General features: G+C 35.4%; 3 protein-coding genes, 1 non-coding gene and 2 pseudogenes across 7 annotated transcripts; 4 read left to right on the forward strand and 2 right to left on the reverse strand.

The window, feature by feature from the left end:
* Window positions 1-7,023: 7,023 nt before the first annotated feature.
* On the reverse strand, window positions 7,024-77,128 carry CENPC (centromere protein C). Of its 3 annotated transcripts, XM_054566808.1 has the most exons (19): window positions 76,965-77,128; window positions 71,985-72,031; window positions 66,276-66,346; window positions 65,459-65,553; window positions 64,436-64,541; window positions 55,583-55,868; window positions 54,199-54,414; window positions 49,809-50,416; window positions 40,382-40,573; window positions 34,626-34,914; window positions 33,910-34,056; window positions 32,019-32,101; window positions 29,457-29,516; window positions 25,360-25,464; window positions 24,481-24,609; window positions 13,704-13,799; window positions 11,863-12,017; window positions 8,467-8,557; window positions 7,024-7,376 (listed from the first exon to the last, which is right to left on the reverse strand). In XM_054566808.1, the coding sequence occupies exons 1-19, from the start codon at window positions 76,980-76,982 to the stop codon at window positions 7,306-7,308; spliced, it is 2,865 nt and encodes a 954-aa protein (XP_054422783.1). In that variant the 5' UTR covers window positions 76,983-77,128; the 3' UTR covers window positions 7,024-7,305. The 3 variants fall into 3 exon arrangements, with proteins under 3 accessions (XP_054422783.1, XP_054422785.1, XP_054422784.1); XM_054566810.1 differs by lacking the exon at window positions 33,910-34,056; XM_054566809.1 differs by lacking the exons at window positions 71,985-72,031; window positions 76,965-77,128 and having other exon boundaries at window positions 66,245-66,342.
* On the forward strand, window positions 37,649-37,826 carry LOC129065551 (uncharacterized; annotated as a pseudogene).
* Window positions 48,629-48,755, forward strand: LOC129065552 (uncharacterized; annotated as a pseudogene).
* An 11,600-nt stretch (window positions 77,129-88,728) lies between the features above and the next one.
* On the forward strand, window positions 88,729-124,119 carry STAP1 (signal transducing adaptor family member 1). The gene is made up of 9 exons (XM_054566731.1): window positions 88,729-88,859; window positions 99,131-99,202; window positions 106,550-106,660; window positions 108,680-108,736; window positions 111,466-111,638; window positions 113,130-113,258; window positions 119,009-119,078; window positions 122,523-122,619; window positions 124,085-124,119. Exons 1-9 carry the CDS (start codon window positions 88,740-88,742, stop codon window positions 124,117-124,119), a joined length of 864 nt encoding a protein of 287 aa, XP_054422706.1. The 5' UTR covers window positions 88,729-88,739.
* LOC129065556 (U6 spliceosomal RNA) lies at window positions 113,740-113,843 on the forward strand. Its single transcript, XR_008528598.1, has one exon. It is a non-coding gene; the product is annotated as a U6 spliceosomal RNA (small nuclear RNA).
* An 11,265-nt stretch (window positions 124,120-135,384) lies between the features above and the next one.
* Window positions 135,385-204,629, reverse strand: UBA6 (ubiquitin like modifier activating enzyme 6). 2 transcript variants are annotated; one of them, XM_054566812.1, is made up of 34 exons: window positions 204,509-204,525; window positions 201,036-201,098; window positions 197,036-197,098; window positions 192,403-192,497; window positions 191,860-191,888; window positions 188,206-188,300; window positions 187,565-187,676; window positions 182,327-182,407; window positions 179,442-179,564; window positions 177,495-177,618; window positions 173,656-173,759; window positions 172,074-172,136; window positions 171,213-171,289; window positions 170,574-170,640; window positions 165,822-165,965; window positions 163,842-163,909; window positions 163,281-163,359; window positions 162,121-162,201; window positions 158,563-158,640; window positions 156,888-157,069; window positions 155,565-155,670; window positions 154,818-154,907; window positions 154,627-154,707; window positions 153,763-153,891; window positions 152,754-152,805; window positions 152,600-152,663; window positions 151,580-151,649; window positions 149,985-150,056; window positions 146,900-147,017; window positions 145,300-145,493; window positions 144,379-144,506; window positions 143,367-143,454; window positions 143,057-143,151; window positions 135,385-137,658 (listed from the first exon to the last, which is right to left on the reverse strand). In XM_054566812.1, exons 4-34 carry the CDS (start codon window positions 192,464-192,466, stop codon window positions 137,523-137,525), a joined length of 2,994 nt encoding a protein of 997 aa, XP_054422787.1. In that variant the 5' UTR covers window positions 192,467-192,497; window positions 197,036-197,098; window positions 201,036-201,098; window positions 204,509-204,525; the 3' UTR covers window positions 135,385-137,522. The 2 variants fall into 2 exon arrangements, with proteins under 2 accessions (XP_054422787.1, XP_054422786.1); XM_054566811.1 differs by lacking the exon at window positions 197,036-197,098 and having other exon boundaries at window positions 204,509-204,629.
* Window positions 204,630-218,126: the final 13,497 nt, after the last annotated feature.

Consider the following 218,126-nt stretch of genomic DNA (forward strand, 5'->3'; position numbering starts at 1 on the left):
GCCATTCTGAGTGGTGTGAAGTAGTATCTCATTGTGGTTTTGTGTTTCTCTGTTGGCTAGTGATGCTGAGCATCTTTTCATGTCTCTGGACCCTGTGTATATCCTCCCTGGAGAAGTGTCTGTTCAGGTCCTTTGCCCATTTTTTATTGAATTGTCTGTCTTCCTGGGGTGGAGTCGTATGAGTTCTTTATATATTTTGGAGATCAAACTCTTGTCCAAGGTATCATTCCACTCTGCCCTTGCCTTTGCCTGAGCCCAGGGTAAGTGGCTGAGAATAAAAATTTATGCATTGGCCCTTTAAACAGCTCTTTGCGTGTCCAGCCACCTGTCTCTGGCACAGGGCAACCCTGCCGTTTTACATAGCTGGCTATTTTCTGTGTACTTTTTGGGCTCTCATGCTTAGGCTGGAAATCCCTGCTTATGGTTTAGACCCCACTCTTCTCAGGGGGATCCAACTGGCCATTTCAATATCCCTCTTGTGCTGCTGCCTGTGCGCGCCCTGCCCGACTTGAGTCTCTACCACACTCCTAACCAGTCAGCTTGTGCCAAAGCTGATTCCTCTGTCTGTCCAAGGTTACAAGGCTCCTCTCCTGCTATTGTTCAGTTGTTTGTTCCAGGTGATTTCTCCACAATTTATTTGTAATTCCAGACTGGTCCTGGGAGAAGGTCAGTGTGACAACCATTCACTCCTCTGCCATCTTGCCACCAATCCAATATTTAAAAATATTCCTAACACAGAAACAAAGTAGCTGGTGATGCTATCACCTGACTCTTGAGATTCTGACCATGTGTCCCCAAGGATGAATATTGAGAGTATTCTTGCTTCTTGGGAGAGTTGCCAAGAAGAATCAACCCAAGAACATCTTTGGACTTTGAGCAGAAAGTAAACTTTTACTATAATAGTTAATGATATTTTGGGGTTAGAGAAGATAGTCTATCCTAAATAATATAATATCTAAGAACAAATTGACATTACACAATCTTCTGCCTGTTAACTTAAATTCAACGACAAAGCACTCAGAACTTAACTATTCCCTAACTTACATATATTCATCATGACTCCTTTGACTCAGACCCTTTAATACATATCACTTTTTATATACAATGAATAGTATACACATCCATTATGTATTATATTCTTTGAAAATAACATATATTGAATTTATATCATATAGTAATGCGCCCTTGAGCTTATACATTCTAATGTACTGTCTACTCACAATAAGAGTTAGTAAATCACTAAGTTCTTAGGCTCAACGGGCTTGATATGTGACAAGTTAACCATAGAGAGTGGGTTTAATAGGCTAAACCAAAGATAATTTCACTGAGCAAGTAGTTATTGTGCACATACTAGATGCCAAGCCATAAGATGGACATTATTGGAAGATACTAAGAATTACAAGAAATAGTCCTTACATTGGGACATGTATTAATTTAAGCTTCTTATAAGAGGTAACTGAGTCTTACATATCATTTGTATTTTGTAGATCTACTCATTAGGCAATGAAATACTAAGCACCTACCTGTGACTGTACACAGTTTTTCATTAGAAATGATATGTTCTACAAGTCTTCACAATGGTCTTTGTTAATTGTAAATCAACTACAAATAATCACAACACATTAGAAGTTTAAACTAGGACTCCTCATGGGAAAAGTAAATTTAAATGTGGACAAGTTTATAATGTGCAAAATTCAAAATCAAAGTATGTAGGAAAAAAATGTCTGTTACTTTCTTGACATTAATCTTGGCAATTATTTCTTGGAAAACACCAGAATGTATATAATAAAAGCAAAAATATACTAGTGAGGCGACATCAAACTATAAAGCTTCTTTATGTCTATGGAAATAATCAACAGAATGAAAAGACAATCTACAAAAAGGAAAAATACATTTTCAAACCATAAAGCTCATAAAAGGTTAATATTTAAAATATGCAAGAAGTCATACAACAAAAGAGTAAAAAAAAAAGGGGGGGGAGCAAAGAACTCAATTAGACATTTCTCCAAAACAGCATACAGATGACTTAACAGGTATATGAAAAGATGCTCAACATCAATAATCATCAAGGAAACAGAAATCAAAGCCACGATGAAATATCTCTCATCTGTTAGGATGGCTATTATCAAAAAAACAAGACAAATGTTGACAAGAATGTGGAGAAATTGAAACTCTTGTACACTATCATAGGAATGTAAAATGGTGTAGTTGCTATGGAAAACAATACAAAGTTTCCTCAAAATATTGAAAAATAAAACTACCATATAATCCAGCAATCCCACTTAAGGAATATATCCTAAGGAAATAAAAGTAGGATCTTAAAGAGATATCTGCACTCCGATGTTCACTGCAACATTATTTACAATAGCCAAGATATGGAAACAACATAAATGTCCATCAGTGGATGAATGGATTAAGAAGGTATGGTACATGCACACAGTGGACTATTACCCAACCTTTAAAAAGAAAATCTTGCTGTATATAAAATGGATGAACTTGGATGACATTAAACGAAATGAAGTAAGCTGTCACAAAAGGTCACATGCTTCATGATTCCATTTACATGAAATATCTAAAATAGTCAAATTCATAAAATCAAAGAATGCAACTGTGGTTGCCAAGGTTTTGGGGGTGGTAAGAATAGGGAGTTGCAGTTCAGTTGGTTTTAATTATACAAGATAAATCCAATGTATTACATAATGCCTATAGTTAACAATACTATGTTGCACACTTAAAAATTTGTTGAGAGTAGATCTCATGTTAAATGTCCCTACCACAAAAATATGGGGCACAAGAAAACTTTTGGAGGTGATGGGTGTATGTTTACTATCTTGAATGCTATGATGGTTTCGTGGGTATGTGCGTATGTTCAAACTCATCAAATTGTATACATTAAATGTGACTAATATCATTTATACCTTAATAAAGCTGTTAAAAATTTTAAATTTTTCATTTCAAAAATATTAAGAAACAAATTCTCCTGTCATTAAAATTAACCTGGAGTGTCTTTATCAACATATGCTCATTCAAACGTAAGAGGCAGGGCACTGCAACAGAGTGGTAAGTGCTAGATACTTTAAAGACTCATGTTAATCAATTTCTCTAATATATTCATTATAACCTATTGTCACGTGGCAGGGAAAAAATATGAAGAAAAAAGAATAAATGTAAAAAGACTGTAAAAGTTACCACAGATCCAAAGGAGAACATACTTGCATGGGATGCCAATAGGGAAAGCAACATGAAGACAAGGGGTTGGGAAGATAAAGGGAATTAAGAGAAAGTTGTTTTTACATTGCAAATAAAGGAAACTCACTGTGAAGTACATGGTTGCATGCACTTCATCCCTACCATGGTTCCCTACTATCATTGTAACTTTCCTGTAAATCAAAATTATTCTAAACGTTTAATTGAAAACGTTAATAGAATACTATTTCAAATTTCATCAGGCTCTAAATACAAAGAGCTCGTATTCTCACGATAGTTTGATTCCTCACACTAAGCAAAGAACTTTGAACTCCTGAGAGGCTGTAGGCAGAGGTACTATGGAAAGGCTAGTGGAGGAAATTTAAAAAAATAAATCAATTATCTCCTAATCTTCAGTGGTGGAAACAAGGCCAGAGTATCTCTTCCTTGATGTATCATTCATGAATTTCAAGGGCACTGCCACCCTCTCTGTTCGCACTCTCTACCTTGACAATACACACTCACATATTTGGTAACCTGTCAGTAATTAACGTTCCCATTTAATCCTTAAATTGCAGAATATGGAGATAGGGTCATTGTAGCACTGAAGGAAGACTTGAGATTAATTAGATTGCATTCCTTTGGAGAGGAAGAATGTATTTATATTATTATGCATAATTACCTTAATTGGAAAAATCTTCTAAGTTCACAACTGGGAAGATGAATTTCTATGCCTATTAGACACCCACAAGTTTGGTTGTGTGCATACACTCGAGTTTTGCCTGGATACTTCCAGACAAATAGCAGCCTGGCTAGCTCCTTGATTTCCAAAAGCTGAGATAATTGCAGTCCTCCTGCCGCTGGGTGTGGTCTTGACAGTTTTGAGCATTCAATGCAAGGTCAGGACAGTTGAAGGTAAGATCAGTGGGGTAGCAGCAATGGAAGCAGTGGTGGTGGGATTAACAGAACCATCAGCAGTGGCAGAGATTTTCCTGTTTAGCACCATGTCTAGGACAGGTATTATCTTTTATTGAACCCAGTTCACCAGCTCTCTATTATTCTGAAGCAGTATCATGTACCCCCTAGCCTTGTAATGAGTTCCTCTTCTGCCTTATAGTTGTTTTTTAAAACAAAAATATCTATTTACTGTGTTGTTGTAAAATAAATAAGAATAGATGGTAGAGATAGATGTGTATTATATGTGTATCATATGGACATATATGTAATACATGTTTATTCCCAAATATATGGAAAAATGCATGTCATGTGTAAAAAACATCAAGGAAAATTATTTAGCTGCAACATGGCTTTCACTTGTGATAACCTTGCATACTTTCCTAAACCCTAAATATATGTGATTACATAGCAGATTCCTCTTTTTTGCTCCTTTATCCACCCAGACTCCCTTATCTGTCAGGATGCATGCCAGAAACACTTTTGCAGATATAGAACTTGTTGGCTCTGGATGGCCTTGAGTATGTGCCTTTCCTCTAAAAATTCTATTTTCAATTGGCAGTGTAGCATTTTCATTTTCATCTTGTTTACTTTCTGAATCAAAGAGGGGAAAAAACACCTAGATAACCTCAGTTGACAACCTGTGCTTCTTGATAAATTAGCTTTTACAAAACTTACTGATCCCTCCAATCACAAGTAAGCTATTTGATTCCCCTTCTTCTAAATGATAAAATGAATGAACAATGTTGTTTTCTAAGTAGTAGTTGACATATTTATATGTATTTGCAGAACACAGAGTTTAAAACTTACTCACAAGGCCTCATTTCCAACATTAGTACTCCTATCAACATAGATCAAAGTTCAACTAAGTTTAACATTCAGAGAAAGTTCATTCACACAAATACCCATGATAGTCATTAACACCAAGGAATCAGTTACAATCCCTTATATCTAAAACTATATCATGTCCTCTCACAAAAAGCATGGTTTCACAGACTGACTCAATAATTAAAAATACAAAAAACTGAAAGTGAAAATGAAGCATCAGTCTCTTTTCCTCTAACATTTCCTTTCCTTCTTCCTTTATATTACAGTTAAAGCATTATATTTAAATTATGTATTTTATATACTATATTTATCATGAAATTTTGTTTCAGAGTATTAAAGAAACATAGTAAAATATTTGCTATAAAAAGGGGGCTTTTGGTCTTATGAACACTTAACATCTACCCTCTCAGCAACAATAATTTGGCAGCCATGCACAGGAAAAAACAAAGTACCTTTCTGGGAGTTCTGGAATCCAGGTAGGAGATTATAAAACCCCAGTGTAACCCAAGACAAAGGAGAGCCATTTTGAGAAGGCAGAGCCCAGGCTGCCCACCATGGTCCAGGGTACAGACCCACAACAGCCCTGTCCACGTGTAGACCCAGCTACAGCCCTGTTTGACCTTGCTCCTGACACCATCACCATCTCCCAAAGGACCCAGCAGGAGTCCTGACTGACTATGCCCTGGGTAACAGGCCTGCCTATCTTAGTCCCAGCTATAGACGCCGAAGCGAGCAGACCCTGGAGCAGCCAGGTCCAGGCTCCTCTCCCTCTTACCCACAATCCTGCCCAGCAACCAGCTGGGAGACAAGCCTATCTGTGCCCCAAGGCAGGCATCCAACCTCAATCCAACTGCAGGTCTTGAAAGAACCCTATGTATAACCTGGCCCCAGTCCCTCTTAGCCACATGATGAATCTGCTATGTAATCACATGCTGAGGAAGATACAAATAACTTCAAAGCTATTCCTTATTTATTGGCTTGAGAATATTGTTAAAATGCAAATACAACCCAAAGCGTCCTACAGACTGAATGCAATAAAAAAATCCAATGGCATATTTCAAATAGGAAAAACAATCCTAAAATTCATGTGGAACCATAAGAGATCCCGCTATCAACCTAATAAATGCTATAAACATTTTTAAACCGTTAGATATAAAGTATAATCCAAAGTTTCTACCATGTATTCCCTAAAATGTCCAGTTTTCAACCGAAAATTATTAGATATCAAAAAAACAAGAAAGTGTAAAATACACAAAGGGAAAAATGTAGCAGTTAATGGTAACAGTCGTATGAGCCTAGATATTAGTTTAACAAAGACTTCAATAGAGTTGACATTCAGTATTACATTAGTTTCAGGTATACAGCACTGTGGTTAGACATTTATATTCATAATATACGAAGTGATCCCCCCAGTAAGTCTAGTACCCACCTGTCACCAATTATTATATTGACTGTATTTGCAATGTTGTACTGTACATCCCATGATTATTTTGTAACTATCAATTTGTACTTCTTAACTCTCACCTTTTTCACCCAGCCCTCCAGCTCCCTCCCCACTCTGGTGCAGTGGTGTGTGTATCAGTCTGTACACAGTTTTTCTATTAGAAATGTGTTTTATTGCTGAGTGGTATTCCATATGAAAATATCACTTTGTTTTCCTCTTGATGGACACCTAGGTTGTTTCCTCTATCTTTAGTTCAATATTAAGAAGAAAGCTTGAGTCATTCTGTAATGATATTTCACAATGACTCTCTTGTTAACAGAAAGATAGGTTCTAAACAGAAGCAATATTGTGAAATCTGCAGGTTTCAGAGAGAGCATGGCCCTGCTAACACATTGATTTCAGACTTCTAACCTCCAACACTGTGAAACAATAATATTTTGTTTTAAGCCACCCAGTGTTACAAAAGCCCTACGAAATTAATACAGATGTGCCATTTACCACAGTTCTCTATTATTGGATTATTTTGATCAGTGACTTAAACCTAGTATTTGGAAAAGATGTTTTAAATGAATGGACACATTAATAAGATCTCTTCTAACAATGAAAAATGTCCTATATTTCACTGTGGGAACAGTGATTTGAGTATTCTATGTTATTAAAATACTTAGAATATGGGCATCTCTACATGTTCTGTGCATATTCATGGAAAATTACAAGATGCATATAGGAGTTTGAGATATTTATCAGATACAAGTACACACAAAACTAAATAAAATTTTTATTTTAAAACATCACTAATAATTACAAATTAATTGTCCCAAGTGCATAAACTATTATGTATGTATAGGCATGTGTGTATATATAGCACACATATTTAAATTTTGCTTCATCTTTCATCTTTTTATTTGAGTAAAAAGAAGAACACTTTCCTCATTCAGGAGATTTTTGATGTTGTAATAGTTACCTAGAAGTAAAGGGATAAGAAAATAATATTAAAAATTATTTCTGTAAGATATTTCCTTAACCATCACTAAGGCAATTAAAGTATATAGTACCAAAAATCAAGTAATCTAACCCAAACTACCTTCTTATTTAATAACCACCACCTGTGATCCACATAAAGCTTCAAAGAATGGGAATTGCACTTCATTCTTCATGAACGCAAAGATGAATTAGACAAGGGTACAGGGAAAGAAAATCTCTCTTAACCCAATGGTTATTAGGTCTTTGGAACTACTGTGGGTTCTCCTAAATCAGACATATGTGTATATATAAGTAAGTACAAAAGGTAAAATAAAATCTCAAAGTTGTAAACATAAAGGCAAATGTTACTCTTAAATAAATTAGGTAATAACAGCGAAACCTAAATACAGATTAACAGCCCACCAAAAGAAGATTTATAGCACTGAGTACCATATGGTGACTTCCTATATATTAGAAATTAATGTATATTAAGTTAATAAATGTAAAGCATTCATAATAGTTTGGACACATACAAAAGACTATACAAAGTTGTTATTGTCATTAGAATGTAAGCTCCATGAGGACAGGAATTTTGCCTGTTTTGTTATGTGTCCCACCTTCTTAGAGTTACACTTGATAGACTCTCAGTTACAATTGTTGAAGGAATGAATTAATGAACAAAGGAAAAATAAAAATTCCTATATCCAAAGATGTGTTCTTCAGTAGCTGATAAGCATATTATTCTATATGTTTAAAATAACCTACTAAAATTGTTCGACTACCTAATATCTTAGAGATAATACAAGGAAAATAATTTTCCCTGCGCCCTGGATAAAACCACATATTTTCTGACTAGATATTTTTATATTCGGCAATATACTAAACAACTCTTGTTCAATTTTCATGCATCAAAATGCAAAATACTTACCTAATAACAAAAAAAAAAAATTTCTTTTTAAAGTACCAAACTTTTTTGGCATGAGTTACATCATGCTTCATTTTGACCACTATGGCTTTCATTTTTATGGTGCTCATGAGCAACTATATAAATATTTAACCATGTGAAAGAAAATGTCTTTAATTATTCTTACCTGAAGGAACATAAAACGAATCTCCCGTTGTTATTATATAAGGTGTTTCATGTAAGGTACATAAAAGGTCACCAAAGTTAACATAAAAAACCTGTAAAATTAAAAATTAAAATCTCATTTCAAATTGAACCATTACAACAACTATACTCCAAAGAAATTTACAATAAAGGTGGTAGGCAGAACAATTGCCTTTGAAAGATGTCCATATGCTAAATCTTCAGAATTTGTTATGGTATATATAGCAAAAGGGACCTCCAGATGAGGAGATTATCCTGGATTACCTAGATAAACCCAAACTAATAGCATAAACCCTTAAAGATGGAGAATTTCTCCTGCTGGAAGAAGAGAGATGAGGTAGAGGAGAAGTCAAGGAAATTTAAAGCATGAGAAGGATCTGTGGTGTTGCTAGCACTGAGGATAAGAGGGCCACGAGCCAAGGAATGTAGGCTACTTCTAAAAGCTGAGAATGACATCCTGGCCAACAGTCAGTGAAGAAAAGGGAACCACAGCCCTACAACCACATGAAACTGAATTCTGCCAACTACTTGAGAGAATTTGAAAGCAGATTCATCTTAAGAGCCTCGAGAAAGAAATAAGATTTCCCAACATCTTGATTCTAGCCTTGTGATAAGATAAACAGAGTACTCAGCCCAGCCCACCAGACTTCTAGCGTACATTTTAAGTCACTAAATTTGTTGTAAGTTGTTAAAACAGCAATAGAAAACACAAAAGAAATTTTATTCTTCCTTATTATTTATTGGCTTATGAAACTTCGAAACCACTAAGAAAGAAGACCACTTAACTATATTAGAAAAATAGCTAGGTATCATGTAACTTCTTTAAAAGTTACATGCTTGGGACATGTAACTATCTGACTAATGAATCAGAGAGAGAACAAAAAGCAAAAATATAAAATAAAATCATACATTTAAATAAGCATCAACATTAAGAAAGTAAAAGAAGATAAATCTAACTCTTGGTCATACAGGCTTCCATATTCAAATGTAGCAAATTTTATATTTCATACATGGAACTATCTGACAATGATCTGTTTTGGGGGCAACGAAATAAAAGATGTAAAGCCTTTAAACACTGAGACTCAAATTTTGAGATTCTGCCATCAAAAATATCTTCCCATAGACAATTATTCCTCCTTCTTCTTCTTCCTTTTTTTTTTTTTTTACCATTTTATAAAATTAACCTAAAATACCAGAAAAACAATACCAGCTAGCACTTATATAGCACATACTTCACACCAGCCACTGTTCTGTTTTGTTTTTATTCATTTAATGTACGTACCTGCTGCTGAAACTGGTACTATTTTAATAATTTTCACAGATGAAGAAAATGAGGCTCAGAAGGGTGTAACTTTCCAAGGTCACAATGTAAATGGCAGAGTTGGGATTTGAACTCAGGCACTTTAATTCCAAAATTCATGTTCTTAACTACTACATATACTAATTCCCTAGTTGGGAAAAGAGCTCTTGAAGTGGTTCTAAAGGTGGTTTTATAATTTAATAAAACAGGTATTTTTATTACATCTAAAAATAATTTGCCTCAACTTAAAAGACAAATGGTAACAAACAATACTACCCAGAAAGTCAAGCATATTTTTACAGGTGTTTTTCCCTTATTACTCAGTATGGCTCTCTAAGCACACCACTTCCCATTTTTGCAAACAATTTACTAAGAAGGCTTTTGAAATACATAATAGAAAGATGAATTTCTATAAATATCTAATACCAATAATCAGTCCTTCAGAGTCTCTCTACTTCCCCCACTTCATATTATTTTGAAATGCCCTGAACCATAAAACACCTGTAAATATTTCAATATGTACTGGAAAATCATGTGCTTCTATACAACATGACCACACCACTGCCATCACACCTAAAAATAAATGAATAGTTTATATCAAATACCTAGTCAGTTTTCAAATTTCCAATTATCTCTTAAAAATCATAATTTTAGGGTTTGTTTGAATCAGGATCCAAGTAAGAGTCTTAAATAACTCAGTCTACAGTGGTTCTCAGTTTGGGTGAATTTTGCCCCTCAGGGGACAATTGGCAATGCCTGGGGACATTTTTTATTTACACAACTAGAAGGCTACTATTAGATTCGATTGGGTAGAGGCCAGGGATAATTCTAAACATCCTACAATGCAAAGGATAACTCCCCTCTCCCCACCACAACAACAAAGAATTATCCAGACCAAAACGTCAATAGGGTTATGGTAGAGAAAGCCTAGTCTATAGGTTTCTCCTTGTTCTGTCTTTTTTATTCCTTGCAGCTTAATTGTTAGAGAACTAAAGCAGAAAACTTTGTATAAAAAAATCTTTGCATAGCTGGATTTTGCTGATTACAAGCTCAGAGTATCATTTGAAAGGTCTGCTATCCTTTATTTGCTATAAGTTGGTAGATCTACACATCTGATAATATTCAGGTGGGATTTCTTTCCTTCTTTGTTTTTTTAAGGAGGTGGAGTGAGCAATAATACTTATAGATAATATTGTAGTCTTCCATCAGGAGGCACATAATATCTGGTTGTATTCTTTTTAGTCGTTAGCAGACACCGATGCTCAATGCCTAGATCCAATAGTTTATCCATTATTGCAAAATAGTAATATTTCATTCTAAAATTCCTTCTTCATTTACTACTTGAAATATTTCTAACAAGGACAAATTTCCCCTCATCTATTATTTAGTTAACTAATAGTATGGCTTATACAAAAAAGACAAAATGTTTAATTATTTCCCTTTATTTACCGTACTTGTCAAAATGACATTCGTTGTCTAATTTTCAAATATTTCTAAATTTCTAAATTTCAAACATTGCTCATTTGGTTTCTTTCTCTCTTCTGCTTTTTTCCTGTTTTCACATCACTTAACTTTTAAATTTTTTTACTTCTTAATCTCTTCTTGTCTTCTAGGAAAGTTCCCATAGTCAATTTGTTAGTTTTTGTGTGAACTGATTTTAATAAATCTACTACTGTTTCTCTCTCTCTCTTTCTCTCTGATAGAGAATATCTAGCACTAAATTAGAAGAAAACAGTTATTGAACTATGCTAGTTCTCCATCTTATCCTTCTTTTATTTGTTTTTCAAAAACCCATAAAAGTAGTGCCTCGGTACTACTCATCATTAATTCAGTGCCAAAACCAACGAGTAATGAACAATGAAGCATTTTCTCTTGGTGGGACGGGTGGGGAGGTGTCATGACTCATACAAGTTCTAGCAAGTATGACTGAGTCCCAAGCAAGTACCTAGTGATGAAACATTATTTTCTTGTCAAAATGTAACGAGTACAGGGTTTAATGCCTGTTTAATGTCTCATCATGTCCAATAAAAGAGAAATATACCAGTAGCAAAACATAAATATATAGAGAAATATACTCACCAATGTATCCAGGCCAACATGCTGCTTTCCTTTTTCTTGATGTGGCCCTAATATCAATTTTCCAGTAGAAAAAAGGGGTGTATCCAATGTTTTATATACTTTCAACTCAGCTTGTTCAACTGAAAATTGATATGTGTCTCGTGGCCTTAAAATATCTAAGGGAAAAATAACATAAATATAAAGCAATAGCAATGACATTGCTCAGTACTATAACATACAGACACATAATTACAATAGTCATTCCACATATAAACCTGCCTTAGAAAGTCAAAAGTGATTCAGATCATTGATTTTGGAGCTAGAATGCCAGATGTCAAATTCTGTATTACAAGCTGTGTAACCTTAGCCAAGTTACTTATCCTTTCTCTGTGCCTACATTTTCTTTTCTGTAAAATAGTAATAGCTTATCTATGTCAGAGTTATAAATATCAAATGAGTTAATTTGTGTGAAGTATTAAAATGCTGGCACAAAATAAACATTAGTTAAGTCTTAGCTATTAATAACAGCAGTATTACTGTTATTTCTATTAAAGCTCAAATGAAAAACAAAAGTAGCTAAGAGATAAGAAAGACTTCCATATATTTAAAAAGTTTAACATGGCCCACAATACAAATGTTTCATCTTCACGTCAATATATTCCTTTGTGTTTATTTGACTAATTATTATATAACAAGATTTTTATTTATCAGATAAAGGCTCTAAGTAACCAGAGTTCTGTTACTCACAAATTACTAATTCCCTTTTGAGTTTCTTTTTACTTCTACACCTTTCCACTTCTGCAATTAATACATTCTTCTATCATCAGTTTGTGACTTTCTTTGGATATTTGGGAATGCTAGTAATCCTACTTTACAGAATGTAGAAAATATACATACTCAAGAAAACAGACAAAAAGTGATGAACTCCTAACAACACACAACAATGTTTTTAGTTAAGACACGATACTAACCAAAATTCTCTGTACTTCTACCTCTGCTACCAAATGAACAATATGAATATAGAAATAACTTTGTTATTTAAGAATTCAAATGGGACCCATTTCACAGTGAAAATTTTAAGTGTGAATACTATTACAGCCTCTCTGGTTTGACTTATTTGTCCAATGACTTAGGATAAATAAGTCTTTGGTACTCATGGAAATAGTCACAACAGTTATTAAAACTTTTAAATATTTCCTATACATAAATGCTGTCTGGTTGGTAAATATGTGAGTGTCCCCTACTTAATCCCATACCACACTACGCACATTCTTTGGGACGACCTCCCATGGTCAGCCAAGACATTAACTTTTAAAGCGTACTCAACACAGCAGGAGGCTTCTATGACATTGTGCCAACCCTAAGGTTAAGTGTGGCATTTATTTGGCTGCTTGGCGCACTTGCTACTCACCCATAAAGGTTTCACGTCCCAGGCATTATTATTGGAACCTCACTGCCAAGAAGGCTGTCTAAATCCTGCCTACAATCCCTTCATGGTCTCATAGTAAGAGTGTATCCTGGTGTCTGCCAGTTAACTTGCTACAGTTCCTCATAAACAGCCCTTGTCCCCATGTGTGCTTCTGGTCAAAGAAGACCTGGACCCTATCAGGGAATGCAACACCCCTGTTAGTAGCACTTGCATCTCAGAGGACAAATGCATGGTGCTATAGGTCCCCTAAAAGATGTCTGCCATCAGTGCTCCCCCGGAGTACTCCTCACATGGGCTGCTTATTGACATTGGGCCCTCTGTTGGGCATTGGTTCTGAAAGAGCTGGAAAGAGAAAGGAGGCCAGCCAGCAAGCCAGCAGTTTGTAGTTATTAGCTATTAAATTAAGCATTTTCAATATCATTCTTGATCTTACCCATGAGAATAATCTTTCTTGTTGCTGGGTCCTTTACCCTCGTTGGCTGCAAAGGATCTCCCAGAGGTATATTCAGATTTAGCACTAATTTTTTATCTGCAAAAGAAATAAAGTATAAACTATGTCCTTAAAATTCTTTTCAATTAAAAAAAATACAGCTATGGACAAGTTATAAAGGAAAACTGCCAGAGGCATAACAATCTCTTCCTATTTATGAATGACCATTCTGATAAACAGTATCTATAAGACCATGATTTAATATAGAAACAAACATCCTATATTTCTTATTTTATGTATACCTGTTATAATATGACAACTCATGAAGTCCTGTATGAGGAAGTTAAGTGGTTTTGCATATTCTCAAAGAGAGCTGGAAGTATGCAAATACACTTTATAAGGAAGTCATCAAAAAGTCTATTTTAACCATAGCTGGGCATTGAAAAGGTCAGCTTCATTTCACAGAGCTATTTACTCATGTGGAAATCTTTTATACTATGCTATTAATGTTTGTTTTTTCTTTTTAAAAAAAATCAATTTGGACTCTGGTCAAGGTGGCAGGGGAGGTAAGTGCTATACTCACCACCTCCCATACACACATTAAAATTAAAACTAAATTTTAGAACAACGATCTTGGAGGATCACCTGAAACCTAGCTGAACAGAATTCCTACCAAGAAACTACTAGAACTGATAAATGAATTCAGCAAAGTAGCAGGAAAATCAATATCCAGAAATCAGTTGCATTTTTATATACCAGTAACAAACAGAAAGGGAAATTAAGGAAACAATCCCACTCACAATTGCTTCAAAAAGAATAAAATACCTAGGAATAAACCTAACTAAGGATATATAAGACCTGTACATAGAAAATTACAAGACACTGAAGAAAAAAAGTGAAGAAGATACAAATAAGTGGAAGCACATACCATATTAATGGATCAAAAGAATTAACATCATTAAAATGCCTATACTACCCAAAGCAATCTATAGATTCAATACAATTCCTATCAAGATTCCAGTAACAGATTTCAGAAAATTAGAACAAATATTTCAATCACTTATATGGAACCACAAAAGGTCCCACAGAGCAACAGTAATCCTAAGAACAAAATTGGAGGAATCATGCAACCTAATATGAAACTAATGTTACAAGGCCATAGTCATCAAAACCGCCTGGTACTGGCATAAAAAAAAACAGACACAGAGATTAATGGAACAGAATAGAGAGCCCAGAAATAAACCCACAGCTTTATAGTCAATTAATATTCAACAGAGAAGCAAGCACATACAATGGGCTAAAGATAGTTTATTCAATAAATGGTGCTGGGAAAATTAGATACATGCAGAAAAATGAAACTAGACCACCTTCTTACACCACACACAAGAATAAATTTAAAATGGATTAAAGACTTAAATGTTAGAGCCAAAACCATAAAAATCCTAGAGGAAAGCATAAGTAGAGAAATCTCTGACATTGCTCTTGCAATATTTTATCTGATATATCTCCCCAGGCAAAGGAAAAAATAAACAAACAAATGGGACTACATCAAACTAAAAAGTTTTTGCACAGCAAAGGAAAACATCAACAAAATAAAAAGACAACCCAGAGAATAGGAGAACATACTTCCCAATACATCTGATAAATGGTTAATATACAACATTTATAAAGTACTTACAAAACAAGACCAAAAAAACAAACAACCCAATTAAAAAATAGGCAAAGGACTTGAACAGACACTTCTCCAAAGAGGATATACAGATGGCCAATAGACATATGAAAAGATGCTCAATGTCACTGACCATCAGAGAAATACAAATTCAAACCACAGTGAGATACCATCTCACACCTGTCAGAATGGCAACCATCAATAAATCAGCAAACAACAAGTGCTGGCGAGGATATGGAGAAAGGGGAACTGTTTTGCACTGTTGGTGGGAATGCAGATTGGTGCAGCCACTGTGGAAAGCAGTATGGAGATACATCAAAAAATTAAAAATAGATCTGCCTTTTGACCCAGCAATCCCACTTCTAGGAATATATCCAAAAGAACCCAGAAACTAATTTGAAAGAACATAAGCACCCCTATGTTCACTGCAGCATTATTTACAATTGCCAAGATACGGAAGCAGCGCAAGTGTACTTTAGCAGATGAGTACATAAAACAACGATGGGACATTTACACAATAGAATACTACTCAGCCATGAAAAAGAAGAAAATTTTACCCTCTGTGGCAGTATGAGAGAACATTATGCTAAGTGAAATAAGTCAGTCAGAGAAAGCCAAACACCATATGACTTCACTCATATGTGGAATCTAATGAACTGAACTAACATGCAAAAACAAAGACAGATTCACAGGTAGAGAGCTGGATGACAGCTAGGGCAGGAGGGAGGATAGGGTATGGAGGGACTGAGCAAACAGGAAAAAGGACTAATGGACACAGACAACAATGTCATGACTGTAGGGGGAGATGGGTGTGTAAGGGGACTAAATGGTAATGGAAAAATATACAATAAAGATTTTTATAAATAAATGAAATTAAAACAAGAAAAGAATTCCTGTAACTAAGGATATAAAAAGAAGCCACATGGAGACTGGTGAGAGGAGCAGAGACCTGAAACAGGCTGGACCCATACCCACTCTGGTGAATGGGGAAGGATATCTCAGCTATGGAGGTCCTCCTGAGAAGGGAGGGGTCCCATACCCACACTCTGCTTGCCAATCTGGTGCACCAGTGCCTGGAAAAATGAGTCCGCACAATATCTAGCTGTGAACATCAGTGAGTATTCTGCATGGGTGAGATGGAGTGCTACTGGAGACCCATGCGACCCCAAGCACAGACTCGCTCGTTCACAAACACTGGCCCTGAGCTTGAGAGAAAGGAGAGCCGCTCAAAAAGTGCCAGGGACATTCAAGGAGAAAACTGAATTGTCTGGTTTCAGGGCAAGACTGGAGGGGCAACTCTTAAACAAAAGTGCTATCAGGTACCACTGTTCCTCTGTTGGGCCCTCCCCACACACAGCCAGCGGGAGCAAGTAGATGCCAAGTCTGAGATTCCATTAACTGGCTAACACCATTCACCACACCCTGGTGATTCCCTGAGAACCCACCCTTCCAACTCCTACGCCCAGACTGAATCTATTTCAGCAGTTGTTTCATGTAAGTAACTGGCCTCAGCCACTCCTGGAACTTTACTAAAATCTCTCAAAGGTTCACAAACCACAAACAAGCAGTGGCTGGCGTCAACATGCCTTGTATCTCTTGATAAGTGTCCCAAAGCCCAGCACCAGTGACAGCTAGCCTTGGTTTGTAGCATGGCCTCTCCCAGGTGCCTCCAAGCTCAGAACAGAAGGAAGTGGCATGAAATATTCAAATTGATGAACAGCAAGGACCTCCATCCCAGACTACTCTACCCAGCAAGTCTATCATTTAGAATTGAAGGAGAGTCAAAGAGCTTCCCAAACAAGAAAAGCTAAAGAATTTAATCCCCACCAACCCAGTATTAAAAGAAATGTTAAAGGGACTTATGAAAAAATGAAAATATGAATAAAAAAATATGGAATAGAAAAAATTCTGACAGAAACAAACATGTAATAAAAGCAGTGAATTGACGTACTATAAAGCTAGTGTGGCCCTGGACACTTGGCTCAGTTGGCTGTAGCACTGTCCTGGCACCAAAAGGTTGTGGGTTTGATTCCCAGTCAGGGCACACACTTAGGTTGAGGGTTTGATACCCAGTCTGGGTGCACACAGGAGGAAACTGATTAATGTTTCTCTCCCACATCGATGTTTCTCTTCGTTCCTCCCTCCCTCCCTCCCTCCCTCCCTCCCTCCCTCCCTTCTTCCTTCCCTCTTTCCCTCTCTCCCTCTCTAAGGTCAATGAACATATCATCAAATAGGATTGGGGAATAAAAAGCTAGTGCAAATATTAAAAGGCAAAAGTTGAACAATCATTTATAATTACAATAATGAATTAGGCAAAACACATGAATACACAAAAAAAGAGTAAACAATAGTGACTAAAACACAAATATGGAAGGAGCAAAGAAAAATAATAGTGATTGGTCTGGCCAAGATGCAGGCGTAAGTAGTTATACTTTGCCTCCTCACACAACGAAAAGAAGGACAACAAATTTAAAAACAAAAAACAACCAGAACTGCCAGAAAATCAAACTGTATGGAAGTCAGATAACAAAGGAGTTAAAGAAGAAAACAATCATCCAGCTGGGTAGGAGGGGCAGAGATGGGCAGCCAGGGTAGAGAGGATGCACCACAAAGCAACAGGTGGAGGACTGGGTGGGCTAGACAGCATCTGGTGGTCCCACATTTGCACGCAGATAAACCAGAAGGAATAACAGGGGAGCAAGACAGGCTGCACAATGCAGGGTTCCAATGCAGGAAAAGAAAGCCTCAAAATCTCTGGCTGTAAAAGCCTGTGGGGGTTGCAGTGGTGAGAGAAACTCCCAGCCTCACAGGAAAGTCCACTGGAGAGACCCATGGGGTCCTAGAATGTACACAAACCCACTCACCTGGGAATCAGCACCAAAAGCGTCCAATTTGCTTGTGGGTAGTGGGGGAAGTGACTGAAAGCCAGCCAAGAGCTGAGCAAGTGGCACTGTTTCCTCTCTGACCCCTCCCCCACATACAGCACCACAATGCAGTGATGTGGGCTGCACCGCCCTGGACAGTATCTAAGGCTCTGCCCCTTACAGCACCACAGATGCCCCGAGACAAAGAAATATGGCCCAAATGAAAGAAGAGATCAAAACTCCAGAAACAGAACTAAGCAATGAAGAGATAGCCAAAATATCAGATGCAGAGTTCAAAACAATGGCAATCAGGATGCTCACAGAAATGATTGAATATGGTCACAAAATAGAGGAAAAAATGAAGGCTATGCAAAGTGAAATAAAGAAAAATATACAGGGAACCAACAGTGAAGGGAAGGAAACCAGGACTGAGATCAACGATTTGGAACAGAAGGAAGAGATAAACATTCAACCAGAGCAGAATGAAGAAACAAGAATTCAAAAAAATGGGGAGAGATTTAGGAACCTCTGGGACAACTTTAAACGTTCCAAAATCCGAATCATAGAGGTGCCAGAAGGAAAATAGGAAGAGCAAGAAATTAAAAACCTACTTGAAAAAATAATGAAAGAAAACTTCCCCAATCTGGCAAAGTATGAAATAGACTTCCCAGACATCCAGGAAGCTCAGAGAGTCCCAAAGAAGTTGGACCCAAGGAAGCACACACCAAGGCACATCATAATTATATTACCCAAGATTAAAGATAAGGAGAGAATCTTAAAAGCAGCAAGGGAAAAGGAGACAGTTACATACAAGACTGTAAAACTATCAGCTGATTTCTCAAAAGAAACCTTGCAGGTAAGAAGGGGCTGGAAAGAAGTATTGAGATTAATGAAAGAAGTATTGAAATCTTCCAGCAAAGTTATCATTTAAAATGGAAGGGCAGATAAAGTGCTTCCCAGATAAGGTCAAGTTAAAGGAGCTCATTATCACCAAGCCCTTTTTATATGAAATGTTAAAGGGACTTACCTAAGAAAAAAGAAGAAGATCAAAAACTATGAACAGCAAAATGACAACAAACTCACAACTATCAACAACTGAACATAAAAAAACAAAAACAAAAACAGACTAAGTAAACAACTAGAACTGGAACAGAACCACAGAAATGGAGATCACATGGAGGGTTATCAGTGGGAAGGGGGGTGGGGAGAATGGGAAAAAGGTACATGGAACAAGAAGTATAAATGGTAGGTACAAGATAGACAGGGGGAGGTTAAGAATAGTATAGGAAATAGAGAAGCCAAAGAACTTATATGTATGACCCATGGACATGAACTAAGAGAGAGAGAGATAGAGAGAGAGAGAGAGAGAATGTTGGTGGGAGTGGGGCGCAGGGCTAAGGGGAATAATGAGGAGAAAACAATGGAACAGCTGTAATAGCATAGTCAATAAAATATACTTAAAAAATAAATAAATATAATAGTGATTGTAGAATGTGTTAAAATTTAAGCAACCATCGCCTTAAGATAGAATGCTATAAACATAGCTTGGTATACATGAAATCAGCACAGGGTAACCACAACCCAAAACTCACAAAAGACATACCAGAAATAAAAAGGAATCCAAACAAACAAATAAAAACCAGAAAGTAATAAACATATAAGAGATGAGAACAAGAGAGTAAAAAGGACAAAGAAGAACTACAAAAACAGTCAGAAAACAATTAATAAAATGACGATAATTACATACCTGTCAATAATTACTTTAAATGTAAAGGAATTACATGCTCTAATCAAAAGACATGGAGGGCTGAATGGATAAGAAAATAAGACCTATACGAATGCTGCCTACAAGAGACCCCTTTCAGGTGGAAAGAACCCCCAAACTAAAAATAAAGGGATGGAAAAAGATATTTCCTGCAAATAAAAATGAAAAAAAAAAGCAAGGGTGCCAATACTTCTATCAGACAAAATAGACTTTAAAACAAAAGACAAAGAGGATATTTCGTAATGATAAAGGAATCAATCCAACAAGAGGCTATAAGCTTGTAAAATTTACCCACTCAAATGTAAGAGCACCTAAATATATAAAGCAAATATTGACAAATATAAAGGGTAAGATTGACAGTAAAACAGTAATAGTAGAAGACTTTAACACCCCATTAACATTAATGGACAGATCATCCAGACAGAAAATCAACAAGAGCAGTCTTAAATGACATATTAGACAAAAAAAAATTTAAGCAGCAGAATACACATTCTTTTCAAGTGAACATGTAACAATTTCCAGGAAAGGCTACATGATAGGCCACAAAACAAGTATCAATAAATTAAAGAGGACTGAAATCATATCAAATCAAACAGCTTCTCTGATCACAATTTCATGAAACTAAAAATCAAATATAAGCAGAAAAATGAAAATACAAACATATGGAAGCTCTATAACATGCGACTAAATAATGAATGGGTTAAAAATAAGATTATGGAAGAATTAAAAATAATACTTTGACAAACAAATAAAAAAATACAATGGACCTCAAATCTATGGGACACAGCCAAGGCAGTTATGAGGGAAATTCACAGCAATACACACTTACCTCAAGAAACAAAATCTCAAATAAGCAATCTAACCTTACATCTAAGAAACTAGAAAAAGAACAAGCAAAAATTAAAGTGAGTAGAATTAAGGAAAAAATAAAGATCAGAGTGGAAATAAAATAGTCTAAAAAAGCAATACAAAAGATCAATGAAACTGGTTCTTTGAAAAGATAATAAACAAGATTGAGAAACCTTTAACAAAACTCAAGATAGAAAAAAAAAAAAAAAAGGACTGAAACAAAATCAGAAATAAAAGAGTAAAGTGACAAATGGCACCCCAAAAAATATAAAAGATTATAAGAAAATATTACAAACAATTATATGCCAACAAATTGGACACCCTGGAATGAATAAATTCCTAGAAACATACAATTTCCAAGACTAAATCAAGAGCTACCAATGAATAGAATCAGTAATCAAAACACTCCCAAGAAACAAAAGTCATGGACCAGATGGCTTCAAGGGTGAATTTTACTAGGCATTCATAAAGTAATTAATACCTGTCTTTCTCAAACTATTCCAAAGAACTTGAGGGAAGGTTCACAAGCTCATTTAACAAGGCCAGTATTACCCTGACTACAAACAGAAACAGAATTACCAAAACAAGGACGGGAGGGAGGGAGGGAGGGTGGGAGGGAGGGAATTGTAGGCCAGTATCTATGATGAACATAGATAGAAAAATCCTCAGCAAACTATTAACAAACTGAATTCAGAAATACATTAAAAAGATCATAAACCCTGATCAAGTGGGCTTATTCTTGGGATGCTAGGTTGATTCAATATCTGCAACTCAATTAATGTGATACACTACATAAACAAAATATAGTATAAAAATCATATAATCGTATGAATAGATGCAGAAAGAGCATATGACAAAATGCAGCATCTATTTATGACAAAAACTCTCCGTGAAGTGAAAACTGAGGAACCACATTTCAACATAATAAAGGTCATATATGACAAACCTACATCTAACATCATATTCAGTAATGTAAAGCTGAAAGTATTATTCTTAAAGTCAGGAACAAGACAAGGTACTTAACTTTCACTGCTTTTATTCAACAAAGCATTAAAAGTCTTAACCACAACATTCAGACAAGAAATGAAATAAATGGCAAATTTGAAAGGAAGTAAAACTATCATTATTAACATGATACTATATAGAGAACCCTACAGATTCTATCAAAAAAACTTTTAAAACTGATAAATGAAGTCAATAAATTAGTAGGATAAAAATTAATATTTAGAAATTGGTTGCATTTTTTATACACCAATAAGGAACTATCAGAAAGATGAATTTAAAAAACAATACAATTTACAACTGCATTTAAAAAATAAAATACTTAGGAATAAATTTAACAAAGGAGTTAAAAGGCCAGAATTCAATAAACTGTAAGGCACTGAAGAAAAAAAATTAAAACACATGCAAATAAATGGAAGCATATAGTGTGCTCATGAACAGAAAGAATTAACATCATTAAAAAGCCCATAGTACCCAAAGCAATCTACAGATTCAATATAATTCCTATCAAAATACCAATGGCATTTTTCACAGAGCCAGAACAAATAATATTTAAATATATATATAACCACAAAAGATCTCTACTAGCCAAAGCAATCTTGAGAGTGAAGAACAAAGTTGGAGGTATCACAATATCTGGTATCAACTATATTACAAGGCTATAGTGATCAAAGCAGCATGATACTTGCATAAAAATAGACACATGGACCAATGGAACAGAATAAAGAGCTCAAAAATAAACCCACACTTATATGGCCTATTAACCTATGACATAGAAGGCAAGAATGTAAAACGGAGTAAAGACAGGCTCTTCAATAAATGACATTGGGGAAAGTAGACACATACACGTAAAAAATGAAACTACACCACTTTCTTGTATGATGTACAAGAATAAATTCAAATTGGATCAAAGATTTAAATGTAAGACACAAAATCATAAACCTCATAGAAGAAAATATAGGCAGCATACTCTTAGACTTTGCCTTTAGTAATATATTTTTGGATACATCTCCTCCAGCAGTCAAAACAAAACAAAAAATAAACCATCGGGACTACATCAAACTAAAGAGTTTTTGCACAGCCAAGGAAACCATCAATCAAACAAAAAGACAACCTACTGAATGGGAGTAGATATCAGCCAACGATACATCCAATAATGGTTAATCACAAAATTTATAAAGAACTCATATAACTTAACAGCAAAAAAAAAAAAAAAAAAGCTACCCAATTTAAAGATAGAGGATCTGAACAGACATTTCTCCAATGAGGATATACACATGGCCAATAAACATAAAAAACTCAATATCACCAATCATCAAAAAACTTCAAATTAAAACCACAATGAGATACCATCTTACACCTGTCAGAATAATTAACAAACAATAAATATTGGCAAGAATGTGGAGAAAAGAGAATCCTCGTGTATTGTTAGTGGGATTGCAAATTGATGCAGTCACTATAGAACAAAGAATGAAAGTTCCTCAAAAAATAAAAAACATAACTACCTTATGACTTAGCAATTTCACTTCTGGGTATTTAGCCTACGAAATCCAAAACACTAATTTGAAAATATATTGCACCTCTATGGTCACTGCAGCATTATTTACAATAGGCAAGAGACAGAAGCAACCAATGTTTCCACTGACATACAAGTGATTAAAAAAGAGGTGATACCTATATACAATAAAATATTACTTTGCTGTAAAAAAGAATAAAATCTTACCATTTGCAACAACCATGGATAGACCTAGAGGGTATTATACTAAGTGAAATAAGTTAGACAGAGAAAGACAAATACCACATGATTTCATTTATATATGGAATCTAAAAAAACAAATGAACAAAACAGAAACAGACTCACACAGATACAGAGAACAGACTGTTGCCAGGTTTGGGGTGGGAGGAGGGGCTGGGTGAAAAATGGAAAGGGATTAAGTACAAACTAGCAGTTACAAAATAGTCATGGGATGTAAAGTACACCACAGGGAATACAGTTAATAATATTGTAGTAACTACATATGATGCCAGGTGAGTGCTAGACATATCTGGGGGATCACTTCTTAAGTTATATAAATGTCTAAACCCCTATGCTGTACACCTGAAATCAATATAATATTGAATGTCAACTGTAATGGAAAAATAAATAATTTAAAAATTAAAAAAAAAAATTCAGTTTACTTAAAATCTGAGGAAAACTGTGGATATTAAAAAGTGATTTTACCACACTGGCTGGAGAGTGGATAGCTCAGTTAGTTGGAGCATTGTCCCATAGATGAAAAGGTTGCAGGTTCAATCCCAGGTTAAGGCACATACCTAGGTTGCAGGTTCAATCCCTGGTCAGGGTGTGTCTGGGATGCAAGTGATCAATGTTTCTTTCACTTTCTCTCTTTCTCTCTCCCCTTCTCTCCCTCGCTCCCTCCTTCCCTTCTTTCTTCCCTCTCCCTCCCATCCTCTCTCTCTAAAATCAATAAACATATCCTCAGATGAGGGGTTTTTTTTTAAGTGAATTGACTCTAATGTATCACACCAGAAGTTTTCATAGATAAATTTCAAAATTCACAAAGAGCTCCTTTTCAAAGCACTATTATTTTTAAAATAATCTAAAAGTTACTTTCAGAAATAAGTTCATACTTCTTTCATCATTATCAAGACAGATCCTTTTCCTATTAACTATTTTGTTCACTTTGTTTGTTTCTCCTTTTGCCTTCCTTTTAGATGATACTGTATCAGGGGACAGTATTCCACCAATCACAAATCCTCCTGAAATTTAACAACAAAAAAAGAAAAAATATCAAACCTGGGAAACTGAAAACTTTATAACTGAACCCTTTAAATTATTACAGCAATTTCCTTACAAAGTACAAAGGAATACATTCTATTATTCCTTACAAAGTACAAAAGAATACATTCTATTATTACATTCTAGAGCTAATACTTCAAATAAAATAAATGCCAACCCATTTCCCTGATGTCTCCACTATCCCAAATCTAGAAGCACTGATTAAATGATTAAATGACTTCTGTTGCTTGAAGCAACTGTCATCAGTGGAGGTTTATACCAAACAAAAGGCCAGCAATGAAATCTTTATCATAATCTGCATGTGAATTTTAGTCCTTTGACATAGATGTATCCGTCAAAGAGAAGAAATAACTTCAAAATAGCACTGACTGTACTTTCTTACCCACCCTCTATCATTTCTGTAGAAATACATGTTCTGATTTAATGCTTAATTTTATGCAATTAGCAACCTTGTTACATAGTATAGAAATAACACTCTATAAAGCTACACACACTTTATATTGCTACCAAAAAGAAAAAGAAATCTGCATCTTTATAGTAATTAGAGAAATCTGAATTTCAATCTACCCTTGTCACATTTCAGGGAGATGATGATTAAATGAGATAATGTATGTAAATATGTAGGACAGTGCTTAATGCATTATATACATAAAGAAACTGTAGTAATCCTCATGATTATTTTTTGTCAGGCATTAAATTGTAAATTTTACCCGATTGCCTTTCTTGATAATCTACTCGCTCCCCTCGCCAGTATTCCAAAGGTTTCAATCTTGTTCTCTTGGTCCTGCGCACATTTGGTGTGTTGGAGGGCAATACTGTAAAACAATATTACACAAAAATGTAGCCATACAAATGTTCAGGTGAATGATACTTTGCAGTGGAAAGACTGACACTACCTTCCAGAACACTAATAATGCTTCTAGATAAAAACACTACAACAACAAAATTTTAAGACATATGAGCTAATAATTAAAGAAATGCCAATGAAACAGTAGGCTTCTAGGTTAGCAAAGATTTAAAACTTGATAATATACAGGGTTAACAATGTTAAAGGTACAGAAGAACTCTATTTATAGGTAACAATGTAAAGTAATTGAAGACAAATTTGACAATACCTATAATTATAATACTCTTTGACTCAAATGGCATTTCTAGAAAATGAGTTTGTAATAATATTCACAAAAATGGGCAAAGCTATAAGTAAAGGAACATGTATGGTAGTACTGTTTATAACAGAAACAAAAAATAAAAATTAAGTTGAAAGCCATCTAAATGCTCCATAATAGGAAATGCGTACATTGGGATACTCATTTGTGCATGTGTTTGTGTACAACACACCTATCTACTCACTTTATTTGAACAAAGCAAAGTTCTCTAAACTCAGTTAATTGGTTATATAATGAAAGTCTTATGTTATTGGTTTTTGTTTGCTAAAGCTAATTCTAAAAATGGTTTATCAAAATTTCCCAGTCTAACTGTATTATTCAAATAAAAACCTCCTTGCTTTTTCTTAGTTATTTCTTAATACATTTTAGTTGCTAGTAAATATGAGTTTATGATTTTTCTATCTTCTTCATAAATTGTTCATGTTATCACTGCATGTCCTTCCTTTCCCTGTTCAGTACTTTTATTTTAACCTTAAATTCCACTTTGCCTAATATAAAATTGCACTAGTTTTGTTTACATTAGCCTACCTAATTCTTTGACAACCTTTTATTTTAAAACTTGTTTTAAGTGTTTCTTGTAAACATATAGGTCGATTTGTATTATTTAACCAAATGGAAAGTCTCTATCTTATTAGAGGAATTCAATCCATTCATACTTATTGTAACAAGCTTCCTTTTATTCCTTCCATCTTCATATTTAAAAGTTGTATTAGTGATTCTGCTAATTTTTATTGATTTGATCTAATGACCATTTCTTTTCTCCCCTCTCAGTCACTTCAAAGTTGTGCTATGCTTTTTCACTCCCATTCCTGACACTCAAAAAATCAAACTTTTTTTTAATGATTATATAAAAAATTATAGTCCTTACCAAGACATGCTATCCTCTCTTTTTTATCATTTGGCAAAATGAAACTTATAGACTTCAGTAGTCCCCCCTTTTCCACCAGGGATATGCTCCCGGATCCCCAAGCAGATGCCTGAAACTGCGAATAGTACTAAACACTATATATACTATTGTTTTTTCCTATACATACACACCTTTTCACTTGAAGGAAGCCCTTTACGGCTTCTCTTTGGCATATCCAAATTGCCAGCATCGCTACTCTTGCACTTTGAAGCCATTAGTAGTAAAATAAGGGTTACTTGGACATAAGCACTGCAAAGCCGCAGCAGTAGATCTGATAACTCTGATAGGTACTAAATAACTAACCCAGGTAAGGTATACAGTGTGGATATACTGAACAAAGGGATGATTCACATCTCGGATGGGATGAAGCAGGATTACAGGAGATTGCATCACACTACTCAAGAGTGGCAGGCAATTTAAAACTTATGAGCTATTTCTGAAAATGTACATGTAATACTTTCAAACCATGGTTGATGACATATAACTGAAACTGTGAGTAAGAATAGACTACTGTACTTTTATTACCCCTTTTCTGCTCCTATTTTCCTCCCCACCATACCAACTTTTAACATGGTCTGGATTTCAAAGTATTATTACAAAAGGCCTTACTTATCACTTATCAATCCCAAATTACATTAGCATCAAGTAGTAAACACACCCTAAGGTAACTAGCGTTCAGTCAGGCCATTGTATAATCTGCTCCCTTAGGATGCATGTGAAACCTATGACTTTCTTCTCAACAACGGCATATGGCAAAGGTGGTGGGAAGTCACTCCTGTGATTACATTATGATTATTTACCTGACAGTGTATGATACACATATAAGGCACTATCTAGCAGAAGCAAAGAGAAATTCTTCCTTGGTGAGTTTGAAGAAGCTAACTGCCTACTGTGGAAGGACCTATGAAAACAGTCATCTGTCAAGAAACTGCAGGTGGCTTCTAGAAGCTAAAAATAGTGGCCCGTGGCTGACAAACAACAAGAAAACAGATACCTCAGTCCTACAATTTTACAGAGCCAAATTGTACCAACAAGCACGTGAGCTTGGAAAACGACTCCGCCTCAAATGAGACTACAGCCCAGGCTGAGACTTTTAAATGCAGTCTGTGAAACCCTCAAACAGAGGACCCAGCTAATCTGTGCCTGGACTCCTAGTCCACAGGAATCATGGGATAATAAATACGTGTTGCCTAAGCCACTAAATTTGTTTTAATTTAGTACATAGCAATAGAAAACAAGTACACATTATTTAAATTTAACCACATATATTTCAAGATTCATGCCCCAGTACCCTTTCCTCTCTTTGGACTCAATTCTGATTTACATGACACTTGGTTAGAATATCCAACATGGGTATTTTACATGAAGGATACTAAATTCATCTTGTATTATCTGGAAAACAACTATCAGAAAGAAAGGTATCTTGGGTAGGTATAAAATTAAATGGATGGTAATACATTTCTGAAAGTAGACAGTAGATGCTACTTTATTCTCCCAGTATTACACAGATGGGCAGTGCTAGTCATTTAACTTTTTTTCTTCCTGCATGGAAATTTTCCTTTATCCTTAAAATTCAGGAATTTTATTCACTTTATGTGTAGAGGTATATCTTTTTCAATAATTCTGTCTGCCAGTTGGTAAAGTCATTCAAACTGCAGATTCAAACTTATATTTAATCCAGGAAGTTTCCTTTTTTCTAGAGATTTTATAATTTGCATGTTCTGTCTATTGTCTCCATGTTTTTCATTGGATATCTTTTTTTGTCATAGATAATACTTCTCCTCTGAGGAATTTCTTCCAAGTCAACACCAGCTACTGAGCTCTCAATGTGACTATCTTTACTTTCAGTTCATTTGCTGACCTTTTAAACTGAAAAATTATGATATTTTAGTACCAGGAAGTCTTCTATGCCATAACTAAACTTCTGAAAGTGCTCATATTTCTTTGTTAACTGTTATCCATCTACTATAAAAGTTCTAGCTCACCAGAAGTTGCCTACTGTTGTTAGAGATAATGCTGGAGCCCCTGCCCAGGAACATTTTTTCTTTTGTTTACCTATTCCTGACTCTAGTCATTATTCCACTCCAAGACAAGCACTAAGCACTGCAAGGAATAGCAGTCTCTCTTCAGATGGGTTTTCAAAGTACTGAGATGTGAGTTTGTGACTGAAGCAATTAGGGACAGCCCTACTGTTTCAAGTCAGGTACAAGCAAAGGAGCAAGCACAGCCTCAAGTACAGGGAAAAACATAAAAAGCCACTCCAATTCCACAAAGGTGGGAGGTCCCATGAATCTTGACTGGCAAATATCTCTTTGTGGAGGAACTATAGAGTTTTAATCCTCACATAGACCTCTCCAGGGAGTCTATCTCCCAGGCTACTACTACGTAGCTATTTTACCTATTGCTTTAGTTAGGAGTGAACTGGATAAAAATGGGAAGAGTAGTTGTCAGGGATACCATCTACCTAGTAGCTATATTTTATAGAATTCTCCATTCTAGATTCTTAGCCTACGTGGGATCATGTTCTTTATTATGACGGATTTACATATTGACAATAAAGAAACTCAGTGGCTTGTGACAATTTACTATGAAATTCATGAAAACTAAATAAGTAGTTTTGATTTATCTGCCAACCAATCCAAATAATACTTCCCTCTGCTTGAGAAAAACTAAGTTATATTTAGAAACAGAGGTTTTATAATACGAAAACATTAAAAGACAGAAATAATCTTACCTAATTTGTGATGTATTTTGTTCTCTTGTGTTACTTCAGATCTTTTTACTCTTGAGTTATCTGCAAAATGCAAAAGATAAAAATTTTACCTGACAATGCATTTTATTACTCCTGCTTTTCACTGTTAAGGAATAAAGACTAATGAAAGACAGTGTAACATTTCTCTAGATTTTGGTACAATAAATATATCTAATGAGCAAAAGAGTTAAAAATAAAGTACAAATTTTCTATTCCTCATGGACTTAGATGAAATAAGTCACCGAGTGGATAAAAATGCAGGGTATAATAATTAACAATATGTTAATAATATAATCTAAGATCTTTAAAGTTCTAAAATAGGTGGAAGGGAAGGTGCCTCTGAAGAGTGTACAATTTCTTTTGGAGGGTAATGATAATGTTCTAAATTTTATAGTATATAATTCAATAGTTAATTGGTATATAAAGTATATCTCAATAAAACTGTTACCAAACCAAAAAAAAAAAAACAATTTCTCATGCAATCCACTCTAAAACAAGTAGAACACTAGTCTCTCTGCTTGAAAATTTTCCCACAACAGTGGGTCTTGGAAGCAGCTGGTAGAGGCAGAAAAGAAACAAAGCATCTACAGCCATACCACCCTGAACGCGCCTGACCTTCATGATGGAAAGATCATGATCTTTCTGAATGAGCCATGATCTTGTCTGAATGCGCCTGATCTTGTCTGATCTCAGAAGCTAAGCATGGTTGGGCCTGGTTAGTACTTGGATGGGAGAAAAGAAACAAAGCAAATAAGCAAATATATTGAGGATAATAGGAGCCAGGTTTCTCACTACCTGAGAAAAAGTTTATAAAAATGGACTGGGATCAGATACACTCATATGAAATCATGATTTCTAAATATAAATACATAAATAGATATAGGTGCTTGTGCATATACAGTGTTGATATATATAATAGATAGGTGTGTAATATATACATGTGTATCTATTTTGTATCTCAGTCCACTAAAAGAATCTATAAGCAATGAAACCCCAGTAACAATGAGCATACCAAGCACCCAGATTTGAGCTTCTACATGCCACCCTCCACTAAAAAGAAACCGGTTCCTTAAGAGAAATAACTAGTTCCAGAGTCAAGACAGGGTCCTTAAAACATCCTATGCCAAAAAAATAAGACAGTATTCAAAACATGACAGAAACATGACAAAAGGACATAAGAACCAGTTTAAAGAATACCTACTAACCAAATATCACATAATTTGAGTATCAGAATAAATGATAAAGATTACAACCTATCAATAAAATAGGAACCCAGTAGTAGTCCATAATAATGTAACTAAATTATGGATAAATAAATGAGGAATGGGGAAAAAAACTATTTTTTATGGCATGCTAACTACTTAATAAAGGAATTAGGGAAATAGAAAATAATTTGGCATCATTAATGGCTGATAACTCAAGCGGGAGTCTTAAGAGATGCCAAGATTGGTGTGAAGGTTTGAAAAGGAACAAGTTACTAAAACAGTATCAGGACATCACTCTACAAAACACTTACCAACTATGAAAGAGAAAAAACTGTATCTTTAGGGTAGAGAAATGTGGCAATAACTTGAACAGGTGATCAAGACTAGTATCACCAGTAGGAGATGGGTCTTCATTTTGCGCCTCCTAACATGATGCACAAAGAGCACAGCATCATTTCCGTAGTTACTTCTGTCACATATGCATGGCTAGCATCTCATCATGAAGAAACAGCAGAGAAACCCACATTGAAGGTCAAGCTAAAGAATGAAAAGCTTGTACTTTCTCAAACAATGTAAATGTCAGGCAAGTTAGAAAAAGCTTAAGAAACTCCTCCTTACTGAAGGACACTGAAGGGACAGGAGAGCTAAATGCAATCCATGACCCTGGACTGGATCCTCAACCAGAGAAAAAAAGGAACATTGAAAGAACTGCTGGTGGAATATGCATGGAGTCTGAAGGAATACAGTAAGTCCTCACTTAATGTTGACAAGAGTAATTGTGACTATAAATGAAATAACACAGAAGGAAACAAATTTTACCACAGGCCAATTAATATAAATAAAAGTTCCTATGGCACATTTCTTATCACAAAAGCCAAATCCCCAAACTTCTAAATTAAGACCCAAAACACTTCTAATATTAAACATTGATAAATGTGAGCTATACAAACTCAGGACAGAGAAAACAGTATAAAGAACCTGATATACCCATCACTTAACTCCAGGAATCACCAACAGATGACTAATCTTATTTCGTTTATATACCATGATCAACTTAACATTTTTAAATACTGGAGGAGATATCTTAAATGCCAATTAGTTCACTATATCCTTCTTCAAAGAAAGGACTGTTACTTACCTATCTCATTCTCTGTCCCTCTTTTATCTCCTTTCCTCTCTCACCTAGATATAAGGTCTCAGAAATCTCTAAACATATAGTAAGGCTCTTAACAGTAAGTACTCAATACACATTTGCCATTGGTGATAATTTAAATAAATCATAGCCCATCTAATTCCATGCTATAAAGATCAAGACAGTAAAAAATAAACAATAACTTACCTGAACTTCCCTGAACTTCATCATCACCTACAGCTGAATTATTCTTTCCAGATATTAAGTAATTATTGAGCCTGAAAGGTCCACTTAAGAAAAAAAAAAGAAAACCACAAAATTGGTGCTTTTATAATGCATATATCTAATTATCTATTGGGATGTCCAAAAAGTTCATTTGGTTTTTTCTGTAAGATGGTTCTAGTACTGCTTAGTTGTCTTTAACTTCATTTGAAACAATTTTGTTAGATTGCATTGTGAAAGCTGTCATATCAGTGTGCATTAAAAAAAAAGCTTATCAAAATTGGTGAATTTTTGTATGGCCCTCTTAATATTGAAGCTAGAAAAACATATGCAATATTTTCAGCATATTATGCTTTATTATTTCAAGAAAGCTAAAAACGCAACTTAAACACAAAAAAAGATTTATACAGTGTAGGGAGAAGGTGCTGTGACTGATCGAATGTATCAAAACTGATTTGCGGAGTTTTCTGCTGGAGGTTTCTTGCTGGGTGATGTTCCACATTGGGTAGACCAGTTGAACTTGATGGCAATCAAATCAAGATATTAATTGAGAACAGTCAATGTTATACCATGTGGGAGGATAGCTGACATACTCAAAATATCCAAATCAATAATGTTAATGGTGAAAATGAAAAAATGTGTCTTTTATTTTAGGGAAAAAACTAAATGGACTTTTTGGCAAACCCAATACCTTAAAGGTAATTTTCCCCCTAAAACTGACAAGAGATTTCTTTCTTATAAAACCAATAGTGATGTTACAGGTCATTAAGAATATACTTATGTGTGCATAAAACAAAGAATCTACAATTTAATTCTGTAACTGACTCTCAAACATGATACTAAATTTTACAGCATTTTTAACTCATGGATCAGAGTTATGAATTTAAGTCATATCAAATAGCATTGTTCAGTAAGAGTCAAATTATAAGAAATAAAATTACATATAAATCAGCTTATTTTTAAAAGAAAAACTACCACCAAAAAATGGAATTTAACATATAGTCCAGAAATTGTTAAGAGATTACTGAGCTTATGTCAGTCTAGATCCCTTTCTTCCTCTTATGAACCTATTAAGGGCTTAGTAGACATAGCCCACCAAATAATAAAGAAATCTTAGCCATTCCTTAAATCTGAGAATCTGCTATAATTTACCATTCGTTCATTTTTAAAAGGGGTATATGACTTCAGATATTTTAAGAGGAGGTTATTCTGGTTTGCTCATTGAGTGTGCTTGCCTTAGAAAGACAGGAAAAGGCAAAAGCAGGCTTACAGTTGTGAGTATGCAAATACAGAGTTTATTTTTGTATTATTATTTATTAATTATTCTCCATACAAACAATTATAAACCTACTTTTCCCCCACCCTGTATATCCACAAATTCTTAGATATTCCTTTCAAGAGGCAGGGCCTAATTGCCCTCTCCTTGACTGTGATCTGAACTTATTGCTTTGTTTCGAATAGAATAAAGTGGAGACAACAATGTGCAACTTCAGAGACATTAAAAGGCACTATGACCTCCACTGCAGTCACACTTTCTCTTAGAGCACTCGCTTTGTAAGGAAGCACTTGCATATTGAACAGACCTGCAGAGAGGACCAAATTACAAGAAACTGGGGCCTCCACCTAACAGCCAGGTAAAGTAAATCCTCCACTTCCAGTCAAGTCTTCAGAGGACACAGATATCTTGAATCCAACACACCAAGAGAATCCCTGAGCCAGAACTAGCCAGCTAAGCTTCTCCCAGATTTCTGACCCACAGAAACTATGAAACAATAAATGTTGACAAGCCATTATTATGTTTTAAGGTAACTTGTTATACAGCAATGAGTAACTAACATAGTGAGTAAACCCTCTGATCCTTAGAACACATGCATACCTTCCTTCTAAAACTAAAGTATGAGGCTCTCTGGAATAAGAGTCAGACCCTACTGGTGTCTTGCAAGGATCTCCATTGCTCTGAGGCTTTAGATGAACATTTTGTGCAGGCATAATACCATCTTCATCTTTTGAGCTTCCTGTAACTCTATAAAAATGAAAAGTTTGTAAATGTTTACATTTCTTCATAGACTATTTCTTCCAGAAAAACACACACAGGTGTTTTTTTGGTAAGAATTCATCAAAAGCACCAAACAAGTACTTGGCACTTGATAAGCACTCAAAATATGTTACCTATTATCATCTTAGGAGAAGTATTATTATGCATTCCTAATTATGAAAATCACATTAACCTCACTTATGAAATGAAGCAAATTAAACTGTATACTTAAAAATGATTAAGATGGTAAATTTTATGTCATGGTTTTTACAATTAAAAATAGAAAGGAAGCAACTCTCAGGCAATGATAACACTGAATACTTACCTTATTATATTTATCACCCATTTCCCATGTGCCATATATTGCTCCCCATTTTAATATGAGCAGACACCTTCAGAGTACTACTTTCCCTGGAGTGTCACCCAGCTCAATGGCAGAGCCTGGCTACCAGGTCTGTCTGGCTACAGAGCCCTTTATGCTAAAATGTCTCTCTATAAATAATCAAACATAGGCAAAACAACAAAAATAACTATACTGTAAACATCACAGACATTACCCAGAATGATTAAGATTTTTCTCCTTATCCATGTGTGCTTCATTATATTCCAAAGACTCATTCTGGAAAGAACCAGGAATTTTATCATGGTCAATAACTCCTGTAGATTCTTTTGCATTTAAAATCTTCTGTGCTCTTGAGTGGCCCAAATTAGCTCTCTTCTTCCCTTCAAATGGAACAGGTTTTTTTCCAATATTCTTAGATGATTGATTTGTTTTTTCAGCAGGTTTTTGTCCACTGTTGTGCACTGACAATTCATTTCCTATTGAAGAATTGCTATAAACAAGACCTGAAAGAATCAATGATAACTTAGCATAACATTTATCCAGATGATGTGGCTTACTGAAATACTTACATTACTTATATTTACATATAAACACACACACACACACACCCCAATCTCATAGGCTGCATTTGCTTTCAAATTAAATTCATAAACTATGTGGTTCTTCTATTATATGATACATGTATGAAGCTCTTTAAATTTATCACAAGCTTCCAAAACTACCCTCTCTGGCTCTGCCCACTACTCTTCTAGCCACCATTAAGATCCTGGTATTCCTCAAGGTTCAGCTTCATCTTCTCACTCTCCATATTTTCTTTGAGGGACCTACGTACCCATAACTTTACTACTATTTACATGCTGATAACTTCACCCACCCCTCCTCCCCAAGTCTGCCCTTCTGGTTTTAGTTCCTATATTAATGAAAAATACAACCAACCATCCTAAATCATAAATCCAAGTCATGTAAGACTCCTTCTCCTATTCACAATCAATCCCTAAACCCTCTTAAGTTATTTCTTAATGCCTCTCAAATCTGCTTCTCTCAAACTCCGCTGTCAATAGCAGGGGCCCTCATCATTTCTTATCTGGATTATTAAAATAGCCTCTTAATGAACCTCCCTTTCTCCAGCCTTGCTATTCTTCAATACATTCCTCACACTGCTTCAAGACATTCTTGGAAAACATAAGTTGGAACATTACAATCCTGCTTCAAACCTTTTAGTGATTATCTATAGCTTAAGGATTAAGTCCAAATATTTTCAATACTAACTTTTTTCTACATCCAGAGTGTTTGTTTCATTAACCACAACTCTCAACACTCCCTTCCAAACAAACAAAAAGCTAGCAGTGCTAAACTTTTTGTGTGTGGTTTTTACAGGGTGGGCCCTAAACTAGCAGGATCTGCACTGCCTGCGAATTTGTTTGAAATGCAAATTCTCAGGCCTCCCCTTAGAAGTACTAAATCAGAAATTCTCAGAGTAGGGCCCATAATTTGTGTTTTCATAATCCCTCCAGATTATTCTGATAAAATAATTTTTAAAAGGTCAAGCTCTCAGTTTCCGATCTCTGTATACGCTTCCTCCTCACCTCACCCAATCACTTAGCTGACTCAATTCATCCTTCCAGAAGGTTTCCCTAATTTCCAAACCTAAATTAGGTAAACTCTTTCTCAACCCTCTAATAATGTTTATCATACATCTGATTGTTTACTTATTTCTCCAGTAGATTGACAATTCCTTGAGACCAAGATTGGTCTTTTACCTATCTTTACATTCCCAATGCCTAACACCAGGGGCAGGACTGTGGTAAAATAAGAGTAGCCTAGGGTAAAAGGAAATTATTTTTCCTCCAGCTTTATTGATATATAACATTGTACAATGTTATACAATGATATAATTGATATGTAACACTGAATAAGTTTAAGGTACACAACATAACAATTTTTGAGATGATTACCAGAAAGCAGATCTTAAAAGTACTCAATATAAGGAAAAAAAAATTGTTAACTAGGGTGGAAAATTTAAGAAGGTGCTCACTCTCAGTCATGCAAATACCTATCCTGATTAATTCTACTGTGAAACCAAGGACCTCCTTAAATTTTCCATTCTAAATTCCTCACTTGCCTCACTCTAGTCCTGGTACTGCCTAACACCATTTGTGCCTCACAGTGGGCACTCAATATTTCTTTTCTTTAAAAGATTTTATTTATTTCAGTTTTAGAGAGAGGAGAAGGACAGAGAAAGAGAGGGAGAGAAATATCAATGTGTGGTTGCATTTCACGTGCCCCCTACTGAAGACCTGGCCCGCAACCCAGGCATGTGCCTCGGCTGGGAACTGAACCAGAGACCCTTCGGTTAGCAGGCCAGCACTAAGTCCACTGAGCTATACCAGCAGGGTACACTCAATGTTTGCTGGCAGGTATGAAAAGGCAGCAAGGCCACATGCACACTACAGGCAGCTTGGTTGCTTGACTAGTGAAAGTGAAATAAGCAAGAGATGAAGAGTCAGGACACCTCAGTTCTATTGTTTTTCAGTTCAAGCACAAAAGTCTACGACCTTAAGGCAACTCACACCGCTTTTTCTGGACTTCAAACTTAGTTTCTTCTTCCATCAGACTAAGAAGTTTGAACTACAAGATTTGTTCCTTGACTCTCTCGACTCCCTGCTTGATCAGAAACCCAACATTTATTTTAGGACACCTACATAAGTCTTTTTCAGTAAGTTTCAGAGCTCTAGAGCACTTATCCAAGCTCTGTAAGATGTTTATCTACCCACATATGTACACAGTCAGTTACCATAGTACAGTTTTAGGCAACCTGAAGCAGAAAAGTGAGTTCTCCAAAGCAGTAACAGTAGTAGTTAACATTTTAATACTAACTATATGCCATTTAATCCTTATAACAACTTAATGAGGTAGAAGTACTGTCAATCATAGGTTTCAGAGTGAGGGAGGAACTGAACAAGTAATCTACCCAAAGAGAAGGAATCATAATTTGAACTCAGGTAACTCCCAAATCCAAGGAAGCCTGCAGCAGAATATTTCTTGCTCCCAATCATCAAGGATCCCAATGATTCAAAAATTCATGACAAGGCCCCACAGAAGTAGTGCCATTTTTGTACTAGTCTCTCACTTATTAGTCTAAATGCTCCACTGTCAACAGTTTCTGCATATGTAAATGTTAACCTGTCATCTACCAATCTTTACATGATCACCTCCTTTAAAATAAAGTTTTTTCCAATCGCTTCTCGGCCTTTTAGCTAAGATCACATGCAGTATCTGTTCTAATCAGTTTAAAATAAGTTTTTTCCAAAACAAGAAATATTTTATACTGTACAGAAAAGAGTCAGCATAGCCGACCTAAGAATCTTATCCACAGCAAGGCCTGCTTGCAAAGTAAGCCCTTGGCTGACATGTTGGAACTTGAATTTCAGAAGAGTTCCCATCATTTCCAAATTGATAAGTACTGTTTACTGTGCCTAAAATGCTTGTTCAAAACATATGGCTCATGCAAAATACTTGCTTTCCATTAGGAAGCCTGAAATTTTAGTACTTGCTAGGCAAGGGTGCCTAGGTGACCACCCCCTAGGAAATCTTGGGCACTCAATCTCAAATTCCCTTCCCAACCTCTAACGAATAACATTTCACACATATGTTATAACTCACTGATGGAGGAAATGCCTCCTGTATACAAGTACATCCACTGAGATAGGACTCTTGGAAGCTCAAATTGGATTTCCTTCCAACTTTGCCTAAGCACTTCTTCTCTGCTGATTTTCCTTCATATCCTTTCCCTGTAAGGAATCTTCAAAAGTCCATTATCACCTTCTCCACTTTACTTTTACCTGATGACCTTACTTACCATGTCACTGAGAAAACAAATATGGTCAGAAGAATACATCTTCCCACCATCAACTCTACCAACCTACTTTCATTTGTCCCCATACACTCTGCCTATCCTCTTTTACACAATATACTGTCCTTGCTCCTGTCTAAGAATAACCCTTGTACTGTGCACTACGTCACATCTGTACCTTGCCTACTTGAGCACTGTGATCCTGTATTTATCCTTTACATTTTAACAAGGTCATTTTAAATACGCAGATATAATGATGTAATATATGATATATACACGTGTGTGTGTGTATAAAAAAATAAAAAAATAAAAAGAACCTTCCCTGAATCCACATCTATTTTGACCCCTTATCTAACTTTCTCTCCTTCCTCACCTCCTACTCTCTCTTGCATCCCACTCCAATCAGGCTTTTGATATCGTCATTCCACAAAAATCCATTTTATCAAGGTGACCAACAACCTCCATGTTGCCAAAACCATACTGTCAATTTTTAACTCTCACCTAACGCAGGCTGTCAGCACTATTTATAACAGTTCATCACTCAATCCTTTAATGATTTCATTACTTCACTTCCATAACCCTAAATTCTCATTTTGCTTTAATCTCACTAATAGCTTCTTTTCAGTCTCACTTCATAGATCTTCCTTCCCCTTCCTGACTCCTAACACTGAAGTCTCCCAGGACTCAATCCTCGGCTTGCCTTCTTCACTAGATACAATATATTACTTGGTGATTTCGAGCAACCTCAAAGTTTTAAATATCATCTCTGTATTGATAACTTCCTAATTATATGTCCTTCCAGGTCCTTCCCCTTAACTTAGACTCATTTATCAGGCTATGTCCCCAATATATCTACTTTGATATCTAATTAATATATTACAACCTGAAATCTTTATATCCTTCCCAAATCTGCTTCTCTCACACCTTTCCTCATCTCTGTAAATAAGAGAGCTCCATTCTTCTACTTGTTTAGCAAAAAAAAAAAACCTCCAAAAAACAAAAAAACCTCAATCATCCTAGACTCCTCCTTCTAACTCTAATCCTTCATACTTCCTGTATGTTACTTTCAAAAGATATGAATCCAACCAACCATTTCTTCCCACCCACAATCTAATGCCCATGCTTCCATTTTTTTGCCCAGCCCTTTTCCTCTCTGCATAGCAATAATAATTTTAAAAGATGGGTCAATCAGGTCACCTCACTGCTTAAAATCTTCCAGTACCTAGCTTCCCAAAACACTTCATCTAAACTTTAGCATAGCCTGCCCCACTGACTTCATCTCCCCTGGCTTATCCTTCTTCAGCAGTACTGGCCTTCTTGATGCTCCTCAAACATGCCAGGCATGCCTCATCAGCGCCTATACAAATACTGTTCCCTTGGTCTGGAATACTTCACATTTAATTATTTTTCATGGCTCCCTCCCTCACTTTTTTTCATATACATCATCTGAAAGATCATAATGAACTCTCATCACTACCTTCTATGAAAAAGTATTCTGGTCTATCCTCTTATCCACCCCCATGCCTAACAACTATTTTCCATCTCTATCCTTCATTTGCTGTTTCTCTTTGTGACCCTATCAACTCATGAATTACTATCTATATTGTTGGTTTCCCCCCTACCACAATGTAAGACCACAGAAAGTAAGAATGTTTTTGCTTCTTGTTTTGCTTTTTCCATAGCTGTTTCTCCTTATCTAGAATATTATACATACAAGATAAAGCCTCAATGAATATCTTTGTAATTAACTGATTTACTATTTCTATTAATGAACTTTGTCAATAGATTTTCTCTGACCCTGACCAGTATGGCTCTGTTGATTGGGCATCGTCCCACAAAGTAAAAGGTTTCCAGTTCGATTCCCGGTCACAGAACATGCCTGGGTTATGGGTTCAGTCCCCAGATGGGGTACACAAGAGCGGCAATCAATTGATGTTTCTCTCTCACATCAATATTTTTCTCCCTTTCTCCCTCACTTCCCCTCTCTCTAAATATAAATAAATAAAAACTGTAAATAGATTTTCTCTAGGAATAAGAGTAACTCAAACATAAAACCTCTTACAGAATAATTGGGGGGGGGGGCTCCCTATGAATATAATTTAAATAAAAATACTTACTCTGCTCTGATTTTACCATCCACCAACTAGATGGGCGCCTGGAAATTCTATGACTTCTCGTGACAGTCAAAGTCACTTCTTCAGGTATAAGATTATTCTCCTTGGATCCACTTGAAAATTCCTTCTTTTCACATTCCCTATTTTTTCCCTGATTTGCTGTATGACAAAGATTGGTGCGGTTTTTCTTACTTCCTAAATTAAAGAAAACCATAAAAACAATTCATAATCTACTGAACCAAAGTGTTTTCAAAGACACTTTGAAATTAGCACAATATTTTTTCCCCCAATCCTTTCAATTATAGAAACTTCTAAAATTTATCCTGTGGTCTTCTTTTCATTTTTCTTTTTAAAGTTACATGTTATCATAGGATTTCTAACTTTCTGTCAGTTAAATGCAAACTTTTCACAATGCTTTATAACTAACATATACTCCTGAAATAAAAAAATAAGTATATTCTGAAAAGGAAAAATACAAGATATGGTTCCTCCCAACTACTTACCATTGTCTTACATTAAAAAAAAAAAAACTGCTGCTTTTCTGTTTTGAAATAATTGATGATTTCTGTCAATTTTTTGGAAGAGAAGATTTAAAGTGAATTTTCAATAAAGGTTATCTTTCACATATGAAAGACTGTGAACAGAATTTAAAAAGACAAAACAGAATGAAAAGAAACAATATGGCAAGATATAGATAAATGAAAAGACTGGACATCAAAAGTAATTTTATCTTACTACAAAAGCAAATGGGTAAAAAAAGAATCTAACAGAAGGAACAGGTAAATTCTAATTTTATTTTTGTGACTAACTACCAAGAAGAAGGGGAAATCAGAGAAATACAGGCTAATTTAATATAAATATTGCCCCTGAGATAGGTAAGCCATCAAAATGCATTTAACAATGGAGAATTTCATTTTTTTCAGAAATAGGTTTAAAACATTAGGTGTTAGTAGACAAAATGGATAATTTTCTCGACCATCAAATTAATTACAAAACCAGCATTTATTAATTGTCTAAGGCAAAGATTACTACAGAGCCTAAAGAAGGAATTAAAATCTTATCAAGTAATAAAGCACACAGAGTAAGTAAACTGCATAAAGGTATGTAAGACCAATAGAGCAGGCATTACATATAACCATATAATTAGAAATTACATTATATAGGATAAAAAATAATAGGAGTTGCAATCTGAAAATAGAAGACCAGAGCTTTCACTAAAAAGGAATATTTGGGGAAATAAACAGAGATGATATCTAATGCAAAGCGGTAATTTTCTCAAGGTTTGAGTGTAAACAAAGTACAAAGAACAAACTATTAAACTTGGGCAATATGGAGTCACAAAAGTTTAAGTGAAATTAGGAAAAGTAATCAATAAAGACGTATTAGAAAAATTAAAACTAAGAAATAGGGAGGAGAACCAGAATATTACAGTATCAGAAATTAGCTAGTATTCACTTACGCTAGAATGAAAACTGCATTTTAGTCATCCTTATTACCTACAGCATATAACAATGTGTTTGGTACATAGTATCTCAATAAATAAGCCATGAAATAATGAATTCAAATTGAAGCAGTGTTACACTAGGCAAATGTTTTACTAGGCAATGAAATTGGCAGAAGCACTGTCCAGTAGGAACTATTTTAGATACTATCTAGGTTTTTGATATTCAATGTATGATTACAAACCAGCTATACCAGAAATACTTGGGAAACATTTAGAAATACAGAATTTTGGGTCCACCCCAGACCTACTAAATCAGTTTATTGATCAATATTTTATCAAGATCTACAGAGGAATTCAAATGCACATCCAAGTTTGAAAGTGCTGTTCTAAGAGATTCAGTCCTCCCCGTTAAACTTGATTAGGGAGTAGAGAAAATGAGGGAGAAAATGAGCCAAACTATGTCAAGGTCCTATATGCAGTTATCACTCTGACTCTATTTTGATAAGTTATAGAATTTGGCAGTTCTTTGAATTTGGGATAAACACTATGTATGATTCAGGCTTATAAAAGGAGAAAAAGAAAAATACTAGCTTTGATACCAAATAAGGCACAAAAAAATTTATGAGAAAGGAAAGAACCTACTTTACCGATATTATGCATACTAATAGTATCAATCAGTACTCTGGAAGTTATGACAGTGGAAGATATGGGAAGAGTCACCACATACAATGTAAAAAATCAATAGTAAAGATCTTTCAGGGAGTGGAAGCAGAAAAGAATAAAGGGTTAATGTATAAAACACTAATGCAAAGATACAGAACGGTCAACCTGGTTGCCATCGATGTGTAGTTTAAGAAATTACCTGTACAACTGCAAGAATCCTCATTGATGACCATCATTTTCCTGCACCCTACTTCTACACCCTCATCTCTCTTCTCCACCTCCTTTTCTTCAATCCCCCCCCTTTTTTCCCTTCCTTTATGTTTGTCAAAGTATCCTCAGAAACTGCTCTAAAAAAAGAAAGGGGCTCATGATGACAGAAAATATTACCCACATTCATGAATCAGCTTTAAAAAAAAAACAAAAACAATGTGAACAATGATTGAGGGGAAAAGAATCTGAGAGGAAATATTGCTATCGTTAAAGACTTATTTAGATAAAACTTTGACATCCGGTCAAAATGGCAGAATAGGCAGACATGGCTCACCTCTTTGCACAACCACGTCAAAATTACAACTAAAATATAGAACCAGCACCACTCAGGATCATTACAAATCAAGCTGAATAGAAGGCTGCCAACTACAGACTAAAAGAAACCACATCCTTCCAGACTGGTAGGAGGGGCGCAGACACAGAACTGGCTGGTCCCTCACCCACGTGTGGTGCATAAAAATTCAGAAGGGATATCTACGGAGTGAGGAAACCCAGCCCTACATCAGGCCCCCCAAGGCTCCACTGCCAAGAACACAGGCCCCCACAACTTCTGGCTGTAAAAATCAGCGGGGATGGAGTCAGTTAAAGAAATTTCTTGAACCCCAAGCAGTTCCTCTTAAAGAACCCACACACAGACTCACCTACTCAGACTCATCCCTCTGAGCGCCAGTACCAGGGTAGCAGCTTGGAAGGCACCAGTGGTATACAGGGAGAAACCAAAATGTCTAGCATCAAGGTGAATAGAGGCTATGTCACTTTTCTAAATGCTCCCCCTACAGAGCCAGCAGGCTGGTGCCATACCTGGGACTCCAGCAGCCTGGCTAATACTGTTTGACTCGCCTTGCAGATCCCCAGAGACTCTGCCCAACCCAAAATAGGGGCTCACCCAAGCTGCTTTTCCATATGAATGGCTTGTTGTGGCTCATGTTTCACAACTTCCTAAATCCTCTCAAACAAGCAACAGCCCCAGTGAGTCCCAGGCCCAGCACTAGCAGCAGCCAGCCTCGGTTCATAGCTTGGCTTCACCTGGGAATCTCCAAGCCCAGCACAAGTAGCAGCCATCTCAGATTGCTTTATAACTCAGGCAGGGTGGCCCCGGGCATAACACAGGTGGGGGCTGCCCTTGGCCCGCACCACCAAGGAAACCCCAGGGCCAGTGCACTGAGTGGACAGCTACAGGCCATGTCAGTGCACTTCCATCTTGCCCCTACACAGCTGATCCTCCACAAAGGGCAGAGGTTGGTGGTACGTGATCATAGCCTGTCCTCGCAGCGGACTGGCCTGAGTAAATCCCTCCCATTGATTTGCCAACAGCAACGAAGAATCAACTACAAAAGGAGGATGTATTCAGCCCCCATGAAGGACGTACCTAGAGTACCCAGTCTGGGTGATAAGGGAGGCTGTGCCACTGGACCCGACAGGACACCTACTATATTAGCCCACACTACCAAGAAAATGGAGTTAAAGCAGCTCTACCAAATACATAGAACATACACAGAGCTGTCAAAAGGAGACAAACGTGGCCCAAATGAAAGAACAGATCAAAACTCCAGAAAAAGAACTAAACAAAATGGAGATAAGCAATCTATCAGACGCAGAGTTCAAAATACTGGTTATAAGGATGCTCAAGGAACTTAGTGAGGACCTCTAAAGCATGAAAAAGATCCAGTCAGAAACGAAGCATACACTAATTGAAATAAAGAACAGTTTACAGGGAAACAACAATAGAGTAGATGAAGCTGAGAATCAAACCAATGATGTGGAACGTAAGGAAGCAAAAGAAAAAACAAAACAAAAAACCAATCAGAACAAGAAGTAGAAAGAACCCAAAAAAATTAGGATAGTGTAAACAGCCTCTGGGAAAACTTCAAGATGTACAATATAAGGGTGCCAAAGGAGAAAAGAAAAAGCAAAATATGGCAAATCTATTTGAAAAAAATAGTGAAAGCCTCCCTAATTTTGTGAAGGATATAGGCACGCAAGTCCAGGAAGCACGGAGAAACCCAAACAAGATGGATGCAAAGAGGCCCACTGCAAGACACATCATAATTAAAATGCCCAAGTTTAAAGATAAAGAGAGAATCTTAAAGCAGCAAAAGAAGTTAGTACCTGCAGGGGAGTTCCCATGAGACTGTCAGCTGATTTCTCAAAAGAAACTTTGCAGGCTAGAAGGGACTGGCAAGAAATATTCAGTCATGAAAAGCAAGGACCTATAGCCAAGATTGCTCTACCCAGCAAAGATATCATTTAGAATCGAAGGGCAGATGAACTTCACAGACAAGAAAAACTAAAGAAGTTAATCATCACCAAACCATCATTATGTTATGTTAAAAGGACTTATTTTTTATAAAAGATCAAAACTATGAACAATAAAACAGCAAAAAAAAATACGTATCTATCAACAACTGAATCTAAAAACAAACTAATTAAACAAGAAGAACAGAGACAGAATCATGGATACGGAGCTTTGATGGTTTCCAGATGGGTGGGGAGTGCAGGGAAATGGGTGAAGAGGTGAGGGGATTAAGAAGTACAAATAGCAGGAAAGTGGACACAAACGTATTTGGAAAAAAAGGAAAAAGCACAAATATGTAGTTACGGAATAGCCATGGGGATGTAAAGTACAGTATAGGAAATGTAGCAGTCAAAGAACTCATACTGATGACTCACAGACATGAAAAATGGTTGGGGGGTGGGGACTGGCTGAGGGAGTAGGGGTGCTGGGTGGAGGGCAGCAAAGGAGGAAAAATCAGGGCAACTATAAAAGCATAATCAAGAAAATACAATTTTTAAAAAACACTTATTTGGACAGTGACACAGAAAAAGAGTATCATACAAAATGAAAAACAAACCAATTAAGAGCATCATTTGAGAAATTAAGTTCGAGATCGAGAAAGATTAGAAAGTGAATGACACAGCATTTATAAAACTAGTAAATAAGAACACTCACAAAAGCTACAACTGATGTACAAACAGTTGGTAATGTGAAGAGAGCTAACTTAAAACTGAGGGGACGTGTTGTAAGTAGGGCAACAGCTAGGAAAAAAAGTAACTTGTGCCCTTGACTGGTGTGGCTCAATTGGCTGGGCACTGTCCCACAAACCGAAAGGTTGTTAGTTTGATTCCCAGTCAGGACACATGCCTGGGTTGAGGATTCAGTCCCGGATATGGCACTTACAAGAGGCAACTGATTGATGTTTCTCTCTCCCTTTCACGTTTCTCTCCCTCTCTCTCTCCCTCCTTTCCCCTCCCCCTAAAAACAAATAAATAAAATCTTTTACAAAAATGAAAAGTGACTTGTAAGTGGTAAGTTTTTACTACTGTAGAAAACTTTATGTATTTACATGTAAAGAAGTAGGATCTGAAAGTGGGTCATATTTTAATAAACACAAATTACTCATCCAAAATAGAGCAATACTTCTGTTACTGATGACAGTGTATTCCAATGACCCACAGATATGATAGCTGCTAAAGCTAAGATCTTGGGAACATTTTAGAAATGGGAGAAATATAATCCCTGTTCTCATAGAACTTTCAGTTTAGACTATAGAAGAAAATATAGAAATTCAGCAACTAATTATGTCTGATAAAATAAAAAGGGTGCCCTGGATGGTATGGCTCAGTTAAGAAGAGCGGAGTCCCATAACCAAAAGGTTGCGGGTTCAGTCCCCAGTGGGAGCACGTGCCTACATTGTGGGTTCCCTGGTCCAGGCACATGCAATCCCTGGTCACGAGATCTTCTACCTTCTCCAAGTACTGCTTGGAGTATGTACAGGAATATATTGGGGTGGGGTAATAATCAAGTGAAATGATATTTAAACTGATTACAAAGCTTGATAGGGAGTAGGGTACATTTAGAAAAAAATTTCTAGGCAAAAGGAACAACATAATAAAAGGCCCACAGTTGAGAAAGTGGTCTGCTTAGGGGACTAGAAGAAACTCATTATATAGCAACCCAGGAGATGAATTTGAAGAGGCAGAGCGAAGCCAGTGTGTATAAACTGCTACAACAATCTAGAAATAAATAACTCTAGCTTGGCTAAGGGGACTAGCAGGAGTGGAGAAAAGTAACAGATCTGAAAACTAATTTACTTAGGAGAAAGTCAAAGACTTACTGACTTCATATGGATTGCTAAATAAAGGAAAGAGTTAAAGATGATCTGGTTTCCTTCTTAAGCTATTAGATTTATTATGGCTCCATTTATAAAGACATGAAAACTAGAGAAGCAAGTCTGGAGGAATTTAGTTTCCAATATTCAGTTTGAGAAGCCTATGAGACTTCAAAAGTGGAAAAGTCAATTGGTTAAACCCAAGTCATCAGTTTAGACATTACCAGTTTGTCAAGTGCCTTTTGAATTAAAGACAAATTATTTTCAGAATAAAAATATCTTTGGAATTAAATTATCTTCATATTATTTGTCTTTGAAAACTGTCATGGTTGGCTGAATAATGACCTCCCAAAGATGTACTCATCCAAATCCACAAAATCTGTGAAAATTCTACCTTAATGGCAAGAGACTTTGCAAATATGATTAAGGTTATAAAACTTAAATTATCCAGGTTGACCCAATTTCATTACATGTGTCTTTAAAAATAGTGGTCAGCAAGAGAGATAGGATGATGGAAGAAGCAGCAACAGAAATTTCAAATATGAGGAACTTGGCACTGCTGGCTTTGAAGATGCAATAGGGGAGTCATGATTCAAGGAATATAGGTGGAAGAGGCAGAGTCTCTCCTAGAACCACCCAAAAAGAAATGAACCTGACAAAACCTTGACTTTAACCCAGTCAGATCCATTTCAGACTTCTGACCCACAGAACTCCAAGATAATAAATGTGCACTGTTTTAAGCTATTATGTAGTAATTTGTTATAAAAGCCATAGAAAATTAATACATTGGTATGGCAATTAATCATAATATTGTATTCCTAACCAATTTGGATAAAAACTAATTTAATACATATGAAAATTAGTACACAGAATACAGCATGCATTCAATAAGTGTTTAACATTAATAATTAAAGAGAGTATACATCCAGTATACTTTCTTGATATGTTTCTTCCAAAGAAATAGTGGATAAATCAAAATTTTGAGGCTTCAAATTTTGTGAATTCATATTCTACTTAAGGAACTAGTAAGAAAAAAACTTTCTTGTAATGTAACTATCCACCTTAGTTTAGTCAGATTGTTTATGTTGTATTTTCTTAAAATGGTCAGCTGCTAATTAGAAACTGAAAGAAGTTAAAAATTTGAAACAATTCCAATAAAAATATGGCACATGTTTAACATTTACAAGAGGTCCACAAAATAGAAACAATTGCTTTTTTTCCTCTCTTTTAAGTAGAATTTTTCAAATACACAAAGGCGCACACACAGACAAAACTGAAATCTGACAACTATTATTTCTGGTGATATAAAATCTGTTATAGAATACATACAAAGAAAGCAAAATAATGAGTAATGAAGTAATAGCTATATTAGAGTGTTTTTATAAAAACTAGTTTAAATATTGTACCTTAATATGATTTCTCGCCTCTAAATCAGCAATATAATATAGTCATCTAGAACATTCAGGTACCTACACAATTCTAGTCAAGAGAGTTTTCTGGTTGGCTAACAGTTTTCCCACTTTGAGCATGAAAAACATTTTCACTTATTTTAAGACTTCTTGATAGAGCTGAAAAAATGTGGGTTCTAGAATGGGACAGATCATAGGTGAGTTATTTTCAACCTCCTTTGAATGTTATCTTCTACCTTACAGAATTGTCAAGAAAAATTAAATTATATTACATACATAATAAAGTGTCGTATGCATTTGATAAGTGTCTCCTATTCCATTAACTACTCTGGAAAAAATTCTTTCTGTAAGAATAAGCTTTGCACAGTGGCAGTATCATAGCCAATGAGGTTTATCCAAGGCACGATTATTGCTAATTGAAAGAATAACGACCTTTACTCTATTACTTAAAAAGTGGAACAAAGAACATAAATTGATCTATTCTTCTTGACAGTGTCATTACAAACCTCAATCATTATACAATAATGACATAAGGAGGGTAGCCAGGTTTATCTTGGACAATCCCAGTTTATGCTTACGGTCCTTGACATCCTCACTCATGCTCAAGTGTCCCAATTTCGATAATAAATGATACAGTGACCCAAGATACAAAGATCTATTGAGATATTAGTTAGATAATTGTTCTCTGTGCTTCTATTTTCATCCTGTGAATGTATGTATATCTATTGGTCTAGATGCTCCACCATATTGATCTTTTTTCATGGTGAAAATTCTCTTAGAAATCTTTGTTATTTCAGTTTAATGTCCTATTTAGCATTTAACGTCTGTTAAATAAATGAGTAAATAATGGAATAGAAGAGTATGGATTTTTATCCTGTAAGAAATAGCCCCACAGCATCCTGGGTTTTGGGGTTTGTTTTTTTTTCTTTATCATCACCCGAGGACATTTTTTCATTGATTTTTTTTTTTTTTTAGAAAGAGAGGAAGGGAGAGAGGAAGGGAAAGAGAGATACATGGATGCAAGAGAGAAACACTGATTGGCTGTCTCCCACACATGCTCACACCAGGAACTGAACCCGCAACCTAGGCATGTGCCCTGATCAGATATCAAACCCACAACCTAGGCATGTGCCCTAACAAGGAATCAAACTCGTAACCTTTTAGTTACACCAGGACAACACTCCAACCAGCTGAACCACACCAGCCAGGGCCATCCTGGTTTTTCTTCCCCCAATTTATACTTAAGTAAACCTCAAGAATACATGATGCTCTTTTATTTGAGTTCTTGTTACTACTCGGTTTGCTCGCCTTTCCTTCTCACTTCTCCCTTTAGTGTACTTGCCATATTAAAAGCTACATAAATCAAGTAACTTGGAATTGAATTACATGTAAAATAGATTCAAGAAAAGAGCCAACAGGCTTTTTAAGCTCTTTATAGATTTAGGTTTACTCTGCCGATTTCCCAAAGCTAAATAAAAATATTACAAAAACATAAAGTAGTAATGTTTGCAATTATATTTAATATAAACACTTACCTACAGGTGGCATCTGTTTTTTGGAAATATGAACATTTCTCTTCTCTTCACATGCTTCCATACTTCTGTCTGAATTTCTTTGTGACTTGTCTTGAGCAGTATGTGACATATTTATATTTTCATCTTTAGCTTGTTCAGTATCAACCTGTTCTTCAACTACAGTGGCCTTAACTTTTCTTTTCTGTTTTTGTCTTACAGTCCTTTTGTTTCCAGATGATTTTTTTGCATTCTTAGAATACATTCCATTTTTTGTAGATCTACAATTATTTTCCATTTCATCTGTCAAAATACAATTCCCATCCAGTTTTCTTTGTTCAGAGGGCTGAGATTTCTCTACTGGGTGAGCTTTACTAGAATGTTTGTCATTTTTCAAAGTCATAGGTGTTACATTGTGATGTTTTTCCCTTGACTTCTTACTTTGAAGTAGTGCAGTGCTTTCAGTAGGGGGTTCTGTGCATTGTTTTGGAGGAACAGTCTTTCTTGGTATAGTAATCCAAGACCTACTGGCAAAATTATCTGATTCATCAATTATAAATTCATCCTCTATATTCGTATCATTTGCAGGAGATGACTGAGGTGGAGCAGTTGCTGTATACTTAACAATAGGACTAAAAAAAAAAAAGATATTACAATAAATAGCTCAAAAAATATAATGCTTTTACCTTTGCTTAATGAAGAAAATAATCTATATAGTAAGTAAAATCTACTATCTTTTAAACAACAGTTCACGTTTACTCGATTTTCCCTTACCCTTAAAAGGCCTTCCTTTCTTATATATTTCTATAATCTGATCACAATCATTTATAACACTAATTGGATCACAGAAATTTAGAGCTGGAAGAAAGCCTAGAACATCAACTAATGTGAAGCCCCCGCCCATTGTATATTTATTAAAAGGCTGAAACCCAGCCCTGGCAGGGGGGCTCAGTAGGCTGAGCAACATCGCCGGTGCACCAAAAGGTTGCAGGTTTGACCTCTTGCTAGGGCATATATCTAGGTTTTGAGTTCGATCCCTGGTCAGAGCGCATATGAGAGGCAACTAATCAATGTTTCCCTCTCTCTCTAAAAATCAATAAACATATCTGACACAGGAGATAGCACAGGAAAAACTCTGAGACTGTGCCGCTGTTGCTGGCCAGCAGCTAGCCTGGTTGCCGGGCCATACCTTTTAGCACTTAGGTTGCAACTAGGACTGTGTGTGCGTGTCTCTCTCCCTGCCTTTTGGCCACGCAGGGGGCCCCTGGCCAGTTGGTCTCTGGCCAGGGGGTCTCTGGCCACTCTCTTTTTTAGGCCACCCAGACTTTGTCCACCCTTGCTTTTGCTTTCCTATTAGAACTTAGCACTAATAAACTTTGCCTGCACGTTAATAGCCTTGCTGATATGTGATCCTTTATTGTGTTGACAAGAAGCACCAGGTTTCTCCTGGTAACATATTCTCTGGTGTGGGGAAAAAAAATTGAAACCCAGAGATGTGTAAATATAGTCCAGACACATTGACTGACAGTCCAAAAATGCATGCTATTATTACATATAATGTTACATTAAATTATGTTTGTATAGATGTCTCTTTAGTTTTCTTTTCATCTAATTTGGGTTTCTAGACCCAATCCAATGTGGTGTGGGGCATGCCCCACACAAACAATTTCTCAGGCACCACAAGTAGTATATCTAAGAATCCAGCTCAATTCTGACACTACTCAGAGACAGCATCAGATGCGACGGGTTAAAGGTACAGTCCTACAAGACTACCCTCTTACACCCACTCTTTTCAGGCATCAGCCACAGCCCATACTACCTGTACTTCTGACAGATGAGCTATACACTGAAGGTTCTCAAAAACTCTCCAAGTCAGAATGCCAATTGCAAGTCCAGATTGTTACCTGTACTTCTGACCAACTGGCTGTAAATGAGAGGTTCGCACAATCCCTTCCTCAAGTCTCATTAATTTGAACAGCTCATAGAACTCAGAAAAACATGTTACTAGATCACTAGTTTATTGTAAAAGAATATAACTGAGGAACAGCCATATGAAAAAGATGCATAGGGCAAGGTATATGGGAAAACATTGAAGGTTCATTGCATCTGGAAGTGTTCACAAATCAGGAAGCTCTCAGAACTCATCCTTGCGGATTTTTAATGGAGATTTCCTTACATAGTTGTGATTGATTAAATCACTGGTCATTTGTAATTGACTCACCCTCCCCTCCTTAGAGGTGTGGGGTAGGGCTGAAAATTTCAACACTAATCACAAGGTAGTTTCCATCAGCAACTAGCCCTCATTCTTACCAAGGCTTTCCAGGAGTCACTACATTAACACAACAAAAGACTTGTTTTCCCCTTCAACACTTAGAAAATTCCAAGAATCCTAGGAGTTGTGAACCAGGAACTGTGGCCAAGGACCAAATATATATATAAAATATATTTTAGTCATCTAAATGACCAAATATTTATTTCTTATGAATCACAATACTGCAACATCCAAAACAAAATTATTTCTGATACACCTTCAAGTTTAGTATCTAAGAAAATACAAGTAAATATTATGTAAAATATCACCTCAAATATGAATAATTGACACATTTTCATGTATGTTTCAAAATTGTAATCATGGTATAAAAATAAATGGAGTATATCTAGAAAAGTAAGTGCACTGGGATTAAACAGCACCTCTTCCAATTAGTTGGGAAAGCTTTTCAGAGAAAGAAGAAATTATTCAAAGGATAGTACCCCTTCAAAATTTATAAATTAAAACCTAATTCCCAATATGATGGTGTTTGAGAGTAGGGCCTTTAGCAGTTGATTAGGTCATCAAGTTGGAGTGGTCATGAATGGAATTAGTACCTTCATAAAAGAGGCCCAAGAAAGCCCCCTTGCCACCTCCTATCATGTGAGGTTACAGCAAGAAGATAGCCATCTATGAACCAGAAAGCAAATCTCACCAGAAACTAAATCTACTGGAGCCTTGATCTTGGACTTCTCAGCCTCCAGAACTATGAGAAATAAATTTCTGTTTATAAGCCACAGCCTATGGTAGTCTGTTATAGCAGCTCAAATGGACTAAGACAACGCTATTAAAGTGTGGAACAGAGAGAGATGACTTCTGGCTAGGTGAAAAAATCAAGAAAGACTTTGTGGTTTTTGAGTTGGATCTTGAAGGATGGATAAGACATGGTCATGAGGAAATGTAAGAAAGACAATCAGAAGCAAAAGCATAAGCAAAAGCAATGAAGCATGAAAACACTAAGAATAGTGAGTAGTTACATCTGACTACAGCAATTAAGCATAAAATTCACTTTACTCACTAGTTCATTAAAAAGAACATAAAAAAATAAATTCTTTTGGACATAGATATAATTAGCCCATAAGTGTACCATATCTGTAACAGACCGTGGGGACAACATTCATAAATAGGGTAAAAGATTCCAGAAAGAGAGAGACAGAGAGAAGATCTCAATTACAAAACAGAGACTGAACAAAAGACGAATTTCTTTCATTCATTCATTCATTCATTGTTTCTATAAAACTGCCCTAACATACTGACTAGCATTCTCATAGATATCACAGAAAATACAAAAAAAAATTCTAAACTCCTAAAAAGCACAGCTTATGTCTTAATCTCCTAAGAAAAAAACACATAAAATAGCTAAACTATAATGCAAGGCATGAAACTACTTAAAAAACACTGGAGTTGGGACTTGGAAAAAAACTAGAAGTCTAGCATGGACCTTAAAAGGAAAATTGAGACTGGCATATGACAGAGGAAAAAGGTGTCCCAAAGCAGGAACAACTGCAGATATGTATGACCAAGTTGCTGTAAACAGTTAACTAGGCAGAGTAAAGGCCTTAAATACTAGCTGACAAATCTGAAGTTTATTCTATAGACCAGTGGTTCTCACCCTATGTGCCACTATATCTAGTTAACTGTAGTGTGCAGCCACAGTTAAGAATCAGTGTTTTGAAGTTGCAGAACCACAGAAAGTTCTTCAGTAGTAAGAACATATTAAAATTTATTTTACAACTACTCGTTATTAACACAATCAGAAGAGAAAAAATATTTAAAACCCATAATAGTGAAATAAAGGCACCCAGAAAAAATTCTATTTCTAAATATTGCATTCATTCTTTGAGAGCATACAAACTAGAAAGTATTGATTAGCTGAATAAACTTATTTTCTGTCATATCTAATTTAGTGCTCCGTAAATGATGGTTTCAGGGTGATTTATTGGTAAGAAACTACACTCTCTTTACGGGTTAGGCATCATTCCAATTAACGTCACTGTCAATTAATTTTCATTTCTAGTTAAAAACGGCATTCAGAATCCATAGAGACAGTTGTTCATAGAACGTGAAAGAAAAAATGTCTCAAAGCACAGTTTCTCAATAACTCACCTGGATTCACTTTTTCTTTTCAAAGTTTCTAAAAACAATGTTGAAAAACTCTTTTTAGCTTGTGGTTGAATTTCATATTCTGAATCTTGTATTACTTTTTGAGATGTTTCTGCTGGTTTTCTCTCTTGTGGTCTTTCTGATACTTCATCGTCTATACCTGATACTTTATTCTCTATTTCTACTTTCTTTGAAATGTCTTTATCTTCAAAGTCTAACCTAAAAGGTTAAAAAGAAGACAAGCTGAATGCTCCCAGTTTGTTACAAGTTTTCCTGAATTCCCTTACAGTGATAACACAGATCACTTACAAAAATTTCCACTGGGCCTTTAGTTAAAATTTACAAATGCTGATTTGTAATCTCTTACACAAAATATACAAGGTAAATCATTCTGAAAAATTAAGTTTTTTATTTGTCAATAGAAAAACTAAAAAAGATAAGTTATATACCAAGGAAATGTATAGCTCAGAGCACTAGTTCTGAAACATTTAATATGAATTTGAATCATTTAGAAAATATTATTCAAATGTAGATTCTGATTCAGTAGGTATAGGGCAGAGTTTAAGATTCTGTACAGCATGTTCTCAAATAACATCTTTTCATGCAGCATCATTTCATTATTGAGTTGGTGAGATGCCATAGCAACTTAACTCCTATTTATATCAATTAGCCTATGGTAATATTGGTTTAGTTACACTACATTTCACTTACAGTCACAGAACATACTGATGATATTTAGTGAGTACTTACTATATTGCCAATAAGATTCCAGATAATGCCATTGCTCTGACAGACCACACTTTAAATAGGAAAATCTTAGAATGTACTTGACTCCTTGGCTCTAAAAATCACATAATAATCTACAAAGAAATTATACTCTGTCTAGAGTATATATCCCCAATAGTCCCCAGAGGTCTATTGCAGAGGTCCCTAATAGTAAAAGGCCTTGAATGATCTACTTTGCTTCTTAAAAACCAAGGGAAAAGACTCAAGAGATGGACACAAGTTTACCATAACTCATCTTTAATAATACTTATCCTTTGCTACCCTAGAAATGACCTGATACATACCTACCCTTGTAATTACAAATAACATAGAAAAAATAAAAATTGTTTCTCTTAGGAAGTTATAGAAAACTTATCAGAAAAAAATACGTTTTCCACAAACAGTAGAAAAGTTATCTCCAGCTTCTCTTAAGTATACTTTAAGACCTTCCTTATTAAATAATAAACTGGATATATACTGAATATGTTATATTCTTCTCATAACATGTAAATATTCTTCAATACTTACTGTAAGATCCATAAAAGATTAAATTATATACTTTTTTAAATATAAATGGTAAAACTTGTATAGTAGGATTAGTATTTAAATTTTAAAAGTTCACCTTTTTCTGGTTTTAAGAGAAGTCTCTGTACTTGAAGACAGCATATTTACTGATTCTTCAAAAGTGTAGGTCTCTCTCTTTTGCCCAATAGACGAAATAGCATTTTGCGGTATAGATGTTTTTGCATCCAAAAGAACATAAGGTGAACGAAGAGATAAGTAAAATTCTTCATCGGCTCCATTGTGATGATCTTTTAGTTTTTTACCTGACATTTTTCTTGAGTCAAGGGTATTTTTAGAACCAACATCAGTTGCCAAAACTTTCTGATGAACTTCATAAGCCTGGACTAGAAGAAAATTATGTGAAGATATTTTAATATTTTTAAATAATATTAGAACCTTTTTTAAACTCATCAACTATTTCAGTTAAAATAATCTTTAGAAGACTCACAGATCATTAAGCTTATAATCAAAGATATACAATTAAAATACATAAGTACATTAAAGTTACAATTTCTGAAGTTAATGAACTGAAATATATATTTTGGTCATGCTCTAAAGTTTGAAATGACAAAAATCCTCAAACAGAAAATTCACAATTTTATTGATAGTTACTTTATTCAAGATCTGAATAAATCTATACATGGCTGAAACAATGAAGTCATCTTAGAGAAATTAAAAGATTCAATCTTTAGATTAAGAGTAAACTAGGACAGCTAACAGCACATGTTTATATATATATGCATACACATATATAGAATATCAGAGATATATACAGTATACATAGAGATATATAACAGATATGTGTGTATAGACAGAGAATATTTACATTCTCTATATATACATATATAGAGATGTGTATATGTAAAGATACACACACACACACACATTTTCTCTTAATCCTCAACCTTCACATATCAAAGAAAACGTATAGTAACTGGGTAGCATTCATACTGATTCATGTTCTTAAGAAGCAAAAATTAAAAGTTAAAAATACAAGCAAAAATGGTTTTTGATTCTGCAACAAGATGGCATAATCTTACTTTCTCATGCTTTTCACTCTAAATATAACTAAATTTCCTGGTAATTATCAATCAAACAACAACAACAGAACCCTGAAAGCTAGAAGAAAGAAGGTGTATTTGTTAAGAACTGCAAGTCTTAAACAACAACAATGTGATTAATCCCTTGGGTTTTCTTTGTATTTCATATATATATATCCATCCATCCCCATACAGGGCTCTAGAGAGGCCTGCAATCCAGAACAACCAATAGGTAAGGGAGGGGCGGCAGGAGGAGTAACCTGCATTCTCTCAAAGTGAAACACTCAGAGACCTAGTGGGAAACTCTGCCCACTCCACAACCCAGGCCTTTGAGCACCCCATTCCACAGCAGTGGCAGAGTAGCAAAGCCTTAGGCAGTGCCTGGTGCTGCTCCGTAAGTACTATGGAACAGCAGAAGCAGAAGAGCAAGGCCCTGTACTAACCCTGTCCCTGGACCAACACAGTCCCCGCTTTTACAGTTAGCAATGGTAGGCCATATGATCCACATGAAGCAGCAGAGTAATGAAGACTGACCTTCCCAGCCAATGATTCACAGACCAAGGAGACACTCTGATCCACTGGTAGTACTGACACCCCAGGTTATCCCAGACTCTCCTTCCAATGAGGGAACCAATGAAGATCCATTCCGAGCAGGCTGTGACCTTAACTTCCTTGGATGAATAAGGACATCTACATATCTTTCTCTGCAAGTGGGCTAGTTTGGGCTTCCTCATAGCATGGTGTCTGGGTCCCTAAGGGGTAAGGGGTGGGGAGGGTCACATCTAAGAGGAAAACCACATTCTATGGAGCGACAGAACACCTAGCATCCAGATCTTTGTTCCTAATACAATTCTCCAGTAAAAGGAACCACTGACTCCTTGGAGAAAATATGTAAGATGAGCTTGGAATATCTTGCAGTTCCAGAAGGTAAGAATATGCTCAAACCAACAAAAACGAAAACGGGGCATGTCAAAGGGGCATAGGAGCCAAGGAAATAAGTTCTAATAGCGAGAGCTGGAAAAATTTGAGTAACAAAATTAATAAAATAGTTTTAGATTACAAGTCAAAGTATAAAACAAGGTTCCTACCTCAAAATAGAAGAATGAAAAAACTAAGAGCAGAAATCAATGGAACTGAAAATAGAAAAAACATGCGGAAAATTACTGAAAGAAGCTAATTCTTTGAAAACATGAGGAAAGATGATAAACCTCTAGCAAAATAGACAAAGATAAAAAGGCAACACACGAATCACCTATATCCAGAATAAAAGAGTGATTATCACAACAGATCCTGCAGGACAATAAGGTAATACTATGAACAACTTTATGCTCACAAACGCAACAACTTAGAAAAAACCTGCTCATGGATTGGAAGAATTAATATCATCAAAATGTCCATACTACCCAAATCAATTTATAGATTCAACGCAACCTCTATTAAGATACCAATGACATATTTCACAGAAATAGAACAAACATTTCAAAAATTTATATGGAACCATAAATGACCCCACATAGCCGCAGCAATTTTGAGAAAGAAAAATAAAGTAGGAGGGATCACAATACCGGACATCAAACTACACTACAAAGCCACTATACTCAAAACAGTCTGGTACTGGCACAAGAACAGACCCATAGACCAGTGGAACAGAATAGAAAGCCCAGGAATAAGCCCAGGTCTATATGGGCATCTAATATCTGACAAAGGGGGAAGAAGCATAAAATGGAGCAATAATAGCCTCTTCAACAAATGGTGTTGGGAGAGCTGGAGCTACATGCAAGAAATTGAAATTGGGTCATCAGCTGACACCATACACAAAAAGAAACTCAAGATGGATAAAAGACTTAAATATAAGTCGCAACACCATAAAAGTCCTAGAGGAGAACATTGGCAGGAAACTCCCAGATATCCCATGCAGCAATATTTTCACTGATATGTCTCCTAAAGCAAGGGACATAAAGGAAAGAATAAACAAGTGGGACCTCATCAAAATAAGAAGCTTCTGCACGGCTAAAGAAAACATCAGCAAAATGAAAAGGAAGCCAGCTCTATGGTAAAATATATTCGCTAATGATAAATCAGAGAGAGGTTTGATCTCCAAGATATATAAAGAACTCACTCGACTCCACTCCAAGAAGACAAACGATCCAATCAAAAAATGGGCAAACGACCTGGGCAGACGCTTTTCCAAGGAAGAGATACAGAGGGCCCACAGCCATTTGAAAAGATGCTCAGCATCACTAGCCATCAGAGAAATGCAGATCAAAACCACCATGAGGTACCACCTCACACCAGTCAGAATGGCCATCATAAACAGATCCACAAACAACAGGTGCTGGCGAGGCTGTGGAGAAAAGGGAACCCTAGTACACTGTTGGTGGGAATGCAGACTGGTGCAGCCATTGTGGAAAGCAGTGTGGAATTTCCTCAAAAAGCTGAAACTGGAACTGCCTTTTGATCCAGTGATTCCCCTGCTGGGACTATACCCTAAGAATCCCAAAACGCCAGTTAAAAAGAACCTATGCACCCCAATATTCATAGCAGCACAATTTACAATAACCAAGTGTTGGAAGCAACCTAAATGCCCATCAGTAGATGACTGGATCAAAAAACCATGGTACATTTACACAATGGAATACTATGCAGCAGAAAGAAAAAAAGTACTAAACTTTGCAACAGCATGGATGGAACTCGAGAGCATTATGCTAAGCGAAATAAGCCAGGGGGCGAAAGACAAATACCATATGATCTCACCTACAAGCGGAACCTAACCAACAATACAAAGATGCAAGGAAAATAAGACCAGCAACACTGAAAGGAAAAGAAACCAACAGAGACAAGGGGCGGGGGAAAAGGAAGGGAAGGGAGAAAGTCAAGGAACATATAGCAAGGACTCATGGACAAAACCAAAGGGGAAGAGTTGAGGGAGGGTGGGAGGGAGGGAAGGGGCAAGGGAAAGTGGTAGGGGGAAGGCATAGACAAATGTATTTGAAAAAATAAATTAATTAATTTTAAAAAAAGAAAAAATGAACCAATTTTTCAAAAATCACAAACTATCAAAATTTTGCCAGATAAAATAAATAACCTAAATAGTCCTGTAACTATTAAAGAATTGAACTTGTACCTTAACAGCTCTTGAAAAAAGATATCTCAGAGATCAGATGATATCACTGAAAAATTTTATACCAAACACCAAATAAGAATTAAAACCAACTTTATAGTATCCTTTCCAGAAATGAGAAAGGGGAATAACTTCCAACTCTTATTTTATAATGTGAGCATTACCTTCATACTGAAGGTATAAATATAGCATAAACAAAAACTGAAGACCAGTCTCTCTCAATAACTTATGTGCAAAAAAATCAATAAAATCTTAGCAAATCTGTTCCAACAATGTATAAAAATTAGTAATAAATCATAATTGACATTTATAGACAAGCAAATCAACAGAATATATTTTTTTCAAGTGTCCATGAAACATCCGTAAAGATAGACTGTATCCCAGGTCATAAAAATTCACATTATTAAAAAAGAATTGAAATCACACAGAGTATGCTATGCCATAGTATGCTATGCCATAAAGGAATCAAGATTAGAAATCAACAAGAAAGAAAATAGGAAAATCCCTAAACACTTAGATTAACATACTCCTAAATAATCAATGTGTTAAAGGGGAAGATACAAAATATATTTCAAAATACATACAAATACAAATGAACAGAAAATACAATACATCAAAATCTGTGCAATGCAGCTATAATAGTGCTGAGAGGGAAATTTATACTACTAAATGAATATACTTAAAAAGTACATTCACTTAGCATAATGTTTTCAAGGTTCTTCAATATAGCATGTGTCAGAACTTCATTCCTTTTTATGGCTGAATAACAGTTATATATATATGTATTGGGTTGGCCAAAAAGTCTGTTTAGTTTTTTTCCATAAAATAGAAGACACATTTTTCGTTTTCACCAATAACTTTATCGATTTGGATATTTTGAATAAGTCCACTAATTCCCACATGGTATAACACTGATTGCTTTCAAATAATGTCTCAATTTGATTGCTATCAATTTCAACTGGTCTACCCAACTATGGAGCATCATCCAGCAAGAAATCTTCAGCATGAAACTTCACAAACCACTTTTGACACACTCCATTAGTCACAGCACCTTCTCCAAACACTATGCAAATCTTTTTTTGCATTTCAGTTGAGTTTTTACCTTTCTTGGAATAATAAAGCATAATATGCTGAAAATGTTGCATATTTTCTTCCATCTTCAGTATTAAAAGGGCTACAAAAATATTCACCCATTTTTATGTTTTTTTTAAATGCATGCTATGAGAGCTCTCATAATACAATCTAACAAAAAGACAACTAAGCACTACTTTAGCCAGCTTATGGAAAAAACCAAATGAACTTTTTGGTCAACCATATACATATATAAAAATGTCTGTCTGGGAAAAATCCAGTCATTGTTAAAATAACAAGAACAGTTTGTGCAACATCAATGTAACCTGGCAGCCAAGGAGGGTAGGCTAGAATGCGCATGTGTGAACAATGACGACTTCACTGTATTAGTCAGTAGGGGCAGCAGATGCCATTGAGTGAGCATGCATGATATGCGGCCATCACATTCAAAATGACTGAGCGAGTAGAGCAATGAATCTGCAACAAATTTTGTATTAAGCTTGAACATTCGTCCACGGAAACTATTCAGAAGGCCACAGCTATGGGCAACTGGTGATTGGCAGCTTTATCACGACAATGCACCTGCTCATGCATCATGTCTCATGCAGAGTTTTCTGGCAAAATATCAAATCACTGAGGTGATTCAGCCCCTCTGCTGCCCATATTTGGTGTCATGTGACTTCTGGCTTTTCCCAAAACTAAAATCACCTTTGAAAGGGAAGAGATTTCAGACCATCAATGAGAATCAGGAAAATACAATGGGGCCACTGATGGAGATTCAGAGAACTATATGAGGTCCCAAAGTGGTGCCTACTTTGAAGGGGACTGAGGCATCATTTTTCTATATCTGTTTCTTGTATCTTCTTCAATAAATATCTCTATTTTTCATATTATAGTATTATATGGCTGGATATCTTTTGGATAGAGTGTCTATCTCTCTCCCTCTATAAGATTTAATTTTTTTGAGGAATTTTCAGACTGTTTCCACAGTGGTTGCACCATCTTACACCACCCTTAGCAGTGCATGAGAATTCTAATTTACCCACATCGTCATCAATAATTATTTTCCTTTTTAAAAGAATAACAATAGCCACCCTAATATGTATAAAGGGGTATCTCACCAGGGTTTTGATTTCCATTTCTCCAATGACTAGTAATGTTGACCATCTTTTCATTCATTCATTGGCCAATTAGAGAAATGTCTATTCAAGTCCTTTGCCCATTTCTTAGACTGTTCATTTTTTGTTGTTGTTGAATCACAGGAATTTTTTATATATTCAAGATGTAAATTCCTCATTAGATACACTATTGGGAAATATTTTCTCCCATTTTGTGGGGTCCTTTCACATTTGAACAGTGCCCTTCGGACTAACACTTTTGAAGGACATAAATATATAACAAACATTCTCACTTAGAATATCTAAGTAAAATGAAAATGTGAATTCTCACAAAATTACTATACAAAGTAAACGCAATTCTAGTCAGAAGCCCAACAAAATTTTATTGGGAATTAAAACTTCACAGGAAGAAAAAGGCCTGAGAATGACAAAGGAATAGTGAATATAATGATATATACCTTTATTATCAGCATATAAAACTATTAGTAAAACAGTACTGTGTTGACATTAAGAATTAACAAATAAACCAAAATTTAAAGTGGAACCTAATCAACAAAACAGACAAGCAAGGAAAATATAACCAGCAACATTGAAAGAAAGAAGAAACTGATGGTAACGAGAGAGAAGAAGAGGGGGGTGGGTGGAGAAAGGAAAGGGAAGGGTCAAATCAAGGAACATGTATAAAGGGCCCATGGACAAAGCCAAAGTGGGGAAGGATTGAGTGAAGAAGGTGGAGGTGGGTGGGGCAGGGGAAAGTAGTGGCAGGAACATGGAGACAAATGTATTTGAATAATAAAAAATAAATGTTTTTTAAAATGTTAAAGTATATTGCATAGCATGTGAGATTTAACACATGATAAAAGTAGTGCATTAGAAAATTAATTAATTAATAAATGGACCTGACACAATTAATCATCTGGAAGAAAATAAAATTGCAACATTATGTCACATTATGTAACAAGACACTCCAGATGGATTAAAAATTTAAATTTAAAAAAAAGATGTTAAGATGAAAATCTGACATATTATGTATATCATTAGATAAGAGAGACCTTTTAACCAAAACAGGAAACTCAAAAGCTATAAAAGTCACACATTTGACAATGGAAATAAAAAAATATTTACCCATGATATGGTTAAAGATACTATAAGCAAAATCTATTAGTCAAGGGATCATTTGGGAAAATATCTGTCACATAATTTACAGATAAATGATTACAGATATTCAATTCAAAGAGCTCTCATAAACAAAAAAATAAATGGGCAAAGGATATGAATAGACATCTCAGATAAAAGCAAATTCAAATAGTCAATAAATTTATAAAATGATGTTCAGTCATAACCATGAAAATAGATACTAAAGTAACAATGAGATGGCTTAATATTGATCAAACTATCAGATAAAACGTACTTTCTTACATTGTTGATGTAAAAGAAAATTGTAAAAACCTCTTCTAAAAGTGTATATGCATGCACACACATTCGCATGTTTTCATTAAGGCACACTAATGAAGGACTCAAAAGTTACCTCAGTGAGATGATACAGTAATAATTAGAAGCTTTTTCTTTCAAAGCTTTGTCTCTTACCTCAAATGAAGGACTTTTCTAATTTGAAAAATGTGAACAAAGAAAACTTTAAAAAGTGGCAGCACATGTAATTGACTAAAGTAAATGGAACAAAATTAGAAGCTAGAAAAAGAATAGCAACTATGTATTTACAAATAGCAAATACTTACTGATGTACATCCGAAACTAACAATGTTACAGGTCAATTATACTTTAACAAAAACAAAAAAATGGTTTTTAAAGATGCTCAAGAAGCCCATGGAAAGACCCAAGTGGAAAGGAATTAAGTCTTCTGGCCAGCAACCAGCCCACATGAGTGAGTCATCTGGGAATGGCAGCCCCAGTAGTCCCAGTCAAGACTTCAGATGGCTGAAACCCTGGCCAACACCTTGCCAACCACTTCATGTCAGGACCATCTAACTAGGCTGTACTGAATTCCTGACCACAAGAAAATGTGTGAGATTTTTTTTAAAAAGTCTCACACATTTAAAAGATTTTCTTTTAAAATTGTTTTAAAACAAAAATCTATTTGAAAACTACTAAAGCTATAGTCCCTATAATCATTCTTACTTAGTTAATGTCTCTTATCACATCCTAGGTAAGCAATGTATCCTACCAGTAAAAGAAACAGATAATCACATAACACTTATTCTGATTCATGATTTAAAAAAAAAAAAAAAGAAAACTCTAAAAATGGACTTGAGAGGGCATCAAAACAACTGCATTTCACAATTCTGCCTAGACTTACCATGATCTTGTCACTCAAACCAACACATGCATCACCTGCAGCATTTTTAACTTTTTAAATATATCTAATGTCTCACAGAATTGTACACCTGAAACCTATGCAATTTTATTAACCTGGGTCACCCCCAAAAATCCAATAAAATAGGTAACTGATAGATGTATAGATATATATAGACAGACGATAGATTGGTTGATTAGATAGATAGATATATATTTAGGCAAATAACATTCATGAGCATGCCACTAACCTGATTCTTTTGCAGCTTCACTTGGTTCTACAGTGAGCTGCTGAGAGTCTCCTTTCTTTCTTGAAGAAACTGAAACTGACTTTGAATGTGGTGTCTGGGACTGAGGCTAAAAGGAATACAACATTAGATCTACTCTGTTAAATTACCCATTCCAATTAAACACATTTGTTCCTAAATTGAAAAAAAAAAAAAAAATCAAGTATTTAAAATTAATACGCCAGCTGATAGAGTTGTATACTTCAACTACTTTAGAAAACAATTTGGCATTATCTAGGAAAGAAAGTCAATATTATTCATGAGTATAAATGCAAAGATCTTAAATATTAGTAAAGCAAATCAAAAACAGTTAATACTTTGTGACCAAGTCTAAGAAAGTTAAAATTGACTTAACTTCCAAAAATCAATGTATCACATTGGAAAAGATCTCTCAATTCTGAAAAAGACCTGTGTTCATTCCATGCAATCAAAAGGTTATGTATATTTAATTATTTGTTTATTCCAGTTTCTTACAAGTATTATTTATAGCTTTACGATTTTTACATCCACTTAGTATTGCACTTTTGAATTTCTCTTCAACCATTAGTTTCAAAAACTCTATTTGAAAGTCTGCAACTTTGTAGAGTTAAATGAACATGACCTCTTAAGATATATAATCAATAATATATTGATTTCTCCATATAGCAACAGATTGCTTAGGTTTTCAGAAAACCAAACTTGCCAACCTAGATTAGGAACTTCAAAAGTTGCCAACTTTCCTAGAAACCTAACTTAAGTATTTTTTTAAAAGTGAAAAATGATTGCATTATAATTTCAAAATTCAAATTCCCAGAACTCCAATTTCAAACACAAGAATTGTCAATTCAAAATTTCCACAAATACCTCCAAGTTTTATAGAAAAATCAATGGGAATGTTAAGATTCTCTTTTAAGAATAAGACTTACAAACTACTAAAAGGTACCTAATTTGTGCATTGTTTCACTCATTAAAATATTAGACCTGTACCACCTTTTCTTTTTGACTTACCTCTCTGCTTGGTGACTGAAGACAAGTGTCTTTTGTTTTGGGTGTTGAATAAAGCATTGATTTTGGAGAATTTGTGCTAAAATCACTGGCGAGACCTAAAAAAAAGTAAAAAAGAGAAATTTTTAAAAATAAAATACAGATAAAATGTTTAGGTCAAAATTAAAAGAAGCCCTACATAACACATAAATCTGTTGACTCTTTAAACACAATTAACATAAATGAAGTACAGACATCAATTCAATATTCAGATGTTCCTAGAAGGCATCGGAAACTAAAAACGACAAACAAGATGTTGAAGAAGTATATGCCAGATCTTTCAGAGCTTGTACAGAAGACACTTCTTCATGACCTATGTCTATTTCTTTGACTCACCTATTTTCTTATTCCAATACCTTCTGATGCTGACCAGTACTTAGAAAAGTTTTTAAATAACTCACCTAATTCATCATTTCTTTAGAAATGGGTGCAAATCACCAAATATTATTTCAAGCTTTCAAGTGACCCCAAGAATTCTGCACAGTTATTTCTATTACATGAAATACATTCTCCTGTGTATGATAATTATGAATTTGCATACTACGGGATTCTAGTGTGAACTAAAGAGAATGACAATTATTCTCATTTTTGCCCATATTATCCTCTAAGTACCAGAAGATATTGAATACATGAAGCATTGCACATGTACTCAAAATTCCTGGGAAAATGTTTTACAATATTTAGATGCTGAAACATATTTGCTGCATTTGATATTAATATGACAACTTCATTATCTTCATCCATCCAGACCTTCAAAGTCCATTTGGAAATGAAGTCTTACTTTTTTCTTCAAAGCAGTCTTGTAAGATTACCAGTATGTTCTGGCCTTGCTTCATATTAATGTCAGGTGCCCTAATAAGAAGTAAAGATAAAAAAAAATTAACATTATTTCCAGAAACTATTTGTTATTTACGTTACCATCTACTTTGAAAATTCCCTATCTCCTTATTATAAAATATTTATTTACTTAATGGTGAAAACATTGTGTTTACCATGTGAGGACAAAATAAGTACTTGACTCCAAGAGTTCCCAGAAAAGTATGTGAAGAAGTGTGTCATTATCTACATTAATAATTATAGTTCTAGATAGAACAGCCATGTCTAAAGCTGTGTTAGGCTTTAGATGTATCTAAACAAGATCATAAATTTTTTTGTACAAATCCATTTAGTACTGAAATTCTTTTTTAATAAAGACTCTACTGTCACACGCCCTAACAGTTCCAAGTAACATAGTTTTTCTACAAGTTCTCAAATACATTTTTGATTAAATATCATTAATCTTAGCAGTAGCCTATGAATTAGTATAAATTTTTAATTAAAAATTGTACTGTTAACTGTAAATTCATATACAGTTGTAAAAAACAATATAGAAGAGATCCCTTTTTCAATTTATTGCATCCCCCAAATCTCAAAACATTCTGCAAAACTTTAGTACACTATCAGACCAGGATACTAATATTGATACTTTCCACCAATCTTAATCAGATTTCTCCAATTCTATATGTACTCATGTGTGTATATATTTAGTTCTATACATTTTATCATATGTAGGTTCAGATATCACCACCACAGTCAGGACACTCAACAGTGCCATCACCAACAAAGGTCCTTTTACTGCCCCTTTATAACCATACCTACCTCTTCTTTTAGCCCCACTGAACCAGCTGCATTGTTCTATTACCATTGAATCCATTCTTCAGAGTGTTTTCTTTTCCCAATGCTGTCATCAGTCATGGCTAAGACTGACTCTTCCTAGTCCATCGTTTATCAGATGAACTTCCTTTCCCACTACAACTAGGTCATTACATTGATTGCACTACTATTTGTCTCAATATAAAATAACTAAAATGACTATACTTAGTGGATATAGAAATCATTTAGGGTATAATCTGAGCAGTGGAATTCCTGGGTCAAAAGGCAGTTCCATTTTTAGCTCTTTGAGGAAATTCCATATTGTTTTCCACAGTGGTTGCACCAGTCTGCCTTCCCACCAACAGTGGACTAGGGTTCCCTTTTCTCCACAACCTCGCCAACACTTTGTTGATTTGTTTATTACAGCCATTCTGACCAGTGTGAAGTAGTATCTCATTGTGGTTTTAATTTGAATCTCTCTGATGGCTAGTGATGCTGAATATCCTTTAATATGTCTCTGGGCCCTCTGTATGTCCTCCTAGGAGAAGTGTCTGTTCAGGTCCTTTGCCCATTTTTTAACTGGATTGCTTGTCTTTCTGGTGTGGAGTCATGTGAGTTCTTTATAAATTTTGGAGATCAAAACCTTGTCTGAGGTATCATTGGCAAATATATTTTCCCACATGGTTGGTTCCCTTTTCATTTTGCTGATTTTTTTCTGACGTGCAGATTTTTAATTTGATGTAATCTCATTAGTTGATTCTGTCCTTTATGTCCCTTGCTCCTGAAACACCAATTCAAAAGAAACTATGCATCCCAATGTTCATAGCAGCATTATTTATAATAGCCAAGTGCTGGAAACAGCCTAGCTGCCTATCAGTAAATGAGTGCATCAAAAAACTGTGGTACATTTACACAGTGGAATACTATGCAGCAGAAAGGAAGAAAAACTCCTACACTTCACAGAGCATGGATGGAAATGGAGAGTATCATGCTGAGTGAAATAAGCCACACAGTGAAAGACAAATATCATATGATCTCACCTATAAGTAGAACCTAATCAACAAAACAAACAAGTGAGGAAAACAGAATCAGAGACATAGAAATAAAAAAAAACTGCCAGTACCCAGAGGGGAAAGGGGCAGGGAATAATGGGAGAAAGATTAGGAAGAGTCAAGTAAAGGAACATGTGTAAAGTACCTAAGGACAAAGGCAACGGGTGGGAGTTGGGAGGATTCAATGTGAGAGGTGGGGGTGGATAGGGCAGGGGAAAGTAATGGGGGAAAAATGGGGACAATTGTAACAGAACAATAAAAAAATTTTTAGAAAAAAATCAAGATGGCAGAGGAGTGAGTGGAAGTCACACTCACCTCCTCCCAGGACCAACCGGGAATTACAACTATTTGTGGAGAAATCACCTGGAACAAACAACTTAACAAGTGAGAGAGGAGCCTTATAACCTTGGACGGAGAGGAGAATCAGCTTTAGTACAACCTAACTAGTAAGGAGTGCAGTAGAGACTCGAGAAGGTGAACGGGGCACCCACAGGCAGCAGCACCAGAAGGATATTGAAACAGCCACTTGGATCCTCCTGAGAAGAGCAGGGTCTAAACCAAAAGCGAGGATCTCTAGTCTACAGCACCAAATCTAAAAAAGTACAGAGATAACAGCCAGCTGCAAAAAGTGGCAGGGTTGCTCTCTGCCAGAGACAGGCGGCTGAAGAGGCAAGGACCATTTAAAGGGCCAAGGCATAAATTTTTATGTGCCACCACTTATTATCCCGATCTCTGGCAAAGACAGGGGTACAGTGGGCTACAGACACCTGAGGAGAGACTGGGGAAGGAGGCTTTGGGGAGAGAGCTGAGAGTAGCCGGCGGGATCCTGGTGCTGACTCCTCCCCAGTATGGCAGCAACCATCTTGCTCAGGCAGACCACTCCCCTGAGCAGCAACACTGTAAGAGGACACAACAGCCCCACCCTCAAGAGGGACTCTGCCCTGGCCCAGTGGTGCTAAAGCCTGACTGCTGAGTACAGAGTGGCAGCCACAGACAGTAGATCCCTGGCTAACAGGGGCACAGAGTGGTCTAGAGACGCTTGAGGAGAGACTGGAGACAGAGGCTTTGGAGAGAGAATGGAGAGAGTAGCCAACAGGATCCTGGTGCTGACTCCTCCCTCATACAGCAGTAGCCACCTGGCTCAGGCAGACCACATCCCTGAGTGGCAGCAGCATGAGAGGACCCAATAACCCCACCCCCAGAAGGGACTCAGCCCTGCCCTGTACTGTGTCTCTCAGCTGGCCTGCTGAGCGCAGAGTGACTAGAGTAACAATTGAAGGAGAGAGCCACAGACAGTGGATTCCTGGAAGTCTCAAACAGACTGCCTAAGGTCAGACAGGGTTACATCTGACATCATCAGAGGCAGATCCAGAAAGTAAAAACAGCTTGAATCCTACCACAGAAGTTCACACCATAAAGTCAAGAAATCAAGACAGATCAACTTAAGAAGCAGAAGCAAAAAAAGAACAGTCTCACAAATAATGGGAAGACAAAGAAATACCCCCCATTCAAAGGGAAAGGAGGAATCCCCAGAAAGAGAACTAAATGAAACAGAGGCAAGTAAACTATCAGATATTGAGTTCCAAACAACGGTTCTAAGGAAGCTCAATGAGCTTAGTGAGCTCAGAGAGGACTACCAAAAACTACAGGGAAACTACAAGGAACTTACTGCAAATTATATCAGCATGAAAAAGGACATTGAAACTATCAACAAAAGGCAAGAGGAAATGAAGAATACAATTTCTGAAATGAAGAACACAGTAGAAGGAATCAAAAGCAGGCTAGATGAAGCAGAGGAACAAATCAGCAAGCTGAAAGAAAAGGTAGAAAAAAGCTCCCAGAAAGAACAAGAAAATGAAAAAAAGATTCAGAAAGAATGAAGAGGCGTTGAGGGAAATGCAGGACAACCTGAAATGTAATAATATCCAAATAATAGGGATACCAGAAGGAGAAGAGGAGCAAGAGATAAGAGAACCTGTTTGAAAAAGTGATGATGAAAAACTTCCCTAATTTGAGGAAACAAAAAGTCACACAAGTCCAGGAAGGACAGACGGTCTCATTCAAGAGAAACCCAATGAGGCCCACTCCAAGACACATCATCATTAAAATGGCAAATATCAAAGACAAAGAGAGAATCCTAAAGACAGCAAGGGAGAAATAGGTAGTAACATATAAGGGAGCCCCATACGGCTAGCAGCTGACTTCCCAACAGAAACACTACAAGCCAGAGGGGAATGGCAAGAAATATTCCAAGAAATGAAAACCAAAGGTCTGCAACCAAGACAGCTCTACCCAGCAAAGCTCTCAATTAAAATGGAAGGCAAAATAAGGAGTTTCCCAGACAAAAGAAGGCTAAAAGAATACACCTCTACCAAACCAGTACTGCAAGATATGCTAAAGGGACTGTTTTTAGAAGATGAAGAAAAAAGAGTCTATGACTACCCAGTTCCTTTTACAGTCACCAATACTTGATATTACCAATATTTTTAATAGTTATTAATCGGATTGTGACAATCATATGTTACTTTGTTACTTATTTGTTGAAACTAACCCTGTTTTTGTTTATTTCTTGCCTATTTCTATTATTTTTACAAAGCATTAAATGACTTTTTGGTATTCTTTATCCATTTTTTGATTAAATGTTTGTATAATTTTTTTCCCTAAAAAAAAAAAAAAAAAAAAACTATTATCCTTTTTTCACATGTGTTGCAAATACTTTACTTTTCTATTACTTGTCCTTTAAATTTTTTAATATGTATATTACTGTATAATCTTAAATGTTTAATATAGTCAGATTGTCAATATTTTACTTTATAGCTTCTGGGTTTGAATATTTTACTTCAGGGTAATGAATTTTATATCAGGGAAAAATATTATTTGGTATTTTCTCCTAAAACTTCTTAGATTTTACATATTGACTTTTTAACTCACCTGAATATTTTTTGTATAATGTGTAAAACTGGACTCTATATTTGTTTATTTCAAGTAATAGTGGTCCATGCACCTTATTTGTTGAATTAGCCTTATTTTCCCCAGTGATTTGAAATATCAATTTAATCATATATTACACTGTTAGATATATATGTTTATTTCTATAATTCTCATTTTATTTCATTGATCTACTGATAATTTCTGTGCTGGTGTCATGTTGTTTTAATTGCTGAGACTTTATAATGGATTTAAATTTTTTAATATTTTATAATGGATTTTGACATTTAAAAAATAAATATCAATCTGCATTAGAAAGAAAGAAGGAAGGTAGGGAGGGAGGGAGGGAGGAAGGAAGGAAGGAAGGACTCCTACCTTTTGCAACAACATGGATGAAACTGGAGAATATTATGCTAAATGAAATAAGCCAATCAGTGAAAGACAAATACCATATGATCTCACCTATAAGTGGTCTCTATTCAACAAAATAAACTAATGAACAAAATAAACCACAGGAACAGAAACATGGAGCAGACTGAAACTGACCAGAAGCGATGGGGAAGGAGGACAATGGTAGAAAGAAGGGGAAGGGACTAGACTAAGAATATGTAGGAATGACCCACTGACATGGACAACAGAGTGGAAATTGACTAGGGGGAGGGGGAGCCGGGGGTGGAGGAGGGCAAAGGGAAAAATCGAGACAACTGATATATAATAAATGTGATTTTTAAATTTTTTTTTAAATTATAGAAAGAATGTATCAAAAAAGAAATTATTTTAGTCAAAGGTAATAATTTTTCCTTTCTTCATTTAAATATTCTACTTTCTGAAGATGCAGAGAAAAGTCATCTTAAACTATATATAAATATATAAATCACCTGCGAGGTCGGCAAAATCTTCTCCTGTAGCCATTTTTGAGATGATCCTGAAAAAAAGTAAAACATCAATTTGGTTTCTTTGCTTAAAATTTATTCAAATACAACTTATCTTCAAAATAATTTCACCCCCAGTATGAGCATGCCAGAAAATCTTTTATTTATTCATTGAGCAAGTATTTGTTAATGACCTATTATAATACTATAAAGAGGAATTATTCTCTACTGTTTACAAACCTTTGCCTGTACTATTTCCCCATCCTGGGATTTATTCTACCTTCTTCCTCCTCTTCCTTCACATTCCCCCATACCTCTTCCATCAGCAAAATCCTAAGTATTTGGGCTTCCAATAATTAAAATTGGTTGACTAACAATATCTACTTTTCTCCTTTCCCTGTAGAAAATCTCTCTGAACTAATAGTACAGGACTGATAAAATGGCATAAAACAACAGTGAAAGAGAATGGAAGAGAGGACCATGAACAGAAAAATTTAACTTTCTGGAAGATGAAAAATAAATGAAGCATAACTGATAAAAGAGAACGAAAGCAGTAATAGCCTAAAGTAAGCTCAGAGAATACAGTCCTTAATGAGGAGTAAAGCTGATATGCCCAGAAGAAAGCCATAACTATACATAACTAGGAAACTTGAGATCTAGAGAAGGATGAGTATGAACGGGAATAAAAACAGAGCAATAAAAACACATACAAAACAGTAGCCTCCACTACCCTATCCACTTTAACAGAGCTCAAAAGCAGTATCCACTATCTCAGTCTTAAATATAAGCATGTATGAATTACCAGACATTTAAGTCTCTAAAACAAAAGAAAATCAGTGTGTAAATTTTTAAAATAAGAAGGAAAATGGCCTAGTAAGAAAGTAGTATCAAGGATGAGAAAGAAAAAAACTTCAAAAACAAGGAAACTCTAATCAGCACTTTCAACAGAGATTTGAGATAATACTAGACTCAAAACTAAAGAGGCATACTATAAACACTAAACAGAAAGCAGGAAACTCTTAATAATGAAAAGCATGACTGCCTAAAATAAAAATGCTATTTATTATGAAAAAGCTGAGGATTAGAGAGAGAGGAGAAAAAACAAAAGACAAAGAGAAGAAAACAAAGATCCGAAAATTAGGAGGTCCAATAGTCATTTCGGATAGAACAAAGAAAAAGGAGTCATAGTCTAAGGAAATAAAAAATCCAATTTCCCAGACCTGTAGGACATCAATAGCACCAAAATGAATTTAAGATCCATACCTAGGAATTTTAACAATGAAATTTGAGAATTGAAGATAAAGAGATTCTAGATTCTTCCAGAAAGAGAAAATAGGTAACCCCAACAAAGAAGCAGCCCCAATCAACGGAAACAACAGGAAAAATAAAACACATAAATATGCAATAATGGAGGTTCAGCGTATATCTGAGATACTCTGGGTCCTATATTTTAACTGTAAAATCTGTAAAGGTAAATTTTCTAGTTACAAATTGCATAGTAATAGGAGGAATAGCATGTTTTTTAAAATGAACATATTATCAATAGCAAATGTTTATTAAGTCTCCCTGTTACTTGGCCCACTGGGCTATAAATTATAAATTACCCCACTCTATGTGGACATTCCGTTTACCCTACTCATGCTCTGACATCCTGAGCTGGTCCATCCTCCTGACTCCACTCAGGCTCCTACACACTGCAGTTCCCACCCATAGGGACCCAGCCTTGCTTGGACCCACCTAATGGCCTTTTAATTGAATTATACACTCAGGAAAAATGAAGACCCCTATTAGATTTTTTTAAAACTTGAGAGCATACACTTTCATCTTAAGCTAGTTTATATTCTCCCCAGAGCCCTGCCAGCATATCATATACCACACGAACATCATTTTTTTCAAAATATCTTTTTGACATGCTAAATAAATAAGACTAAAAACGTATGAAATAAAAACGTCTTGCTTTAAAGAAGGTGAGAGTATTTCATATAGCCTGTTATCCTCAGGAAGTACCTAAGAAGCAAAAGATGAAGTCTATTTCATAGGTAGCAAAATAAGAAACAAACACATCGAACAAGTCTCCATTCATTTTATCACAGTCACGTAATGAAAAAGTAACTCAAGCACTTTGGTCTCTACCCAGCACTCAGCATTTTGAACACTGAAGTAAACTCCTAAAAATGTTAGTTACCTACATTCCAAGGCCTAATTTAAGGCCACTCTTCTAATTTCACACAATAAATGGAAAGATATATCAAATTTCCACACATTTTTGAACTATTAAATACTTTTTTGTGCCCCCACCTTAATCTTTGCCCAAGGATATGTTTACTGATCTTTGAGAAAGAAGAAGGAGAGCAGAGAGGGGGGCCGGGGGGTGGGGAGAAAGAAACATAGACTGGTTGCCCCTAGTATGTGCCCTGACCAGGAATCAAACCCACAACCTTTCTGGTGTACTGGATGGACACTCCAACTAACTAGGCCACCTGGTCAGGGCTGTCCTTCTTTGAAGCAGAAAATTTTAAGGCTTAGATAGTTCATTCATTAGACAAATATTAATTGAGCACCTACTACAGGGTCAAGTACTATTTAGGGATACTTGAGAACAAGTGGTGAACAAAACAAGTTCTCCTAATTCTCAATTAAATCTTAGAATGTAAAAAATTTTAATTTTCAAAATAAATACACAAAAACTGCCAATTTCAACTCATTTTCAGTGAATTTCAATTTTAGTTTCTTCTATTCACTGCAAGGTTGTTTCTCAAAGAAAATAATATATACTTCAGCAGAGTTCCTAAATCCAGCACTACGAATATTTTGGACTGGATGGCTCAGTTGTGAAGGTCAATTCTATACATTGTAAGACGATGCTTAGTAGCATCCCTGGCCTCCATCCACTAGGTGCCCTTAGCACCCCCTTACTCATCTCTTTTCAGGACAAACTGAAATTTTTCCAGACATTACCAAATGTGTCCTAGAGGGCAAAACCACTCCCATGTAAAATCTACCAAGTACAGGAATGACTAAAGATAATCTCTCCTCTCCTCCATCTTATCTTTTAAATGGATTATGATATAAAGTGATTTATTAGAACTAAAATACGTTAAATAGCTCTAAGGTTATGATAGGACTTTGAAAAATAAACTGTGGTTAAGCGAATGAGCAGACAGGACAGAGGGGGAGAAAATATTTGCAAAGGCACATCTGATACACAAAGAACCTTTAAAACTCAGTAATAAGTAAACAGACAACCCAAATAAAAAATAAATGGGCCAAAGATCTTAACAAACACCTCATTTGAGAAGATACACAGATAGCAAATAAGTATATGAAAAGAGATCATTAAAACAGTAATACCACTACATACTTATTAGAATGCCAAAATCCAGAACACTGACAACGCCAAATGCTGGTGAAGACGGGGAGCAATAGGAACGCTCATTCTTTTTGGAATGCAAAATGGTACAACTACTTTGGAAGACAGTTTGGTGGTTTCTTACAAAACTAAACACACTCTTCCTACATAACCTGCCAATTGTGATCCTTTGTACTAATCCAAATGTATGTCCACACAACAATCTGTACACAGATGTTTATGGCAGCTTTATTTATAATTGCCAAAACTTGGATGCAATGAAGATGCCCTTCAGTAAGTGAATGGATAAATAAACTATGTATATCCAGATAATGGAATGTTTTTTAGCACTAAGAATGTGCTATCAAGCCATTGAAAGACATAAAGGATCGTTAATGGATATTACTAAGTGAAAGAAGCCCATCTAAAAAGGCTACATACTGTATAAGTCCAACTATATGAAGTTCTGGAAAAGGCAAAAACAGAGAAAGTAAAAAAATCAGTAGTTACTTGGGTTGGGGTGGTGGGGGGGTATGAATAGCAAGCAACAGAGAATTTATAGGGCAGTGAAAATATTCTGAATGATATCACAGTGCTAGATACACCTCATTCCTTGTCCAAATCCATAAATGTAACAACACCAAGAGTGAACCCTAACGAAAACTATGGACTTCGGGTGATAACGTGTTAATGTAAATTCATCAGTTTTAAAAAATGTGTCACTCTGGTGGGGGATATTGATAATGGAGGAGGCTATGCATTGTGTGGGAGCACGGGGTATGTAGGAAATCCCTCTGTACCTTCCTCTCAATTTTGCCATAAATCCAAAAAACAAGATTTTTTTTTTCCAACGGTAAACTGTATTCCCCTTCTCTCCGCGCAATATTCCTTTTTTATTATATAACATAAATAACTATGTGCTCACAGTAAAAAAAAAAAAAGTACAACTTAAACCACCCTTTCATACATCTCTTCATACATCTCCTTATGCATACAAATACAACTTTACATAAACGTAAGTACATCGATGCTGAAGATTTTCTTAAAAAGGGAAATAAAGTAGAAATACAAGTTTAGGACAGAGGATGATGCAGTATGTGTAATATATGGTAACCATACGCTAAGTGTGACGTATTGAATAGTGAATACCGAGGAAGTACAGAAACATGTAAACAAACAATGCGTTCCCTCCCCCGTCATTCACAGCTTGCACTTTTCACAGCTGCCCTTTAGAACACATGTCAGTAACAGATTCTCCATAAATAATCTGCTTCTGCAGACCAGCGTGTCTGAAGCGCAGGCACACTTTTAAGGCATTTCACCAGTTCTACGGACAATTATTTGGAGGACTAGGAACCGGAGTGAAGGAAAAAGTAGAAATCACAAGACTCCCCGAAGACAAATTTGTCAGTCATCACGGCCGAAATTACAAGAAACCTTGACAAAACAGTACAAGTAAATAAACTCTGGCAACCGGCAAACAATCACTACAGATATCAAAGTATTCGCGCGGCTTTCCCATTGAAAACCCCAAGAAGTCACAGACTGGGCCCAAAGTTTCGTTCCTCCTTCCTCGGGCGCGAGGGCCGGGGGCAGCTGGACTCCCACTCGCCAGAAGCTACCAGGACCGCGCTTACCAGACCCGACGCAGCCATGATCAGGCCCGGCTACGCCAGCGCAGGTAATTGAGGTGAAAGCCGCCCCGGGACGCGCTTAGAGGAAGCCCAGCACTGACAGAGTCGCAGGAGGAGCAGCTAGGCGGCGAACCAGAGGAGCGGGTGTAAGAGGGCGGTGGCACGAGCTCGGGAGCTTCGGGCCAACCAAAAAGCGCTCACGGCACTCCTCGCCCATTGGCTCCGACCTTCACAAACACCGTGCCTAGCGGTCTCCCCAGTTTGAAATGAGCTGCACATGCGCAAAACGGGCCACGCCACCCAATAGGAGGAAAGCCGTTATAGGCCTGCCCCTTCATTTTACCCGCCCGCAGTTCCGCCCTTCTCAGTCCCGCCCGAGCTTCCTCCCGTAGCCCCGCCCCCTCCCCGCGTCCCCTACGCGGAAGCTGGGCTTAGAGGTGGGCGTCTAGTTTAGTGGTGCGATCTTGGGAACCACTTTACCTTTTTCCGTGCAGTGTGAAACTTTTTAACGGTTCTATTGTAAAGCAAGAAGTAATAGTTTTTTTTATTTTTTCATTAACCGTGTGGGTAAAACTTTCATGATCCGTTGCTTACAAAGTGATTTATGTAAATATCGATCATTTAAGCGTGTTGTCCCGAAAGAAGAACTAGATCAAGTGTCTTGAAACCTACTGCTCCGACTCAGTTTATCATCTAAGTCGAACTGTGGCACCGTCCTGGTTATTTTCCTAATTATATAATAAGAAAGCTAAATTAGGTGCTCTGAAGGCTTCTTCCTATTTTATGATTCTACGAAACTGTCCTATTTTTATTATTTAATAAAATTATCCAAGGGAATTTTAATCAAAATGCATTACTTACTGAATAAATTCATTAATCAAGAGTTTAGCTAGGGCCATTTTTTCTTTTTCTTTTGTGTGTGTGTGGTGGGGAGAAGAAAGGGGAGAAGCCGGGTTGCAAATTAACTCAAATCCAACAGCTTGAGTTCTGCTAGTTCTCCCATAATGGGCAAGTGAAACTACATCTCAATTACCTAGTCTATAAGTGGGAATAACATTAAAGTTATTGAGATACTGGGTTAATTTCGTTTAAGATCTAGGTGAGATGTCTGTAACATAGGAAGAATTCAATAATAAATAGTGCAATTGGCGTTATCACGGTGATTTTTAAACTTGATCTAGTCAGGAGTTTTGCCTATCAGGCTACATTATGTAATTTTATGCTGTCACATTTGGTGTAAATAAAAACTATCATTTATTGTGTACTATATGCCAAATTCTACTCTAAATGCTCTTTATGCAGTAACATTTAATTCTTAGAACTTTCCTTTGAGAGAAGATGACTAATATTCCCATTTTATATACAACAGAACTGGAATAAGGTTTAAGTAACTTGCTAAAGATCACACTACCATTAAAGGGCAGGGCTGGAGTTGAACCCTGGTCTTCTGACTCCAGAACTGAGCACTTAACCACTACACTTTGTACTTCTGGGGGGAAATTGTAGCAGGCACAATTATAAATGTAAAGTTCCACATGTAAAATTATATCCCTCTGCTCCCACTGAAAACAGTAACTCTCGGAGGTGTTTTTGAGAAAATTGGAATGTAGTGACATGCTGGTGTTGAGTACAGGGCACAAAAGTGTCAAGGATTAACTGCTCTTTTCTTGAGAGAATATGGAGAGCAGCACCCTTATGAAAACAGAAAGTTACAGAGACTCCATAGTTGCCAAACAAACTTTTCAGTCTCCTTTATCCCCACCAAAATGGGGTAGCTAGTTGATTAATGTTTATAAAACCCATATTTGTCATTGTGGACACCCACCCCCTCAAAATACATCAAGTCACTTCTTATGAACTGCTATGACAACTAAGTCTTTAAATTTTCATTACAACTAGCTAATTAGGTAAAATATGTACGTGTGCATTTTTATGTATCTAAGGAAGTATGTGTATTAGATACATATATGGGGTATAAGGTATCCAGAAATTTAACTTGAAAGGGAAAAAGAGACTTTTAGTCACTTATGGTTTTGTGTAGATAACTTAAAATTTGTAATTGCAAAAACTACTTTAAAGAATACTTTAGACCTTAAAAATTATACTCAAAATCAGTTTGCTCTAGAAATTATAACATAGTTGTAATTATAACTTAAAATTTGATAAAATTAAATAAAATAATTTGTATAATTTTGAGTTATTTTCTAATTTTGATTTTTGATTTTAGGGAGAGAGAGAGGAGGAAGAAAGAGAGACAGAGAGACACATCAATGTGAGAGAGACACATCAATGTGAGAGAGAAACATTGATTGGCTGCCTTCCATACGTGCCCTGACTGGGAACAGAACCTGCAACCCAAGCATGTGCTCTGACCAGGAATCAAACCAGCAACCTTTTAATTTGCAGGATGATGCTCCAGCCAACGGAACCACTCTGGCTGGGCAAATTCTGAGTTTTTAAATATAAAATATCAGTTATTTTCTTTTTAGTACTTACTGCCAAACATTGAGTACATTCTGTTAAATACGTTTATTTTGAGTAGCCTTTTAAAAAACTTATCCTCAGATAGATGCTATTAGACTCTAGGAACCTGGTCAATAAAGTGTGGCAGCAATGTTCACACACACAGTTACTTTGCAATGGGTCCTTAAGGTCTGCACCAAGTTCTTAATTCTGAAACGCTATATAAATTGACTAACCTTTACATTTCTGAAGTTACCTCTGATTTCCACCAAATAATTATAATATGGGTAATGATAGGGGGAAAAATGCCAGGATATTCTCAATTAAATTGCAGTGGCCAGAGAGGGAGAGAGAGAGGACTGTTAAGTTTGTTAATGGCTGCAGGCAAGCTAACAAAGACTTCTCCATTCTTGTTTTATGGTTGCAATTTCAAATTTATTTCCACAGATTAGTTTAGCCAGCCACAATATAAGTCCAGGGGTCTCTGCTTATTGTTTACACAATGGATTTCCAAATTCTGCACCCAGCCAATCCACAATTCTTTACTGATATCCCAGACCTGGCTCTGCTCCACCTTTCCTCACCCTTATGCCTACAGCTCATGAAAATGCTTTCAAACTACCTCTTTCTCCCCTCTTTGTCCTAACAAATGTATAAAAATTCTTACACAACTCTGTGATGACAGACATGTTGTCTTTTCTATCTAGCCATGTTGCTGGTAGTTTAGACTCCGTGGTCCAACTCAGGTCTTTTGGCTAGCATTTTTGATTCAATTAAACCTCACTTTAAGAAAGACTTCAGTCATGGATGTTAAAGATTTTTAGTTTAACAGTACTTATTGACAAATTTATTGTCTCTTCCCTTACAAGTTTCCATAGAGAACTAAAAGTCATAACACAAAAACATTCACAATTGAATTTTCTCCTTAAAAATTAGTTCATATTCAACCCCACTCTCACAGCTGAACATGAGCATGTGTCCTGGTCCATCGTCCCATTGTATCACCATAATTTGGGGGTCAGTCTCACGCTGGTTGTCAGATATTATAAAACAAATCTAAACAAAATACAGTGTTAATTGATTGCAAAGTGAAAATAAAAATCTTGCAAGAGGCAAATGGCTTCATAAGATTGACAGTGCTACTCAAAATGTCCTCAAATTAAAGGCAAAGCCAAAGACAAATGCAAAGTTAGACCTGTTAACTGGACAAGCTAAGAGAAGCTTGAAATGTCAAAAGTAAATATCATTAGGCAGCAGGGAAATGCAAACCAAAACCACAATATGAACAAAATTTTCACTTAGATAAAAGTTAGATCCAATGTTTAAAATGGACAAAAAGTTGAATATGCATGTCATGAAAGAGATTTAGATGGTAAGCAAGCACAGGAAACAATACCCAACACCATTATCACTGGAAAATGAAAACTAAACTAAAATGATACACCCATACACATTTACTACTATGGCAAAAATAATTTTTAAGTGACTATACAGAGTGCCAGTAAGGAGGACCAGCAACTGGCAATCTCATACATTATTAATTGGAATGTAAAATGGTATAGACACTCTGAAAAACAGCTTGGTTATTTTTTACGAAGTTTAACATACACTTAACATATGACCCAGAAATCCTATACTTAGGTATTCAAAAGAAATAAAAACATTTATCTACACAAAGAATTGCATGTTAATGTTTGTAGCAGCTTTATTAATAATGGGCCCTACCTGGGAATATGCTCAGCAACTGATGAATAATGAATAAGCAAATTTCAGTACATCCATACAGTGGAATACTCAGTAATAAAAATAAACAACTTAGACATGCAACAACACAGATGATTCTCAAAAGCACTATACTAAGTGAGAGAAGTCAGACATCAAAGGCTGTCTGTTGTGTGATTCTATGTATGTGACTACATAAAAGTAAATGAACAGAAGTGAGATCTCTGGTTGCTGGGGGTGAGGTGGGATGGTGTCACAGGGAGCGCTGCATAGGGCGCTCCTGGATCTGAGGGTTATTGTCCTGAGCCAGCTGAGGAGGGAGCGGGGCTCTGAATCCCACAGAGCCCATCCTGGGGTTGTCACGGATGCGGGGAATAAACATGAGTCATTGCAAACACTTCTCTGTTTGCCAGGAGAGGGGACATGGCTCTTCCCTCTAGTGGAGAAGGCCCCAAGCCCCTGTGTCCAAAGGCTTTTATTGAGAACCATATGCACAGGGGTATGGATGCAAAGCTCATCAATCAATGTCAAAAGGCTGTTTACAGAAAACAAATAGAGGTCATAGATAACAACTGAAGGAACACAAGAGATCTGCCTCTGGTCAGGGTCTATGAATAATGTAAATCTCCTTCCGAGTGTGAGCCAGTTATCATAGCTTTTGAGAGAACAACAAAGCATGCTTCGAGGAACTTACTTCTAGGCCTGATTTCCCCCTGGGAACTGCCCGATCCAGTTTAGGGCTGTATCTGCCTTTAGTATTGTTTCAAAACTGAGCCAGGCGGGCAGGGCAGAGCGATCAAGAGATAAGGAGACTTCTTTCAGGTAGAATGAGGATCCCGGCCATGAACAAGCCGAGCTAAGAGGTGCGGGCCTTTTTGCCCTTTCTCTGTGTCCCCCAAGTCCTTGCCTGCTATCCATACCAGCTGTGTCTGTCTTAGGTCATCCCTCCTCGTGAGGAATCTTACCCATCACTGACTATCAACCATCACAGTGCCAAGCAGGATGATGTGAGGGAAGCAGGCTGACACAGGGGTGCAATGAAAGAAATTGGAGCTTATTGTATAGCAGTACCCAATGGAGAATAAGCAGTTTTGTCCTGGAAAAACTGGACCTCTCCTATGGTTGACAGGCAAAGGGTGGTATAGAGCAAAAATAATGAGTCATTATGGGTAAGGTGAGGCAGAAGGCAGACTCTTTCCCACAGAGTACGCTCCAGGTCATCACAGATGGGGAAATGAAATAAGTCACCCCAGACACTTTTTTCAGTCTCCCAGGGAAAGGGGTGGCAGTTCACTCTAGTGGAGAACCCCAAGCCCCTGTGTCCAATGGCTTTTATTGAAAGGGTTATCAATGGGACTAGGTAGTAGAAACGTACAGGTGATCTCATTACATCAGTATGTTAATGTTTACAGAGAATAGATGATGTTTTGAAGAAAACAAATGGCAGGAACACACCTATTTACATGGGTCTGAGACAAGATGAGTAAACACTATAGCATAAACATAAGGGCGCCAAAGGATTTTGGGTCAGGGTCTGTGAATAACGTTTCCTTCCCAGCATGAGCTAATTATCATAGCTTTTGAGGGAAAACAAAGCACGCTTCAAGGAATTTACTTCTAGGCCTGATTTCCCCCAGGAATTGCCTGATCCAGTTTAGAGCTGTCTCCAGTATGGTTTCAAGCCTAAGCTAGGCAGGGAGAGCAGAGCTACCAACAGATAAGGAGGCTTCTTTCAGATAGAATAAGGACTCCGGCCATATCAAAGTCAAGGGATGAGGGTTTTTACCATCCTCCGTGTCCCCCAAGTCCTTCCCATGATAGCCCTCTTGTGACTGTGCCTGTCTTAGGTTTCCCCTGCCATAAAGGGTCTTACCCATCATTGACTAACCAGCTATCCTCGGGGGCCAAGCAAGGTGATGTGAGGGAGGCAGGGCGATGTGAGGGAGACAGGTTTTGTCTCCTCAGTGGCCTATTTTCCCTGGCCTTCTTGCTTAGCTCCAGCCTTGGGGCCCTCTCGCCTGTCGGTGAGGCTACTGTTCCTGGAACCAGATGGGACGGTTCCCATCAGTAATGGGTTTGGGATCCTGGGTCTTGCTGACTTGTCAAGGTCAATAAATCATTATTTCAGGTCTTGAGGTCAGGTGCTTGGTCTCCAAGTCTGGTTGAATGGGGAGGTAGTCAGAGGGTCATTCAACTTCAGGGTTCAGGAGCTGAAACACAATTTAGAGTATGATGTTATTTTAGGCTTAATGAAACCCACACTTACGACTGTTTTAGGACCTGGCCATCATTTCTGGCTTAGTTAATAAAGGTGAAGGACAGGGATGAAGCTTACGGGGCTAGCTGTGAAGGAACTGAATTGAGTTCTGGGGTTACTTGTTAAATCAAAATCATACTTGTACTAAATCAGGACCCTCAGTTTCACAAAGTGACATTAATAAAATTGCTTAAGTTCTCAAATATTTTGCAAAAATATTTTTTATTCTTCAAAAGTCAAAAGTGAAAATGTTAGCAAATTATTATCAGAGAATTTTGTCAGAAAAATTACACTTCAGAAATCAATTTACTCTAGAAATTATAACAATTATAACCTAAAATTTGATAAAGTGAAATAAACTTATCTATAATTTTGAGTTTTATCTTTTAATATAAAATTTCATTTTTTTACTCTTTACTGCCAAATGTTGGTTCATTTGTTAAGTACATTCACTTTAAGCAGCCTTTTACAAAGTTATGCCCAGACTGTAGGGTGTACTTGCAGTATGCAGATAGGTGGCAGCAGCGTTCACAAAAACACAATTTTGCCCTTCAGTGGGTCCTAAAGTTTGCATTAAGTCCTTAATTTTAAAGTACTGTATAAATTGACTGACTTTTACCTTTTCTAAGTTACCTCTGTGCTTATCAGTGGATGTTTGGTTTCTAGTTGCAATTATGTTCTATTATACATACATTGTTTCTCTTAACAAGGACACAACAAATATGCTATTTTCTAGGTGTCCAATCTGTTTTTCATAGTTCACTGCTAGTCAATGTAATTCTTACCTCACAAAATGTTTTGTCACTTAAAACAAGTCAATATATAGATCATGTATCATAGAAATCTACGCTTAAAATGTATATAATCTTATTAAACAGTGTCACCCCAATAAGTTTAATTTTAAAATAAAATAAATATAAATTTAAAGACTAAATATATATAAAAATAAATAAAATTTAGATTTTCAAAAGCTTAATAATATAGTTCTGCATTGTAATTTTACCCTTGCATATACTTAGCTCACTGGTACTAGACAAACATTTAAATACTGTACACTTATATTTAGATAGAAATGTGTTCTACACACACTATATGAAAAAATGTAGTTCATGAAACAGCACATATAGTATGAAACTGATTTTCATAAATATTTACAAATAGAGAAAAAGTGAAAAAAAGTGATGGTACCCATTCCAATAGTGCTAATGGCAAACGGTAGAGTAGCATGTGATTTTTATTTTCTGCCTTATGCCTGTTTTGTGTAAAATTTGTATATTTTCTATTTATAATAAAAAATAAAAAGTTATTTTAATTTAAGTATGTATAGGACATGCATGATATGTAAGGTGTTTATAAATTCAAATGCCTATACAAATTTGTAACAATATAATGCCAAAATTGTAGCTTGCAGACAATACCTAAAAGATTTAAGAGGTGACGGAAATAGGAAAATAAACTGCAAGCCAAGACATGAGGCAGAAATAACATACTGCTGACACAGAAAAAAAATTGTCACATAGTAGTGGTCATGTGTGCAAAATAGACAGTGTATGGAGCACCTTCGATGTTAGGATAACTTTTCACTTATTTCTGTAGACACTAAGGGAACTGTATTGATAAGAGGTTGGTTACTTAGAACAGAATTCATGATAGCTAATTTAAGTTAAAAGGGATCTACTAATAGGTACTTATCAGCTTACAGAATTGTGGGGAGGGATGGAGAAATAATGTATTTTGGGCTTTCAAAAATAATTCCCGAAGACATGTTGCAAAACTGATCCACCGAGAATCAACTGCTGCATGTATAGTCAAGAAGCAAATTGAAAAAATGGGAAGCTCATGCTAATGCTGGAATCTCCTGAACCATATTGACACTGCACAGTCAAAAAGCCATCACAATTATGAAATGGCCTTGTCAAGGAAGCCACCACAAATCAGAAGCTCCCATGCCTAGGAAGCCTCCTTCTTGCTTCCGGCTCCAGAAGCATGCCATACCTGCCAAGGTAGGCATTAAAACACTGATGTTCCAGGCCTTGACTATCAATACCCATGAAACTAGTGATCCACACTGGGACTTCGGATAACACTACCACAGTGAAAATCAGATGCCTATAGACTACGCTTTCCTCTAGAAAAACCAAAGGCAGCCGAAGAATGAATTCTGTCTCAGTTCTGCCTTGCTAATGTTGAATATATCCCAGCTCCAGCTGCGAAGAAGTTTGGGACATTTAGTTTTTAGCTTTTCAGCCCCTGCAGTAAAGAATGGCACACAAGAAAGGGGTGTAATGGATGTTAAGTGTTAATCTACTTTATTTCCTAAAGGAGCACTAATAGATCCTAAATAAAGTAAAGGGGAAGAAAACGGTAGAGTTGAAAGTGCTTAAAGCAATTTATTTGCTCTACCCTCAAAACTATCTCCTTATCCAGCTCCTATTGAAACTGCCACTATTCTATTATTTATCTCATTTAGAAATCTTGTGACCCTGTGTCTATCTGGAATCCAAGAACTATTTCTCAATAATATACTTATAAATGTTTCCCTATAATACAAAAATAGTGTGAACATAAAAAAACTTTCATCCTAGAAGCAATTCTTAGTATGAAAATTATAAGGTTAGCAAATTAAATCATCCTGACTGAACCATTAATATCACTTCTATACCAGTGATTCCTCACTTTTAGTTTTGTCTCAAAAGACATAGTAGGAGTAATCAAAGTTACTAGAACAGAGAGTACTTTTTAATGGAGTTTTCATTTAAAAGGGTCCTATTATAAAAGACCTGTGTGCCATGCTTGAATACATTGCTGATGCTCAAAAAACATTTACTGTTCATCCTGACCAGGGTGGCTCAGTTTGTTGGGCACCATCCTGCCAAGCGAAAGGTCACAAGTTGGATTCCAGGTCCAGGACACATGGCTGCGTTACAGGTTCGTTCCCTGGGTCAGAGCAATCGACTGATATTTCTCTCTTGCATCAAAGTTTCTCTCCCTCTTTCTCCCTCCCTTCCCCTCTCTCTAAAAATAAATTTAAAAAATATTTTTAAAAAACTTATTGTTGAATGAAAAAATGAACCTCAAAAGCCATGAGAAGCTTTTAAAGTGTTTTAAGCAGGGGAACGACTTGAAAACATTGATTTTTAAATGAATCAGAGAAGAAAAAGAGTGGAAGCGTATTGTAACTCCAGACAAGAAGTCATTTAGTCCATCTCCTCATTTCATAGGAGAGGAAGTTGTGATCCCAAAGAAGTTAAGTTGTTTGTTCAAGGCCTCAGAGTCAGTTAGTAGCAAAATTGCCTTTTCTCCCTATGCCCAAACACCTAATTTTTTTTTTTTACTACATTTCCTAACCTACAAATTCATTATTCAACACCTAAACTTGAGATATCCATAAGAGTATTTCCATTGTAATGGCACAGTGGTATAATGATATTGGAAATTTTCAGGTCTAACTGGCTAGTGATGTTTCGGCAGGACTTTAGCATTATGTAGTTTTTTGGAGTTGTTTGTTTTGCGGGGAGACAGTATTTGAACTTTGGTATATTAAGGATTAATTTGACTTGCAAATCAGCAAACCAAAGCAACTCACAGAGATTAACGAACTGGCTTTGCTTTAATTTTGTTTAATTAAAAAATAAGAAAATATAATTAATGAGATCATTATTTCTCAAAATATTTCTATTTTTAATTTTTTTGAGAGGTGTTTGTTTTTTCTCCCATGCAACTCTGTGGTCATAAAGCCCATGACTACTTTTCTCATATTCCGACCACTGATGATTCCCAACATCCTCCCTCCCTCCTCGCTTTTCATTTCTCAGTTCTCAGCCCTCCTTTCCCTTCCTGTTACATCAGCTTTCAGCTGCCAAAAGGTGGATTTTGTCACTTAATCCAATAGGGAGTTTTCTTTTTATCATTGAACTCTTTTTTTAATTACATTGAAACTAAAAAATAATGCGATTTCATTTCAAAAAAATTAAGTTGGACTTAAATTTTATCATGTGAAAATTTGGGTAATAGGAAGCAGGTGCCAATTTAATATAAAAGCAAGACAGTAATTTTGAATCTTTAACCCTCTGTTTCTGTTTCAAACTATTTTCCTTTTAATAATGCACCTGAACACTCTTCTCTAGTTTATTAATAATCAGACTGCATTGTTATACCTTACTGTGTAGAAATTTGGCTTCCCATATCTGCTGCTGAGATCCAATGGAAACCTCTAGGGGTGGAGAAAACCACATGGTCTCGCCGCTGGAAAAGGAGGATCAGACTGAAGGTTCCTGGCTTGTTTTGATTTCTGAAAATAGGCTGGTTTAATCGTAGAGAACGCTCAGGCCCAGGCTACCAAACCACGAGTTTTTCTGAAATATTGAGGATGAAGTAAGAATTGGTGTAACTTCTTAGGACCCCTGCAAAATGAACCAAAAGTCTTCCCAGTGTTCCCTTCCCCCATTATCCTTTTTACAGTGTTGATCTAAACCCATTCTCTCAAGGACCATTACCCACATGTAACTATTAATTGCATTTTGGTTGCAGTGTAGCTCTGTAAATGCTACTAGATAACTGTAGGGACCCCAGTCTGTGCACAGAGTATCAGTGATCCATAGCCCAGAAAGCATTAAAATGACAACAACAAAAATAATTTGAAAATGTATAGCTTCCTCTGCCAAACATACTTTGTCAAACATCCACTGGTAACCCATGAATTCAAAATACTGACAAAAAGGTAGAAAATCCCATATTGCCGTAACTGTGTTTTATGGTTAGTGGACCATCAAAATGGACATTAGATAAAGAACTCCATTTTCCTAAAAATTAAACAAAGCTTGATCCTGAAAAACAACAGAAAGAGTCCTAATAAAATTATTCTATGAATTAATTTTTTGTTAAGTGAAGTTAATTCAAGTCATGCATTCTGAGGATGAAAATGGACAGCAATTAAAAAAAGAAAGAAAACAAATGTGACCTTGATTTCTCCTCTAAAGCCCATAATCTCTAAATTGGTTCCTTTCATCCTCTGGTGGTATTAATCTTCAATTTATTATGTTAGTGTAATTCTAAGTAGATATAGTTAACCCAGAGATTACTTTCTCAAAGTTGGTCTATGCCTGTCTTCTCTTACCTCATAAAAAGTAAAGGAAGGAAAGTGTGTGCGTGTGTGTGCGTGCGTGCACGTGTGTGTGTGTGTGTGTGTGTGTGTTGGTATGTGTGTCCTGTTGGTGGTTTAAGATTGAGTTGGGACTTCCTCTTTGCACAGTTACCTTTTCCTCTCACACAAGGGAGATCTCATTTTGTTTGAGACTGGATACAGTTGAAAACAAACTGCACACCAACAAGTGGGTATGATGGCTAGGAAGCCCCCGAAACCAGCCCCTCGCAGGATCTTCCAAGAAAGGTTAAAGATTACTGCTCTACCCTTATACTTTGAAGGTTTTTTATTAGTCAAGCGGTCAGAATACCAGGTAAGTCCAGAGATGATAATGTTAAACTAGGAGCTTCTGTCTTAACATAACATTTATTTCAGGATGTTGTGATATGACAAGGGCCTCCCTCTTTCTGTTGGGATTAAACCCTCTTCTGGTGCTCAGAAATATTATTCCAACTTTGTATAATTTAAATACAATGTATGGTTTAAACATGTGTATATGTGTATTATACTATATAATAAGGTTTTAATATTATATTACTAAGATAAAAAAAGTCAATAAACTAAATTTCTAAAGAATTCATTTACACATCACAGAAGATTTTGGCTTAATAGATGAAAGGTTTCCTGTGTTTTCTCCACAATTTACTGCTGTGCTTTCATGATGGCTTATATCATTAAGATAAAATATTATGATTGAAATTAAACCTTCTGTTCTTATTCTCAGTTGTGTCAAGTTTATAAATAATGATCAAATTGGTTTTTAAAGCTCTAAATTTTGGTAAAGAATTGTGCAAACAATAACAGTAATACTGTTTAACATTATGTATAATAATATGTTCTAAAATCACTGTTTAAGATTCTGAGTTTAAAAGATAATACTTAGTGTAATTGAAAAAATTTTAAAGGAAAAAAATTATACTTAGGGTACTTTGTGGGTGGTATGTACTTGACATGACATAAATACACACAGCAAGAAAATTCACAAAACATCCTATGTTTTTAAAATGTAAGCATGAAAACTTAGTTAACATCAGTGCTTTTAGAATAATAATTGTAGATAATGTGAAATTAATGAGGGAAATAAACACAAACTGTCTACTACTAAAGAAAAATCACTAACAGCTGAAATTTTATGAAATTTTAATATTCACTGAAACTAGGAAAAATTTAAATGTGTTGAGAAATGCCATAAGAATAAGTTAATAATAATAATAGAAATATATTTTCTGTGGACTTATTAATACTTGGGGAAAATTGTATACATGAAAATATCTACAATAGCACCTATTTCTTGCATACATAATCAGGCCATTTACTATATGAGAGTACAGACATGGTAATTTGTTTTCTGTTATGGGTGCTAAGTATGTATTTGTAATATTTGTCAGTTACATTGGAATGTTTCTGCTTGATCCTGTCTGCTCTAAAAGCGAGGTCAGTTTTGTCACCATGGGTCAGCCACCTTGCTTGTTACACTTTGCCAGGAAGGAGGAGTTGGGGAAAAGGAGTTTCTAATTTGTAATTTAAATTTTGTAATTCATTAATTGTTTCCCAGAGTATTGATAATAACTGTTTCTTTTATCAGATTCTTTTTTATGTGTAAAGAAGGCGTTCCATTGGTATGGTTAGGAGAAAAGACAAAGATTTTAGTAAAACATGACTTTACCTGATGGTTTTGCTACATGCTCTTATGCAAGTTAATCAATCTCCTTGAGACTCGATTTCCTCGGTTATAAAATGGACAAAATACGACTTGCCTCCCCAGGCATGCTGCTAGGGATACAGTAGGTGCTCATTCTATTTATTCATTCCAGCAGTATCCACTGAGTACCTATTATGCACCAAACATCACACTCGGTGCTGGAGAATATCAATAAAACACAAAGAACCTTACCTTCAAGAGGCTAAGTTTAGTAAGGAGTGACATCTCCCTTACCCAATTACAACTGTAACTTTTCTTAGAAAGTATCCTTTGAAGTGGAAAGAATAAAGTATGGGCATAAATATTTCTGATGAAATTAACTTATGTTTCCACTTGACTTCATAGCAAAGTATCTTTTACTTGTATGTCAGGGAGAAGAGAGTAAGGGGACTACAATAATGTCTACTACTATGGTGGGTTTTAAAGGTTAGAGGGATAACATAAATGAAACACCTGGCTCACACCAAAGGTTAGATTCATTCTCTTCCCATTTTATTATTTATCACATTCTTTTCCTTATTGTTGTTCATTTACAGTTGTCCCCATTTTTCCCCTTGTTGCTCTCCCCTGCTCCATCCAACCTCCACTCCCAAAGACAATCCCCTCCCCACTGTTCTTGGGTCATTTTTACATGTTCCCCTTCTTTCCCTTTTATCCCCCTCTCCCCTCTCCTCTCGTCCTTGTCAGTTCATTCTTTATTTCCATGTCTCTGGTTCTTTTTTTGCTCGTTTATTTGTTTTGTTGATTAAGCTTCACTTATAGGTGAGATCCTGTGGCATTTGTCCTTCACTGCCTGGCTTATTTCACTTAGTATATTTATCATATCCTTAATAACATACTAAAGTGAGTTTTGAGTCCACAGGTAATATCACTCAAAGGAGAGCTACAGTGATAGAGCGCTTGAAAATGAAAACTATGAGAAAAAGTTAAAGAAAATGGCGGGATTTCTAGGTAGAGGGCCTCAAAGTGCCAGGCAACCTTGAAATGAAGGTGAGCCAAGGACATGTAGAAGGTCATCTTTGAAGGTAACTGGCTGGAGAAAGCGGGGAAACTCTATAGAATGTTACCCAAAGTTTCTGCATTAAGGAATTTAGAATATTTAAGCCAGAGAATGTACAACTGAGAAGTAACCTGGTTTATAATGAGATTACATGTTAAGAGGTGTGTGTTAGCTGTTTCTGTGAAAGGGCACAAAACTTTAAGGGCCTTTGACCCCAGTAAAACATGTCAACATACATCATTTAAAATGCAGTTCCAGAAGGTTGGTGAATCCCAGGTCAAGGACCCATTAAAAGTACATAATCTTCATGGAAAAGATAATATGGGAGGATTTACTTAAACCACAGTGCTAGAATTTTGGATTAATCAGGAAGATTTATTTGATAATAAGGGCTATTAAATGCCACAGTGAGATACCAACACCAACACAATTCTCATAAATGGGGAAAATTCTCATTTTTCTGGAACTGTTAGAAAATAAGAGTTTGGGCAGCATCTCACAGTTTCTTCAATCTGTGATGTGCTAAAATATGTGTAATATGTTTTCCTATTAATCTGAACATAAGAATGTGGTTATCATAATAGTATCAAAATAGCATTTCTCTGACTAGTGCTCTAATTGCCACTAATTAATTTAGAAAAACTTCAGGCCTATCTCAGGTGTGCTCTCACACATAGTTCTCTATGCTGTAATCTCTAATTTTTAAAACAACATACTCCTTTCAAGATTTTTGAGCACAGATCTATAAGAATATTAATTTATTTAGAAATTCTGTATTATACTTGTACTTCTGTACTAATATTTTGAAGCAAATTACTAGAGATATGAAAAAAGGAATTAAGAAAGATTAAATAAATAAAATATAATTAGATGTTATAAACATTTCCACCCCCATGGGATTATCCTGCATACCTGGGGTTTATGTGCCCCACCTTGGAGACCACTGTACAACATCCTTCCTTAAGCAAAGGCACTTTGCTTGCTCAAAAGAAAAAGAATAGGAGCTTTTTACTGGGTACCCAGGATAGAGAAGAACTTACGATTCTGCATTGTAACCCATTTGCATTAGTTACATCAATGAGAAAAACCAGTGGGGAACCAGAAGATATAAATATCGGCCCAATTATGGAACTTGGGCAATTTCTTTAAATGTTTTAACTTGTTTCCTCTTTTGAAAACTGAGTGGTTTGCTATGATGATCAAATAGGCGATATGATAATGGGTATATTTTCTTAAGGTGTTGACATATGGCAGATATCATGCTGCGCTCTTAATGTCCTGTCCACTCTGATCCTTACAGTAACTCTTCTGGATAGAAATTGTTTTATCCGCTTCAGAGATGAAAGCTGTGGCTCACAGATGCTATGGTCAAAGTTCCTCATCCATTTAAGGAGCCTAGTTTGGATTTTGTTGCAAAGCACTTATCATCATGCTGCCTCTCAAACTAGTTCTAAATCCTTTTGTGGATTCCAAAGGTTGGGGATGTTTAATTACTAGATTCTTTATCACATTAAGCTAAACAGTGACCTCAGTACTTTCAAACATTTTTTTAAGTACATAAAAATGAGATAGTGACCTTAAACTCTAAATACAAGGTCACATAATGATTATGAAACTAACAATAAATGCAAAAGTCCCATTTCAGTCCCTTTTCTTACTTCAGGAACTCAACACAATGACTGGTAAAAAAAAAAACAAAACAAGAAACTTTGTGTTAAATGGATTTCATTTTAAAAAATGTCCTTCAAAATTAATTTTTTAAATATTTACATACCTCTACAGATATAAATGCATACCTAGATGCTGATTGTTGAGAGTGATATTTATATATGACTCAGATTATACGGGTATTCATGAGAGCTTATCAGAAACTAAATTGAGACTTGACCCCACAGTTCTCTGAATACCTAATGTAGGTTTTATCTGTTCTTAGGTTTGTGGTTGTGGTTAGAGCTCACGGTACCTATTGTTATTTATAATCTTATTTTTCCTCTATGCTGCCTTTACTCTCAACTCAGTGCCTTTGTTCTTGCTTCTTCCCCCATTTAACAAATCCTCCTTAATTCTTTCCATGAACCTTTATGTTCACTTACCAGTAAACTCCTATTTTCCTCTGGTTAACTCTATTCAATTCCTATCGTTCTGTCATGACTGAACACCTCTGTAATTTTTCTCAGGAGCACAGATGGATATCAGCATGTACATACAGAATAAAATCAACAAACCTTGACTGGCTATTAATTTTTCTGTCTGGTGGTAGGTTAATACCAATGAAGCTAATTAAAAATGAACATAGTGGCAGACTTTGACTTCAGGGTTTTCTCTTACTTTCCTTTCCCCAAGAATCAAGAGTCTTGAATTTGAACTTGATCTTAGATGTTATATGTCAGTAAAACTACACAACCCATCATTAAGTTCTCTAATCAGTATGCCTACATTCTGATCCCATCTCCACTCTCCCTCACCCCCATCCTTCTTACAAAATACCGTGTCACCTTGACTTGACCCCTGTGTTGAGAAGCTTACAATTAGAGCAGGATGTGAAAGCCTTAAAAAGAGAAATGTGATTTCTTTTTTTAAAAAAACCTCCCAAGATAAATTTGAATTGTTTTATTATTTAACTCAAGTCAAATCTGAGAAAATTCAAGAGAATTTTTCAACAGTGACCGGACACTCTCATGATTATTTTATAGAATATCTGCTTGATTTTAGAGACAGTATATATTAACAAACTTCTAAAGTCATATTTCTCAATGCAGTTTTCTATCTCTTTATTTAAGACAATATGAAAGGGTGATTTTATGTAGAAATGATAATGGGTTTCATTTTTCTGGTTTACAAAAATTCTTCTCCTAATACATAATCCCACTGAGAGAGATCTATTTCAGATTTTTACATGGCACATGGTCTGTCACACACACATACAAATCACCTTGTGGAAAAAGCATTATATGGATAATGGAAATTGCAAAGTAATAATGCAAGCAAGGAGGCAATGTTATTTTTTAATTTCAATTTTATTTTGTATTGGTTTCAGGAGTACAGCTTAGTGGTTAGATGATCATATACTTTCCATAGTGTCCACTTAAACATAATGTTCCCCTAAATATTTCAGTACCCAAATGCCACCATACATAGTTATTGTAATATTATTGACTATATTCCCTGTGCTACTTATATCCCCATGACTATTTTGTAACTACCAATTTGTACTTCTTAATACCTCACCTCTTTCACCCAGTCCCCCAAAACTTCCTCCCTTCTGGCAACCACCAGATTGCTTTCTGTGTCAATGAGTTTGTTTCAGATTTGTTTGTTCATTTATTTTATTCTTTAAATTCCACATGTAAGTGAAATTATATGGTATTTGTCTTTCTCTGACTGACTCATTTCACTGAACATAATACCCTCTAGGTCCATTCATTCTGTCACAAATGGTAAGATTTCATTCTTTTTTATGGCTGAGTAATAGTCCATGCTTTGTATGTACCACAGCTTTTTTTACCCACTCATCTACTGATGGGCGCTTGGGTTGTTTCTATATCTTGGCTATTGTAAATAATGTTATAATGAATATACAGATGCATATATTCATTCAAAGTAGTGTTTTGGGTGGCTTCAGGTAAATTCCCAGAAATGGAACCTCTGGGTCATAAGGCAGATCCATTTTTAAGTTTTTGAGAAAACTTCATACTGTTTTCCATAATGGCTACACCAATCTAGCAATGCATTTTTTTTTTCTTTTTAGTGGCCAAAATATATGGAACAACTGCTGTATCCCAGGTCCTATGTGCTTTACATACATTATTTAATTCAATCCTCAACAACTTCTTGAGGCAATAGGAAGAGGTTGGTTTCCCTACTTCTATTCTTGGTCCTTCAACAGTGAACTGTCACACAAAAAACACAGTTGCTATTATTATCATTATTACAATTTGGTGTTTTTAGTATACTCACAAAGTTGTGCAATTATCACCACTATCTAGTTCTACAACATTTTCATCTTTCTAAAAAGAAACCCTACTAGCAGTTATTCCCACCTCTCCTGCCCTGCACATTTTTATACCTATTTGTTGGGACTTTTCCTCTTCCCAGCTTGAAACCATTAAATATTAAGGCACAGATATATAAATGAAGATCAATTAGTCGCTTTTATTATTAATAAAATTTATCTATATTTTAGCTTTAAGCTTTAAGTCCAAAACTGTGCTAGCACCTTAGATTTAGGTAGCCTTGAGCAACCTTGCGTTATTCACTCAGTTTGTTACTTACAAGCCTGCTCCTCTTGGAGGCCCTTTGCCACAGGGCAGAGAACGGAACAGAACACCCACTCTCTGCTGGTAGGCGGAGCTGAGAGAGGACAGGGAGGGGCTATATTGAGCATGCCGCCTCCCAAACTCACCTAGTATGTGGTGTTATGCTGGCAGCTCTGTGGATTGTAGGCCGTAGGAGGACGCAGAGAAACCAGGTAAAAGGCAATTATAATGCCAATAGCATTGCACCCTATATAAAACAAAGACAAGACTTCTGATGGGGCTGAAATTAAGTTTGTTCTCTTGTCTTACGAAATGTTTGATTCTGAGATGTGTCACGAATGTACTGGGCATCTGGATTTCAGGCAAGAGGAAAAATCTCTTTGTCCAGTTTTATAACTGCTCCTTTTGGGATCATGTAAAGGCTGTTCCTTCAAACTTATGCCCTTTGGAATTGTTCTTTCCTATGGTAACTTATTTGTGGTCAGGAGGCATCAGCAGGTTCATTACATTACCTGATAGCCAGCTGTCAATGAAGAGGCAGGACTGGGTGCAAAGGTCACACAGCTTGGACAAAGGAAACTTGCTCCGAGTTCTACCTGGCCTGGGTGATCCTTTGGTAAATGTGGCAAAGGCAGAAGATTAGGAAGTACTTACCCATTGGGTTTTGCTCTCTCTTGCTCCTGGGGATCCCTCTGTCAGCATGTGAACAAGTCTAGGTGAGCTGGAGAAGGAAACCGCGTGGAGAGAGACTCCCTCTGTCTCCAGGGGGTGTCTCCCAATGCCAGGAGCCATTTCCTGATTCTCTGGACACCACATGGTTGTTAAACAAATACAGTTCAATTCTGAAACTACCTACCTACCCAGTTTTAGTGCATAATCCACAGCTTAATTAAGGGCTCAGTCCCACAAGACTTTCCCACACCAACTTCAGTTACCAGTTTTAAGTCCCTAGCCTTCCACACTTCTGACTGACTGGCTATAAATCAGGGCTTCCCATGACGTCCTCTTAAGATTTGACAATTTATTAGAATGGCTCACAAAACTCAAGAAGACACTTTCCTTACATTTACTGGGAAGGGAATACAAATGAAAAGCCAGATCAAGTGGAATACAAGGTCTGTCCAGAAGGTATCCAGCCATGTAATATGAAAAATAGAGGTTTTTAATGAAGAAGACATAAGATACAAGAAACATTGTATATAGGGCAATGATGCCTCAGTCCCCTTCAAAGTAGTCACTTTGGGACCTCACACAGTTCTTCCAATTGCCACAAGCTGCCGTATCATATTTTCCTGAATCTCATCAATGGTCTGAAGTCTATTCCCTTCCAAAGGTGACTTAGCTTTGGGAAAAGCCAGAAGTTGCAGGGTGCCAATTGGGGCTGAAGAGGGGCTGAGTCACCTGGGTGATTTGATGTTTCACCAAAACACTCTGCACGAGGTGTGACGCATGAGCAGGTGCAATGTTGTGGTGAAGGTGCCAATCATCAGTTGCCCATAGATGTGGCTTTCTGAATCATCCAAATAGTTTCCACTGAGGAATGTTCAAGCTTAATGCAAAATTTGATGCATATTCATTGCTCTACTTGCTCAGTCGTTTTGAATGTGATGGCCACTCAGCACTCATGCTCACTCAATGACATCTACCACCCATGCTGACTAGTTCTGTGAAGTCATCATTGTTCACGCATGTACAGTCCAGTTCATTCTCTTTGGCTGCCAGGTTACACTGATGTGGTGCAAAGCATTCTCATTATATTAACAATGGCTGGACTTTTTCTGGACAGGCCTCATATAGGGCAAAGTCTGGAAAAGTCCCAAGCCCAAGTGAATGCTCTATCTCTGTGAAGTTGTAGCAAACCTGTCCTTCAGCACATGAATGTGTTCACTAATTAGGAAGCTCATCAAATGTCATCGTTCAAGGGTTTTCATAAAGCTTAATCTCCAGGCCCACTCATCTGCCACTTCATTGTAGACATTAGTGAGTGGTGCTGAAAGTTCCAGCCCTCTGATCATGTGTTGTTTTAGGGACCAGACCGATCCTGAACCTCTCCATGGGTTCCATTTTAAGTAACCTTATTGACATAAACTCAGGTATGATGTAAAGGGGCTCATTATGAATAACAAAAACACTCCTGTCTCCCAGGTTTTAGGATCTTTATATCAGGAACTGGGGGATAAAGACCAAATATATTTCTGATTATAATACTCTCAGTTATTCATTCTGCATTCTCAGCTAAGACCCCAGGCAAGTAAGTGTGGCCATCTTAGACTGTTCAGTCACAATCAAGTATCACCATTAAAAGAATTATGAGCTAGTCACAGAATGATAAAAAATAGAAAACATTCACTGTTTTAGTCCACCAAATTTTAGGGTAGCTTGTTACACAGAAAAAGCCGACTAAGATAGCACCTTGTCAGTCATGAAGACAAAGGGAAAAAATAGTTCTACTAAGAATATGAGAAAGAGGATGGTTGTGATTCAGAATGAATTTAGTCTTGAGCTTTCTGGGAGCCAAGGCAAATAAAAGCAATGGGTTATATAGTTCCCATTATCTGAGAAAATAAGTATATAAATTCTGAAGAGATGACAAATATTTTGCTGGTCAAAAAAGGGATAAGTTATATGACAATACTAAAGAGACACAAAATACCATAATACATAAAAGTATCTTCATATTTATAAGCAAATGAAAACAAATTTCTTCATGTGATTTTCTTACCTTAATCCTCAATATAAATTCAGTTAATCCAGTAAGTTACAAAAAAAAATCAGTTTATTAAACCCTAAAGGAGGGAATGATCAACATGTCCATGAAACTGACTAGACATTTTTTAAACATACTTTTGGAAAGAGTTGGGTATGAAGGTAAATCCTTAGATGTGGAAAAAGTTTATTCCTTACACCCCCTTGCCATTCTTTTGTAATACAATCCTCATAGACTGTATGTTACCTTTGTTTAAATAAGCTTTCATTTGAATGAAATAAAAGTCTGACTAGGTTATTTACATTTTTTAAACTTAAAAAGTTGTGTTTCTATAGAACCTGTGACAATGTGACTACATTATTAATGAAATGTTCACCACGTGAATGAAATTCGGACTTCAAAGTTCAGTTTTGATGGTGTTGTTATTATCATTATCAATCATTCACATTTCTTCAACCTATATAAATATGTACTACTTATTAAGCCCAAACTATGAGTAACGTACTATGCTATGTGCTTTAAATGTATGAATTTATTAAATCCTTTCAACTGTCCTGGAGGTAGATATTAAATGCTTGTACTAGTCCTATCCTGGTCCCTTAAATGGCCCCTCTTACACGTGCAAGCTTCCACTGAAACTGCATAAAAAGTCAAATGTCTTAAATCAATGAGGAGAGCTTTGGTAAATTATCTATTTAAACATAGATCAAATTATATCCTTACCTCATGACTTATACTAACATAAATTTGTGAAGGATTTAATCGTTTTAAATGTAAAATTAAGCCATAAAAATTAGGTGATTTATCTCAGGATAAAGAAGAATCTTATATCTCATAGCAATTAAGAAAATCATGAAGTAAAATATCAATAGAAAGACAGCTGAATATTATACTGATACTTATGGTTTCTTTCCTGCAGGAATATAAACATTATTGGACAGAGTTGAGAGGAACTACACTTTTCTTTTATAACGACAAAAAAAGTACAATAGTAAGTAGTTAAACATGTTCAACTAATTCAATTTTTTCATAATATACACTTTTTGCATAGTTTATTATTCATTTGGGGTTTTCTGTGTTCCAAGGGTAAAAATGTTCTAGTAAAACCAATGCAAATACAAATATTTGTATCTGAGATGGTATCAATTATAAGATCCATAGTAATAAAAATTTCTGGGCAACTCAGAAGAAGGTATTACCTCATTTTTTGTGTGTGAATTATATTTTATTGATTATGCTATTACAGTTGTCCTGATGTTCCCCTATTTGCCACCCTCCAACCAGAACACCCCCACTCCCTTAGGCCGTCCCCCTACCATTGTTCATGTCCATGGTTCATGCATATAGTTCTTTGGCTACTCCATTTCCTATACTGTACTTTACATCCCCATGGCTATTCTGTAACTACATATTTGTATGTCTTAATCCCCTCACCTTTTCACCCATTGCCCCATGCCCCCTCCTATCTGGCAACCATCAAAACAATCTCTGTATCCATGATTCTGTCTCAGTTCTTCTTGTTTGCTTAGTTTGTTTTTTAGATTCAATTGTTGGTAGATATGTATTTTTTGCCATTTTTTTTGTTCATAGTTTTGATATTCTTTTTCTTAAAAAAGTCCCATTAACATTTCATGTACTAATAGTTTGGTGATGATGAACTCCTTTAATTTTTTAATGTCTGGAAGCACTTTATCTGCACTTTGATTCAAAATGATAGTTTTTCTGTGTAGAGCAATCTTGGCTGTAGGTCCCTGCTTTTCATGACTTTGAGTATTTCTTTCCAATCCCTTCTATCCTGCAAAGTTTCTTTTGAGAAATCAGCTGACAGTCTTATGGGAACTCCCCTGTAGGTAACTAACTTCTTTTCTCTTTCTGCTTTTAAGATTCTCTATCTTTAACCTTTGGCATTTTAATTATGATATGTCTTGAGGTGGCCTCTTTGCATCCATCTTGTTTGGGACTCTCTGTGCTTCCTGGATTTGCATGTCTAGTTCCTTCACCAAATAGGGAAGTTTTCTTTCATTATTTTTTAAAATAGACTTACAATTTTTTGCTTTTTCTCTTCTCCTTCTGGCACTGCTACAATGCAAATGTTGAACTTCCTGAAGTTGTTCCAGAGGCTGTTTATGCTATCCTCATTTCTTTGGATTATTTTTTCTTCTGGTTGTTCTGATGGGTTGTTTTTTGCTTCCTTATGTTCCAAATTATAGATTTGATTCTCAGCTTCATCCATTGTACTGTTATTTCCCTGTAAATTGTTCTTTATTTCAATTAGTGTATCCTTCATTTCTGACTGGACCGTTTTCATGCTATTGAGGTCCTCACTACATTCCTTGAGCATCTCTATAACCAGTGTTTTGAATTCTGCATCTGATAGGTAGCTTATCTCTATTTCATTTAGCTCTTTTTTTTGAGTTTTGATCTGTTCTTTCATTTGGTCCACATTTCTTCGTCTCCTTATTTTGGCAGCCTCCCTGTGTTTGTTTCTATGTATTAGGTAGAGCTGCTTTGACTCCATGTTTTGGTAGTGTGTCCTAATGTAGTAGGTGTCCTGTAGGGTCCAGTGGTACAGCCTCTCTTATCACCCAAACTTAGTACTCAAGGTGCACCCTTCACGGGGACTGAGTACACTCTCCTCTTGTAGTTGAGCCTTGGTGGCTGTTGGCAGATCAATGGAAGGGATTTACCCAGGCCAGTGAGCTGCAAAGAATGGCTGTGACCACTTACGACAGCCACTGCCTTCTGTGGAGGATCAGCTGTGCAAGGGCAGGTGGTGGTGCTCCGACGTGGTCTGTAGCTGTCCACTGGGTATACTGGTCCTGGGGTTTCCTGGGTGGTGCAGGCCAAGGTCAGCCCTCACCTGTGTTTTGTCCAGAGCCACCCTGCCTGAGCTAAAAAACAATCTGGCTACTACTTGTACTGGGTTTGGAGATTCCCAGGCAAAGCCAAGCTGTGAAATCTAGGCTGGCTGCTGATAGTGCTGGGCCTGGGGCTCACTGAAGCCAGTTGTTGCTTATTTGAAAGGATTTAGGAATTTGTGAAGCATGAGCCAAGATAAACCATTCATATGGGCCCCTAAGTTGGGTGGGGCAGAGTCTCTGAGTCTGCAAGGCAGGTCAAACAGTATTAGCCAGGTTGATGGAGTCTCAGATATGGCACCAGCTTGCTGGCTCTGTAGTGGGGAGTGTTTAGAAAAGGGACAATGGCCTCTACTTACCTTGATGCCAGGCACTTCATTTTCTCCCTATATCTTTCAAGCTGCTACCCTGGTGCTGGAGCTCAGAAGGAGTGAGTCTGAGTAGGTAAGTCTGTGTGGGGGGTTCTTTAAAAGGAACTGCCTGGGGTCTAGAAGTTTATTCCATCAACTCAATCCCTGCTCGTTTTTTTGCAGCCAGAAGTTGTGGGGACTTATCTTCCTGGCACTGGAATCCTGGGCTGGGGGGCCTGGTGCGGGACTGGGACTCCTTGCTCCTGGGATACCCTTCCCGAATTTGTATCTACCAGTGTGGATGTGGGACTAGTCTGTTCCGTGTCTGCAACCCTCCTATCAGTCTGGATGCATGTGGCTTCTTTAATTCCATAGTTGTCAGACTTCCATTCACCTTGATTTCTGATGGTTCTGAGTGATGGTTGTTCTATATTTTAGTTGTAATTTTGATGTGGTTGTGCCAAGAGGCAAGCCTTGTCTGCCTATACTGACATCTGGACTGGAAAGAAATTATATATCATATTTTAAACTTCACATTCTTTTCTTTCTGATCCTGATAATAAAATCTTGGTCAAAAAGTGAAAATTTTAGCTATATATGTGTATATATATATATATATATATATATATATATATATGGACACAATAGCCTAATACCAAGTGATATCTTAATTTCTCTCCTTTTTATCTTTCTGTCACATGCAGTTACAATCTGCAAGGAGCTAGATGATCCCTAGAGCCTCATAACATACAGTATGTTACAATTTATTTTTTTTTAGATAGACAAAAGCATGCCCCATCAAACAGGACTACTAAGAGCTCAAGCATGAGAAAAACAATGAAGAGATTCTGATATTTATTTATTAATATTGGTGTCAAGTAATTGACTTGTATTTCCATTTTTTTACACACACATAGAAATTAAAAGTGATTGTGTATTTCATTCCCCCCCCACAAATAAAATGTAGTATTTTAGTGCCAAATGCTTGCCTACATTGAAATGCTAAGTTTATGAGATTTCATGATCCAGTAACTTGTTTAAATAAAAACATTTTGGACCACAGAGGTAGTAGCCCGCAGCCCTTAGAACATTGTTTTTACATATCAAGATCTTATAAAAGAAACAGAAAGAGAGCTTGTATTCCACTTGCAGGCATCTCAGCACCATTAGTGGTAAACAGAAGTCATTTTATTTTGAAGATTTTATTTATTTATTTTTATAGGTGGGGAGGGAGGGAGAAAGAGAGGAAGAGAAACATCGATGTGTGAGAGAGACATCAACCAGTTGCCTCTCGCACTCCCCACTGGGAACATGGACCACAAACCAGGCATGTGCTCTGACCAGGAATCAAACTGGTAACCCTTTGGTTCTCAGGCCAGTGCTCAATCCACTGAGCCACACCAGCCAGAGCCAACCAGAAGTCACTTTGAAAAAAACAAAACAAGACAAAAAAGTGGTTATCTTTCACCATAGTTCTGGATGGACAAGACTTATATAGAGGTGTTTTTGAATACTATAATAATTTTTAACATAACTAATTTCCCTCTTGTGTCTTCCAATTTCCCACCGATGTCACTAAAAATTTAAAGACCCTGGTAATCCTTTATAATATACATTATGAGAGAGTTAATAGTTATTCCTCACTGCAAGAGGCAGTGCAGCTTAGTGACTGAGAGCCAGACCTTCAGGTCCTGCCACTGTTCATTCTGCTGGCTTGGTATCTGGGCTACTTACCTAACCCCTCTGTATCCCAGTGTATCAGATATGAACTGGTACAAAACAGCCGACATCTCAAACTGGGCAATTTGAAGAGAGTTTAATATAGATACAAGACTCAAAGCAGTGGACAGGATGTAGGAAAACTACAAGGGATAATATAGAACCCTGAGGCTAGTTAACAGTACCCCGTTACCACGCGGAGGAGTAAGGAAAGGGTGAGAGAACAGGGGTGAGATTTGCGTGAGGATGACTGCCCTGAGAGGAGTACGATCTTTGGTTCAGGAAGCAACTGCCTAAGGTAATAAATATCTGACTTCACACTTCTCATTCTTTTACCGGCTGCCAGTTTTCACCAGCAGTCCAACCCAGCAGCAAGTCAGAGGGTAAGGGTGCTCATAATGTGGTCCATATAGATCCCTATCCTGGTGCACAGTATTGGGTGGTGAAGAGATAAAAGTAAATCTAGAGGTTCAAATAAAAGATCTCCAACACACTTAGTTTCAAATCTCTAAAATTAGGATGTGGAAAAATAGCCTATCTCATAAGGTTATCAAAAGGATTAAATGAGACAATAAATGTAAGGCATAGTAAGCATTCATGCATTTTATATGCATTTTCTCATTTAATTCTCACAACAACTCTGCAAAGCAGGTATTATTTTAACCCCCAATTTATAGATCAGAGCAGGCAAGTTTAAAGATTAAGAAATTGTACAAGATCAGACAGCTAACAAAAGTGGTGCCATCCAAGTCTAGCTTCAGAGCGAGCATTCTTAACCACTATGCCATGAAGACTGTTAAAATGAAATGGTACAGAATTGCCCACCTGCCAATTGTGTTAAAAGAGGATGCAGAATTTTGGGGAGACTTTTTGGGTGATAGTCATAGGAGAAAGCACAGGAATAGAACAGGTAAGAACTATAAATATTTAGCCTAGAATAAGGAAGAATTTAAAGCTACATTTACATATCTGAAAGGCTGGCAGGTCATGTGAGTCACCAAATTCATTCAGTGTTATTCCAGAGAAAAGTTACTAGGACCAATGGATAAAAATTGCCTGAAGGAAAACTGTAGCTTCATAGAAGAAAAAAATATCTAGCAGACAAAACTTCATAGGAGGCATTAATTCCATGTTGTTTGAGATGTTCAAACATAGGGTAGATGACTCTGTAGAAGGACAGCCTGGAGGACATTCAAGCATCAGATGGGAGCTAGATTAGACAGATGACCTTCAAGGCTCTTTTCAGCATTAAAATTAAAAACAAAAAGATATGACTTCCTTTTATTAGATCAATAGGTCAGCTTAGAGTCACTTTATCTAACTGTGACACTTCTTCCTTTGTTGCTTCCTCCTGTCTCAGCAAAATTTACTGAGCTCGATCTAGACAATGCATCAGATAGATTCTGGCATAATTTTAAATTCCTCCTTCCCTTATAGTTCCTCTTCTATGTTTAATGTCTGTTTGTTTATTAAAAATAAATAGACCAACTCAAACCTACCCTCAATCTAATTAACATAGAAATAGCTCTGGAGAATTTTTTTTTTTTTACTATTTTTATGCCATAATTTATTCAGCAAAATAATACAAGAATATTGTAAAAATAAGTCATATTAGGCCTAACAGAGAGAAAAATGAAAGGAGATTAAAAAAGTCAAGAATGAGTCTAATTTAGCAAAATTAACTATTTTATCAAATTTAGCAAAAAATTATACCATAGGAACCCTACTATCCTTACTAGAGGTGGTCCTAATCTTTCTAATACTAGACAGCAACTCTGGCCAGTTACATACAAACGAGTCTACATAGACTAATTGCTCAAAGGACATTTTTTTTTTTTTAAAGATTTTATTTATTTATTTTTTAGAGAGATGGCAAGGGAAAGGAGAGAGGGGAACATCAATGTGTAGTTGCCTCTTACGCGCCCCCTACTGGGGACTTAGTCCACAACCCAGGTATCTGCCCTGACTGGGTATCCAACTTGCGACCCTTTGGTTTGCAGGCTGGCACTCAATCCATTAAACCACACCAGCCAGGGCATCAAAGGACATATTTTTATTGTACTACTGGGATAAGCTAGGATTTCTTAATAGGATCTCAAAACCAATAGTATGCAGTAAATGTTGAATAGTGCTTTCTGGAAAAATACATGTATGAATATATGTATATAAATTTATACAAGTATTATTTACATAAAGAATGTATAGTGCACAGTTAAAAATAGACAATACTCTTTGTTGTAATTTTCATATAACCAATTGATTCTTGTAGAATGTTTTTGTTGATTTTTCTGAACTCATGTTAGATTGCAATTCAATCATTATATGACTTATAGAGTTGTTTTCCAATATGCTATTTTTCTAATAAATTTATTGTCATTAAATATGATAGTTGACATGAATGTTGGCTAATATTTTTGTTTATGTTAATGCGCAAGAGGAAAGTAAAATGACAATTACATATGTCAGAACTCCACCTATATTTCAGTGACATGGGCAACTTCTTTGCTGAATAACAGTTTTTGAATTATAGGTTAATATTTTGTCAAATTTTTGTTCTTTTCAAAATAAAAAGTTTCAGACAAACAAAATTTAAAGTTTCATCTGCGTTATTAACATTTTTTCCTTCACTTCAGTAAGTCTCGACCAGAAGCCAGCAAACTGTGGCCCTTGAGCCAAACTGAGCATGTGGCCCAAAGCTGTACACCCTATGCGCTAAGAATGTTTTTACACTTATAAAGTGTTAAAAAAAAATTTGCAACAGAGGCTGTCTGTGGTCCACAAAGCCTAAAACATTTACTATCTGGCTTTTGCAGAAAAACATTGCTGGCCTCTGGGACAATTAACAAAACAGTAAATCATACCCTTATTTGTAAGGTTTGCCCATTTCCATGGTGTAAATACTCTCACCATGGCTGATTTCAACCTATCATGTGAACTCTCTGAACATGGAAGTGGAAAGAAAGGTACAGTACACACCATGATATAGCATTTCCACCACATGGAAACAAAGATGTAAATAACTTTAAGAGCATAGAGAGTATTATGTAGTTATATAATTAGAAAATAATAAATTTTGAATTTCAATTACCTTTGTTTTTAATTAATTTATTTACTTGTATGTTTATATTATTTAACTTTTAATGAAGGTCGTGTTAACAACCAGCTAGCAAAATCCCTGAAAATTTAACAAATTAGCTTTTGCAAACCAGTATGAACCGGCTGCAGCACACCACCACATAATACATTTCCTAATTTGCCTTCTGGGTTGGGAAGGTATGACACAATGAAAACCAGGATAGCATGCAAAGTATAAATCATTTGGATGGAAGATATTACTTATTTTCCTTCCTACTAAAAATAATGTATGTTGCCCATTAAATAATTTAATGAGATTTCCTTTTACCTTTACAGTATGTCGACAAGTTAGAGATAATAGACCTCACATGCCTTAATGAGCAAAATTCAACTGACAGCTGTGCAAAATTCACCCTTGTTTTGCCCAAAGAAGAAGTGCAACTGAAGGTGAGTGAGGAGAAGCAATTAGTTTGAAACAAGTTGTGGTTATAATAGCGTTCAACTCTTCACAGCCTTGTGACTGAGGTAAAGAGGAATTGTAAGAGGGCCAAGTCCTATACTTCATTAATATATCTTGCCTTTTGCCAAGAACTAAGGTTTTCTAAATAGCGACTTAAAAGGGCATGTTCTCTTGTTTAGTATACAGGCACACTGAAACCATATACTTTGTCCCATGACAAAGTCAGAGATCCCACCTGGTGTTTTTTAAAAGTTGTCCTTGAATTGGTATTCAAGAACTTGGCATTTACCACGCTTCCAGATGATTCTGAGACATGTCCGACATAATGCACGTTTGGAACAGCTGAATTAGACAGAACTGTTATCTCACAAATTGAAAGGCATTCTGCAAGGCAATTGGTCCATACTTTTAAAATTACCAGTGTAAGAAAAGCCAAAAAAAAAACACTGGACCTGTGTTCCAATTATGGAAACTATAAAGTCATGGCAGCTAAATGCAATGTGTGATGTGAATTGGATCCTAGAATCAGGAAAGGAAAAAACAAAGAAACAGAAATCCAACAGCTAAACAGAACATTATTGAGACAATTAGAAAAATTTGAAGAACTGTATATGAGATACACATAGTTTATGAAATATGGTATTAATATAAAACTCTGACCCCCCCCCCACCAGCAGAGATTTGTGTTATATTCACCACCGTACACCAGCATTCAAAGTAAGCCAGTTTAAGTCAACCAATAAATCTAGTAATAACAAATAGAGTAACTTGCAATTGAATAAGGTGTAGTTGGAGTTGGCCCTAAAAGCACTGGTCATTAAGCTTTAGTGTAATATGAATCACTTGTACTTAGGAAATCCGGGCCCCATCCCATAGACCTGGGCCCTAGAATCTATGTTTTAAGCAAGCTCCCTCCACCAGACGGTTCTGATGTGGTGGTTCAGAGCACAGGCAGGACTAGAGTCACATGCCCAGCCTAAATTCTGGCTGTTTTATTCATGAGCTGTGCGATTGCAGGCAAGTTTCTTAACCTCTTCATGCCTCGGTTTCTACAGCTGGTAGTAAATCTGCTCAGATATAACCTTCTTACTGAGACCTACCTGCCCTGTTTTATTAATATGGCAACCCTTCCTGCTCCATGGCATTCTCAGTCTCTCTTACCCTGATCTACATTTTATTTTTCCATTTATTTCCTTTTGACACTATAAAATTTACTATTATTTTTATTATTTATTGTTCCTTGCTAGACCCTAAACTCCATGAGAATAAGGATATTTTTTGTTCTTTGCTGTAAACCAGTACCTAAAACAATGCCTGGCACTAAAAGGCTCTCAATAAATACCTGTTAAATAAATAAATCTGTAAAAAAATGATAGTACCTTTTGCCAAGCTGCCATGAAGATAAAATCAGATAATATATGTGAATAGAATAGTAACTGCTACTTATAAGCACTTAATAACTTTGGCCATATTAGTAGATTTTAGAGCTAATAGTTCTAAGTTTCTAAGGACTAGAACTACTTTGGTTCTACGTGGTTGCCCCAAATTTAAAACCAGTCAATGTTTTAAATACCAATGGGGGATGAACCATAAATTGATATACTGCAGAAATAAGTGTGCTAACATTTATATTTTTTTGAGTTTAGTGAATTTGTACAATTTTACTTGTTTACTAAACAGATTAAAGATATATGTCTGACAAAAGAAAGCAATATTAAAATATTCATAACAAATATACATTGTTCTAAGCAAAAAGAAAAATGAATTGTTTCTTCCACTCAACTAATTCTAAATGATTTTAAAAATTATAGCAGACTTTTTAAAACAGTGTGTTTCAATAGAAGAATTTGCCTTTGTTGATCTTGCTGATTTTTGATGGGATACACAACTTAAGTTTTTTCAAACAATTATGAAATTTGGAAGTTATTTGAAGTTAATAAAGCATTAACATTCATAGTCATTTATGTTTTTTCTTTGTCTTTATCTGCTTTTGTCTTCATCTTTAGACAGAGAATACAGAAAGTGGGGAAGAATGGAGAGGCTTCATTCTTACAGTGACAGAGGTAGGAAGGACATTACTTTTGACTGATTCATTCATTCAACAAATGTTTACTGAACATTTACTATGAGCCATGCAGAGTAAAAGGGGCTGAAGATATAGAAATTGAAAAATACAGATGTAAACCTTCAGACTTACTTGTGAAATTTCTATTTTTGTCGGATGGAGAGGAAGAAATAAATAAACAAGTAAACAAAAAAGATAATTTAAAATTGTGATAATTGCTATGAAGAAAATAAACATTGTGCTAACTAACAAGTAACAGGTGGTCAGTGAGATCTACTTATTTGGTCTCATTCTTTTGACAAGTGGTCTTTGTATAGTCTTATATTTTAGCTTACAGAGCACCCTCTAAAATAATTTCCAAATCTATATTTGTTCATTTAATACATACTTATAACATGCTAACTGAGATGGATTTTATGAATAACATAGACAATGTAACAGGGAAGGACCATCAAAATAAAATTCACTTTAAAATGTTTGTTTAGTAAGCCTTAAGACAAAGGGATGCTTATCTGTTTAACCCTCCTAGCATCTTATCTGAGATTAATAGTAAGATCTATTGCTTATGGTTTACTGTTGTAGCAAGATAACTGCAATTATTTCAAATAAAGCCACTGTAGCAACTGTCTTAGAAACATGAGGTACTTTGATAATCAGCCTCCAAAATAGCATCATCTTCTCTAATACTTTTAGAAGATAAGAAAATTGTCTATGACCACCAGCATAAGTTACATACAGATTCTTTCCTAAGTTCGTTCCTAAGTAAAGGCTTTGCAGTCACGTGGAATAAGCACTGCACTTTACTGAGATGATGGATGCTGATTTTTTATTTTAGTCAATAACATGTAAAAGTTGGAGGCTCAACTACTATGTGCACAGATTAAAGTAGACCATGTAAGGAAATTAAAGACATGTTGACTTCGGGGGAAGAAGAAACTCTTTGGGGAGCTGCATTTCCTTCCTCAGTTGTAGAAAGACAGCATTTTGTGCAATGGTATATCTTCCTTACACTGGGAAGTAAATATCCTCATGAAATCCAAGTAGCCATCAAGGGGTACACTAAAACCACTGGAAAAACTGCGATGCATCTTTCTGGTATACTAATCATACTTGATGTTTTGGTCCCCAAATTTTGTTTTCACATTTTTCCTTGAGGAAAGGATAAACAAGCATTATTTTTAAATTAAAAATTTATAGGTATATTACAGAATATAAAATTTATGTGAATTTCCAAAAGACAAGTTGCCTTAAATTTTGTCCTCTATAAATGTTTTTGCACAATAACCCCAGATCATTCTGCTGTTGTTAGAACTTTTATAGAAGTTTGAGAAAGGCAGACTATTGCTGAATGTGCTGAGATGGTTGCTTTCTTTTTTCTTTTAAGACTTTATTTATTTATTCTGAGAGAGAGGGGAAGGGAGGCAGAGAAACATCAGTGTGTGAGAGAAACATCCACTGGCTGCCTTTTGTGCGCCTCCAGCGGGGGACCTAGTCCACGACCCAGGCATGTGCCCTGGCTGGGAATCAACCTGGCAAACTGGCCTTCTGGTTTGCAGAATGACATCCAACCTACTAACCCACACCAGTGAGGGCAAGACATTGCTTTTGTATGAAAGAAAAATGGAGTTTGAGTCTTGGTTTTACAACTTATTACCTATGTGACCCTGGATAGTTATTTAATCTTTCTGAGCCTGTTTTTTTAATGTGCAGAGTAGGATATCTATTGAACCATTGTTGTGAGAATTTGCAATAATACAATGTTTGGGACATAATAGGTAATTAATAAGGAGTAACTGTTTTATTAGTTTTCCTTCATTCTTAATTTTTTTTTGGATTGGTATACAAAAACATAGCCTTACTGCTTATTAGTTAGCTTAGGTACCCAGAAGAATAGTCTTTAAACCTTTTGTGTACCCTTATTGGTAATTTTTTATTTCAAATTTCATATACATGTATATAAATAAAATGAATTAATTAGATAATAAGTACTTCAAAAACGTTCTAGTGTTTTCTTCCCATTGGACTTTCTTATACATTCCATGGAAAGCATGAATCCCGCTCTGCAGATCAAGAAGTTAATTAGACATATGGCCAAAATGTGGTCTAAATCAGGGGTATAAATATAGACCAGGAGGATATAGGCTACTCAATCCAAAATAGATTTCCTGAAAAGGTTAACAAAAGTAGTAAGTAGAGCAAAATCATAATCTTAATGTGTGATTAAAACTTTGAAATATCCACACAAGCACCCCAAAATATAGACCTCTGATTGCTGATCCTCAGTCATCTAATGAATAGTGCCATCTCAACCCCATGTTACCGTATGGTTGGTGGAGATAATTCTCCATTACCTGTGGGAGAGCTACGCACTTCATAGGTGCTCTTGGACTTCCCTGGCAGTGACAACCAGTAAACTCAGAATGAAAACAGGAGAAATCTGTTGTTACTTGAATTAGCCTTTAGTACAAGGTGGGTGTACTTTGCTTAAGGGCCAGATGAAAAGGAATATTTCCTGGAAGAAGATCAGGCATCTTGTACAGGTTCTAGTTGGTTTAAAGGCTGTTCTAAGGACGACTACCCCTACACCAAGGCTGTCTCTTCGTGATTCTACCCACCCATCTCTGCCAGGTAACTGAAGCTCCTTAGGGTCAGAACAGGCTCATCTTTGCTAAAAATCAGTTGGTTATTTTGCTGTCTTTCTTGTTTGCTTGTTTTCATTGGTTTTAGCTGTCAGTCCCTGAACATGTGCCGCTTCTCCCTGGACAAGTATTTAGACTGCATGAAGTCTTGGAGAGAGAAAAGAAAAGAAGGATTGAGACAGAGCAGCTCCCGAGCACATCTCTGGAAAAAGAGAGGGAATTAAGTGACGATTATGTGGATGTACTGAACCCTATGCCAGCGTAAGTGCACCATCAACTCCAGTTTATTTATCAGATTGTAACATTAATTTCTATTTATCAAGGAGAATTAATTGTTGACCTCATTAAACCAGGGGCAACAAGCTGTCTTGTGGATAAAGAGCATACTTCTGAGTACACGCCACATTTCCTCTTCTGTGTCATGATCAACAAATGCAAAATGCAGATTTGAACCAAATATCGTACCACACAGGAAATCCCCTTCTACCCACACTTTTAGACCAAAGAAGTATTCTTTCCAAAGTTTAAACCTAAATAAAAACTGCTATGAAGAAGGAAGGAAATGGTATTTTTTTTACCTTGCAACTCTCCAATTGACTGATTTTTCTATCAGAAAAGTACACCAAAAAATTAAAAATAACTGAACATTCTATCCAGTTGTTCAGTCAATCAATGAGCAGTCATTGAGCTTGGACTTGGAAGAAGGCCTTCTATAAAGTGTATAAGGTGTTTTTGGAAAAATTGAGGCTGGATTCAGATATATATATCTCTCTATATAGATATATATATTTTTACTGTTATATTGTTAAAAAGTGTGACTAAGATAGTGAACACCTTCCTTTTGGAATCTTGGTCAAGTTCTCATCAGTCAAACTTGTCTGGTACCATCTTTGACATCAAGTTATGATTCACGTTTTTTTCTGGACTGTAATCACCAAAATCTTCTCACCCTAACTTTCAGCTGAACCAATGACAACTGATGACTGATAGGTTAAAAGTCACAGCCCTGGCTGGGTGGCTTAGTTGGTTGGGGCATTGTCCCGGACACCAAAAAGTTTACGAGTTTGATCCCTGGGCATGGTTCATATCTAGGCTGCAGGCTCAAAAAAAACAATAAATGTTCAACAAAACAATATATGTTTTTACACATCAATAAAAAGAAGACTAAAATCCTTTGTTCCACAGCTCAAAGATATCTGCTGTTAACATTTTGGTGTATTTTACATATTCTGCCAGATATTTTTCTGTGACTTACATGTAAAAACACCATCAATGTCATAAGAAAGCCATAATATACCAAAAGGAGTGAGTTAATACATACCCTTAAATATGAGTTATTTAAAATAGAGACCGTATAAGAGAAGCCTGTATCGAGATATTTTATATCTCTAGAAAGAAGCCACCAACAAATGTAACTTAACCAAGAGTCTATTATTATAAACTAAGACTGGAGAGACATTGTTAATTCTTGTCTTAGATTTTCAAATGGTAATAATAATTATATGCTGATGAGTAGAGAACTTTTCAGGTCCCGTTTGGTTAGAGAAAGAGGCTTTGGAGGGATGAGGGAAGGACGGCCTTAGGCGTACTCACAGTGGCACAGGCTTGTAATTACAGTAATTATAATTATAAAAATAAAGCTGAGAATTTTAAGAAAAGTTTATAACTGCAGTTCTTAAAGTTACTTTAGTAGCATTTTGTCAAGTAATTACTGTTTTTTTTTAAAAAATGTTTTTTATTTCACCTCTGTAGATGTTTTTATACAGTGTCTCGGAAAGAAGCAACTGAGATGCTTGAAAAGAATCCTTCGCTGGGGAATATGATCTTGAGGCCTGGTAGTGACAACAGAAATTTCTCCATCACTATCCGGCAGGAGAGAGAGTATGTTTAATTAAAAAACATATGGAATTATTAAAAAGCATGATCCTTTAGAGAGCAAAGTCATAAAGTTTAGAGGAGCAACTGCTATGTGTTTTGTTGGAGCTAAAAATACAAACACAAAGATAGGAAGGGAGGCTGAAGACTGAGCCAAGGCTAATATTTGCTACAGGGTAAAAAGAATGAGCAAATTACTTTGGTCCTGGATATAATTTGTTCGTTCATTCATTCGTTCATTCATTCATTTCAACAAATATTTGTTGAGCAATTACTATGGGCCAAGTAATATTCTAAGTACTGAGGATGCAGCAGTGAGCAAAACATCCCTGGTTTAAAGAAGCTTACATACTTGTAAGGAGAGACAGGTTGTAAATAAATACGTAACCCAGAATTTCATACATATAGTAATAAGGCCTATGACAATAAAATAAAACAGGATGAGGGAAATGGGAACCTTAGAGGTCATAAAGAGAGAAAATTACATGTGCACTTCGGTAGCACGCCTACGAAAACTGGCATGATACAGGGATAAGCATGGCCTCTGCATAAGGAGGACAGTGCAGATGTAGTGAAGTGCTCCCTATTTTAAAAAAAGAGAGAAAGAAAAAAGTTTCTAGTTGCTGTTTTTGTTTAGTATAGAGTGGTCAGGAAAGGCCTATTTTATTAACTGACATTTAAGCAGAGACCTGAAGGAAGTGAGGGAACAAAGCATTTCAATTCCTGGAAATAGAGTATACTAGGCAGCAGGTGAATATGCCCAAAGGCAGAAGCAGCCTTGGCTTTTTCAAGAAACAGAGAGAGGCCTTTGTGGTTTTAATGGCGTGAGCTAGAGGAAAGTGGCAGGGGCCTGATTCCAAAGGTGGGGTAGGGACTGATCACACTAAATGCTATAGGTCGTTGTGAGGACAAAGGTTTTACTGTGAATGGCAAGACAAGCCTCTGGAGTGTGGTGAGTAGAGAAGTAACAAAATCTGGTTTATCTATGAAGAACACCATCAAGGAGCCTCTTGTCAAGGTTAATAATTTCTGGTAAAATGGTTTATGTTTGATAAAGTACCATTTACATGCACAAGTTGATTTTTCTGTGTACCTAGAGTGGTTGGATCTTTTAAGCTTCATTTCAGCTCTCAGAGCCTATGAAAATTTGCATTTCAGTAGCAACTCTGGTTTAGTTAATATTTTTACAACTGATAGTATTATTAACATATAGAGGTTTTTGTCCCATGTGAAAATATTCAGTAAGTGATTTGTTTTCAGAAAAAAGCATAAACAGAACTTTGATTTTTGAATGTTATTTTTTCTGAAGGCAATAGTTTATTTTTTTAGTTATAACATATCTATCAATGAATCTTCCAGGCTACCATAAATATCAGTAACTCTAAATAAAGTATGAAGATATTGACAATGAATGAAGACAGTAAAAAGAAAACAATCACAGGAAAAAAAATTACGACATTATTGGCTGCATTGCTAGTATAAGCCAAGGTTAATCAGCTTTATTCACTTGCCAATTACTCTGCATATACTAGCCAGGTACATGGAATGGTTGTCAAGAATGTTAGATGATAAATCAGATCCTGGTTCTGTGTGCGAAGTAAGAGAATCTGTGTGTGTCAGTATGTTTTCCACAATGACTATCTGTTGACTGAAACTTTTGGTTTCAATATTTTTTTACTTAGTATAGGCTAATATTTGCAGTTACTGATTTTCAACTAATATAGTAGAATATCACACATTTTCAGTTATAATTTATTTAATTTATCATGTAATTGGCTATCTTGAAACAAATCCAACATAAATAAAAATTATGGTGGCCATTAGATATCAGTAAGCTTAGAAGAACTAGGAGAAAAGTATAATTTTCTGTTTACTTTATCCTGATCAAGGAGATTATCCTTTTTCAGGGGTTAGTAAATTGAGTATCACATAAAATATTGAATGTCTTTAATTATGTTTTTCCACTTCAAAAATAATAATATACAAAATAATTAAAATTTATCTTGCAGATATTTTTTAAAAAAGAAATCATCTAACTGCTTGAAAGATAGGTTATATCATACAAAGGAATGATGATCATTTTTCCTTCATATTATTATTCTCCTTGGTGGGATTGAGTGTTTGATCAGGTGCCTGTGAACCCCATGTTACTATTCTGCATGTAACAAAATCCTGAGGTCTAATGGCTCTTTAAAGACTGTGTATTTCCGGCACAGCAGCAGCCAGGTCTCTTTCAAGGTAATCTAAATTAGCCCAGCTGTTGCACTGCACTTTCTGTACAAGCGAGCTATGAGAAATAAATGTTTTTTGTTTTTTGGGGTTTTTTTTTCCTGCTGTAGATGTGGTTTTTGACCAAGCACAAGGAGTTTCTATACTTAGGAAATGAACTTAATGTCACAGTTTTTACTTATATTCATATTGGATTTAAACTCTTAAGAGTCTGGCAAAGGAATTCATTTCAAAGTTATATATCTCTAATTTAGTATACTCTCAGTTTGAATTCATGTAGTTCATACTCTTGTAGAGCTGATGGTCATAAGAATATAACATCTCATAAAACTAGCTGTTAGTGTACAAATTTTCCTTTTATGAGTCAGATATAATGTTAAGTACTGTTATATGTGTTCTTCAATGCCTCAAAACAGGTCTTTTAGAATTGCTTAGATTTAATATTTTGTATTTAATAGATCACTTAATTTTAAAGGATAGTACTTGTAGAGAGCAGTAGAGTTTCAGCTTGTTAGACTGTAGAGTTTAATGTAAAGATTTGGCAGAAATCTTGACTATTAGGAAGCACCTGTGTTACCCACAAAACCAATTTATCCTCTCACAAGTTGTAGGAGAAATGTTCAGCCATGCAAGTTTAGATGACTGTGTCTGGTAAAACACTAGCTGAAAAGGACAAGTTGGTTTACAAAATACCATGAAAGTAAAATTATCTCCATCTGTAAACAAATCAACTGTGGGAAGGAAGATTGTTGTTTTCAGAAAGAAGCTAAAGTCATTCAATGTCAGATTATCAGGTGACTCCTCTCTTGTTGTAAAATATCCGCCTTTACCCAGCCCAGTGGTGTGTGAATTCTTAAGACATAAAGCTATCCTTACAACAAACTTCATGGTATGGCTGGGTTTTCTAAAAGTTGTTACAACTATGTGGCAAGCTAGGAGTATAAACTCTTTGGAAAGACTTTAACCAAGGGAGTAGTACAAAGTATTTTCCCAAAGTTCATTCCTTTGCAAAAATTGGGGTCAAAGCTAAGATGAAGCATTTATAACCATATTTAAGGCCATACATTCTTTTTTTAAAGATAGGCTACTTCTTTGATTTGAGGTCATACATAGGAAACCTCAATATAGCAAGCTTATCAATCTTATTTTCCCCCTGCTCTCTTTATTCCTTTGGAAAAACAAAACAAAATATAAAAGAAAAACAAAGGTTCAGAATGAAAGTCAAAGCCTAAGTGGAATTTTTTTCTACCTTTCTGCTTCAGAACTTAATCCTGTTAGTCACAAGTTCCAAGAGACCCTGTTAACCTTTGCTACTTTTCCTTTCACAGTGTTGCCATGAATGATAACTGTTATGATACCATGGGTGTTTACGAAGAACAACAATCACTGTCCCCACTTGTAGGCCACCATTTGTGGGTACTATGTTAAGTGCTTGACATTTTATTCAGGCATAGTAAAAACTGAGACAGACAGCATTTTCCATGTGTTACAAATGAAGATGCTGAGACTTTACAGAAACTACTAGCTTAAAATAATACATTTTAAAAATATTAAAAAATAGTAATTTAATGAATAAATAAATGTGCCAGACACTGTACTACGGACTTCTTAAACATAATTCACAATAGCCTTGTTAGCAAAGGCATTGCCTTCCCTATCTTATAGTTGAAGAAGTGGAGGCTCAGAGAGCTTAATGAAACAGAACCAGAGTTTGAACCGAGATCTTTCTAGTTACAAGGGCCTTGCCCTTCAAGCTTTATATAGTCTTCCAAGGAATAATAATCACTTATTTCATTGGAATGCAGGAATTCAAAATGGAATTGGTGCAAGTTTCCAAAAGTAACTATGATTATAAAGGTATGATTTTCATGGCAGGGATAAAGATAAAGCCAGGACCAACCACCCCAACCAAGGGTACTTGTAAGACCTCCTCTGTTCAAAAATGTTTCCTTCACCTACCTGTAACTGATTCCTGAAGGTTCAGTATTAAGACATAATTTTTCCTTTTTACCCTTTTTAGGATGGGAGAGGATTGGTTGGTTTTTATCCCATGTTTTGAAAGCCCTAGAATAAGCCACTGGAATAAAATTATCAGCTGTTTTCCAACTTAATATGCAATTGAGAGATTTGAATATAACAGTAGATGAGGAATAGTCCCTTGAACAGAAGTATAGTTCAGTCCTAGAGAAATGTGACCTGGAAATAGGGAGAAAAGTGCTGAAAGAGGTGAGAAGCCCTGCAGACAAACTTAACCTGACAATTTTGCTTTAACCAGCTTCTGTAAATTGGACAGGTGTTGAATTAGTTTGTCTTTCAAGCAACTGGCAGTGAAATGAAGACTGTTTAATTTTCAACACTGGAAAAGCCTTGGTCCTGACCCTGTTGCTATATCAATCAAGGGAGTTAGAGGCAAACATACTGTTGTTCAAAACTAACTAGCACAGGCACTCGACTTAAACTCTCAGTAGACATTAGTTCTAGAGAATAGTACTATGAGGTAGGCTCCTAAAATTTTAAAATTCAGTTTCCTACATAGTTCTGCATGTCTAATGCTGGAATACAAAGGTGAATAGAGTGTGCTTCTTGTTCTCAAACAATTCAGCCACTAAAATACCACATATTTAGGGTAATATTAATCTAGAGTGTTCAAGGGAGTATAAGGGGACTAAATGGTAATTGAAAAAATACAATAAAGGTTAAATTAAAAAATTTTAGAGTGCTATGTGACTATAGAAGAGAAGGACATTAAGATTCCTCTACTGTACTTACATTTTCACCTAAGTGTTCATAGAGTACCTAACACCTAGCATTTTCCTAGCAAGTCCAATGCAGTATATAAGCTATTAGGAAGAAGAGCCACTGAAGGCTTTCTGACCAGAACAGTGATGAGGTGAAGTAAATTGCTTTCAGTAATCCTTTCTACTTCTCATTTAACATAGAAAATACGTATTTGATTTGTATTATGCCTACCTAAGATTTTATGTTGTTTTCTTTGTAAGTTATTGACATTTAAAAGTATAATTTCTGCCTAAAAGATTTTCAGTTCTTAATTCTTTATCCATATTTTCTTACTGAGCCACTCAATGACCCAGGTTTCCTATATCTTTAGTGTATGGCCACCACCTCCCCCCACTCCCATCCAAAAAAACCAAAACAAAACAGAGAGAACCAGGTAAAGAGGAAAAAAACACTTTTTTTTTTTGCCTAGTCATTGAAACATAGGTTTTATTATAATCACTCTATATATGTGTGTATTTATTTATTTATAAAGAACCATTATTTTATTTTGTTATTTATTGATTTTTAGAGGAGGGGAGAGAAAAACTATATTTGTTGTTCCATTTATTTATGCATTCATAGGTTGATTCTTTATGTATCCTGACTGGGGATTGAACCCATAACCTTCATATTGGGACGATGCTCCAACCGACTGAGCCACCCAGCCAGGGCTTATACTCACTCTAGTTTGATTTGACTCAGGCGTATACGCAAATGGAGATTAACCTTTTTTTTTTTTTTCACTTTAGCATGCCAAGAATCAAGCACTACAAAGTGAAAAGCATAGGAAAAAGCTACACTATTGAACTGGAAAAACCTGTAAGTAGCTATTTCCTTGTCGTTGATGATTTTTCTCCTCCTTCCTTCCAAACATGCTCAAAGAACACAAAGAAAGGTGGAAAAGCAGACTCCTTGCCTAGGAACATAGTGCTGGAGAAAAGCAGCCATGTTAAGGAGCCCCGAGGTGGCAGATATCCAGGGTGAGAAGTGAGATGCTAGAGCAGGTGGATGAAGCAGAATAGAAGATAATCTGCTAAAAATTCTTTACATTTTTCTTTTTATGTAAATCTTTAGCAATATAGTTGTTTCAGGGACAGAAAATATATTGTTAAGCACTTGCTTTACATCCACCAAAATAAGTATTTCAGTACTTATTTACAAATTAAAACCATTTTTCCACTAAATTTGACATGTAAAATTATTTTATATTAGTTTCAGGTGTACGGAGGATAGAGGTTAGACATTTACATAATTTACAAAATGATAGCTCCGATATGTTTAATACCCACCTGGCACCATCCATAGTTGTTACAATATTATTGACTATGTTTCCTATGCTGTACTTTACATCCCCATGACCATTTTGTAACTACCAATTTGTACTTTTTACTCATTTCACCTTTTTCACCCAGCCCTGCAACCCTCCTCCCATCTGGCAACAACCAGTTTGTGGAGGATATAGTGGGGGAAATGGTGATGGACAGAGACTTGACTTGAGGTGGTGGACACACAATAAATACAGTGTACAGATGATGTATTGTAGAACTGTGCATCTGAAGCCTGTATAAATTTAATAAATGTCACCCCAAAAAATTAAATAAAAAGAAAAAAAATGAGTTTGTACTCTATGTGAGTCTGTTTCTGTTTTACTTATTTTGTTCTTTAGATTACACATGTAAGTGAAATCATATTCTATTTGACTTTCTTTGTCTGACTCATTTCACTTAGCATAATACTCTCTAGGTCCATCCATGATGTTTTAAATGGTAAGATTTCTTCTTTTTTAGGTGAGCAATATTCCGTGGTATATATGTAGCACATCTTTATCCAATCATCTATTGATAGACCTTTGGGTTGCTTCCATATCTTGGCTATTGTAAATAATGCTGCAATGAACATAGGGATGCAAGTATCTTTTTGCATTGGTGTTTTGGATTTCTTTGGATAAATACCCAGATGTGAAACTGCTGCCTCATAAGGTAGTTCTATTTAATTTTTTGAAGAGCTTCCATACTGTTTTTCATGGTGGCTGCATCAGTCTGCATTCCTACCAACAGTGCACAAGGGTTCCTTATGTTCCACATCCTTGCCAGCACTTGTTTGTTGGTTTATTGATAGACATTCTGACAGGTGCGAAGTGGTATCTCACTGGTTTTAATTTGCATTTCTAGTAATTAGTGATTTTGCATCTTTTCACGTCTATTTGCCATCTGTGTGTCTTCTATGGGGAAGTGTCTCTTCAGGTCCTCTGCCCACTTTTTAATCGGATTGATTGGTTTTTGGTATTGTTATATGAGTTCTTTATAAATTTTGGATATTAACCCCTTATTGAATGTATCCTTAGCAAATATTTTCTCCCAATCAGTAAGCTGTCTTCATTTTCTTGATGGTTTCCTTTGCTCTGCAGAAACTTTTTAATTTGATGTAGTCCTATTTATATATTTATTTATTTGCTGCTTTGTTCCCCTTGCCCAAGGAGGTATATAAAAAAAATATTAAGAGCAATGTCAGGTAGTTTATTGCCTATGTTTTCTTCTTGGAATTTTATGGGTTCAGAGCTTATTTAAGTCTTTAGTTCATTTTGTGCTTATTCTTATATATTGTGTAAGGTGGTCTAGTTTTTTTTCTTTTTTGCATGCCTGTGTCGTTTTCCCAACTCCATTTATTGAATAGACTATCTTTACCTCATTGTATATTCTTGCCTCCTTTGTCATAGATGAATTAACCATATAGACATGGATTTCTGGGGGTTCTTCAATGTGCTTATTTCTAATGGGAAAACAGCTGTGAATGCCTTGTCCTCTAATACACACCATGCAAAATTTCAGAAATCCCCCTCTTAATAGCAACATAAAGAAAGGGTTTTGTCCTTGTCTGCAACCCTCTTCTACCCCGACCAACTTATAATGGGGCTAATGATATATTATAAACACTACCTACGCTGTTAGGCACAGAGCTAGTACTTTATGTGCACCATCTAACTTATTTTTTATCCTTACCCTGAGGCAATGCCTATTATACAGGTGGGAAAACTGGTATTTATTTACACTGACCTCAACTAGTGAGAATGTAGCAATGTGGCCTATGGTCCAGGATGCTGAAAAAAGGGAAGATAGCCCTGTGATGTTAGGCTGTGATGGTGGAAAGACGGGCCCAGGAAATAGCACTTAAATGAAACCCATGGTTCTTGAAGATATTGACAATAAATTTTCTAAAATTGAGCTTCTAGCTCTCCTGTCCCTCCATGCCCATTGTGTTGATCAAACAGAGAAAGGGTCAGCATGGTTGAATTTATGTTTTGACCATCACTCTTAGAGTGCAGTAGTGACATCTGCCCAGAGTAAGGCAGCTGCTGATTCATGTATCCCACTTGAACTTTTGCTCTGGGAAATTCCCAGAGCTGCTCCATTCTCAGGTCCATGCCTGACTGGGATTTTTCAAAAATTCTAATGAAAACAGAGAACTAGATTGCTGAAGCATAATCCAAACAACCAAGTGAGTGGAAGCAGTGGTCAGCGAAGAATGTGTCTCTGTGAGTGGCGACCTGGGGCTCATCTATCTGTCATTAACCCAAATGGTTCCCAGTGTATGCCTGGATTATTCTTTCCCTTTCACATTCCTCAACCCACCCTCAATGAGGGTGTCACTTTCTGAATTTTTTTTTGTCTTTAAGGTTACCAGGAATATTGGGGGTAGCAACACATTTCAATTATTCCTTGCCAAGCAAATTATCCTGTTACAATGAGGTATTAAAATGCTAGTTTCTCTGTTTCAAGCAGAAGAAACCAACTATGGTTAAATTAAGCAAAAATAAATTTAAGAACATAGGAAGCACATAGCATGACTGGAAGGTTAGAAAACAAGGGATTAGGAAGCAGTTATAGTAAAAACCATCTGACTAAGAATCTACTCTTCCTCCTTGTTCCTCTACTCAAGTTCAAGTTTCAGAAGGGGAGCATTTCTGACCTAACTTGAGCCACATTTTCATGTAATAACTAGGGAAGGACAGAGTACCTAATTATTGTCCACCAAAATGTATCCAATGAGAAAGGGGAAATTCCTCAACAGGGAATCAGCTATGATTAAAAGGAGGAGTAAAATCACAGGGAAGCAAAACCATTTCGTAAGCCATTGAAGTGAGGTATGGATATGATTTTCTGGGGGTCAGGAAATATACAGTAATCTCAATTGAATTTCAGTTGAGCTTTCTCTTACTCTGTCTTTACACAGGTGACATTGAGCCTTTTCTCACTCTTTATACAGGTAACGCTCCCAAACCTTTTTAGTGTCATTGATTATTTCATGAAGGAGACTCGAGGAAATTTACGACCGTTTATATATTCAACTGATGAAACTCTCGGTATGTTCATTTCATTCCTGTATTAAGAAAAGCAAAGCAAAACAACTCTGTATACGATTTAATACCTACAAGATAAAGTCCTACAAGGTATCCATTGTAGGAATTTACCCATTTAGAAATCATTTTATCACTGACTGAAAATAAGGGAATACCAGCATATTCTGGTAGATAAAGAATGGGTCCATTCTAGAGAAATAAAAACCCTGAGGCATGTGTTATGACTAGTAACTTCATTTCATTATTCTACTTGGCTTTATCAAATAAATTCAGAGATAAGAAAAGCATAGTAGTCATGGAAACCAAACAGGAAATTTAAAGGCAGGGTGTGTCAACACTGTCAGATGCTCTAGACACGTTAAAGTGGATGAGGGTTAAGAAAAGACTATGGGAATTGGCCATTAGGCAGTAGATGACTTGAGAGAGAGGTCTTATTCCACCATAAAGGCAGAAGTTGGTGTGAAGATAACAAGGAGTGAGTGGGTGGTAAGAAACTAGATAGAGATAATAGATAGTAGACAGAACTAACTACAGAATCTGTGGGGCCCCTTGTTCATAGATAACCAAGAATCTTAAAACAGTAACAGCAGATCATTAAACCAAGCACAAGACCCTGTGCTACTGCACAGTTCACATGAAGGTGAAATTGGCCCTGTGTGTACTTGCTTGCCAGAGCAGGGCAAGCTGAATGTGAGTTTCCTCCATACTTTGAAACAATCCCTGGTTCATGGTTGCTTGACAAGCTGTAAGCAGGAGAGAGACAAATATTTCCAACTTGTTTGGATTCAGTTATCAAGTCTGTGTTCCTATAGATTTTAAAGGAAAACAACTTTGTTTGGCTACATGCATGATGGCATTATTTAGAAAATCTCCCTAATTAAAAGGGCAGAAAGTTTAAAAAGTTTAAGTTTTGAAACATGGCTGTAAGTCTTATGAAGCCCAATAATTAATAACTCAGTCTGAAGGAACTTTAGAAAATGATCCAGTAGCGTGTCTTACTATTATAGAAATCACCTGCACACTCAGTACAGAAACCAACTCTAAGGTGTGACCATTCAGCTTGTTTGAAAATTTCTAACGATAGCCACCTCACTGATTTTTGAGGTAGCACAGTTCACTTTTGGTCAGCTCTCATTATGAGAGAATTCCTCCTTAAGTATGAAACATTCCTTCAACTTCTACATATTAATCCAATTTCTGGCTTCAAGACAACACAGGGTTTTAATAAGTCCATCAAATATTTAAAAACAGCCACAATGCCACCCCACTCCCAGTGTCTGTCATCTACAAATTATTGGTTCCTTAAGCACTCTTTCATCTTTGACCTTCTCGGTACACTAGTATCTGAGCATCTCTCATGAAACATAACCACAAGGGATGACACATTCTTACAGATCTGTCCAGCATAATACCCCTCTGGGAATGAGCTATTAATACTATTAATGAACTTTTTAATTTTTTTTTCCAGAAACCGAAGGATTGCCTTTAACATCTCTAAAATAAATAAAAAAAAAAAAAAAAAATTAGGCTGGGGGGAAATCCAGTGTAATTTACCTCCTCAATGGATGATACTGTGTTAGTTACCTAATGTTATGTAACAAACCACCCCCAGAACATGCGGTTTAACAAACCACCCCCAAAACATGGTGGTGAAACAAACCTTTTATTTTCTCATGACTCTGTGCATCAGCAAGTTGTGCTGAACCACTCTCTTCATGTGGTCTCTAATCCTCGAGGAAGTTACCTGGGGCCTCTCATGAGATCTCAGAGAAGTTGAGATCTGCATGTCCTTGGGCTAGAAATTCTAAATGTTGAGAATAAAGTTCATGAAGTCCTTACTTAAGTTGTTGACAGGTTATGCACTTTGAAGCAAAAGGATGTTTAACAAAACCAATGTTATCATAGGCTAATTAAGAGTTAAGTTTCCACAGCAGCTTATCAATGTTGTAGCAAAACACTGAACTAAACTACATTTTCTGAGGACCTGCTTTCTTGGAGCTTTTAATAGAGTAGAAGCTGTGAAGTGATTAAATAATTCCAAGTGTGTTATGTTTGATGTACAAGGGTCATCTTTCTTTTTTGTAAAAAAATTATTTACAGCAACATTTTTGGTGTACATACAGCAACATTTTTGGTGTACAGTCTTACCAATTTTGACAGCCACCACTACAATCAAGATACAAAAAGTTTAGTTACCTCAAAAAACGCCCTGACGTTCTTCCTTTGCAGTCAGCCCTTTTTATTGTCAGTCTCTGGCAACCACTGATCTGTTTTCCATTCCTATAGTTCTACATTTTCCAGAATGTCATATAAGTGGAATCACAGTATGGAATCTTTTTAGGCTGATTTCTTTCACTCATCACAATGTCTGGATTCATACATGTATAGTATTACTAGCTTGTTTTTATTTTAAGGCTGAATAGTATTTCACTGTATGGAGATACAAGTTTGTTTATCCACCCACCAACTTAAATGTATTAGTGTTGTTTCAATTTTTTGGCAATTATTAAGCTGTATAAATACTATTATACAGATTTTTTGTGTGAACTTTTTCATTTGACCTGGGTATGTAGGAATGAGATAAATGTATGTATAACTTTATACAAACCTGTCAAACTCTTCACAAATGGTCCTTTTTGCATCTCTACTATCAAGGTCTGAGAGTTCCAGCTGCATTCTCACCAGTACTTGATATGGCCATTTTTTTAAAAAAAGATTCTAAGTGTGTAGTGGTCTATGATTTTAATACGCATTTCCCTAATGATTGATGATGTTGAACATGTTTTCGTGTGTTGTCACTGAAATACTGAATTTGATAAAATATCTAAATGTTTTGCCCATATTTTTATCAGGTTGTTTTATTATGGTAGAGTTTTGCCACATCTGTACATATTCTGAATACAAGTCCTTTGTCATATGTGATTTGAAATTCTTTTAACAGTGTCTTTTGCAGAGCAGTTTTAAATTTTCAATTTAAAATTGAAATTTATCAATTTCAATTTTACAAATTATCAATTTTTCCATACTTTTGTGTACCTGAGAACTCTTTGACTAACCCAAGATCACAAAGATTTCTTTTTTCCTATCTTTTCTTCTAGAAGAGTTATTGTCTTATGTTCTACATTTACATCTATGCTCCATTTGGAATTAATTTTTTTAAGGTCAATTTTATTGGCTATTAGGCATGTAATTGTTTAGCACCATTTGTTAAAAAATCATCCTTCCTTTATCAAATCTTTAGCATCTTTGTAAAAAAAATCAACTGACCATGTTTTTGTGGATCAATTTCCATTTATTTATGTTCCTTTTGCCAATGACATGCTACCTTGATTACTGTAATTTTATAGTAATTCTTGAAATCAGATTTTTTTCAAAATTGTTTGGACTAATACAGTTTTTTTGCCTTTCAATATGTTTTATTTAAAGATCTTATTTTTTGAGAGAGGAGAGGGAGGGAGAAACAGGAAGAGAAACATGATATATGAGAGATATTTCAATAGGTTGCCTCTTGCACACCAACTGCGGACCTGGCCCATAACCCAGGCATATACCCTGACTGGGAATACCACTGGTGACCTTTTGGTTCACAGGCCAGCATTCAGTCCACTGAGCCACACCAGCCAGGGCTCAATATAAGTTTTAGAATTAATGTGTTGTTAATCCACAGAAAAGTCCTTCTGAGCTTTGATTGGGATTTTGCTAAGTCTGTAGATCAGTTCAGGGAGAAATGACAAAAGGATGAGTTCTCGCTTGGGGTTTTAGGCAATCACACTACCTCAGCTACGGTGCAGCACCTTGACTAGGGGTCATCCTCAGAGCAGGAATAGAAAAAACAGAAAAAGAAAAGAAATGATGAAAATGGGCTGTTTATATAAAATGTCAATAGTTTTAGAAACAGCTAGATTACTATTGCTCTGGTGGCTGAACTCATTCAATTTGCTTTGTGAGCAGAACAAAATATTCAACTTGCTTCCTGCATTTCAGATTAGGAAATAATACATGGACATATGGAATTAGAGAGACACATGGAGACAGACTTAAAATAATCAGCCTATCTTCTGTAGAATAATGCATTTTCTTTCAAAAGCAGAAAGATAATGTAAAAGTAAGCTGGAAGAGCAAATGAGAGTAAAAATAGAGTTTCCTAAGAAAAACGACGAAAAGGTCAAAACCTATCTTGAAAAACAGTGCTGTAATTTTAAGAAAACTGTGAGGAACCCTACAATTATTTCAGGAATTTGGACTCATAGTGGATTAGGGCACAGTTAGGAATGTTAGAGACCTTAGCTTCACATTGCCCTGAGCTGGGAAATAGGAGTTATAAAACACTAAGGGTTAAAATTAGGAGGCTTGTAGAAAGTCAAGGTGTTTCCAAAGAAAATGAGATTTATTTGTTTTGTGTTTACCCATGTCAGCATTCAGCTTTCTCTCTGATGCAAGAAGGCAAGAGCAATGATGGATCCAGAATAAAGATATTACCTCAATATTTTTCTCCCAACTTCAGAATTTAGCAGGGTAAACTAAAAGCCACTTCAAAATATGATAGGGTAGATAACATATCAAGCTAGCCAGGAAGAAAAAAATGCTCCCTAGAGAAAAATTTATAAGGAACCAAGTTACAAGTCAAGGATAAAATAAAAATTTAAAAAGCATCTGAACACTCAGTATTTAATTAACTAACATTTATTAAACATTTCACCAATGTTCCAAGTATAAGCAGGAAAATCAACTCATGTTGCAAATCAAGAACTGCCCTGTTCTTTCAAACTGTGGGTAGATTAATGAAGCTTTTCCACCCATAATTTCTAAACCAAGAACCCACAACAGAAAGATTTTCAAAAGGAAGGGTTTTTTTGTTTTTGTTTTTTTTTAAGGAAAACCACCTACTTTCCCAATTTTGATTACCAAGTCAGTGACCTGGACACCAGAATTAACACTGCAGCATACAATTCATTATCTTATCAGAATGAAACCAATACATTGGGAAACGATGGAATGTTTGTAAGGGTAACCAGTAGAAAAAGACATTCTCACACCCCCATGTAAGTTGAAAAACATATGGCCCTTTTGTTAGGTAGGATGGGTAGTAAACTAAGGCAGGGAGGAGGGAGACCTGTCTCACCCGATGACTCAGCAGTCCTGAGCCTGGTCTGATAACACTGCCAGGTGTTCCAAAATCACAAGCAGGGAGAGCACATGAGAAGGGGAGTCCTTGAGACTGCGCTGGGAAAGGAAGCCTCTGTAACAATTTCACTAATTAAGACAAAGAGCCTTTACTAGCTGAGGGAAAAAGGCTTTGTAGCTATATATTATTCTCAAGGTTTAGAAGGGGGAGGTGGAGGGGTACCTAGAAGCTGACTACAGTATATAACCTCTGAACCCCAATAGCTGGTGCACTCAAATTAGCTGAGTGCCCACCTGTAGCCAGGTGCTCAAGTGTACAGAACAAACTTACTAACAAACTAATAACCTTATTTCACATATACATGGGGCATTCAGACTAGCTGAGTGCCTGCTTGCAGCTTTGTGCTCCTATGAGTTTCATAAATAAACTTGCTATCTCATTTCTACTATGCATGTTGTCTCTCACCTGAATTATTCTCTTGGGAGCAAGACAAGACCTGGGGAGAGGTGGGGAGCCCCTGACGTGGGTCTCCCCGGTAACACTTTCTAAGTGGAATTTTTACTTTTATAGGCTTCAATTAACTATATTTCCCTCTATATAATTTCCATACAAGATTCTCTAGTTTTCCAAAAAAAGATTTTTTGAAATCTGACTTGGACAATTTATTAAAATCATTCTAATTAGCTCAAAAACAGATTCATGAAACATACTACAAGACTTTTCCAATGGAAATATTCTAGATCATTTTTTGAGACTATAAATAAATGAAATTTATCCATTTCCATGTTTTTCCCTGATATCATTATGCTACCTCTAAATCAATCCATAACTTCTTTAGTAAAAAAATTCATCTACAAAAATGGTAAGGCTATATAATCACCCATTTCAAAAGTATAACACAGTATGAGACTGATTATAATGATTCAGAATTCCTTGAAAGTCATGACTGCTTAGTGTCACACTAGATCTACTAAATCAAAATCCGAGGGTATTTTTTTCAGGATTTTTTTTTCTTGAAAAGAAAGTTTCCAAACTAATCCTGATAGTCATTCACTTTGAGAATCACCTGTATAATCAACTAAGAATCAAAAGATATGGTATATATTCTACTCCCGGTTCTAATCATTTGGGTATTTAGCTTGTTTGGTTTTCTTATCTGCAAAAACTAAGGGATCAGAATGGATTCCTAAAATCTGCTTAGTTCTAACAGCTTATAAAGAGCTGTCTTTATAAGAAGAGATCAGGACATAAGGGGAAAACTACCAAAGGGGAAAGATGACTATCTACTAGCCAAGGAGAGAAGCCTCAGAAGAAATAAACCGGCTGACACCTTGATCTCGGACTTCTAGCCTCCAGAACTGTGAGAAAATAAAACTTCTGTTGTTTAAGTCACTCTGTTAGTTGCTTTGGCCCCCCCACCAAATTAATTCAATGGGTTATCTGGGATGCATAGAAATAAGCAGAATCCTAAACCTCCTTTAGACTTACTGAGTTACTTTCTGAGCACTGGTCCAGAAATCTGTCTTTTTTTAAAATCACATACCACAATAGCTTGCTATACACAATAAAGTTGGCAACGCACTTCTTTAAAATCTACTGTGATTTCAAGTGTGTTAACAGATTCAGAGATTACAAAAGATCTAATCTATATATTCCCAAGGATCTTACAATAGAGTTAGTCCAACTGTAGGTCAGAAACAAGAGACTAAAGAGTTCCAATCTGTTACCATTTCAAATGTTGAGTGAATGCTTGCATTCTTTAAGAAAACAGAGTGCTTATTAACACTCAAAAAAGTACGCTCCTGAGGATGGTGATGCAATGTGGTTGACTGCAATGATGTGAAAAGGAATGGATGGGAGAGATAGAAATCAAGGCTCAGGGCTGAACCAAAGTGGAGAGTCTAACAGAAGACTCCTAACAATTTAGCTGGGACAAATACCAGAAAAAAGAGCCACAAACACTGAAGGAATTGAAATTGACAGACAAAGACCACAAAATGGTTCTAGAGTTTAAATAGGTATTAGAAAATATCTGGCATGATATAAAAAAATGATCTAGCAGTATTTATGAGGACCAAACAGAACTTCTAGGGCTGAAAAATACAACCAAAATTGAAAATAAAATGGATGCATGCAATAGTAAGTACATATGAAACAAATGAAGAGAAGTAAACTTGAATATGGGTCAGAAGCAACTGTGTGGAATAAAGCATGGCATGACAAAAACAACTGGAAAATATAAAGGAGAGGGTGATAAACATGAAAGGCAGAGTAAGCCGGTGGGCCACTGCTTAGTGACAATCCCCACAAGAGAAAAAGAGAGTGGGGAAAGAGGCAGTATGTAAAGGAGAGAGAACTGACTCTCTCAGAACAAAGGCAGAAATCTACATTCAAAGAGCTGAAAAAATAAATCCTAAAAACAGTTAATAAAATAAATCTATGCCCACACACATAATAATTAAACTGCACAAAAGGAACAAAGATAAAGAGATTTCTTTGAAGATCCAATATTTAGCCTGAGAGCTGACTCAACATCAACAAGGGAAGTCATAAGATAGTAGAAAAATATCTTCGACATGCTGAAAGATCATAAAGATCAAATTAGAATTTCACATGCAGTAAAAATATCTTTGCAGAATGAGGGCAAAATAAAGACATTTTCATACAAAAAAAAAAAAATTCATGAGCAAGGATGCCACAAGCAGACTCTCACAAAATGAAATTCTGAGGGAAATGTTTCCAGTAGAAATTCATCCCAGATGAAAGCCTGAGTTACAAAACAGAATAAAGTGCAAAGTGATATGTATATGTGTAAGTAAATATAAATGAGCTACTTATGTTGTATTCTATTATCTTAGTGGAGGCAGCCATAAAACTTTCTTTGGATTCAACATAAGTGGAAACAGATTCTATCCTGGTGAATGTGGCAAGCTTCTAGAAGAGCATGTGAGACTGGAAATATTGCTGTGGCCATTTTTGGAAACTACTCTGCAAAAAAGTAAAGATAATGACTACCTTTAATCTGACAATCTGAATATGCATTTGTAAAACAGGGTAAAGATCAAAAGACAAAAGCCACTAAATTAATAAAGAAAAAAAAGTGTACACCTCAGGAAGAGAAACTGTATCACTTATATTAAGAAAGAATTTAACCCAAGGAATAGGTTAATTAGGTTTTGGGAGAACTGAAAATGTCAGCAAGGGACACAACTAATAAAGGGCAGAGAGTGAGATTACTGGAACGTGGAAGCCTAGATGAGATACCCTAGAAGGCTAGAGAAAAGTTAGTGCCTAGACCCCAACCACGACTAGTGGAAGAAAAGCCACGCTGACAGTAAAGAAAACAGCAAGGGTAAAAGTCTCTTCTCCCTTTGTCTAGCATGCGAGTACCTTCCTAGTGCTCCCTATTTGTGGAACCTAAAGGAAGCCAAATGGCAAAGGAGAAATGTAGTTTGCAAAGCTTTAGAATACGGTGTCTAGAGTTGAAAGAATAGTTGGCATAAATGGAAAAAACCCTAAATAAATACAAATTGAAAAAGGTAAGAAATTGGAGAAAAACAATCACAGAACAAGCCAGAACAACAAAAAGAAAAGCCTATAAAATGGAATGACAGAAATAAATCTAAATATATTGGTAATTACATAAAATGTAAATTGGCCTAAGTGTTCCAGTTAAAAAACAATAATTATCAAATTGGATTTTAAAAGTCCCTAAATTCACTCTCTAGGCAGGAATGAAGAAGCACTCTCCTAAAAAACCCAAGGGATGAAGAGGAACTCCTCATGGAAAGTAGAAAATATTTTAAACATTAACAATTATACACATACACATACATACAGAGATACAGGGTGAGGAAGAAGTAGTTTACAGTTGTATGGAAAATAACACAGTAATACATAACAACATGATAAACTGTGTTTCATGTACTCACAACTGTAAACCTACTTTTGCCCAACTGTATATATATATATACACACACCCTCCCCCAAAACTTATGGAATACAGCTACTACAACGATTAGAGTATAAATAATATAATTATAGTAATGTAGAGATATTTATAACTTTTAAATGCATATATTGGAAGATAGGCTGAAAATGAATGAGGTAAGCATCCATCTCAAGAAGTTAGAAACAACAGTAAAAAACAAACAAAAAACCCTGAAGAAAATAGGAATAAAGAAACTGATATTGATAAGAGCAGATATCAGTAGAATAGAAATGAAACATACACTAGAGAAGATTAACAAAATTAAAATTTGGACTTAAAAAAAAACTACACACCGTCTCTTTATGAAGATTATATAGGATATCTAAAAGAACTTACAAATAATTTATAAGAATCACCAAAAGTTTAGTAAGTTTCCACATACAGAAGCAATGCAAAGAAATCAGTTATATTTTACACAAACTACAGTTAAGAAATTAAGAGGGCTAGGCAATTTGGTTTAGCACTCTCATTTAAGAATATTTAGAATAAGCTGAACAAAATACATTATTAAAAAATGTTGGGCCCTGGCTGCTGTGGATCAGTGGATTGAGTACTGGCCTGAGAACCAAAGGGTCACCGGTTCGATTCTTAGTCAGGGCACTTGCCTAGGTTGCAGGCCAGGTCCTCACTACGGGGTGCATGAGGCAACCACACATTGATATCTCCCTTGTTCTCCCTCCCACCCCCTCTAAAAATAAATAAAATCTTAAAAAAATATGTTAGGAGGGTGCTAGTGAATAATTATCACACTACTGAGGAAAATAGAAATTCATAAAGGTGCACCCTTCATTTGTGACCTCTTGTTCCCTGGGGGCTTTTGAAGATTTTTAAGAGGCCAGTGAGAAGCCAGGCAGAGCTAAATGACTAGAGATTTAAAGGCTGACTCTAAGCCAGCCAAGAGGGGGCTGCCTAGTAATCCCAACTCACACTTTGCAACACTAAGTGTTGTAGGAGTTAGGTGAACAGGAAGAACGAATGCTAGTATAGTCTACAGCTCAGCTCTGAGTAACATGGATGACACAGAAAATCTCAGTCTCTAAAACTGGGTCAAAATTATCCTGAATTACTAATGCGCATGTTTCTGGTAGAACACGTGAAAAAATTCTGCGGAGGATGAAAATTATCATGCTGGGCATTGAACTGTTTCTACAATTTTTCAAATATAACATCGGCATACAATAAAAAGTAGTAAGACACAAAAATTTAAAAGAAGAAGTGAAGGATTAGTAGAAACAAAAGTAAGAGATCCAAAGAATTTCAGATTTTTGAATTACTAAACACAGACTATAAAATAATGCTTTTCATGTTAAGGTAGATAAAAAGATTGAAAATTAGAGCAAGGCAACTGGAAACTGCAAGAGTTAACAGATTTCCATATTCCATTTCCATTCAAACAGAAATTTGAGAACTGAAAATACAAAGTGCTAAGAATAACCAAGACACAGAACAAGCTAGGAGGATCAGTTCTGCCAAATATAAAAAACAATGTATCAGCTAAAGTGTTGAAGACAGTAAAAAGCACAGGTATAGAAAACAAAGAAAAAATTCAGAAACACACACAGGCAAAAGTAGGTTTATAGTTGTTCATATGGAAAATAATGAATGATAATACAAGAAAAAACTGTTTTGTGTAATCACAATCACAAACCTACTTTTGCCCCATATCCACATCCACACACACACATATGATACGTATGGATATATGACTTTTGTGTCACTGCAGAAAAGTGACACTACAGAAAAGGATGAAATTCAGTAAGTGGTGATTAGGCACTTCCCAGAATACACAATATTAATCCCTTGTGAATTAAAAATTTAAATGTGAAAGGCAAGACTAAAGCTTTTAGAAAACAATATAAAAGAGTACCTTCATGAGCTTTGGGTACAGATCAGTTTTTTAAATTTACAAAAAACTAACCTTAAAACAAAAGATTGATACTTCTCAGTATTTACTAACAAAGTCTTTTTATCAAAGAATACCATCAAGAGAAGTAAAGGCAAGCCAGAGTGGGAGGAAGTATTTTCAACTACACAGCTAGCAAAGAACAAGATTTATAAAGATCTTTTACAAACAAATGAGAAAAATGGGCAAAAGACTTGAAAGAACACTTTACAAAAAAGAAAATCAAAGTGGCCAATAAATTTATGAAAATGTTCTCAATTTCAATTGTACTTAGGGAATGCAGAGTACAACTTCAATGAGATACAACCACACATCCACTAGCCTTGTACAATTTTACAAAGTCTGTTAACACCAGTGTTGAGTAAGATGTAGAGAAACAGGACATCTCTGCTGCTCTAATAAGAATTAAGATATGAATACCCTACGTCCAAGTAATTTCATCCCTAGGTTATAACGTATTTACATTAGGAGATACATATTGTATTAATAGTGTTCATTGCAGAACTGTGATTACCCCAAACTAAAATCATCAGGATTGCCTGCTGTCAAGAGAATGAGCAAATAAATTCTGGTATGTTAATGCAAAGGTAAATTACACTACAATGATAATGAATGAAGTATAACTACAGACAACAACATGGATGAATCTCTTGTTCAATGAAAGCAGCAGCCAGAGAACACAGTATCATTCTGTTTACTTAAAAAAATCATCTAAACCTAAGTGGTATTGTTTAAGTACATACATAATTGGTAACACTAAAACTTGAGGTGACTGCTTGGGGAAAGAGGTATAAGGAGACTAAATGGCACTGGAAAAAATACATAACAAAGATTATATATTTAAAAAAAAGAACTTATCAAATGGAAGATAGTTTTAATTAAAAAAAGAAAACAAAGACATAGTTATCACAGAAGGTAGGGTAGTAGTATTGCCAGAAGGTATGTGTGGGGAAGGTGGTTGTGATTGGGAGAGATTACAAGGGGGGGCTTCCAGGCTGCTATCACTGTTTTATTGATTTGAGACCTGGTCATACAAGTAGTTACCTTAAAATGATGCCTTAAACTGCATATTTATATTTTATGCACTCTTTTGCGTATTAATTTCTTGAATTAAAAAAACAAATGTAGAATAAGGCAAGAGGAAAAAAAACTTTGTTAAAAGTAAAATAGCAAAACTCATACCTAGTGATTATATATTAAATAATTATACATTTATGATTGCAATGAATTTTTGATAGTATTCATTATAGCTGAATTTTTAGATCAAGAGATTTTTCCTCAAAATCTCAAGAGAATTATTTTCTTTTGTCTTCATTTTACTAATTTTAAAATACTGGAATTAAACAAAGATACACATCTATTCCAAAGTTCTACCTTTGCGACAATTTAGAGGAACTTACAGATGAGTTGACGTAACTGTTTTTAAGTCCAAAACGAACTTGAGAAATCGGCAACTAACAGTACAGGATATAGTGGATCTTCTAGGTTTTTACATGGTTACTACCATCTCCCCCCAACTGTCTTAAAGAATTTCCAGGAGCAAAAAACACTGTGATGTCCCATCACATCCAGTGACCGTTGTATCTCCATCACTGCATAACTTAAAAATTAGGAAACATCAAAACAACATTACCCACAAAATAAATGGCACAATTGGAATCTCGGCAATCAACTATGGAACAGGATTTACAAAGATATTGTCAAATTTTTAAATTTATTTTTAATAAGTAAAAAATTACTCAGTGGTACCGTACAAAATGAAATCATTAATTTTTTGCACCTAGTACTGCAATCACCAACAGTTAATCTTAGGATACAGAAATAAACAAGACCGAGAGTGGAAAAAAAATGTCATTAACATCAACATGGCTTTTCAGCTTAGTAGAACTAAACAGAAGAAATTAACGGCAATAACCATTACCTATAGGAAAAAAAGCAATGACAAAATGGTTTCAGGTATATATCACAGAATGAACTTAATCCCTGTTGATTTTGTTTGTATCTCTATAAATAAGTGTTGATAGTGTGGCTCTGAACTTACTTTTGAAGAGCTCTGGAAATTTACATCAAGTGATAAGCTATTAGATCATAGTTGACTATTACTCAATGGCTACCTAAAAAATATCAGCTACTTCCAAGGAACACAAAACAAGATGAATGCGGGGAAAAAGGATTCTTACACAAAAGTCCTTTTATCATTCCTAGCCTATAAAGTTCAAGCCATAGAATGCTGATGTTCCTGGATTCAATTTTAAGTACTACTAATTTTAAGCATTACACTTCTGATATGCACAATGGGAGAGGGTAGGATATAGGGAACCAAATAGTAACTGCTTATTTAAAAGGTAGCCATTTCCTTTAAATTCATCTTGTCCACTTCTCTTCACTTCCTAATGCACAGATTATCTGTTAATCATACAAATTCACCTTCTGCTCCTAAAGAAATTTGTTTTCTCAACAGGATAAATATGTTTACAAAAGAAAAAAGTAATATAGCTGGCTGACAAAGTAATATAAAGTATTTGCAAATAAAATAAAAGGAAAGTTAAGCAGAGGGTATAAAAAGACACCAAATTGGAGTAATAGTGATGTGAATTTAGTTTTTATCCAAGTACCTATTAACAGCCTGAACAGGAGAGCAGAAGAAAAGCAGCTGGAGGAAAATGGCTCCTGGTGGTTAAACTTACTTTAGATTACAAGACAGTCTTATAAAAGGGACTGACTGTGGGAAGGGAGGGTGACCGTAATAGAATAAAAAAAGGAAAAACTTGTTACTTTCACTGAGTTTACAGTATTGAGTGTACTTTATGTCATTTTAATGAAAGCATTTATATGAACATCTGCAACAGCTCATATCAGAAGACAGAAAGTTTCTATTAATAAAGACCTAAAAAAATAAATTTTTATTTTCATCAAGTCCCTTTCTGGGAATGCAGAATAAAATAATGTTTCTCTTTAAAATAAAATATTAAATAATTGTTTTCTGTCCATTAGGTTGCAGGAAGGAAAAACAAATCCAAGACTCAACTAGTGATAAATTTTTAATTTCTACTCTTCACCTACTTCTAAAAACACTCCCTTCACAAAACCTTTTAGTCTTATAAACTACGACAATCAGGTTTAGAGTTCCAAATAAATAAAATGGCCACATTAGAAGGCATATGGAAGAATCAAATGATTAGCCACATTTATCTGTTCACATTCACGGATTCTCTAAAAGAGTTGTCAGACTCCATATAATATTAACATTTAGTCCAAGTTAACGTGTCATCTGATCTACTGCTCATGGCTTACAATACTGACACTATCAACAAAGATCCTGATCTTTGAGAGACAGTGATATAACAAACTCTGGTTAAACTAGCAGAGGTAACAGGACAATAAACTACAACTGTACAACTTAAAATGTCTACTCTTCATCCACCATTATTTTCCCTCTCCTTCCCACTGATGTTAAAATTCAAAGCCTAATCACGAGACGGGCAGGGTGCCTGACACTATTTGGGCCTCAAATAGTAACCAAATAAATTCTTTAAGTTTTCAGATAGTTGCCTTCAATTCCTCGATCTTTCATCTATTCTGGTCATGGATACATATTTTTTCCTCCTATTCACTTAAAAAGGTAAATCCACATTTTTTGTAAGCAAAATGACATTCCAATTCAAAGTTGCTTGTGATCATATCCACATATGAAGCACTAGACAAGTGTACACCATGGTCCAAAATGTTTTGCAGTTCTTCAGTGTAGTTTTCTACTGGTATTTCCCTTAAATTAAGGCTTCCTCGAAGAGAAATCCATAGCATTACGAGTTGATTTCTTGGCTTCTGAATTAAATGCACCCTTTCCAAAATCAAGAAATCCTGGAATAACTTTTAGACAACTTCTGTTAATCAGTGTCATGGCTAAAGTAGTATCTTACTGGAGGTCCAGGCAAATCTTCATCTCCATCAGTGTCTGGGGCAAATGACACAGTAAGATCCACATACTTCTTTTCAGTAGAAGGCTTCACAAGCTTATGCATTCTAAGAAAAATAACCAAAGACAAATAATTTGGTAAATTCCTGAAATGAGTGATTTGCTGCCTAATATTGCCCAGATAAAAAGTCTGGACTTTTATCTAGACTTTAATTTCATTTTTAAACCTAATAATCCACCTGCTTACATACATTCTTTTTAACTAAAAGCTCTAAACTCAAGACACTCACTTACCTAACAGTGAATCAATTTAGATCACTGCTGGCAAGATGAAGAATACAAACCATTTATTCAAAGACAAAAACAAAAGGTGAAATAAACCCTCTAACATACACAAACCTGCTTCCCCAAAAAACCAAAATGCTTTATGAAAGCAATGATTTCAACGAACAAATTCTCCTATACTTCCTATAAAATTTGGAGGAATCATATAAATTCTTCTCAAGCATGTCTCTAGAAGAGTAAAAAGCAACAAAATTTAAATCAATTGCAAGCTAGCAACCTCACAGTAAAAGACAGTAAGTTTCACCTTTCCCTTATATTCTATTTATACTATGTACTAAAAGATTGCTTAGACAAATTCGTAATTACAGAAGAGTCATAGGAATGTAAACTACAGCAGAGGGCATATAGTCAATATTGTAATAGCTATGAATGGGGGGTACCTGAAGTATCAGGGGACCACTTTTGAAAGTATAGGATTGTGTAACCACTACGCTGTACATCTCAAACTAATACAGAATAATACTGAATGTCAAGTATAATTTAAAAAATTGATGAAATATAATAAAAATAGTAAAAGGAACCCACTTAGTTTTTGATATTGTCACTGCTACTGTCTTAAATCAAGCAATCATCTATATGCCCTATATTGCATTAGCTTCTAGACAGCAGTCTCCAGTTTCTCTCCTACCTCCAATATACACTGCTGCCAGAATTTTCTTAAAATGTAAATCTGATTCTCTTAAAATGTAAAAATGTTATCTGTCATATATCGTTTACCTATCTTATGCCAGACTCTGAACTATAAAATCTTTGCTCCTCAATAGTAGCTCTTTCCATTTTATAAAGATATTTTTTTGTTCTGTAGTTTTCATTCTCTACCACCGCATCCTTAAGTCATTCCAAAATACTTGATTTCTCAAAGAGATCATGTATGCTCTTTATTTCACTGCATGCTTTTGCTCAAACTATTACTTTTGCCTGATATAATCCATTATCAAAGGTGAAAATCTACCCTAAGCTCAAGGTATGACTTAGTAGTACCCACAGTACTCTGTAAAGACCTTCATTATAATAATTAATCAATTTCATTTTATTATTAACACACTACTCTGCCTTAATAACTGTAAAGTCCTTGAGAGCAAGGGCTATTTGATAAGAGTATGATGACAAAATATTAACAGGAGTAACATGGAATATTTTTTTACTTGCCATTACATTACTAGCCTTTCCTATTAGTGTTCCATAGCTAGGGGCATGCACAATCATCCCTATTTGTGGACAGGACACTAAGTTTCAAAAAAGTTCAATACGCTACTATTCCACACAACAAAACAGTTAAGTAGCTAAGGATGAGAATCCAGGTTTTCTGAAGCCAGCTTGTCCAGCTGCCTTATAGGCACTCAGAATGTTATCTGCTAAATAAACAATGTAATGAAATGTAAAATATTCACAAAACATGTCATGCTGGAGGTTACAAATATCAGCCAATTCTATAAAGCATTTTTGTGAATTATTTGCAGCCAATTTTTAAATTTCACTCATCAAGACACTTCAGGACCACAGTATCTTTTTTTTCAATATTTTATTGATTATGCTATTACAATGGTCCCATTTTTTCTCCCCTTTATTCCCCTCCGCCCTGCATTCCCCCACCCACCAGAATTCCCCCATAGTTCATGGTCATGGAATGTACATATAAATTCTTCGGTTTTACCATTTTCTATACTATTTTTAACGTCCCCGTCTATTTTGTACCTACCATTTATACTTATTCCCTGTACCTTCCCCCCATTCTCCCTCTTCCCCCCCACCATTGATAACCCTCCATGGGATCTTCATTTCTGATTCTATTCCTGTTCTAGTTGTTTGCTTAGTTTTCTGTTTTCGTTTTTTATATTTAATTGTTGATAGCTGTGCGTTTGCTGTCATTTTACTATTCATAGTTTTGATTTTCTTCTTTTTCTATTTCATATAGTAAAGGCTTGGTGATGATGAACTCCTTTAACTTTATATTATCTGGGAAGCACTTTATCTGCCCTTCCATTCTAAACAATAGCTTTGCTGGATAGAGTAATCTTGGATGTAGGTCCTTGTCTTTCATGACTTCGAATACCTCTTGCCAGTCCCTTCCTGCCTGCAAGGTTTCTTTTGAGATCAGCTGACACTCTTACGGGAACTCCTTTGTAGGTAACTGTCTCCTTTTCCCTTGCTGCTTTTAAGATCCTCTCTTTGTCTTTAATCTTGGATAATGTAATTACAATGTGTCTTGGTGTGTGCTTCCTTGGGTCCAACTTCTTTGGGACTCTGAGCTTCCTGGAAGTCTATTTCCTTTGCCAGATTCAGGAAGCTTTCCTTCATTATTTTTTCAAGCAAGTTTTCAATTTCTTGCTCTTCCTCTTCTCCCTCTGGTACCCCTATGATTCGGATGTTGGAATGTTTAAAGTTGTCTTGGAGGTTCCTAAGCTTCTCATTTATTTGAACTCTTGTTCCTTCATTCTGTTCTGGTTGAATGTTTATTTCTTCCTTCTGCTCCAAATTGTTGAGTCCTGGTTTCATTCCCTTCACTGTTGGTTCCCTGTATATTTTTCTTTATTTCACTTTGCATAGCCTTCACTTCTCCCTTTATTTTGTGACCATAGTCAATCATTTCTGTGAGAATCCTAGTTACCAGTGTTTTGAACTCTGTATGTGATAAGCTGGCTATCTCTTTGTTGCTTAGCTGTTTTTCTGGTTTTAATCTGTTCTTTTATTTGGGCCATTTCTTTGTCTCGGCACACCTGTTACATTGGAAGAGGAGGAGCCTTAGATATTCGCCAGGGTGTGGCAACCCACATCACTGTGTTGTGGTGGTGTATGTGGTGTAGGGGTCAGAGAAGGAGCAATGCCACTTGCTCAGCTTTTAGATGGCTTTCAGTCACTCCCCTCACTACCCACAAGCAAACTGGGCCCTTCTGGTGCTGATTCCCAGGTGGGTGTTTTTGTGTACGTTCTAGAACCCTGTGGGTGTCTCCAACAAACACTCATGTGAGGCTGGGATCTTCTCCCTTCACCATAACCCCCACAGGTTTTTTATAGCCAGAGTTTTTGAGGCTTTCTTTTCCCATGCTGGAACCCTGGGTTGTGTGGTCTATCTCGTTCCCCAGTTGTTCGTACCAGTTTATCTGCACGCAAATGTGGGCCCGCCTGGTCCACCATCTACTGCCTTGCCTGCCGGGTCCTCCTTCCACATGGCCTTTCCTACTAGTCTGGATGTTTCTTCTTTATCTCTCGGTTGTCAGACTTCCAAAGAGTTTGATTTCTGGCCGTTCTCGTTATTTTTGTTTTTAAATGTGTGGTTGTCCTTTTGGTTGTGCGAGGAGGCAAAGTCTATCTAGCTATGCCTCCATCTTAGCCAGAAGTTCACATTCCACTCTAATCTAGGTATTATACAAGAAATGAATTCTAAATACTACTTTTACTTTATCCAAAATATCCTTAGAGATCTGAATGAAAAAAACAACAACACTATAGTCCTGGCTGGGTAGCTCAGTTGGTTAGAGTGGTGTTCTGATACTCAAAAGCTGTGGGTTTGACCTCTGGTCAGGGCACATATAAACAGCAACGGATGAATGTATAAATAAGTAGAATAACCAATCAATGTTTCTCTCTTACTCTCCCTTCTCTCATTAAATATCAATAATAGAATAAAAAATAGAAGCAAAATTAATGTCTTGGCTAATATAAATCTTGTCACATATTGATAATTAAGACTGGATTATAGTAATAAAAAATAGTGAATAACCTCATTAATTGATAATCACAGTTAAAACTGACATGTCTGTCAAAGCACCATCACATAGAGATTCATTTATTCATATGACAAATACTTATTGTTTACTCTTTTGTGCCAGGTGTTGGTCTAGGTGCTTGAACTACTCATACATCAGTGACCAGATCAAACAAAGATTCCTATCTCCTTGTGAAGCTAATAGTCTAGGTCCTGGGGGAAGACAGGTAATTATTTTCTTTAAAGATTTTATTTATTTATTTTTAGAGAGTAGGGAAAGGAAAAAGAGAGAGAGAGAAACATTGATTTGTTGCCTCTCTAGCTGGGGGGTCTGGTCTGCAACACAGGCACATGCCTTGGCCAGGAAGTGAATGGTGATCTTTTGGTTTGCAGGATGATGCTCAACATACTGAGCCACAGCAGTCAGGGCACAGATAATAATTAATAAACATAAACAAAATACATAGTAGCTGCAAGCCAATGATAACTTTTATGTAAAAGAAAAAGCAGAACAAAGGAGACTACGCATGCTAGGAGGGGGTAGCAGATAGGTTGCAGTATTAAATAAGGCTCAGGGAAGACTCTTCAGGAGGTACGAAGACCAGAGGTGCAAGTTAGCCAGGTTGCTATCTCAGAGATAGTTACAGAGGAAACAACTGGAGCAAAGGTCTCATGCTGGCAACATGGCTGGAGTGTTTAAAGAAAAGAAGGAAGGCCAGTAGAGCTAGAATTTTTAAGTAGAGAGAAGTATACAAGGAACTTAGAGGAGTAACTGGGCAACAGATCATTTAGGACCTTGCAGATAAATAAAATGACTGGCTTCTTTTTGTTCCCTTTCTTTCGTCTCTGATGAAATCCCACCTAAATAGGTACTACCTACGACAAGCAGAGGGAATACCTAGACTAACAATATAATACAGCAACTTACCCCCTTATTCTGCTTTATTTTCTCCATAGTACTTAACACTATTTAACACAGTTGTCTAGCTGTTATGCAAACTCCTCAAGTAGGATTGGGACTTTGCTATGCTCACTGCTGTATTCCTAATGCTCAAAAAAGTGCCTGACACATAGCAGACACTCCAAAAAAAATTTTGCTGAATCAATGAATGTAATGATTTAGCATTTTGTTTTATACTTCATTCTCATATTACTGGTCATTATGTGTTTCCACATGAGAGGTGGGTCAATTTGCACTTAGTGTACTGACCAAATCAAGTTTCCAAGCCTACTGGCTAAAAAGTGAACTCTACATTAAATTCACAAGGATATTGTAATCTTAACGAATCTCCCTTGAGAGGCACCCTACTAAGCTTTATAGATTCACTGTCTTTTTGACTACTGTTAGGAGTAAATACATAGTTTTATCTAAACTTTGATAACCTCTTTAATTTTCCAGTGTGCATCTAGCTAATGTTTCAATTTCTATTTTGCATACAGCATGTGATACTTACGTTAACTTCAATCTTTTTGCATGACCAGGCATTACAGGAACATAAAGCATTTTGACGCCCTGTACCACCATTGTTGGCTCAATTCCATACTTCTCCTGAAAGTGAACATCCAAAACAGAAATAATCAAAGCTCTGTCTCAATATAAAGTGTTTGGTGACAATGTTTTACTACCAGTAAAAGAGTGGACAAACTTGGGCTAAATAATATTTATAAAAATCTTCCAGAAATTATGTATAAAAACTAACAGACTCAAAGTAACTAGCGTATAAAAAGTAACAGACTCAAAGGAACTAAGTGAATGTGTCTCACTTTTACTGCATTTATGAAATCCAAAAGGGTGAAATCTTCTTTTCCATGTATAGTCCATCTGTCCCAAATTGTAAATGATATTCCATTTCTGTTGTAAAAAAAAAAAAAAAATTCAAAGGAAAAACATTTTAATGTTCTTCCCTTTAGTAATAGATAATAAAAATAACCCAGAAGTCAATTACTTGTAATTTAGCCAGATATTAATGTAGGGGAAAACAGAAAAATACAACTTTTAAAGTATTCCTTAAACTTATTTCTCTAACACACCACACAGGCAACCAGTTTTATCAGTTCCTTGTTGATCCTTCTAGTGTCTCATTATAAATCAGTATGTCTTAGTGAGAGTTCTCCCCTGCCCTCTTTTTAAACACCTCCACAAGTTTCACTGTGGGGATGTTCCAGTACCCGACTACTGGACACTTGGGTTTCTTCAATCTTTGGCCATGATAAACAATGCCAGAATGAATCTCTTGTTTATTTAACATTTGAAATGAATGTAAATGTATCTGCAAATTTGAAATAGAGTGCTGTATATTTTCCTTATTATGGGTTACACTATTTTATATTCTCATCAGTAATATATGAGAATGCTCTCTCACATTCTTGCCAAGATAGGTGTTTTCAAATTTTTGGTGTTGACAACCTGAAAAATGAAAAATGGATGTCCAGGGCAACACTTTATTTTGCCACACAGCTTTTGGAACCAGATTCTAAATTGTATGATCCATTAGTTCAGACACTTGAGTACCTTCTAATTCATCTGAGTTAGGTAGAGGAAACGGTAAGAAAGTACAAAGCTAAACAGCGTGACCGATTATGTGTTGTGAAAGTTCTATGGCTATTTTAGTCACAAAAACTTCATGAAGACAGACTTTATACCTGGCCTTAAGATGGCAGCAAGAATTTATACATATAGAAGGAAAAGAAATATGAAACTAGTACTTTTCCCTTTTGAGAGATAAATATTTTACTTAATTCTCATTATGCAGGAGAAATAGACCTTCATGCATACCTGATTTCAGTTTTTTTTACTTCAGATGTTTCTGTAAACACCATAACTGGAATGGCTAAGTTAAGGAAACAATTTTTGTAAGCTTCAAAGGGATAGCCACCAGCTACTTTGATCATCTCCAATGCAACCTAAATAAAAAAATGTCATCTGATTACATAAAAAGCCTAAAATTATTCATGACTTTAATTAACTGTATTTATAATTTTCCTAAATTCTTATCAAGCATTTCTCTGTATAAAATAAAATCAACTATTAGACTGGAATAACATAAATTTCTTATTTGTTGCTTTACTTTTAGCATGTTTTATACTTTTTAATTCTCCGCCTAGTCTACAAGTGAACAAAGTTATTACAAAACATATTAAATTGACCAGGTAATCTTCCTTCTTTGAAAGCAGACAGCAGAACTGAAGAGTCTAAAAACATTTTTAATATAGGGGCAGAATTACATAGCTTCTAAGAATAACACTACAGTACAGTATAATAACTAAGACCATCCTAAAGACTCTGAATCAGTAAGATTAAGTTGTAAGAACCCGAATCACAAACAGTAATTACATATTTTTAAGGCAAAACTAAAATCCAGAGCAAAGATTAGGGCAGTTCATTTTATTCAAGACAGAGAGCACCTGCTTTGTATGGAGGACAAGAATATTAAGAGGATTACTGCCTATAAGGAAAATTAAGACTCTACCTTGACAGAGCTTCTTTTTTATATTAAAATATTTGTATACCCATAAAACCTCAAAATATAGATTACTTTATTGTTAGAAATACCTTAAATTTTTAATTATAAGATCAATATGTATCCTCTTTCTCTTAAGATCTCCGAGTGCTAGTTGGAGGTAGTATAATATAAAAAACAAAAAGGAGGCGATGAAAAAGAAGCATTTTCATTGGAAGAATAACAAATAAGCTCACCAGGCCAGAAACTGCAGCAGTGGATGTTGCTATAGCAGGTATAATTTTACCAGCTATGCGCTTTGTTTCGAAACGGTCAGCTGGTTTAATGCTATACATTTTGGCACGAAGATTTGATGCAGCTGTGATAAAATCTATGTGTCCATTACGATCATCATCTTTTTCAAATGAAAGGACTGCCATTTGAAGGTCACCTGATCATAACAACCAGAAAAACAAAGTTTCCTAGTGAATGGTAAAGGTTTTACTAGTTGAAATGCCATGTGGGTTCACTACTTTTATAGAGCCCTTTTTGTTTATGTTTTTAAATGAATGAAATGTACAAGAAAAATCCAGGGAAATGCAGTTATTGAAGGACATGAAAATAGTGGCTTCAATACTACTAGAGAAACTTCTATATTATAAAGACCCTTCTAAAAAAATAGAAAAAGAAGAAAACCATGTACCACATCTGCTAGTGAGTGGTTTATGATAAAAAGGTAACATTGGCTACTGTTTGCAAGTTGATTTCAAAAATACTATTCTGAAGCATCTGGCCTCTGAAAACTAATAGGTAAGTTGGTCAAATAAAAACATTTAACTTTGTGAAAGATTTCTAGATCAGTGGTTCCAAGAATCACCCAGTAGACTGGCATAGTCTGACCCGTGATCGAATAAGAAATAGTTTTTTCCCCCAGAACTGTAATTTATAAACTAAGATAATTACCTTTTATTTGCAAAATAAATAATTGGCAAATCCAGGCTGTTTTCAGTAAGTTTTACTATTCTGTACATAAAATCCAAAAGTTTGGGAACTGCTGTTATTTATGTAATAGAGAGATGGCGAGCAGGTCTAAACACATGAGCTAGTAGCTGTTTTTAAGGAAGTAAAGTTTGGTTTCCCTACATTTAAGATGAAGGATATATGTTGGTCAGTTTGTATTCTCCATGTGTAATTATGAAGACTAAGAAGGCAAGAAAAAAAAAAACCACCTGTTTATGCTTTTGTATCCTAAAATAACTGGATCTGTCTAAAGGTTAGTCTCCATAAGGACTCCCTTTTTTGTTCATTATGCTAGCCATAAGTTAAAAAGAAATCACGATAGAACCTCAAGGACTAAAACAATCAGAACAGGCCCTGGCCAGGTAGCTCAGTTTGTTGGATAGACCAAGGCTCCAGGTTCAATAGCTGGTCAGTGCACATACAAGAAGCAGCTGGTCAGTGCACATACAAGAAGCACCCATTTATGCATTCACTTCTTGTATGTGCAGCAGTGCACATACAAGAAGTATGCACATACAAGAAGTGAATGCATAAATGGGTGGAACTAATCGATGTTTCTCTCTCCTCCTTACCCTCTCTAAAAAAAAAAAAAAATAAAAATAAAAAAATTTTAAAAAGATAAAAGAACAATAACAAACTTACATTTTAGCTTTTGAGGGTAGAGCAATGGTGGAGAAAATTATCAACTCAGTCACAGTTAAAGATGAACAGTGCCTTTCATTTGATCATGAAATCAACTAGTATTATTATTTAATCCTTCGAGCTTTAGAATATAGAACTTAGTGAATATAAAAATCCCTAAAAGTTCAAACCATTTTAATAAAGATTTCCCCTTACTTGTGGTAACTTTATTAGACGAAATAGCTTTTTCTAGTTGGAAAACAGCATTCCTCTCATCTTCACTGCTGACAGGAACGTGGTCTGGTTTCTGTGCTGTTTCATCTGTTTGAATAACCTAAATATATATTTATTAATGTTATCATATCCCGTACTTAATTGATTGCCACACACGTTTTTATCAAATATGTCATTAAGAGGAAGTATTCCCTCCATTTAGTTTAATTAGATTATTAATCATTATGGTACAATGTATTTTACATCTTCCACTAGTAGGTAATATTATATAAATTATGTTTTCTTTATTATCTGTCTCCTAATACTAATACCTAAACTCCACCAGAATCTTTCTCAGGATCTTTACCTTGTTAACTGAGCCTCAATATAGGGGTGGGCAGAAGTAGGTTTACAGTTGTGAGTACGCAAAACAGTTTTTATTCTTGTATTATGTTTTATTAATTATTGTATATTTTCCACATGAACAACTGTAAACCTACTTTCGCCTACTTTGTATATCTAAAACAAACTTATTCACAGTGGGTGTTAAAAATATTTACTGAATAGCCTGTGAGGTCTGAATTTATATGGTTCTCTTTTATAAACAAAGTTACTATTAATGAACAATTTGTGATTCTCACAAATCTACTTCAAACCAAATTGCATGGCTTTAACTAATACAGAGCTGTTTTCTGTATTCAAAGAAACTGAGGAAATCCATAAAATATATACTATAGGTATTCCTTAAATATTTGTTGATTGTTGACAAGCTATTCTTTTCCAAAGAGTATGTCTTTCTTCATACAGATGCAGGGCAAAACACACAAGTATTTTATCCCTAAGGAATTACTAATTGGACACTGCATGAGGAAAATGAAGTTACTGTATTTTGCTGTGTATAAGGCACTCCTGCGTATAGTGCACATCCAAGTTTTTGGCCCAAACTTTCGGGGGGAAAAAAAATCCGTTTTAATTTTTTAATGTCATTTTTTACTTTTTTATATTTAGAAACAAACCTGATTATCATATTCCAGGGTATTATTTTGCACACAGATATCATTAATGCTTTCTAGAGTTACACTTTTAATGCATAAACATAAATAAAAAAATTAGAAACATTTATACAGATATAAAATTAGTATTTCCCATGTATAATATGCACCCTTATTTTTCCCTCAAAAATTTTGGGCAAAAAGGGCATGTTACACACAACAAAATACAGTAATATTCTCAAATTAAGAAATTAGCTATATCATCACTGATGAAAATATTACTTATTTAAAAAACACATCTAACTCATGTTTTTATATATTTTTAAAAAGTATTAAAAAGTCAAGGGAGCAGAAACTTGTTTGCCAGAATGTCTAACTGATAAATTTGGTTGTGATATCAGTGAACTAGAAGTGTCAGGCTTTGGAGGTTTGGTGTGAACTGCTTTGAGTTCTAAAAAAGCTTATATAATTCATGTTAAAACTAGCCAAACTGATCGGGATAATTTTTTACCCCCAAACTTTGATAGAAACAAAAGTAATTCAGGCCAGAAAACACATTGAAGGGAAAGCAAAAAAGGCTAGTAAAGTTGTTGATTCATGTTTCCTTGGAACCTTCTTTATATAGAAATGCTGTTTATCCTTTTTGTACTTTTATTCTTAATAAGCTACAAGTCCTGAACATTTCATCTGGCAAACCCATCTACTTGTAAAAAATATACTGCCTACAAGTATTCCTTTTCCCTAAAATAAAAATGCAGGGTGGAAGATGGCACACTCCATTTTCTTAAATTTTGCAGAAAGGCAGGCATTACTCTCCATTTTCCAGTGTAACTAAAGGGTAAGGGGAACAGAAGGTTGTTTATGGACGACTTTTAGAGTGCATTTGAAAAGGTACACAAAGAACATGTAGGGGGAAAACAATCTTAATATTTTCAAACTTTCCTATTTACCCTGCCTAAATGTTCTATGTTTATTATTACTCCCTTCCCAACATATTTGTCTGGCAAATCCCAACCTTATTACATCCAATTTTCCATCTGTTCTACAGGAGCACCCAAGCAGTTAATTGCCTTTTCTCCAGCCACATTTAGTGGAATACATTGAGAGGGTTACCATTAGGTGGATCCTCAGTGCTGTCTCAACAGTTCTACCACATCTTCTAATTAAGTGACTTCCCATTCCCCTGGGCAATTATTTCCTATCTTCCTTTTCCTGCTCAAACTTCCTTTATCTTCTCCTCCTTACTCAGAGCTGTTAAGTTTATTTCTTTTTTCAAATAAGCAAGTAACAACCTTTTTTTTCTTTCATACTCCCAATTCCAATCTCTTACAAATCCTGTCAGGGCTACTGCAAAATACACACAGAATCCAACCCCTTATCACAACTCTTTGTTACCTATTCATCATTTATTGCCTATAATCTCTTAATACCTTTTCTTGCTTCCTCTCTTTTGTCTCATATAACCATTCTTATCAGAACAACCAGAGTCATCCTTTTAAATATTAAGTCAGATTGTTTCCTCTGCTTAAAATCCTCCACTGGCTTTTTATCCCAATAAAACACAAAGTACTTATCATAACTCTCACCATGTCTCCAGCTTAACAGTAATCCTCAGCCTTTGGACCAACTAACTCTGACTACCTCTCCAATCTCACCATCTACTATTCTTAGTTTTGTATTCCTCCTCTAGAAAAACCCTGGCTTTCAAAGTCTTTTGAGGCCACTTTCTGCACTTGTTCCTGCTGCCTACGTTGCTCTTTCACCAGAGAACAGGATGGCTCACTTCCTTCAGGCTTCAGCTCAAATTTACCTGATCAGAGAGCCTTTCAACTTTATCCCATATGAAATGTCACCAGCCCCATCATGCTTTCCTTCTTTTCCCTGTTTTATTTTTTCTTCTCAGCACTTACGCCCACTTTGCAAATTATGTAATACCTTTTTTAATTGACTGCCTCTGGCCTATTAGAATAAAACTTCCACAAGAGCAAGGATTTTGCTTTGTATATTAAATGAAGGATTCTCTGAATTTAGAATGGGATTTGACACATGTATAAGTTCAATAACTATTTGCTGAATAAAAGAATTTCTCAACATACCTTACTGGAAGGTTTGAATTCCTGAATCTTTACTTCGGAAAGAATATTCAAGAGGGCATCTGCTGATATGTCCTGTTTTTTTAAAAAGTAATTTTATCAACAAATTTATTCTTTTAATTCTGAATTCTAAAGCTAAAAACATTCTATAAGTCCTTTTTCATACTAACATACTTGAATAATTTATCATTTGACTCTTTAAACTACATCCATTTATGACATTTATCTTTATTTCTACAGATATATCAACTCTAAAGTCTGGGGGCAAAAGTGGTATGTGTGGAAAAGCATCTGTCAGGAAACCTGAAATCTTAGTTCTTTCCACAAATTTTTATAAAGGTAGTTTTATGACTGGTTGTATCAGACAGTACTTTGAAGTAAGGGTCTACCTCTTCATTGTTTTACAAAGCCCCCTATATGAACTTATTATAAATAAAATGAGTAAGTAAATGGAATTCATACCTTTGGAAACAGAAGAATATTGAAATGGTTCAGATAAACTTGGATAAATGTAAAGTTATTAGATCCATATTTACTATTAAAAATCTGTTTAGAAAAAATTGGAACAATCTGGTTTTGAGGGCACCTATGACACATCACAAAATTGCTAGTCTTTTTAGCCCTGGCTGGTGTGGCTCAGTAGGTTGAGCACTGGCCTGTGAACCTAAAGGACGTCAGTTTGATTCCCAGTCAGGCCACATGCCTGGGTTGCAGGCTAGGTCCCTGGTTTTGGGGTGTGCAAGAGGCAACCTATTGATGTTTCTCTCCCTTTCTCCCTCCCTTCCAACTCTCTCTGGAAAAGAATAAATTTTTAAAAATGTACTAGTCTTTTTTACAAAAAGAAAAACAGACTGTATGCCATTATGTTCACGAGACATTTATAGATATTTTACTGTACATTAACTCTAATAAGGATTAATCTACAACAGGCATTTTTATCTGGATCTAAAATGCTAGATCCATTTGAATCTTGATCCAAGAGCCAGTATTAATTATGAATCTGGTTCATATTTTCCCATTTTGCCTAATAAAAGTATATCAATTTATTTAGCTGTAATATGCATTTGTGAAAAAAAATGACTAATGCAAATCTGTCTCAAATAAAACTGTAGTAGGTCCTTTTGAGTTAGTCAATGATTTATGTCTAAGACAATGATTATGATGATAAGGGTTAAGAAATGTAAATAGGAGGTAACATTTTCAAATTTCTTGTAAAGTATGTAAGAAGCATCATAAAATAAACCAAACAAATGTTAAGAGAATCTCTAAGAAATATTTTTAAATTGCTATAAAAGTTCCCTTTGGGTTTTCAGAGTAACTACAATTGAAGTTAATAGGGTCTAAAATAAAATAAAGACTGCTCTTTCAAATATTTGTTTCACTACTTAAACTTAGAATAATCAACTTGATTCTACTTAGTAATGCTGCAGTGAGATTTTAGCTTCTGCTGTGTTAGAATGGGCAACGATACAACAAAATAAAAAGCTTATATCAAAGAACAATTCTCATAATATGTAAACACATTTTTTGATTAGACAATTGGTGGGTAAGTCTAGCCTGGCTCCGTATCATTTGCTAAGGCTTGAAGAATATCTTACCTCTTCTGTAAATGGAATGCAATAGACTGTAGCATATAATTTTGCAGCATTCAAAAGGAAACTGAAGTGCCTTTTGAAATTAAAAAAATAAGTGTGAATATAAAATTTCAAATAAAGATGTTTAATTCTTCAGAAACTATATATATTAAAATGTTGAAGAAATGTAACCACAAAATTTTTGTTACAGAATTATTATTATTATTTTTAATTCAGGCAGTGAAATTCTGGTCTAGATCTAAGCATTTCAAAAGCAATAAAAGAGAAAACATTAGATGTTAATCCTCACCAGCACTGACATTTAGGTAGCAATCATGATTACTCTGGGGATTTGGGTAGCCGGAAAAGCAAAAATTAGACTAGCGAAAGAAAATATTACACATTTAGTTTTAAAAAGTGTGTATCAGGTTCAAACTAAGCAAATGAATTTGGCCAAAAATCAAAGAAAGGTAAGTCTGATAGGAGAAGCTGTCAGGATTAGGTGACTGGAAACTTAAACACCAGATGAAAAAACTAAGCATAAAAGGCTTACAAGCTAAATGTTTAATTAAAATATATATATATATGTGTGTGTAAATAAAGTGTGTATCTCATATGGATATGTATACAGGTATCTGCTCAAAGACGAACTCCTTTGAAAATTAATTTGAGATTATTTAGGGAGACATTTAGCAGTAATTATTTTTACCCCCATACAACTTAAATGTTTTATATACTAGCTTCATTAAATAGAAAACTTTTGGCTGTCATTTTACTTTTTTATGGATAAAGTCAAAGAGGTGACACTTTGGTTTCATTTTACAAAAGATAAAAATAATAAGGTTATTGTACAGAGTATAAATAGATTGTGTGGAAAGGAGTGTTGTGACTTGCTTGGCTGGCAAGACTATTTTAACTATTAGATTAGCAGAGATGTAATAATTTAACATTAAAGAGTCTGAAATTTTCACCCAATAAGATAAGCTTACATGATGTTCGAGATTTATAATAAAAATGCATATAAAACTAGATATAAATACTTACAAAGGGTCATTGAAATCAAATTTTATTGGAGAGGGAGGCCTCTTCGGTGACTGCCAAAACAAACCTAACAAGATACAAATATTATTTTAAATGGAGGCAGCCAGTAATAAATTGCATTAAACTTTCTTCTCACCACTCACTCGGTTATACTTACTGCCATCTTTTAATCGGGTATCCAGAGGGAAACAGTGAAGAAGCTGAAGAGCCTGAAGTAAAAAATGAAGTTCAAAATAAACAAATACATACATACATACATACACACACACACACAAAAGATATACAGTAAATTCTCCCAGCTACTCTTACACTGCATCTGTCTGTTCTGGATTGTCATGCTCCCCCCGCCTCCATACCTGGAGCAACCTCCATTGTTATTTTAAAATCAACACTTATAGTTTGTCATTTTAAAAAGTATATAAACAAAGCTGAAAAGCAGGGATAAGTGTAATCAAAAAACTTAAAAAAAAAAAAAAAGAACTTAAGTTATCTTCCAATAGATACATGCCTAAAGACAGAAAGGGACTAAAGAGTGGAGAACACATTCTAACAACTGTGTCATTGGAAGTAAGAATAACAGCTAATATTCAGTGAGTATTCATGGGCCAGGTACTGTTCTAAATGTTTTACATGTATTAATTCATTTGAGCCTCATCAATGTCCTATTAATTAGGACACTGTTATATAATTAAATACTAATTAGGTACTAATTTGTTATCTTCATTTTACAAATGAGGAAACAGACATAAAATATGATTACGAGATACAGTGGGGAAGGCTAAATTCCAACAAAATTTCTGACTGAGTATCTCTATTTTCTCAGTCTTCTGCTTTACTCTGAAAAACTACTTTAAGACTACTGATGAAATACATTCCTTATCCTTCAGAAGAAACTTCTACTGAAAATCCAATTTTGCAGAGAGAGAAGGATCAGTTAAATGTATAACTAACAAGCCTCTGGGTGAAGTTTTAATATATTCTTTAATCAGTAACATTCAAAGGGAAATTAGTTGTGTGCCCAGCACTTGTTTTCACTTAATCTACTATTTATTTCTAAAAACCTTCCCAAAATAAAGAGCAGACATTCTGGGTCAATGAAATTAACCTGGCAGTCAGTAAATGAGCCAAGGTCAGGCTTTTTCTTATGTTTTATAATGCACACTTACCTTATGGTTAAAATATTTTTCAAACTTTAATCTTGCTAACTCGACACACTGGGACCAATTTCTAGGTCTTCTGCTAAGTAACTTTATAACTTGAAAACAGCCTTCTAAACTGTGTCCAGTTTGTAGCTTCTAGAATGAGAGAACACAAAACAAGTGCATTTCCAACTGAACACCCAGACACGCACACGCTCTCTTCTCTCTCCCAGGAAGTATTAGCCAAAGTTTGAAGTGCCATCTCATGTGTCTTAGGATTTTTTTTCCCAGCCCAAGGTCCTTGTCTGTCTTTTTCCTCTCCCTGTGTTTACTCTTTTTTGGAGGGGAAACAGAAACAAATAACTCAGGAAATTTTAACCATAGTTACTTGTCTCCCAAGTTATCTTCATGTCTTGCTAGCTTTTAGTACTATATATGTACTTATTAAGGGGAGTACCAAGAATAATGTTTTATACTAAAAAGCTGGCATTTTTAGTATAGAATTAAAGGAAAGAAAACATCTTTGAAGTGCCCTCACTACATGAGTGATAAGTCTGAGATATTACTGGCCAACTGCCAAAGTTTCACTAGAACTCCAAGAGCTTAACAAGCTGATTCATTATTTGTAGCCCTTCTAGCATTATTAGGTTGAACCATATGAATTGATTTCTTGGGGGTCAAACACGGTCAAATATTGGCAACTCCATATAGTTCAACGAAACTAAAATAGTTATTTGTGACCTGATAATTTTAAGATTCCTCATGTTATTTACTACAAACAATAATAACCCCTTTAATCCTTTTTTAAGGAGGTAAAATAAACCATTTGCAGGAAAGTTGAAAATAAGATTACACAAACTCTTGTTTGTATTAAAATATACTAATTTTTACCTGTAAGACTTCTTCTGCAGATGGATAGGTTTGCCAAAATTTGTTAAATAATGAAGGCTTGTGGGAAAAGGAACTTTCAAACTATTATAGAAAAGAAAGAAAAAATTTAAAAACAGAAGTCTAATTGAAAGTTGAAAATACCTTCTTTTTTATTACAAAAAAAATTCCTTGAAAAAAAAGATCTTTATTACCTTATCTCTTGCCCACTGTATAGTATGTTCAACAGCAGCTGGAAAGGATTTTAGAGTACAAAATGGTATTTCCTCTTCTGGAGGATCCCGCTAATTTATAAAATATGATAATAGTTAAGAGAAGCAATGACAATTCTTTATTGACTGAATTTACTTGACTGTTTTAGGACAACTTAAAATAATAAAATTGTAAAAACAAATGTATTTGAAAAAATAAATTAATTAATTAAAAAAAAGAAATATTTACACTTGTGAAAAGTATACCTTAAATTTTACAACTTGGGTTATTATCTTTAAATCCTAAAGCCTATGATTATTTCTTAGGTCAGTGGTTTTCAACTTTGTTAGTACCTCAAAATTACCTGTGGGGGTTAAAAACAGTTGTATCTATATATCATTTATAGAAAATATATGTATATAGATGTCTTGGTCCTTCCCATGGAAAAACTAATTCTTCAGTAATATTTTGCAAATAACAGTTGAATGTCATTAGAAAACTAATCAAGCAGCTCTGAGAAATAAACAGCAAACAAAAGAACAGAATCTAGAAAGCCAAACACCAAAATTTTGATGATTTATAAGAATCAGCTATGTTTCTAAAATTGTACATACACAATTGTATGCATATCACTGAAAGATCAAAAATAGGACTAGAGAAGCCAAATCAAATTTGTTGACTGATGACAAAAAAATTATGATGTAAGTAAAAAAGTGACATTTACTTAAAAAAAAAATTGCTTCACTTACATGGCTATTATAGGATTCAGTTAAATGAGGTACAATAACTTCAGTGTGTCCCTTAGTGCCCATTGTTCCAGAATCCAGGAGGGGTCGTAGATTTGCTATGCAACGGCTATTTGAAAAGATAATAGGAAAGAGACATAAAAGTGACCACCAGCAATGTAGGCAGAAGAAATTCTATTACTTTCTTTTGACCACTTCATATACTGATAACTTCTTGCCTAGAATATTTTAGGAAATATACATTATCAACAAAAAACCCATTCATCATTTCTGTCCCCGTTCCCCAACAAATACTGTTCAAATCTAGTAATTTGTTTTTACCTTCTACTACAACTAGTGCCGCCACCACCACCACCACCAAATTTGGGCTTCAACTTGTTTTCTGCTATGTTAACTCTTAACTGTGTTATCCTTTCTTCTTTTGCTTCTGATTTCTTCTTTATTTTCTGGCTACAGGTTCTATCCCAGTGTAATCTTCTCAATACTTTCATTATTCCAAACAACACTATACATTGTTAATGCTTATAATACCTATATTCTGCCACTTTCATTTATTAAAGTTATTTTTCCTTCCTCTGCCCAAGAATACAAACCTTCCGATACACTCTCAACTGGTAAATTTTCCTGTTTACCTGCTCTAACAGTAACACTAAAAAGCCATGAAAAGATGTAATAAAAATTATATAAGGTGTGCATATCATTGTCGCTCACTCATCTTATTTAACAAATATTTACTGAATGACATCAGGTGTTGAACACTAATGATACAGTGATGAGAAAAGAAATGGTCCCTAAATGAGTGATTTAATGAGGAAACAAACATTAAATAGATATGTCTATCAATAAAAATAAGTGCTATGTAGGAAAAAGCTTACTTCTATAAAAGATTACCATAGGAGATTCTAATTTAGAATTCGGGGGTTAAGGAAAGCCTGTTTGAAGAAAAACATTTAAGTTGCAATGAAAGAATGAAGGAAAAAACTAAGTTGGGTGAAAATAAATAGTAATTTGGGATCAAGAGTTTTGGAATAAGATAAACATAATGTAAGAACTGAAAAAAATGTGTAGCTAAAATAAGGGGAGGCAGGAAGGGAGAGGTGAATTTTAAGCTGTAGAGGTGAACAATTGGCAGACACTATAAAAAAAAGTTTAAGCCATGTCAGAGATTTTGAATTTTATCCTACATATAATGGGGAATCATCATAGGGTTTGAGAGGTACACAGGAACATTAATAAAAAAATCCTGTAGCTTTTCAACAAGTCAGTCTGGAAAACCGAAGTGAAAATAAAAACAATTCTTTATAAACCTGAATTTGAATTACATACCTGTCTACATATCTCCTGGCTTCCACATTATCTAGTGCAGTAATAATTATATCTTGTTTAGTGTAGAACTCATCACTGTAAATAGCCTCAGTGGCTGGACATACTTTGTTCAAGTGTGCATCTATCTTTATTTGAGAATTTATCTTCAGGGTTGCATCAGCAGCAGTATAGCTTTTAGGTTTCTAAACAAATAACAAAAATGAAAGAAATAAATGTTAAACAGAAAAGACAGGCTATGATTGACCTTACACATTCTTATTACTCTGGAAAATATGTATGAGGTGAGAGTATAAGATCAATTTCATTTTTTAATCTGTGGAAATTACATTCACTGTATCCATACCAGATCTAATAGTACATATCAGTCTAAATAACTTATATATTATTAATAGAACTCTAAACCTCTCTTTTCATAGGTAAGTGCTTCAGAGTTCCTAACATATCAGTTAAAAGTCTAACTAAAAGTACATTGTTCTTTCCATTATAGTTATGAAGTCTGAATCAGCTAAGTGCCTAGAAAAAGGTGAAAAAAATGTACATTAAGTAAAATATTAGGAATCCAAACCGCAGAAAATGAACTCTCACACGTTTGAGAATCTAACACTTAGGGAATAAAATCTTTAAAAAATATTATTTCTGGATCCAAATACTTAAAAAAATATTTTTTCAGTTTTATAAAAAAGAACACCTTAAATTAATTCATTCTTTTCTTAAAAATCATTAGTGTCATTTCAGGTGCCAACAAAGTTCATTTGGAAGTACTGGCCCTGACACTGAGTATCTATAGACCATTTTGTTTGAATACATGCATCTAGCTTTAATGATATTTCTGTCTCTTCTCACATTGCTAAGCTGACATGTTTTTACTGCTCAGTGCTGTTAGTATATATACAAAGCATGAACTGTGTTAGAACTCAGTAAAATAAGAATAAATAGGCCTTTATAGTTCTTATATAACTTAAAAGCTGTTAAGTATATAAATTTTGTGACATACATTTGAGTTTAGGAGACCCTGTTACTTAGTTCTTTATATTTGGATAAATGAGGCTATTAGGTTAACTATGCCACCTGCTTTAGTTACTTCTCTGTTTACAATGACATTCTTAAGCTTACTGAGCTATAATTAATATGAGTTGTTGAAAAATAAAGTGGAAAAAAATTTCTAAAGTAAAAGCAATTTTGCTTGACTGACCAAACTACTTCTTTTCCTGACTTAATATTTTAATCTCTATAAAACAGACTGAAAACAAGCATTATTTTACAAATGTATGTTAATGGTCAAATATGATCACAAAATTACAAAATTTTAAGTGCTTCACTTTAACACTTCACTTTGAACTTTAACACTTCAAATTAGAGAACCTGTTTCTATATATACCCTCAGTTTTTAAAATTAAATATGTACAAATACTTTGGTGATTACAAAATGAAAAAAAAAATACTGCCCGCAGTATTCACAATTCATCTTTGAATATCCAAAATCAAGGCAAAACCAATTTTTATATTAAAAATTAATATATTTTCCCTATCATCATTCCCAGTATTTGATAATTTGAGAGACTGAATAAAGAATATATTAGGCTTGTCAAGCACCAATTTCTATATATTAAAAAGAAACCCTTCTGTTTTGTATAACACAATAGATGCTTTAAATTTGAAACAGGGAGCAACACACCTGTATGTGATGAGGACGAAATAAGAACTGCCTGTTCAAGTTGGATTTTTCTATCAAGTCAGGATCTGTAACTGTAACCTAATATCGAGACAAGAAAATGGCAAAAATATATAAGTTCCCATCTATTTTGCTTTTCTCAGGATGACTAAAACAATTCCCACAAGTTATTCTAAATTATTTTGGCTGGTAAAAGTTATATGAATACAAATATAGCAAAATGATTACCATTACTATTCTTTTTATACCTATACTTAATTACAATTAATGTTTAGCAAAGAAACATCAAACAAAACAAACATCCATTTTTATGTGGTTATATTCCAAATTTTCATTTTTATAACCTGAAAATAAACACTTTTTTAAAAACTGCAAATGCTCAATGTCACTAATCATCAGTGAAATGCAAATTAAAATCATAATGAGATACCACTTCACAAAGGTCAGAATGGCCATCATAAACAAATCAACAAACAACAAGTGCTGGCGAGGTTGTGGAGAAAAGGGAACCCTAGTCCACTGTTGGTGGGAATGCAGACTGGTGCAGCCACTGTGGAAAACAGTTTGGGATTTCCTCAGAAAGCTAAAAATGGAACTGTCTTTTGACCCAGTGATTCCACTGCTGGAATTATACCCTAAGAATCCCAAAATGCCATTCAAAAGAACTGATGCAACCCAATGTTCACAGCAGCACAATTTACAATAGCCAAGTATTGGAAGCAACCCTAGTGTCCATCAGTGCATGAATGGATCAAAAAACTATGGTACCTTTACACAATAGAATACTACACAGTAGAAAGAAAGAGCTACTGCCCTTCGCAACGCATGGATGGAACTGGAGAGCCTTATGCTAAGCGAAATAAGCCAGTGGGTGAAAGGAAATACCATATGAGCTCACCTAGAATTGGAACATAATCAACAAAACAAACAAGCAAGAAAAATATAACCAGCTATATTGAAAGAAAAAACAAACCAACAGTAACCAGAGGGGAGGAAAGAGAGAGGTAACAGGGAAAGAAGGGGAAGGGTCAAGTCAAAGAATATGTATAAAGGACCCACGGACAAAGCCAGAGTGGGGAAGGATTTAGGGGAAGGGAGGGGAAAGTGGTGGCAGGAAAATGAAGACAATTGTACTTGAACAAAAAAAAAAAATTTTTAAATACAATAAAAAAAAATTAGAAAAAACAAGGAAGAATCAAAAAAGGAAAAAAAAAGAGCTAAAATTAATTAAAATATCTTGCTCCTAAACAATTAAAGTACAGTGAAAGTCTCTCTTCTCCTTCCCATGTTATCAATAAACATTTTACTTATTTTTAACCATCCCACTTCCAAATCAAACAATATTTTTATTAAAAGTTTAAAAATCAATCTAAGAATGTTGACAAACACCTCTACTTACCCTTGCTTCATGTACTGTTCACATTATTTAATAACGTTTTCCGTGAGAACCAATAAATGATAATCTTTTATCATTTTTATTTGTCAGTTGTCTACTTGTCTTGAAGATTAGCTAGGTACAGAAACCTGGGATGACAGTAATTTGCCCTTGCACTATGAAGATCTGCTTCCCTATCTTTAGGTGTGGATTTCTTGTTGTTGCAAAGTCTGTTAGGAATCCCTCTTTTTATCTTTGCCTTTATCTTCCTTGGGATTGGTTTACCATTCAGTCTGAACACACTAGCCCCTTTTGGCTAGGGGTGTTGTTGTTGTCCATCTCTCTTTTTTAAAAAATTACTTTATGTTTACTTTTTTAAAAATTGAATTTATTGGGAGTGACATTAGTTAATAAAACCATACAGGTTTCAGGTGTACAACTAATAATACATCATCTGCATACTACATTGTTTGCTCACCACCAAAGTCAAATTTTTGTCATGATCCTTGGAAATTGCTTCTTCGCCATTATCTTTATTCTCTCTGGAAATTCTACACTTAGGATAGACTACGCAAAGTCATCCTCTTCCATTAAAAATATATCTTCCTGCATGACATTCTGGGAACTTATATTTGTCTTCTATTCATAAATTCTATCTTCAGCTATATTTGAATTTTAAGCTCACTCACTAAAAAGAAGTTTTTTTGGTAAAAATTTTAGTGCCTTTTCCCTATGTTTTTTTTTCTTTTAATACCTTTGGCCATTTCTAACTTTATGTTACAGTTGGTTCTATTACCTGTAGCACTTCTAATACCAATAGTTCTTGAAGAAAGCTAATTCTTCCATTTTCCTTGAATGATTGATTCTTTTTCCAGGTGGTACCTTTTTTCCTAGTGGATCACTTTCATTGTTGTCTTGAATGGATGTTGATTTTTCTGCATAGTCCTACATGCTCTGGAGGTGTAAGTATCACCATCATGTAGTTTTGCATTTGTTTTAGTCAGAGCTCAGAAGGTATCAATGGTATTATATTTGCTATATTCATTTCTTTGCTTGAAATTTCTGTATAATTTTGGACTCCAGGTACCAGTTTAGTGCATGCTCTGAGTTTTCATTTCTCATGATTGACTTCTCTTTCCATTTAATATTTTGGACAACTATTCTAGACAGAAATGCTTGTGAGTCGCCAAAGCTTTTAGCTCAGGAATTAATTCCTCTTTTGGTCCCTAGAACCTAGGGATTTCTCTTTCCTTTTTTCCAGTTAGTTTGGCTACGTGTGCAAACACTTAAAAAATAAATTACACAGCAAGTCTATGTGTTTGCAATAGAATAAAAATCTGTCTCAATATACTTACCTTGTTTTGTTACCTGAAAGTCAGTAGGTTTACTGTAACTGTTCCTGATCTTTACAGGCTAATATACGCTATGAATCCCAAGAAATTAAAATGTATTTGGGCAATTCCCAAACTCATACAATCAAGGATTTTTTTTTCTTGAAAAACACCTTTTTAAAACTGCCAGAACTAACAGCAGTTTGTGGAACACAATTACTGAGCAGAAACAATATAAATGTAGAACGTCTGCCCATAACTGTGATAGTAACACTCTCTTTGAGTGAAATTATAAGCCAAGTTTAATTAACTATAAAATTACTTATTGTGAGTCACCATGACAAATATATGAAATCACTACTCTGGGAAGTTGGTTTACATCTTAAAGTAAAATATATTTTTAATTAAATACATGACATGGCTCCCCAATTATAGTCTTAAAAATTTAAACTGTATATACAAGTTTACATTATTCCCTCTTCTTTTGATAATCACCAATTGAAATTATATCTGAGTAGCCTTCAAGTTTCTAATATTAGCCTCTCCCATCTCAAAGATTTATTTAATAATTATCAAGTAGTATATAATAAAATAAAAACAATGTTAATGTGTTTTATAGTTTGCAAAGCCCTTATGCATTTGATTTTTAACAATAACATTATGAAGTAGGTGGTAGAGACAGATTCACTTAACTTGAAAACAGTGGTCAGAGTACAATTAGAATTTTCCTATTTCTAACTTAATGATCTCTCCTCAAAAATTAGTACTTCAGGTCGATGTAGTCAAATACAGTTAAAAAATGGACAGCAAGAGAAATATGTATACACTTTTAACTTTTAAGAATTTATATCTTACCATTCCCTTCTCTTTGCCAGTGCCAACACCAAGTAAAGCAAAATTTTTTAACATTTCACAGCCTATGGCTCCACATCCTACCTATGGAGGAGAAAAATGTATCAAATTAAATAAAATCAGAGCTTCTACTTACTAAAGAGCAATTTCATAATTTTCATGAAATGCTACCTTACAATAAATATATACTTTTAAAAATAGTTTGAACATCTTTGATTCATTTTAGTTTAAAGTACTTAACTGGTTTATAATGCCATTATTAAGTGTCTCAGTTACAGAAAAAGTATAAACCAAATAGAAAAAGAAGCACAGTATTTACATTTCCTTTAAACAGAAGATACTTTAAAATTCCAAACAAAAGCCAATCAGCTCACTTTTGTTTTATATAAGCTAGAAACAAACAGCACAAAACAGTGCAATAAATTAATAAAAAAAAATTCCTTGGATATTTAAGAAAGACAGAATCCCTACATATTCCTTCACTTGGTGAGGGAAAAAAAAATGGGAAAAAAACCCCCAACCAATTTTAATGTATTTCTAGAAAATTATTTAATGTTCAAAACTATCATATTCACATTTTCATTTTATTTATTTTTTAGAGAGAGGGGAAGAGAGAGAATAAAAGAGGGAGAGAAACATAAAAGTTAGAGAACAACTTTGATCAAATGGCTGCCTCTTGTACACGTTCTGACTGGGGATGAAGCTGCAACCTAGGCATGTGCCCTGACAGGGAATGAAGCCAGTGACCCTTCACCTCACAGGACTATGCCACAAAAGTCAGGGCTCATTTTAAATGTATTAAATCTTTAGATCAGGGGTTCGCAAACTTTTGTAAAGGGCCAGACAGTAAATATTTTCAGCTTTGCAGGCCATTATGGTCCCTGTCAAAACCACTCAAACCACTGTTATAGCATAAAAGAAGTCCTAGACAATATATAAATGAATGGGCGTGGCTGTGTTCCAATGAAACATCATCAACAAACAGCAAGATGGATTTTGGTCTGCCAGCCATAGTTTGCAACCCCGGTTCCATACATTTACTGAATGTCTACCATGTTAGAACATGTACTCATTTAGATTCAAATTTGCTCTAATAAATTAACTTGATGACACACAATAGCAGTATGAATATACTATTCATTTTCATCATTATTCATACTTACCAAGAAGATATTCAAATTTTGTAACTTCTGACACAGACTGTCTCCAATGCAAGCTCGTAAGGCATCATATCTATCTCCTCTGAAGAAAATAACACATCAAAAAAAAACCAGAAATGCATTTAAAACATCATTAAGATTAGTTTCATTGTTAATACAAATTTAATGTTGTACTTTACACTGAACATAAAAATTTTGGGGTATGTGTATTTTGGGGAAAATGAACATAGCTTTTATCAGCTGCTTAGATTTGTGATTCAAAAAGGTGAATCACTGATATAAGTAAAAGTTGCAGGTAGCAACTGTTCATCAGAATATTTGAATGCTCACCATTCTCATAAAAATACATAATTTTTATACTCATTGTTTATAAAGTCATGAAAACATATAGCATTATCATGACATGTCACCTTTGAATAGGAAAGAAGAAACTGAAGAAGTAAATGAGGTAGGTTTCAGAAAAGACATTTAAAACAACTACATGTTTAAACAAAAACTCTTTTAATCCAGTTGCCTCTTACAAATATACAAATAAGAAAAAAGCAACAGAAATTCCAATATTACCGTGGAAGAAACTCTTCACGTTCAGGTTTGTTTAGAGATTCAACAATATCTGCTGCTTCAATGTATAACTTTAAGATAAAAAATATAACTTATTATTTATAAAATTTAAACTAGAAAAAATAGTTCTCTACTATAATTATTTAATAATTAATGAAAAAATTTAAAAACACCAATTTAGAATAGATTAAAAATATAATGGTTTGGTATACAATATGTATATGTATTCTTTTATTAAAACAATAATTAAACCTGATGGATTTTTTTTAATTGTTCAAATACATTTGTCTCCATTTTCCTGCCACCACTTTCCCCTGTTCCAACCACCCTCACCTCCCATCCTCAATCCTTCTCCACTTTGGCTTTGAACCTGAAGGATTTATTAAAAGGTATAATTTGATTCATGTCATTTAGTCATCTTAAAGATGTTTGCTTTAACAAACAAAAGGAAACTTCACCTTTGGATCTATTTGTATAACTACATAACATCTCTTGAAGCCCCATTCAATTATAGCCATATTTGAATAAGTAATGAAGGGGACTAAAGTTTTGCCACCACCAAATATGCCTTTTGGGAAATTGATTTTAAACTGGTTAAGACAAGAAATGCTGTGAAGGAAACTCTGACCCTTTCCCTTGACCTAACTAAAAAAATTCAGATAGAAAAACCTGCTGAAAGGAAGGGAGCATCACCTTAGCAACATAAACCAAATGCGGCAGGCAGGTAGAGATCTCACAAAGCCTGCTTGCTGAACTTCCCCGTCTCCTGTTTTTGGGTGGCCAAGCAAGAATGTTTGCCAACACGTTTGCTCTTTCTCATCTATAAACTGCCTGCTTTCCCTATGAAATTGTAGACCTCCACCTCCCTCTCTTTGTCCAGATGGCATATGAACCTCAACTACCCAATGCCTCTTTGGGGTTTTATATTCTTATGGTACCCCTACATGTACATATTTAATAAACTTAGGACATATTCTCCTGTTAATGTCTCATGTTAATTTGTTTATTAGCTTAGCTAAAAGAACTCAGAAGGTGAGAGGAAACGTTTTTTTTTAAATACCCACAGTAATTTGATTACTCTATATTTATTTTCCAGCTTGGGTATATTATATGTCACATATAATTATATACACTATAGAGAAAATGATTTAGAAAGCTACAATTTCAGCATTTTAAAAATACCAAGCAGGATTTATTCAAGTTAATTAAAAAAGAACTAAGTCTCACTTCCATTTTCATTGATGTTACTTCTGTGGCTAAATCTGAACATGACAAAATGGTTATTATTTATTTATAACACAGAATCTAGATTATTGACATAATTTATATAATTTCCCATGCAGTTAACAGCTGTATCGAATCCACAGTTTTACAAATGAACTTGTACTATGTTAAAATAAACCAAATCAGCATCAAAACAGCATTATGTGGGCACTTCTTGAAACATAAAAAAATGATAAATTTTATAGTCACAATGTTCAAAGTGTTTCAAAAAAGTAAGGGCCTGAAGAGTGTCCTCTGATATGATCTGCCAATTATTCTGGTAACAGAAATGAGTGTTTTTATTATATCAAATTATGTTTTTACCTTATCTAGTTCTCAAATCTACCATTCCCTTGCTTTCAATCTTCAGTATTTATACCTAGAAAAGCAACCTAAACATGGATGATGTCAAAGATTCAAACAGGAGTCCTGAGAGTCCATGAATACGAAGCTAATAATATAAGAGATTAACTAAGTATAAGGATAGAAAACTCATTCCCCCACTCTCAACAAATGAGGGAAATACATCTTAGAATGCAACTCTGGGTTATAGTCCCACAGCCAGAATTAAGTTTTGGTGGCATATAACATCTCTTGCATGCATCAAAAAAATATTTTAAGGTAGTTTTTACATTAACACTAAAATTTGTAAGACAGTCATTATATAGATAGATAGCTCAACCTTAAATACAAAAAAAAAAATTAAAATACAGAACTAACCCACTGGCACATAGGAGAAAACTTTCCTGTCACAGCTTTCAATACTTCCTGGCTGGCAACACCTCCTACTGCTGCAGCAAGTGGGGCTAAGAATCCTCGAGCAGTCCAGGAAAGCCAATGTACAATGTCAGCATCTACTTCCAGCTGAAACACAGACCATGAAAGACATTAATATTAAGAGTATTCACAAAGAAGACTCAAAATTTCAATGACTTAATGTTAAAATTATTATACCTTAATTTCAAAAAAAACCCCACTCAACTTCTCTACTAGTTTTTAAGTCCTAAAGGAGTTCTAATTTCATAATAGAAGACCCAGTTGCATGCTAGTTACCCTAAGTAGTATTTCTCTTTATCAGTACCTGCGATTCTTTTTAAAAAAATATTTATTTATTTATTTTTATAGAGAGGGGAAGGGAGGGAGAAAGAGAGGGAGAGAAACATCAATGTATGGCTGCCCCTTGCACGCCCCACATTGGGGACCTAGCCTGCAACCCAGGCTTGTGGTCTGTCTAGGAATTGAACTGGTGACCTTTTAGTTCTCAGGCTGGCTCTAAATCCACTGAGCCACACCAGCCATAGCTGTTTTAACACAACTTTTTATTTGCGCCAAAGATCTCTTCATGAGTTCTGCCTTCTTTTTCTCTTTATTCTTTCAACATTAGTAACTTCAATCTTAACCTTAAGATTCAAGTTTGGCTCAATTAATCTTCTGAAATCCTATGCAAAATAATACTGCTTGTGCATTCAGGGGGAAGAAGAAAGGCTTTTACTACATTTGCAGAGATATCTGTAATACAAAAGAGGTTAATATCTACTCACTATTCCACCCACACCATTTCAATTTTCTGTATATCATTACTTTTCAACTATTTAGCACTAAACTCAAATCAGATTATAATTTAAGTTGTACCATTTGAGCACAGATGTTGGTGATAGTGATAATATTAAAAACAAGAATGAGCATGTTAACAGAAGGCTAAGGATGACAATGGTTTAAATCTGAATTTCCCCACAGAATCTCCAGAAGGAGATATATATATATATCCACAAGAGCTTCAGCATTTCTAGGAAACGAGAACATTATGACCTTCAAGTCACCTGTAAACAGGAAAAAAAACAAAACTAAAACAAACTCCAAGAGAACTATTTCTGGACTTCATATTGCTGCATACCTGCCTGCACAGAGCAGCAAGCATGTAACTACAGAATAGAAAGGCTTAACAGTGACAAAGCAGTCAAAATCATCCTGAGAAAACATATGTTCTCACACTAAATGCAAAAAAAACAAAAAACAAAAAAACAAAACTGAACATGTATGAAATCTGGCAGATCTCAGCAATGGCTATGGTAAAAGAATGTCTCTAGGAGAAGGTGATATAAATAGAAAGAGGGAGACATCTTTTGACAGAGAAGGCTAAAGAATGAAGAGAAAAAGTTAAGAATTTGACAGAAATCAAAGAGATCCACAGACACACTAACTCATATACCCCTCTTCCTAGGAAAAACCACCCGCTAAAGAAACTCCTTTTTTCATCTTGAGAGAAGAGGGGTTCTAGAAATAGAAATCCTTACCCTGTCCAAAAATAAGCAGAAAAACCAGTTCACTATAACAAGGTAATGTAAGAAGGATACGAAGTTGGAATCAAAACATTTCAGCTACTGAAAGTTTCTCTTCCAAACCACTTACAAGGTGAAGAAAACTTTATTTGGTGATTATACACCCTTAACAACACTTGGAGATGTGGGATAACAAACACAAAATACTTCACCTTGAATCAGAAATTAAATAGGAACCAAAATAACCAATTCTATTCTCAAAAGGAGGAAAGATATCAATAAATTTTTAAATTCTGCAACTTTGTATCAAAATGGGCTTATTGTATCCCTGGAAAAACTGACTGAACAATCAACCCTAATTCATATATAGAAAAAATATACAGAGTCTAAACGCATAAAGACCACATTGCTTATAAGAGTAAGAAAATTAAGCTGGCATCGTATTTCTCAAGAATAAGATACAAAGAAAGGTATCACTGAAGAAAGAGCCTAGAATGTTATATCCATCCCAGCTGTCTTTCAAGTATGAAAGCTACAGAAAAATGTAAAACATGTAAGAATGTAGAGAATATTGTAATTCTGAGCTCTGAGAAATATGCTACAGACAAAAACTGATTTTAAGATTTAATATAAAACAAGAGTAATCAAAATAGGATGGTACTAGCAAAAGAACAGAAACAACCAATGAAAGATAATAGTGAGTTCATATATAGCCATGCATATAGGATGGTCAATAAATTATTGATGCTATTAAAAATGAATAGGGAAAGAACTGTCTTTTCAACCAATGGGCTATAATTGCTGGATATTCACATACAACAAAATTATCTTGATGTATACCTGGCAAGATATAAAACAAAATGAACTTACAAAGTACAAAAGTGTACATAATGAATTCAAAATATAGTCATGTATACCTGAACTATACATTTTGCATGGTATAAAAAAATGAATTCACAAAACTATAAAACTTCTAGAAGAAAACATAGGAGAAAAAGCGTTGTGACCCTGGATGTTTAAAATTCACAAATCACAAAAAAATTGAACTTAAAATTCAAAACTTCTGCTTTTCAAAAGGATATAATAAAATGACAACACAATGCACAAACTGAAAAAGAATATTTGTAAAAGGACTGATATCTAGAATATATAAATGTCTCAATTAAGAAAAAAAACCTACCTAATTACAAACAGGCAGAGATTTGAAGACAGTTAATCAAAGAGATATGAATGACAAATAAACACATGAAAAGATACTCAAGTTCACAGCCATTAATAAAATGCAAATTAAAATGACAATGAGATGTCAGTGCACACAATTTAAAATGGCTAAAATCAAACAGATAATGCAAAGTTATGGTGAGAATGTAGAGAAACTCAAACTCATACATTTCTGGTGGAAATGCAAAAATGATACGGTTACTCCACAAAACAATTTGGCAGTTTTGGAAATTAAATCATGTATCTATCATACAACTCTAATACATCATTAGGTATTCACTCAAGAGAAATAAAAACATATGTCCCCACCGAAATCTGTATTTACATGTTTGTAGCAGCTTTATTCGTAACTGCCAAAAATGGAAACAACCCAATGGTCTACCAGCTGGTGCAGAGACAAACTGCAGTACATCTATACAATGGACTACTACTCAGCAATAAAGTGAAATAAACACGTGACAGTGCAGATAAAATTCTAATTCATTATATTTAATAAAAGTCAGGCTCAAAAGGCATACATTTATATGACATTTTGGAAAAGGCAACCTATAGTGGTTGGTATGTTTTAGTTGGGGGAGGAAAGGATTATTTAAAGAGGCATTAAGGGAACAATTGGCGTTATGGAAATGTTTTGTCTTAATAGTGGTGGAAGGTGCATGACTGGACACTTTGAATTCACTCTGTACAGATGTATTTATTATATACAGAATCTTATATAACTAACTGTACACCTAAAAAGGTGAAATTTACTTTAAGTTTTATTTCAATAAATCTGATAAATTCTCAATCACACCCTTCCTTTTAATTACAGATTTCAACGGTCTATTTCTAGCTTTCATACTTTTTTAACTTTATAGTTTTTGGCTATTTTTATAATATTTCTAAATTAAATGTATTGAGGTAACATTGGTTAACAACATTACATAAACCTCAGATGCACAACTTTATGATATGGTTATCTGTATACTCATTTGTGTGCTCCCTACCCGAAGTCTGGTCTCCTTCCCTCTGTCGCCTTGTATTTGACTCCCTTTATCCATTTCGTTCTCCCCCCACACCTTTCCACTCTGGTAACCACCATTCTGTTGTCTCTATCTAGGAGTCTGTTTTTGTGTTTGTTTTATGTTTGCTCATTTGTTGCTTTTTGCTTTATATCCCACATATGAATGAAATCATACAGTTCTTGACCTTTCATACATTTTCTTAACCACTAAAAATGCAATAAGAGGTCTTTTACTTATGACTAGAGATTTACTGTTTTCGGTACACTTATTATTTTCTTCATTTTAATTACAAAAATATATTATTCTTATAACTAATGTTAAAACCTCTGTTTCTGCTTCATTTTTATAAAATAAGAACAACACAATTTTCAAATAATTGCACAAACACTGTTATGTTTGTATCTGCTCAAATGAAGGTTGGCTAGTAGGCACTGTCACTGTAACAAGAAAAAACTATTTTCTAGGTTATATGCCCAGGCATGACATGCAAAATGCCATTAAGAGATATGAATATATATAATTTACAAAATAGGCAATTTGTAGGAAAGCTGATGACTTTATATAGTGAGTTTTAGTGGGTTAACGAACCAAGTAAATCAGAAGAGATAATACTAACACTAAAAACATGGCATCAGTGGCAAATTCTATTACTATTTGCTACATACTGTGCTAAGTACTTTATAAAAGTAAATTTATCTAATGTTCATACAACCCTCTTAGACAGTTCAACAGTATTTTATACATTTATAATTTAAAACAGAACAAAGTCAAGTAACTTCATTTTTATAAAATAAGAACATCACAATTTTCAAATAATTGCACAAACACTGTTATGTTTGTATCTGCTCAAATGAAAGTTGAAAATAAAGTTTGTTAAGTAGCAAAGCTGTGATCTGAAGAATAAAAAATTAATATATAGAATATTTATGTTACACATTTTTTGATTAGCCATAACTTTGATTAGTTACCTTCTCTTCCAAGGTTTCACTTATAGATGTTGCTAGTTTCAACAGCTCTTCTGAATCTTTTTGGCACCTAAGATTCAAAATAAAGCACTCCAAATTCAATTTTCTCAATTACTATAAATAATAGGTCATATTCAAATCTAAAATTTAAGAAATATGTAAAAAAAATGTAGAATTTTGCCAAGAGGTAGGAGCACAAAGTGTTTGATGACTTGAATACTGGCTTATATAAATATCAATTCAAAATCATGCTCACCTAAGGAAGTATATAAATAAGATTCACTTTTAAATATGTAAGGCTAAAACCCTTTGCAATACTACTTCTGACTTAATAGGCTGGAAGGTAAAAAAATTACATAGTGGATTCATAATTCAATTATTCTCTGATTTTTTTTATTTAAAAAGTTATAGCTTTTGAAGACTTCAAAATGGGCAAATTCTTATTTAATATAATTTCAATTTTATAAATTCATCACTCTACTTCCACTGGAAACAAGACCAAGAGATCATAATAAGTGTTTTACTAATGCCACTGGCATTACAATTATTAAGAGGCATAGTTACTTTAAAAATTTTTTAATCTATAATTTCTGAAATACTGTTTTCATAGTAAAAAAAGTTATTTCAAACAAAGAACATTACCTAATATTTGGCTTGCGACTGTAGTTCTCCTGAAACTGGTCCAAAGCAAGCATAGCTGTGTGAATCTGTAAAGGTGCCTATTTAGAACATTAAAAACTGGTCAACGTAGTATGTGCCAGGCACTGTGCCAATGCTTTAAGCATTATTTAATTGTTATAATAAATAAATTAGCTTAATACTACTACTATCTTTAACATAAGAGGAAGCTGAACCTTAAGAGAAGTTAAATGACTTGATTTCAAGGCAATAAAACAACATTGAAGCCACAGGTCTATCTATCCCAGGTAGCATGACCAGTTTTTACTAGGTTATCTATATGAAACTTAAGAGTAATAACAACGATATCTATATGAAACTTAAGAGTAATAACAACTGAATAACGACTATAAAACATTTGTGCAAGATCACTTCTATTTTCCTTATCAACATTTACGAATTTGGGAACTATAAATATAACTACTCTTTATCACAAATACATTCATTGCTACAAAATTATATCCAGTGATTTATAAAAATAGAATAAATATTTCAAATGTTTTTGGGAAGATTTATTATATGAAACTCTCCGTGGTTCAGAAGATCTTTTTAATAATATCACCTTTGCATAAATTACTGAAATTGTCTTTTAACTATCAAAACTAGCATCATTAGCAAACTTTATCCTATTATTCTAATATTTTCCATGATATAAATTTGTTTTTAATCCTTGGGAGTCAACTTTATATATGTGAATATAACCCTTTATCAAGAAAAACTTACTGAAAGGTATATACATGGTTACTCCATTTTAACTTTATAATCTCTCTTACCAATCTCAATCCCCCACTCTGCCGCCTCTCTTAAAACCTCCTAAGTGTTTACCTCAGGTTTGCCAAAATCCGCAATGAGGCACTTTGGATGTTTTATCTGCTTCTCCAATGATTCCTAATAGAAACAAAACAAAACAATTACTCTACTGCAAGTGAGTGAGTACTTGACAAAATATACCGAGCACTAAAAGCAATGGATCTTTCCAAAAGGTATGAAATAGGTAAGGTTGTGCTACTAAGTTTTCTTTCTTTTCTTTTACAAGTAGTATTAAGAACAACTTATTTACTAATCCATTGAAGCAACACTGAAATACTAGGTGCAAATCAATGAGATAGGATTCAGAATGGTTTGTTACTAAATAAAAATCTACTTTCCACTGGAATGTTGACACGCCACCATCTTGACTGGCAGCCTGGGCTACTAAGGTTTCACTTAAATATAAAATAGCTACCATTCTTCCTGATACCCCTTGTCTTACTACCACACTTTATTTTTTAAAAATGTTAAATTCAATTAGATGACCTGATTCACATAATAAATGTGGGGAGAAATGGTGAGAATATCTGTATACTTGAAAAAAATCTACTGTTTTAATTGGAAAGCTTTGTTTTTCTGGTATCACATTATTAAGACTTGTTATACCTGACCAGACTAGAATACTCAAAGTGAAATTTTCTGTGTAGAGCTAAGAACATGTAAAGACCAAAAAAAAAACCTCCCACAAAAACCAACAACCCTCCCCCTCCTCCAAAAACAAAAAAAAAACCCCACAGAACCAATCAACCAATCAAATAAACAAATTTCCAAGAAACAAAAACCCCAAACACCCACACAATTTGAAATTTATTAAGAGCATTAACTGTCTAATTAAAAACTGGGGATGGGGCAAGAGGAAGTAAGGGAGAGACAGATTTGACTAGTGACTAGTTATTTTAATCTGTTGTTCTGTGCTAAATTTGGCTTGAACAAAGCCTTGTAGAGGACTATAGTTAATAATCATTCTGGAAAAGAAAAGGCAATCAAGTTAAAACCTTGAGAACTTGAAAGAAAAGAAGAGATATACTAGATTATACTGAGAAATAGGCCAAAGATTTAAGTAGAGACTCCTGCATTCCTTGATATAAGTAGCTTCTACATTTTCTCTATTGAGATATTTACATACACTCCTTTCAGTGCTAGCTGACAGAAATTATTTTTCTATCATATACACTGTTTCTTAAAATTTACAAATGCTAAAATTAAAAGAAATATTCCTTTTACTTTAAAAATGTAAGTGAATAATAAAATATACAGTTTCAATTCTTACTAAGTCTTTCAAAAGTATACATTTCACCTTTTGTCTTAGAAAGTAATTGTAAGAAATATGAATGTGTCTGAAGATGCAAAGGTGTAGTTTTTCTTGAGGTATTTTATATACCTCAATTATATGCATATGGTATTCTGGCTGTAAATTTTTGGTTGGTATCAGTCTATTTTCTTAGCTTGATATCATTTTTCTCAAAGTAGGTAGAAACTAAAAAAGTAAAATCTGTTTAGGCTTTAAATTAACTGTCTGGTTAACTATTTATTTTTTTTTCTTTACTGCCATTCTTCTGTAGAGAAAATTTTTTTTTAAGCAGAAAAAAATACTTACAAAGTAAAATGTTTTAGGAGTCTTCACTTGGACAGCTATGCCTCCATGTAAATAAGGTTCCAGTTCTGTAGTATCACCAATGCTAAAAGAAAATGGTGATACCACTAAAAGAAAAAAAAAGAAAGCCATTATTTACTGATATAGGTATTTAAATTTGATGATATATCATCAAGACGTTAATTTCCCCAAAAATATAAAATTAAGAAGGTCACATTTATAAGTCTTTTTTTCGGGTGTGAGGAGGAAGTAATAAGGGTGGGCAGAAATGTGAAGAGCTAGACAAATTATTTTCCAATGTGAATTTAAGGACTTAAAAATAGCCAAGAAAACTCAAAGGGAAAAGAAGTAGTGAGAGTTGCTTCTTAGATATTCAAATAGATAATATATAAATAAATAAATAATCCAATCGATTCTTACCCAAGTACATGCTTGCTGATTTCAGAGACAAGGGAAGGGAGAGTGAAAGGGGGGGGAAAGAAACATTGATCAGTGTTTCTCATGCCTTCCCTGAGGATGGACTGAACCTCTAATCCAGGCATGTGCCCTGATCAGCTTCCAAACTCGTGACCTTCCAGTTTACGGCACAACACTCCAACCAACTGAGCCATACCAGCAAGGGCTAGATGACATTTTAATCTTGTATAAAACCTCAGTAATTAATATATTGGTACTAGTTACACATAATAATAATTAATGTACCGTGGTACTAGCTTATGAATAGACAGGCAAACAGAATAAGTTAGAGAATTCAGATATAGACTTACAAGGAATACTGAAGGTGGCACCTCAAATCAGTAAGGTAACGGTAGGATTATACAATATATTTTGGGGGAAAAAAATGCCATCTGGGAAAATATCTAATCTAAATGGGCACAAGTTTTTAATGTCACAGAAGATGCCAAAAATATTGTAAGATAGAAGCATGGGAGAAAAATTTCTTTAAAACTCTGCAGTGAGGAAGGCTTTTCTAATTATGACTCAAAATAAAAATCATTAAAAAATTCATTTTGATATTATCACACAGTAAAAACCAATCACAAAGTCATACACCAAACTAGAAAAAATATTTGCAATTTATATAAAGCCCCCCAGCAAATATGCCCCAGATTTTAGGAGTTCCAAGGAATGGTTAAATAGCTCAACAGGAAAAAGGACAAAGGATAGATGATTCACATTAAAGAACAAATAGCCCTAAAACTTAAGAAAATATACTTAATCTCATTAATAATATGTAAAATGCAAATTAAAATTATACTGTGATATAATTCATTCACAGCATGAAATACTATCTTGCCATAAAAGAAAATTGAAGGAAAAAACCAAAATGAATATTCTGCAATTATTGATGTGAAAAGATCACGTAGTTATATTGTTTAGTGAAAAGGCAAAGGGTGGATGTATATATGATTTACTGTATGTAAAAAAGTATAAGGGAGGCTTAGAAGAATACATTGTAAACTAAGAATCAGTAAATGGTGAGAACTGAGTGGGAGCCACAGAGGGGCAGGAAAGCTTTCACTGTAAACATTTGGCCAATTGTTTTTGAACAATTTCTTTGTTAAAAAAAAATTAAAGACATAAACAGTAAGCCCTTTCTTCCCACAAACTTATATGAGAGGGGCCCCTAAAAACCCAGAATTATCTTCAGGAGGGCAGGCCTCTTGTAGTACAGGCTTCCCGTTCTTAGTGAGTGTTCTAGGAACCCATCTGTATCAGTGCACCAGCTGGTGTTGTTTTGAGAGGCTGTGTTTGGCTTCAGTGAATTTTTTTTGAAGACTCAACACATTTGCCCATTTTATAATGGGTAATTCACAAGCACACCTGTCCACACTGTGCTGAGTGTTCCGCAGTTTTTGACCAAAAATGGCATGACCCCTCCAGCCCACTGCCCCCCATGCCTCACCCTCCCTATTCATCCAATCTTGCCCCACACAACTTCTTTTTTATTTCCCTGGAAGAAAAAAAGTCCTCAAAGGGAAACATTTCCCCTGATATGGAAGAGCTGAAACAAAAAATATGGCAGAAACAAAAGATGACATCAAAATCAATGAGTTCAAAAACTGTTTTGAGCAGTGGGAATAACATCTCAATAGGTATATTGCATCAAATGGAGGGCACTTTGAAGGTTACTGAATTTAAATATGGAAGAAGTAAATACACATTTTTTATAAATAAATTTCACTTTTTTGGGGTCCCTCCCCTCATATAAACAGAGAAAGATCAGCAGAGTAAAAATCAAACTTAGCTGCTGTTATCTTTGGAGAGGGGAGAAGGCCTAAAATAGTATTCATTTTAAACTTTATTTATACATATACACATACATATCTGTATCTAGAATAAGCTTATATTATTTTAGCTATTTAAAAACGTTTTTCAAATAACAGAAAATTTCCGAGACCAGTAAGTACCAATTAATAAATATTTAAAAAGTTTCATAAACAGCAATTCTATTTAAATATTCCATCTCTGCCCTAAGAATTTTTGGAACAAAATGTGTTTTATTTTCATTCCTTAAAATCCAGTGGCTCCTCCTTTTATATTTATCTGCAAGAATCTGATCCATCATCACAATCCACCATGGCATGGACCCCAAAATAACAAATGATAATCCTAAATGACTAGCTGAATCATTATTTCCAAAAACAGATATAAATTCTTTAATACCAATGATGGGAACCTGTAGTTTATATATTTAGATGCAGACTGGGAAACAAAATCCAACAGTTTTGTTACCAAAGATGCTTAATGTATATCCAAAGTTGTTTTTCTATAAAGAGTTTGTAACAGGAATTGATTTTTCCTCTCTTAAGATCCATTTCATAGTCATGGAAAGAAAAACAAAAGTAATCCATTTACTAGTCTATACAGCAATCACATAATTATACTTTCAATTGCCCTAAAGATAAAACTGAATCACTCTCAGCTGAACAGGTACAAAATTGCCTTCCTTGAATTACAGAATATCTAGCAATGTCTTTAACTCTTATACATGGGTGCAGGAAAATCATGAACTATGTAGACTAACACTGCCATAAATTCATTATCTTCAACTTCAAATGGGCCTTAAATGATGCCTAATAATCTTACTATTTTAAAGAATGTTTATTCTCCTCAAATCTCATCACCTTTCCTTTCCACTGGGCAATGATCTCATCTTAGTCCACTGAAAAAAACAGATTCCTTCTATTTTTTTGCCAGCAAACCCATAAACTTGCCTGCAGTTACATTTACTCATTTCTTTTATTCAAGCAACTGAACAAAAATGTGTATGTCCACTTGAATATTTCACTGCCACCTCACTCCAGGAGCATAAACTGTACTCATTATATTTTCTCCAAAACCTGCTCCCTTTCTTGTATCTCTTCAGTGAGTAAATAAGTTGCCCATGCTGGAATTTTGGCTCACCTACCAAGAGATATATGATATATAAAATTTCCTCCTAAATGTCTTTGGACTCTTGCTTTCTTAACTCCCACTGCCAGCCTGACAGTCTATCTTTCAGTTCCTTGAATTCTGTCTTGCCTCTGTTTGACTCGGCATACAAGATCTTTTTACCACCTTCCTAAGCCAATGCAACCTTCAAATTTTAATCAAGACACCATGTCTATATTACCATGGTACAAAAAGGGTAGGTTTCCTTGCTAAGTTTAGAGTTCCCAGAATGCCTATCATACCACCACTGCTTAATGTTAACATCTCCTCACTTAGAGTGAATGTTTAACGCCAAGAACTGGATCGAGTCTGTGTAAGTTGATGTGTTCTCAACGCTAGTATGGTGTCTGAACTATAAATGTGCAGAATAATAACTTTAAATGAATTAATAAGACATATGAACTTACCAGTTATTTGTTGTGTAGAACCATTTAAGCCTGTCATTCCATTAATTTCTCGAAATGTTATGAACTGTCCTGTCTCAAGTTTGTGAGGATGATTTTCGAGGCAAGTTACAATGCCAGGATTAGCCTAAAAATAAGAGTAATCTACTAACAAACAAGTTCATGTATTACTTTTTCATACAAATTCTAAATCTCATGCAAAAAGTACTATGTAATCAAAATCAAAACCCCCCCAAAATTCCAGGCCATTCTTCTCCTTCCTTAGTAAAAGCACACCTTTAAAGAATTTTCACAAAACAGTGATCAACTTATTATTTTACTATATTTGTTTAAAATATAATTTGTATGCTTGGGGGGAAAGAGATTCCACAGAGGATTTCAAATATTCCATAGATTCAAAGATCCTTGGACTTATAAAAACACTCAAAGCTATCGAATGTAACTTTTAAAAAGTCATCATATAAGAAACTGTGTATGAAAGAGGAGAGACTCTAACTTTGAAGATTAAAGAAAGGTAAGAAAGGAGGATGGAGATTTAAAATTGGGAAAATAGTAGTTTAAAGCTTCCCCAACACTTTTAAAGCAAAGAAATACTGTGTAGCTGAGCCAGTTTCTCAGAATAAAAATAGAAACAAATTAATTTATTTCACCAAAGAGTATGAAATGAGACAGGTCAAAGGCCCAGATATTTCCCAGTTGCATATAATCTCATACACCGCTTGACTAAGGTGATGATAATTTAATCTACATGAAATCTAATGGAATTGTCACTCTCCCTCATAATAGAGTAGATTCTCAAAGTTCTCTTACTGCTTAATGATTTGGATAAGAATAAAATCATGATCACAAACATGTAGATAAATTAATATAATGTGGGGCTGCTCATATCTCAAGAACAGAATTCGAAAGGAATTTATTGAGGAGAAACAATTCCTTGCAGTTAAGTTAAATGGATACATTTATGAAATATTCTAATTCTCTATGGATCACTTTCCTGTACTATTTCCTGTACTATTCAACAAAAGAAAATACCAATGCAATATAAGGATCCATACTCTCCCATGGAGCTTCTTCTAACTGTATCATGTTCTCAGGGACAAACTAAAAACAACTATAGAAGGTAAAAAGTTGACTATTTTAAAACATTTTGTAGGCAGAGAGATACACAGAATTTTTCAATGAATTATCCTTAAAAAAGGCAAAATTACACTGGGTTTAAAAATAACATAGAAAGAAGCACAAATACTATTAAATATATATTATCAATCATATTGACTTCTTCTGAGCTTAATGTAACTTGATTATAAAAAGTACAAATGAAGTTAATGATTTAGGCTAAAAAGAAAGGGTTTAAGTGGACCATACTGATTTTTCCAATTTTTTTTTTTAGGGAATGAAAAATTAAGCTGACCTGATATCAAAGACTTTTTGATTTAAAGGTTAATTCTTAAAATGCTTTTCCTCCTCTAAATAATGTTTTAGAAATATAACAGCTTTTGTCTATAATGACTTAAGTGTGCATCTTCCTGGAATCACAGTGTTGGGCCAGGTAATTTAGGACATCTATAATCTGATACTATATTTGAGATACTACATGTGATACAATTTAACAAACACTGAATCATAGTTTATGTCCCACAGTAAATGATATAGAACAAAACTAAAATTAAAATTTATAACATAAGAAATATTTATCTACCAATTATTAAATAATGTTAGGAAGAGTCAGGAATACTCTTTTAATAGTTTAACTTAAATTTCACTTCAATATAATGCAATCAAGAAATCAACAAAATATTCCCTCATGAATTACCTTAAAATCTTGTAAAACAACGGAAAAAATATTGCATATTCAAGTATTTTTCTAATGCCACGTTTTAAAAATTTTATTCACATCAACTTAAAAAATAAATCCTATACACATACAATAACATACGTATATAATCATACTTGCGTTATATTGGAAATGAAGATTTCTTTTGGTGGTTCTCCTGTTGTATCTAAAACTTCAAATTCATCACCAAAATCGCAAAACAGCTGTGACCAAATTCCATGTACATCTGCACTGATGAACTGTATAATGGTAAAAATAAGCTCAAGCTTATCTATTTATATAAAGAAAGAAAACCCGAGCCCAACTATCCCAGGCCCTTTAATGACATTTTCAATTATAATTAAATATATCATTTGGGAATATAGAGTAAAACATGAACAGGACAAATTATTTATCAGTAAATTGGTTTAGGAATCAAGGATTTTAGTATTTGGATTAGATATCTAATGTTGCAAAATTAGACGCAACATCAGTACATAATCATCATACATTCTATGATTTTGAAATAAAATTCCCATCTTGCCCTACAAGTTAAGCACAATATGTAAGAAACAGATATCTTGGTTTAGTGGTCTGGCAGTGAAGTCTTACTTTTTATTTCATAAAAGATGGAGTGTTTTCACCAAGAGCAGTACAGTTAATGAAAGATAGAACAGAGCTAAAAGCTGAGAGTAGAGTCAATAGAAAAGGGGCTGAGGAACTGAGAGTGTGTATCAACACCATGAAGGGTAAAAATCAGATTCTTAAACTGAATTACAAATGTGTTATTGAAAGTGATTTTTATTACAAACACTCTCTTCTCCATTCTAAATCTATAAAGAAATTGTTTTTGTGAGACATAAAATTGAGCAGAACTTTTTTTCAAGTTTAAAAGTTCAAACTTGAGGGACAATTTCTCCCTTTTCAAAACTACTTTAATAATATAAATATATGTATCAACTATAGAAACAAGGATTTTAGTTTATAAACTACCATGATTTTGTAAAACTTCTGTGACTTGTTTTAAGTTTACTGACCATTCTGTCTTACTCATCTGCTTAACTGGAATTGTGAACCAGAGCACAAACATTCGACAAAGTGTAATATGCCATGTAACACCACAATCCAAAAATTTTCAGCACATTTTATACATTATGATTATGGCTTAGTGCCCATCTCAAAGGAACAAAGAGCCTTTTCCTTAACAAATGACCCCTCAAAGGAGATGGAGTAAGTAATGTGTATTCAATTGTAGAGGAAGAGTTTTGGGTGTTCCTTATCTAAATCTCTTTCCAGTATTGCCATTGTCACATTACTTATCTAATTAATCTGGAGCAAAAGCTAGGAGTTATTCTTGATCACTCGTTCCTTCATAGCTCACATGGATCCATTCTCAAGTTCTGTTAGCCTTTTTTTTTTTTTTTAAACCAAAGATATCTCAAATTCAGCAATTTCTCACAATCCCTATTTACACCTCTCTTGAATAAGGCACCAGTATCTTTCACCTGGATTACTGCATTAGCTCCTAACTGGCGTAGTTACCTCTATTCTACTCTTATAATTCAACAGTTGTCTTTCTTTTTGGTTTCATGACCATTTCATGTTCTTAAACATTACTGAGGACCCCAAAAAATTTTGTTCATATGGGTTACACCTATTGATATTTACTGTTAGAAATTAAAACTGAGAAACATTTACAACACAATATATATACCCTCCCCCCGTCCTCCCTTTCCTCCCTCCCTCTCGCCACATTAGCTGTCAGAGGAAGGGTATCAGTACACATCAAAGACTGGAAACTAAACTCCACCGCGTCACGTAAGAGAATCAGAATGAAAAAGGCAAATAACATTTTAATAATATTATGAAAATAGTTTGACACCAGAAGACCCCATGAAAGAGTCTCAGGAGCCCTCAGTGTCCTTGGACCACACTTCAAAAACTACTCCTATAGTCTATTCTCCATACAGCACAATCAGAGTGATCTTTTAAAAATCTACATTAAATCAAAACTCAGTCTTAAAATTAAGACATCCTCAACTCTAATCTATAAGAAAATGGTCTTCTGACTACTTCTCCAACCTAATATGGTATCTTGTACTTACTCTCTCCTTTCCACCCAAATTCCCATTGTGGTTCTGCTTTGCTGCCTGCTGTTGCTCAAACACACCAAGTCAATTTTAACACTTACAGGTCTTTATGCTTGCACTTCTCATTGCTTTGAATGCAGATGTGTACCATAGCTGGCTCTCTCTCATTCTTCAGGGCTTAATTCAAGTATCTTCTCCTCAGAGAGGACTTTCCCTGACATGCAATCCAAGAGACTGGCTCCCGTCCTGACATCATGAGAAAATTATACTCTATCCTTTACCTAGTTTGTTTCTTCCTAGGACTTGGAACTATGTATTTATTTGCTTGTTCCAGGGGTGTTCAACCTGTGACCCATGGGCTGCATGCGACCCAACACAAGATCCTAAGTTTACCTAAAACCTTTTTTTGCTCATTGGTTTTCATTAGTGTTTGTGTATTTCATGTGTGGCCCAACACAACTCTTCTTCCAGTGTAGACCAGAGATGCCAAAAGGTTGGGCACCATGTAAGTACACCATCCCTATTAGAAGGTATTTTTTACAAGTAGGAAAAATTGTTATGTCCTATTCACTGATGTATTCCTAGTGTCTAGAACTGTATATACTCAAAGAGTATTTGTTAAAAGAACCAAGGTACCTCTTAAAAACCACCATCATCCTATATTTAAAGTTAGCTGATGAATTCAGTATTCATCATCCTTTCTATTTTTAAACTTCATTCTTCTTTAGCTTTGGCAATCTGCTCATAAACCAAATTTAGACCTTAGTTTTAAAAATAGAACAAAATTGATATCAAAATTAAAGAGAAAAATATTATTGTGCTTGCTGTCATATAAAAAGATCTTATATAACCCACTGAAAAGCTAGAAATTCTGATAGTGAAAGTGTTCTTCCTTTGGTTAACTACAAGTCACTATTAACTGGTCCTATTACCTTAATTGGAGGGCACTGAGAACGGCAGAAGTCGTTGATTTTCTTCTGCAATGAAAGTTTGATCTCAGTCAATACTACACACTGTTGAGAAAGAAAACAGGAAATTAAAAACTAGAGCATATACAATTACTTTGGTAATTACAACTTTTAAATCAGAAGCTTTTCAGTTTGCATTATGGTAAAAATACACTGTTTTCCTTGTAAAAAAAAAAAACACCTCTCCTATTGTATTCCATTCTAAGGTTAATGTCTTCAGAGGTATGGAATAACCAAAGTAAAAACAATATAGACTGGGGAAAATCTACTCATATTAAATTCAACTACCGTGACAGACTTCACAATTAGAAGCAAATCTTCATTTCCTACATGGTATTTATGCACTCTAAATGGTTGGAGATTTTGTTTTGTCTGCCACTGCCATGAAAACACTAACCTAGTCACCAAAACATTAATGCAAGCTTCAAAGGATAATAACAACACTTTTTAAAGAGATACGGGTATACTAGTTGGCTTAGCTTTGCTTTATTTCAGAGATTCAAGAGATTCACAACCTAACTTCTTTTGCTTTATGACAGTTTCATTAGCAAAACTACCAAGTTCTGTAATAAATACCAAAATATAATTTTCAATGCTTACTTTTTTTTTCATTACCCTGTGAGATAAGTAGAGAAAGGTTTATTATCAGATTTTATCGTAAGTTAGAGTGAAAAAGATCAAAAACTTTCTTAGGATCATTTGTTTATCAAGTGGCAAAAGCACAGCTAGACTCCTATTCCAGAACTTTCCTTGCTTCTGATTTTTATGACATGCATAACTTGGTTTTACAACAAATATCCAGGTATTAGTTTTATTTATCTAGCTCAGAATATGGAGTGCTTCCTGCAAGGAGATATTTTTCCCAAGGATCTCTTAGTTTTTATATATCCTACTACGTATACCATAAATGCAAGGTTCTGAACATTTTTTACTTGCACTGTTTCTCAGGATAGTACTTGTCTCATGCAACTTAAGGAATGAGGTAATGTCTCCCTCTGGGAAAAAGAAACAAGCTTGTTGACTGTTTGCTATAAAACAGTAAGCCCAAGCTCAGTGTTCCTCTCCCCTAAAGGGACACACTACATGTGCCCTCTGCGCTTCACTAGTGGGATTTGGGGAAAGGCAAGAGGAAAAAGGCAAATACAATGCTCATACTTCTTGCCATGCTCTGAACAGTAAAGTCCTTAAGTCTGTAACCCAAGAATCTAATATATTTTGCCAGTGTTCATCAAGTAGTAGTATGTTAACCTAGCTTGTAAACAGAATAAAATCAAGTTCTAACTATGTATATACTGAATCTAATTTGTTTCATCAATGCCATAAAATTATCAAGAATTTATTTGATGCTCTCCAGTTCCATCCATGCTGTCGCGAGCATCATGCTAAGCGAAATAAGCCAGGGGGGCGAAAGACAAATACCATATGATCTCACCTATAAGCGGAACCTAACCAACAATACAAAGATGCGAGGAAAATATGACCAGCAACACTGAAAGGAAAATAAATCAACAGAGACAAGAGGGAAGGCGGGGGAAGGGAAAGGGAAGGGAAGGGGAAAGTCAAGGAACATATAGCAAGGCCTCATGGACAAAACCAAAGGGGAAGAGCTGAGGGAGGGAAGGAGGGAGGGGGCAAGGGAAAGTGGTGGGGAGGAGGCAGAGACAAATGTATTTAATAAATAAATAAATAAATAAATAAATAAATAAATGCTGGGGGGGAGAGGAGAATTTATTTGAATGTTACCTTTTCCTAATGTTCTCCTTTTAGAAATCTAATCTCGTGAATTGGCCTTTTCATTTAAGCTCTTATTTCTTTTATTTTTCAAATTTCCTTATTTCTGGGTACAGTAATCTTAGTAATTTCTCTTTCAATTCACTAATCTATCCACAGTTTAACCTATTCACTGAAGTTTAATCTTTATACTTTCATTTCTAAAAGTTCTATTTGGTTTTTTAATCACATCTGCCTGATTATTTTCAACAGTGTCTTACTTTAATGTATATTTAATCCCTTCTTTTAAGATTTAGTTAGTTTGAACATCTATATTTTACAGTATCTATCCAATAATTCTATTATTTAAAATTCTTGGAGGTTTAATTCTCTTGTTTGTTACATCTCCTGGCTCTTGATCATGCTGAATTGCTTTTTACTGTCTTGTTATTCTGAACTCATCTTCAAAGGGGTTTATAAATTGGAAGATACCGTAGTCTGGTCAAGGGATTCCTCTAGATCTATTTAGTTTTAATTTTTGTGTGCTATTCTGGGATATTACCAGCTTAGTACTATAATACTTTTTACTTTAAGTTCTCAGCTTGGGGAATTTTACAATTGTTTAGAAAGTTGATGGGAGGGCAGGCCTGTGGTTACAAAATCCGAAGGAAGATCTTTATTTTTCATCCAGTACTTGAGGAAACAGACAAGACTCTTGTTCTGATGGGCAAAGATCGTTCTTATCCCCCCTTTCACTGAGGGTGTAGCTCTCTGAAGTTCCAGCTTTAAAAAAAGATAGTAGGTCTCCATTTCATTTGGCTATCTCATGCAGATCTACTGTGTACTTTCTGTTTCTGCATGACCATTAATTCCTAAGAAATGTGGTTACTAAGCAGACAACCCCTGTCCCTGAAAGTGACCACAACAGATAATAGTTCACTGGCTATCTTTCAGCTACCTATTTCTTTTTGGTATCTGAACACTTCCCTTCCGCTATTTTGAGCTCAGATGGTCATTTAAAAGGTAGTTTATTAGGCAATTCTATTGAAGGAAGTTTATTAAGAATCTTTGTAGCAGGATGGATTTGATATGACATTGTTATTATAACAACGAATAGATATTCTTGTCATCATCCAAGATTCCTGGCACATACCTCCTAAAACTCTTATAATTTCCTATGTAAGAGCTATAGGGGCATATTTTGTCTCATATCTTGAAATAGCTGCACAGTGATAAAGGTGAAACAAATGTCTTTTTAAATTTTTTCTATTATATTGATTTTAAAAAGAGGAGGAAATGGGGAGTGGGGGCGGGGGTGAAGTGAGGGAAAGAGAGAGAAACATCAATTTGTTGTTCCACTTGCTTATGCATCCATTGATTGCTTCTTGCATGTGCCCTGACCTGAGATTGACCGGCAACCCTGGACGATCAGGACAATGCTCTAACCAACTAAGCTACCCAGCCAGGGCCACAAGTATCTTTTGTTATTGACAATATGCCCCTTTCAGCCACACCTGAGTCGATGTTATTGAGGTGACTTTGGAAAGCTCCTAAAGGTGGGGCCTGGTTGCTAGGGACAGAACTTTAAAAGTCATTTACCCCAGACCCCTTGGTAGCAGAGAGGGGCTGGAGATTAATCACTAATGGGCAATGACTTAATCGTTCATGCTTGCACAATGAAACCTCCATAAAAATCCCCGAATGGTGGCTCACAGAACTTTCCAGCTGGACATGTGGATGTGCTGTGATGGTGACATACCTGGAGAGGAAACAGGAACTCTGTCCCTTTCCCCAAACTTCACTCTATGCCTGTCTTCCACCTGACTGTTTCTGAGTTAAGGTTTTTTATAATTTTAGCAAGTAACCTGTTTTTCTTAGTTCTCTGAGCAATCTTGGCAAGTTAACTGAACCAGAATGGAAGAAAGGGGGTGGTTGTTGGATCCTCTGACTTATGGCTAGCCCTCAAAAGCACAGGTAACAATCTGGACTTCTGATTGGCATTAGAAGGGGGAAAGGGGGTGTTCTTGTGGGACTGGGCCCTTACTCTGTGGGATCTGACACCATCTTTTCCAGGTAGTTTTAGAACTGTTAAAGAGAAAAACCACAGGCCCAAAATGTGTCACTTGAGCTAAAAGCCCATGATGCCACACCTAGTATTAATATTTGATATAATTGCAGTTTCAACCTCTCTCAGGAACATAACCTTAATCAACCTGTGTCTGAAATGTAACCTGTCAAGTGGGACCTCTCCATGCCCCCACAGAGAGAGGAAATCTCTATTATAAAAACTCTTCCCTCCTCTTTCCCTAAAGAAAAGATGTCCAGGCCTGAAAAATAATCATTTTTTCCCCCCTAAAATCTTATAAGCACTTTACTGGCTGACATAATTAAAAAGATAAAAGGCATACTGGCTCCAGTAGTTTCACATAGAATGAATTCTCTTTCTCTGTCTTAACTTCAACTTCATCTTAACACTACTTTTCTTCTGTTAATAATTTTCTTGCCCTACCCTTTTTCCTATTAAAACCTTTCATTTTGTACACCTTCCAGACCATTCTAGTTCCAATATGGGATGCTACCCAATTTATGAATCACTTAGACCTTCAAATGTACTCAGCTGAATTTTGTTTAACAGAACTAAATTAAATGGAGGACACCAAGCTATGTGTCCCTGTTGAGGAACTGTTTGTCGTGGGGGAAAAAACAGACACACATATGGTCATACAAGTGCCTCAATGAAGTATTGAGAATAGAGGAGAAACACAGGAATGTGTTTTCCTAGACGACTGGTAACATCATAATTTAAAAACAGGGAAATTCAGGATCAGTCTAGTCATTTTTAGAATATCCACAGTGCTGAGTATTTTTGTTATTTAAGTTTATGTAAGGCAGATCCACAGTTTTTTACTTTTCCGTAATTGAATTATACATCACCTTCTACCCATGGTCTTAGGAAGAGAAGAGTATACTCTCTAGCTCCTTGACTTCAGGCTAGACCATGTGACTTGCTTTTGGCTAATGTATTATTAAAGGAAGTAACGCAATCAGAGGCTTGACATATGTTTGGATAGTTGGACTTGCCCCTTTGCATTTCTGCTACTGCCATGAGACCATGTCCTAGGGAGCCTCCTGGTCCCAGAAGAGAGGCACATGGAGCACAACCCAGACTCTGGAGTTCAAGTTCATCCTAGAACAGCTGAACACCAACTGACATGCAAATACATAATAGAGAAAGAAATGTATGTTGCTGTAAACCACTGAGTTCAGGGTAGTTTTTTTATGCACGTTACTGTGAAAATAGCTGACTGATATAATTGTTTTGTCAGAGGTTCATAGGCCCTTTGCCTAAAACAAAGCATTTGAAAGGTATTATTTTAAAGGAAGTCTTTTGTCCTGAATTTTTTTCTTCTGCTCAATAGTTATATCACATTAATACATATCGACTTGCCTTGAAATCTGTCAATAATATCTAATATATAATGGAGCACCAACCTGGTATTTATCTAAGAAGGAAAGATCTGTGGTTTCATTTAAAGGGACAGAAGATGATGTGACATGAACGTATGGATTTAGTTCTGCAATATGGTGAAGAACAGCTTCAGCCCTAAGGGGGGAAAAAAGACCTTTAGTATTATTTTGTTCAATATATTCAATCTCTCAATCCTGGACACTTTGACATCTGAGAAATCCGAATGTTACAAAATTTCATTGGACATTTAATAAACTAGAAGAAGAAACACACTGCAACTTATTTATATTTATAGATAACTACACAATCTTGAGAATGAGCATACTGTTGTATTCCTAGTATGACACAATCTCAAAGTGTACCCTTATAATTTCAAGAACCCAATTCTTTTAAGTCTTTTAATGATTTAGCAATTACAAAAACCCCCTTTAACAATCTTAAAGAAGTTCATTCCTAGGTAGCAATGTGAATGTATTAAAAATGTGACAAATGTAAGTAATTGAGTAAGTATATGTCAATACTTATTTATTGATAGTAGTGTGACTTTACAGTGGTGAGTCAAACAACTATGCCCGAACTAGTATTCTGGAAACAGATAGCATTCTAAGTAATTACAAGAATTAAAAAAAATAAATCCTACAATAATACATCAAAATATCTTCACCTGTTTCTCATATTAACAACATCATTTTCACAGAGAAAGAAGTTGGTTCCTAGATCCCATACTTGGCATTTTTCTACATCATGAATTGTAAGTGCCTTCAAAAAAGAAGAAAATATCTGTTAAATTCAAGAATAAGACAAGGGTGTTCACTATTGCCACCACTATTAACATTATATTAAAGTACTGTCCTCTGTAATTAGGCAACAGAATGTAACGAAAAGCTTAAGAATTAGAAAGGATGTAAATTAGATGTATTTACAGATGAAATAACTATACTCTGGAAACTCAGAAATTAAGGGAGAAACTACTTTGAAGAGTAAGAGAATTTAAATTTAGGAAAAGTAGGATGCTATATAAATCAACATACAAAAATTTAAAAAATTAACATAAACATTTCCAAATGTTCCATGTTTGAAGAAAGATGACTAACTGGAAAAACTTTTCTAGCTTGTATTACAGGCCACAAATATTAACTTAAAAATGGGGGCATAGTATAGCAACATGGATTATACTAAAAAAAAAAATGCATTTGGTCCTATAAAATATTTAAGCATGTTCAATCTTACTCAAGAATGAAACACCTTCTCTAATTCAGAGTGGCATAAATCCAAAAGTTTGACAATATATTTACTGGTGAGTATGATGTGAATCAGGCATTATCACATGTCAGTGGTGGAACGTCAAGTGGTACAACTTCAGTGGAGAGGAATTTGGCAATCTCTAGCAAAATAACATGTGTGCATTTATACTTATACAGCAAACCCACCTTTAAAAATCTATCCCAAAGACACACCGGAAAAAATACAAAAAGACTACTGCTTATATTGAAAAACGGGGGAAAAAATGGAGGTGACCTAATAAGCAAAGAAGGATATAGGATACAGAGACGTATACAAAGAAACAAAGTATACTGAATATACTTTGTTTTATAAATTTTACTTTGAAGTATTTAAGTCTCACATAATATTAACAAAGTTAAATTAAAAAAAAGCAATCCCTAAAAATCCAAACCAAAATAAATAGACAAAACTATCTATTGAATTTGCTGCATAACTATACATACGAATTATTTAAAGTGACTTAAAAAGCCATTAATTTCTCTGCCAAATCCAGACAGGGTATATTCTAAAGAAAACAACAAACAAAACTACAACTTTAAACTGTTTTCAATAGTAATATTGTTATAATTAATATCATTGGAATTGTTATACTGAAAAAACTTTACAATCAGTGACAAAGAATACTGGGGTATTCTTTCGACTCAAGAACTTGAAGATCCCAAAAAGCAATGATAAAACAATTTGGGCATTAATGAGAATAACAACTACAATGGATCAAAACATATTAAATATGTTTAAATTGATGTTTATCAGAATGTTCACATGTTCACACACACACACACACACGTTCACTGGCCATTGCAGGCCACTGATCTGAAAACATAATAAAGGGGGAAATATCAAATCAAATTAATTTATCCTACTTTTCATATGTGTACAGTTTAGTGGAACCAAATACATAATGAATAAAAAACTCTTTCTAAAATATTATTCCAACTAATAAGTGAAGGGAAAAAATGATAGAATTAGAGCATCACTACCCCTAATGAATAGTGAATCTAGGCAATAATCTTTAATAGCAAGTAATAACCACAAAGAGACAACAGAATATTATTTCTTCCTGATGGAAGAACATGACATCACCTGTGAATAGTGCCAAAAGAATCAAATATAAATCTGCTTGTCTGAATATATGAGGGGGACCCCCCACCAAAAACTGGAATTTATAAAAAATGTGTATTTGTTTTTACATGCTTAAACTTCAATCACCTTCAAAGTACTCTCCATTTGATGTAATACACCTATTAAGATGTTTTATCCACTGCTCAAAACGGTTTTTGAACGCATCATTATTGATGCCTTTTACTGCTTCTACCACTTCTGTTTCACCTCTTCCACATCAGGGGAAAATGTTTTCTTATAAGGACTTTTTTCATCCGGAAAAACAAAGAAAAGCTGCTCAGAGTGAGACCCGGTGAATAGGGAGGGTGAGGTACGGGACCTTGCCATTCTTGGTCAAACACTGTTGAATATTCAGCACGGTGCGCTCATAAATCACTCATCATGAAACAGGCAAATACACTGAAAATGTCTTCAAAAAAATTTACTGAAGCTGAACTTAGCCTCTCACAACAACTCCAGCTGGTACACTGATACTGGTGGGTTTCTAGAACACTTAGCTGGGGAAGCCTGTCTGTCCTACAAGAGGCCTGCCCTCCAGAAGATAATTCTGGGTTTTTTTTGGGTCCCCCTTTGTAATTACCAATTTACAGGAAATACAAAGAATTTTACCAAATTGGAAATTACCAAAGAATTACCAATTCTTTGTAATAAATACAAAGAATTACCAATTTACAAATACAAAGAATTACACATGATAAATAACATGATAAATAAATCAGGGAAGGGAAATGCATACATTAAAAGAAACCAAGTTTAGTGCATGGGCTTTAACTGAATCCTGATTAGAACAAAAAACATTTTTTAAAAAAAAATCATAAGGTAACTGGGAAAATCTGAGCTCTAACCAGGTTATTTGATGATTGTGGCAGGCACACTTACAAGATGACCCCAGTAATTCTCACTTCCTTGTACTCAGGCACTTGTGTAATTCCTGCCCCTTGAGTGTGTATGCTAGACCTAGTGACCTTTTTTTTTTTTTTTTAACGTAGTGACTTGCTTTTAAAGAATACAGAGTAAGTGATGGAATGTCACTTCTGAAATTAGGTTACAAATAACTGATTTTTCTCTTCAGAACTTTCCCTTTCTTGTCTTCTTGCTAGCTTACTGTGATGATGAAAACTTCTCTATGGAGAGGGCCACATGGCAAAGAATTGAGAGTGACCTCTGATCAATAACCAGCAAAGAACTGTGGTGTGAAGTGGTACAACCTTGCTACTGAATCCTGTCAATAACTGAGTGACCCTGGGAAGCAGATCTTACCTTGGCATTGAGATGACTAGAGGCCTTGCCAGTTTTTGATTGGAGCCTTATTAAAGACCCTCAAATAGATGAACCAGCTAAGCTGTGCCTGATTCCTGACCCCCCCCAAAATTGAAGTAGGTGCTGTTATTTTAAGTTCTAAGTTTTGGGGTAATTTATTTTGCAGTAATAGGTAACTAAAATTATACATTAATTTTATTGTATTATCTATTATACATTTTTTAGGTGTGAAAATGATATTGTGGTTATATTTTCAAAGGCATCCTTATCTTTTAGAGCTATATACTTAAGTATTTAAGGATGATATAACAGGATGTCTGAGACAAAAAGAATTTGGTAATTAGGTGGTAGCGGGGAATGGGGAGGAGATATTGAAACAAATTTAAATTTGTCTATGAATTGATAACTGTAGCTGCATGATGGGTATATGAGGTTTTGTTAAAACTATTCTGTTTTTGCATAATTTAAAAAAATTTTCTATAATACAAAGTTTTTAAAGAAGAGTCAAGTAGAGCATTAAAACAATTTTGCTACTAAATGAAAAAGCAATAATTAGGTCAAAGTATAAACAGTATTACCACTACTGATAAGCAAAAAAAAAAAAAAGTTCAGAAGTAATTCCTCTTATTAAGGACATTATTTACTAACTTACCTTAATTCCTGCAAGAACAAGATTCTTGGCTATAAAGAAAAAAGAAAAAGGAATATATAATCGATATGCCTTCACAGGGCTTGATCCTATCTCTGACTAGACAATTTTAACTTTTTCACTACTTAAGAAATACAAGTCTCTTAAAAGATACAGATGAACAATAAAGAAAAATTAGAATTTTACATAATCATATCACACTGAGATAATCACTCTTAAAATTTTAGTGTATTGCTATGAATATATGTATGTGGGCTCTATCATAATGAAGTACAGAGAATGATACCATAATGAATTCATACAGAGAATCAGCATTAATGGCTATTAACATCACAAAAAAGAGAACCAAGAGAGTCATGACTGGTTCCTTGTGGAAGAATATAATAGCATTGTGAAGTAGTCTTGTCAAAAGAATCAAAACTAAGTCTGATCAAAGTTTTGGATCTAATTTTCTTTACAGAAGCAATACATGGGAAAGGTGTTAAATTTTTAAATTATGTTGCTTAAAAGTGTCATATAAAATTATGAATAAAAATCACTGCTTACCAATTTCCAAACCAAGACCACCCATACCACTTAAGAAAACATGGGACTTGGCCATCTTCTGCATTGCTGTGTCTCCAAGAACGTACCTCTGTCGACTGCATGTAAAAAACAAGAAAAAATAAATTAAAATTACTTCATTAAAATTATATATTCCTTTAAAGTTGTTTGCAAACAGCCTGGCAACTAGATCCTGCTCATAGACTTATTTTGGATCACTTGCATAGTGTTTACATTTTCTGAATTAATTGCTAAATATAGGACACATTTTGAAAAATAAGAAGATTTGGCACCAAGGTCCACGTTCTCTTATGGCAACCGACAGAGCTGGGTAGGAGTTGCCTAATTAGACAGGGAGGACTGTGTGCTCTAGACTTGTCACGGTTGCCATCCTGCTCCTTTTATTTATTACCTCAGTGGCCACCACAGGCATGAGTTTGCCATTTCCAGTTTAAGTCTTTCATTGTAAGAATCTCTGAAGCAAACAATTGGTTCCCTCCTTGGAGTTTAGATGATTTAAAATTAAGCAGTTTTCAAATATTATTTTAATTATAAAAACCCATAAAGTATACCTCTAAAGGACTTTGTTAAGTCGCCTATCCTAACAGCCACAAGTCAGTATCAGGATGGGAATTTCAAATAATACACATTGGCAACTTTTAAAGTTAAACACAGTAATAAAAGCAGTAGTAAGAGTTTATCTGAAAGAAAAACAGTGATACATTTGATACCACAACAGTTTTTGAAGATAATGGACATTCCAATGGATTATTTTTTGGGAGGATACTTTAAAAAAATTTTATTTATTGGTTTTAGAAAGGAAGGGAAAGGAGAGAAAGGGACAGATGGAGAGGGGAACACACACATGAACGTTAACTTGTTAATGCATTCATTGGTTGATTCTTGTATGTGCCGTGAACGAAGGATTGAACCTCAACCTTAGTGTATCTGGACAATGCTCTAACCAACTGAGCCCAGTCAGAACCTTCCAATGGATTCTTATGAGAATAATTTGACAGATGAGTTCAGTATAGATAATAAGTAATTTCAGAACCCTTTGGGTTGAAAACAACCTAACCCTTTTGGTTTGCAGGCTAGCGCTCAATCCACTGAGCTACACCAGCCAGGGTAAAGCAACCTAACCCTTTTGGAATTCTCACACACACAGGTTTAACGTATGTTTGTTTAATATATGTGTTTATATAGTTTCCATATTTCAGCTATTCACATTCAATAAAAATGTCTAGAAAGGGGTTTCTTGTTTAGTCAGAAGAAACTTTAGAAACACAAGCTATCTTTATTTCCTTCCTTATTCCCTGAAAAATACAATAAAACCTAAACTTTCTTTTGAAATTGATATTCACAATTTATTTCAGAGATAAAAACTATCCATTTATTCATCAAATACTGAACACCTCTGGAATGTATGAAACAATGTATTATATATCCTTACTACTCATTTATTTGTGTACCCTTGAAAAATATATTTAAGTTTTGCCTGTTTTGGAAGTTTATACATAGGATTATTTTGAATACCTTCTTCTGTATCTTGCTTTTCTTGAATGAAATTGTATTTATAAGATATATTCATATCAATGTGTAGCTCTTCACGTTCCTTTCTACTGTATTCTATTGTATTTTACCATTTTACTGTATTATACCATCATTTAGCTATTCTACAGTTTTGAACACTTGCCAGTAATAAGTCCATGAGTATTTTCCTATGTCTCCCGGTACACGTGTTATAGTTTCTATAGTGCATATGCTAGAGAGAAAATGCAAGAGTAACTTTATTAGGTAATGACAAACTGTTTTCCAAAGAGGGTGCAGCAATCTACTATCCCGTTCTGGAAGTCTATCAGAGACCCTGTAGTTTCACATCCTTAATGTGCAGGAAAAAGTTAACATAATACACCTGAACTTTAGTCTGCTTCAGGCCCAGCCTTTGGCTGGTGTCTGTAAACTTGGCCTTTGAAATGTTTCTTATGCTGATTAAGTCTATGCTTCCGTTTTCTTATTTCCTAGTTTCCTGAAACAAAAACTTATTATTTTCAAATTTTTTCCCTAAAAAACTTTGATCTTAAAACAGCATCCCAAATTTTGATACAGTAGTCTTGTTATTTTCTAATTTTAATTATGATTATTTTTTAACTTGTGGGCTAAAGTATATTTTTAAATTTCTAATGTTATGGGGAATTTTCTAATTGTCTTTTGTGTTAACTTCTAGATCAAAAGCAGTGAATAGACATCACAATCTATGATTTCACTGTTTCGTATTTGAGGATTTCTTTGGTCAATTTTACAAATGTTCAATGTGTTCTCGAAAAGAATGTGTATGCTATAGCTTTTAGATAAAACATTCTTTACATAGGCTTTAGATTAATTTTAATAATCATGTTGATGAAATCTAAACCTATTCTCATTTTTTTCATCTGCTTGTTTTCTTGATTACTAAAAGCAACATTAAAAAAAAATCTCCTACCATGACTGTAAATTTGTCTATTCTCCTTGCATATCAATACTTGAATAGTGCTGATATTTAACACATACTGAATGTTTACTATGCACCATACATTGTTTTAGTTTTACTTGTATTAACTCATTTAATCCTTACAATAATTCTAGGGATAAATTCTATTATTACTTCCATTTTTACAAAGAGGAAAACTTAAGCACAGGGAAATTAAGTAACTTATAAATAGTGGAGGCAAATTTCAATCTAGGCAGTCTGGTCTTTGCATCCATACTCTTAACCACTATGCTATACTACAAGTAGATTAAGAAAAATAAAATCACTCTACAGTGATTTAAAGGAGGAAAAAAAAAAATCTGTTCCCTGACTTCACTTTTTCCTACCCCAATTCCCGCTCCTCAAGGACAGCCACTCTCAATTCTTTCAGTTATTTCTTCTAATATTTACCCCCTTATTTCTCAGTAACCTGTTTACACTTTTATTTCTTGATTTTTAAGTTTTACATTATTACTATTAACAGCCTACTAAGAAAGACGAATGATCTTTCTGAAGTGCAAATCTGGCCAAATCATTGTCCTACTTTAAAAATTCCAATGGTTTACTATTTCCCTTACAATAAAGCTTAGATTCTAACAGTAGTCCGGTAGCCATTTATAATCTATTCTGTACTTGGCTCTTTAGTCTTATCTTTTGTCACCCCTTTACCAAACTTCATGTTCCAGATGTACCAAAGGTTTTCAGTTCTCTAACGTGGTACATTTTCTTTATCTGGTAGGTATTTTTCTGGAGTATTCCTACCCTCCAATATTTTACGCCTGAATAACTTCTACTTGTCCTCAGGTCTCCGCTTATACCTTATTTCCCCCCATCATGTTTCACCAGACACCCGTTTCTCAAGACAGCGTTGGATCATCTTTTACGTGCATCCATAACATCCTACATTCAATCTATTATATCACAGTGTATTTTCACAATTTTTTATTTTTTTTCCTCAAAGACTGTCTTCATTATGGCAGGACCCCTGCCTTATTTACTATTGTATCCCCAGTGACTGAGAGGGCCTGGCATATTATAGAAACACAAGAACAAACTGCTAAATTAACGAAAGAAATGATTGGCACACAGGAACAATACATGTATGCTCTAGTAAGCACAAGGTTTGAATTGTTTCTGTGTTCAAAGTCACAAGAGCTACATTACAAAATATGCTTTTATCTTGACTTGCCCTCAAAACTTATTTTTAAGCTTAGGCAAATAATGAATACCCATGGTATAGCTGTGGTTATAAACGGCAGAGAACATACAGGACAAAAGAATAAATTAATATATACAAACCAAGGTTTTCAAAAAAAATCGTATATTCTCAGAAAGATTCTTGTTCTCTAAATCACCTTTGAAAATTCGTAACATCTTTTCAATGTTTGGCCACCAAGAGGAAGTGTACTAATTAAGTGCCTACTTTGTGCTAGGCAATGTCAGACACTCCGCAATTGAAACTTAGATCCTATGAAATTCATATTGTTAGTAAGTAGTAGAGATCAGATTTAAAGAGTCTACAGTATAACTTCAAGTCCAGCATTGTTACATTACAGCTGACTTTTTTAAATGCACAGCAACGTACCAGCGATTGTACCCAGTAAAAAGAAAGTGCCAAAGCTATCTACTCTACTTTTAGAGAGCCCTATTTATTAAAGATTCTTTCATGAAGATCCAATGACTCCCTACAATTTTCACCTACTAGTCCTAATTTTACCTCCTTGGGGCCATAGGGAATTGTCTTATCCCTCTTCTATGTGACAGACCTCCAAACATTTGAAGATGGTATTTACGTCCCAGAGTCTTCTTTCTCCAGGCTAAACATCTCTAGTTCCTTAAACAATTCCAAAATGACATCATTTTGAGTCCCCCTCAACACTCTACTCACTTCCTTCTGGATGTACTTCAATTACCTTCATCATGCATTCATAAATTAACATTTCTATTTCAAGCCAGGCACTGGCACTCTGTGGAGCTCATAAAAGCAACAACCTCATATGGTACTATGAGGTTTAAATTAGGTAAGATAAAATATATAAAATAGTTAACAGAATGCCTGTGACATATTATTGGGAGTGAGAGATAAAATAATTCATTATTAAGCACTATAGAAGTGGAAATAATTACCTCTATCAGTGGAGGTCATGGAAAGCTTTGTAAATGAGGTTCATCCAAATTAAATTCTGAAGGCTTAACAGGAGTTAAAAAAAAATTAATAAAAAAGGAAAAGAACCCTATGCCAGAAAAAAGAAAAACATGAAAAAGAATGGCATATAAGAGTTACATAATATATACATAAGACTTCCACTTCTGGCCAAGGTGAATTAACAGGGACCATGTAAATCCTCCTTCTGCCTTAAATGAAAACTGGAAAATATAAATGAAACAACAGATTTCAGATACTAGATAATAGGTAACTCAGAACAGTAATATCAGAGAAGAAAACCAAGTAAGGTAAACTTTAGGACTGTCGTAGCTGCAGTGCAGGACAGGAAACCCAAAATGAGCCTCGTGGTCTTCCTGAATTGAAAAGACAGGGCTATGCATTCAAGGTTAGAATTTGTGAGCAGAGATGAACACAGAGACCAACAGAAATCTGTGACAGATTCTCCTAGAGTCATTCATCAGCTAAATAAGATTAGCACATGCATGTATGAGGAAACAACCTCATAAATGGGAAAGAACAACCTGAACAATACCACTCAGTAGTGGGGAAAAATCAGTCCCAGATTTAAGATTCTGCTGCTTTATCTAACAAAGCTTAAAAGCAAGTTTTGAAAAAATAAAACTGCTTTCAAGTAACTTACCTGAGTCCCTGAACAAAGTTCCAGAACATTTAAAACAATTCAAAATTATCCAGTACCACAAAATGTAAAATTCACAATGTCTGGAATACATTAAAAACTACCAGGAATGCAAAGACACAGAAAAACACAATTCATACTGAGTAGAAAAACCAACAATAGAACAGACCTAGAAGTGACACAGATGACACAATTTTTAGCCAAAGGTATTCAATTATAATTATAATCCATGTCCTCAAGAGGGCAGAGGAAAGCGTGAGCAGCAAAATGTCTAGAGATAAAAATTATAAAACCTACGATGAAAAATATACTGGATGGAATTAACAACAGATTCAACACTGCAGAAGCAAATTTGAATATACATATACAAGAACTTTCCAAAATGAAAGAGATAAAACAGAAAAAGTGGACTATGGACAACAGTATGGTAATTGCAGAGGGGGGGGTGGCTACGAGGGGACTAAATGGTAATGAAAAAAATAATAGAATAAATATTTTTAAAATGGACTAAAAAATTAATGGAGCATACATGAGTGGTGGGACCTCACTTTGATGAATATTTGTGAAATTGGAATCCCTGAAAGAAAGTGGAAAGGATAGGGGAGTGGGGGGAAGTATATTTGAAAAAATAATGGCTAAAAATTTTCCATGTATACAGTAAATTCAGACAAGAAAGACAAAGCCAAGAGCAAAAAATAGCCTTTTGATTTTGGCAAAGATTTCCTGAATACACCACCAAAAGCACAGGTTAATAAAAATAAAAGTAGACAAGTGGGACTACTTCAAACTAAAAAGCTTCTGTGTAGCAAAAGAAACAACAAAGTAAAAAGGCAAACTACAGAATGGTAGGAAATATTTGCAAACCATGTATCTGATAAGGGGATAACATCCAAAATATATACAGAACTAAAATTCAATACCAAAAAAGCCCCAAAATAACCTGATTAAAAAATGAGCAAGGACTAGAATAGACATTTCTGCAAAATAACACACAATGTTACGTGTGTTATGAGAAGGTGCTCACCATTACTAATCATCAGAGAAATGCAAAACCACAATATCACCTCACATCTGTTAGGATGGCCATTATAAAACAAACAAAAGAAACAAAAAAATTCTAAAACCCCAGAAAATAACAAGTGTTAATGTAGATGTGGAGAAATTTGAATCCTTCTGTACTGTTGGTAGGAATGTAAATGGTTCAGAAGCAATGGAAAACAGTATGGATATTCTTAAAAAAAATAAACAAACAAAACTACCTTATGACCCAGCAATATCTGACGACATATGAACTGCTATATACAATACCTAAACTGATATACTCTGTAACTTTCAGTCAAGTAAACTAGAGCCTACTTATATAGCATTGCAAATGGAAAATTTAATCTCTGGCTTACTGAAAATTATGTCTATTAATCAGCAATTTCTGGTTTGGAGGAATATAAAAGTTTCACATGGATTTTAACCAAATAATGAATAAAATTAGCCAATGCTATCTGAAGGAGCTGCCATTTGTTATCCCATTTGTTGTCTATGATCAAAAGGACATTAAGAACATTATAATTATAGATTAACAGTCCAAACTTAAGGTGACTTCTGAAGTATATTTATAATCTGGAGAACATATGGTTAAATAATTTTTACATAAGCAAAATTAAGTTAACCTTTTATCACTTTTTCTAAGTGCACAGATTTGAAATCATGTTGACTTTGCATCCCACAATGAAAATATATAAAGAGGAATTCAAAATACATTATGAACCTATCTTTCCAGAGTGTACCTATGTAAAATCTATTTTTCATGATTATATGGAGAGGAAACCTAAAAACTTTTAAACAAAGTTTAAGTATGATAATACTATCATACATACAAACAACTTGAAGTACTAAAAAATTTCTTAGCAGTAACAGCAACATGTGTTTTTAATTTCTCTTTAATTTTGAAAAAAAGTATTTTGATTTCATGAAAAAGTATGGTATAAAAATGGCCCTCTAAATTCCATTCAAACCACAGCTCTTCAATCACACAATACTTCTCCACTATTTATGTAGTGCAAATGTGCAATGTTATTAATGAGGTTACACTGAAGTAAATATTTTCTAAATGCTACTATATAACTAAATAAAGGGAATGGATTGTTTTTCATGAGACTCTTGTACTATCAAGAACATAAATATGTATTCCTGTTCAGAAACAAGAGGTGTATTTTGTAGTGGATAGCATTCTTACTCATACTGCCTAAAGCAACTGATATTTAATTATTTTAGCTTGTAGGCTACATATTGTTGGGAACTGTCCTGCCTAGTTTCAGGGACTGTAGCTTCACCTACAGGTGAGAGGGCCCGAAGGCTGGAGCTGAGCAAGGAGGCCTTGGGAAAATAGGCCACCAAGGAGACAGAACCTGTCCCCCCTGCTTCCCTCACATCACCCTGCTTGGCCCCGGAGGATAGCTAGTCAGTCAATGACAGGTAAGACCCCTCGATGGCAGGGGCAATCTTAGACAGCCACAGTTGCATGGGGGCCATCAGGGAAGGACTTGAGGGACCTGGAGAAGGGTCAAAAGACCTTCACCCCTCAGCTTTGTCCTGGCCGGAGTCTTCATTCTATCTGAAAGCTGTCTCCTTATCTCTTGGCTGCTCTGCTCCACCTGCCTGACCAGGTCAGTGAAACAATACTAAAGGCAGGTACAGCCATAAACTGGATCAGGCAGTTCCTGGGGGCAATTAGGCCTGGAAAAGGAATGCATTAAATCCTCTGAAACTTTTTTGCTAAAAGAATGCCCTTGAGTTAATGAGTACTGATGTTTGGGACTGGAGCATAGGAGATCAGTTCCCCAGGTTTCAGGGTTGAACGGGTACCACCCTACCAGACCCTGACCTGAGGCAAATCTTTGCTGTTCCTTCAATTGTTATCTATGATCTCTATCTGTTTTCTGTAAACATAGCCTTTGGGCATTGATTGATAACCTTTGCATGCATGCTGTATACCCCTGCACATTCTCAATAAAAGCCACTTCAAGAGAAGAGCTCAGGGCATTCTCCACTAGAAGGAATAATCATCACCCTTTTTCCAGGCAGACCTAGAGTGTCTGGTACGACTTATTTCCTCATCTAAAGCAGCTGAGGGGACTTCGTGGGACAGGGTACCCCCTTCAACATATGGTTATTAAAAGGATATCCTGGAAACCGTAATTTTAATAAGAGCAACTCTTCAGATATATCTTCAAAATTTGGCACAGGCCTAATGGTATCCTCAAATAGACTATTCCATTATTTGAGAACAAAGAATGGGGAAAGTAAGTTTCAGTTTCCATAGTTCTTACCTGTATAACGCATCATCAATCTCTACAGATTCTGTTGACAGGATGGGTGAACGTTTATTTGTACTGAAAAAATAAAACACAGTTTGTAAGAGCAAGTATGGTTATTTAGTATTCACATCCCATAAGGCAGTGGTCCCCAACCATTTTGGTACCAGACAGCAGTTTCTTGGAAGTCAATTTTTCCACAGACTGGGGGGTTGCAGGGGGGCGGGCAGTGGTTCTGGGATGATTCAAGCACACTACATTCAAGCCCACCTCCTGCTGTGGGCCCGAAGTTTGGGGACCCCTGCTTAAGGTAACACTCAATTATACATGGGATCAGGTTCACCAGTTACTAAAGGAGGTTTTACAAACCAGATATATATGTATTTTATTATCAACTACGTTACTTGGACTTGAAAAATAGGTCAATATTAAATTCACTGACTGCCTACTCTGTGTATGGCAAAATTATAGCCAATAGTTGTTTTATTCTCAGGTTGTTGTTGTATCATCGGTGCACATATTCTCTTGGGTCTATATTTTGTTGGAGTACCCCATAAACCTTCTCTAAAATACAATCTCCCTAGATAATCTTACTCAATCCATGGAATTTATCATATACTGATATCTAAATTTATTTCTCCATGTTTGATCTTTCCTCTGATCTCCTGATTTTACACATCTGCCAGAACAATAGCTCTTTTCTGATGTCCAAGTAGTATCACAAACCTTACCAGCCCAAAACAGAATTCAGTTCCCTCTGCTTAACCTATTCTTCCCTATTGTTTCCCAATTCAGTTTCTGGTACTACCAGCCATTTACTTGTGCAGGCCAAAAAAATCCAGGGATCCTCTTAGCTTGTTCCCTCATTTTCTCTATCTGTGAGTCTTATTAGATCTTCCTTCAAAAGAGATCTTAAATCTGATTATGTCTTAGTACTCAGTATAAGCTCAGCCCAAACCACCATCTTACTTCATCTGAACTACTTCAAAGACTTCCTAACTAGTCTCTCTATATGTACTATGGTCCTTCCCCTTCAGTTTATTCTCCATGTCACAGCCTAAATCTTTTAGAATATAATAAGACATTACTCCCGGACTTAAAACTATCCTTTGGTTCTAAGAATAAAATTCAAATACCTTACCATGCTGAAAGGCGCCTATATGGTCTACCTCCCAATTACCTCTCCAATGTCAACTCCTGCAACTTTCTTTCTTGCTCACTATTTTCAGCCACGCTGGCCTACTTGCTGTTCTTCAAAAAGCCAAGCTTGCTATCATTTTAATTTTTACACTTGCTATTCCCTCTGCCTGGAATGTTCTTCCTTCAGATCTCTGAATTACTAAAATATTCCCTCACAAATATTACACAGGCAATTCCTGATCACCCTATCAACAAAAAGGCTCCCTTTCTCTTTAGGTCACTCCCTAATTAATTAACCTGCTGAATATTCTTCAAATCACTTACCACTAACTGTTTATTGTTTGCTTTCCCCTATAAATGTGTGCTCCATTAAGAATTAACTATTGTATCGCAAATACCTAAAAGAGCTGGCATTTAATGAGTGAACATTGCACACACATCATTTAAGTGCTTCAGATGTATTAACTCATTTAACCCTTACAACAACTTTATGAAATAGGCACTATCACCATCTTCATTTAACAGAGGAGAAAAACAAAACAACAACAAACTGAGGCTGACAGAGGTCAACGTAAAAATCTTCTTAAAAAAAGAGCAGGTAAGTGGCAGAGCAAGAATCTGAATCTAAGCAGTCTAGCTCTTGGGCACCAGGCTATACTGCTTACTGCCTCTTATGTGGTGGGCATAAAGAAAGCCCTTAAAAAACATCTGTTGAGTGTATTTTAAAAGTTAACCATACTAGTGTGACAAGACATACTTACAGCGATGTATCCACATTTACCATAGCTCGTCCCAATTTTCTCACAGCATGGCATACAAAGAAAATGGTAATAATATAAGCATTAAGAAACACAGATGGTTCCCTGACAAGCCTGATACATTTGGTCCTGTGACAGCTAAGATCAGTGTTATCTTAGTAAAAGCGTAACTCTTTCCAGGTTCTGGGAAGCTCTAATGATCAATTAAAGGATTCTAAAAATGATGTGACAGCACAAAATTCAGTTTTAAAATCCGATTTTTTAGGTCAGGTATTAATATATAAGCCAAAGGACTTGTAAATATAGTTAATCAAAATTTTATCATTGATCTTACGAAACACTGATTGGTACCATTAAACTATATCAGCTTCTGGTTAATTAAACAGATAACTTTTAGAAATATTCCTGATTGCAATTATGAAAGCAAGCCAGGAGAGAGTTGTTTAGATGAGTTATCTAATAAAAATTATAATAACCTGTTTTGGTATTGTAACAGAATACGAACAAAACACAAAATTTTGTATTACAGTTTTCTGATCTCTAGCACACTTTCTCTAGCTGTCTTCCTTGCACAGAAGGAAAAAGTCTAGTGAGTAAAGCTTTTAAAAGAAAATGAGAAGAGCTAAATTCCAGCCAGCTTTGTCACTTAATATGACTGGCATTTACTTTTCAGAAAGTTCTGCCTTACTGGAATGGTTCGAAAATCATTTTTTAAAGAAAGGTCTATATGGCAATTAAAAATGCTTTAAAGAAGGGATTTCTGTTTGTACTGCATAATATCCCCCAAGTGAATTTGGCAGTGTTGGCAACAACAGGCAATACCATGGTATCAAAAGTATCCCTTCAGTCCGAAGCTCGTGAAAAAGCTACAGGTTTATAGAAGTCTCATTTTAGCTCAAAATCTATATCCACTACTTCTAGCGTTGGCATATTGCATTTTGGTATTGGGCACGATGTACTAATCCGCTTTATTAATTATGGGATGATTGAAACAGTAACTATACGAACACCCCACCGCCACCCTGATTTTCTGAGAGTGGGTAAGTCGTGAAGGACCTCAAAAACCACGGGTCAACAGAGGTCTTCAGGATGTCCTGAGTGTCACTGATTCATTATTATCCAGTTTCCTCTGGTGATCTAATAGTTTTCAAAGGAGGAACTCAGTGGAGCACCACGCAGAGTGAAACAGCTTTTTACCGAAAAGAGGGAAGAATGTGTTAGGCATCAGGACTGGGAAGCTCACACTAAGCAAGAGAGTCGGGCTACAACTCTCGGCTGGAGCCCTCCCCCGCCACCCTTTCCGTCCGGTGACTGGGAGGAAGAAGGATGGTAGACCCCAACCGGAACTGAGGAAGCGCTGAAAGGAGCGAGAAGTGGACTATCTCCTCGGCGAAGCCGGGAGCCGCAAAGGCCGGTACCCAGGCCACCACACCCACCCCGAGCGCTTCCCCCGCCTCTCTAGGCTGGTTCTGCCCCGGCCCCGCGGCCTCTCGCAGGCTCCCCGCTCGTCCGAAGGGGAGAAGACGAAAGCCGGTGCCAGGGTCCTGCCGGCCACCCCTCGCTTTTTCGCGCCCACAATTGTCCTCTCACCTGCCTGCCCCCCAGGAAGAGCAGGACGCCTCTTCCCCCTGAGGTGCGACCACAGGCTCGGGTGTCTCCATTGCCTCCAGAGAAGCGCCGCCGCGGGATACAAGGAGTCAGAGAAGGGGGCGGAACCGCGGGGGTCAAGGGGCGGGCGGTGACATCACCGGAGGGGGCGGACCTGGGGAGCGCGCAGCCCGCCCCGCTTCCCGTCTACCACAGGGGCGTACTGATTTCCGGTTTAGGTGTGGCCGCGGGGCGGGGCTTGCCGCAGGTGGCTGCAGTGAGCCACGCTCCTAAGGCAAGGACTCGGCAGATGTTAAGTGAAACCAAAACAGTAGTTACGTGTCACCTCTGGCTCCACAGCCAAGCCCAGAGGATTGCAGTAGCCAACAAAATGATAAGGCTGCGTATGAGAATTCTTGGGTTTTGTAGGAAGATGTGGAAACCCCTTCGTTTTTAAAATAAATAACCAGAGACTAGTAATAGGTAAAGGCCGATTTCCCGCCTGGGATTCCATTTTAAGACGTTTTATGTTTGGCAGATAAGGGTGTGTACTGCCTGTCAGGCACTGTCACAGGTTTAATAGAATCATGCGACTTTTAGAGCTGTAAATGACATTATCTCATCCAGTTTGCCCCCTTCCCGTTTGGGTGGGTGAAAGGATCTTGCAGTCAGTGTAAGTGACCTGGTCAAGGTCGAAGAGCTGGTTTCGAATCTAGTCACTATCAGCTAAGTACCAGAACACATGTCTAAGAATCATTCATCTAATTCTCTTTCCATTGACTCCCCTTTCGCCTTTCTTAAAAAGCAAGAATTACTGGGACACAATAACATTAGGATTTGTTTTTTTCTAAATAACAGTGTATAATTGAAAAAAAATCTGTAGGATTTTTAAAATTGACATATGCCTTGACATCATACATATTATATCGTTTGCAACATGGGATATTTTACTTAATTAGAACATTTTCCTCTCTAGTGTGGAGGGAGGGTCCTTTATGCCTCTCAATTCTTTTCTCAAAATTGTCTCCAATTACCTGAAAACTTCATGCTGCTCACCTATGTCATCATTCAGGTTTTGCAATCCAGCTGTGTACCATATACATAACTACTAAAATCAAATCGTTTACAGGCAACAGAAATGCCCAGGCTGCAGGGCTTATTTAGCTGGTAGGAAAGGTGAGATGGGACCCAACATTTTTTTTTTTTCCATTTTTGAGGGAAACTCAAATGTCCAAAAAGGAATTAAACACATTAAGAAGTTTATTTGGGTAAGTGGCCCATAGTGGATTTTCCCCCAGGATGGGGGAAGGAGCGAGCAGGTAGACAAGTCTGTTTGGACAGAATCTAGAAGGCAGAAAATCTTGTGCAATGTCATCATGAGCACCTCCAGCTGCATTAGTGCCATTGGAATAGTAAACTTGATTACGGTGGTGAAAAAAAATAAAATTGTCTCATTTTTGCAGGATTCTGCTCTAGCACTAGGCGTATTCCCTGTCTTTTCTCTTTATTCTAAAGTTAATTAATATAAATATCTTTGGTCCATTCCACAAATAATGCCAATTTCTTGATTTCCCTCCAAGTTCCCCTTCCCCATTCCTTTCTAAATATTGAATGCCTGTGAAACTTTAGGACCTAATAACTAAAAAATAATCAGGTGATAGAAATATAGTGATCAATGATTTCATCAGTCTCATTGTGGGAAGCCAAAAAGTGGAAAATAAATGAAAAAATAATTTCAGAAAGTAAACATTATGAAGAAAGTAAAAAAAAAAAGAGTAAGGGAGATAGAGAGCTGCGGAGAAGGGAGACAGGTAGTTACAGATAAAGTGAAATTTGAGCCAATACCTAAATTATGCAAGGCCTGCTAGATACTCTAGCAGAAGAATATTCTAGACAGAGGGAAATGCAGGTGTAAACTTCTTTTTTCTTTTTTAGCATTTATCACATTCAGGTTTATATTTATTTGTTTACTTGTATATTGCCTGTCTACATTTTCAAAAGAGATGGCTTTTCCTGAAGAGAGTCAAGGCGTGAGGGCAATTTGATATGAAAGAGATGCTACCATGCTAGCTTGGAAGAGGGAAGAGACTGCATAGAAACAAATGGGAATGGCTCCTAGTTGCTGAGAGTGGCCTCCAGCTAACAGCCAACAAGATCCTAGTTGCTGAGGATCTTGTTGGCTGTTGGCTGCAAGAAACTAAATATGGCCAACAACCTATGAGTTTGGAAGGACACCCCAAGCTTCAGATCAGAACACAGTCTGCTGATACCTTGATTTCAACCTTGTGAAGCTTTGGTCAGAGAACCCAGCTATGCTGTGCCCTCAGTTCTTACCTGCAGAACTTGAGCTAATAAATTTATGTGATTTTTATCCCACTGTGTTTATGGTAATTTGTTACTTAGCAACATAAAATAAACGTAGTATACTTCACCTAAGACCCACAATTCTTGGCATTTTAACAACCCTAAAATTAGAATGTATTTTAATTTAAAGTCTGAGAACTGCTAAATCAGAAGCACGTAGTTGTTTTTTTTTTTTTTTTAGATTTTATTTATTTATTTTTAGCGAGGTGAAGGGAGGGAGAAAGAGAGGGAGAGAAACATCGATGTGTGGTTGCCTTTTGAGTGCCTCCTACTGGGGACCTAGCCTGCAACCTAGGCATGTGCCCTGACTGGGAATCAAACCAGTCATCCTTTGATTTACAGGTTGGAGCTCAATCCAGTGAGCTACACCAGCCAGAGCTAGAATGTATTTTTTATAAAAACAGAAAATAATAGTGCTCTTAAAATTGAGGTCATCTTAGATTTGGTGAATATAATGTGAATTATTTCAAACATACAATATAATAGATACCCAGATTTAACAGATATTAATGTTTTATCATATTTACAAAATGGAAAAGAAAACTGGAATATCACCAGACTTGTAAAACTTTTTGGCCGGAAGAAAATAGAATGACGTTTAGGATTTTCAAGGGAAAAAAATGTAGTCAAGGATTTAATATCCAGCAAAATCAACTGTCATGTGCAAAGGGTATAAACTATTGTCAACACTTCATATGATATCAACATTTGATGAGACAACTGTTCCCTAAAGAATTACTAGAGGATGAGCTCAGAAAACCAAAATGACTAGAGGTTCCACGACCTAAGTATTGGTGCAGATTCTTTAAAAAAAAAATCAATCTTTTGTGTTTATTAGCTTTTGTGTTCCTGCTAGTTTATTCTTTGTAGCTAATTTTCTTGATTTTCTGTCACTTTATTTCTGAGTTTTTCTATCTTCCTTCCCCCCAGCTTTCTTGAGGTATAACTGACAAATAAAACTAAGGTATTTAAAGTATACAATGTGATGATTTGATATATGTATATACTGTAAAAGGATTATTCCATTGAGTTAATTAACTGAGGTTTTCTAATTCTAAAGCATGTTGTTCTTTATATTTTGTGTCATTTTCTTAATGTCTTTTAGTTTCAAAATAGTAACTAACAGTTTTGATCTATTTTGTGGCACGTCTTTCACACATGCTTTCATTATCTATAATGATGATATGCTCCTAATTCTCTTTTTTCTTTTTCTTTTTTTAATGGTGAGTCTGGGGATCTTTTTATTTTCTTCCAAAATTACATTTCTGGACAAGAATTATACTTGGCCTTAACATGTTGTTATTAGGTAAGTCTGAGGTTAATTAGAAAAACATTTGATGGAATTTTAAGTTGCCAGTAAAAATCAACTATTTCAATTAATGAGGGAAAACTTCTGAGAAAAGCAAAGTTTTAGCATCTAAAAACTGTCACCACCGGCATCCAAGGACCAATCAACCAAAGCCTTCATAAGGTCCTGCCTGACTGGTAGAAACATTTGGTTTTATTTCTGCCTCAAATAACTTTTAAACCCCAAATTTCAACCTGGCAATTTCTCTCTTTTCCTAAAATAGCTCTTTGTGTGGTACATAAACTTGATACTTTTTTGTTGCTAATTTTTATGTGAAATTAGTATTTCTGAACATTTAGTGAGACTGGCTTCCTAGTCCAATAAGCCTAGGCCCGTGGGAAACAAAATTGTGTTTCAAGGAAGTCAGGTATCTGGCCCAATGTAAGTCGGGAGTCCACATTCCAGAAGAAACATGAAGTGCCTTGCTAAACAAAGGAAAAACAGGTTTATTACAGGAATTTGGGGTGGTGTAGGCACGGGGTGTCCAACCCATGGCTTGCGGGCTGTATGTGGCCCAGGATGGCTATAAATGCGGCCCAACACAAAATCATAAATTTACTTAAACCTTTTCTTTTGCTCATCAGTTTTCTTTAATGTTTGTGTATTTAGTGGCCCAAGACAACTCTTCTTCTTCCAGTGTGGCCCAGAGATGCCAAAAGTTTGTCTATCCCTGGCTGTAGAGTTTAAGAGAAATTAAAATGAAATTTTAAAATGTTTCAATAGGCTCAAAAGAAAGAAAGTTTGTATGTTAAGGGGTCTATGTTATATCTAGATTGCAACATGGACTCAGGGTGCTGTTTAATTGGAAATTAAAAAGTTTGAATAGGTATGTATTTGTAACTGAGTAGAATCCTCCTGTTTAGAATGGAATGGCCTTTCTCCTTCCTTTCCTTCTGATTCAAACTGGCTCAATCCAGCACTGTGACTCACCGGCCTCCTTCTCCCCTGCACGACCTCTCCCTTAATCAAGAAGCCCTCAGGATGATGAGATTCTGGTCAGCATCAGATAATCTTAGGAACAAAGTTGCAAGTCTTTTGACCCCAGAGACAGAATTTTGGTCAAAATAAAGATAACATCTAGGCCTCAGCTGTGTTTTAGCTCCAGAAAACTCCCCTCCACTGCATCCTTGAGAAACCAGTTGAAGCAATACTATGGCTGACATCAGGACCAGGTGTTGTGATCAAATGCCTGCTACCCTAGCGCTGACCAGTCAGTAAAGACTATGACCCTAACTTCCTTAGTCACCATGATTAATGTTTTTTTCCCTATATAACTCATCCTCTCACGCCATCAGGGAGCCAGGTCTTTGAGCATTAGCTCACTTGTGCTCACTTGTGATTTGGGGCCTGAGCCACTTCCTAAAAATAAACACGTGCTTTGCTGCATACTCCTGTTCACATCAAACAGGCCCTTTTTTTTCCCCCAGTAACATATTGTTTCCACAAATCCTTTTTCTGACTGTCCCTGGGTTGGAAATAAAGACTCTTTCTTTGTGTCAAAGTGACATAGATCTTGTACACAAGAGTGGAATATTTCAATTTTAATGAAAGGCTTTCAAAGAGCAAGTTTTTAACAATCTGTGATTATACAGAAAGCATTCTCTGTAAGTAAAAAAGGCAGTAGTTACTCCAAATGTGAGTTGGGGGTCGGGTTGTGACACTTTACAGCATGTTCTTGAGAGAAATATTATTTTTTGTAAACTTTACCACCGGCTTTCTCTGTGGCTATTGTCTGTATCTGATAAATGGCAAAGCAGACGTTAACTTTCGTAGTCCAAACTTATTTTTCCTCCCTTAGGTGTTTCAGCAAAACTTTTCTAACTTCAGAGAGCTCCCTTTTCTGTTGTTTTTGTTTAGTGTTTAAAAATATGTTGGCTTAACTTTTGTGATTTCCCAGCTTACTTCCCTCCTCCTGTTTGATCTGTCAAAGACCCACTGTCTCTGTTCCTCCGTTTCTGTTGTCCCTACGCTACTTATGTCACAGGTGGGCACAGGTAACCAGGTTCTTGGTGATCGCAGACAAAAAATTGAACCGAACACAGAGAGTTTATAGCAGAAAGCGAGGAAAAGCAGATTTATTAAGCCACACAGAACATGGGAACAGGCCAACTCTGAGCAGAGTAGAGCAGAGAAGAAAGGAGAAGAGCCTAACAGCAGCAGCAGCAGCAGCAGCAGCAGCAGCAGCAGCAGCAGCAGCAGCAGCAGGGGCAGCTGGAGCAGGGCAAAAAAAGGGAGGAACTCAGGGGCTAGAGGACTTTTATTCCTCAGGGTGGGCCTTCCTTTTCTTGATTGGCTACTGGGAAGAGGGTCCCACAATGCTAATTCATTATAGTGAAGTAGGGGTCAGGTACTATCTTCTGCTCAGGGGCAGTCCTGATTCACTAGGATTCAATGCTTCTCCAGATGCAGAAACTACCAGACTTAGGACAGGGTCTCCGCCCTTTATCCATGTTCTTTATCTCCTGGGGCACCTCTGGAGTTTCCTCCTTCCTATCTCCTGCCTCAATTATGTACACACACATGCACGAGTATGTGTGCATAGTTACATTCGAAAGGCATAGCATAATTATATTTCAAAATATTTATTTTGGAATAAATTTAGATTTACAGAAAATTTGAAAATTAAAACAGAAATTTGTATATTCTTTACCCAGCTTCTCCTAATGAAAATGTTTACATAATCATGGTACATTTGACAAAATAAGAAGTTGATATTGGCACAATAGTATTAATTATCTACACACTTTATTCAGATTTCACCAGTTTTTCCACTCATATCCTTTATTCTGTTCTGGATTCATTCCAGGATAACACAATGCATTTAAAATTGCTCCACTTGATCATTATATAGCTGTACATAGATTAACAATTGAAATAAAATTTCTAAGACATTTTATTGTTTTATTTAACTACTTAAGCAACAGTGACTAAAGATAAAATATAATAAATTATGCTCTTGAGTTCAATCTTCTGCTAATAATGATAGGAAATAGATGACAAAATTGAAAATCCATAATTGGGGCATCCAGTCCTCATGGCTTTCTAGACAATATACTGTAAATGAATCACGATGCCCTAACTGGAAGTAAAGGCACTTTGGTCCCTTCTGAAAAAGGTCACTCAGAATCCTATTCCAGAGATCCAAATTCAGCCACAGTCATTGTTCACCATCATATTCAGTTGTCATTTAAAATATGCTGTTGCATTTTATGCATATTTTTCTTGACTGAAACAATGTTCAGTTCATCTTTTTACTCATCTCTTGCTTCTTTCCTCATCCTTGTTTGGTTTGATAGCAGGTGGTCTAGCCCAGTGAACATCAAACTTTTGCACTCATTAGAATCGTCTGGCTTGTCTGTTAAAACAGAGAATGTTGAACCGCAATGTTTGTGGTTGGTTTTCCCAGCAAAGATGACTGGGATATATGTGTTCGAAGTGAAGTAGGTATGGATATAGAGAACAAGTTGGTACAGAATCCGGTCATACAGACAGATTTTCAAGGCACCATAAAATCTGAGGGAAACAGTGACAAAACATGCAGCCTGGTTGGTAAAGTGGTTAAAGTTATTGTCTATTGGGTACTTACTATCATGGTTCTTATGCAAATATTATAGATATTCCAGTAGTAATATAAAAGCATAATCAGAGTGTTCCAGAGTAGATGGAGTTGAAAACTTTAGCTATAGCTAAGAAAAACTAAGAGCTGGGTAAATGAAGAACTCTGTTCCTATAATCAAGGATCAGCAGGAAGGAAAAATAGAAACTGGTTTTACAACCAACCCGCAGAAATCCAAGGAAGCCTGAAGACCCAAACTTAGGTCAGCTAGCTTTCGAATCCTGTCCAACATTAGGGTGATGGTTTCCTTTTCAGTGATGTAGTGCCTAGAAACATAGCTATTTGCAGCATTTTCTTTGCTAGTGATGTCAGTGATGGCATCCTAGTGCGAACTTCACTTACAATTGCTTCTAGGTTTACACACATTCTTGTGGGGACATACTGGGCCAGTCTCACTGAAGAAAGTATTGAAGGATTCATCTCTCACATTCCTCTTATCACTTAGCTTTAGGTGGGAGGCTGGATTTTATATTCCAGGCAATAGAGCTCCTACAGATATTTCTAATCTTGACAATAGCCTTACTATTGTGGTTAGAGATGCTTTAATGCAGAAAGCAAAGACATGGTAATGGATACTGAGTCCAGTTTATCCTCTCCAATAAGGTATAAATAGAGACACGTGTTTTTAATAATCAGTGAAATAACAATTTTAGAATACTGGTCAAAAGAGTTTTTCTGAAGATTCTTTATTATAAACTGAAGATAATGTTAAGTAATAATAATAATAGCAAATTGACTACATGAATCACCAGCTCTCTGATGGTGAGATTTTTGCTTATTTCTAAGTCTTAGGCAATTTATGATGAACAGGATAGGCAAACAATACATTTGCTCACCACCAAGTTTTGTGGGTTGATCTGGTAATTGCTTTAAAGAGGGAGATATTCCTATCACTTTTAATACTTTCAGCGGACAGAAATGATGGTCATTGATGACATTTAATCACTACTCTTTACTATTTTAAGTTGATGAAAGGCAGTTTGGTAGATTCCAAACCCCTTTCTTTTTCTTGTTAAGAGATCTCCTTTTTTTTCCCCTCCCTTATTAACAGAATCTCATTTTTGTTCAGATACAGAGCTACCCTGAGCTTCATGGGAAGCTAGATTTCTTCCTAACCCTTGATACTGAGTTATCATTGGTCTAAAATAGTCATAATCTCAAGCTCCTTGTAGTGGACTAATTTAGGTATTGGTATGTTAGGGAATTCTGGATAATAAAAAGTGAATGTTAGACTTACGGGTTACTGAAGATTTTCCCTATTGATAAGAACAGACACAAGGAAATATTCCCTTTTGTGCCTTTGGGCTTGCTCTGTGAGAAGGTGTTACAGGTTTTCCCTGACCATAATAGATAAGCTCTGAGATCAAAAACTGCTATAGTGAATATGCCAAAATCTTACATTTACTTGAGCTCTGGACTGACTGTTATGTGAAATAGTGTCTTTTTGTTTAAGCTATTTTGAATTGTGTTTCCCATTTGTGTAGCTTAAGCATCCTAACTGATAAAGACAATACTTTCCTCTGTTACTTAACAGAACAATAGGGCAGCAAATTTGTATTATTTCTGCATACACAGAGATGTCAAAAATAATTTTAAAGGGCTTTACATATTTCATATTACATTTTACATATTACATATTATTTCCCTTAATAATATTTACATATTGTAATTTACATATTACATTTTATTTCCCTTAGCAAATGTAGTATTTTACCTATAACTATGCTTCAGACCTTGCTGTAATGGTTAAAACTTAACTATAACTGTATTATATATGAAACTTAAGTATATATGAAAATGAACAGGAACCATATAATATTTCTCTAGATTCACTATAAATGTGTCCCTAATTCATCTTCCCCTTGCTTGGATCCCAAAGATATCCATGGATATTCTAACACCACCTTATCTGAGGGCAGAAGCGTGGCAGAGGGGAAGTAAAAGAGATGGTTTTAGCTAATTGCAACTATAATATCTTATTTTTGTGAATTTTATAAAAACATATGACTGCATGAAGACTTCTTTTCCAGGGTGTCAGGAAGGGGCTCAATAAATAGAGGAGTTTTTTTTTTTTTTTTAATCCTTACCTGAGGAGAAATTTATTGACTTCAGGAAGCGGGGCAGGAAGGGAGAGAGGGGGAAAGAAACATTGACGTGAGAGAGAAACATTGATACCTCTTGTACACACCTTGACGACTGAGGTGGCCTTGGTGGCATATGCCCTGATCAGGAATCAAACCTGTGACCTTTAAGTTTATAGGATGACATCCAAACTAACTGAGCCACACCAGCCAGGGCAATGGAGGAACTTTGAATTTAAATTTCCTTAACTTCATGGAAAGTCTGCTTCAGGTTGCCATGTATTTTATTACTAGCACATTGGACAACTATTCTCTGGATCTGAAGTGATAGCCATAATTTTAAAAAATTATGCAAAATTCTTATCCAACAGACTAATTATAAAAGTAGACAAAAACAGGGACCAAGAGTTTCCAAAAATGTCAATAATTGGGCAGAAGTTACTTCTATTCATTGAGTGAAGATTCCAACTATTGGAATTTAAAATATTTAGATTTATATTATAAAAAAAAATCTGTTCTTTCTCCTTATAGCTACATTTATTGTACAATTACTATGTTCCAAGAACTGTACTTAGTTTTTATACCTTGTATTTAAATTACTTAGTATTTAAACTTTGTGGTATACATAGTCTCCGTTTATTTTGAGAAGTGAATTGGTGAAGTGGCAACTACTCCTGGCTTCTGATCCCCAAAACATTCCACTTCTGTTTTCACACACATAGAAACACACAAAGGAATAAAAAAAAGGACTACAATTTTTTGAATTTTATTTAATTGATTATGTTAATAGTGTTATACCAATTTTGCCCCCTTTTCCCCCTCCACCTAGCACCCCGCACTCCTTCAGGCAATCCCCACACCATTGCTGGGTCATGTGTATAGGTTCTTTGTCTACTCCATTTCCTATACTGTACTTTATATCCTCATAGCTATTCTGTAGCTACCTATTTGCACTTCTTAACCCCCTCACCACTTCACCCATTCCCCCATACCCTCCTTCCATCTGGCAACCATCAGAACTCTCTCCATATCTATGATTCTGTCTCTGTTCTTCTTGTTGGCTTAGTTTGTTTTTTTAAATTCAATTGTCGATAGACATATATGTATTGCCATTTTATTGTTCAGAGTTTTGATCTTCTTTTTCTTAGATAAGTCCCTTTAATATTTCATAGAATAATGGTTTAGTGATGATAAGCTCCTTTAGTTTTTTCTTTTCTAGGATGCTCTTTATCTGCCCTTGATTCTAAATGACATCTTTGCTGGGTAGAACAATCTTGGCTGTAGGACCCTGCTTTTCATGACTTTGAATATTTCTTGCCAATCCTTTCTAGCCTAAGGTTTTTTTGGGGAAATCAGCGGACAGTCTTATGGGAATTCTCCTGTAGGTAACTAACTTCTTTTCTCCTGCTGTTTTTAAGATTCTTGGTTTATCTTTAACTTTTGGAGTTTTAATAATGATAAGTCTTTGAGTGGGCCTCTTTGAGTCCACCTTGTTTCGAACTCTCTGTGCTTCCTGGACTTGTATGTCTATTTCCTTAACCAAATTAGGGAAGTTTTCTTTCATTATTTTTTCAAATAGATTTCCAATTTTTTGCTCTTTCTCTCATGAGAATGTTGGAACACCTAAGTTATCCCAGACACTGCTTATACTATCCTCATTTTTTTTGGATTCTTTTTTCTTCTTGTTGTTCTGATAGGTTGTTTTTTGATTCCTTATGTTCCATATCATTGATTTGATTCTTGCCTTCACCCACTCTACTATTGTTTCCTGGTAAATTGTTCTTTATTTCAATTCATGTATCCTTCCTTTCTGACTGGATCTTATTTATGCTGTTGAGGTCCTTGGTAAGTTCCTTGAGCATGCTTATGCCCAGTGTTTTGAACTCTGCATCTGATAGATTGCTTATCTCCATTTTGTTTAGTTCTTTTTCTAGAATTTTATTCTGTTGTTTCGTTTGGGCCATGTTTTCTTTTCCTCCTTATTTTGGCATCCTCCCTGTGTGTGTTAGGTAGAGGTGCTATGACACCCTGTTTTGGTAGTGTGGCCTAATGTAATAGGTATCCTGTAGGATCCAGTGGTACAGCCTCCCCTATCACCCAAGCTGGGTACTCGAAGTGTGCCCTTCATGTGGGCTGAGTTCACCCTCTTTTTATAGTGGAGCCTTGGTTGCTGTTGGCAGGTAAATGGGAGGGACTTACCCAGGCCAGTCCCTGTATGCTACTGGTGCTTTCAAGTTACTCTCCCATTGCTAGAGCTCAGAGGGAGTGAGTCTGGGTTTAGTCTGAGTGTGAGTTCTTTAAGAGGAACTGCTTGGGACTCCAACAGTGTCTTCCACTTACTCAATCCCTGCTGGGTTTTGCAGCCAGAAGTTTTGGGGACTTACCTTCTTGGTACTGGCTGTGAGGACTGGTGTGGGTCTTGGGCTCCTCACTCCTGAGATATTCGTCATGAATTTTTATCTACTACATGTGAATGTGGGACAAGCTCATTGTGCATCTCTGCCTCTCCTACCAGTCTGGATGAGTATGGTTTCTTTAATCCCATAGTTGTCAGACTTCCATTCAACTTTATTTCTGATGGTTCTGAGTGATGGTTATTCTATACTTAGTTGTAATTTTTATGTGGTTTTGCAAAGAGGCAAGCATGATAACCTATGCTGCCATCTTGACAGGAACCCTCAGAAAACGACAATTTTTTTTTCCAGTTATTAGATGTCTAATTGTTCAGGAAATTGAACACTGCCTCCCTAAGATAAAGCATGCCCTTAAAGTGTTTAGGGTAATCCCATGCTCCTTTACTAGTTATTGGGTTAGCCAGAATGTTCCTTTCGTTTTTTTCCATAAGATGGCTCTAGTAGTGCTTAGTTGTATTTAACTTCATTTGAAACAATTTTGTTGGATTGTATTGTGACAGCTGTCACATCAGCATGCATTAAAAAAATCATCAAAATTGGTGAATTTTTTGCGTTGTCATTTTAATATTGAAGATGGAAGAAAATAAGCAACATTTTTGGCACATTAGTCTTTATTACTTCAAGAAATGTAAACATGCAACTGAAATGCAGAAAAAGATTTGTACAGCATATGGAGAAGGTGCTGTAACTGATCCAATGTGTCCAAAGTTGTTTGCAAAGTTTCAAACTGGAGATTTCTCTCTGGATGGTGCTTCATGGTCAGGTAGACCAGCTGAAGTTGATAGCAATCAAATTGAGACATTAACTGAGGACAATCAATGTTATAGCACATGGCAGATAGCCGGCATACTCAAAGTATCCAAATCAATAAAGTTATTAGTGGAAATGAAAAATGTGTCTTTTATAATTATGGAAAAAGCTAAATGGACTTTTTGGCCAACCCAATATTTGTTTAGAGGTGGTCATATCTTCCAGTTATAGCCAATTTACGAGGAAGTGATGAAGTTCTTGGAAGGAGAGATGCACAATAAGAAGCCACCTTTACTTTCTGCCTTTGAGACTTCTAGTTGATGACAGCTAACTTCTAGTCACTAAAGTAAAGTCTAGTAGAAGAAGAAAAAAATGACTTGAAGCTTTGAATTCATCATCTCTACTTGCTTCTGTAGTTCCAGTAACATGAAACGAAAAAAAAATGCCACTGCTAGTCACATTTCTATTACTTACAGCACAAACCATTCTATCAGTAACAGTGATGCATAAAATAAAAGTCATACAAGCACACACACAAATAATATTTATTGTATTTTTCTCATTCCAAAATCAATATATATTTATTTTGTAAACTTGAAGTTACAGGAATTCAAACGAAAGAAATTTTAAAAAATTATCACTTGGAGATAACTACTTCAACACTTTCTGCATGTATTCTATTGTTCCTATACATGCATTTAAGTAATTTTTAAAATTAGACTAATAGCTTTAAACTTGACTTTAAAAAAACTTAATAACCATAAGAATTAAGTTGAACATTTAAATTAGTCTTAATTAGAGATTAATCTGAACCTTATTTTATTTAGCTTCCTATGGACACAATTTATAGTAATTAGACAATACTAACAAACTGATTCAATATTTGAAACTAAGCTAAAGGCAAAATAGATTAAATTCTAAATAAATTTTAACTGCCCATGAATATCCCATTGTGACTACTAAATAAATTCTGAGACCAGGTCACTTTAAGGAAATTTCTAACTTACACTGATTTAAGCTCCCTAGAAGATAATATATGTGGTACCAT

The sequence above is a fragment of the Pteronotus mesoamericanus genome, unplaced genomic scaffold (assembly GCF_021234165.1).
Source record: "Pteronotus mesoamericanus isolate MK-2021 breed Mesoamerican mustached bat unplaced genomic scaffold, CSHL_Meso_final contig_180, whole genome shotgun sequence".
Classification (NCBI taxonomy): Eukaryota; Metazoa; Chordata; class Mammalia; order Chiroptera; family Mormoopidae; genus Pteronotus; species Pteronotus mesoamericanus.

What these genes read in the sequence shown, in the direction of transcription:
- CENPC (XM_054566808.1), bottom strand. An exon ending in TGAAGCTGCAAAAGAATCAG is followed by an intron (nt 55,869 to 64,435) that starts GTTAGTGGCATG and finishes ATTTTCTTCTAG; the next exon opens with TCCAGGCTTATGAAGTTCAT. An exon ending in CAAAATACATCACAAATTAG is followed by an intron (nt 25,465 to 29,456) that starts GTAAGATTATTT and finishes ATTGTTTTACAG; the next exon opens with TATTGCCCTCCAACACACCA.
- STAP1 (XM_054566731.1), top strand. Translation starts at nt 88,740, where the DNA reads ATGATGGCTAGGAAGCCCCCGAAACCAGCCCCTCGCAGGATCTTCCAA. An exon ending in TCATTCTTACAGTGACAGAG is followed by an intron (nt 108,737 to 111,465) that starts GTAGGAAGGACA and finishes CATTGGTTTTAG; the next exon opens with CTGTCAGTCCCTGAACATGT. An exon ending in CTATTGAACTGGAAAAACCT is followed by an intron (nt 119,079 to 122,522) that starts GTAAGTAGCTAT and finishes CTCTTTATACAG; the next exon opens with GTAACGCTCCCAAACCTTTT.
- UBA6 (XM_054566811.1), bottom strand. Translation starts at nt 204,579, where the DNA reads ATGGAGACACCCGAGCCTGTGGTCGCACCTCAGGGGGAAGAGGCGTCC. An exon ending in CGGATTTTGGCAAACCTGAG is followed by an intron (nt 171,290 to 172,073) that starts GTAAACACTTAG and finishes TGTTCTAAATAG; the next exon opens with GCACCTTTACAGATTCACAC. An exon ending in GCATTCCATTTACAGAAGAG is followed by an intron (nt 150,057 to 151,579) that starts GTAAGATATTCT and finishes TTAAAAAAACAG; the next exon opens with GACATATCAGCAGATGCCCT.